This window comes from Mytilus galloprovincialis, chromosome 12, assembly GCF_965363235.1.
Source record: "Mytilus galloprovincialis chromosome 12, xbMytGall1.hap1.1, whole genome shotgun sequence".
NCBI classification, from domain to species: Eukaryota; Metazoa; Mollusca; class Bivalvia; order Mytilida; family Mytilidae; genus Mytilus; species Mytilus galloprovincialis.
The window spans coordinates 19030239-19318596 of NC_134849.1; the positions used below are offsets into that span (position 1 = coordinate 19030239).

The 288358-nt window shown below is 32.3% G+C and overlaps 5 protein-coding genes across 8 annotated transcripts; 3 read left to right on the forward strand and 2 right to left on the reverse strand.

Moving 5' to 3' along the window:
• Window positions 1–4201: 4201 nt before the first annotated feature.
• On the forward strand, window positions 4202–29521 carry LOC143053930 (protocadherin Fat 1-like). The gene is made up of 12 exons (XM_076226734.1): window positions 4202–4309; window positions 12026–12202; window positions 12843–13001; window positions 14667–14816; window positions 16424–16549; window positions 19228–19416; window positions 19925–20118; window positions 21781–22135; window positions 23068–23452; window positions 24772–24809; window positions 26586–26708; window positions 28501–29521. The coding sequence occupies exons 1-11, from the start codon at window positions 4243–4245 to the stop codon at window positions 26699–26701; spliced, it is 1956 nt and encodes a 651-aa protein (XP_076082849.1). The 5' UTR covers window positions 4202–4242; the 3' UTR covers window positions 26702–26708; window positions 28501–29521.
• An 8260-nt stretch (window positions 29522–37781) lies between these two features.
• LOC143055519 (potassium voltage-gated channel subfamily KQT member 1-like) lies at window positions 37782–166266 on the forward strand. 4 transcript variants are annotated; one of them, XM_076228678.1, is made up of 16 exons: window positions 37782–38167; window positions 69740–69784; window positions 90105–90753; window positions 143021–143114; window positions 146161–146287; window positions 147628–147803; window positions 149709–149855; window positions 150792–150902; window positions 151596–151780; window positions 154620–154808; window positions 157419–157442; window positions 159024–159041; window positions 161245–161339; window positions 162192–162393; window positions 163181–163277; window positions 165634–166266. In XM_076228678.1, exons 3-16 carry the CDS (start codon window positions 90332–90334, stop codon window positions 166231–166233), a joined length of 2487 nt encoding a protein of 828 aa, XP_076084793.1. In that variant the 5' UTR covers window positions 37782–38167; window positions 69740–69784; window positions 90105–90331; the 3' UTR covers window positions 166234–166266. The 4 variants fall into 4 exon arrangements, with proteins under 4 accessions (XP_076084793.1, XP_076084794.1, XP_076084795.1 ...); XM_076228679.1 differs by lacking the exon at window positions 159024–159041 and having other exon boundaries at window positions 37783–38167; XM_076228680.1 differs by lacking the exon at window positions 157419–157442 and having other exon boundaries at window positions 37783–38167.
• A 2791-nt stretch (window positions 166267–169057) lies between these two features.
• LOC143055237 (uncharacterized) lies at window positions 169058–179716 on the forward strand. The gene is made up of 3 exons (XM_076228371.1): window positions 169058–169061; window positions 176893–177039; window positions 179418–179716. Exons 1-3 carry the CDS (start codon window positions 169058–169060, stop codon window positions 179714–179716), a joined length of 450 nt encoding a protein of 149 aa, XP_076084486.1.
• A 47385-nt stretch (window positions 179717–227101) lies between these two features.
• LOC143054642 (uncharacterized) lies at window positions 227102–248480 on the reverse strand. The gene is made up of 5 exons (XM_076227658.1): window positions 247734–248480; window positions 241032–241089; window positions 238380–238520; window positions 232796–233047; window positions 227102–230015 (listed from the first exon to the last, which is right to left on the reverse strand). The coding sequence occupies exons 1-5, from the start codon at window positions 247797–247799 to the stop codon at window positions 229972–229974; spliced, it is 561 nt and encodes a 186-aa protein (XP_076083773.1). The 5' UTR covers window positions 247800–248480; the 3' UTR covers window positions 227102–229971.
• A 23307-nt stretch (window positions 248481–271787) lies between these two features.
• On the reverse strand, window positions 271788–275358 carry LOC143054557 (uncharacterized). Its single transcript, XM_076227578.1, has 2 exons — window positions 275250–275358; window positions 271788–273564 (listed from the first exon to the last, which is right to left on the reverse strand). Exon 2 carries the CDS (start codon window positions 273523–273525, stop codon window positions 271984–271986), a length of 1542 nt encoding a protein of 513 aa, XP_076083693.1. The 5' UTR covers window positions 273526–273564; window positions 275250–275358; the 3' UTR covers window positions 271788–271983.
• Window positions 275359–288358: the final 13000 nt, after the last annotated feature.

Here is a 288358-nt window from a genome sequence, read left to right on the forward strand (position 1 = left end):
GAATAACAAATATAACATCAAAACCAAATACATGGATTTGGGATAGACAAGTACCGTGACACGTCTTATGCACATCTTTGCGGCTAGGCTTTGGCTTTTTAACACCACCAACAGAATGTGATATTGCGGCTAGGCTTTGGTTTTTTAACACCACCAACAGAATGTGATGCTACTGGAGGATGAGCACTTATCAAGCTGACATACTTTTCTCCTTCTCAAATCCGAGTTTCTTTTCAATAATTGGTTAAAATGGGTTGAGCATATATAAAAATCAGTAAAATTCTTTGGCAAAAGACCAGATTCAGTGTCTGCTGCTGAAGCTACTTTCATTTTCAACATAAACAACAAAAGAGTTGTACTAAGGGAAATAACTCTAGTAGAATATTGTACTCCTGATAGCAAATTTCTATATGACCAACGTGAATTATTTTTCTTATTTAAAATAACACATATCTGAGTTTTGGCATATACAAACTATTAGGTGAGAACTTTGTATTCTGTTAATTTCAAGGGATTTCCTCCGTGCATTTTGAAGAAATACTAAGTTGGATTTTAATGGTTTCTACTGTTAATTTCTGAAAATGAATTGTATGGTTGCCATGGGAATGAACATTACCATACTTTTTTATTATGACCAATATGTTTCTACATCACTAAGCATTCATTTAAAAAAGTTTTATGAAAATCTGTGACCACTGGTTTCCATCATATGTTGATGCTTACAGAGAATGTCTCTTAATATCTGTTTTTATCGCTATTTTGTGCATTTTTCCTTTCATCTTTTTTTGTGATAATTTTTTCATATCATGCTCCTCTGAGATGGAAAATTATCGCTAGAAACTAAGGAGGCACGTGGCGTTGCTAATGAAATTGTCAACGTCGTCATAGGTAAAATAGCGATAAACAGATTATCATTGGTTTTACAATTTTATGGTAATTTTAAAAGCAGTCAGCAAAGATCATGCATTGACCAATCCTAAAAACGGATTCGTCTCATCGTTGACTCTACATACCCACAGCTAATTTATCGGCATGCTTAGTTTTATTTATCTAACAGCCAGGTTAGATTATCGTCGCTGACTTCTCTATATTTGTATGTGTAAAAAATCAATAAAAAATATGTGGGATTTTTTTTTGGTTTTGAGTTTTGGTGGTTGTCAAATTCATTCATTCTTGCTGTGGTTTTTGTTTCACGGTCGATACCAGTAGCTACTCAATTTGAACTATGGTTTCCTTTAGATACTTCAGCATAATCAACCAAAGTTGAATTATTCATTTAGTTGAACTTTGGGTTAAAAGATAATGCTAGCTTCTTTTTATTCTTCCTTAATTCTGATCTGTGAAGTCACCCTCATATAGATAAAGTGACAAGCCATCAAGTAGTGAAGCACAGTTGGCTTCCTATTGGAATGCCGATTCTTTGTAGACAAACGTACTCAAAACGCAACAAATATATTGTCAATCATAAAATCAAACATCTTAGTAAAGTCAGTTTCAGAGAAATTTTTGTTTTGTATGAATCAGGTTGGTTTTTTTTCTGCGAATAATTTATCCCCCCCCCCCCCATAAAACAAGACACTGATGTGTTTCAATGTTGACCATTCTTTGTTTGTCATAAAAAGTTCAATTATACTTATTCAAATACATTTACCTTAAAACACACACTATAAAAAATTCAAAATTCAAAATTTGTTTATGACATTTTTCACTTCAATACTTTTGCTACATTTGAAAAAATAAGGCACCGACCGTTCATCTTGTATATGTACACATACACGAGAGTGTTTGTGTCTGTGGAAAGAGAGTATGAAAGCGAGGTAAATTAAAATTTGACTCAAAATCTCATTTAAAATATTTTGTTTAAAAAAGGTTATATAATTAGGGTTAAGGGGGGGATTAGCGTTTTGATTTTATTCTCATTTTTTGGCAATACAAAATAACAAAATAATTCAAGCAAAAAGTGAAATTGATAGAGGACACTGACTATATACTAAAGTATAAGATTACAGAATTTTTGTTGTTGATTGTCATCTTTAAATTTAAAGCTTTCTCCAATATGTTAGTCTATTCCCATGCCGCTGACATATGCCTTTAATTAAATAAAGCAATAGCTTAATTTAATTAGATATAGGAAGATGTGGTAATTTTGTCAATGAGGCAACTCTCCATCCAAATAACAATTTATAAAAGTAAACCATTATATGTCAAGGTAAGGCCTTCAACACAGAGCCTTGGCTCACACCGAACAACAAGCTAAAAAGGGCCCCAAAATTACTAGTGTACAACCATTCAAACTGGAAAACCAACGGTCTAATCTATATAAAAATAAACAGCTGCGCCATGAGCGCATGATACGCCCGACGTCTTGTGTGGAAGTTTTATGCAATAGTCATAAATAGTTTCTGAGAAAGTTTTAAGCAATAACCATATATTGTTTTTGAGACACGGCGGGACATGTGAAACCCCAAACCCTGTTTTTTTTTTTTTACAAAAAACTAAATATCACTAATATAAAATTTTGAATCAAAACCAAAACGTATACAGATCTTTAGATTAATATAACAAAGAAGTGTGTAAAGTTTTAAGCAATAATCATAATTTTTTTTGAGATACGGCGCGACATGTAAAAAAACCCTCCCCTGTTTAACAAAATACTCAATAACTCCAAAATAAAGTTTTGAATCATCACCAAAAAGTATACAGATCTTTAGATTAATATAACAAAGAAGTGTGTAAAGTTTTAAACAATAATCCTAAATTGTTTTTGAGATACGGCACAACATGTAAAAAACCCTCCCCCTTTTTTACAAAATACTCAATAACTCAAAAATGAAATTTTGAATTATCACCAAAAAGTATACAGATCTTCAGATTAATATAACAAAGACATGTGTAAAGTTTTAAGCAATAATCATAAATCGTTTTTGAGATATGGTGCGACATGTAAAAAAACCCTCCCCCTTTTTTACAAAATACTCAATAACTCAAAAATAAAATTTTGAATCATCACCAAAAAGTATACAGATATTAAGATTAATATAACTAAGAAGTGTTTAAAGTTTTAAGCCATAATCAAGAATCGTTTTTGAGATACGGTGCGACATGTGAAAAAAAAACACACCCCTGTTTTAGTTACAAAGTGCCGTAACTCAAAAAGTTTTAATCTTATTTTCACCAAAAAGTATACAGATCATTTGACCATCATAAGGAACAACTATGTTAAGTTTCATGAAATTTGGATAAGTCGTTCTCAAGTTACGGTGCGACATGTTTACGCCGGACAGACAGACGGACGGACACCGGACATTTGTATACCATTATACGTCCCGTCAAAATTTTTACGGGCGTATAAAAATGACAAACGAGAAACACGTATAATTTACATAAACTGTACATCAGATTCCTGACTTAGGACAGGTGCAAACATTTGCAGCGGGATTAAACGTTTTAATGGTACCAAACCTTCTCCCTTTTTCTGAAACAATCGTATAACATCAGAACATAGAAAAACACACGATAAAATATCAATTGGAAGGATTAACTCAATCAAAAAAAGTAAATTAACAGCACATTTCATTTGCAAAAGAAGCAACGTTTTTTTTTTATTCCTCTCTAACTGACCGTATACCCTATATTTTCTTCAGTTCATCAATTATCTAATAAAATTTCACTCTTATTTAATTTACGAAGTTTCAATATAAAAATCCACACGCTTTGTTAAAAACCTGTCCAACGTCATATTTCTAAAATATCTTTAGAAATTTGTGAAATTTGTGAAATTGTGAAATTGTTTTCTATTATATATAAAGATCAAAGAATAGAATACTGTCTTGTTCAATTGGATTTTGACGTTTATCATTATATTCTTGTCTCAATACATTCAAATGTATACATGTACATTTAATAGAAAACCTATGTTTACAGTTATTTAATTTCTTATCTGAATTTGCTTACTCAAATCAAATAATGTTATAGTAATCAAAAAATGATCGCGCTTTGTCAATAAATGAACAACTGTTAGCTAGGTATATAATATACAAGACAGAAGGTTATTGTATTATGTATTGTAATTCATAACTAGTCGAAAAATCTTTGCTTTTGAAATATAGAAAAAAATATTTACATATTAAACAATAATTTCATAAAGCGGTCATGTGACGTAGTATGGTAACTTGGTATTTTACTAGGTTAAATCAAATTTTGTGAGAAATTAATAGTTTTGCTTAAGTTGTGAATACCTTGATGAAAAAAATGAACGGACATATTTTTTTATCATTTTTGTTACTTTTATTTCCATCCACCGTTTTTGGTAAGTAGTAAATGTGGTTTAAACTTTTTCTAATATATTAAAAATAAGTTTTATTAAGTAACGTTAAATTGAAATTAATAATTTAGAAATCAAGATTCGTGTTGTATATAAGTTAGATATTTCCCCATATTTTGTATGAATAATAAACTCTTCTAAAAGTTGTATATGTTATATAAAAAAAATAATATGAAATATTGAAATTTGTTATTATATACATTTTGATTAATGAAGTATAGAAGACGCAATAATAAGCATTACACTTTCGACTAAATAAAAACTATAAGCTAAATTTTATAAACAAAAATCACAATAATTATAATGTTTCCGTAAAATAAGAAAATACAAAGCAAAAAAAAACAAGATATTTTTTGTTGATATGAGTTGTTGGGTTTTGATAATATTGCGAAAAAAACAAATAGGGTTTTGTTTTTTTCTGGTTAAAAAAAGTTAAGGGTGAGAGAAGAAAACTTAAAACACTGGACTCAGTTAAAGAAACTATAAATTAACACAACCCAAACTTTCCGAAATTACGCAGATAGCAAAATAATGCAAAACGTAATTTGCTGAGTAAAGTTGTGAATTAACGCAAAATATTGTGAATCTACGCGAATTATTGTGAATCTACGCAAATTATTGTGAATTTACGCAAATTATTGTGAATTTACCCACATGTTTGCGATATACCGCAACATGTTTAAAAAAAATAAACCCGCAAAGATTACAGCAAAAAAATGATGTTGCGCTAATACATGTACACATTCATAGTAATGCATACATGTAGTACTAACTCATAATGAAATCTAAATGAAAATTGAAAAACAAATTGCCACCCTTGTATCTGGCGTCTCGTGTTGAAAGTTTATAAACATATGGGTTAATGGCGACTAAACGTCCAGCGACATATATTTCATGTAAATTGAAAACGATGACACATGAATGTTGCTGAATATACCGTACTATACGACATACTATATTATACTAGAACACACCCGTGATATCGCGGGTCCGTGACTGAATTAAAGTATATAACTATGCGCAAGCCTTATTTTAGTATTATTTTTTTATCTGATAAAGTCATGCCGATTATAAGATACACAGTTTTCACTGCTTTCAAATCTTTCTGTTTGAACCCGTCGAACTGGAACTTATCAATTATTGGTAACATTAATTATTTGGATAACAAAAGGTCCTGGAATCAACAGCATTATCCTATGTTAGTTATAAATAAAGTTGAATTCTTTGATTCACTGTTTTATGTCATGCCCGCTAACAAATTGAAAACGGTTCCTATATACACCTTATTTTTAGTCCAGATTTTTAGTATTCGTATTGTTATCTTAGAAAGTCTTACTTATTAAAATACTACAATAGGTAACAATTTGACAATGATTGAATTTAGTAGTGTCAACCCTGTGATTATGATCCGTGTATATAGCATAATCCTAAATACACCGTTTGGTGGTGCACCTGTTAGATGCCGAACGTACAGATAAGGTAATAGGTAACAGGTGAATATAATATTGATATTGATATCGGTATCGGACCTGACCCGGAACTTCTTAATTATTGGCAATATTAATTACGTGGAAAACAAAAGGGCCTGGAGTGGTGTAATTTTTAATCTACACCTTTGTACTATATAAGTTATATATAAAGCTGAATTCTTTGATTCGTCGTTTTTACGTGATGACGGCTGATAAATTGGACCTCGTAATTTTAGTATTATAGATGTACATGTACTTTAAACTTGATATCCACAACTTGCACTCAATCATCAAAATAATATATCATCCTACTCAAACAAATCCTTGTCGTTATTTCATGACTGTCATTTTTGTTCTTCGTTAATTGTTTTGTTATAAATTAGGCCGTTAGTTTTCTCGATTGAACTTTTCAAATTTTCCATGTCGGGGCCTTTTATTACCGACCATACAGTATGGTTTTATCTCATTGTTGAAGGCCGTACAGCTATCTATAATTATTGCTTACATCCACTTTATTTGAACTTTGGTGGATAGTTGTCCCATTGACAATCATACCACATCTCCTTATCTTTATTTATATTTGTCTGACGCTAAGCTGATAAATATGTGCTCTTACGCTCATATAGCGTATTCATAGCGAAGCTGGAGCATAAACTAAAATTTTTGAATAAACAAAGACGATAATCGAATCAGCGACCTTACACATGCACTCTATATTGATACCTAATAGGTTTTCAGAATATGACATATGTCAAGCAATAGATAAGGAAACGTGGAATGATAATTAACAAAACGACTACTCACAAATTCAAAGGACGAAAAAGTACATGAAAGCTACGTGGATTATTTTTATGTAACCCTAACAACTCTTAATGAAGAAAAATGAGCTAACTGTTGACAATTTGTGAACGTACTAAAAGGTGTCAAACCTTTATTGGACTTTCTATTCGATATGTGTATAAATATGAAAATGATAAAAAAAAAAAAAAAAAAAAAAAAAAAACCACACACAAAGGACATGGTGTATCTATCCATGACACAAAAACGATACATGCACAACATCAAAAAAAAAAAAAAAAAAAAGCAACAAAAAAACCCACTACACACACAAAAATGGAATTGACAGGAGTAGTTTTCAACAACATACTCCTGCTTAAAAATATTATAGCTTCTCAATTTATTACGCCCATTTCCCCGTCTGGAAGAGGATGAACTAACAATACTTTTCCATTCTTCAATATAATTATCAAACATTCTTGACATGACTGTATCAATAAACATATTTTTATTAATATTAGTGTTTGTATTACAAAAGTCAACCAATTCAAGTTCCGTGAAATGTACTTGACATCATAAACAGTTTCAAAGAAAACTCTTTTTCTCACAAAAAAATACCCGAGCTAGAACCACATGCAAAGATAGCTATCTTTTTTAAATGCATGTTAAACTTTTAAATTATTTGATTTGATAATCGTACTTGGTCAGGTTTACCTATTCTAAACATTTGGTATTTGATTTGTCAATGGTAAATATTTGTATATGCATCTTACCAAAGGGTAAAACAGTTCCAAGTGATATCCAACAAGCCATTGTATTTCAGTTCTTTGTTCCCTTGTTATCGTCGTCGAAACTCTTTAACTTTGATATATGTCATTGAATACATGAACAGAATAAATATAAATATAAGTTTATGTACATGAAGGTATTAAACTAATTCAAAAGTCTTTTCAATTCTATATAAAATTCACTGTTTTGTTCATAAAATATATCAAAGTAACAAAGTGTATATGAAATTGATATAATGGTAGAACATCAACATAAATCACAATCAAAATTTAAACTTAAATATACATTTGTTTCGTTAGTTCATTTGAACTCGTTTTATTCAAGAATTACATTCGATTATTGAACATATTTTAAAAATTATACTTAAACTAAACTGCAATTTGGTTAGGTAAGTAAAAATAAGGAGATGTGGCATTGTTAGACAGGAAACAAATATCAACCATGATAGACTAACGAAAAAGTATGTGAATAACTACATCATCGTACGGTCTTCAAAAACTAGCCATATCTATACAGTTTTGAAAAACCAAAAAATCAACAACAAAAATCAACAACAAAAAAATCAAGAGAAAAAAAACATCTTTCTGAACGCATTTTAAGATAATTAATTTTTTAATTATATATTATATTGTCAATAAAACAAGGTGATAAGGTATGATTGGCATTAATGATAAAACATTCAAAAACGAACAAATAGCAAATTACAAAGACATGACACCATACGACCTTCAACAATGAGCAATACCGTATATTTAGTTATAAAAAGACCATGGGATGACAAAATCTGAAAAAACCTCAGTTGGTTAAAAGCCTGACACATCTTATCATTTAATCAAGGTCACGAAGGTGGTACATAACACTACAGAGAGATAACTCTGTAAAAATCAGCTGAACTGTTTAATCACATTATATTCTTATAAGGAAATATCAAGCTTCTCAATGATCAAAATGTGTGCTTGTCAAACTGCTGTATATCCAATGAAAATTATCTGATAAAGTGTTTTTTGAAATTTTTATTATTTGTCAAAGGGTCAAAGCAAATATTTTTGTCAACATATAATAAAAATTAAACGAGCCATATTAATGTTAGTCAAGGTGTTTGGTACATGTACCACCTTATCATGGAAAACAACAATCCGCGACAAACGCTTGGTTATAGGCTGGCAATTAAATTATGTATACTCACTGCAATCAGTATCGGGCCATTAAGCAGTACAGAAAAGGATGGAGATCTTTATTTTGTACATACATAATACTAATTGAATTTCTATTATCTGTTTTTAGTAATTATGTGTATTGGTATGTACATATTCAATTAAGTCCATCGTGAATAAAATAATATAAGTTTATGGATTAGCCAGTGTATTTGTATGCATTTTCTTTGTCCTGAACATGCGTGAAATATTTACCAATGGACGTTAAGCAACCAACAATCAATCAATCAATATGTGCACGTTCTGATTCCTTATGGTGAGTAAGAACGAGTTTTTATCGACCGAACGTTTATGGAAAATTTTTGTGTTATAAATTAAAGACAACAGAAAGTGGCTTAATTTGTCTTTATTTTCATGTCAAATGTAATCTGTCATTATTTTCATGTCAAATGTAATCTGTCTTTATTTTCATGTCAAATGTAATCTGTCTTTATTTTCATGTCAAATGATGCAAGCACAACCATGCTCTTCTTTCGATTCCCTCAGGGTTTTCCAATTTAAAAGTTAACAATGAATTTGTAAGTTTTAACCGATACTGCTTCTTATTTCTCTGAACAAGAAGCGAAATATATACAGTCCGCAAAAAGTTAAGCACCACCGAAATATAACTGGCAATATTTTTTTAACTATTGCAAAAAAAATATTAATGTTTGGTGTTATGAATTACCTTTAACATACACTAAAAAAATTCATTACGACCAAAAAGATTGCACTCCGATAAAGCAGTCAACCAACCTTTTATCAAAGGTCATATGTGCGTTTATAAATACACTGTTTCTCCAGGTGGTCGTGTAAGTGTTCGTACATTGGTCCGTCGACTTTATAGAGTCAAACGAAGAGCACGTCGTGGTGTATAGAGACCTGTACCTTCAAGCAGACACTCTACCGTCAGGTTTAAATGGGATAATGAACATCTATGCTTGAACATAAGAACCTGACAAAACACTCATTGGTCAGATGGGAGTCAGTTTCCTTTACTGCCAGAAGACGCCATAATACGAATTTCGCAGGGGAAAAAAACGGCCTATGACCAAAAACAATATTTGCACAAGGACTGCATGCATTGCTGGTTGTGTTCCAGTACGGGGTTGCTTCTTATACCGTTATAAGCTGGGTATGCATATTCTGCAGGCTAACATAAACGGACAGACATACAGAGATTTGGGACCTTAACATATTGTAGTCCGTCATTTTAGTAATCCCCCACTTGCGTCAACATTGTCAAGACACTTGTACCTGAATGACAACGCTATACCACGCAGGGCAAGAATTTTAACCGAGTCTAAAGAGCAACCAGCCATTTACACTAATTTTTGGCCTTCCTTGACTCCATGCATGAACCCTATCAAACATGTCTGAGATGCCATTGTCGGAAATCTCAATCGCAGAGATTCACCTTTACAAAAGTTTGTCGATTTAAAAGTGGCATTTGTTGTTTAATGCAACAGATTTCCTCAACTAAAGTTTTGAAGGCTTGTACCGAGAAAGATAGGTCGTGTTATGAAACTGTACCGGAAATGAGGTTGTTACACATGCTATTGACTCAAATATTGACATTAAATTTGCCAAACATACCAAAGATTATGTGTAGAAAATTTTAATGGTATTGGGTGATTAATTGTTGTAAAAAAATAAAATCACAGTGAAACTTAAATTCCATTTCTTAATTGTGTAATTTACACTATTTCTATGAACGAAAAACCTATATGCATAGAACCTTCATAAGTGACCAAAATTATATTTGTGGTTTGTTTATGGTATACATTAGCAAAATTGCTATATGATTGTTTTCTATTTTTCGAGGAACAATTGATTTTTTAAATTTGAAAAAAATCGATGCAATAAAAGTAGGTGGTGCTTAACTTTTGGCTGACTGTATACAATCGGGTTTCACCGTTCAACAATTATCGACACCGTCTAAATAATCATGTTAGTTGGGTCAAAGCATGATAACTCATAATATCCTTCTTAACGCTCTATACGAAATGTCTACAATCGCTTCTCTTTTATAATAGTCTACGTTAAATAACACCGTTCTCTAAATGTTTCTTAAAAGCAAAAGGATGTATACACATTCAAGTGACTTCACAACTGCTTAATATATATCAAATGAAATTATTCCGGTGTTTAAATTTTTGAAATATTTATATCTTTGTTGGAAAAGTTACGAATATTAAACGATCAAAATCTGGTTTAGTCAAAGTGTTGGATACAATTTTAACGATAATTCAAAACACATGTTTGTTTCTTCAAATTTTAACTATAGCATTATGTGCTAGCATTTTATTTACCATGTGTACGTTTCAACACCACCAATAGCCATGAAATACTCGTCCTTGATGTTTCTAAAGGAAAGTGAAAAATAATTATTCAAATTTAAGGGTTAGTTAAAAAAAAATATTTGAAGACAAAAAAATGCACCTGTATGTCATTGAAAAACATATTTACCTTTGATTACATATTGGGTAATAACAAGTGATGGTCCCGTTAATCTTTTTTTTTCACAGATTTAGAGAACTGTCCTCCTTAACCCATGTTTTGTTTGCGGGATGTATATATACAATGTACGCAACCACGTCCGATCGGAATGTGGGGGACGTCAAACTCCGACACCTCGTCTAAGACGAGTGCCATGCTTTCTACACGCTTAAGAATCTTCATAGCAACACTCTGAGGTGGCCAGTTGGAAAACAACTTTTCTGGCAATATGTCTTACATAGTTTCTTATTTCAAAGTGGCATAAGAATTTCCCAGTCCTTCAAATCGGTCGACCAACCAGGAGAAGCGAATGAATGTATTCATGTGTAATCTGATTTTATTCGAGATATATATGAAATATTTACCACTGCATGAAGATAGCAACACGCAAATCACCTGTTCCACTATCCCTGCTCGTTGTATTCTTGGTTGTTTCCATTTATGGTAAAAGAGGGGCGAAAGATACCAGAGGGACAGTCAAACTCATAGATCGAAAACAAAATGGCTAAAAAATGAAAAACAAACAGACAAAAAATAGTCCACACGACACGACATAGAAAACTAAAGACTAAGCAACACAAACCCCACCAAAAACTGGGGGTGATCTCAGGTTCTACGGAAGGGCAAGCAGATCCTGCTCCACATGTGACAAATGTTCATGCACGATAAGATAAAATCTACGAGTTTTCATTACAAATACCAACTATGTGTATTGACTTATGATAAATCAAAACCTTTTGTCGACTTTATTTAATAAGATTCTAAATGCTTTCGGGCCTTTAATTTGGTATATCTCGCATAATATATTTAGTGCATCAGAGGCGGATTCCCCTGCTTTTATGGAGTTACATTGATGGTTAATCCAGACTTTTCACATGTCCTCATCTGGGGTTACAAAACCCACAAATATTGACTTAGTGTAACAACATATTAAACTTGTATTGTAATACTTTTCTTTTCTTTCGTTTCTACAGCTCTGATAATAAACTTCAGTGATGGAATAATTACAAAATTAATATCTGAAGATGCAACTGATGAAGTCCAGCTAACATTGATGACCTTGTCAGGGGTTACAGCGGGTCAAACCCCAACATGTGACCTGAACCCTTCTCAAACCGAATTCTGGGTGAAATTGGACCCGAGCACAGCAAGTAAGTAAATCTTATGAAATAGAGATTTTTTTGTACTGTTGATTTATACAAAGAGACCTTTTTTTTATATTTTTGTAATACCACAAAATGGATTTCTTTTCTTTGAATTCAAATATATGTTTCTATGTTGGCCATGGGTAGTATTGACCACACTTTTATACAAAAACAAGAAGGGGTATGGTTGCCAATGAGACAACTCTCCATCGTATAGAGTATGATTAGATATTTTCTTATACAATACTATGGACAACTGTTTAAAATTGAAACCAAAAATCAATTTGAAAAATATTGCTGTACTGGCTTTGAAAAAGATGCTTGAGAGAAAATGAATTAAATCTATTTGAACAATTGATCTGAAAACTTACCGCGGAATCATGAAGCATATACTTTCCAAAGTTAACCTTATGTTCTTTCAAACATGCCAATGGCGGATTCAGAAATTTTCATAAGTGGGGGCCCACTGACTGGCCCGCTCCAGTCACGCTTCAATGATTCCCTATATAAGCAACCAACTTTTTTCCCAAAAAGGGGGGAGCAGGCCCTGGCCCCCCCCCTAAATCCGCCTCTGCATGCATTGTTTATATGTTCCATATCAATTGATGTACAGCTTCATTTTACAGAATATATACTGTTTTTGTAGAATATGGAGTGTATCTGAAAGCAATGCCAAACTTAGATTTCAACACTAAGTCTACGTATAGTCTGGTTGTGGAGTGTACGGATGGAGTGAGCACAACTCAAGACACCTTTACAGTTAACATTGACAAAAACAAATCTCCTACCATATCTAATCTACATAGTAAGTAAATACCCTACTACAAAATCTAATCTACATAGTAAGTAAATACCCTACTACAAAATCTAATCTACATAGTAAGTAAATACCCTTCTACCATATATAATCTACACAGTGAGTAAATACCCTTCTACCATATCTAATCTACATAGTAAGTAAATACCCTTCTACCATATCTAATCTACATAGTAAGTAAATACCCTACTACAAAATCTAATCTACATAGTAAGTAAATACCCTACTACAAAATCTAATCTACATAGTAAGTAAATACCCTTCTACCATATCTACATAGTAAGTAAATACCCTTCTACAAAATCTAATCTACATAATGAGTAAATACCCTTCTACAAAATCTAACCTTCATAGTAAGTAAATACCCTTCTACCATATCTAATCTACATAGTAAGTAAATACCCTTCTACCATATCTAATCTACATAGTAAGTAAATACCCTTCTACCATATCTAATCTACATAGTAAGTAAATACCCTTCTACCATATCTAATCTACATAGTAAGTAAATACCCTTCTACCATATCTAATCTACATAGTAAGTAAATACCCTTCTACCATATCTAATCTACATAGTAAGTAAATACCCTTCTACAAAATCTAATCTACATAGTGAGTAAATACCCTTCTACAAAATCTAACCTTCATAGTAAGTAAATACCCTTCTACAAAATCTAATCTACATAGTAAGTAAATACCCTTCTACAAAATCTAATCTACATAGTAAGTAAATACCCTTCTACAAAATCTAACCTTCATAGTGAGTAAATACCCTACTACAAAATCTAATCTACATAGTAAGTAAATACCCTACTACAAAATCTAACCTTCATAGTGAGTAAATACCTTACTACAAAATCTAATCTACATAGTAAGTAAATACCCTACTACAAAATCTAATCTACATAGTAAGTAAATACCCTTCTACAAAATCTAACCTTCATAGTGAGTAAATACCCTTCTACAAAATATAACCTTCATAGTAAGTAAATATCCTTCTACAAAATCTAACCTTCATAGTGAGTAAATACCCTTCTACAAAATCTAATCTACATAGTAAGTAAATACCCTACTACAAAATCTAATCTACATAGTAAGTAAATACCCTTCTACAAAATCTAACCTTCATAGTGAGTAAATACCCTTCTACAAAATCTAACCTTCATAGTGAGTAAATACCCTTCTACAAAATCTAACCTTCATAGTAAGTAAATACTCTTCTACAAAATCTAACCTTCATAGTGAGTAAATACCCTTCTGCTATATCAAATCTCTGTAGTGAGTCAATGCCAACTACCTTATCAAACCCCTTAATTGAGCAATATTATTTTTCATACCAAATCTACATAATGAGTACACGCCCTTCTACCCTACATGTATCAAACCTTTATAGTTTTAATCAATGGTGTTCGAATCAACATAATGTTGTAGTTTGCTAGTAAAAAGAAATAGACAACAAAGAAATATTGATTTAAAATATCAGCGTAGACCTGTTTGCATAGTTAAATGGTTTGTTGTATTTGTGTGCGTGTTGTTCGTCCTAGCCAATGGTAGGTTTGTTAATACCGCAGGAGAAGTTCAAAACAACAGAGTTGTTTTATTTTTTATAACTTTTAAGCCAGATTTATGTGGTAACTATTATTATTTTGACAGACTACACAACCTTAGATACTTCTACAACATCGACTGGTACCTTGGTCTTCACAGCTTTAGCAACGGACCCAGAAAATGATCAGCTGACGTTTACAATGGACTGTTATGTTCTTAGTATTATTGCAACATGTCCATATGAAATTTTCGATTGTAAGTATTCTTAATGATTATTATTATAAAAAGCTACACGTGATAATATAAGCAACGGGTGTTAATGCTTAAAACTAATTCCCGTCTGAGACCGAGGTCTTCCGATTCGGAACAAATAACATTCGCTACGCCCGATGTTTACTGATTCCCATTTTTACATCCTTTCAGTCGTTCATAGGAATTCATTCCCTTTTGTTAATAGCATGCACTATTTAAGTACTTTTTTTCCGTTTTTGTTTTTTTCCATGGCGATGTCAGTTTGTATTTGATTTATGAGGTCGAATAATTCCTAGGTGTCCTTTGTCTCTCTTTCATTAAATAAAACATCTCTTTAAAAGTAGCTTTTCATCTAAAAAAAAAATAGGCGAAATATATCAAAGGGATAACCATAACTCATTAGTCGACAATAACTGACAACGCAATGAATAAAAAAGAAAAAGACAAAAAGACAAACAATAGCTCACAAAACACAACAGGCTGAGCAATATGAACCCCACCACACACTTGGGGTGACCCCAGATGTTAAAGAAGGATAAGCAGCAGATCCAGCTCCTTATATGGCTTTCGTCGTGTTATAATTGGTTATCCTATGACGTAACATAACGAAAATATTTGATATTGACGAATTCACAAGGTTTATTGATTTCATGAGATGGACACCGAACAGACTGAAATAAAGTGTAATATGCAATGAATAACAAAGAAAGCAAATGTTAAGAGTTGTCGTTCTTTGTACTGTGTCACAAGATTAATTTCCTAGTTACCCCAAAAATATAACTCATTAAATTTTGCTTTTATTGGATCTTTTTAAAATTTGTATTACTGTGAAAGTACTTTAATTCGTGGGTATCAATTTTCGTGGTTTGAGCAATATTTACATGTTCGTGGGTTTTTAAATTCGTGGATTTTAGTTTTCTAAAAAAAAAAATATTGAAAAATTAAAGCTTTTAGAAAGAAGGTTACAAATAGTCTGGATTGAGGGTAATTGCAAAGTAAACATAGACCCGTGTAAATCGTAGTGATAACACTAATTAACCCATGGTAAAGTGAGACCATCAAAGGTGTTAATTAGGCCATAAACATGGCACCTGAAGAAAACAGTAACATAAACAAATGCTATAAACGTATCTTGAGTTGTCAAATAATTCTTACCAAAATCAAGCCCAGCATGAAATTATTATTTCCCATATGTACGAGAATTATGAGAATTAAAATGAACACTTTATCATACTAGCATATCAATACCGGAAATCTGACTTTCATCGATCAAAAATATTTTTTATGAGAATAAAAAGATCAAAAGTTGTACAATTTAGGTTATAAAAGATTAAATGGGTATAATCCTGCATGCAATTGTAGTTCTGTGACTGCTATTAAAGTATTCTAAGATTTTGCGTTATTTAATATATTATCTAGATCATATCAGTAGTCAAACCTACCGATGGGGATCTTTCCATGTCTCAATTTGGACAATGGTTGCTTTATTTCGTTGGACACTTAAATTCGTGGATAGAGTCATCCACGAAAACCACGAAAATTGGTACCCCACGAATAAAAGTACTTTCACAGTATTAGCTTTAGATATTTGATTTGAAATGCTATTTCAGCTGGAGAGATAGTTACTACGAGTGGTTTCCTTGGTTACAGCGTAGGAAGCTATGATTTAAGAATTACAGTGGCGGACAGTCATAACAATCAAATAGGACCGCGTTCTTTGACTGTAACCGTCACAGGTTAGTATAAGTAGTGCACGAGACATACAAATCCCTACTCCAACGTGCTTTCTGGACCAGCAGACTTCAGTTAAGCATTATCTGCTGCCATTGTCTCTCTGTTACAGATGCCTTAAAGTATACTATGAAACGTCGCACGCTACTGGTGTTACTTTGGTAAAATCACGGACAAGACACATTCATCTTATTAATTTTTAAACATAAAAAATGATATTATAAAGTGTTGTATATCATTTTAAAGCTTTTAAACTCTTCTTTAAGATTATTGCAATTTTGTATATGTAACAGACCATTTTCATTAATTAAAACTCAATATAAACCTTTATTTTGCAATATTATTTCCTTGTCCCGCGTTACACTTTTAGTTTTGTGAAATTCTGAATTCCGTAAAAAACATATAAATTTTATTACCAAACGATATAAAAGTTTGTCTAGAACAAGCAATTCATAATTGGGCGATGACGTAATGTCGATTTTTTTCTCTCGAAAAGACGGAAATATAAAAAAAAGGGATCAAGATGATACAAATTATGTGTCCCATGCACGAAAGGTTGCCGTAATTTTTGTTAAATTGTCCCCAAAAAGGGAATTCCAGAGCAATCCACATGTCGAAAGTAAATAATTCTTATACTAGTATTTTGTACAAAGATCACACTTTCGCCTCATGCAATATTCAGGAATTTTTAAAATAAATTCTTATTATTCGAGTTGAATAGCAATGTCCGACATTTTGTCCCCTTCAAACCAAATTAAACGTAGGGTTACGTTTTCTGTTTTTTCATGATGTTTATTTAATACAGTGCCATTCGCTACATAAAAAAAATATAATTGATAAAAGTACAAAAAATTATCTCTATTTTGATATTAAATTCCCATAAATTAAATCTAATATACGAGATATCAGATTAAACTAAAATGTCCGATACAATGTCCCCACATACGAATTTGACGTTATTTAATAAAATATACTTCTAACGTTCCGTCTAATTGTCATTATTGCGGTTTTCACAGAAGATTTGGAATACGGCTATTTTATTTTGTTGCTTAATACGAAAACTTTAAAATTAATGTTTAATGAATGTTGAAGCTCTACCGATTCATAGAGAAGGGGTTGGGAGAGATTTTCTCGCGGAACTGAAGTGTTTTCCGGACTTTAATAGTCGGATCCGCTATTATAATACAAATTAATAGAAAAAAAAACAGCAATAATAATTGTTCCCGCTAATTCCCTTGCATATATTTGTGCAGAACTGACATGCTAGATATGCCGTAGTCCTTTCGCCTTGACATTCTGGAGTGCAAAGATGACTGCATTTACAGTGCATAGTTTATCCATAAATCCATAAAAAAAAAGTAATCGATTGCCTTTATAATTAAAATGTATATAAAACAAATGGTTTCAATTCAAGTTACTTTTTTATTTTTAATTTGTTAATAAAACTAAAGCTTAACATCTTTTATCTAAGAAAAAACAATTAATCCTTTCTTAGGAAAAAAAACCAATCCTTTAAAATTTATTGTAAAAACCCATCTGAACAACATGCATTCCAACGTTTTTATTTTGGCTTACGTCTTTGAGTGTGTAACGTTAGGTGACACCAGTATCGTGCGACGTTTCTATATATTGCTGGCACTACAGTCAGATTCTTAAATATTAGTTTCTCCTAAATTACTCAATTGGTTTTTATAATCTTTAACTCATTTTAAAGCTGAAATATTGTTAGTGAGATTTGTTTTCATTTAATCACAATACTGTATAAAATTCATTTCACAAAATGAAGAAAAACAATACCCCCACTTAACATTTTCATTTAATCGTTGTTTGTGAGCGTCCAGTAAGAAATATTTCATGTAGATTTTGTACCTTTATATTTATCATTCAAAGTCACCTAGCCTAAGTATTTAGCTTGAGTAATAATTCAAACATTTTCAAAGGAGTATGTTCAGTAAGGTCCTTAAATGGCCCCCTTTTTTAGCGTAAATTTCAAATTCGGATTTATTGACCAATATCACAATAAATTATAGCTAATACAGTCACTTGATAGGAAATAAGCCATTTTGTTAAAAACTTTACGTTTCTACGTTACATTATGACGTCACAAGTTGCACTTATATTGATTTTTCACGAAAAAATCAATGAAAATGTGTAAATTTCAATAGATTATTGGACAGGAAACATGATAGAGCGCATGCGTCGACAACAAAGTTCTTTTAAAATAATTTGGTTGAAATCCCGCTCATTTTGTCAAATTTCATCAAAATCCTTTATCTTGACCTTTTTGGGATGTGAAAATCAACGTCTTAGACTTAAACTTTGACAAAAACAGTTCTGTTTAACTTTCTCACATGTATTTAAGGCAACTTAAAACAATAGTTACATTTATTGGCTTGTAACTATGAACTTTATAATTGGGGCCAAACATGGCCCTTACCGAACTTACTCCTTTCGAGTTTCTTTTTGGTTTCACAAACTAGTATGATAGGTGCCTCATTTCATTCTTTTCCCATCTTTTCAACCTTGAACAAGAAACTAAAAGACTTTCCAATTGTCTTATAAAACACGTGATACCTTTTATCAAAATAATACATTGTTACACAGTAGCACACAATTTTATTTTCAGCAAAACAAATATCATTATTGTTGTCTTTAATTTTATATAACATTTCTTTTATTAAAGGTTTAAATACAGCACCTGTTATAGACAACAACATTCAGTCATATGTTCCCGTTGTTTTGGAGAACAGTGCATTAGGGTCATCTGTGTACCAAGTCACCATTACTGACCCGGATGTTGGTGACGTTCACACTTATTCAGCAACATTTACACCGTCGACTGCTTCTAATTACTTCTCTATTGATTCGTCAAGTAAGTTTTGTATTTCGATCAGTTACTCTTTCAAAATAATAAAAAAGAAAAAAAATCCTGCATTCGTTCAACTATTGAGCGCTCATTTTAAATACGGAACGTTTCCTCGCGCTTCATACAACATGTGCCTCGGTCAACGCTTTTACAGTACACTAAACTTAAAGAACGACAGTCAAAGACCCTCATTGGTAGTCAAGGTAGTTAAATAACTTGTTGAAAAGTAGTATCGAACTCTTTAAAATGAATTTGTGAGTGAACATGATGTTGATTTTCTTAAAATGTCCTGTTCCATGTCAGGAATATGGCAGTTGTTATCGAATAGTTCGATTCTATGTATGTTGCATTTTCGTTTGTTTTATGTTGGACTTAAAATGTTTTGTTGTTTCGTTGTTTTTCTCTTACAATTGACGTGTTTCCCTCGGTTTTAGCTAGTATACGGGATTTGTTTTCTCTCAATCGATTGATGACTTTTAAACAGCGGTATACTACTGTTGCCTTTGTTTTGCAGCTGGTTTAGTGAGTACATCTACGACAACAAATATTGATTATGACACGATGTCGTTCAGTTCTTGTACAGCAGAAGTCACAGTATCGGACGGTTCCGCTTCAGACACAAAAACATTAACGATAAATATTGCTAACGTCTTTGAGGCGCCATCTTTTGCAAAGACTATTTACACTCTGAGTGGACCAGAGGCAGCGGTAAGATTAATGTTATTACTACGCAACAACAATTGAAACAGTCCTATCTGTTAAAGGTGTACGTGCTTATATGCCGTAACATAAAAATACTAATCTTTAAAAAAATCCGCTGGTTTATGTACCATGATAGCGAAATGAAGATACGGTAAAAGAAAAATTAAGATAGTCCTATAATGTGTCATGTTTGAGAGATTTAGGAACATCATACCACGAAACTTATACTTTTAATTGTTTTAAGACGTATGACTCAGGAACTCTAAACTTGTCAATATATAGCCTTATACATTTTGTCCTTACGCTTGATCCTTATAGCACTGTGTGGCTTTTTGGCTGTTCTCTCCTTTTTGGTCGGATTGTTCTCTCTTTGACACATTCCCTATTTCCTTTCTGAACTTTACTTGGTAAGGTCTGAGTCAGATTCCGTAGGACCTCGCAACGTGTGGTATTTTTTTAATCAGTTTGTATAATAACAAAAGGGTATGCATTAAGTCATGAAAAAATAACTCCACAGAGTGATTACAACAATTTAATAGAGGGAAAATAACTTTGATGAGGGTTTTTATTATGATTCTTACTTGCTAAGGTAATTTAACTCGCTCAATTAACTCTTTTACCAATACTCGTCATTCCGTAATCCCATATACGGACTTTCTATTAAACGCCTTCACATACTGCGCTTAATTTGAGAATGTGAGTTCACTATGATTAGTTACAGTTTATAGATGGTCATGCTCCTCAGGTTTTTGCCGAAAATATGGGCTTTGAAAATTTAGAGAAACAACGTATTTTTGTAAGCTTATTTTTGCTAGCTTGACTTGTCGTACCGATACATCTAGTTTTATTACCCGGTAATTTATTATTTCGAAAGAAAAAAATGAAATCCTCGTGCTCCTGAAAAAACGAATCATCATCAACGTCACGATATGCAAGTGAAACTGTTAAAATTACCTCATTTTGACTGATTTTGTTTTTGAAGTAGTTTGTTTATATTTATTTCGTAATATTTTAACTGTCCTTTTAGTATCACCTAAAAAGAGAGGCGAAGATACAAAATGAATAGTCAAACTCTTAAGGTGGTACCTAACACTACAGGGAGATAACTCTGTAATATCAGCTAAACGTTTTAAATACGTTGCGTTGTGAAGGCAATATAAGCTTTTCAATGATCAAAATTAGTGTTTTTCAAACTGCTATATAACCAGTGTAATTTTTCTGATAAAATGGTTGGTTCAAAGTTTTTTGATTTTTTTTATGTTTTTGTCAAAGGGTCAAAGTAAATACTTTGTCAAACTTTTATGAAAATTAAACGAGCCAAATTAATTTTAGTGAAAGTGTTGGGTACCACCTTAAGTCGAAAACAAACTGACAATGCCATGACTAACAAGTAGCAAAGTGGATATACACAATGAAAACAAATTTACCAAGTCTATCACTAATATAAGAAATATGTATTTCCTGTTCCTTCACTGGTTTCCTGTTTTTTTATGGTTAAGTATTTTTTGTGATGATGTACATGTTGTCCTTTTATTTGACTTAAAGTTAAGCTTGTCCCCGCTCCCTGTTAGTATTTTTCATCTCTTTCCCTCAACCGCAAATATAAAACCACAGAACGTTTTTGAGAACTCTTTCAACTTTATATTTTTCTCTTTGTGGATTTTATAGGCAGGAACAAGCTTTGGAACACCAAAGTACGACGTGACTGATCCAGATGGCGATGCCGTGACATACGGAGTTGATTGTCCAACTTTTAACATAGATGCAACCACAGGGGAGGTAACTCTTTCTATAAACTATGATCGTGACGACACATCTGTTGCGTCATCTGTGACGTGTGGCGTTACTGCAACAGATGGTACAATGACGTCAACTGCTGTGCTTGAAGTACTGATTTATACAATAAATGACAACACTCCACAATTTACACAAAACAGTTACGAATTTCACATGTCACCGTATGATACCATAGGAACCATTCTGGGGACGGTGACTGCTACGGATGCTGATATTGGTTCCCATGGTGAGTATTCATAGACCTTATTTATTTCAATTCGGATAAGCTCTGAAATAAAAAAAAATAATGACCTCAAAAACCAGTTGAAGCTAACCGGGGCCCTGTTTTAACAAAGTACTATGCATAAACGTTTTCAAAGAGACATGTTTAAACAGCTGTAAACACTTAACTCAAAGTGCTGTAGAACTTTCATGTGTCTTTACAATTTGTTTATAAACTATAAGGTATATCCCAATACCATAAGAACAGGAGGAAACTTTTATAAACTGTTACTATGATTTATGTTTAATTGGTTTTTATTCCAATGTATGGAATATGTTTTATTCCAACATATAAAAATAAGGAGATGTGGTATGATTGCCAATGAGACAACCATACATTGTAGTTCGAATGAAAAAAAACATCCTATTATTTGGACCAATAGTAATGCTTCTTTCAGGTCTTACAATAACACCAACGGTACCAGTTCTATTGCACCAGATTTGTATTTTGACAATACATGTCTTTAAAGTGATGGTTTAGGCCAACAGGTTGGAAAAACCAAAACTTGTATGTAAACAATGAAGAGATTATCAAATCAAAAATAAATTAAATTGTAGCCACATTTGGACAAGAAATCAGCTTAAATGAAGGAGATATATTCATTAATTTCAAATGATTAAAAAAATTCTATAACAGCAAATTATATTCAAACAATATCTGTAATTTCATGCCAGTACCGAACTACTGACTACTGGACTTCTGATACCTTTGGTACTAACAGCCTAATGTAGCAGATGTATCGACCATTGGTAGTCATCAACGGTACCTATTTGTCTGCATATAAAGCATTATCAAGGTATAATATTTGTTACAAGACTTACATAAATCTAAAGCGGTTCCATACTTGTGAATATAACATCAACTTGATATATATACCTTAATCATTATTTTCGAAGGTGTTGTTTCGTATAATGTAAGAAGTGGATCGTTCTCTGGTTACGTTGGAGTCGACACATCCGGGAACCTGTATCTTAAGACCGCTGTAAATGACACTATTGCTGGAACTACTTTATCCGTTATGTTACGAGCTTACGATGAAGATGTCAACAGGGATTTCGTTACTGTAGATTTTGTAATACAGGCGACTACTACTACTTCGATAACAACGACAACTGACAGAAACTTGACATTCTTTGAGTCATCAGCCAATGTAGCCTGGTTCTCAGCTCTGATGATAATCCTACTCGGGCTCGGTATATTCCTTGCTATCGAAGCTTACAGGTCCCACATGTTTTTCAAGATATGTTCCTCCTGCAACGAGTGTAAACTACCAAAGCGCAGGTATATTTGTTGTTATATATATTTTTTTATACACAATCTTTAATACTTAAGTCACCGCCAGAAAATGATTTGGATAGACTATTTTCATGTTACTGAATTTTTGCTTCGGAGTATATATAGTTTTACCTACTCTTACGTGATATAAAAGTCTACTGTTCGATTTTAACAGAGTAACATTCTGTTCTACCACAGAGTTGCTAGTAAACATGTCCAAAATTATAATTAAATGTACTTCGGAATCAAATCTTTTAAATCGATAATATGAAAATACACAATGAAATAAAAGTAGAAGACTTTAAATATCGACAGTTAAGTGCCCATTAGAAGTTAAGGTACTATCCTATTTTAAGTGATATAGTTGTCAACATGTTTAATTTCTCTAATAAAGAGTATAACCACTAAAATGCTGAACAACGAGGAAAATTCAAATAGGAAAGTACCTATTAATCAAATGACAAATTCAAATGATAAAACAAATCAAACGAATGGACAACAACTGTCATATTCCTGACTTGGCACAGGCATTTTCAAATGGTATAGTGAACCTTGTTTTTAGCGCTAAACCTTACTCTCGTTTGACAGTCGCCTTAAGTTCCATTATATTTACATTGATGCGTAAACAAAACAAACATAATAGGTAAAATTGTAAAAATGAAAGGGTACAGCAGTCATCTTCGTGACACAATCTCAATTAGAACAAAAACAAACAAATATTTAACTGTCAGAAACATCTTATCTTATAATGTCCTGACAGATAATGAAAAAGTTCTACCTTAAAACTATTCCAGGTAGAACTTTCAGACAATATTTAAAGATAAAACTGTCCGAAACTGTTGAAAGGTAAAACTTTCAGATATTGTTTAAAAACAATCGTAAAAAGCGATTTTATGATTGAATTGTCAAGATTAGCAATTATAGGTAAGAAGTTTTGAATATAAGATCAGATGTGTTACGATTGCCAATGAGATAACTTTCTAACAGAGTTCCAACGAAGTATGTTTAATCAACTACATGCCACCGTCCACCATATTATAATGAGCAAACACTATAACGTAGTAAGCTAGACAAGGTTCAAGCTTGTCAAAATTAGAACCAGTGGAAACGGAAAACTCCTACATGATGAATATTCATGACAAAACGACAAACTAAAAAACAAATATGACAGACATAAAATTTCTTAATTCAAGCTCCAGAATCAAGACAGGCTCAAATCTGTTCTAGGATAGAACAGCTCTGAATAGCATAAATTATAGCAAACCTCGGTTCACAATTTAGATAGTTCTAGTTAATACAAAACGTTTCAATTATTATCATTGTAGAAAGTTCGATCTCCACAATGACTTAGATGACAGTGATGGTAAGTTCTATTTTAAGGTGCTATGGGAGTCTAAAATACAAATGATAGAATTTGTTCATACTTTGCCAAAACGTAGTATATATTGATATATGTTCAAAAATATAATAAAAATTATAGGTCAACGCGCATTTTCTCAAGCTACAGGTTGTGAAAAAATGAAACATTTTGTATGGATTATACAGGAAAAACATCATTATGTGATTAGAAGCTAAACTAAATGATAGAATTGTAAAATGAAATACGAAAATAAACTCATCATACATACCAGGACTAAATTTAGTATAATACGCCAGACGCGCGTTTCGTCCAAAAAAACACTCATCAGTGACGCTCGAATCCAAATAAGTTAAAAAAAGCCAAATGAAGTACGAAAAGATAACTATTAGACAATGCTTTGATATACTTTCAAAAAATAGGGTCACCGCACGTTTTTTCCCAGCTAAAATACTAAATAGAAAAATTCCATATAGATTCCTTCAGAAAATGCACTGTTTCAGAGTTACTTCCTCTTAAAATGCCAATTAAAAAATCAACCAAAAATAATCTTCACTTGTAAAATTTATTTTATAAGATATGATCTTATAAATTTGTTCTTTTAAGTGAAAATTCACATTAGTTATGTGCATTCCTGTCTCAAATTATGCTAAGTTGATTGAAAATCTGGACTTTAGGTTCTCTGTTTTTTTACAATTTAAGATGGCGAAAGAAACTCATACCAGCTTAATTCATATATTTGTAAGTTTTTGTTTCGAGTCCATCTAAAAAATATGCAGATCCTCTAAGCACGCGTTTTCACCACGACTTGGTTAACGTTTTGGACTTAGTTTTTGCACGTGCAAAACATCTGTAAAAGGTTATCACGATTATTAACGTATTTATAATTGTTTCAAATTGACAGAAAATGAAGATTTGTCATGCTTTGTGAAAATCTTAGTAACCTTTATACGGTATGAAATATGAAAAGATATGTTTGATACGGTAAAATACTGCATATTCGAAGTTGATTTGCGTATTGATTTGTTATTGTCTGATAGGTATTCTGCGCAAAAAACGCTAATCACGAGGATGCTTATTATAAAAAAGGGGCAGCTGATACTAGTAAACAATAATAAAAAAAAAGGTGAAGACCCGCCCCTTAAAAACATTCATTGAAGATCCGTGATATTACCATTCGGAAAAGAACCGCAACTGTAACAGTCCACAAAACGCTAGACTGAGCAACACAAACCTTAAAATAGAATGTAGTATATGTAGACGGATTAAAGTTTGAAGGATGTATAATGCGAGAACTTGCAGTCATTTTAAAGGGGGAAGTTGTTCCAACCATGAAAAAAAGGAGGGGTGGTTCCAACCATTTGCCCCAGTTTTAAACCATCGATCGTCAGAATAAAAGGGAATTACACTCCCAGGATCCCTCACCCACTGGATCCACCACTCTATGTGTCCTAAGTAATTAAATCTATTGCATTGTAATATAATATTTCCCACAGAAAGTTACCAAAAGTTAGCGTGCAATAAATCTTCAAAATTCACGACGTCATCAACGACAAAATCTTACTTTAAACCAATTTTTACTTTCAAATATTATATTGCTATACAATAAAAGGGTTATTGCATGCATATTGGGGAATATTGTCTCTCATAGAACATATACTAGTATTGCACTCGCAAGCTCGTGCAACACAAAATTCTAATCGGGACAATATTCCCCAATATTCATGCAATAACCCTATATCATCGTATAAACGCATGTTGAATGCACATTATATTTTACAGAGTATGAAGATCGCACACCCTCGCCAAACCCTATAACTCCAGTGAGCAGTACGTCAGCTGACCTTGGATGGTCTGCATGGAACAATACAGACAAGACACAGAATTTCTCTTTGTAAAATCCAGGTATATGACTAAACAATTCGCTATCTCATAATCTTATGCTATCTGGGTAATATTTTCATAAACATACACCAAAACGTTGTGATTGGTATAAAATGTTTTACACAATGGAAATTCATCCAGTGACGTAAAGTTATTTTCATTTGGTGTACGAAACACGAGATTACTAAAAGTCCTTCAGAGTCTATAAGGCGAATAGGTTAATATGCATAAAAACCACTTAAGTTATGATATCCAATCGTAGTACTTATTCATCGTAGGACATGAAGAAAAATTCGTCCGTTCTGAACAAATCTTGATTTAAGGTGGTACCTAACACTACAGGGAGATAACTCTGTAATATCAGCTAAACGTTTTAATGACGTTGCCTTGTGAAGGCAATATAAAGCTTCACAATGATAAAAATTAGTGTTTGTCAAACTGCTATATAACCAGTGTAATTCTTCTGATAAACGCTTGGTTCCAAATTTTTTGATTTTTTTATATTTTTGTAAAAGGGTCAAACTTTAAGTAAATAAGTTGTCAAAATTTTATGAAAATTAAACGAGCCAAATTAATTTTAGTGAAAGTGTTGGGTACCACCTTAAGTTGTTTAAGGTAGTAATACACAGTTAGGAGTTTAGTTTCGCATTTTGGCCCCGGTGGATTTTTCAAATATGAAAGTTATTGTGTAATAAAATTAATTTTTAGACAGCGGAGTGCTAATTTAGCTTTCAAAGATGGTTAATAAGTGCATCAAGATTATTTTTTACATGTTTTATGGGCTATTTTCTGTTTGACAATCCGTATTTTAATAGGTAGACCGGCCATCGGTCTAGAAATTTATTTAATGTTTACAAACACTTTTTTTCTACACGAAGTGTTTGACGCAATTTTACAACAAAAATGAGATGAAAGACATATGATTTTCATTAGATTTGCTGAATGATATATGTACACAGTTACAGAAAAGGTACTCAAGCGATTGAAATTCCACTTTTAACCAAATTTTGGGGAAATATGTGACATCTTTTCCCCCCTTTTTGCAATATTTTGTAACAAATAAATGCAGATTGTTGCCATGGATACACCCAAAAGAAATTATATTTTACCATTTTATATACTGGATATAAAATCTATGGAAGATTCTGATTACATACATATGCACAAATATGACACAACCAATAAGCTTGATATTGCAAGAAAGCAATGAAAAGGGTATGGTAAAATTTATAAGGGCAAATTACAATTTTTTTCCTGACTGTTTATTGCTACCTTATGCATATCAACCCGTATTCTTATACAGAATTGATTGCAATGATATAACGTCGAATGATTTGTCCTCAAACGTGTTTTTATGTCGAGCTGAGTTGCAGAAAAATAAGGTGTTCTTGTTTGACATTTATTTTGATCCCTAATGATTTCATCAACACTTTAACGTGTGTATAACATGTATCAGTTTTAGGGTTCTTCAATATTTTGGCTTATAGGACAATAATTTGATAGGGATACAGATCCAGTATTCACACTACGCTTTGCAAATATCTGACAACACCTTGTTTAAGAATTATTAAAGAGTGATATATTTGGAGGTCAAAATGTAATTAGGGGGTCTTAAATATAAAGAATACATAAAAATAGGCAAAAATCCTCGAGAATAATGAAAACTGATCTCAAATGAAAGAAAGCTGACCTGAAGACCCCTCCCAACACTATCCAAAATATAGACCTAGTAATGAAAGTGCAATTATATAACATCTCTTTTAAATCACATGTTGTTCCCCGCTTGATTTATTCATTATCTTTATCGTTTTAGATTGTTTTGACACAGCAAAGATTAACTTGTATAGATTGTCTGCACCATTTTGACGACTCTGGTGTTAATTTTAATATTTGGTTTTATAAGCAGGTTTATATGTACTATGTGCTGCCAATGAACATTTTTATCATACTTTTAATAATCATGTAAATAAATGAAAAAGATTTTTCGAAATTATTCAACCGAATTATTTCATCAAATACATCAGTTCTTAGACCTTAATGTGAGATCTGCTTTTAATGGTATCAAATTCAACGAAGAAGAGTGTATCCTTTTGTCTGAAATGCAGTCTTTTGTGTCCATTGAATCGTCACTTTTTTCTTTTGTCAATACATTTGCATTAAATTGTCGTTTTTATATACATAAGGCAAATTAAAAAAAAAAACAAAAAACAAAAAAAACAAGTGTTTTAATTTTTAGTAAATATTTTGTCGCATAAAATTTATTTCTTTTCAAGTGACTATTTCAAAATGCAGTTTTATACGATCCCCAGTTAATAAAAAAAACGTTTTTGAAATTGGATTATTTAGTTGTATAATATTGATTTCTTTTTCAAAAAGTATTTTAAAATGAAGTTTTATACGATTCCCAGTTAATAATGAAAGCATTTGAAATTTTAATATTTGGTTGTATATATACATAATATTGATTTCTTTTCAAGAGCATATTTTGAAATGTAGTTTTATACGATTCCCAGATAATAATAAAACCATTTTGTAATTTTAATATTTTATTGTATTAAGTGATTTCTTTTCAAGAAGTCATTTTAAAATGCAGTTTTATACGATTCCCAGATAATAATAAAACCATTTTGTAATTTTAATATTTTATTGTATGAAGTTATTTCTTTTCAAGAAGTCATTTTAAAATGCAGTTTTATACGATCCCAAGATAATAATAAAACCATTTTTGAAATTTCAATATTTTGTTGTATACTATTGATTTCTTTTCAAAAGAACATTTTAAAATGTAGTTTTATACGATTCCCAGTTAATAAAAAAAGCATTTATAACTATGATATCTTTGTTTGAATATTTCCGTTACAAGTGACACAGTGAGTATGACCTTGTATAAGACATTGCCTGTGGTAAAGCTTTGTTGTAGAATAAATGATTGACAACTTTGAATCCGATTACCATCCCATATTTCCTTTGAATGGTTTGAGAATTCATAATGCACTTTAGGTGTTGTGTTGCAGACGTGTTAGGTAATAGATAATTTGTTAATGTAGATCTACAAAAGACATATTATATGAATTTGACGGTTGAAGGCTTTCCGTCGGAAGTATCGTGATCGCTTGTCATCGCAAGTTACATGGCCGTCATAAAACAGTTTTTGCTGATATTGATCTTTTTATTGTACTTCGATTGTAGGGTTCGTTTACTCGCTCAGCTTTCCTTTCGTAGTATGCTTATTGCATACTTTTCTCAGGTACATGTATAACATTAACGTTTATTAATTTCGAAAGTATAAAGAAACTCAGGTTTCAACTCCATCAGGCAAAGTTTGAAGGATTTTGTTATTATTATAGGTCAGTTTTGATTATTTAGCTCTCCTCATACATCTGTGATTTTCAAATATTGTCCTTTGATCGTTTCTGATTAAGGGTAATCTAGAGAAGCGCTTTGTACTCATTTAATGTATAAAATGATGTTTGCATTTATTAGAAAAGTGACTTCTCACTCAACCACAATAGGCATGTTTAACTTTTAACAAGCTGTATTGTGCTTTTATCTTTAATTTTTGCTGATGATGATTGTTTGTTATTTCTAAGAAATACCCTTGTCTGTTCATTTTAGTAAACATTTTCATTTATTGTACCCGTTTCCACATGTAATGTAATTAACGATATTACAAGGACATTGTCTGATTCGGATCTGAATTCCTTTTTATGCCCCATGCATTATGGTTTCTCTTCTGTGCGTCCGTCCGTTCTTCCGCTTCTTGTTAAAGTTTTTGGTCGAAGTAGTTTTGGTGAAGTTTAAGTCCAATCGACTCATCAACTAAAAAAAACTCGGACTGTTATAAAGTGTAAACATACGTATACTCATGATCAATTTGCATTCCAACGGTAGAGTGACCGAATGGTTCGATATGGTAACCTTAAGCAACACGACGGATGCCACATTTGGAGCAGGATCTGCTTACTTTTCCGGAACACCTCAGATCCCCCCAGTGTTTTATGGGGTCCGTGTTGCTTAGTACTTATTTTTATATGTTGTGTCTTCTGTACTTTTATTTGTCTGTTTGTTCATTATTTTTAGCCATGGCGTTGTCAGTTTATTTTCAATCTATGAGTTTGACTCTCCCTCTGATATCTTTCGTCCCTCTTTTGTTATAGATGCATAATTCTCCTACAGAATATGAACTAAGCCAAAATGTTGCAATTTGTCATTATTGGTCAAAATCGGTAAACATACAGATTTGACTATTATACAGATTTGACAAATATTTTCGTATTTAAAGATTTGAATTTACTATAATTTAGTAAAACGAATGTTATGATTAGTGACCAAAAAGAAAAACATTTTTGTATATATATATAGAATATAAATAACAAAAAGCAAGCATGACGTAAAGTTCAAAACATGTTTTATATGATTCATAAAAATATAAGTCGAATAAAATCAAAAAAACGACTCCCAAAACACTGAGTTTTAACGACATTTTATTTATCTTTAAATTTGGACGTACGATATTTAAGATATTTGGTTTAGAAAAGAATCTTTAGAATTAAAATTAAGTTTACTAAATTGACTATATTCATACATGCAAATATAATGTTAAAATGAGGAATCGAATTCATATCAAACACCAAGAATGGTTCAGTCAGACGTTTCATTAGTAAAAGAACTATGGCAAACTGTGCCATTCTAACAGGCAGCATTTTATAAAAGTTACAAAAACATAAGAAACAAGCATTACCATGTCCCTCAGTGATAACAAGTTAAAATAAAGAACTCGGTAAGCTTATTTAACTATCCGTTATGACCATTATGTTCAATCTTTTATTCAACTAATGGTAGTAAATTCTTATTTAGTGTCCGTTATCCAATATAAACTATAATGTAATAATCTTATATATTGGATAAACACACACAAGAGATCTTCCTACGCATAACACGTGACACCGTAATTATTCCCAGGTCACCAAGTGCAGTGTTCTTTAACAATAGTCGTCTACTGGTAATAAAGTGAAATTTGTCGAGCATTCACCAAAAAATATTCAAGCTGGTTTCAACATCAATGAAATACATGTAGTAACATAAAAACTAAAACAAAATATAAACAGGCAGCTAGAGGTCAACATACAGTCTTCATCAATGGGCATGTTTATTCAGGACATATATCTAAATCATGGGTGTCTAAGAGTACTCGAGTACTCGAGTCTTGTTCGATAGTGTCGAGTTTCGTATACCAAAATGATACTCAACTAAACAGTTTCCCTCTCGGACATTGTCCATTGCTTTTTATAAGATTTATCTATAGAGAACACATTCGTGTATGAATTTTAAAATAAACTAGAACACACCCGCGAAATCGTGGGCATTTAGTGCGTGGTTGGAAGTATGTAAAGTGTTGTAGGATAAATTTCCGTACAATATTTTATGACAGGATAATTCAGGAAAGGTACAAAAAGTCTTAGCCTGCGTGTACCGTGTTGCCAGGACAATTTTGCTTTTAGCCCACCTTTTTTTCAAAGTCTGTTGTTGTTTGTTTTCTGTTTTTCCCTACACTATGAAATACGTACACTTAAGATAAAGTGTATTTGCTATTTATTATCAATTCCAAGTCTACTACCCATGACAGTCACTCTCATTTAATAGTATAGATACCTTTACAATTACAAAATAATCTGGTTTGACTTTGTAATCATTAATATGCAATGCATATTGAATTGACACATAAGCGGACAACACTCAAAACAGTTCTAAATGGAAGTCTTGTTTATGACTTAAAAGGCCGTTCGATGACTGAAACATATCCAGATGCATTTTTTTAGTTTTTCTCCGAAAATAACCCAAACTGAATTAAACATAAGAAAGGATGACAAATGCGACTATGCATGGTACATATAAGACACAGAGGCATGAACTGGTGATTAATTTATTGTGGAAGAATGAGAAGCGACACACAAAATGAGGTCTTCTCATTTTATAGTATAGATACCTTTATAATTACAAAATGATCTGGTTTGAATTTGTAATCATTAATATACAATGCATATTGAATTGACACATAAGCGGACAACACTCAAAGAGTAAAAATGTAAAATAATAAAAATACCGAACATAATCCAAATCTCAAATACATCAAACGTATGGAAAACAAATTCCTTAACCTTGACTTAGTACAGGCGTTTCTATATGTAGAACAGGGTGGATTCAATTTGGTTTTATTGCTACCCGAACCTCTCACTTGTATGACAGTCATATATATTATTTTGACACCATTGTGTGAACAAAACAAACAGAAACAATAGGCGAACCCATTAATAAATATTAATAAAATAAAAATTATATCGACTCAGATAATGTTGAATAAAATCTTTTATTATATTTTTCTGTCAACAATTATTGATCATGATGATTACTCCAAGTTTCTTTACAGTTAGCAGAACATAGCATAATCTTTATTTTCATAAAAATTGCAGATACATAGGTACAGAGAGAGTGCAAAATATATACATATATATGCATCTATCTACAACAGAGGCAAAACTTTTATTCGTTACTCCTCCCAAACTACTTAAAGAAAAAAATCGAAAGAAAACGGAAACTTGATTTAAATTGTGATGGAAACATTTTGTTAGCAAAAATACTGACATTGACATGAGTCACACGTAGATGAATCTTTTATTCAGTATATTTGATTAACAATCATTTTTTTTTAGCTTTATACAACAGTCTCCTTCCTAATATCTTACGTTTCAATCGTACAATTTCGGAAACAAGATTCATTCAATTTCATTTGGCAAGGTATCTTAATATATTACATATATATAACTTAAAATAAAAGCTTCTTATTCTGATATTCTAAAATAATTATATAGATACAGTGATTATAACGATGATGATGATTATCATTACAGAAATAATGAATAAATACAATATTTTTTAACACCGCCACATTATTTATGTATGTGCCTGTCCCAAGTCAGGAGCCTGTAATTCAGTGGTTGTCGTTTGTTTATGTGTTACATATTTGTTTTTCGTTCATTTTTAATTTTTTTTTTACATAAATAAGGCCGTTAGTTTTCTCGTTTGAATTGTTTTACATTGTCTTATCGGGGTCTTTTATAGCTGACTATGCGGTATGGGCATTGTTGAAGGCCGTACGATGACCTATACATTTGTAGTTGTTAATGTCTGTGTCATTTTGGTCTTTTGTGGATAGTTGTCTCATTGGCAATCGTACCACATCTTCTTTTTTATAATATCATATTGTACAACATGTATAATTCTTAGAAGGGCTGTGCAGGGGTCTAAGAAGTCGACCTACTGTATTACTAGCCTGTCAACACTGACGTTTTTAGTTCGAATCACCTTTAGAAGTGACAAGAGCGTTCAACTCGCTTCTTCAAAGAGGGACGAAAGATACCATAGGGACAATCAAACTCATAAATCAAAGTTAAAATGACAACGCCTAGCTAAAAATGAAAGAAGACAAACAGACAAACAATAGAACACATGACACAACATAGAAAACTAAAGAATAAGCAACACGAACCCCACCAAAAACTAGGGATGATCTCAGGTGCTCCAGAAGGGTAGGCAGATTCTGCTCCACAAGTAGCACCCGTCGTGTTGCTTATGTTATAACAAATCTTTTAACAGACGAGAATTTTCAGTTTTTCCTACCGAAGCACGACGGTTCCCTCCTGGTGCTTCCGCCCTCCGTCACCAATTAAAACTGACTGCCACGAAATAGCATTATCGTGTGTAACATAAAATAATCAATCAAATAATAAATCTACACATCTGAATCGATCTATACTGCTCTAATCGATTGATTTTTTTGTAATATTCAACATGTGGTATTATGAACCAAATATTCCTGGTGACGTCGCATAAAAAGTACACATCTTTTTACAGATCATTGTAAAAGAAAGAAGAAAAACAAATTTCACCACAAACTATTTTGCCATACGAAATTTCTTCAATCTTGCCAGTTAACTGCTACAACATTTAAAACACTCAGTTAGCCTCGCGTTATAAATTTTTTACTGTCTCGAGTGGAGCAATATCTTATAAAATTTATTGCAGTTGTATAATCTTTTATATATGTTCCAGACCATATGAGTATTTGGACCGTACGCGTACGGTCCGGACCGTATACGTATACTCGTACGGTCGGACCATACGCGTACGGTAGGACCGTATGAGTATACGCATATGGTCCAGTAAGAGCTGACCATACATGTTATTGGATCATATGGGTTAAATTAAAACAAACATTTATCACAACCTTAATTTTTAGTTTTATAAATTGTTATCATTGCAATTAGATGGATAAAATGAACAAATGAACAATTGAAATTAAATATTTGTTTAATTGTATATCTGAATCCTATTTTGGTATTCTCGCCCAAGGTGACACTTTCTACCACAAGTAATGTAATGTATTTTACATTTACATGATTGCAGTTCATTCATGTTCCTTTGCATTTGCATTTTTTTGTAAAGTTTCTAATATTCTAAAACAATTGTCCTCCAACATTATGTTTACTTACGATATCGTCAATTTAATGATTCAATTAATGTATTACTGATCGACATGCTAAAAACAAGCTTCAGATAGTAACAGATTTAATTAGCGTGAATTTTTTAAATACTTATTAGTTAAAAAGGTTTTTATTTCAATTACAATTGAACTTTTCCATATTAACTTGAGAGTTAAGTTATGTTGATCTGTTACATGCATTTGTAACTTATAAACTTAAGCAACTTCTTAATCATATTAATCAGACCGTACGCGTACGGTCCGACCGTATGAGTATTTTGAAAAAGTACGCATACGGTCCAGACCGTACGCGTACGGTCCAAATACTCATACGGTCTGGAACATATATAAATATTTGATCATTATGAAATGATTAATATCATAAAAATGAAATAAATAAATGCTGAATTAAATGCTTATACAAATTTAATCACCATAAATGATGAACTTTAGTTTACTTTACATTTATAATCTGAAATGTCTAAATAATATAAAAATTCTGTCTGGTCTATGGAAATGAGATCAATTAGAAAGGCGAGATATGACTTTAAAATCTTATATTCTTTATGTCAAGAAGATGATTTATGATTTTTATACCTAAATGAACATAAAAGAGGCCGTACATTGACCTATAATGGTTTACCTTTTTTTTTCTTTTTTTTTAATTGATATTTGGATGGAGAGTTGTCTCATTGGCACTCACATCACATCTTCCTATATCTATAAAAGAAGATTGTTGGTTAATATTATTGTATACTATCAAGATTTTTTTGTTCAATAAATGTATATGGTTAAAATAAATGTACAAAGTATGATCACATATTAATGTAACATACTACATTTGTAGTAGATCACTTAATCAACACCAGTTTTGTATAGTTTCAGTTCTCGATCTTCATTAAGCAAATACAAAGTACATTCATTTAGTAGCAATTACTTCATAGTAACCAAGAGCAGAGTGTAACTTATAGTCATACCTAAAAAAAAATATGTATACAACTGTAAGACATATGTTAAGTTAAGCTCGTAATTAGGAAAGGAAATTGTTCACAGATATGAGTTTTATCATTTTTAATCCGACCGATACGCTTAAATACATCCCGCACAGCCGAAACAGTGCCAAGAGTTTTACTGTGAGACGGGAGAGAGACATGAGATATTTAAAAAGGTCAACACAATTTTTATATTTTATTGTATTTTGTGAAATACAGTTTTTAAAAAGGCCAATTTCTGTCAAAAAAGGACAATTTGTCAGGTAAAGGATGTTAAGGTGTTTCCATGGAAACATTGTTTTCTTCAAACAAATTTGTTTTATTGTTACTTGTGCAAAAACTTGTGTGGTTCAAGATATTAATGTTCCCTTGTACACTATACTGACATCATTTGGAGGTTCATTCAAAGCCATGTCCGTGGCATCAATGATAATGTATTTTCTATCAAAATGTTGGTTTTTTTTAATTAAAAAAAGTAACTTTCCATTAAATTCTTTATCCTGACTGAAGTTACTGTCAACATCGTTTGATTGCAAAAATTTTCAGCATGGCAAGTTGTATCTGCCTTAAAACAATTAAGAAAAAACCTCAAGATTGCATCTTTTTTAAAAATAATTCTCCCTAAAATATAAGTTTTACCAATTATTAAAGTTTTTATTTAACTTTTTTGAATCCGTAGTGACTAAGTCTAGTAAACTTTATAAAAGAAATATACTCAAAACGAAAGGTTTGTACCCAGAAATATCAATTTTGACAAATTTCCACAGATTTAGGCAGCAACCATTTGATTTTCTCACACAAGACTAAATGTTTCAGAAGACACCGTAACCTGTATTACATTTGGAGATTTGTAAACAATTTTCTGATGAGAAGAAAAACAATAGTCAAGCAATCTCGTACATCATATCACAACTTTCCAGTTTTCTGTGAAGTGTGACGGATCTGTGTTCTATCGAGTCCAGTTTGAAATTACCAAAGAATGTATAATTTTTTATGCTCATGTATTCATTAGCACACCATCAACACATCACTACACATATATTGTAAGAATTTTCACTCCACTTGTTATTTTTACCAAATACTCCTCTTGAACATGATACATCTGATACCATGCTATTGAAGACATGAAAGTATAACTACATTTCAACTGATAAAAAAATATGTAAATATTGTTTTCATAACAAAGTTTTTCCCTCAGTTAACATTTTTTTTAATACATTTATGTCGCAATCTGTGTCGTTATTTTTTCTGGACATTAATCTCATGCCAATATACGAAATCAAATAGTGTATAATTGCCTGATTAAAGTTTCAAAACTCTATTTGTTTTCTACGATATAACAAACGGAAGGATTCGAATTACATTCATCCGTATTTTCTACAAAGAATTTTTATTGAATTTAATACTGACTGATGGATCAGATTAATTCAGGCGAACATAAATTTCAAAATCCATTAATATACATATATATTATTCTGTATGAAAAAAATGTCGATAAATCAATTGTTTTCAACGAATGGATACTATGCTAAGAGACAATGCTATATTTTTCATCTCTGTCATTCTAACGTATTGAATATCTGTAAAATGAAATCTACGGATTATTCAACCAGACGTGCCTATTCTTAAGCTTCAGACAAACTTCTAAAGAAACATATATCCGTACAGAAGCATTACTCCTTGTCGGAAAATACTTTTATCTTTTTCCGAGAAAAAATAAGTAATTGAACAAGACAAACTGTTATTTCTAGCGCAACATTAGTTAAATAAAAATATTCTCCGATAAAATGATTAAAAAGAAGTTCCATTTGACATGTCTTTTTCACACGTGAGCAGCAGACGGATGCATGTAAAAGCTACTTCCGGAATAATTTTACGCTGTAGATTTTGAAGAGAAAAGGAATAAAAGATTGAATTAGGTCTTATTGATCTGGAAAAACACAGAGACTGTAAGTATGCATTGAATCAAATGTCAAAAAAATGATTTCAATTAATTGCAATTTTTTTTTAGAAATTTTGAACCTTTGTGATGTTATTATTTTGATATTAGGGAGATGTGGTTTGATTGTCAAGGCGACAACAATTTAACAAACTTTAAGATGAAAGGAAAATGATGTCTGCAAGTACTTTTTTTAATAATCTTTTTTTTTTTTTTTTTTTAGTTCTATGGCTAGTTAGATTTCAATTGGTTTGGCGGTTTTTATGTTTTTTTTTAATTTTCGACTTTTCTGCATAAAATTGCTGTACATTTTTCTTTTCTTGATCTTTTCTCATTAAATTATTTGATACATGTCCACATTGTTTTGTTGCTATATTGAACATGAACATTGTTAATCACTCTTCATGAGTTCACATCCCGGCGGAAATTATGCTCGGTGAACGATCCGTTCTAAATTAAAGTTTGAGAAAAGACATAACTTTGTTGTAGTATAGTTGCTTATGTTTTTTTTTTAATTAAAGAAAATATGTGAAAAGGTGCCTTTTAGTACTGTAGAACTAATATGTAGGTCGGTGGAAATAATTTTTCCATGCCAGATTAAAGGAAACTAGATTTGCAATCTTAGGCTATATCAAATAACATTCAGCACTTCAAACGTCTACCTTTTCAGGGACGGATCCAGCCATTTTTAAAAGGGAATCCAACCACATGTCCTTATTCAAGAGTATTGATCTTTAACATTAAGGGGGTTCCAACCCACAAAACGCACCTAGATCCGCCAAGGATTTAAAAAAAAATGTTTCTAATTGAGAGAAAACCAAGTTGGGCCACCATTTTTTACGATCAATGCTTTAGAATAGGGACACATGTTTGGAAAACCCTTTTTATCCTGGATTTGAACCGACGGGAACCCCGTTTAAAAAAACCAGACTGTAGCCGCCCCGGCATATTTGAAAATGTTGACAATATCACCATCGTTAGAGTCGTTTAAATATTTATATTGAGAGTACTACGGTAGTGTTTAACGATCGTGCTTCTCATTGTTGAAGGTCGTATAATTACCTATTATTTCTTACATTTAATTTATTTGAACTTTGGTGCATAGTTGACTTGTCTCATTAGCAATCATGCCACATCTCCTTTTTTATATTATCATGAGTGTCTTGAACGGTTGGCTATTACAGGTAAAACTAAATATTTTTGTAGTTTAAGCTAATTTTGCCCTGATTGAAATATACTGTAAAATGGGAAATTTGCGCTGATATTGCAATTAAGATTAAATCACGATGATACTCCCCCGCGTAAACTTCAACTTTGGGAGAAGAATCCGGGAAAAATAAAACGGGAAAATAACTATCGAAGATGGTTTTGCCCATAGAATCTAGAAACTTGAACTTGAAAATAAAACCAAAAACAAACCAAAACACTTAGCCAGTTAACAGTATTAGAGATGTATGCAACCCTTTTTTTCCAAATATACCAAATTCTAAATCATGATGTTTTATATGTAATAATATTATGCTCGGTCAACAAACATTGATAGGGATAGCAAACATCAAGAAGTAGATCGTCTGATGGAATACAATTTATAACAAAACTTGAAACTATTTGAGCTAATAAAAGGTAATTACGATCTGAAGTAATGGTCAAATTTCCAAAATCCAGAATAGGAAGCCACCTTTTATTATGCCTTTAAAATGTGGTTACATTAGTCGTTTTCCTGTTGATCATTGAGCATACGAAGACAGCTAAGCATCACAGCTGATGATCTCCACGTATTAGACTAAATTCCATTAAATTCCTATTCAGTAATATCTGCGGAAGTTATTATTATTACAACTAAGATTTCGATCGCTTAAAGCAATAACAAAAACTATAAAGTTGGAGGAGTAGAAGAAAATTGCGAATTACGCTTTGTGGATGAGAAATATAGAGAGAGGGTAAACATCTATGGAACAATGTTGCCTTGATTAGGAGATGAATGTAAATTTACTTGGATTTTATTGAAGATAGTGATTAACTCTAACAATATCCAGCATACATTTCTAAATATCAATATTTTTCATCAACAATTACCGGCCACAAGGTTAGGAGTAATCACCAAAGCCTTTTACCTATCTAGCTAAAATCAATCATCTGCTATGTGTTTAACTGAAGCTGGAAATGATATTGTCGAGTAAGATCATTTGGTAGAAATCTTTTTAATTCCCATGACACCGTATGTGGAAGAGAATTGAATTGAATATATCACGTGGTTTGGTAAAAAACATCGGAACTCTTTCCTGAACATGTGTCCTTAACGTTATATTTTACACAGTTGGATAAACTGAATAGACAATTATTGAAAATTTCTTGACACGAAAGTGGCTTCATTTTACACGGATATGACATACTAATGCTAAATTGCTTCTTCAGCAAAACGATCACATATGGTTTAGAGTACAGGTGCACTCCCATCGTCGCGAAAGAGTTTGAGCACCCGGGATAAAATATATATTTAAGTTGTGCAGGTAAATCATTCCTTACATTATATATGATTATAAGAAATAGTTTCTTAAGAAATATTAAAAATCCTCGAAGGAACATTCTTATATCGTTACTAACATTAGAGTGCATGACCCTTTGATGTCTTTCGCCACTCTTTTACTAAAACGAAAAACCATTTTGAGTCAGAATTTACCCTAGATTCAAGCAAATTTACTTTTTTTTTTAAATTATCAAGATCAGAAAGAAAAACCCACTTTTATTTACATTTTAAATATTGGTCGCAGCACAAGTTGATATTGTTTCTACCCAAGCTATAATGAAATAGATTGGGTTAAAATTTACCACGAACGTTAAACAATTAACAGTATACTCATGATAGTTTGCCTTAATCTACACACATTTTATAATATATTGAATGTGTTTAACATTTACAAAAAAAAAAAATAGTTGAATCCGAAGAATAATGTTGCAACAGTCTATATCTATGGTAATCTACGGAGCCCTGTTGGTCTCACACAGATTAAAAGTGTCTGTTAAAGTCCTGCGCTGAAGATGTGTAAATTCTAGCGCCTGAGATGTAAAGTCTAGCGCTAGAGATGTTAAGTCTAGCGCTGGAGATGTAAAGTCCAGCGCTGAAGATGTAAATTCTAGCTCTGGAGATGTACAGTCCAGCGCTGGAGATCTAAAGTCTAGCGCTGGAGATATAAAGTCAAGCGCTGAAGATGTGTAAAATCTAGCGCTGGAGATATACGAAGTCTAGCGCTGGAGATGTAAATTCAAGCGCTGGAGATGTAAAGTCTAGCGCTGAAGATGTAAAATCAAACGCTGGAAATGTAAAGTCTGAAGCTGAAGATGTAAGGTCAAGCGCTGGAGATGTAAAATCAAACGCTGGAGATGTAATGTCTAGCGGTGGAGAAGAAAAGTCCAGCGCTGGAGAAGTAAAATCAAGCGCTGGAGATGTAAAATCAAGCGCTGGAGATGTAAAGTCTGGTGCTGGATATGTAAAGTCAAGCGCTGGAGATGTAAAGTCTAGCGCTGAAGATGTAAAGTCAAGCGCTGGAGATGTAAAGTCTAGCACTGGAGATGTAAAGTCCAGCGCTGAAGATGTAAAGTCTAGCGCTGGAGATGTAAAGTCTAGCGCTAGAGATGTAAAGTCAAGCGCTGGAGATATAAAGTCAAACCACATATTATGGACCTATCATATCTAGTTAATAAGAGTCTAACCTTACCACGAAAACTTGATCCTGGTCACCGACAATGGGTCAAACTGACCTAGTCGACACATGTTAGACAGACATGTACACCTTATGACAGCAAATATTGACCTACCATACCTAGTTCATGTAGTTACTGTCGATGAAACTGACATAATCACAAAAACTTGATTGTGAGGTCAAGGTCAGTTGACATATATCAGACTGACATGTACACCTAAGAATGAATTTCACACTCCAAATATTATTGACCTACCATACCTTGTTACTGAGAAACTGACCTAATCATGATAACTTGACCCTGGTCACTGGACTATGACAATGAGGCCAAGGTCAACCGATATGTGACCGACTGAGAAGCTTATGCCTCAAGTTACATTTGCACCAAATTTGGTGGTCCCAGGTAAAAAAATTCGTGAGATATATGCATTTAAACCAGAGGCTCTGGTTAAAGAAGTAGTTAGTATGTTTTTCTTATAGGGTTCAATGTTAAACTATATTTGGCCATGGAATCCATGTTGGATTTGCAGTTGCCATAAAAATGATCATAAAATTGTCAAATTCAGGGCCATCATTTGATCATTCCTGCATAAAGTAGATTCATTGTACCATATAGATGCTCCAATAGAGCAGTTCACATGTTTTCCCTTATGGTTCTTTGTTAAACTGTCTCGGCCTGTGGCGACCATCTTGGTACTCCAATCAGCACCGAATTCATTAAAATTATTAAGGACTATAATCTGATCATTTATCCATAAACTGGAATCGATATGTCAAAGTTTCTTTGTAAAAGTTGTTTGTACATTTTTTTTCTCCTATATGATTCTATGTTAAATTGTATTTGACCATGGAAGCCCTCTTGGATTTACAGTTGACACCAAAATCATAAAATTTATCAAGAACCTTCATTTGATCATTCATGTATATATTGGATTCATTTTATGATATGTTTTCTAAACCAGAGGCTCTAGAGAGCATGTAATCGTTCACTTGGTTTAAAAGAAAACGGTTTCTCAGTAGAAATAGTTTGCATTTTTCCCATAGGGTTCAATGTTAAACTACATTTTTGTATGTTCGACAGTGGCGACCATCTTGGACTTCCGATCGGCACTAAAATCATAAAATTTATGAAGGACCATTATCTGATCATTCATGCATAAACTGGAATCAAAATGTCACACATCTCCAGCGCTAGACTTTGCATATCTCCAGCGCTAGATTTTACACATCTCCAGCGCTTGACTTTACATCCCAAGCGCTAGACTTTACATCTTAAGCGCTTGACTTTACATCTCCAGCGTTAGACTTTAGATCTCCAGCGCTGGACTGTACATCTCCAGCGCTGGACTTTACATCTCCAGCGCTAGACTTTACATCTTCAGCGCTGGACTTTACATCTCCAGTGCTAGACTTTACATCTCTAGCGCTAGACTTTACATCTCCAGTGCTAGACTTTACACATCTTCAGCGCTGGACTTTAAAAGACACTTTATAATCTGTGTGAGACCAACAGGGCTTCGTCGTAATCTATATATATCTAAGAAAATGTCAATATAAACAGTTTTAAAGTAATAAAAGTTATTCTGAAGGGTGTCTTGAAATGTTAACTCGGCCGACTCTCCCACAAACCGAAGGAAGTATTAACCCGCCATTAAAATGTACAGCTAAAACTCAAAACTTTGCCTAGATCACAAATTCTACCAGCACCTACATAACTATTTCGTCTGTGTAGGAATTCTTATCTATTTAAACGCATTTTATTTGTTATGTATAATAAAATGAAAATTCTTAAAACACATAAATTTGCTTTAAAAATTGACATGTCATTTTTTAAATACATATATGTCATGAAATAGATATAAACATGCATAAACTTTTAAATTGCAACTACGCTGACAAATGAAAAAATACTAAATTCAAATGATAATTTTGATAAAAATTATAGTTTAACATAACGTGGATTTATTTGCCTCATATGTCTACTACAGCCCAAGGGCGTCGTCCGATTATATTGAGTGGGATGTATAAATGGTAAGTCACATCCATTTAGTTCTGAAGGATGCGATGCATACATGCACAGTAACGTTAGTTTATCTTTGCGGGATGGATTAGTACGGAGTCACGTCTGTTTTTGGTGGTGGATCGATGTACATCCACAGTAACGTTCGTTTATCTTTGCGGGATGGATGATTACGAAGTTACGTCTGTTTTGATGGGGGTGTATCAACACATAACCGCATTAGTTCATCTTTGCGGGATGGATGAGTACGAAGTCATGCACGTTTGTTTTTGGTGGGGGATGTATAAACACACAATCCTGCTCGTTTATCTGTTTGGGGTTTTAATAGGACAGTCACGCCCGTTTGAATTTACGTGATAGTAACATATCAAATCCTTTTTGATTTAAGAATTCACAAGGAGTTGGTCCGGTAAGGGCAGATTTTGGCCTCACAATTTAAGTTCATCTGACGAAAGATTTTGAACACTTTTTAAACGCTTAAGTGTCTATTTCAGTTGATTCAATTAGTTTATGTGAAAGATTTTAACTGATTAAGTAATTAAAACCGCTCAAATTCAAGCTTAAATATGAAAAATCTATCAAAATGCCAAAAATGTCACTTTTCAGATGTTTTTTTTTGGGTCAAAAATGAAAGTGGCCACATCTGTGTTCATCCTCAACCTTTATATATGTTATGTCATAAAAAACAACTCACAATAATAAAAACGAACACAAATGCGGCCATTTTCATTTAAGACGGAAACCGTCTAAAATTTAACTGAAAAAATTGTGAAGATTTCAGTAATTTAGCATGACTTAATGATACTAGTACCCTATATTTTCATTGTATTGTCAAAAACAGCCCATATTTATGTAGCAGAGGCATTCTACTTTCCAATAAATAACTAAAAGTTTACATTTGAACAATTTTGTAAATCTGCTATATTTTGGGGCCAAAAAGGGGTCTTACTGGAATTACTCCTTAACTCAAAGACTCCCAATTTAAACTTTAAATGACTCTTTAAAGTTTAAGTTTCGAGACTCAGAAATGTAGGTTTTACAAATATTTTTTCTAGGGATATTAGTTTATTTAAACTAAGCCGATTTAATTATAAAATAAATGGATACACGAAATATTATGCAAAATTATAGGTCAGTGACCCAGTAAACACATCCATATTCTATAACCTTTCCAGGATTCCCTCACAAACGCGAACAATTCAGTGGATATATTTCGCTGATCTACGAATACTTCATTAGGAGAGATCGATTACGGGGAGGGACTGAATAATTCCGGTAAGGATGCCCTTGGTTCTATTTATTTGTATCGCGACGCGCTCTACTATTGTACAGCGAAATATATATATTGACGTAGTGAGAAAGTTAATTTGGCAGCATTGTCTATGGAACATGTGAAAAAATGTGAACCAAGAAAACAAATCTAACGGACCAATTACATTCAAATATTTGTAGATATGGAGATAATATAAGAATTGAAAATGCATGCAGTGTGGACTAAGAAAGTCAAATTCATAAAATCCTGCAAATTGTACCAAATGTTATCATATGAAGATATTATCCTAGCACTAGCCAGAAAAATCCATTAAGTTGATTAACATGATTAATGCATTTTTAAAATTTGTTCATTGTCACAGAATCACTTACAAAATCTTTTATCTTCAGCTTGAGCTACAGCAACTTTTGTTGTTGACGCTAGAACGTGCTGTTATTATCATTTCGAGGAGTCGCTGTATTATTTCTATCTCATTGTATATCATTTCATCAAATGATTTTAAAGTACAGTGAAACTTGTTTAAACTGAACCTCTTCGGGACTTAAAATTTTGTTCGGTGTTTGCCGAAGTTCGGTTTTATCATGTTCACAATTTGATATGACAGTGCTTAATAACTTGATTGGTTTATACAGGTTTCCGGTTTATGCAGGATTCAGTTAAGGTGATACCTAACACTACAGGGAGATAACTCTGTAAAGTCAACCTAACGTTTTAATTACGTTGTGTTGTAAAAGGAATATTAAGCTTCTCAATGGTCAAAATTGGTGTTTGTCAAATTGCTATATAACCAGTGTAATTTTTCTGACAAAACGGTTGGTTCAAAATTTTTAAAATTTTTATATTTTTGTTTGAGTGTCAAAGTAAATACTTAAACAAAATTTGATGAAAATTAAACGAGCCAAATTTATTTTAGTGAAAGTGTTGGGTACCACTTTAAGTCAGGTTAACGTTTCACTGTATCTGATTAATTGTAATTTACTTCTGATTCCAAATCTGCTTCACTCTGTTGAACCAATGATATTATATTAACAATGACAAAATATTTCTAGATATGTTATGTGAATTGTATTAGTCTAAAGATTTCCAAGATTTCATTACGTAAAATTCCATCTTCTGATCATATGCGTGTTATCGCGAGATTATGATGAGCGCTCGTCAGACGTTGAAGCAGTACAATTTAATTTGTCGATGATTTTATTGTATAAATGCACTGTCGCGTTGATCTTACTCTGTTTGTAAATGCAATGGATATTTTATCATACCCAGATTACGTAGCACTATTTGTCGGTATATTACACAACATGTACTACGGTGCTTGTTTTGACTTTTTCGTTATTTTATAAAGTACTCGATGAGTATGTTGGTCTGTTTTGTATAGCATGGATTTCATATTAACAAAAAAGTGTGTCTTTTATGTTGTAATGTTACACTGCAGAGCAATGTTTGGTAGGTTGATGCCTGTAAAAACGTTAAAACACGCTGCAATGTTATGCCTTTGTCCTTATTCAGAGGCCTGATGTTATATATAGATATATATGATATAGATGAGGTAGTTGGTTTTCCTGTTTGGATTGTCTTACACTAGTCGTTTGGGACTAGTTATAGCTTACTATTTCTTGTGAGCAAAAGCTTTATGTAGAAGTCAGTATTTTGACCTATAATTGTTTACTTTTTTACATACTGTAACTTGGATGGAGAGTAGTCCCATTGGCACTCATACCACATCTTCTTGTTTATACTGACGCATTTGTAAGGAATAAGGCTTTGAAGACTCTTTCAATCGGAGGATTGACTCAGAGAGTATTGTATTATAACAGAAATTTTGGCTATTGAAAATCAAAACAGAAAAAGGTGACAAATACTTTATAGTTATCTAAGGTACCAGGATTATAATTTAGTACGCCAAACGCGCGTTTCGTCTACATAAGACTAATCAGTGACGCTCATATCAAAATATTTATATAGCCAAACAAGTACAAAGTTGAAGAGCATATAAAGATCATAACTATGGTTAAGTTTACCTTCAGACCGCTTGGTCATCGGTCTAATAAACATTGAGTTCGTCTATTGAAATGTAAAATGTTAAAATGCCCAAACACAGTATGAACGAACCCATTTACTGATTTGAGTGTAACAGCGTGCGCTTCTTTCCATTGAAATTGTTTTAACATATTGATATTTACGTACAATAAGTCTCATATGGGATATATTTATAAGGTAAATATACTATCCTTTTTAGTTCCACTGAAATTGTTTAACACATTGCCATTAACGTACAATGCGGACTCGTATGAAAAAAGATACTTTCAGAGTATAGCATATGACAATTCCCTCAACCAATACACCGCGTGCTTTGTCATTTTAATTGTAAAACTGATGTCGGAGCAGAAACGATTTCTGTTTTCCTAACACTGACATACAATGCAGCCTTGAACGAGGATCTAATAAGTTGAATATACTATACTTTTTTGTTGTTGCGTTGAGAAAGAATTAATAGTGCTTTGACAGAATAGCAGATGACAATTCCCTCAGTCGATTTACCGCGTGCTTTGTCATTTTAATTGCAAAACACATGTCAGAGCCGACACAATTTCTGTAATAATAGCTTTGTTTCTTTTTCAATTTGAGATATGTATTCAGAAACAATGAAACGCTGTCAGGTAAATGATCTAACAAAGGATGTCACTATTCGCACTGAAACAGCTACAACATAGTTGTATATTACCAGTAAATAAAAAGGCATATAACTCGATAAAAAATTTGAATAGGACTCGATGGTGCTGTAAAAACAAAGGATTGAGAGATTCATATTTGCAAAATTTTACATTTTATTTGTATTTGTTCAACATGTTTAAATTAGATACAGTTATGGATCTAGTTTAAGACGACTTGTAACCAATTTTACATTGAAATAAAAAATCTATCAAAGTATATGTTACTGTGTAGGTAAAACTTGATAAATTGATTGAATAAGTATGTTTATTTGAAATAATTGTTCAATAAGGCCACACCAATTTAATTTCTTGTTCTACGGATTTTTGGACTCCAAAATGTGGGGCGAGCGAGCGATTTGAAAATTTTAATAAAAAATGTTTAGGCGAGCGATTAATTTTTTTTTATAAACATAAAAAAGTAGGTTTTGACATTAATTAAAACTTGATTTATCACTTGTACATAAATTTCTATAATTTATGAGGTAATTTTTCCCTGTTCACCAATAAATAACTGAATAATTAAATCTGGTCTATGTATGTGTGACTGACAATGAGACAATTCTCCATCCAAGTCATAATCAGTTTGGGAACAACCCCTTAATTTTATAAATATCCCTTTTATGAGGGGTCAATATAAGCTAAGTAAGTACAGAAAGTCCCTGATATAAGTTATAATATATTTTTTTTTGTAAAAATAACACTTTTTAGTACAAAAGGGTTCATATTTTCCCAATGAACTATGTCAAAGAACTATGTATCTATCTGGTATTATTAAATGGTCAAAACATGTCCAAGAATTTTGTAATATTCCTGGACTTTTACCATGTTAACATATTTACTTTAACAGTTCAATATTATTCAAAATAAGTGGAACCCTCTTTTAGAAAAGTGGTTTAAAATATGATGTATTTCTCCTCTTTTTGAGTAAACAATTCTAAGTTTTCAAAGGTTTTTTAGTAGCACTATACAAATTCTTGGTATTTCATTTTTCATTTTTACATCAGTAAAATGACCCCTTATCTGAGGGAGGGTTGCTCCAAACCTGATAATGACAAACACAGGTCAAAGTACGGACTTTTACACAGGGCTTTGATACAGACCGTCATCAAACAGCAAGCTATAAAGGACCCTAAAATTATTAGTGTACATAATTCGAACAGGAAAACCAACGATCTAATTTATATATCCAAACCGGCAAACGGAAAAATACCAATGAACCGCATCAACAAACGACAACTGCTGAACGACAGGCCCCTGAATCAATCAGGACAGGTGCATGAACATGCAGCGGCTATGGATAGTTTTGTTTCGCCAGCATACAATTTAATTGCAAAATAATTGCAGTTGAAGGCAAATCCTTCAGAAGTTCTTTGTACTTTATTCTAAAAACGAACATTTTTTGATAGGGAATATGAGTAAGGGGGAAAGAAACCAACGTTTTGTTTTTTACAGGTATTTCCGCTGTTATATATTTATATCGGAGCACTCCCGCTTTGGATTAATTGGTTTCATGCTGAAACAAATATTCTAACAGATATTTACACAGTGTGTTGGGGTGCTTATAGGTTTAAAATCGTTATATACAGGTTTAGACTGTGATTTTAAAAACAAATGTTGATATTTTTTTTTATATCATTTACAAAACAACGGTGCGGGAAATGGACATGATTACATTTCCGGATGCGGGAAGCGGGAATATAAAAAAAATAAAAAAAATCTGTTTTGAAAAAAATAGGTGCGGACGGGTCCGTCGAACAAGGAATTAAATTGGTGTGGCCTTAGTTTATCTTTGCGGGATGGATTAGTACGGAGTCACGTCTGTTTTTGATGGGGTGTATAAACACATAACCACTTTAGTTTATCTTTGCGGGATGTATGAGTACGAAGTCATGCACGTTTGTTTTTGATGGGGGATGTATAAACACACAATCCCGCTCGTTTATCTGTTTGGGGTTTTAAAAGGACAGTCACGCCCGTTTGAATTTACGTGATACTAACATATCAAATCCTTTTTGATTTAAGAATTCACAAGGAGTTGGTCCGGTAAGGGCAGATTTTGGCTTCACAATTTAAGTTCATCTGACGAAAGATTTTGAACACTTTTTAAACGCTTAAGTGTTTATTTCAGTTGATTCAATTAGTTTATGTGAAAGATTTTAACTGATTAAGTAATTAAAACCGCTCAAATTCAAGCTTAAATATGAAAAATCTATCAAAATGCCAAAAATGTCACTTTTCAGATTTTTTTTTTGGTCAAAAATGAAAGTGGCCACATCTGTGTTCATCCTCAACCTTTATATATGTTATGTATTATCATCAAAAACAACTCACATTTCAATAATAAGAATGAATACAAATGCGGCCACTTTCATTTAAGACGGAAACCGTTTAAAATTTAACTGAAAAAATTGTGAAGATTTCAGTAATTTAGCATGACTTAATGATACTAGTACCCTATATTTTCATTGTATTGTCAAAAACAGCCCATATTTATGTAGCAGAGGCATTCAACTTTCCAATAAATAACTAAAAGTTTACATTTGAACAATTTTGTAAATCTGCTATATTTTGGGGCCAAAAAAGGGTCTTACTGGAATTACTCTTTAACTCCAAGACTCCCAATTTTTAAACTTTAAATGACTCTTTAAAGTTTAAGTTTCGAGACTCAGAAATGTAGGTTTTACAAATATTTTTTCTAGGGATATTAGTTGCATTTAAACTAAGCCGATTTAATTATAAAATAAGTGGATACACGAAATATTACGCAAAATTATAGGTCAGTGACCCAGTAAACACATCCATATTCTATAACCTTTCCAGGATTCCCTCATAAACGCGAACAATTCAGTGGATATATTCCGCTGATCTACGAATACTTCATTAGGAGAGATCGATTACGGGGAGGGACTGAATAATTCCGGTAAGGATGCCCTTGGTTCTATTTATTTGTATCGCGACGCGCTCTACTATTGTACAGCGAAATATATATATTGACGTAGTGAGAAAGTTAATTTGGCAGCATTGTCTATGGAACATGTGAAAAAATGTGAACCAAGAAAACAAATCTAACGGACCAATTACATTCAAATATTTGTAGATATGGAGATAATATAAGAGTTGAAAATGCATGCAGTGTGGACTATGAAAGTCAATTCATAAAATCCTGCAAATTGTACCAAGTGTTATCATATGAAGATATTATCCAAGCACTAGCCAGAAAAATCCATTAAGTTGATTAACATGATTAATGCATTTTTAAAATTTGTTCATTGTCACAGAATCACTTACAAAATCTTTTATCTTCAGCTTGAGCTACAGCAACTTTTGTTGTTGACGCTAGAACGTGCTGTTATTATCATTTCGAGGAGTCGCTGTATTATTTCTATCTCATTGTATATCATTTCATCAAATGATTTTAAAGTACAGTGAAACCCGTTTAAACTGAACCTCTTCGGGACTTAAAATTTTGTTCGGTGTTTGCCGAAGTTCGGTTTTATCATGTTCACAATTTGATATGACAGTGCTTAATAACTTGATTGGTTTATACAGGTTTCCGGTTTATGCAGGATTCAGTTAAGGTGGTACCTAACACTACAGGGAATTAACTCTGTAAAGTCAGCCTAACGTTTTAATTACGTTGTGTTGTCAAAGGAATATTAAGCTTCTCAATGTTCAAAATTGGTGTTTGTCAAATTGCTATATAACCAGTGTAATTTTTCTGACAAAACGGTTGGTTCAAAATTTTTAAATTTTTTATATTTTTGTTTGAGTGTCAAAGTAAATACTTAAACAAAATTTGATGAAAATTAAACGAGCCAAATTTATTTTAGTGAAAGTGTTGGGTACCACTTTAAGTCAGGTTAATGTTTCACTGTATCTGATTAATTGTAATTTACTTTTGATTCCAAATCTGCTTCACTCTGTTGAACCAATGATATTATATTAACAATGACAAAATATTTCTAGATATGTTATGTGAATTGTATTAGTCTAAAGGTTTCCAAGATTTCATTACGTAAAATTCCATCTTCTGATCATATGCGTGTTATCGCGAGATTATGATGAGCGCTCGTCAGACGTTGAAGCAGTACAATTTAATTTGTCGATGATTTTATTGTATAAATGCACTGTCGCGTTGATCTTACTCTGAATGTAAATGCAATGGATATTTTATCATACCCAGATTACGTAGCACTATTTGTCTGTATATTACACAACATGTACTACGGTGCTTGTTTTGACTTTTTCGTTATTTTATAAAGTACTCGATGAGTGTGTTGGTCTGTTTTGTATAGCATGGATTTCATATTAACAAAAAAGTGTGTCTTTTATGTTGTAATGTTACACTGCAGAGCAATGTTTGGTAGGTTGATGCCTGTAAAAACGTTAAAACACGCTGCAATGTTATGCCTTTGTCCTTATTCAGAGGCCTGATGTTATATATAGATATATATGATATAGATGAGGTAGTTGGTTTTCCTGTTTGGATTGTCTTACACTAGTCGTTTGGGACTAGTTATAGCTTACTATTTCTTGTGAGCAAAAGCTTTATGTAGAAGTCAGTATTTTGACCTATAATTGTTTACTTTTTTACATACTGTAACTTGGATGGAGAGTACTCCCATTGGCACTCATACCACATCTTCTTGTTTATACTGACGCATTTGTAAGGAATAAGGCTTTGAAGACTCTTTCAATCGGAGGATTGACTCAGAGAGTATTGTATTATAACAGAAATTTTGACTATTGAAAATAAAAACAGAAAAAGGTGACAAATACTTTATAGTTATCAAAGGTACCAGGATTATAATTTAGTACGCCAGACGCGCGTTTCGTCTACATAAGACTAATCAGTGACGCTCATATCGAAATATTTATAAAGCCAAACAAGTACAAAGTTGAAGAGCATATAAAGATCATAACTATGGTTAAGTTAACCTGCAGACCGCTTGGTCATCGGTCTAATAAACATTGAGTTCGTCTATTGAAATGTAAAATGTTAAAATGCCCAAACACAGTATGAACGAACCCATTTACTGATTTGAGTGTAGCAGCGTGCGCTTCTTTCCATTGAAATTGTTTAAACATATTGATATTTACGTACAATAAGTCTCATATGGGATATATTTATAAGGTAAATATACTATCCTTTTTAGTTCCACTGAAATTGTTTAACACATTGCCATTAACGTACAATGCGGACTCGTATAAAAAAAGATACTTTCAGAGTATAGCATATGACATTTCCCTCAACCAATACACCGCGTGCTTTGTCATTTTAATTGTAAAACAGATGTCGGAGCAGAAACGATTTCTGTTTTCCTAACACTGACGTCCAATGCAGCCTTGAACGAGGATCTAATAAGTTGAATATACTATACTTTTTTGTTGTTGCGTTGAGAAAGAATAAATATTGCTTTGAGAGAATAACAGATGACAATTCCCTCAGCCGATATGCCGCGTGCTTTGTGATTTTAATTGCAAAACATATGTCAGAGCCGACACGATTTCTGTAATAATAGCTATGTTTTTTTTTCAATTTGAGATATATATTCAGAAACAATGAAACGCTGTCAGGTAAATGATCTAACAAAGGATGTCACTATTCGCACTGAAACCGCTACACCATAGTTTTATATTATCAGTATAAAAAGGCATAGAACTCGATAAACAATTTAAATAGGACTAGACGGTGCTGTTAAAACAAAGGATTGAGAGCTTCATATTTGCAAATTTTCCATTTTATTTGTGTTTGTTCAACATTTTCAAATTAAATACACTTATGGATCTAGTTTAAGACGACTTGTAATCAATTTTACTTTGAAATAAAGAATCTATCAAAGTATATGTTATCTTTATAAATTAATTGAATAAGTATGTTTATTTGAAATAATTGGTCAATAAAAAACAACATTATATTCATTTAATTTGTAGCAATCAATATAATAACTATGTACCTTAATAAGATATAATGGGAAGAGTACAGTTATTTGAAAATAATTGGTTTCAAATCGTAAATATTATACTTTAAAATTTCATTTGTATAGAATTATTGGACATCATATCGACAAATACGGAATAAAGTTATTTTCGTTTATAGTGTAGACTAAATTATAAGGCAGAATATCTTGCTATGAGGTATTGGTTTTGTTCGCGTTAAAGGCCGTCAAATGACCTACATCTACGTCAGTTGATCTCTGGTGGATAGTTTTCTCATTGGCAATCATGCCATGTCTTCTTATTTTATTAAGATAAAGTACCTAATATGATGTTTAAATTTTGTGTATTATACCGGACTCGATAATCTCATTATTTAAGTGTAAATATGGCAAAATAAGTTTCATTTTCCTCCATTTTCTGAATAATAGATAGTTTTCAATATGAAATAATTTCATTTTTCATTTTTGCACAGAAAAAGGGCAACAGTAAAAAACTGATACAGAAAACTAGAATAGAGAATAATCGAGTGCTGAAATATACAGATAAAAACAAAATGGCTGAAAGAAGTAAAGAATACATAACGAAGGACCCTATCCAGGCCCTTTCATATTTTTACTAGATGTTTAAGCAGCATATTGTCTTATTTCCAATCATATGACCAAAACATGAATTCAGGACAATATAATTAATGAAATATTTATTTTGACCAATATTCGATTTTGTTTCTCCAATTGGTATTGAGTATTTATTCATCTAGAAACATTAGATGAATGAAACGTATGAATTGTCTTTCCAATACAACTTAATTAATTATAGTTTCGGGTGCCCTCCAACGCAAAAACATGTGAAATTTGACGAAATCTGCAATATCAAATCAGAACTGTCTGGTGTTCTGTAGCGCTAACATTTTGATTTAGTTTGTGGAATTAATCTGCATTGGTGAAGTACATGCAAACAATTAAAGATCAAGTAAAATATAAATACAATGGAAACAACACTGTAACAATCTCTTGGATCAGAACCGCACCTAAAGTTTCACCCACACCAGAAATTCCCAATGTTGAAAACCCGATAGCAGAATGCATAAATACCGATTTTCGTCTGATGTCGTTCGACTAATAGTTAAAAATAAAATGAACAAAAATAAAAGGAAAACTTGCATGTACCTTTGTAGAAATAAATTGAAATTGTAATAATTTGCCACAAAGACATTTAATTTCTAATTTGTAACTTGAGGAACAAAAGAACATACCCAAATAAACCCTACCTACATGTATTGGATTCAAGAATTTAGTGATCTTGTTCATAATTTGCGTGAAATATTTGCCACTTGACGTTAGGCTAATGAAAACACGTATCTCTCTTTGAAAAACAACAACTATTCCGTTAAAGAAGAACCAACACAACTTTCAAACTGTTATTGATCTAAAATTGAGACATGGGCATGCCATAAAAAATGAGAGCTAAAGATGAGCAAAAACTGAATACAATTCAGAATAATATGAATAATACAAATAAAGTCAACAGTAGACTACTGCTGGTCAATAGTCACGAATCGTTTAAGCGAAAAGAACCCTGGGTAACATCTACTATAAGTTAAAAACAACGTAAACAGTGAACTGCAACAAAAACAAACGACAACATAAATAGAAACGAACTTTTCGATACCAACTGCCATATTTATTACTTTGTACTGGACATTTTAATAAAAAAAAAAAAAACAAGTTGTGGGCTGTACGTGGTTAAAGGCGTGTTTAACCTTCCACTTATGTGGTAATTTAAAGAATACCGCTAAAATGACAACATTATGCGACAGTTGTACACTACGAATATACGCAAGAACACCCAGGACGGAGAAATACATACATAAATTACATACTATTATCGCTATTTTACGAAATTTTCCTTTGATCTTGCTGACTGATAATTTCCTTTCTCAGTGGAGTCGAGAGATATGAACACGGAACCGAGTGATATGAAAATTATCGCTATAAACTAAGGGAGAACGTGGCGTTGTTAATGAAATTGACAACGTCGGCATAGGTAAAATAGCGATAAACAGATTATCATTGGGCATCTCAACTCGATAGCTTTTCTTACTGTCAACGTACCGGCTCAAGCGAGAAACTCAATCTCGTTAGGATGATCAACGATAATCTAAAATAACATTTAAAATACATATCTTATGTAATTGATGAAAAATTTGTACAACAAATAAGAGTTAGAGATTATTATTAAAACGTAGTTATCTAACCTTGAACTTAATCCAAGTCAGACTCAATTTGACCTACTAATCAACAATGGAATGATAGACGAGAAAAATGTCAGACATCGAAAAATGAAGGATCTGAAAACACTCCAATTAATAAAAAGAATCTATAAGTTTTCAGACCTTAATATGTCCAAGTATGTATTGTCAATAACAGTTAAAATAGTCAAAACAAAGCACTATATACAATTCACGTCCAAGAATTTTTTTATCATGTCAACACAAATGGTAGCTATATTAAAATTTCATGCAGCTAATCACGAGTATTACAAAATACAATTAACTCGTAGCTCTTAAATGGTTTGCGATCAAATTGCTATTTAATTTGATTGGAATTGAATAGACAAAACCGTTCTATTTAGGGATATATAATTTGATACTGTTAAAAGGGAAGCTTCACATTAAACAAATTAAGAAATATTTAAAAACTTTTTTGAAAAGATTCCACTGTCACAAACTAAACTAACGCAGCATAAGTTTGAGTAATTCTATCGTATTGATAAATACATTTATTAAAGTTGACATGTCTGTCCAGGAAAGTGTAGAAATATACAAATAGGGGGCTTTAAATTAAAGAAGAGGTTAAACATGGGCTTACTGAGGTCAATATCCTTTCTTGGTTGTTTTCCTTAAGTATTTAAACATTATTGCTACATGTAAATATAAGTGTATTCAATGATGCAGAGGGGGAAATCACGACAAATGCTGCATAGTATCCTTCTGTTTATGTCAGCAATTCATAAGAAAAAAAAATTTCATTCAAACGGATAAATAGTTTAAGACACGAATGAACCAGTTTTAGAAAATAATAAACAACAAAGTTATCTGACCTTCAACTTCATCCAAGTCAGACTCGATTTGACACAATAATAAAAAAGGAATAATAAACGAGGTATATATCAGATATATTGAAACAAATGAAGGATCTGCAAACATTCCAAATTAAAAAAGAAATCTCGATAAAAAGGCAATTTTCCGACCAGAATATGGCCACTTATATATTGTCAATAGCAGATAAAACGCAACACTGTACATGCTATATACAATACACGTTTAAGTAATTTTCTACCATGTCAACACAAATGGTAGCTATATTAAAATTTCAACGAGTTGATCACGAGTATTACAAAATACAATTAACTCGTAGCTCTTTTATGATTTGCGATCAATTTGCCATTGCATATGATGGGAACGGGAGGCGATTCTATTTAAGTATATATAATTTAATACATTGAAAACAGAATACAACACATTTAACATATACAGAAATTAAAAGCTTTTTGAAATGATTCTAATGTCACTAACAATAACCAATGTTGCATCAGTTTGAGTAATGATATCGTATTATTAAATACTGTTGTCAAAGTTGACATGTTTGATACTAGCGTACTGAAAATAAAAGAACTAAAATGAAAGAAGGGGAAAACATGGGCTGACTGCTTGATTGTTTTCATTAAATATTTCAACATAACATGCTACATGTAAGTATAAGTGTAATACATATTGGCATATGACGACACAAAGATGCATAAATTACATCCGTCAAATTTTGTCTGCAATTAATAAGGAAATAAATATTTCTTTCAAATGGATAAATCTTTTATAACACGAATAGACCAGTTTAAGAAAAAATAAAAAAAAAAATATCTGACCTTCAACTTTATCCAAGTCAGACTCGATTTGACACAATAATAATAATAAAAAAGGAATAAAAAACGAGGTAATTGTCAGATATCGAAAAATGAAGGATCTGAAAACATTCCAAATTAAAAAAAAAATCGTTTAAAAAGCTGTTTTCCAATCAGAATATGGCCACGTATACAATGTCAATAGCAGACAAAACTGAACACTATATACGATACACGGTTAAGTAATTTTCTACCATGTCAACACAAATGGTAGTTTTAGTAAAATGTCAAGGAGTAGATTACGAGTATTGCAAAACCCGATTAAATTGTAGCTCTTTAATGATTTGCGATCAATTTACAGTAACTACTGAATATGACATGAATTTAATTGATATACGATCATTCTATTTAATAATATACAGTTTGACTAAAAGGAATATTATATGGTATTTCAATATCACATCCGTATCAACCCGAGACGCTAGTATAATCTGCTCAAGGGATTATATTAGTTAAGGGTTAATACCGGTTGTGATATTATAGAAAAAGCAATATCATATGCACTAAGTGTTTACTATATACCTCAAGACGATTGTTTTATATGACATGTCGCATACAGAAATTTTGACTTTTTGAAAAGAGGTTACAAATGCTATTTAACCTTAAGGCCACTTGGTCATCGGACTAATACACATTAAGTTTATCTATTGAAATGTAAAATGTTAAAATGTCCAAAGGCAGTATGGACGAACCTATTTAATGAATTGAGTGTAGCAGCGTACGCTTCTTTCCATTGAAATTGTTAAAACATATTGACATAAACGTACAATGCGGGCTCGTATGAGGTATATTGTTTAAGGTAAATACACTATACTCTTTACGTACAATACAGCCTCGTATAGGGCATCTTTAAAAGGTAAAAACAATAATACTTTGAGAGTATAGCAGATGACAATTCCATCAACCGCTATACGAAATGCTTTGTCATTCTAATTGTAAACAAATTCTGTTGTCCTAACAATTACGTACGATGCAGCCTCGTTTGAGGCATCTTATCAGTTGAATATACTATACTTTTTTGTTGTTGCCGCGAGAAAGAATAAATAGTGCTTTGAGAGACTAACAGATGACAATTCCCTCAGCCGATATACCGCGTTCTTTGTCATTTTAATTGCAAAACACATGTCAGAGCCGACACGATTTCTGTAATAATAGCTATGTGTATTTTTCAATTTGAGATATATATATTTTGAAACAATGAAACGCTGTCAGGTAAATGATCTAATAAAGGATGTCACTATTAGCACTGAAACAGCTACAAGATAGTTGTATATAACCAGTAAAAACAGGCATAGAACTCGATAAACAATTTAAATAGGACTCGACGGTGCTGTAAAAACAAAGGATTGAGAGCTTCATATTTGCAAATTTTTTCGTTCAACATGTTCAAATTAAATACATTTATGGATCTATAGTTAGTCATGTCATGAATGTGACCTACCGAATTAGATTATTTACTGGATTTGTTGTCACATAAACAACACGACGGGTGCCAGGATCTGCTTACCTTTTCGGAGCACCTGAGATCACCCCTAGTTTTTTGGTGGGGTTCGTGTTGTTTATTCCTTAGTTTTCTATGTTGTGTCATGTGTGCTGTTGTTTGATTGTCTTTTTCATTTTACCCATGGCGTTGTCAGTTTGTTTTAGATTTACGAGTTTGACTGTCCCTTTGGTATCTTTCGTCGCTCTTTTAAGACGTCTTGTAATCAATTTTACTTTGAAATAAAAAGTCTATCAAAGTATATGTAACTGAGTAGGCAAAACTTTATAAATTAATTGAATAAGTATGTGTTTTTGAAATAATTGGTCAATAAGAAACAATATTATATTGATGTAATTTGTATGGATCAATATATAACTATGAACCTTAATAATATATAATGGGGAGAGTACTTTTATTGAAAATAATTGGTTTCAAATCGTAAATATTATAATTTAAATTTCATTTTTTTTTAGATTTATTAGACAAATACGGAATACAGATATTTTCGTTTATAGTGTAGACTAATTTATATTGCTATGCGGTATTGGTTTTGTTCGCGTCAAAGGCCGTAAAGTGACCTACATCTACGTCAGTTGGTCTCTAGTGGTTATTTGTCTCATTGGCAATCATGCCATCTCTTTTTATTTTATTAATATAAAGTACCTAATATAATGTTATCTTTTGTAAAGTAGACCGGACTCAAAAATCTTATCATCTAAGTGTAAATATGGCAAAATAAGTTCCATCGTACTCTATTCTCTGGATAATAGTTTTCAATATGAAATAATTTCATTTGGACTTATTTCCTTTGACTAGCAAAATGAACAGAAAGTGATCGTTTTTCTTTGTTGACTTATACACAGAAAAAGGACAACAAACATCAGATTTGAAAAAAAACTGAGTAAAAAACTAATAACGAATACTAGAATAATCGAATGCTGAAATATAAAGATGAAAACAAAATGGCAGATAGAAGTAAATACTACATAAGATTTCTGGAAGGACCCCTATCCAGGCCCTTTCATATTTTTACTAGATGTTAAAGCAGCATATTGTCCTATTTCGAATCATACGACCAAAACATGAATTCAGAAAGATATAATTAATGAAATATTTTGACCAATACTCGACTTATGAGCTTTGTTTCTCCATTTTGCATTGAGTATTCATTCATCTAGAAATATCAGATCAATGAAACGTATGAATTGTCTTTCCAATACAACTTCATTAATTATAGTTTTGGATGCCCTCAAACGCAAAAATATGTGAAATTTGATGAAATCTGCAATTTCAAATCAGAACTGTCTTGTGTTCTGTAGCGATGAAAACACATTTTGATTTAGTTTGTGGAATTAATCTACATTGGTGAAGTAAATGCAAACTATTAAAGATCAAGTAAAATATCAATAAAATGGAGAAAACACTGTAAAAATCTCTTGGATCCGAACCGCACCTTAAGTTTCACCTGCACAAAAAATGATCAATGTTGACAACCCGATAGCGGAATGCATAAATACCGATTCGCGTCTGAAGTCGTTCGACTAATAGTTAAAAATAAAATGAAGAAAAATAAAAGGAAAACTTGCATGTACCCTTGTAGAAATAAATAGAAGTTGTAATAGTTTGCCACAAAGACATTCAATTTCTAATTCGTAACTTGAAGAAAAAAAGAACATACCCAAATAGAACCTACCTACATATATTGGATTCAATAACTTAGTGATCTTGTTCATAATACACGTGAAATATTTGCCACTTAACGCTAGGCTAATGAAAACACGAATATCTCTTTGAAAAACAACAGCTACTCCGTTAAAGAAGAACCAACACAACTTTCAAACTGTTATTGATCTTAAATCGAGACATAGGCATGCCATAAACAAATGAGAGTTAAAGATGAGCAAAAAGTGAATAACATTCAGAATAATAAAAATGATAAAAATAAAGGCTACAGTAGAATACTGCTGGTCAATGGTCATGAATCGATTTAGCGAAAAGAAATCCGAGTAACATAAAAAACCAAAGGGAAACCCATCTACTATAAGTAAAAGAACAACGTAAACAGTGAACTGCAACAAAAACAAACGACAACATCAATAAAAACGGACTTTTCGATACCAAATGCCATATTTATGACTTATAAATGACTTCACTATAATGGTGGTTTGAACGTGGTTAAAGGCTTGCTTAACCTCCCGCTTATATGATAATTTAAAAAAAATACCGCTAAAATGACAACATTGTGCGACAGTTATACACTTCGAATATACGCAAGAAGACCCAGGAGGAAGAAATACATGCATACATAATATACTATTATCGCTATTTTACGAAATTTTCCTTTGATCTTGCTAACTGATAACTTCCTTTCTCAGTTCTGTCGAGAGACATGAACACGGAGTCGAGTGATATTATCGCTAGAAACTAAGGGAGCACGTGGCGTTGCTAATGAAATTGACATGAAATTGACAACGTCGGCATAGGTAAAAAAAAGCGATAAACAGATTATCATTGGTCATCTCAACTCGACTTCTTTTCTCACTTTCGCCGGCTCAAGCGAGAAAATTAATCTCGTTAAGATGATCAACGATAATCTATAATTACATTTAATATACATCATATTTTATGTAATTGATGAACATCTTGTACAACAAATAAGAGTTAGAGATTATTATAAAAACGTAGTTATCTAACCTTGAACTTAATCCAAGTCAGACTCAATTTGACACAATAATCAAAAATGGAATGATAGACGAGAAAAATGTCAGATATAGAAAAATGAAGAATGAACACCCAGGACGGAGAAATACATACATAAATTACATACTATTGTCGCTATTTTCCGAAATTTTCCTTTTGATCTTGCTGACTGATAATTTCCTTTCTCAGTGGAGTCGAGAGATATGAACACGGAGCCGAGTGATATGAAAATTATCGCTATAAACTAAGGGAGAACGTGGCGTTGCTAATGAAATTGACAACGTCGGCATAGGTAAAATGGCGATAAACATATTATCATTGGTCATCACAACTCGATAGCTTTTCTTACTGTCAACGTACCGGCTCAAGCGAGAAACTTAATCTCGTTGAGAGGATCAACGATAATCTAAAATAACATTTAAAATACATATCTTATGTAATTGATGAAAAATTTGTACAACAAATAAGAGTTAGAGGTTATTATTAAAACGTAGTTATCTAACCTTGAACTTAATCCAAGTCAGACTCAATTTGACACAATAATCAAAAATGGAATGATAGACGAGAAAAATGTCAGATATAGAAAAATGAAGGATCTGAAAACACTCCAATTAATAAAAAGAATCTATAAAGACAGTTTTCAGACCTAAATATGTCCAAGTATGTATTGTCAATAACAGTCAAAATAGTCAAAGCAAAGCACTATATACAATTCACGTCAAAGTAATTTTCTATCATGTCAACACAAATGGTAGCTATATTAAAATCTCATGGAGTTAATCTCGAGTATTACAAAATACAATTAACTCGTAGCTCTTAAATGATTTACGATCAAGTTGCTATTGAATTTGATTGGAAATGAATAGACAAAGCCGTTCTATTTAAGGACATATAATTTGATACTGTTAAAAAGGGAAGCTTCGCATTAAACAAATTAAGAAATATTTAAAAACTTTTTTGAAAAGATTCCACTGTCACTAACAATAACTAACACAGCATAAGTTTGAGTAATTCAATCGTATTGATAAATACATTTGTTAAAGTTGACATGTCTGTCCAGAAAAGTGTAGCAAAATTAAAATAGGGGGATTTGAATAAAAGAAGAGGTAAAACATGGGCTTACTGAGGTTAATATCCTTCTTGGTTATTTTCCTTAAGTATTTCAACATTATTGCTACATGTAAATATAAGTGTATTCAATGATGCAGAGAGGGAAATCACGACAAATGCTGCATAGTATTTTTCTGTTTTTGTCAGCAATTCATAACAAAAGACATGTTTCATTATAATGGATAAATAATTTAAAACACGAATGAGCCAGTTTAAGAAAAAAATAAACAACAAAGTTATCTGACCTTGAACTTCATCCAAATCAGACTCGATTTGACAAAATAATCAAAAAGGAATAATAAACGAGGTATATGCCAGATATATATATAAAAAAAGAAGGATCTGAAAACATTCCAAATGAAAAAAAAAAAATCGCTTAAAAGGCAGATTTCAGACCAGAATATGGCCACGTATATAGATTCAATAACAGGAAAATCTAAGCACTAAATACAATAAAAGTACACGTTTAAGTAATTTTCTACCTTGTCAACACAAATGGTAGCTATATTAAAATTTCAAGGAGTTGATTACGAGTATTACAAAATACAATTAACCCGTAGCTTTTTATTGGTTTGCGATCAATTTATAGTAACTATTGAATATGATATGAAATGATTTGATACGGCCATTCTATTTAATTATATGAAGTTTGACTAAAAGAGAATATCATATGGTCTTTCAATTTCACATCCGTATCAACTCGAGACGGCATTATAATCTGCTCGAGGGATTATATTATAAGTTATATGGTTCGCTACTGACCTATTGATCCATATAGGATTAGTAAAATTCATAGGGGGTCAGTAGTTATCCGTATAAAGAATTTATCGCACGCTTAAGTTTTTCTGCTTCGTTTTGTTGAAAAATAAACAATGAAACACAACAAGATTATTAAATGATGTCACCATTAACGAGTCATGAACCCCCTATGAAATTTAATAATCCCCTACGGTCTCATAGGGGTCACCACGTGACGGCGTTAATATTTTACCAGCGGTGCGATAATGGTTAAGTGTTGGTACGGTGTCTGTTATTGACAAAGCCATATCAAATACACTAAGTCTTTACTATAAACCTCAAGAATCATATTTTTTATGTGACATGACGTTACACTGATTAGTGGTTTGATAATGCATATGCACCCGTGACTGATATCGATGACGTGATAAAAGGCGTCATAAAGGCTTCTAACCGTGCCTGATATCGAAAATGATCTCTTATGTCATTATCAATAAACCACGCTACACGAGTTTAAGTAATGCTACCTTAATCAAGTGATTGATGTATTCTTGGATTTCCTTTTTTAGTCTCTCAATATTACTGCTACATTTAATATAATTTTAGTCGATGTAAGAGAGGGATAGATCACGAGAATGTATTTTTTTTTAAATCCGTCCCTTCGGAATTTTTGGTTATCAAACTCTTCGACTTCTTATCTGATTTTGCCTTTTTAATTAATTTCAATTCTAGAGACACTCACTAGTCTTTTGTTGAAAAAAACGCAAGTCTGGAGTACAAAATTTGTTTCCTGCAGTTATCTATGAGTTTATTTTATTTTGGATTAGATAATGCTTTTCGTTTATGGAATTAGTAATTGCAACTGATTCTACTAAAATATATCAATAAGTTTTAAATTTGCAGGTGATAAATGACTTTACCATGTTTACAATAAGTTATTTTCACAGAAAACTGTTCAATGCATATTTCGACTTATCCAAAGGGAACCCGACTTTTTGCTCGTAGGAAATAATCATTTTTGATTTTTTTTATCAGTCGAGTTTTGTCATTTTTTCGGTATAGCGTAGCGCATTACTTTTCTCGAAATATACTGTTATTAAATAGATAGATGACTATTGACAGCTTTGGGAAATCACTTATAAGCTACACACTGAAATTACCACAGCAAATGGATTAAATATATTCTGTATGATTATAAGGCTTATATCGGGTTAAGAATTACGGTTTCATAGAAAGTTCATGATCTACTCGCATTATGTTCGTATGGTTACAAACCTTCTAAACAAATGGCAAAAACAGGCTGCAGGTAAGAGTTAAGAACAATATTAGATTGAAGTGAAGTTTTTTTAAAAGGCTTTTTACAAGGATAGTGTTTGTTGTATTTCTTGTTTTTTCATTTAAATTATACTGTTGGTTTCCAGATTGAATTGTTTTACACTTTAGTCTGGTCGTTTTGGGGGTCTTTTACGCTTGCTTTTCTGTATGGACCAATGCTCTGTGTGAACGGCAATACTATGACCTATAATTGTTTACCTTTTAAACATTATGATTTTAATGGAGAGTTGTATCATTGGCACTAATACTACAACTTCTTATTTATATTAAACGAACCAAGATTGTTAAGAAACAATAATTAAGTGGTCAGAAAACAAGTTGCATGTGATTGATTTATTTGGCAATGTTAACCTAAATTTTAGTTACAAAAGTAAATACATGTATTATTGGAAACGAAAAGAAAATAATTAACATAAGCAGAATGTAGCAAACTTTTTAGAAACTTTTGTTCCTCAATGGTCTTAAACTTCGACCTTATTTGGCCTTTTTAACTTTTGTTAATTCAAGCGTCAATGATAAGTTTTTTGTAAACGAAACGAGCTTCTGGTGCATATCCAAAATGTCCAGAGTGTATTAATACTTGTCTGACATATCTGCTATCGAGTTTAAGAAATATGGCTATCTTCCCCTGTTTCACTCGCAGGGTCGAAATATAAACATTTCCAAATCCTACTGAAATTTTAACTGTAGATCATATATTAAAAACATTTCAACAATTTATAAATTTCCATCTTATCCTTTACATGTTATTCAACGCCACAAAATACTACGGAAAGAACTTTTCTACTAGAATGCACAATTTTACAGGTTTTTGTTTTTTAAAATCTACATCGTCTCTAACCATCACGAATTGATGTATTTTCAATTGACAATACACAGCTTTGCTCCCAATAATAGTTTTGGTTTGGTATGCCCAAACTCCTAAATCTTTTCACATGAATATGTTACTATTTAAACATAACGATTTGGCGGTTAATCTCTTTTGATTCCTTTAATGCAAATTTACTGTTTACGAGAAATGGACTGGTTTAATTAAATGCAGATACACATAAAACAAATCATTAAACCTAGGATCATCGTTGATGCATTTTGTAATACCATTAAAAAAATTAAAACTTGTTTGATTGAGATGTTTAAACTATCTATTTTGAGTGTTTAGATATGTGTAAACATTTTGTTCATTGAGGTTTTGATAAAAAAAAAAAAAAAAAACCAACGGACTTGATCATGATGGACTAAATACAACATTTGTATCTAACTTGATCTAAAAATGATCTACATAAAATGCAGAACTGCAAGATTAAATTTTACCAAAAACTATAGACTTAAAAACCATGGACTAAAAACACTTTTGCGTTTGACTTATTATAGATTGATTGTTACTATAAGCATACGAGGAAGCGACCTTAAACTTTGCAAAATATACGATAATATAATAACATCAATGATAACATCACCAATGCATATCAATCTCAAATAACATGTTACAAAAAAATAAATGTTTCCTATAGAAAATGTCCTTGAACTTTAAAAAACGACACTATAATCTCAATTTAAATATCATATTCCAAATAGATATTGCTTAATATACCGTCTACCACTTGGTAAAGCATCATTACTGTTGAATAGGGAGTGTGGTGTATTGTCATTGATTACCGTATAAATGACAAACAATGAGAAGAGAGTTTCAATTAATGGTTATCTTGTATTTACCATACAGTAATAGAATAAGCACTAGAATCAATGATTCTAAATTAAAAGTTATCGAGACTAGGGGAATTATTTGTTTGCCATGTCATCTATTATAAGTGTCACTAATGCTGATAACGTATAGAGTTGTGTCCCTTGACGCAGTAGCTAACAAGTAAGTAGTTACTTTTTTCTATGGCAATATTGTTAAGGGTTTTTACGAATTATTATTTTTAATTAAATAATACCCTGTAAATATGATAGGCAAGCACTTTGATATCTTGGTTTGAAGGACACAATCGAATTCAGGTCTCATGAAGTTAGATAAGGCTTACATTTAAACCAATCTATCGAACATACTTCCCTTTAGTATAGAAACGCAAATAAACAGACAATAAACCATGTAAAGCCTTTTTTTAATAAGCCAATTTAATCGCATTAAAGAACTATGATGTCAAAGACGTCTGCCTGCTTGTACTTTACCTTTGAAGAGATTGAATTCAGAAGTCTTTTACAAAATGGCTACAAGGTATCAATCGGACTATATTGAAGTGTAATTACTTTTTCTCGGAGTAATCCAATTTCCGTTCCGTGTAACACGTCAGTTTTCTGTCAACGCTGTCGTCAACACTGTTACAAAAATTCTTCTAATAAGATTAAGTAAAATCAGGCAATATACGAAATGCAGACAAACAACAGCTACAATACGATGTTCATTAGGAATAAAAAAAGATAAAGGTTAAGGTAAAGGCATAGGGAATAATAGCGCATTATTATTTTCTAAAAACTCTGTCTTGAATAACAAATTTGAAGATATCCATACAACTTTTTAATTGAAAGTCATTTTGATAAACATTTCAACTCTTAATGAACCTCAACATATTTTTTTAATCAATAACATAATATCGTTAAAAATGTTGATAAATTACTTATTTCCAAGGGAAAGCGATTTAAATCTAGTTCAGAAAGATTAGCGTGAAGACATCAAATACATCATTATTTTACGTTTGAATAAAATAAATATATTGAACATGTTAATCTAATCAATTCATTTTTGTTCTACTCAAGGTCACGGATTTAACTTTTTTCCATATATGATTTAGCTCATGAATAATGCTTCATGGAAAAGTAGGACATTGTTTAATTGCATATAAATAGGGTAGTAAAATATATAAAAAACTGTTATGAATAATAATTGACGTAGAGACACGCCAAGCAGACAACAACTAAACGATGCAGCAAAGATAGTTTGGATAGGGATCATTAGTTTTTGTATTCTTTTAATATTTAGAGAAAAAAGTAAAATCACAAAAATACTCCGAGGAAAAATCAAAACGGAAAGTCCCTAATCAAATGGCAAAATTTAAGGATAAAACACGCTAAAACACATAGAAAACAACTGTCATATTCCTGACTTAGTACAGACATTTTCAAATGTAGAAAATGCTGGATTGAACCTGGTTTTATAGCGCTAAACCTCTCACATTTATGACAATCGCATCAAATTCCGTCTTAGAGAATTGTTTTCCAGGTGTAAAATTATCTGTTGAAGTTAGTACAATTTTGTGCTAGTATATAAAAAATACAAGTTGCAACTTAACTAAAAATGATTAATAAAATTTTGTTTCGATATTGTAACTTTCGTTTTGAAGAAGAAAAAGGTATTCCAACAGCAACCAACTGTGACCATCTTATCATAAAGTTGTTCCTTTTCTGTTGAAAATTGAAGTTTACCTCAAATAGCTCCAACGCGGCATTGAATAATACCGTCAATTTATAGACGATATAGTCATCCAAAATATACAATTGGCACTGTTATCTAACATCAATACCAGCGCGTATGGTAAGTTTTCATGAGGCATCTATCTGACTTGAAAATTAGATCAACGTTTGTTTTATTTTTGTCCCAGTTTTTTTACAATCTTTTCGCTGAAGACCCGTCAATCAGTTTAGATTAATTATCAGGCTATAGTATTCTATTTACAGTATTACGCAATAAAATGTCATGTAAATGTGACTTATAATTGACATTGTTTCCAATTATAAAAAAATCTCGGGGTATAACTTAATCATTATAAAATCAGTATGAATAATAACATAAACACTCATATTATAAAAATTATTGTTTGTGTATAATATGAAAAACTACCACTGTTAATACTACCAAACATAAGCACAAACTAACAACGATGTTTGCGAACACAGAGTGTGAGAACAAAGGAGGTGTTGGATATACATCAATGGGGAAAAGTAAAATAACAAAAATGCAGAACTCCGAGAAATATTCAACACGGAAAGTCCCTAATTAAATGCCAAATTAAAAAGTCAAACGAATGGATAACAACTGTCATACAGTATTCCATAACTGGAACAGCATGTGTGGAGGTATGGAACTTAGATGTGCATGCAAACAAATTACACAAAAGAAAAAAAGACACATAGGTTGTAACGGAATGGAATATTAAAATTTTACTAATTTCACTGTTCTTTTAATACGAACATTTCGAGACTCATGCTTGACGTCGTTAAATAGGATAGTTGCATTGAAGGCAAGATTTGTTTAATTGCTTCGTATATTATCTTCCTTACTTTTGTTGTTCTTTAACTCCATGAACAATTTTCTCATTTCTGTAAAGCCTTTCCAAACCCTTGTATGAAGAAATTCAAATTGGAATTATTTACCATTTTTTGTTCAAACAGAATTGTAAGTCAGACGACAATCAAACACCATGAATATTTAGAAGGAATGTACAACCATTGGTAAAAGACTGTTTGATTCTGCATCCTTCTGGTGCGTACGTAGAGTTGTCTCGCTGGCATTTTTACCACATCTTCTTATATCTATGTATGTGTTTTACTTTATTCATAAATGTATAAGGTTCTATTTGTCATTGAAACCTAATTGTTGGTGGATGTTTGCAGGTTTCACTAGTGATAGAAGAACAGCTGACTTCACCCCAGTTTCTGGTAGGTATATTTTGCTCAATATTTAGTCTTAGGTGTTTTGTTTTGTGGATTCTTTCATAATATTTTATCGCCATAATGTTCTCTGTGTGTTTTCGATCTAAGGTGTTTAATTGATCCCTTGGTATCTTTCATTCTTTGGAATCAAATTGAACTGAAAACGTCTGTACGCAGAATACTATAATTATGGTATTCTCTAATTTTCAAATTTATCTATATATAAGTTGTCAATATGTATTTAAACTTATTATGATGTAATCAACGATTGGAACTGGGTGCTTTATGCCTGGAGGGCTATAAGTAGTTAAATGTGTTTTCATATATATGGGAAAAGAAATTCGTATTGAAACAGGCAAAACAAGAAATTCATCATGATTGCATACTGTATAAGTATATTTTAACTCATATAATCATTAGATATAAATATCATGATGGGTAGCTTAGTCGATTCTGAAATTTAGGGATGTAATGTGTGCAAATCGCCATAGGAAAATTTCGAAAATCTATTGCGACTAATATTCAAAACCTTTCCATCATTATTTAAAGCATGTTTAGCCGTATTTGGCACAACTTTTTGGAATTTTGGATTCTCAATGCTCTTCAACTTTGTAATTGTTTGGCTTTATAAATATTTTGATATGAGCGTCACTGATGAGTCTTATGAAGACGAAACGCGCGTCTGGCGTACTAAATTATAATCCTGGTTCCTTTGATAACTATTTAATATTAATATCTCTTCGGATAATTAATGAAATATAAATACACTGATGGAGAGCTTAGTCGAATCTCAAATTGAGGGGTGTAATGTGTCGTTTGCTATAGGTAACATAAAATTTTGAAAGTTTAACCTAGATGGTCAAAGGAATATTTCTTTTCTCTTTATTGTTGTTAACTATGATAAATGTAGTCTGTCAGTTCTATGTGTTTGTGATAAACTTATAACATTAAGTCATGCAAGTCTTAATTGAAAAAAAACTACAGGCAACTAAAAAATATACGTTGTCCCTAGGAAATAACAAAATATATAACGTATAACATAAGGGAATGAAAGTTATCTTTCTTCTAACAGGAAATCTGATAGTACCATATCAGACAGTAATGTACAAATTGATAATGAACAAGACCACCAATTCATGGACATTGAATTCATTGCCCGTTGCTGTCTTTGTTTAATTCTACTATTTATAGAATTTAAAGCTATTTTGTTTTAACAGTATGAGTAAAGTAACAGTCATTTAATGTCGACAATCATTTAATGTCAAAACTACGTTCAAAAGATGTTGTTTGTTGATGTGGTTCGTAAGTTTTTCTCGTTTCTCGTTTTTTATATAGATTATACAGGTTGTTTGTTCTGTTTAAATTGTTTTACACTAGTCATTTGTGCGACCCGTAATAGTGTGTTGTTCGGTTTGAGACAAGGCTTCGTGTTGAATACCGTACTTTGACCTATGATGATTTACTTTTACAAATTTTGACTTGGATGGAAAGTTGTCTCATTGGCACGCATACCATATCTCCTTATATCTATAACGGTTTTGTTTAAAAAAAAATATAATTTTAATTGCATATCCTATCGTACTGGATCACAAAAGCCTGGTAATACTGAAACAGGTACATCTGATCCGAGTAACATACAAAATATTCCCTCCTACTAGTATTTCATATTGAAATATTTTTTATTATTGAAAATAATATTCAAAAGTGCTTTTACATTGATTCGATAGTTATGAATAGGTACCAATATTACTTACTAGTATTCACACAGTTTTTGCTATACACATGCAGTATTTGGTGTAAAAAATCAATTGCGCCTTTCTTGCATGTTCTTTCTGGGGCAATGGTTGAGTGGTTTTTATACCATTACATCTCTATTGTTGGTATGTCGTCATGAAGCGCAAGTGGTACCTCATTTATGTATCAATAGGTATAAAATAAGAACTCATTGACATACATTAGAGATTTTTTCTCGAATTACACTGTATATTAAAACATCTGTAGTGGAACGTGAATTTTATAAAAGATACCATGAATTCTATTCAAAATCTTCAAAATATCGAAATGCGCATATTGCGCAATAAAAGTTGTGCCATCAATATCATTTTTAGTATCTTTTGATATGTTTGTTGTGTCCCCTTTTTACTTTTGATAATGAGTACCAAATTCGACAGTTACCATGACGTATTTTTCTTCTATGTAAATTTGTAAATGTTCCTCAATTTACATGATTTAAAATTCAGTATACAATTTGATATATTTGATTTGTATGATTCATTTTGGTATAAACCTTTAAATGTTAGAACCAATAGGGTTTTTTTTCTTTAATTTGTAAAAACATTATAATATCAATGTGTGTTTAAATTTATAAATTAATGCGTTTCAAAAACTAATTAACTTGAAAATGAATCTGTTTCCCCCATGATAATTGTTTTATCTCAATATACTGCGGATAGAATGAGACTAATTGAATCTTGAAATGTCAAGAATACATGTTATTGAAAATATCTTTAATTAAAAAAAAGTTGTGTTGTTAAACTTCCGTTGCTATACATAAATCTTTAAGCACTCTTAAATATTCTCTTGTGCGGTTGTGTTTATAATTTTCTCTTGAGTTCATGTAACAAATGACCTATAAAGAGTATGTATATATATGATTGTTTGTCATATGAAGCCGCTTGTTGGGGACCTTGCAATAGGCAGCCTGTTGATGAATGCATTACATATGATAAAGATTATCCTGTCAATTCATTTAAAGTTCATTAGATACCGATGATATTCATGATATAACTATAATATCTTGCTGATATACAACCTGTATGCTACATTTTGTAGATTAATATCGACTGCAAACTCCTATTTCATGATTCGATCATCGAGGGATTAATTTCAAATATTTATGTTCCAGTAGTAGCCGATTATGTAATGATAAGCGCAAATGATATTGTAAAAGGCAGTTTCAGAAAGTTTAGTTGATATTGGAATTTTTACTATTTTGTTGAATACTTTCTGTCATATTTCGCCTCCCTTTGTTCTCTTTGAACAACATATTGAATTTTTAAAAGGATTGACTGATTATGTATAAAAATAATAGTTTGTGCTTCTTGATTCCACCAAAAAAAAACCTAAGATGAAGTCTAGAACAAAGTTTTAACCTTTTTGTATTATGCTGAATCTGTTGAAAAAAGTTTTCATTTACCCAACACTCCTCATCATTATGTACAAAATATCACAGGTGTTGATTACAAAATGTTTGACGTCAAAATGTAGAAATGTCGTTTAGATTGTTCAAATGATAATAAATAGGTGAAGTGCAGAAAAATATAAGTTAAAATGAAGCCGAATTCGATTGCCATTTGTTTTGATAAGACATTTACTTTATAGAAATTACGCTTTGAGTACATTAACGTACCAGTTTTATAGGAATGACGCTTTGAGTACATTAACGTACCAGTTATAAACGCACTAGATGTTTTTACACCACAATGCAATTGCAACAAGAGGCATTCAATTATTAAATTCAAACAGTCTGTTTTAGATGATTACAAGCATTTTATATGCCGAGGTCGATAATAACAAAAGAGCACACCACCAAAATATTAATATACGCGGACATACTATGGTGTCGTCAAATGTATGCAAAAGAAACATTATTCTGCTAACTTTGCCTTTTTAACACTACCGAGAAAATAACGATAAAGTGAATGTTTAATTTTGAAAATCATACATACTTACAAGATATTTTGGTCCATTAGCAATAAATTTAGGTCAAGGTTATTTTGATATATTACCGTTCAGATCCATTTTGAATTAGATAATAACTTTTGGCTGTATTTATGGCGATGTGGTTTGATGGTCAAAGCAAAGGATGTTCGTCATTTTCAAATAGGACGATGGTGTGTGTAATTACAGGAAACCCATATAATATAGAAAGCAGCTATAGTTCACGTGATAATAAAATTTGGAGTAATAAAAAAGATCTAACCAACAATGTCATCTGTTACTTAACAAAAGAAGGAATAGCATATGACAAACAAACACCATAAACAACAACTTGTTTTCTTGTCTAAAGACAGGCACCAAAAAATGTTGAAGGGTTCAACACATTGTGGCCTTAACTTATGTAGGATACTAATATAACAGTACACCGTTAAAAATATATTATAGAATGCCTTGACTCAATTAATCTGTACGAGGTACAGAGCAGTTATAAAATTATATATGTTACAAAAGAAATAAAATTTAAACAAAGCTCAAATTAGATAGTAAACAGAACAAGTTTTTCTAAACTTAAAGATCAAGCAATACACCTTCAAATAATTAGGTAAATACATAATAAGCATACCTTGAAAAATCATCCAAAATATACGAATCGCCAAAATGTAAGAAGATTAGTTGACAACACTACAAATAAATTCCTATGTAAGACTGAAACTTGTTTTTTGTCTCATTCCTAGTAAAAGAGGGACGAAAGATACCAAAGGGACAGTCAAACTCATAAATCAAAAACAACTGACAACGCCATGGCTAAAAACGAAAAAGACAAACAAACAGCACACACGACACAACATAGAAAACCAAAGAATAAACAACACGAACCCCACCAAAAAAACTAGGGGTTATCTCAGTAAAATTAAATTCGCCCTGTAAATTCAATGTTAAAGTGTCTAATCATCAGCATGACCTATAATGTAAAAGAATTCCAATAATACCACTTATCGGATAAAAATCATAGGAAATTGCTTTTTTTTACACAGTTGATGGATATACATTGAGTAGATGTCTGAGAAATTTATGGATACAAGAATATGGTTAACATGCAGGTCTCTTATTTTTCTTTACAATATATTTATTGAATAATACTTTGTTATCACATTAAAAACAAATTTGTGGCTTAGAAATGTGCGCTTGGCAGGGAACGTAGCGTTAGTATGGTACTTCGGCATGTTAAATTAGCAAGGGTGTTTGATACACACACAGAGCTATGCTGTTCATGTTATAGTATATATTTTCGTATGCAAGTTCTACTTTCTTTATTTTTATGGAGTAATGTTTTAAAATATTTTTATAAAAATTTATTAGCCATACATATAAAACAGTAAAGGCTTTCTTTTCAACTAAGGAATGTTAACTCCAAATTCTGTGATAATTTATGTATCTTTTCCAAATGAAATAACTGAGATGGCTAAAAAATCCTGATGTCCATTTATCTTAATATTGGATAAATCATTGTATCACGAATTCTACATTTAATTTTCATATGTATTTATGATACTTTTGTACTCATATAAAAATGTATCCAAGCTTCTTTTCCTTTTTAAAGTCCTTGATTGTATATTAGCTCCATATGTACTCTTTTCGATGTTGATACGATTTTAAATGTTTCAAGAAGGTTTTGAGCATTTTACGTTTTGAGATCGAGCATCACTTGAAGTTGCCAGGCATTCGGATAATGACAAAATCGATTACGGACATGTTCCTCTTGTTCACTTACTTGTTAAAGTGCAAACTTATTGCGATGTCTCTACTTCTAATGTGTTATTCTTTAGACAAACCTCCCACTCTAAATTTAGAAATAAATGGCATAGATACAAACAAGGAAATGAAAATAATTATCATGATTATAAATCAAATAAATACTTTAATAAATATGTTGCTGCCGACATGTTTCATTTAATTTACCTTTATCAGGATTACTCAAAGCTATGCATTTAAAACGTAGGATGTATAATGAATTATACAAAACTCATCAGAGTTACCTGTCATATAATTCGCCGTTTTAGAATATAATGCATCCTGGGTAATATTTTCAAACGCGTACACCAAAATGTTGTGACTGGTTCAATACGTTCTAGACAATGGAAATCCATCCAATGACGTAACGTTATTTTCATTTTGGTGTACGGACAATGAAATTATCCACAGTCCTTTAGATTCTGTAAAGACGAATTGTGAACACCAGAAGCGAATTTTGTCTGCAAAAGACTCATCAGTGGCGTTATAAGAAACACATGTTGAAAGTTAAACAAAGTACGAGGAATAAACTTGAACTATACATTTCAGTCCTATATTAAATGGTTATTTAGATCAGTATATGTATTGTTGAGGTTAAACGTTATATAAATGATAAAATATATCTTTCCAATACGTTCATTTTGTTTTGTAGTTTTTAATAGAGTCGTTAGATGCAAGTTATATAAAGTTTCGTTAGAATTAGAAACGTATAGATTTTCAATTTATTAATCATGTGCTATAAGGTTTTCCTCACTCGACAATTTACGTACCTGAGATCACCCCGTCTGTTGTGGGGTTCGTGTTGCTTATTCTTTAGTTTTATATGTTGTGTCATGTGTACTATTGTTTGTCTGTTTGTCTTTTTCATTTTTAGCCATGGCATTGCCAGTTTATTTTCGATTTATGAGTTTGATTGTCCCTTTGGTATCTTTCGTCCCTCTTTTATGGTAATCTCATTCTAACATTTTTTCACATGCTGTTTTGAATATGTAATATTCAAATGTAAAAACAGAAACGCATGAATTTTATATGATAGACAATAGACCAAGAAGAATATTTCCACATATATTTAGATAGAAGAAACGAATTCTTTAGAAGAAACATTTCCAAGCTGGACTAGCTTGAAGTTTATAAAATTCTGGATAAAATTCCACTAACAATCTAAACGTCTACAAATGATTTTAAAGTATTTCAATCTAAAAATTGCCTAACATGTATATCCATGCTTTGTTAACTAGAATACATCCATAACATAATTATATGATTAAACTCGTAGCCACGTGAAATTGCTTCTGCTGACACAATTTCTGGATATAAATTTAGTAGATTCCTGACAGATTTATTGATGATATCATGCTCTCATTTAGCATAAATCTCAAAATTAAGGTCGCTCGCCTTCTTTTAACATTTATTTTTTTAAGTTCATCAAATCAAAAATCAATTTGTTACTTAGAAATGTGCGAGTTGCAAATAACTTTGTGTTTCCAAGTGGTGTAGCATCTCGTTTATCTATTTTAAACTATATATTTAGGTGGACAGATAACAGTGTAGATCAGCAAGATAATTTCATACATTTTGCTTGATGCAAATCATTTAATATTGTTGTCAACTAATATCAATGTATTTGAGCAGCATATTAAAGCTAGAACTTTTTTCTAATGCAGCGCATGTCGACTAGTATGATTAAGACCTTGCTTGTGGTTGCTTGTGGTTGCATTGTGATTCTTATCTTTTTTTTCTGATTTTGAATTTTCCTGAAGTACCTTTGTATTTTGTATCATATATATGTCCAATCAAATGCTCCCTAAAACCACATTGTGCAATAAGTCTCAAGCCAGGTCAGGTAAATTCCATACTTTGTACCGCTACTGTTTAACACTGTGACAGTAGAAAGAATCAGAATATCACCACTGAGCTGCGAACTCGAGACACGAACAGATGAACGAAAAAGAAAGGACAAAGAAATCCTGAGTAATGCTTGCCAAGTGATATTTGTGACGCTCTTCCTCGTAGCCACAAGCAAGTTGCTTTTGAGTTGAAATAATTAATATCATCTTGAAAGCCAGATGCACAAATATTAGTTGCGGGATACCAAATCCTGCGTAGTTGGATCTTACTACTAAAACATCCAAAGTTGAAAACTGAAATAAAAACGTAATACATGTATAGTCAGGTTTTGTATTGTACCATAAAAAATTATTGACAGTTTACGCTAAACAAACCTCAAACAAAACGTAGAATATAAAACTCGTTCTCTCTTACTTTAACATTTAAGAATCATGCAAACATGTTTTACATTGCCCCATTCAGTTTTGATTGGATTGATGAATCTTGATCTAGATTAGTAACCTAAATCGCTGACAAACACACGAAAGTCATCTAAAAATTACTTGATGTCTCCTCCTTCTGAGTGGTAATACTGGATTCTCTTTTTCCCAACACAGAGAAGTATTTTTATTTATAAATTAGAATGTTAGTTTCCATGTTTGAATGGTTATGCACTAGTTATTTTGGGACCCTTTATAGCTTTCTAATCGGTGTTAATCAATGCTCAATGTTGAAGGCTGTATTTTGTCCTTCTATTGGTTAACATTTATGAAAAATAAAAATATTTTATAGATTACTATTTCTTCGTAGAATCTTGTTTACATGTTTAAATATCTGATTTCGTAATATTCACAAGTGTTACGTGTTTAAATAAGATTGCGAGGGCGTCATCAGAACATTACTTTTACATGTCAGTGAGATACAAACTTCTTAAGAAATGTATAGATTTTCAATTTATCAAAGCATGGTGTTGAATGCTAGTTATCAATAATAACATTGACGGATTGATGATGATAGCATAGCATAAAATTACACAAATGAAAGTGCATAGAAATATCAACTGTTATTCTAATATTCGAAACGGAAACTGTGACATTTATATTTAATGTGTTAAATTATTCTGTTTTAATTTCCGGAAATTGAACGAAACTGCAGTTCCAGATTTCACTACATTTACAAATAGAAAATAAAATTATATCATTTCAACCTTTTAGTCGTGTACAGTTGACCTTTTAAATCATGGGGCTTTAAGTGTTCAATGCAAAGATTAAAGATGAAAGAAACAAATTGCATGTTCCGGTTTGTAGATCGCAGTGACTTTGTATTATACATAGAGTTTATTTCTAAATGTTTAAGTGTTTCAAATCAAAGGTTTCATCTCTCTGTATCTCTCACTCTCACTTTATTGATATACATATTTAATAATAAAAACAAATGACAATAAAAAACATCTTTTACTGTTATTGGTCGTTTATTTGCATGGTGCGCACATTTCCATTGGAGACAAATACATTTAACAGTCTTGTAGCGAAAAAAACTACCTCATATAGATATTGGTGAATATATATCTGTTTCGTAGGAATAAATGGGAATTTGTTTTTTTCTTGTAACGTTCAAAAGAATTATCCTTGTAGAAATATTTATGCATTTAATTCTTAATATGAAACCGGATAAGTTTTGTTTTATGGAAAAATGAATGAAATAAAATATGATATAAGTTGGGTACATATATAATCAAAATACCTGAAATAACTAACATGAAATATTGAAAAGACAAAAAAGCAACAGTGTAGAGCCAATATTGTTTAATTTAATTATTAGTCTGTCTACGTCATTCATTATTCAATTTATAATATCAGTCATTGGTCGGTACCTTTGATAACTAAAACAGGATTTATGTAGACGAAACGCGCGTTTGGCGTACTAAATTATAATCCTGGTACCTTTGATAACTATATAAATTTATCATCTTTGAACACATAAAAAAAAAAAAGATGGAGCTGATAAACCAAAAGATCATTGAAGTAGTTAAACAAAAGTTTGAAAACACGTTGCATTAGATTTTGTTGTGCATTCATAAGCAATTAATATATATATGATAGCATATTAAAGTATAGAATAAACACGTGAAGACATGTTATCGTTTTGATATTGGTTATTTTCTCTTAAGAAATAATTATCAAATTAAATTTTTGTTTAGTAAACTTGAATTATAAAGACATAGTTTGAATTCAGGACAGTTTTTCTGGCACCTTCCAGGAAGGCATGCATGAATAAGAACCAACGGGCCTATATATATTTGCCCTTAAATTGGCGTAAAAAAACTATTATAACAACCTAAAATGTGTGTTTGTCTTAACAAAACAATGTCAATGGCGTCAACATATTGATATTAAAAACAAATACAGTTTGTTAATAAAATAGAGTACATCAAGTGGAACAGAAATAACTTTCTCTTGTTATGAATAATTAAAAAGTGGTATAAAAGTAAATAAAACAAACAATGTCTTGATCTAGTGAACCAAAGTAAATTGCTACTTGTGAAAAAAAATTGACCCACGCACATGTTATCCAATTCATTATTTTAAAAATCATACTTTTAGTATTGAACAACATTAGGAGTGATACCAAATTTAGTAAAACATATTTGTTGGAAAAATCTAAAGCGTTCATTAAAACATTGAAGATTTTTTGTTTCACAGAAGGTTAATTTAGCCCTGTATTATGACATATCATTGCAACTTTTACAACTGTTTAAGGTACAGTAAATCATTTTGGTTAAAAAATGATAACCGCTAGAAATTCTCAATTTAGTCTTTCGAAATAAATCAATTCTCTGCCCTTTTTCGGAGATATCTTGTATATTCATTCTTCAGCGATATATTTGCTCTAGTAGCACATAGAAATTTAGATTCCACAAATGAATCAAGTGTGATATAATATCTCTTTACTCTAGAAAGTAACATTTGCAAATTTTAAACATGTAATTTGCAACACGTCATATATTTAAAAACAAATGATCTCGGGTGGCAAGTCATACACTATAGTGCATCCATTTCGGACCCTCTTTCGTTTTGTTGTATAAACATTGTCCAGAATAGAGCTATCTGAATTTATTGATGTTGGCAAGTTTTCGACAGTTTATGCTATTTACAAGGACATTGGCTTCAGACCATTTTGTGTAATTATTCGCTTGACTAACTGTAGTCAAAAGAACTTCTAACTCTAAAATAAACCTGTTTAAGCACCATTTAGCGCACCGGTTGGTTTTATGTATTGGCTTAAAAAAATCTTCGGGAATGTTTCTCGGATCTCCTATAAATGATAGCGCTGAAAATATTCGAAGGAACCCCTCGCATGGGAACTGAAATCAGTCTATACATCGTTTTTTTCACAATAAATCCATGGGGAGGTACATTTAAACACTCAAAGATTAAATCATGATGGTGATTTTTTATATTCGCAATAATGTTGATAATAATTATGATGATAATGATAACAGTTAATGTAATAAAAATAATAACAAAAATAACAATAGTTTAATAAGATTATCTGATACTATGGGCCAGCAATCATTATTGCTTAATCAAGATAAATTATTCCTCTGGTTTAGACTATATATAAACATAACTATTTTTACAAATGTTTTTCTTCACCTTCCAACTTTCTACATATTTTACCATACTTATATTGAAAAAGCAATATTAAAAAAATAGTTACTTAAATATTAATTTACGGATATATATTCCAAATTCATTATTTAGCGAAAATATATTCGTCTAAATAACATGAATATTAAGTTTCTACTTTCATACGTAGTTCTTTGCTACCCAAAATAGAAAAAATATAAATAATACGAAATACAATAATACTGCATGTTTTGGCCATAACATGCATTGCGAAAGGCAAATTGATTGTAACGTATATTTTGTTTACCCGTTTGCCACATTTATACACATAGTATGTTGTCTCACACAATTATATGGTACATGTGGTAGCTGATATCCCTACTGAACTATCGATGAAAGTATAAAATACATGTATGACCATATCTTTCATTGTAGCCGCTGGTTTGTCCATATATAAATTGGAGTATGTTGTAGGTTTGCCAGTGAGACAACTATCAAATAACGTTGATGTAAGCAAACATCTCAACGTCTTATTTCTGGAACTGAAAGTATCTTATCATTTATTTTGTTTTTGATTTTTTTTGATTTTTTTTTTTTTGGCTTTCTTATGTCCAGATTTATACAGATTCTTATAAGGAACATGTGTACCAAACTTTATTACAAAAATAACAGACAAGGTTAATTATTACATGGAAGATACAAGAACAGCAGTCCCGACAGGAATGATAATTCCAAATTCATGCAATAATACATCCATAAAGATCAGAAGTGACCGAAGAAACAGGTGAATATAGGGTACTGTAGATTCATTATTATATTCTGGATTAAAAATTGTGTTGGTTTCATGGGTAAAGGTAAGTAATTTATAATCGAAATAAGATGAGTGTCAACAAGACAACTCTCTATCCAAGTCACAATTAATAAAATGTTAACCCTTATAGGTCAAATTAAACACTATAAATGAACAAAGTATATAGAACTGCGGGAAATCAAATATCCTTCAAAAAGGTAATTTCGTCCAATCTACAAAAATTTGTACCCATATAACATGTATAATGAATAGTGAGAATATGTTTAAAAAAAAAATCCAATGTTTTCTTGCCCTGAAACCTATAGTTGATGTGTTATGTTTATTTTCTGCCCTGTCGACCTGTGTGTTGACCTTCTGGTTTATATATGACCCATCGGTCTTCTACCTTTTTGCTATATGTGGTATACAATTGATAATTAAGGTCATATAGAGTATATAATTTGTTTTTGTTCCCATAATGTAGTATGAAAAACTATTTGATGACATTTCTATTAAATTCTCTCACGAAAATAATCGCTTCATAGTGTTATAATCGTTCTTTGTTTATATGTCCAGCGACAATCATCGATCCTAAAGATAGTTATTCTTCATTGTGTACGTAACTGTCACTCATACATTGTGCTCGCTCACACATAAAATTGTTAGCATTGAAAGTAACGTGTTGCAGTTTATGTCCTGCTGCTAATGTTATTTGGAATGCGATCGAAATTGAAAAATGCGAAGAAATGAATTATCTTCACAATAAGTGAATTAAGCAAAGTAAATATTCTTCTATTATAAAAGTCTTCACAGATTAGGTTTGAGCTCATGCTTTGTAGAAAAACACCCAAAAATAATATATCTCTTATTTCAGACAAATATCAGATCCAAATAAACAACCGAAAAGTCTGCAACATACACGCAAATCATATTTCAAAATCCCTGCAGCATAACTAGAGCATTTAAATTATCTTCACATGCATTGAATCGTTGAATGCTTCTGTTTGGCAGTTAAATGAAGAGTATGTTAACTGGAATAACATGCCGTAAATTAAATCTACATTGAAATTTACACTGAACAAAATGGTTCAACTATATTTTCTGTATTCCAATATTTATAAGAAACAATCTGCCAAAACTTAGAGTATAAAAGCAGAGAGGTACGGTTAATTTTGTTTTGTTTTCAATGTTAATATTAAATGAGATCGATTTGAAAACATTATTCTAGAAATATTAAAATGTTATTCTATAATTGAAATAAAGATACTACCATTTTGCTAAACTACATTTGTAACTGTGAAATTATAACCGCTAAAAATAATTAACCCTCTTTCAAGAAGAAGTTCAATTTGTATATCAATAGCAATTTCGTCCAAATAGTTCTGTAATTAAATAAATAATAACCACAATATCATGTATGTTCTTTAATAAGTACAAAGTAAAATCACAAAAATACTGAAGTCCCTAATCACATGGCAAAATCAAATGACAAAACACATCAAACGAATGGACAACAACTGTCATATTTCTGTCTTGGTACAGGCATTTTCAAATGTAGAAAATGGTGGATTTAACCCGTTTTTTTTTTTTTTTTTTTTTTTTTTTTTTTTTTTTTTATTATATTTAGGTGTTACGGATAGAAAAATTAATCACCGCCTTTATTAATTATATTAAATTTTGTACGATTATTTACGTTTGAAGTTGGATTCATAGCAAACTGGACATATATATATATATTACAGTTAATTGTTTTTAATAAGTATTGCAATATGCATTTTGTTTAAATGAATTATCAGTATTTACTTCTAATATAATCTTAAATCAATCCTAATTCTATCTCACTTTGATAGTTTTTCATATGTGACGTCATGCTGTTTCTAAATTTCATAAATTCAAATGTGGCATAACGTTTGTGCCTTTTCGCCATCGTATGTGACGTCACATTTTTTTAATTACGTTGACGCCTGGACTGATTCGGGTGTGTCTATTCTGTGTTAAACTTTAATAGCATTATGTATTCGGGTTTAGTTTTCTGTAATTAGTTAATACTTCAGTTTCATTATGTATATCTCTTTCATATTCATTTGTTAAAATTTACTGTTTGCAATAGCATGAATTGTTCTATATAATAAGGATGTTCTTATCCCGGAAATAAAAACAATGCCGTATTTGGCAAAACCTTTTCAACTTTTTATCTTCAGTGCTGTACAACTTTGTACCTTTTTCACTTTCGATCTTTTATATCTGGGCGTTATGTATTCGGGTTTAGTTTTCTGTAATTAGTTAATACTTCAGTTTCATTATGTATATCTCTTTCATATTCATTTGTTAAAATTTACTGTTTGCAATAGCATGAATTGTTCTATATAATAAGAATGTTCTTATCCCGGGCATAAAAACAATGCCGTATTTGGCGAAATCTTTTCAACTTTTGATCTTCAGTGTTGTACAACTTTGTACTTTTTTCACTTTCGATCTTTTATATCTGGGCGTCACTTGTAAGTCTTGTGTGGACAAGGCGCGTTTTTGGCGTATTGAATTTTAAACCTGATGCTTTTTGTTATCTATTAATCATGTTTTTCTTTGTCTAATATGTTCTATTAATTTGTATTGTAGTCCTGTAATATTATGTTGTCATTTCAATGTTATATTTAACTTTGCCATTAAAGTGCGAGGTTTGGCATGCCACAAAACCAGGTTCAACCCACCACTTTTATTCCCCTTTAAAAGTGTCCTGTACCAAGTCAGGAAGATGGCCATTGTTATATTATTGTTCGTTTCTGTGTGTGTTGCATTTTAACGTTGAGTCGTTTGTGTTTTCTCTTATTTTTGAGAAATTGAGATAAGACGTGGCACGGTACTTGTCTATCCCAAATTCATGTATTTGGTTTTCATGTTATATTTGTTATTCTCGTGGTGTTTTGTCTGATGCTTGGTCCGTTTCTGTGTGTGTTACGTTTCGGTGTTATGTCGTTGTTCTCCTCTTATATTTAATGCGTTTCCCTCGGTTTTAGTTTGTTACCCCGATTTTGTTTTTTGTCCATGGATTTATGAGTTTTGAACAGCGGTATACTACTGTTGCCTTTATTTATACCGTTATTTCATGCCGTTATATTTACAATGATGCGTGAACAAAACAGACATAATGAATGAAATCAATAGCAATAATAATTTTCTGGCAAATTTAAATAATTTCATGTAATGAATTTGTTTAGAACTAATATTGATGTAAATGACCGTTTATATTTTGTTTTTCTGATACCCAGTACACTCTCATAATTAATAGTTTTTCTGGGATAATTATACGATCAAATATTTATACTGTTATCGGTTTTGCAGAAGCAACAAAATAAATTGCTATATCTTTTATGCACATTGTTTATTTTAGTTGGTACTAAAGGTACATCGGATTAATATTGAAGGGGTAATACGTCATTGAACTATAAATGACCTTAACTTGAGATTTTATAGTTCGATTTTCGTAAAAGATTTTTCAAGAAACCATTTTACATCAATGAGTGTGTCAATCTGCTCGTAAACATAATTTTGATTAAATCTACAAATTTATATTTCCTACTTTTTGTAGTGAGTTTTTGGATGTTTTGTTTTTTCATCTCCTTTTTAAAGGTTTCATACAATATGATATGTTCAATTTGATTGAGAAATAAAATGTCTTATATTGAACGTTTAAAGTATTAATACATTCAATGACGATCATAATTGAGGCATCTTTTCATCTTGAAGAAATAATTTCAATAGACTAGTTTTGATTAATAATAATATCAATAGTTATGCACCATATGCGCATTTTCGCGTTTTTCGTCGATTCATTGATGCTCGAGGCCTAAATATATGAAAATCAAAAACCAAACTTAAAATGAAATTGTTGGAAGAACATATCAACACAAAAAGGATCTAAATCATAGTCAAATCCTGGAAAGTCTCAATTTGATTGTATTCGTGTATACCGGTTTCACTGAACGTATAGATGCACTAGCACTCATATCTAAGTGTTTGTTGATGTTTTACATATTTTTTTTCGTATATTTGTTTAACATGAATTAGACCGTTAGTTATATCGTGTACATTGTTTTACATTTGTCATTTCGGGGCCTTTTATAGCTGTCTATATGGTATGGGCTGTACTCATTGTTGAAGGTTGCACAGTGACCTAGAATTGTTAATCTATGTGTCACTTTGTCTCTTGTGAAGAGTTGTTTCATTGGAATTCATACCACATCTTCATTTTTATAGTAACAGTGTTAATTCGAACTATGATATACGCATTTAAGAAGTCAACTTGAATCGTAATGAAATATAAGTTCAAGATTTAACTTATTTCATGAAATCAAGCGAATATTTCTGTAAGCCTTATTTTTGGTAACCATGGTCTCGAAACACCTGTAAACAAATTATATCCAAGTTTGTAAAAGGAAAGTCATTTGTTTTCATTTACATAATGTATTACCTGATTGGTTGTAAAATTCTGTGTTAATATTTTTATTCAATTTTCTCATGCCAATCATCACTTCATAGTGTTATAATCGTTTTTTGTTTATATTGTCATCGCCATTAATCTATTTTAAGGGTTATTTTTTATCAGTATTAATGTATCTGTAACTTAAAGATTTATTGTCCACACTAACATTTGTCTTTAAAGCAAAACATGTATATTGTAGGTCATGTAATGTTGTTAAAAAGGATGAAGGGTAGTTTATTCTGTTGAATGATACCAGGAATTCTTTTGTAAAATGAATGTCTTCAAAAACAAGGTTTTTCAAAATTCTACACTCTTAATCCAAGATAATGCTTTGATAAGACAGACCAAAATGTATGATTAGGCAACAAATTTGGTCCTTGAAATATAAATCATATTAAACTAAAACTTTCTTAAAAAAACATCTCAACCGTCTCTTAGATGACGCAACCGGTTTTTGGTTGGGTTCGTGTTCCTTAGGCTATATTTTATATGTCTTTTTTTGTAATAGTCATGGAGATGTAAGGTTTGTTTTCGATCTATAAGTTTGAATGTCACTCTAGTATCTTTCGCCCCTCTTTTATATGTGCACACACAATTGCTCTATTGTATTATTGTTTTAAATGGTCTTAATGAGATTCGCTGTGTTAAAGAACCATGTGTGACCTAGGAATGTTTTCTGACTGATCTTTTTGTCGGGTTGTTGTTTCCTTAAAACATTTCCCATTTCCATCTAAAGTTATGACATATAAGTATAGGTTTTCATTTTTTTTATTATATGCTTCACAGAAAAACTTCTAAATAGCCTCACTTTGAGAACTTGTAATTGATTTTCAGATATGAGCAACAGCTTGCCTAAATATATATATTCTAAGAAAACACTGCGTGAAATGCATACGTTAGTTCAAATACATGAATTTAAATAAGCTTCTGACGTAATAGTGAAAACAAAACATTTATGGAGATCTCTGAAAAAGGTCATGAATCAACTTCACGTGCAGTAAATCCTAACCAGCTGTTGATTGGAAGTTAACAAAGATTTATATATGAGGACGGAAATAAAGAAATAAATCAAACCAACCCTCAAGAAAATTTAGAGTGGAAAGATTACTTTGAAATTAGTTCATGTAAGGTATAACTGGGTTTGTTACGTTATCTATTATTAAAATGGATATTCATTTAAATTTACTGAGTGCAAACATTCTTGACATTTTTCACAAATCATGTCTTTCTACGTAAAATGAGAAGTATCTTGCACTTTCTCTATAGTGCAAATCAAATTATTATGGTTATTATTTATGCATAGTTCTAACATCGATGTACATAACTATTCAGAGTTTATATATCTGACATTTAGTGTAAGCTTTTCGATATTAATTATTTTAAGATATTTACACTATCAAATATCTAATATAATACGATTGGTGTGATTAATCCTACTGTTATCGCCTTTCCAGACGTAGCAAAATTAACTATTCTATCCTTAATGGAGTTCGCTTCTCAGTTTCAAAGTAATAAACTTTTAAAGACACTAGTTTATATAGATAGGGAATTAATAAAGGAATCCAAAGAGCGAAACAAAATATATAGGTCACCGTGCTTGTTTTCGAGATATTAACCATTGAAATTTTGGAGGGAAAATATTCTCTTTTGACTTTTCATAGCTTTATCATTGACAAGTTGAAGTTCTCAAAAATTGTTAAAAAGTAATTAAAATTTTATAAGACCTTTAAAGATGGCTTATCATTATACATGTAAAAGATATACAAAAAGAAAAATGGGGGTCACCGGGCAATTTTTTTCAAAGCATTTAAATGAATAAACCCAGACGATTCCGAAAATCTGACAAAAAATCTAAGATATAACAAGCCAGCTTCCTTAATGCACATTGACTTCTAATTGTGTAACTCATAGATACATAAAGTACCCAAGGTTAACAACGAAAAGGTGATACATTATTGAACTGTATATGACCTTCCATTAAGCTTCAAAATATAAGAGAAACAAGATATATTTGTCAACTGATAATAATCTGATAAATATGGTACCTTCCGGTATGTTAAGATACAGTTGTTTGTCATTTAGTCTTTTATTTGCAATGGCGCTGTCAATTTTATTTTCGTCTGATAAGTGTGAATGACCCTTTATTTTAATAGCGGGAAGAGATAACGTAAGATAGGACTTAGAATAGTAATGCAGAAACCAATTATATCAAGCTGCAGAATTGTTATAAAAATGAAAAAAAAAAAAAACAATAAAGAGACGTATATGTTATTTATTTACCAGAAATATCCAGATAGTAATAATACAAGTTGGGATAAGGTCATTAGTTAAAATGTAAATGAGGTAAATGTGTGTATATGAGTATTTAAAATTACTTGTATTTACTGTTATACCATACCATATGCATGTTCATATATTTCTTGCACTACTATTACTATTATAATTATATTAATGAAATTTGTTATTACTATACTTAATCCATATATCTTCTCAGTGTTAGTTCATAGAATGCTTGTTATGTTTATCTATTTCACTTCCTTGATAATTGTGCCAGAAGATAAATATATGTTGATACCTGTAAATTCATGACGAAAAAAAAATTATGTACTAAAATGATTCAGTAGTAGAAAAATCAAGAACTTTTTGTTTTATACCAAACGAGCCTTTAAATGCAAATGTTATTAGTTTGACATGTCAGTTAAGGTTGTACCTTACAGTAACCTTTCTATATCCGAAAGGACTGTATATTTATTGAAGTTCTCTATTCAGTAGTGATAACAGATAGAATATATCATGTTATTACACATGCATATCAATCTGCATCTTCACTTGTTTCCCTTGATTATTTTGGTATAATTTAGATTACAAATACGATTTTCCACTTATCAAACCAATATTTCTTCTATTTCTCACTACCACGTGGAGTTGCATGTGTTTAATATTTGTAATCCTAACTATTAATCTGTTTACTATTTATCTAACCTTGCTCATGCAAATTACTATTGACAAAATTACTTGTTCAGCACTCCTTAACTGATTAATGAGACACACTGTTTCCTACACTTTCAATTATTTTCATATTATGATTAGAATATGAATCTAATGAGGATGTAGCATATAAATATAGTATAACTGTTGGTTAATTATCTCTTAGATGTTGGTACTGTAATGCATATAATAACTATTAATAATATTTTAAGCTTTTCTCTTGGATGTTGATATTGTGGTGCATTTATTAATTATAAACACTAATTGAAGCGAAATTAAACAATTATTTCAAACATCAAAATTACCAGCATACTACTAAGCTTATTCCGTGAATTTATTATATTGGAAAGTGCAATAACAGAAGTCAATTATTGGAATTTACTGTTATTTTATGTGTATATATATAATCTACGTGGAATTATCTACTGCATGCTTTTGGTTAATATTCAAAACATTTATTGGAACAGTTAAAAAAGAGTGTTGGATGGAGGGAATGCATATTTATTGTTTTCAAATCGTCATGAACTTTTGATATTGAATAAATAATGTTGAATCTGATCAACGCAATTAACGTTTGACATTGGTACGTGTATACACTACTCGATGGATTATAGAAAGTATTTTTGTACCGCCTTATTTGGCAGTTTTGTCACCCAGCTTTGTTAAAAACAAATACAAAATTTATATTACCTGAAATTTAAATTAAATTTTGTCACTTTAAAAGATGTGAAAATCATTCAAAACTGTAGATTTATTATTATTCGTTGGATATCAATTTTCGTGGGTTTCGTGGGTAAAAGTTTTCCTCAATCCACGAAAACTGATACCCACAAAAATAAATGAATCCCCTGTATGCGATATTAAGATATTTCACAGGGGAATATGTTTCATTGTTACAAAAATGAAGTGTGCATGTTTCAGATGATCAAGATACGATACAAATTAATATGTGCTATGATAAATGGTGTTGGCTTTACAAAAATCATGTTACAGTGCTAAAAATATTAAATCAATTATTCGTTGCGTTTTAAACAATAATTATGTTACCCTTGATAATATTTTTTATGACCATTTGAAATATTTTAATTATTTTTCTTTCAGATGGATAAACGGTTCGATACATGATCATATGATGAAACATATTAAAATTGTACTAACTTTAGATATTGAATGGATTTTCCACGGCATACATGATGACAATGATAACATTATAAATTGATTTGATTTGGAAATGGAGCGATTTGTAAAAGTGTTTATGTTACATCCATTCCTCATTTTTTATATTGAATTTCCATGATTTATAGTCATTACTCGTTACAAGAGCAGAAATGACTATGACTCGGAAGTCAAACGTTAAACTGACTATTAGCGTGGCGGATCAGGGCCATCATGACGACTGTAATGACACTTCAGAATGGAAATTTATTAATCACTCTAGTGATTCGGATGATCTCCTTTACTCACCAAAGCACGAACAGAGTAGGAAATTAAAATTCGATTTCATGGATGTAGACATCGATACAGAAAATAATAGAATTAGACGAAACGATATAGAAAAGGATCTTACAGGATTATCAAAACGTGGTCTTGGCAGTAAAAGGTATGCGGAACCACGAATGTCTTTACTCGGAAAACCTCTAAATTACCGTGCACACAGGAAAGATGCACGGGTACGGAGATTACAAGCACGAATTTATAATTTTCTTGAAAGACCAAAATTATGGGCATCAGTAATTTACCATATAGCTATGTAAGTACTATAATTATATTTGCATGTACTTATTTATTTTCTCATTGCGGTTCTTATATCATTAGTGTTATTAAGTTTTCTTTTTTCTTACACCGACCCTTTTAATGTCACAACGCTAATATTCAGAGACACAGATAAGGTTCCAGTTAAACTTTGTTACTTTAATTGCATTGAAGAAAGTTTTAGCAACTGATATTGGTGATTTGTTTTGTTTTCAAAAGTCGCTCGCAACATATGTTGTACTTTATTTCTGTTTTCAATGTAGAGAAAATAAAAGAAATTAAGTTCATACAGAAAGGTAGATAAAAAGTACACCAACAGTTTTAAAATTGCTTTAATGGCATATTTTCAAAAATTACATTTGTACTATGTATCACTTTAGAAATATACGAAATTTTATTATACAATCACGATATGAATGAAAGCACTGAAAAAGAGATTAAACATCTAAATGTTTGTGAGACATTTTTTGTCTTTTTTATATTGAATAGATATAGCTCAGGATTATCTAGTGCATATTGCTTGACTGCACCAAAATGGTAAAGTAATTAAGATTCCACATCGGTGCAACTGACTCTTGTGCAATTGGAAGTTGATGTTAAAGTTGTAATGTTAACATTATAGTCATTCTTATAAGACGTATACACATGTAAATTAATTGACTCCTGTGCAATTGAAAGTTTATGCTAACGTTTCAACGTAAGCATCATATTTATTATGACAGGAAGTTTTAACATTTGTATTTCTGAATCCCTTGCAGTATATTTTTCAATGATCATTGGATGTTATCAACAAAAGATAACATTAATGAAATGAATGACTTTAAGACTATTGGAATTAAGGTAGGAAGAATGCTCAGCAATGAATTTCTTCGGGTTTGTGATTCAATGAGTATAATAAAAATGCATTTTGTCAATTGTCATTTAGAGGTGAAGTGTTCTCCTGTTCGCACTTTTAAAGTATGATCTGCTTGCTCCCTGTCAAGAATTAGAATCTCTTCACTGGTTTGAGTGTGTGATTTATTTTCGCTTTAAAGATAGATAAGTGATACCAGTACTGTGTTGATTGCAGATCTTTCATACAATATATTTCTTTTACGAATCCAAAACTTATGTCTCAGAATGATAGATATTTTGGCATATTCGATATGATTATACGATTTATTGATGCGAAATATGAAAAAAAGATTGTTTCCGAAATATCTAAAAACTATATACCTCGTCGAAAGGAGAGAAACCCTTCTTATTTCAATAAATCATAACCACTGCACAGGCAAAATTTGCTCACATGAATTTCACATGAATCTCACATGAAATTCACATGAAAATTTTCATGTGAGATTCACCTCAATTGGACTTATACATGAAACTCATGTGAAAATGTTCATGTGAATTTCACGTGAATTGAGATTCACATGAATCTGATGTGAAATTTTTCACATGAATTTCACGTGAAATTTACAACAAAAAAATTTAATATTTTTCATGATTTTGATTAAATTTAAAAATTTAGATGTTATTTGAATGTGAATTTCACATGAAAAAAATTTATGTGATTTTCATGTGAAATTCACATGAGTTTCACATGATATTCACATGAAACTCACAAAACTGATTTTACGTGAGTTTCACGTATAAGCTCGTTTGAGGTGAAATTCATGTGAATTTCACGTGAGATTCACATGAATTAAATTTTACGTGAAATTGATGTGAGTGAAATTTGCCTGTGTATGATAATAATAAAAAAAAAAGAAACAATGCGACAAAACAATCAATTTCCAATCATTTTGTTTTTATTACTGTTCTCTCTTTAAAGCTGATTAAAAACCCAGATTCTGGTTTTATGACAATAAGTTGATATATATAAAAAAAGATGATTAGGGGGACAATTGAAATTAAAGAGAAAATGAAAACAAGACGTCATTTAAACCATTTTGAAAAAGATGACTGAAGAAGTTTGATAAACAGTTGAAATGTAACAGAACATGACAATGAACGGACGCCACCAAAACTGGCGATGAATAAAGATTCCGCGGAAGAGAAAGGAGTTTCTACTAATAGCACGTTATTATTTATCTAAAATGTGCATGGATTGTCCTTTGATGCCCTTTTCTATATAGATACATGTTGTGTATATCATCCTTTATCATACACTGTATTTTGTATAATATTGTTTGTCTTTTTGGTTTTCTTGTTTTGTCATGGTGTTGTTCTATTATTTTTGACGTATGAGTTTGGACGTCCATTTTGATATCTTTCACCTGTCTTTTACTTTACAAAGTTTACCCCCTGGTGTTTTCAATTACCAATAAGCACTTCGACTTGTTCACATCCTTCCTCTGCAGCTTTTACGTGCCATACTCGATGAATTCATTACGTTTATTGTCTTAAATCTGTTTGTCATTCAGAGATACATAGTAGTGTTAAAAAAATCATTCAAGATATAATGTTATAAAACCTTGTTACATCAAGCTAGAATAAAAAAGGTTTAACCTAATTTTGATATAGTTTTGCTTTCCAATCAATTAAAAACTCCTGTGATCAGTAAAACATGAACAATCATGAGAGACTGGATTATGACTAACTTGATTATGGGGAGGTGTGACATTCATGTAAACAGATATATGTGTTACATGTGTATTACTTATAATACGTAGCTCTATTGTTAGCTGAATGACACTTTGAAGCCATAATAAAGGCTACCTCGATAATGAAAAATGGAATTAAACCTTAAACTTTAACACGCCCGTAATTAATTGGCGGCTTATCAAGTAAAAAGTGAAATCACAAAAATACTGAATTCCGAGGAAAATTCAAAACGGAAAGTCCCTTATCAAATGTCAAAATCAAATGATAAAACACATAAAAAACTGTACGACAGTCGCATCAAATTCCATTATATTGACAAAGATGAGTTTAATAAAGGCAACAGTAGTATACCGTTGTTCAAAACTCGTAAATCTATGGAAATAAAACAAAATCGGGGTAACAAACCAAAACTGAGGGAAACGCATTAAATATAAGAGGATAACAACGACACAACATTAAAATGTAACACACACAGAAACGGACTAAGTATTAGACAAAATCCGATGAGAATAACAAATATAACATCAAAACCAAATACATGAATTTGGGATAGAAAATTAAGTTTTAGCAAAGAGGATGACATTGTGTTTGAGTAGTCATAACGAATTATCTCCATATAGATAAGGAACCTTAATTGTTACTCTACATATCACGTTTTGTGCCCCTTTTGGTTACAGAACTGTTTTACGTACCATCTATCTGCTCCGGTTTGAACTGCTTTAATTCGGGCAAATCTAGAAATCATTTTCATTAATTGTTGGATTGTTTTTAATAAAATCGAAGATTAAAAACCGATTATTTTCCTTCTTTCTGTGAAAAGTTACATAGAAAGCTTTGCTTGTGATAACTTTACACACACACACACACACACACACACACAAATTGTAATGCACCAGGTGGGCATTTCGACAATTAATGTGTTCTCAGTGATTGAAGTACAAATATTTGATAATTCAAAATCTATTTCATACGTTAGAGTGCGGATAAAGCAAAATAAAAAAAATATAGCTAATTTAACCAGTAATCTGAACCTTGCACAAAAGAGATATATTTCTTTATTTCAAACTCTTTTAATTATTTGTTTTAAACATAACAAACGCATCACTAATTAAAGATATAATTTCTCTACCCAAGCCTTCATCTTAGACGACAATTATAATTTTTGATATTTTTTTAATTGATTTACAAATCAGCTTTTAAGAATTCTTTGTCATCACGACACTTAAAAAATTACATGTTATGTAAAGGCCATACAAATTGACATTTGCTCTGAATACATTTTAAATGCCTCAATCAATTTGATATAACACATTCAATTTCCGCTTACTAGCATCACTAAAGCTAGTGATGTCAGATGTAAATCTACGAATGTCACTCTAGCCTTTAAGATATTAGATTAGTCAAAATAATATCGAATAATGTTGTAATGAATTTTATGAAAAGGGATAAAAATTGGCGTAGATTCTTCGAATTTTGACAGATGCACTAAGATACATTGACGTGCATTTAAATAAATTGTATAATTAATTGAACCTATAAATACTAAAACGTCACTATAAGAATAGTTTATCATGTGTATGTAAATATTAGAATTCGAAATTATAACCAAGCGATATGAATACTGTCTTTGAATGTCGATAAACTATTGGTGCCTTAATTTAACATTGAGGATGATTACTGATGTATTTACTAATATATATACATCAAAATTGTCCCTCTTACATTAAAATTCTTCTCATAAAATAGGCAAAGTAGTATACCGTTGTTCAAAAGTTATAAATTAACTTAAAGAAATCGGAGTCACAAAACAAAATCGAGGGAAACACATCAACTATAAGATGAACATAACGGAACAACAGAAACACTGAATTGGTAATAAAAACAAGCCAAATTGCCCGCTTAAATTGAAAAGTTAACTAACAAATATATGTGTTGACTATGCATAAAAGTGTACATTGCAGTTATACAGCAATAAACGTCACACAGGTGAATGTGTAACAGTAAAAAATAATTGACCCGAAACATTTGTGTAATATAAACCTTTTTCGTGTGAAATTGTATATATTTCAAGAATCAATCCTTTTAAATGCAGATCTGAAATATATTCACCAAATGATGTTTTGTTTGCCTTAACTCATTAAGTAAGACTTGGCCATCTTGTCTGATTATTCTATTTATTGATAGATTTTTTTTTTGTTCAATTGCTGTCACTTAGAATCGAACCCACTGCCGGACGTCTATAACATGTGACTGATTAAAAAAATAGCAAATTGAAAGCTACTGGTACAATATTGTTTTGCTAAGTATTGGTGGGAAAAAATAAATCATTATAGGCAGTAATCGCTCAGAATACACCAAGGTGTAAGTAGTTTTTTTTCTGAATAGACATTATGGGCTTTCTATGTTGCTATTTTATACTTTTGTTTCAAAAAAGGGAGAAGGTTTGGTACCATTAAAACGTTTAATCCCTGTCCTTAGTCAGGAATCTGATGTACAGTAGTTGTCGTATGTTCATGTAATTTATACGTGTTTTTTTCGTTTCTCGTTTTTTCATATTGATTAGACCGTTGTTTTTTTCCGTTTGAATGGGTTTTACACTAGTAATTTTTGGTGCTGTTCGGTGTGAGCCAAGGCTCTGTGTTGAAGGCCGTACCTTGTCCTATAATGGTTTACTGTTATGAAATGTTATTTGGATGGAGAGTTGCCTAATAGGAATTCATACTTCATCTTCCTATATCTATTAACAATAACTTGATTGTTTGTTTCATTTTGATATATCTGATGTAAAAGCCTTTATTCACTTGTATGTTGTCTTTTTTTCATATAACTATTAGAAATAGAGGATACAAAAAGATTTAAGAATTCAAGTCGAGAACAAACTGACAATGCAGTGGTTTAATATTAAAACCACGAAAAGACAAACAAGTCACAAATCACACTATAGAAAGCTAAAAGTTAGAAACGAAGTCAAATCTTCAAATGTTGGGTGATCTCCGGTGCTTCCTCAGGGAAAACAGATCATGCTACAAATCTGACCCTATCCAAAAAGTAGTATCAAAATGAAACTCTATTTATAACGTGTCTACTAAATACTACTCAAAGAGGATTGTACAAAGTGCTTTTTACACAAATAATATAGGGACATCAACCCACTGAAGAATTAGGAAACTGGTTGCGTTGGTTTTACCGGATATTATCTCCAACATTGAAACACGTTTTAGATTGGTTACTCGCTGTCTAACTGGCGATATATTATAGATACATTTTTTTCTGGGACTAGATAATAATTAAATTCGTAATACAGTATACTAGTATTAAGATTAGTAGCTTATTACATATATGCACTAGTAAAATAAACAATAAAGAATATTACCAATAGTCAAATTTAGATATACTGAATAGAAATGATTTTAAAGTCAAACCAGATCAAACAATAGTTACATATTTATCATAAATGACATATACGTAGTCGTGTAGATTAGAACTCACTGGTGCGACTACAAGAAAAATATTAGACGAAACGAAGGAAACAATACTGAAAACCAATTAGCCGAGTGTCTTTTTGGTATTTGAAACGCATTGAACGACAGATATGCTTATCATAGATACCAGACTTTAAATTTTGTACGTTGGACGTGCGTTTCGTCTACACAATCCCATAAGTGACGCTCGAAGACAAAATGATAAAGCAAAATACACATAATTTTGAGAGATGTATCTTAAACAGCTGACATAAGTTAAATATATTCCCGGGATACAAAATCCTACGTATTTCGAACAATTATAAGGTTTGCAAATTGTAAATATAAAAAAAAGAAGATGTGGTATGATTGCCAATAAGACAACCGTCCACAAGAGACCACAATGACACTAACAACTATATAAAGTAAGTTTATCGATACCGCTGCTGGTGGAGATTTATTTTACCGAGGGTATCACAAGCCCAGTAGTCAGCACTGTGTGTGCTGACATGAATAATCATTGATATTGTTATATACTAGCCAAAAAAAGAAACGATACCCAACATTTTTTCATAATAATTTTTATTAACAAAATATTATTTATTGCGACTAGTTATATGTTCGAAAAGAGTCATAAGTCTGTAGGTTACTGCACTTTTGTTTTTGTTTTACCGGAAAATAACGTCATTTTTGAATTTTTAGCGGAACCACATTTATGCCGTCCGAACACGGGTTTTCAATTTAATTAGGGTGATTAAATATCCGGTCAACACAGGTAAACAAAAGGTGATTTCATATGCCTCGTCTACGCCAACATGAGCGTGATAGAGCTGTGGGAATGGTTCACGCAGGTATGCGTCATATTGACGTCGCAAACAACTTTGGTGTTTCTAAATTGACAATAACAAGATTAATGAGTCGTCTAAGACAGACTTGGTCCTCAAATGACAGACGACGTAGTGGACGTCCAAGAGAAACGACGTTACGCCAAGACCGTCGAATAAGATTCACACATCTCAGGGATCGGTTTTTACCAGCTACAATTCCCGCTAGACAAACACCTGGAAGGCATAATCCAAGGATATCCGCCCAAACTGTACGTAATAGGCTAAGAGATGCTGGTTTGCGTTCACGACGTCCAGTAGTAGGAGCCATTCTAAAACAGCGTCATCGAACTGCACGCCTACGTTGGGCAAATGCACGTTTGTATTGGAACCGTGTTAGGTGACAAAACGTCATTTTTAGTGATGAGTCAAGATTTCGCTTACGTAGAAGTGATGGCATAATGAGAGTGTACCGACGTCAAAATAAACGTTATGCAGACGCGTGTGTGCATGAATGTGATCACTTTGGTGGTGGTGGTGTGATGGTTTGGGCAGGAATCACGCATTGTGGACGCACTGACTTGACGTTCATTAACGGAAGCCTTACTGGAGTTCGTTATCGTGATGAAATTCTCTCTCCGATTGTACAACCATTCATTGCAAGGCATGGAAATCGGCATACTTTCCAACAGGACAATGCTAGGTGCCACGTGGCACGTGTATGCACACAATATCTTGGACAAAATAACATTGACATTCTTCCATGGCCAGCTTTATCGCCAGATTTATCACCCATTGAACATTTATGGGATGAACTTGACAAACGTGTTCGCAGACGTCATCAACCACCAGAGTCGGTCAACCAGCTACGAGCCGCCTTAGTGGAAGAGTGGAATAACATTCCACAAGCATTTATTCAGCGATTAATTGTATCAATGCGTCGGCGATTGACTGCTGTTATCAACGCAAGAGGTGGCCATACGCGATATTAACTCTTCAACTTTTGGTTTTGACAACAATATCTTAAAACAGTCCGTGCAATAATGAAAATTTATTGTGATTTGTTATCTTTGTTAAGTTTGTATGCTTTTATGTTATTGTTTCATAAAATACAAAACTAAAATAATATTGTTGAAAAATAAAGTAGATATTTTTGATAAAATCTGGGTATCGTTTCTTTTTGTGGCTAGTATATTTATAAATTAACTGTTTACCAAAATTTTGAATTTTTTGAAATACTAAGGTTTTTCTACCTCAGGCATAGATTACCTTAGCTGTATTTGGCAAAACTTTTAGGAATTTTGGTCTTCAAAGCTCTTCAACTTCGTACTTTATTTGACCTTTTTAACTTTTTTGGATTCGAGCGTCACTGATGAGTCTTTTGTAGACGAAACGAGAGTCTGGCGTATATATAAGATTTAGCCCTGGTACATGTATCTATGATGAGTTTATTTATTGTTTAGACCATAAATACAGACCTATTACTTGTTGAGATTCATTTTATGGTTTCTTTCACCATTGCAACGAGTATTATAGTTAAATAAATTCATACTGAGAAATACTTTAATGTTTCTCATCAAAATTATTACTTACTTCATTTTCTTTTATGGTTTTAATAAAAATCCAGCAAAATGAGAGAGACAATAACGTTCCTACCTAAACCTCAAAATGTTGGTAAAAACTAGATTGATGAAAAATTACATGCACGTTATTGCGTAATTTAAATGTAATTTATTGGCATTTTCTAATAATCTATTAATATCAAAATAACAGCACATTTTCATTATATTATTCATGGATAATTAAAACGTCAAAATGGAATCTGTTAGAATATTGATGATATGATGTAAGCAAAATGTGCGTGCATAAATATTTTTTATCATTACTCTCTTTTGATTTTATGTCTGTAGGTCATGCTATTTTAGGATCAGTTTAGATTTAACGATTGCTCTAGAACAAAATTGAAACCAATACAATTCAAAAGTGCTTTGCTCTTTGGGTTCTACTTGATCATTTGTAAAAACCTTTTTTCCCGAAAATATTGACGATGAGATACAGATAACAAGGAAACTATGAAAAATTAGAAAAAATCGAAAATATATCAAAAAGAGAATGATTGGGTGGTGAAATATAATAATAAAACAGAATAATAGGCAGAACAAATAATAAGAAGACAATTGTGTAAGTATTAAAGAATGCCAAAAAACAGGAAGTGTCCATAAATCTAGATCTTATCTGATAGTAGTCGGAACTAAACTCCAAAGGTTCAGTAATAGTGTTAAACTGGCCTAACTAAAAATCATATCTGCATGTTAAAAAATCTAAAATATCTAGTAGCATACATACACTTTAAAGTGTTGTGCAGATTAGTAGATTTTTTTTTATCGTAAACAAGTATTCATCATAAGATTGTAAATAAAAAAAAATCTAAATCATTTATGTGTTTTCGAAAACGTTCACCAAAGTGTTGTGATTGGATAACAACATTATGAAGAATGCAAATATACCCATAAACGTTTAACGTGTAGTTATTTAACTTTTTGGACTTAAACAATGAAATAATCATTATCCTTTAGAATTTGAAACTGCACCATACGTTTCTTGTGATTTAAGAATATACATTGCAAAATACAACATCATATGTTATATGCTGAATCGTATTTACATGTTGTGACGTATTTGTTTCGTATGTACTTTAATTAGATGTCCAGCAAGCCTACCTCAAGAATGATCTTTTTATGTATGTTTGTTTTGTTCACACATCCTTGTCAATACAATGTAATTGTATGTGACTGTCATACAAAAGAGGGACGAACGATACCAAAGGGACAGTCAAACTCCTAAATCTAAAACAAACTGACAACGCCATGGCAATGAAAAAGACAAACAAAAAACAGCACATATGACACAACATAGAAAACTAAAGAATAAACAACACGAACCCCCCCCCCCCCAAAAAAAAAAAAAAAAACTAGGGGTGATCTGAGGTGCTCCGGAAGGGTAAGCAGATCCTGCTCCACATGTGGAGCACCCATCGTGTTGCTTTTGTGATAACAAATCCGGTAAATAGTCTAATTCGGTAGGTCACATTCATGAAAGGGAAGGGGATAGTAGTTACGACGTAAGGAACATATCCGATATCATTTGTGTAACCTCATACAAGTGAGAGGTTTAGCTAGCTTTAAACCCAGATTAAAGCCACTTTGTTTACATACAAAAAAATACCTGTACCAAGACAGGAATATAAAATTTGTTATCCATGCGTTTGATGCGTTTAAATTTTTATTTTGACGGAGGCTGTTTTTGTTGTAATTTTACTTTGTCATATACATTGCTCAATAAACTGCCAATCCAGAGTTTTCTAAATTCGGACCCTGCTCTTGGCGAGTTGTGTTAATTGACAAGAACTTCTAGTTTTCCCGTAGAAGGTCGATGTTCTCTCGAATTCCGTTAATGAAAAAACATTACTGCAACGATATAACTTTTTGCTGACACCAGCATAAAAAACAATATAAACAAACGCAGTAAACGCAGTATTTAACATCATTTGAAATGATTCAAAATAACTTTATGGCTACGTGTCACTGAACTGTCACACCATATATGTCGTCCGTACAAAACAGTTTACAATTTTAATTAAAAACTCAGCCTGGAATACTATTTCCTTCATATTCGTTTATGACATAAACAATACAATTTCTTACTGAGTAAATGAGAATATGGTATGCATAGTAATAAAAGATATACGGGATAAACTTCGTTGCAAATCACCAACATACATAAAGAGGTAAACAAATAATACAGTCTGTAAAAAGAAGTATTGAAAAAATTTATAATTTTGAAATATATTATATGTTACACCACTAATTAAGAAAAAAATGAAAGTATAACATATTCAATCAAAATAGTACCTTGGCTAAGTTACCACTATCAACAATGTAGACTATTGAAGTAAATTTGATATCAAATGATTGCTAATACATGTTACTGAATATGTGTGTAGAACACTCTTTGACAAATATTGCATAACATATAAGCATTAAGGTACATTTTATCTGTTTCTCAGATCTGATGTACCTATTTTGATACATTTGAACTATCTTAGTACATCAAAGTCTTAAAACATTTTTGAGCATCAATTAAGAAAGAGGGACGAAAGATACCAAAGGGACAGTCAAACTCATATATCTAAAACAAACTGACAACGCCATGGCTAAAAATGAAAAAGACAAACAAAAAACAGAACACATGACACAACATAGAAGTAAGATATGCCATAAGACAATAACTGACCATGGTTTTATTCATCATAACCGGAATTATTATTCGTATTTGTTCCGGTATTTATTGATGTTATGACTTGATCTGTATCATTACTGTGTTTCAGTTTAGTAAATATGTCGTTCGTTGAAAGTTTTTTCTTTGATTTGAATCAACCATGAATCTTCTATTTAGCTACAGATCGATTCATAAGACCACTAGATGGTCCTCCATTGCACAAGCACAATCCATTTTATAAATTATCTATACGGTACTCTCTCTTAAATTGAAGAATATAGTGGGAGATAATATGGACATAATTGTGCAAATCGTGATACAAGCATGAAATTTGGTATATGAGTGGACAAAATGATAATTAAAAACAATCAGCTGCTGGCCATAAAAATTTGTCAGTTTTTCAAGATAGCCACCGCTCATTTTGCAAATGGCGTCATATCCAATTGGTTACATTTCGTAAATCATTTGAAACCTGTGTTATAAGTATAATCCAATGTCAGTTTTGATAAAACTTAAAGTACAGTTCCTAACGTACGAAAAAACAATACCTACATGAAGAAAAAGAGTGTCTTCCGGTCCCAAAATCGCGCGAAAATGTGGGAAATGTCTATTTTATCATTTATATCAACTTCATAAGAGATATTTCTGAATTTTTAACAGGTCAAATGCATATATAGTTTGTTTAGAAAGACAGATTGCTTATCTTATAATTATCTGACAGTTACCAATACACAAACATGTACACGGAACCTGAACGGTAGCATTTACAGTTACCAACACATCTGAATGTCTGGCATACGCATTTAAAAAATCCTGACACGAGGATCAGCGGCCAGCAAAGAAGTGCATTTTGGTTTCCAATTATCATTGTTTTTTTTTTCTTTAACCCAATTCCTGTGGTCACGACTTGGTACATGAACCTGTCGAATGCATAAATCAAGACGAGCCCAAACATGTCCACCTATATATATGCTTCTCTTTTGATGTGCTCTAGAAGATTAAAATCGTTTGCAAGGAAGCAGTGGCTTTATGATGCTATTCCGCCTACCACAGGTAATCATAATGATTTTGTGGTAGGCAGAATAGCGTAATAAGGCCTCTGCTTTCTTGCAAACGATTTTAATCGTACCTCCTTAACAGCAAATTGTGATGTTTCCGTACATGATGCAAACAAATACGTCTATGATGTCCATGTCTGTGTCTTGATACAAAATCGGGCAAAAATTCCGTTACATCTCAGAATACTTCCTATGTCTGCCAAGCTGACCTTTTCACATTCCGATGAAACGCCGACTCAGTGTCACATCCACTAAATGCATGGAAGACAGGAAAAGCTGCTACACGAGGACCAAACGCATTTGATATGACATGTACAGGAAGCAATCGAAAGTATTTATTCCTTCAAAAACCTATCCACAATTTGTCCACACCTAATCTTGCGAATACTGCAATTCCTAATACTACTACATCTATGTCACTACTACTTAAAATTACTTTTTACAACCATTTTTAGCAGCATGTTTATCATGGACAATCTTTCGTGTATCTGCTTTTTCGCGGTTACAAGGGGATAGCTTGGAAGTATCCGTATTGAAATTGCAAAGTACATTTTCAACTTCAGTAGCATAAGCATTTTCATTAGTCTCTAAAGAAGCAATTCTGTCGACAAGAAACTTGAACAATTCCGTTTTGTTATCATCTTCACAGAGAAAACTACTCCAAACCATTGGCGTTCTACCAGAACCAACAACTTTCCGTCTAGCACCAGTACTTTACCTTTTGTTTTCGTCCCAGCCTTTAAATAATTAATTTAGTAAACAACAAATCGATGTCTACTCTTTGATACTTATCGAAGGAAGATTTATGTAAGCAGTATAATATCATTTACATAATCATCAAATATTTTTTTCCCCAAGTGGTGGCAATAAATTAACCATTGCTGCACCACCATCGATAAATACGTCAGAATTTGGATCAGTTGGTGGCAAATTGCAGAATGTTTAAGTATACCAATTTGCTGCGATTTAATACCGAATCCTGACACATAGACGGAGGAGCAGTTTGGTTTTAATGGCTAAAGAAGAAATAAAAAATCTAGAAAAGAGATCACAATCAGTGTCCAGGTTCTCTAGCTTTGTTTTTTGACAAAGTAGTTTCCGGTTTCATTTTACGGCTCTTCTATGGAAACGTTTTGTTTTCATCTGGTTAAAAAAAGCAAGTTCCCTTTTGTTTCGCATTGGCTTCAAAAGATCGTGCTATTTGGACCCACTATCTTGGAGTCTATATACATATCTTATCTACTTCTGAATCAACAATTTCCTTAAAAGAGTTTTTTTTTTACAAATCTGACGAACATCTAGAAATGGATTATCAAACTTGTTCATCACTTTAGAAAGCCTTTAAAGTATTTCGAAGAAATCCTTTTGTGTTTTAGAGTCTTCATGACGTCGTTCTTCTGTTGTAGAATGACTCAAACCACTAAATCTTTCAATTTCATCTACCAGTCTACTGACTTATGGTCCAGCTACCATCTTTCGTCTCGAAGGATCTGCGATTAAACGTATGGTACCAACATCGCCGTTCACGACTTATTATTATGTGTTTGTGTTTGTGTCTGATCAATTGTAATATAAGAAATCAACTTGCTTGTCTTACGTACAGTAAAAATAACCATCTGCAAATTGCATTGCCACCTGTCGGTGATGTTGTTGAAGGGAAGCCATATCTTGGAGATTGATGGGTAACCATCGAGCATGATTTACACGATCAAGACCAACATTAGTATCATGCTTGATATGGACTGTTTGTAAATTAAGATATCTGACTCGTGAATTGAACGTACTATCGAAGGAACATGAAGTTTTTTATTCATAATTGAACGCCAGAAATTAAACTGTGGTCGATATGACTCTCTTTCCTTACACCTGTTGATCACAGTCATACTTGAACGTCACAGAGGCATGAACTATACATATTATAACTATTACGAAAAATAAGTATTTCAATGTGGAAAAAATTAGCCATTTTAGAAAAGGTGGTGGCCATCTTGAAAAAAATGAAATTTTCTTATGGCCAGCAGTTTTTTCTTAAAATGTATATAATAATGATGCTTCGTGCTAATTTTCATGCTTGTGTCATCATTTGCACAATTCCCTTGATTTTGCTTGCTAATATCTTCCACTAATATTCTATCTTTTTTAATTGCTATTGCCTAAACACAAGTTTTCATTGTAACTTCCGTTTTAGGACATTACTCCAACAACACAAAGTTTTACTTTACTATAAATATAACATGTGAAGAGATCAATAAGTTTTAATGTATTTAATCTGTGTTTCAAATTGACAAGTAACGTAAACAGTAAGATAATACTTTATAATTGTGTGGTTCCAAATTATTTTGTTTTTTTTACCGTCATTAGAAATGCTCAAACTCCAAAAAAACTAAGATGAATACTATAAAATACACATTAGAAGCTATTTGAACTAAAAAAAATAGTCAACTTATCAACTTTGACTGAGGAAATTTAAACCTATTCCATTGAAATATATCAACGGATAATGTTTGACGGTATGTTATATATCATGTTGATGTCTATGTACTGAATATTGAGCAAATGATACCATTGGGAACTAACAGAAAACTATCAGCTGCATAGGATTTTATATTGTAAACATACCAAATCAAAATAGCTCACAAAACCAACTTATTTAAATGCTCACCAATCGCCTTCGGGCACCGAGGCGACCGTGCGAGGGCTGTAAAACCTGTCAAGGTCGTTAAACACTTCCATTTGTTGTTGTATTGTCAGTGAAAACAATAGGGCATATCATTTGACTGTCGCATTGGTATATTGCGTCCCTCTTTTATGTAGTTTGATTCGAATACAAATGATATCATGTCGGATTATTATTAGTTCTATCTTTAAGAAAATTTAAGTTCAACTTGGAAACAAATATCTTCATATTCATAGTTTGTAAACAAAAAATATATATATTGGAAAATTTGTAGTTCAACTCGAATACCAATGACCTCATGTCGCATTTTTATTTCCGTGTAAAAAGAGACAATAACTATAGACGTGTATAAATACTAATTATTCTTTTTGTAATTATTCCTTTACTGTATAATACAATGTACTGAGCACATTAATTTCATATTTGTGAAGCACATATGAATTGTTTTATAACGTTCTTATATTAATATTTACTTTAATATTTGTTATTTCAAGAGCTGATTTGAATAACAGGGAATTTTCATTGTCGCGAAAAAAAAGAGATAAGGTTCAACTAGGATACCAATGACCTTATTTTGATTTTTTATTGGCTGTATATATCATGTTTATAGGAAGATTTAAGGTTCATTTCGATAACCAATGTCCTTGTGTCGGATTTAATAAGTTGTATCTATAGAAAAAAAGGTCGAGTACCTATGACCTCATGTTGGATATTTATGATCATCTAAAATAAGCAATGTATAACGTAAGACATGTATGTATCAGAACATAAGCTTTATGTAATAATCCCTTTATAATACTAAACACATTTAATCCTACATATTGTAATTAGTTTTGATATTGATGATATTGAAAGTCATGTATCAAAGATAATTCCAGCTATTTTCATCCGGATTGTATATTTATTTTGCACAAATGAATTGTTTCATAACGTTCATATACACTTATTTACGTAAATATTTGTTTTCCATTAGTTATATGAATTGTTAATAAGAAATTGAACTTTAACTTGTAATTACAATAGTATCAATCTTTCTAGCATATTTCATTATAATCCTAGTACCTTTAATAATTATTTACAACACTGGGTCGATGCCACTGCGGGTGGATGTTCCGTTCCCGCGGGTATCACTAGCCCAGTAGTCAGCACTTCGGTGTCGACATGAATATCAATTATACGGTAATTTTTATAAATTTCCTGTTACAAAACTTTGAAATTTTCGAAAAACTAAGGATGTTCTTATCCCAGGAGTAGATTACCTTCGCCGTATTTAGCACAGCTTTTTGTAATTTTAGGTCCTTCAACTTCAACTTTGTATTTGCTTGGCTTTATAACTATTTTGATCTGAGCGTCAATGATGAGTTTTATGTAGACGGAACGCGCGTCTAGCGTATTAAATTTTAATCCTAGTAACTTTGATAACTATTTATCCTATAAATGTTTGAATGAAACACGATGAATGAATGGCTTACGTATGCATTGTAGTATGGTTATTACTTTGTTTTATGGTACGAGATATATCCATCAGATTTTATAGACGCCATCACGATTTGTTGACCACGGTGAGACTATCTCTAGTAACTAATATAATTATGAACAAAAAGGTTATGATGTATCAATTCATGACAAACAAATACTATTCGTATGTGAAAATGCGAAAGTAAACAATGTTTTTCTTGCTTTTCTTCGTCTCTTGAATTCAATTTATGTTATTCTTCAACATCTCTTTTGTCTTGGTCTTTTTTGAATATGCATCGTTTTAAAATCCTTTTTCTCAGTGGTATGTTATCCAGAATCAAACAGTCAGTAGAGTAGATTTCACACACTAAAATTTTTGTGAATATCATAGACGTACCGCATGCTATAGCCGTTTTTCTTCTATCTAAAAAAGTAAAAAAGGGAATAGGTTTGCATCGCATCAAAGTAGAAATAAGTTTGAAAACCGAAATGGAGAATATGTCAGAGAGACAACAACCAGACCAAAGAGCAGATAACAGCCGAATACCACCAATGACTCTTAATTGTAGCGAGAAAATCCCGCACCGATGTGGTTCTCAGCTGGTCAGTTCGGTTTCGTTGTCATTTTTTTTTTTAGATAATCATGTACTCCAGTCAATTCTTAAGTGATCAGGAAAGAGTTTTTTTCAATTTTGGGAATTCCTTTGGTAATCAAATAATCAAGACATCAGTAGAATCTGGTGGTCTCATAAACATGTAAATAAGGAAGAGTTAATGGTAACGACAAATGAAAAAAACAACTTAAAATAAAAATATGGTTTTGCAATTACGTTCAATGAAACTATTTGCTTTAATCTTTAATGAATATAGACTTTCATTTAAGTTACACAAGAAAGATAAATAGTGAACTTAAATATACCACTGGTAAGCTGATTAATCAAAATACGAAACGTAATAGACTATGTAACAACTAAATAATCATATCAGTTTAAACAGATGTAACAAGTAGTTACATCCTTTGAATACGTTTCTATGCATCATTTATCAAGTAATTTTGTGCAAATAGTTTTGCATAGAAGGGACATGCGTGACTGTTCTTACATTTTCAGTTCATTCCGTCTCAAGGTATAAGCAGACTAAGTGATTTTTCCGTTTCGCAAGGCTTAAAATTTCTAATAAAAGAAGGCTTTTACATATATAAAACTGGCACTCATACGATAAGGGCAATGCTGCTATATCTAAACGATACATTTAGTATCACAATTTAAAAACGGTCCAAGAAAGAACGTAACAAATAATTAGATACATTCTTAAGTCTATGTGTAACTAACCACGCATTGAAGTAAATGTACTAGTAGTACACATCAAATCCAATTATATGTTTGACTTACATCAACTCATTGAACAAATAATGAAAAATACCTGCTACCTAGGAACAAGGTAAAAAAAAACATATCGATGAAAAACACCATGTCGTCAGGAAAATAGCCCTCTACAAAACACATGCAGATAATTAAAGACTGACCCTACGAAACACTAGATTTGAACGCCTTTGTGGATAAGTTGAATGGCCGGCCAGGGAATCGAAGAACATGTACACCATGCTTTTTGTGTTTTAGGTAAACCATTTGATATGATAATCTTTCGTTCCATTATTCAATCTGGAACATAGAACATAGTTGGTTACTTGTTGGGGTTTGTCTTACAGTAACACTGAGAACTCATTGATCAGTAGTTTGTGTCTTTTGTCTTTTGATGTTTTCTTAGTTTATTGTGCTTAGTACAGAATAACGCTTTCAGCTTTTTTTACTATTTTTACTGCATCTTTTAAGCTCTAAACATAAAAAACAGTCTGTTCTCGGTTTGTGTTTTCCACTTCTGTCCAGGAATTTAAAAGATTTCAAGGCGGACTTGTTTGTTTGTATCTGTCACGTTGATTGTCTTCTTGTCCCTAGATGGATGATTTGTAGTTCAGTAGTTATCGTTGGTTGTTATCAGCCCCGATTGTTTGGTGCTAACACAAAGGTGCTAACGGTTATACGCTCAATATGTTTGTGCGATGTTGTTCAGTACCATGCAAGAAGATTTATTGTCAAGTGGTTGTCTTAGTTTGCATGCTTGTTTAGTGTGATTAGCTCAAACAATGTTGGTGTTTTAACGGTTTGGCGTGTTAATATCTGCCGCATTGTTTTGTCTACATTTCCAACGCAATAATATTTGAAGTCTAGTAGTTGTCGATTGTTGCTATGAAGCATTGTTTGTTATGTGTTTTAGCGTTCATCATTCTTTTATTATTCCTTTTCGGATGGTTTAACATGTTTGTTTTCACGTTGTGCAATTTTCCCTTTCTGAATGTATTACATGTTAGATTTCACAAAGTGACCTTTACATTAGTTCAACCATGTCCTTGGTCTTTGGTGAGTAAATTCCTCGTCAAAAATCATATCTTTTTATTTTCTTTCATACATTTACGTCACTTCTATAAAGATTTTCATCATGACCGAATCTCGAAAAAGTTATGTTGTAACCTTTAAAGAATAATTAAATACACATTACTTGTATGAAGTGTGATGAAATGTACAATTGGGGTCGTCATTGATGAGAACTGTAGATGTCTTTTAACTTATTTTTATTTTTGGAAACATTTGGATGCTGTCTTATTGATTATAAACCCAAATCTCTTTATTCCTAAACATTGATAGCATAAAAATTTTAACAAATTGAAAATAGATTCAAATATATCGTTATCCTCTAATGACTAGACAGTGGCGCTGATTTAGCTGCTGTTAAGAACTCTATAAGATCACTACGTAAGTTAACCATACTAATTATACTTCTGATCCCAATGTAGGCTAAAATAACACAGGTTCTATAATTTCTTCCTAATTACAGCAGTTGCATGACATACAGTAGGTTAAATTGGTGCAGCAATACGTCAAAAAAACGTTATTCATGATGCTATGTATCAAAATTATTAAATGTCAAAGGTTTTGATTCCCAGTAAAAGAGGGTATCAATCAAGTGACTTCGTTTCTTTTTCTTTTCGACATTTTTCTTTATTTTTAATTGGTTACCTTTGTTCTCTTTTTTTTTTATTAGCTACTGATTTTTGTTTATTCCTTTTTTAAAATGCTAGTTTATTATTCTTTATTAGCAACTTAGTTTTCATCTTTTATTTACTGCCTATGTTTGTCCATTCTTTATTAGAAACCTTAGCTTACGTTCTTTATTCTTGATAAGTATTCTTTTTTTCCAAATTCATATTTAGCAACCTGCTTTTTTCGTTCTAATTGTGTGTATATTTTTCTTAATTTCGAATATCGTATATACAGAAAACCCCTCCCCCAATAAATGAAAGTTAATTTAAAGTACAAGAAAACTTATTCTTGTATATTACAGAAGCATTATATGATAGATATTATGTTTTAAACTATGATTTAACTGTAAAATTGTATATATCTTATGATAGCTGACGGAAAACTCTTACATATTGATGAATGCAATACACTTCAGTCTGTGATTTCGAAATATATATTGCACTTGGCACAATTGAACCCTTTATATTACAAAAGGTGTTTAAAATATAATCATAATTCGTGATAAAAGAGGGGTGAAAGATATATCATGTATATATACATTTGCAGCCCAGTCAATCAGGTTTAGGCAAAAGAAGATGTCTATTTAATTTGTGTGTCTCGGGTTTTATCCTATTGATTTAGAAAGAGTACTTTATCTTAAATTGCTTGTATTACTCCAAAACGTTTCTCAAGCTCAATCTAATTGATATCTCGTTTCTGAAAGTTATCTATATGCAAATGATTTTACCAAATTTGAACACTCAGTGGTAACGGCAGTTGCCCAGTAAGCTTAACTCTTTTAAAGGGTTAATTGCAAAAGTACATTGATTTATGTCACTCTCTGTTAACATAGGAAGATGTGGTATGATTGTCAATGAGATAACTATCCACAAGAGACCAATTGACATAAAAATTAGCTGATATCGGTCACTTTATTTGGATTATATTAATGGTAAATTTAAAATGAAAAGCAAATAAAGGACAAAATAAAACGACAAATAACCATTAGTACATAAAAAACAGCATGCAAAACTGATACATGTACATGAATAAGCTATCATTTAAAATTCGGAACGATTAAGAGCTTAACATATTGATAAATAGATATAAAAAAGTGGTAAGAGTGCCCATAAGACAATTCTCCTTCCACGTCACAATTTTTAAAAGTAAACCATCATAGGTCTTCAACACGGAACCTTGGCTCACACCGACCAACAAGTTATAAAGGGCAAAATAATGACTAGTGTAAAACCATACAAACAGCAAAACAAATGATCTGATCTATACAAAAAAAAACGAGAAATTGGAAATATTTTTGAACCACAGCAACAAACGACAACCACTACACATCAGGTTCTTTTGTTTGTTTCTTGGTTGTGATTGTTATTGTCTTCTTATCATTCAAGATCATTCAATTCTTGATTTGATATGTACAACGTATATCCAATGAGTGATTGAAATCTCTCTTTATAATATACTGTAAACCAACTTATTTTCGTGGATATTTTATCTCGCGTTTAGCCTTAATTAGCCCTTTTCATGTCAATTTAATTTCGCGACTTTCAAAAATGTTTCATGTACATGTAGTTAAATAAGGAAATATCCATGTTTTACATATTCGCGACGATGTATATTCGTGTTATTTTTCTACTCGCGAAAGTCGCGCAAATAAATCGCTCGCAAAAAGTAGTTGGTTTAAAGTATAATGTGTTAGTTCTATCTTGACAGCCATGTAAAGGTTTGTGAATTACGGTATTATTAAAAGAATTATGATTTGTTGATTACGTCATATTTTTTTTATTTTCTTCATACATACACATAAGATCAAACAGTATTGCCATCATCAAACAAAACATTCCTTAATCGTTTGAAATCACGACTGTTTAATTACTGACATGGTGGATAAGCATCGTACATCGCATTTAAAATTTAAAGACATTGAAAATCCTTTAAGACTCATTATAGGGCTACACTAAGAGTTTAAATGAATAAGATAAAGTGGGTTCAAACATTAATGTTTAGAACGAGAACATTGACCTATCTCAATTTACTCAGAATGTTGACGAATTTATACATTAGAGAATGGTGCGTGTTGATTTGCTTCATCGTTAAATTTTATGACTTATTTACTTCAAATTTACAAACTCGTGCATAATCAAAATTACATCATTAAAACCTTAGAATCTATTCAAGCTAGTTCTATTCAATGTTGTGTTTTGTTAATTTCTTTATTTAAAATTGTTTTTCTCACAAGTAACGGAGAGGCATTAGTAAAACTGAATAAGACTTTACATTATTATTTTTCGCTATTAGCAAAAGGAAACAGAGCTAAGGTTGTATTAAATTCTTTAGGCAGCAGTGTTGATACAATATGAAAAATTATCAATTTGCATTAAATATACAGTGTTCCGTAATTACAGATTTAAATCTGAAACACGATAATAACAGTCTTTAGATAATAACTCTCAGATATATTCCTACTGTCTTTTTGTTGTCGGGATGTATAAGTACCCGGCCACGTCTACTTGTATGTTTGTCCATCTGATGAGTTAAGCCTTTTTCAACTGATTTTGATAGTTCGTTCTTATGTTGTACTGTTATACCACTGTCCCAGGTTAGGGGAGGGTTGGGATCCCGTTAACATGTTTAACCCCACCACAATATTTATGTATGTGCCTGTCCCAAGTCAGAAGTCTGTAATTCAGTGGTTGTCGTTTGTTTATGTGTTGCATATTTGTTTTTCGTTCATTTTTTATATATATATATAAGGCCGTTAGTTTTCTCGTTTGAATTGGTTTACATTGTCATATCGGGGCCTTTTATAGCTGACTATGCGGTATGGGCTTTGCTCATTGTTGAAGGCCGTAAGGTGACCTACAATTGTTAATGTATGTGTCATTTTAGTCTCTTGTTGACAGTTGTATCATTGGCAATCATACCACATCTTCTTTTTTATTTTGACAATTTTTTTTCAGCCATTCAAACTCATCTTTTAAAATAACCATACAATTAAAATGAAAGACGACTCATCAAAACATACTTTAAAATATGTTTTTTCATTCATCTCTTATCGAGTCAGCTGGAGTGAACATTGGGATTAAATAATATTTTCATTCTTAATAAAGATTACTGCTGGTTGAATAATTCTACATCAACGAAGCGTATATTTGAGAAGATACAAACAAAGATTTATGTAGTCATTTTAAAAAATGGCTTAATATTCAATACAAATAAATAAACTTATCATAAATACCATATTTAAAATATCAGCGCCAGTCTACAACAGACTCATTATTGACGATCGAATAAAAAAATGTTAAAAAGGCACGAAGTTGAAGAGCACTGAGGACCAAAAAATCCTAAGAGTTTTGCGAAATACAGCATTCTTTACATATTCAACCACGTGATTTTGCCATCAAATATACAATAAAACTTGATATATATATCTCACATTACGGTCTCTGTATCAGCCTAGAAAATACCTCCTGATGTATGAACTTTGTCATCTCTATAGATAAATCAGACAATATTGATATCGGATGTCTCCGTCTAAAGTAGTAGATTGATGGAAATATTAAGTCTGTCAAAGAAAAATGTATAGTTTTTGTTGAGAGCAATGCGTATCCTTGTCTCTGTCGCTGCATAAACGGCTAGTGAACTTTATACATGTTCAAAGTGCGCAAAATTCAACTGTTATAAGGTCCTAGTTAATTCTCCAATAGTTATCAAAAGTACCAGGATTATAATTTAGTACGCCAGACGCGCGTTTCGTCTACATAAGACTCATCAGTGACGCTCAAATCGAAATATTGATAAAGCCAAACATGTACAAAATTGCTCCAAGACTGTTTCGAGTATTATTGTACAACGAAGGTAATTTCTTGTTTCTACCGTGTTGATATATACTGTGTTATACAGATTTTATACAAGACAAGTAATATAACACCATTTATTTTTTTCAATAGAATTCAGACTTTCATTGGTTGCCTTCGGCTGTTTCATGGTCTTTGGTCAGGTTGTTGTCTTTTTGACTCATTTCACAATTCCATTCTCAATTACATTTTAGATTTTTTTTCACTAAAAAGTCTATGCATACTTCAGATATTGAAATAAGATATTGCACATGATGTTAATATAGACTCAATTAGGAAGACAAAAACAGAGTAATATTTAAACCTCTTTTCATTAGAGTAAACATATCTCCAGCAGATATCTAAAGTACAAGTAGAAAGTTTAAGTCTTTTATTTCATTTCAATTTAAAAATTTAATAAGTTCGACGATCGGTATTGTCTCCTGGGAAATTTTCAGACTCTGATCAGTTTGATGTGCATTGTTCCGGAATTTCATACCCTATCGGCATTGATTCTTTATTTATGATTCCTATGAAAAGGGTTGCAAAGAGATAATTGTCTTGTCATTAGAAGTATTGTTTTTATTAGATTCTTCATACGTACAAAGTGTGCGTCTGGCTTAAATACAAAATTTAATCCTAGTATCTATGATGAGTTTATTTATGACAATGTTCGCTAAATTTAACACTTAAATAAAAAAAAAAATAATTATGCATTTTATTCCATATCTAACATTTATTAACGTTGTTCCACATGACGTATCGTCACACAATTCAATAATAAGGAACTTAATATATTTCAAGTTAAAATGTATAGGCAAATTTGTGTTTCACAGCGACATTATCACATTTAGAAGAGGTGGTAACGTTTCCAGTGGGACAAATATTCACAGAAGGACAGAAGATGTAAGCACATGAAAGAATTGGCAACCATACGATATTTAATAATTAGGATAACACACACTGTAAAATCAGCAACACAAAGTTATTAATTTGAAGAAAAAAAAAACGAGAAACTACAGGTCTAATTTAGAACAATGCACTAACACCAAAACAAATGATACATGTAGACATCAACCAACAACAATTGCATAACAGACAGATTGGGACAGGCGCATAAAGAATGTGATGGGGTTTGACATGTTGTTGAGCACTCATCGACTCCCACCTCCATCCTTTTTTGTAAGCAGTGTAAAAAACAACATAAGAACGAATTATTAACGTTTCTTAAACGCATGTGCCAATTTTAAATGCAAGGGCTGATAATTTATATTTTATAAGAAAAAACCTGTAGCAGACTCATAAGAAAATACGAAATACATATCAAAAAGAAGCTGAAGATTTTAAATGACTTTTATGTACTAAGTCTTGTTCCTATGGGTTTCAGTTATAACCATGATTTCCAGATACTCACATATTAGAAGAAATGGAACACATCAATAATAACACTGATACACAATCATGATATTATTTGATTCGGGACTTTCCGTTTTGAATTTTCCACGGAATCTGGTATTTTTGTTATTTTACTTTTTGTATTTATCTATTATTTCCTCCCAACTTATTATCCATTGTTTTCTGTGTAATTCCGTTCACTACAGTTTTCGGTTTAGTCAATCTTTTTTATTCCATGTAGTGTTATATGGTCCTTTTATTTCTCTGTAATTTATTGTCGTTATCTGTTTGCCTTCGACTTGTCTAAATGTGTTTATTTGCATAATTCCCTGTCCTGAATGTTCTTGTTTTTATGCTGTTTTCCTGTCATATAATGGTGTCGTTTAGTGTTATACTTAACATTGTCATAATGTGAGGTTTAGCTTGCCACACAACCAGGTTCAACCAACCATTTTTTCTTAAAATGTCCTTTACCAAGTCAGGCAAATGGCCATCGTTATATTATAGTTCGTTTCTGTTTGTGTAACATTTAACTGTTGTGTTTCTGTTGAGTCGTTGTTCTCCTCTTATATTTGATGTGTTTCTCTCAGTTGAAGTTTGTAAGCAGGATTTGTCTTTTTTTTCTCAATCGATTTATGAATTTTGAACAGCGGTATACTACAATTGCCTTTATTTAATATTGACCCGTGGTATCCCCTCTTTGTCAATATTTATCAATTTTTTGTCTATATACACTGATTAATTTCATAGCTGTCATTTTGTCTGAATGTTTTTATTATAGTATTAACTGTTATGATATCAAATAGATTGTATGTTTTCAATGTCTATTGGGTTGTTTCATTCTGTCAAATAAAGATCAGTGATATATTTTTCTTTCTTAAACATTTATTTCGTTCCTTAAATTTTTGAACACGGATTCTTCTTAAAAAAAAAAAGGCAAATCACGAAACGCGCTTTATAACATGTGGTTTTCATTTTTTAACGTGACACAGCGTGTTAAGGATGTATTTTTCTGACGTTTTAGTCTCGTTGAAATCTCGTTCTGGAATTATTTCTAAAATGTTTGATAATTGCTTTAAATTAAATTCATTCAGATTGATCCACTTCATCTTCATTTAATGTATGAAAAAAAATTTAATTGTGGAAATAATAGCCCTAAAAAGGGTAAAAATTGATTGACAATTGGAAAATCATCAAAATTGGGTACTTTGAAAGGGGCGTAGCAAGAAAGAAATGCACCACCATATGATTTTCTCTTCACCAATAATTTACAGTTATATAAACCTAAAATCAGGTATAGAAAAAAAAGTTTAAAAGATCAACGAACATGTAATGCCATGAGGTATAACTTTGACAACTTTATGTTTCTGAAACAGATGATTATTTTGCTATTTTGAAGTCGTTTCCTTAAATATGCAACAAGTCAAGGTGATACATTCATAATTCTTTTAAATGCAACAAAATTATGAGATACATCTTAAATTCTAAAGAACGAGAACAAAAAGTAAAACAAGTGAAAATGCAGGCCTTAAAGATCATCATAAAATAAAATAATTATAAACAAATTTATATTGATTTAAGTAGATATGTTTCTAGTTCCTTGATTACTCTTGTTTTATATAGGTTTAGCACCATCAATTTGTACAGACAAACATTCTTGTTTCTGGCAAATACAACCTAAAATACAGGCTATCTGGACAATATAATAATACTTCATGTTAACTGGTCTTTGTTTGGTTAACAATTTTCTTCCGCGGGTAAGTTGTTGGTCCGGTCTGTTGAGTTTTTCAATATGCTAGGTAGTATAATGTATTTTAAAATGGTAAAAAATATCGAAACGTACAATATTTTCTGAAAGAGTTGCACCTTTTACTACAGACTGAGTTTGTATATACACAATTGTTTACCTATTTCAAAATATCAAACCATGGGTACCCTAAGGAATCTATGGGTAACCATAGGTTGCCTCAGGCGTATTGTAATGACTTGGCCAAGCGAAATTCCTTGGAAAACATGTTTATTTTCATGTCGAGCACCTGCTATCGGCTATGAGTCTATTTTTGACTGTTTTAAAGTTTGACACCGGTTCTCACCTTTTTAATTCAATTCATTATGTTTTCAGTGTTCTATTCATACAGTTTTCCCAGTGTTCAACCATTTTTATTGTTGTAGAATTGAGGCAACCTGTGTAATTAACTTTCGCTTTATCGTTACAATCGCCATTTCCGGCACAATGATTTGTGTGTATTGATTATGCAAATGAGGTGACCTTTGTGTAACCTCAGGTGAACTTAATGTACCACTAGCGTAAAACAGTGTATGAATACTATAGCGGTTGTAGATCGATTATTACATGATTATTGTATTAAAACTATATTGTTTGTGATTGTAAATTGTAGTAAGATGATTTTTATGTTCCGTAAACATGTTGTTTACGTTCTAATGTACTTAATTCTAGCTATCGGGGATTATTTTCGTTCTTGTCAGGCCCGTTCACAGTTCCCCGTTCGTTTCCCCGTTAAGAACCGTTCGTTACCCCGATAGCTTCGTCGGGTATATAAAGCTTGCACCTGTTTGTCAGGGGCTCTTCCTACTTTGTCAGACCTACAGTGATGTTGCCAGATTTTCGGTCAGTTGATACAGTCGATAGCTGAAGTTTATCTTATTTCTATCATGATTTCCATGTAGTTTTAAGCAGTTTTACTGTAGTTTTACAGAATATTTGGACTTGTTCTGTTCATTTTAAGTCTTTGTTTTCTAAGGCTTAGATCAGAATCAAAAATGAAGTTAATATAATTGTACATGTACATATAAATAGCTGGTCTATTTATTCAGGCTAGATTTGCTAACCTGTTTCTTTTAGTTAATCGGAATAAAGTTACATGCCTTCCCCATTCCCACTCCCATCGTGTTAAGGACATTTTGTTAAGTATCCTGTTTGCTGAGTTTTCCAGCATTCAGAGAGAATATTTGTAAATCCTGAATATTTGTTAGGTTAGGAATTGTAAGAAGCTAGAATAATTAGATTTCTCTTAAATAATCTCAATCTCAGCGATTGAAGTTGTCTTCCTGTGCTTACTCCAGGAGGCTGAAGTCATAGTATTAAATATAACAAGTTAAGGTTATTTGTAATATATAATTTATTAGAAGATAGCATAGATATAATATATGTTAATGTTATAGCATATTTAATAGTTTATTGAACACTGTAGCAAATAATTTAGGTAGAAACTGTGTAATATTGTTTACTGAACAATCTGTGAATTTACTGATAAAACATCTTTATGCTCACATTTATCTTACTTTTCCTTGCTGAAAACACATAATACGCCATTGTTGTCCAACTGGTCTCTGGTTGTTGTCCTTAGACTGTCTCATGAGAGAATAGATCTTCTTGTTAGACTGAGACAAGAGACTATTCGATTGTCAGATAGATAATATTCATTTGTGGAATAGTCTGATGGTACTGTCCTGGAAGTTTCCACTTCTTGAGTGTTAGTTTATATGCGATTCCAGTTTATAGAGGTGCAGCCTCTATTTTACAGTGTAATGCTGTTCTATAAACTACACGATAGAAAGTGCGTTTAAATACACAGACTATTACGTATTTGAATATTCGTTACCCATATTGTTCTCGCTATTTGAGTTTCTTTTTAAATATAAAGTGAAGTTAATGTGTCAGAAGTATTTTAACCCTGTTGGTCCTGTAATATAAAGTACAACCGCGTTTAAACCATTCTCTGCTCTGTTTTAGACTAGTTATTCTAGTCTATTGAGGTTCCCTGTGTACCTGTAAACACAGGTGGTGGCAGCAAAGTAAAAGACACCCGTTTGGCCAGTTATTACATTGGTGGCAGCGGTGGGATACTCAACAGTTACACGAGTATCCAGTGATACGAACCCATACCTAGAAATAGTGAAACGAGTAAACAGAGATGGTGAAAACAAGATCAACCAGAGACCACAGTGGTGAAGACACCTACGACACAGAGATAAATACTGAGTACAGTGAAGATTTTGAGTCATCTGACGAGTGTACAGAAGATACCACAGTCATTCAAAGACCAACCACAAGCCAGAGTGCTCCTATGCTGAATTCAAGAAAGAAAACGAGAACAGCTAGAAATCTTAGGTTGCAGTCCACAACACTTGGAGAAGCTAGGCCACCCTCCCCTACCCTACAAGGTGTGCCGGAGAGCCTAGACCGATCCAAGAGAACTGAAAGTATGGAGCTCCTGGAAGGTCTCACCAGTGTCATGAGAGGTATGATGACAGAAAACATGCAGGTTATGAGAAACATGACTGAAACAATAATTTCTAGTTTGCAGGGTCAAACAGGATCCCCAGTATGGCAACTGACGCGGAAGAGCCACAGAGGCAGGTCCTCTTTCCCATCGGCTATAAAGTCCCCAGGAAGAAGTAATCGAAACGGTCATATAAGCACGTCCAGTAGTAGTTCTAGTGACAGTGACTCCAGCAGTGATGAAGATAGAAGCCCCAGGGTCTCCAAAAGTAAACAACAGAATGGTAATAGACTACCCATTTTTACAGGAAAAGAAAAGTGGAAGGTTTGGTTCAACAGGTTTGAAGCTGTTGCCAACCTGTTCAGCTGGTCCAAGAAAGAGAAGTTGGCCGAATTATTACCTAGATTGCAAGGGACAGCCGGTGACTTTGTCTACGATCAGTTGTCTAGCAAAGTTGCCCGATCCTACAGAAGACTAGTTAAAGAATTAGAAAATAGATTTGGAGAGATAGATACGACTAAAATTTACATTTCTAGGTTCTATGGTAGACGCCAGCATAATGCTGAGTCAGTACAGAATTTTGCTGCTGAATTGAAAATGCTTTATGACAAAGGTTACCCCCACAGAGACAAAAGGACCAGACAAGAAGACCTACTAAGAACTTTCCTTTTAGGGCTTCTAGATGAGAGTGCCAGGATACATGTGGAACTGAATAAAGAGCCCAGCTCCATAGAAGAAGCCGTGTATTTTACTGTACACTACCAAGAAACTTGTCGTTACCCTAATGAAGACTTAAATTTCTCCAAAGGTTTCAACCAGGGTAACCGAAAGCCTATTCGTCAGATCCAGCAGCAAGATTCTGTACAGAGGCAATTTGATCCCAGACCTCAGAAAGATAAGAGATGTTATAATTGTGATCAGGTTGGTCATTTTGCCAGGCAATGTCCCCTGCCCAGGAGATTTAGGGATGCCCCTAACCAAAATGGAAACTACAGACCAGTACCTTCTAACCAGAATTTACCTGATCCCTTCCAGCAAAGGCCTAGAAATAATAATTTTGGACCTGATACCAGTTTGAATCCAAATGCCCCTGATTTTGTGAATGATCCAGACCCTTTAAACTGAAGACGGTCAATTCTATGTGCCGAGAGGAGACCCATGATGAAAATAAAAATGGCCAGAATATTTATTTTGTTGATGTTAATGAATCAAGTGAGATTTCTTTTGTTAATGAAGGACTCAAGAAACCCCAAATTAAAATGTTTGATGATCATAATGTATTGACGCATCAAGTTGAGAAATGTATGGCAGAGACCCAGCCTGAAATGGACCATATTGAAATATTGGACCATATCCCTAGTATTAAAGTTGAGAGATGTATGGCAGAGACCCAGCCTGAAATGGCCCATATTGAAGTATTGGACCATATCCGTAGTATTAAAGTTCAGAATTGTATGGCAGAGACCCAGCCTGATATGGACCATATTGAAGTATTGGACCATACCCCTAGTACCATATCCAATGATTTTGTAGAGGATAAACAGTTTATTTTAGTGGAGTTAGGTCCACCAATAGAGTTAGAAAGTACAGCTGAGATTGTTAATACAGTTGAACCAAGTATTGAGATCCAAGAGGAGATAATTTTGCCTCAAGTCCTTGAAGATATTGATAGTCCTGAAATTTTTGAAGATTCTGAAATGCAGAGGTTATTCAGAACAGAAGAACCTAGAGGTAAACCAGTTTTTAAGATTGAAAAGAAGTCCAGACAGGATGGAATTTATATAGATGGGATAATAAATGATGTACCCACTATTTTTACAGTGGATACTGGAGCTGCTAGAACCGTTCTATCTGAAGAGTTATATCTAAGAATACCTGAAGAAGTCAGGCCACCTTTGGTGCAGTCGCACTCGCTTATTGGAGCTGATGGGAACCCACTCAGGGAGTTGGGAACAGCTGATTTTGGAGTGAGACTTGGAAATTTCAGTTTTAATATGGAGCTAGTGGTAGCGCATATTACGGATAGCGTTTTGCTAGGATTAGATATCCTTTTGATGGGCAAAAAGGGTCCTGCTGAAATAAGGTTGGCTGATCAAATTTTATATTGGAATGAACAGTATATTCCATTTAAATTTGCTGGTGAATTTAGTAGAGTTAGAAAGGTTGTAGCAGCTGACAGTACAGTTGTACCAGGATACAGTGAGCTTATCTTGTCAGCATATATAGAGAAAACAGATTTAGACGGTTGGTTGTCTCATCAAGAATTTTTGATAGAACCTTCTGCTGATTTTATGGAGAAGTCATCCCTAATAATTACTACCTGTTTAGTTGATCTTGCTGGTCGTGTGATGAGTAAAATTACACTGGTAAACCCTTTTATGAAGGAGGTGACCATACATCGAAACACGCTTATTGGTACTGCACGTTTAATGGAATTTGAAGTTATACATTTGGTGAATGTCAAAGATAACTCTAAGTATGGAACTTCCACAAACTTGAGTGTTCCAGGATTATCTACACTAGGTCAGCATAAAGATACCATGTCTGTTTCCAAGATTCCAGCATTAAGTGAATCAGTAACTAGGGCAAGGCCTGAGCCTGAACCTCCTCCATTGCAGATTATCCTTTTAGTTCTGCTGGCAGCTTTAACATGTTTAACATGACATCATATTTCCACATTTAATATCCTATTTACCACTATTCACCTCCGACATTGTCCGCTGTATCTTCCATTTACTACTAGATTTTGTGCTGCCGGCTCTTTCTGATGATGAGAACTTGATTTGATACTTCAATTACTTGGAGTTAGTTGGACAGTATCTCAACATAAACCTCATGCTGACCTATTTTTCCAGTCAATACCTATAGACGTCCCTGTTTCCCGCTGATGTAGAAGTTCGTCCCCAGGAGAACTGTATCCTTGTACAGAAAAGTGAAGCTCAGCATACGAAGACCCCTACAGAAGAAGACAAGAAGATAGATTATAATTTTTCAATGTATTGATTGTTATAAATATTTTTATGTATTTTTAAATTTCAATTACTGCAGTAATTGTTTTGGTACTGTAATACTGAGATTGTCCAGTATTAATAGTTGCCATTTTTAGTGCTGGCAAAAATCTAACACTAATTAGTCTGTATTTTAAGTGTTTTGTAGGATTAGACATTATGAAAATGTAAATCCTCAGATGGGTAGATTTTTTAATTAATATTGATATTGTTATATGAATGTTGATAGCGACATTAATGTGTTGCTATATTTTTACAAGTTGTATCTTGTAATTTATATTGTACTTTGCCGAAGTACTCTTCTAGAGATTAAATGTATCTGTGTGTAAGTACTAAGTGCTGTTGCTTACAAGTAACTTGTCTATTGTTAAATAATTCTAGTCAAGATTGAAGTTTTAAAGTTTCAAGTTTGTTATTGTTGAAAATATATTTTTTTATAATATGAGCATAATAATTCACGATAATTTTGTGTTTTCGTGAGGACACTGAAAACTAAAGTGGGGAGCCAATGTAATGACTTGGCCAAGCGAAATTCCTTGGAAAACATGTTTATTTTCATGTCGAGCACCTGCTATCGGCTATGAGTCTATTTTTGACTGTTTTAAAGTTTGACACCGGTTCTCACCTTTTTAATTCAATTCATTATGTTTTCAGTGTTCTATTCATACAGTTTTCCCAGTGTTCAACCATTTTTATTGTTGTAGAATTGAGGCAACCTGTGTAATTAACTTTCGCTTTATCGTTACAACCGCCATTTCCGGCACAATGATTTGTGTGTATTGATTATGCAAATGAGGTGACCTTTGTGTAACCTCAGGTGAACTTAATGTACCACTAGCGTAAAACAGTGTATGAATACTATAGCGGTTGTAGATCGATTATTACATGATTATTGTATTAAAACTATATTGTTTGTGATTGTAAATTGTAGTAAGATGATTTTTATGTTCCGTAAACATGTTGTTTACGTTCTAATGTACTTAATTCTAGCTATCGGGGATTATTTTCGTTCTTGTCAGGCCCGTTCACAGTTCCCCGTTCGTTTCCCCGTTAAGAACCGTTCGTTACCCCGATAGCTTCGTCGGGTATATAAAGCTTGCACCTGTTTGTCAGGGGCTCTTCCTACTTTGTCAGACCTACAGTGATGTTGCCAGATTTTCGGTCAGTTGATACAGTCGATAGCTGAAGTTTATCTTATTTCTATCATGATTTCCATGTAGTTTTAAGCAGTTTTACTGTAGTTTTACAGAATATTTGGACTTGTTCTGTTCATTTTAAGTCTTTGTTTTCTAAGGCTTAGATCAGAATCAAAAATGAAGTTAATATAATTGTACATGTACATATAAATAGCTGGTCTATTTATTCAGGCTAGATTTGCTAACCTGTTTCTTTTAGTTAATCGGAATAAAGTTACATGCCTTCCCCATTCCCAATCCCATTGTGTTAAGGACATTTTGTTAAGTATCCTGTTTGCTGAGTTTTCCAGCATTCAGAGAGAATATTTGTAAATCCTGAATATTTGTTAGGTTAGGAATTGTAAGAAGCTAGAATAATTAGATTTCTCTTAAATAATCTCAATCTCAGCGATTGAAGTTGTCTTCCTGTGCTTACTCCAGGAGGCTGAAGTCATAGTATTAAATATAACAAGTTAAGGTTATTTGTAATATATAATTTATTAGAAGATAGCATAGATATAATATATGTTAATGTTATAGCATATTTAATAGTTTATTGAACACTGTAGCAAATAATTTAGGTAGAAACTGTGTAATATTGTTTACTGAACAATCTGTGAATTTACTGATAAAACATCTTTATGCTCACATTTATCTTACTTTTCCTTGCTGAAAACACATAATACGCCATTGTTGTCCAACTGGTCTCTGGTTGTTGTCCTTAGACTGTCTCATGAGAGAATAGATCTTCTTGTTAGACTGAGACAAGAGACTATTCGATTGTCAGATAGATAATATTCATTTGTGGAATAGTCTGATGGTACTGTCCTGGAAGTTTCCACTTCTTGAGTGTTAGTTTATATGCGATTCCAGTTTATAGAGGTGCAGCCTCTATTTTACAGTGTAATGCTGTTCTATAAACTACACGATAGAAAGTGCGTTTAAATACACAGACTATTACGTATTTGAATATTCGTTACCCATATTGTTCTCGCTATTTGAGTTTCTTTTTAAATATAAAGTGAAGTTAATGTGTCAGAAGTATTTTAACCCTGTTGGTCCTGTAATATAAAGTACAACCGCGTTTAAACCATTCTCTGCTCTGTTTTAGACTAGTTATTCTAGTCTATTGAGGTTCCCTGTGTACCTGTAAACACAGGTGGTGACAGCAAAGTAAAAGACACCCGTTTGGCCAGTTATTACAGTATATCCGAACAAAGCCTGAAATTACATACATAGGATAAGTAACTAGATCATGTCCGATGAACATGTGCAAATTCTTCAAGTTTAAATCCAACACAACAGGTACTCTGGAAGATGTTGCCCGCGTGTTTGATTTAGTGAATTTACAATATTGATTTTTTTGTTTCTTAACTGCATTGATTGATTTGAAATGGTGGTTGAACAAGTCATATGTATTACATCGCTTTACATTACGCCCTTTGATAATTCACAGGACTATGTCCTATTTCATTGTTCAAATCCCAAAAATAAACAAAAAGTCATGCTTTTTGCAAGACTTCATTTGTTTAATAAGTCTTAACAATCACAACGTTTTAAGGTATGCATTGGAAATAAAACTAGGAATGGATTATATTTTGACAGTTTCATTGTCAAGACGAAACGTGAGTATATGGCATGTATGATGAGTTTATTGATATTGAAAAAGATCATACTTAAGTTATAATGCCAAAATTATAATTAACGCAAAGATAAAAACGACGACTTTTATGAAGTAGTCTTTGAAAACTACAGAAAAAAAAACAACTAAAGTCAATAATTATTTCTTTAGAAATGTAGTAAAAACGACTAAGGACATATATACTATAAATATGAACGAGCGTTTATGAAGCTGTTTTGTTTTGAAACAAAGGATTTGGTTTGAAAATAATTATAGCATTGAACAACACTGCACACAATTGCTATCATTTATATTGAATGTAGAATAATCTGACCTGTCACTAAACATTTTTTATTGTTCATACGACACATGTACTCCATTATTTCTCGGCTTTTTATTGTTTCACTGTTAAAGGTTTACAGCTATGTTATTGCCTTTCGTCCAGATATTTTCTATAGCTCTATCGTTAGAAGGCATAAATAAACGATATCTCAAATCATGCAGTTGTTAGCATAAAACATATTAAAAATGAAATTTGATTGTAGCACCTGAAATGCAGAGAATTTTCATATTAAAATGTATATACATCTGTCATCGTGTCATGGCTGTGCATAAGAATAATATTTTCACATTAAAATTTCAATTTAAAAAATTGAACCGTTTTAGAGATTTTTTTATTGCATAATGCATGAAAATATACATTTTGATCGGGAATTACACTTGGGACTTTGTTATAACATTTAATATTTTAACAATGTTTATCGTTGTTGAAAATGTATAGAAAATACAGTGGTAAACGAAAAAAACTACAAGACAAGGCAAAAACAATTAGTTGCCCTAGTTACACGTTGTCATTGTTAAATGAGATTTTTTTTACCATCTTTCAATTCTAATATTTGTTTTTATTAAACTCTATTCAGGCTTATGTGAGTTCACAATTCGGTTTTTCCAGAAATGAACAAAATAATTACTGTTGTGTCATGCTGAAATCAAATAATATATTTTGACAAGAAATGGATATGGTCATGTTGCGCTATCCAATTAATCTTTACCCCCCAAAAAAGTTTATCAAATGGTGAAGTCCATTTCTGTATAACTTTTGATAACTCTAATTATAAATAATTGTGAATTTTGATTTATTATAACCGCTTTGTGTAGTGATTGTTTGCAGCTAATTGTGTTTCTCTCTGTAGCGCATATTCAACATACCACTTTCGTAATTAGTATATATATATAGACGTATAAAACTTTTGATTTTGACATTTGATCAGGGAATTTCCATTTTAAATTTTCCTTGAAGTTTGGTTTTTTTTGTTATTCTACTTTTTACATAGATACATTAGTTTGTGATACGACTGTCATACAAGTGAGAGGTTTAGCTAGCTATAAAACCAGGTTCAATCCACCATTTTCTACATTTGAAAATGCCTGTACCAAGTGAGGAATATGACAGTTCTTGTCCATTCGTTTTTGATGCGTTTTGTTATTTAATTTTGCCATGTGATTATGGACTTTCCGAATTGATTTTCCTCTGAGTTCAGTATTTTTGTGATTTTACTTTTTAGAAGACAGTGTGTGAGGGAGGGAGATTTTGATAATGAGTATTCTGACCTGGGAAGAGCTGAACATAAATTGATATGCATCAGACATGATGAAAATTAACATTATGCACCAAGCAATGCAGGAATGAATGCAAAAGATGAAAATCAGTAACCAATCCTAATAAACACTCATACCTTTATCGACAATAGCATCAATGGTCGTGCCCTTTCAAATATGAAGGATACATGACACCGTTATATACTATAGATGTTTTATTATTCCTTTTTTTTAATTTGAAATTGACACTATTTCGCTTTGTTGAAGAGGCATACAATAACCGTATTCGAGCGTCACAGATGATAACTTTGTAGACGAAACGCACGTCTGGTGCAAATACAAAAATTTTAATCCCGGTATCTATGATGAGTTTATTCACTATACAATAATTGAAATTGAATAGGGAATGGCGTAGACAAAGTTATAAGTCGGAAATCCCATCATTTGATTAAACGTGACACACATTTCCCTGCCCTAAATTGACGAATCGTTTTTTTTTTTTCAAATGTCAGCTATTTGAATGCAAGCATTTAAGATAAATTATTCATAACTTTATTATATATATAGCACAAATCAATGATATATGATCATTGGGGAAAGACTTATTAGAAAAGTTACTTAATCAAACCACACGGAAAAAATATGAATGCATATAACTCATAAATAGTACTTTGGATGAAATTGTTTCTGATATTAAATCTTTTTTGTAATAAATATATCGGATTTCCAAATGCGGCGTAGGGTTCATTTTCCGAGTAAAGATAAGTGAGAAAACTAAATCAACTAGCTGTGTCTTAAGAATTATCTTTCCAATGCTTTATTAAATCACAGAAAAACAACACATGAACGTAAAGACAAAATATCAGCTCATTCACATAGAAGTTTTATCATATCATTTGTACGCAAAAGGTAATTTTCAGGAATAAAGCGAAACTAAGGAATTTTTCTTAGAATGTGAAACTGCCTCTAGTAGATATCAATATGTTTTCAAGTGACATACTCCGGCAATGTTTAAACAACTCATCATTGTTACAGGCAATTGAAAATGAGTTCAGATTACCTGAGACCACCAATGACTTAAAACTGGGTTATTGTTGCTAACTCTTGTTCTCATTGTTGATGCTTGTGTTTTTTGCCTTGAATTGTTTTTGTTATCTTTTGGTTCATTGAGAAAAAGATTTTATTCCAGTTTTATCAAAACAATTTCTTTAACTATTTAAAGTTTTATGACCTGAAAAAAATATATAAGTTTATTATTAATTATATCTATGTAAGTAGATTACATTTCATCGTCTGAATATCCTCGGTCAATCGGGTGACTTCCGATAAATACACGATAAGCATAGTACTGTCAATTTACAAACAAATGAACAATAACAAAAGTTAGGCTGACATTTTTTTTTTTTTTACTAATATCGAGTGAGTATTTATAATGTTTAATAAAGATTTACTTTTTTTACATAACAAAGCCTTCAATTTGTATTCCCTTTGATGTATAGTTCAGTAATCAACAATTTATCGAGCAGATATGCATTGTTATAATACTCAAGGCTGCTTTCAAATTATACTTGTCAATCAAAATTATACAGTTCTACATTTTATTTTCAAATAATATCTTTGATTAGAATACATGGTCATTATAACGACGCATTTATCTCTGAACTTAGAATGGAAATATGTCAGTCAGTTTTGAAATTGGGTCAATTTCCTATTATGTTTACATGTGAGCGTATTTTTGTGGTTTCTCTTTTTATTAGAAGAATAAAAATCTACATAGAGAAGATAATTATTATCCCTCTTAAGTGTTAATTTCTCATATGGACATTATAAAAATATTTTAATCATTACGCTATACCTGATAGTATACAGTATATTAAGATGCACTGTAAGTGGTATAGTAAAAAGTCGACTTTTATATTAAGAAAAGATAGGTATTACTGTATCTAAGAATCTCAATGGAATAGAATGTGACTTGATAATCTTAGAACACAGATTATGTCAACTAGTAGTTTCTAAAGCTCAATATTGTTCCTTATTGAAAACTTCGTCTATTTTGCGTAAACGGATATAATTGATATCGACACAAAGTATAGGATGGCAAGAACAACTATTGCTATACTTGCATAATATAATCAGAAAAGGATTCAGTTTCAATATAGACATCAGTACTATGATTGTTCGTGGGTATGACGTCATAGACAAACGGTGAAAATAAAGGAAAGAGTCATACAGTACTGTACGCATTATGATATCAGAATGAGAGCGTATAATATCAAATTAATAGTATTTGGTTTAAAGAGAGGATTTAACCTTGAACTTTTGAAATAAACAATGATTTATTACGACAGGAAAAGATAACCTTACCTGAATTTGGCAAAACCCTTTTTGAATTATTGCTTCATCCTATATTTGGCCTTTTAATCTTTCGTTTTTGTTCGAGTGCCACTGATCAATGTTTTGTTGACGAAATGCGTGGTCTTTTTTTAATCCTGGCATATGTGATAATTTCATGTAATTTTTATGTCTTCTAGAACTGCCTTTTACAAAAAGAAAAAAAAATCATATATGAGCTATTTTTTTTTTGGGGGGGGAGAGGGGTTTGTGCACTGCTATTTGTATTTTTGTAGTTTTGGTTTTTAACCATGGTATTGTCAGTTGGTTTGACTTATGAGTTTGGATATCGTTTTGATATATTTCGCCTTTCTGTTTATTTATCTTTTTTTTTATCTCAAAAGTATTTGTTTTGTACTACATGTATGAACATTGATAACATTTTATGGATTTCTATAAAAAAACATATTTTTGTAAATTAGAATTTTTTGTATAACACAACACTAAACGTAACTGCACTATAAGTGAATTCAAACAAAACGTACCATTACCTACAATTTATTGTATTATGATAAAATATTTAGTTTTTATTTCAATCTTGTTTCGTAGATCCCAAATGAACTTTTGGTTGACATCGTTTATATATTTTGTCTAAGATCTTGATAATCAAATACAAAAGAGATAATTTAGCTTCTCAAGCTTCGTGTAATATTGTTCTATATTGAAAACATATCTGTCTGTAACGTCTATTTTGTTTTACGGCATATAATTGATAATGACATAAAGTATAGGATGGCAAGAAAAGTTATTGGTATAAAGTACTAGTAACCAACATGGATTCATTTTCAATATAAAAGTCAATAAACTGAGTGTTAGTATGACGTCAAGAACAAACGGTGAAACTACTGGATAGAGTCATACGTATTGTGATTTCAGAATGCTTTTGATTAAAGTGGATAAGGCGTCGTCTGGTTATATTTTTGATGGCATGTTAGTCGGCATTAGGTATAAAATCACGAATAGACAGTTACAATAGGTTCTGAAGACTTTTATGACTTTTGGCACGTTTTTTGGGGATTTTTTGTCTGTTGTATTTTTGTATATGACTGTTTTTGGATTTTATGTTTTTGTTTGTTTGGTTTATTTGGTTAATATCTACTAACTGTGTTCTATTATTTTTGTATTGTTTGTTTCCTTTTTTGGGGTTTTAAAAGACAATTTTACTGGGGTGATATCAGGTGCTCAGAAAGGGTAAAGAGGTCCCTCTCCACATGTGTTGCCCATGGGTTTCTGATGCTAGTACAGACATGGTAATAAATCTAATTCGGTAGGTTACATTCTTGACAAGGGATTAGTATTATATAAGCTTCTTAGATAATGTGGGCGAAAGATATCAGTGGGACACTCAAACTGATAGATCGAAACAAACTGACAATTCCATGGCTGAAAAAGAAAAAGAAAGACAAACAAACAAACAAATAATAGTACACAGGACACAACATAGAAAACTTAAGACCATACAACACGAACTGCACCAAAATATAACCAAAACTGGGGTGATCTCAGGTGCTCCGGAAGGGTAATCATACCCTGCTCGGCATGTGGCATAATGTTGCTCATGTTATAATAATCCCGGTAAATATTCTAAATTGGTAGGTCATATACGTCCAAAGGGAACGGGATTGTAGTCACGACATAAGGTACAAATGTAAGTGCACCAGATATGCACATCGATAATCAATGCGTCTATAGTGATGTGAGAAGTAAAAATCCAATACATATTAACAAAAACAGAGATCAAATGTAATAGTAATTTGAAAGTTCAATAACAAATAGACAGTACAGAAGCACTCGGGGATGGTGATATCCTCGAGGACTATTATGTATCTCTACACTTCGGGGATGGTGATATCCTCGAGGACTTACATGTATCTCTACATTTATGGAAAACTTTTAAATATACCGTTTGGCACTACTTGGTTCTAAAATGTCAGGAAATGTGTTCAGTGGCCATTACAAATGTGAATAAACCCATTACAGTTATATCTAGAGAATATAAGCTAGAGTTTAAGACTTCCTTCGTGCCGTCTGAGAACATGATTTCATTTATAAACAATAAAAGGCAGCACATATCCCACAATTTAGAAAATAATATGATTTCATTATCGCCTAGCCGAGTAGTAATGGTGAGTATGAATCTAGTAGATTTGATTACATTTTCCCTGTTGTTGACAGATACAAATTTAGCGGTGTACTAATAAGATTGTTACAGTTCACAGTCTGGGAAAGGATATTAAAAAAAATGTTCTCAGTCTGCGGAGTGATATTAATAAAATTGAGGTACAGTTAGGTTAAGAATATAAACCTCCCAGACTTGTAATTAGGTTAAACCAATTAATGGTTATATTTGAACACTCTCCTTAATGTTTAATCTTGTTGTATCCAGACAGCAATGTTGCAAATTAGAAATCATTCTACATGTGCGAAAATAGTTATTACAGCATATTGATATCAATAATATGAATTATTCCCTAAATGCAATTGGTGTTTGTTATTAGGGAAAGCAGAACATATATTAATTTGTAGTGGTTTTTGCTTTCGATTTCTTTTTTTTATATATTTATGTTTTCGCTTATATTGTGATACTATAATTTGTATCTAAATACATGTAGGGTTTCTGAATCTTGCTTTTGTGAAACTAAACAATACAAATAATGTGAAAAACTATCGTCGTTCGATGAAATGCTTCCATGACGTTTAAAGCTTCACTAGTTTATCTTGTACATGTATGTCAGTAATGATTTCAATTCATATAGTTCGATGTATTAATAATAGTCCACTTTAGCGTTTGTCCTTCAACGGAAAAAATCGTCAATTATGCCCGCCTTTTTTACGTCATTTGTCAGATAGAGGGGATCGCCTGTATCTCTGCAATATTAATGTTCATGAAGCGTCTAAGTGATCGTCATTGTGCAGGATAAACTAGAAATAATCACAATTCCCAAATGAAAGCAGGGCTGATTGTCAATTATGAAAATTCAATTTGCCGAATAATTATTGCAATACAGCACCATAGTTTTCTAACCACTAGCTCAACATGAGAACGGAAGTGACGATGCCCCTGAACGCACGATTGATGTTCACTAAAACCAAAGTTTTTGACAAAAATGCATCGAACTCTCAATTAGGTGTCTACTAGTTTATTGTTGAAAGCAGCAATACCTAAACTGCTTTTATGCAATATTTGAAAGTTAGACGTTTCATTTTGCAATCTTAAAATTTTCTGATGCACATAATGTCACACGTGATACTAGTTCTTGAATGTGCGTCGGTAAGTTAGATATCTACTCGACGGACCCCAATTAAAAAAAACTATGTTAAAACATAGCTATTGTCATTTTCCGTGTGTTTAGGCAATACATCATGAAATATGTTCCTTGTACGATCACAGATCAATAATATTGAGCAAGAAAATCGAACATACATTGGCGACATCGGTACTTATCTTAGTCAACACTCTTACGCGCTTGTAATAACGGATTAAATCACTAGGAACTAGAATCTTAAATAATAGGCCTCGAGGGTATGTGTTGCGTGTCTTGTCACAGTAACCTTTTATAAAAAGCTTTTGATAACGGACATTTTCTTATAGAAAACAAAGTTATAAATAAAAAAAATGTCTGACATAAGTAGACACGTAAAAAACATTTAATGTTGTTTAGAGTACTGTATAGCAATTAAGATTGAATAAGTATGTTCTAATTCAAAATATTTTACAAGGAAACTATTTAATCAATAGTTATTTTTGTTAAAGCTAAAGTTATCATCATGAATGTGTTGGGGTTTTTTCGGACACCATCATATTTTCATGGACCATTAAGGAATATCTGCGTTTAATCATATGGAAAATAATTTAGTTGATTTTTATCATCTTTTACGTATTGTTTTGCGCACTTGTTAAAATTCAAAAACTAAAGTCTAGTGTTCTATCTGAACTGGTATACGCATTAATAACAATAGAGGATATTTAATAGGTTTAACATTTGAAGTGTTTGCTCTGAAAGTTGATGCCCGTGTTAATAAATAGCTTCCATTATCCCAAGCAGATGAATTGATCTGTCAATGTTATATAAATATGTACCGTCAGTAGGTATTATATACCTATTTAAATGTTATTTTTCAATGATTGTAATTCATGGGTGTCCGCAATTCATCGCATTTTAAAACAAATAAAAAAACATTTACTGTTACTACAGACTATGAGTGTTGTATTGCTGACAATTCAACCAATGCAGAGATCTTAAGAAAAAACCAAAAAAACTTAACTATTCCACCTGCAGTTGTTTTTTGGCTAGACAAAAATAGAGGACAAAGCTTCCCTCTGCATGTTATGTGCACCCTTCAGTCTCATAGTCTTGACCCATCCGTGTGTTGCTAATTTCTGTCTGAATCCAGCAAAAAAAGCAATTATCTTTTAATTTGATTTTCATTTTTTTAATGTATACACATGATAAACTGCTTCCTTTCAGTCAAAAGACTGCTCTTACATGTCCTTTTCCATAAACTGTCAGGGAATCTTATTGGTATTCAGATCACTCTCGGGTTTGGTGGGGTTCGTGATGCTCAGTCTGGTTTTCTATGTTGTGTTTTGTATGTTGACTGCTGTTTGTCTTATGATCTTCAACTTTGTACTTGTTTGGCTTTGTAACTTTTTTCATCTGAGCGTCACTGATGAGTCTTATGTAGACGAAACGCGCGTCTGGCGTACTAAATTATAATCCTGGTACCTTTGATAACTATTAGTCGATTTTTTTTTATGGTCTTGATATTGACAGATAGTCCTCGACTTATATTATGGATTTGGATATCATCCGCTTCTCATTTAGATTTATACATCAGGCTGCTGATAATTGCAAAATTGAAGGATTAGAAATAAGTGAAAAAGCTGTTACTGTTTGATGTGTTTTCCTCTGTTTGAGTTTGTAACCACGATTTGATTTCTCTGACTCTCTGTCATTTAACAGTGGTATACTACAGTTGCCTTTATTTATCACCACCGATAGTTGATGTATTTACCTCGGTTTCAGCTTGTTACCCGGATTTCTTTTCTCCCAATCGATTTATGACCTTTGAACAGCAGTATACTACTGTTGCCTTTATTTAACAACGGCCATAGCTTATACATTTGTATGTTACATTAAGAGTACAAATCAGTTCTTTCAAGAATAGAAAGCAAAAACGAAAATTTGCATTCACCACTACAAGTCAAATCGTATAAAAACTATATTGTGTCTATATCCGTACCAATTAGCTTCTACAGAAATTACACAGCCCTTTCATTGATAATTCAAAACTTTTGATATAATCAATACCGTTCAGTAGAAAGAGATACAAAGATTGTCTGATATTAATCTAAAAGATAAATTCCTAATAGTTTGGAATTTGGTCGTCTTGACCTTTGTGTATAGATAAAGAATGGTTGTTCTATTTTGTAGTCAAATGCTAACAGTCTTGTATAAACTGATCCGAACAAAGATTATGTAAGGCCAGAAAAATCAATTTTTGTTGTGCATATAAATTGGTGTTTATCTTTCGAAATGTAACTCCAAGGCAAGCAGTGGTTAAACATTTTTGCCAGTAGGTTTTTTCCCGAATTTAAATTGATTAAGATGTCATATGTGTTATTCCGTGCATGGTATTCGTGTATTTTCAAAAATAAATTTTAGTCATCTTTTTTGTATACAAATTTGTACGAACTTTAAATTGGTTATTTGAATAGTTTAAAGTGTTGTGTTGTAAGATAGTGATTTCTATCGTTTGGTGTATATTTTTTGTATAATATAAATTTGTTCACGTGATATTATGTTTTGAAGAAAAATAACGAGACAATGAATCTTACTGAATACGTCAATCTTAATTTTCTTCTCATGTGAATACATGTACAAAGTAAAAAAATAAAGCGAACACACAACTATAATTTATTGTAAAGATACAGAATCTACAAAACAGACAAATAATATTTAATAATAATGTAAAGACAATGAATGATTGAACTCAATTATCCGCAGTGCTATCGTCTATATAGATTCTTAGGACGTAAGTTTGTACGAGAAAAAACATAATAACCGTCTATGTAGATTCTTTAGACGTGAGTTTGTACGAGAAAAAAAACGTAATAACCGTCTATGTAGATTCTTGAGACGTGAGTTTGTACGAGAAAAAACGTAATAACCGTCTATGTAGATTCTTGGGACGTGAGTTTGTACGAGAAAAAAAAACGTAATAATCGTCTCTGTAGATTCTTAGGACGTGAGTTTGTACGAGAAAAAACGTAATAACCGTCTATGTAGATTCTTAGGACGTGAGTGTGTACGAGAAAAAACGTAATAACCGTCTATGTAGATTCTTGAAACGAGAGTTTGTACGAGAAAAACGTAATAAAATGTCCGTGTGCACCGTACTTGTTATAAGTAATTGTTTGTTTCTGACAAAGCCTGAGGTCATCTTTAGTTCATGTTGTTTAATTAATTGTTTTGTAAAAGTATACCACTCTGATTATTTACTTCATCCTTGTATTTCTCTGACTAGAAAACTCAGCATGATTAAATTGATACTTGTCATATAAAAATCACAAACAATGATGTATTACCTTATTGACTGTGTAAACGACAACTTGAAACCGTAATGAAACCAAACAATGGAATTTTCAAGACATTAATCTGGATTTGAAATTCCTCTAAGGTTTCAAATTAAACAATAACTGTCTTCATGACACTTGGAATAGATGTTGTTTGTTAACTGCAGATGTTTAATTTAGTTAAGGGTAGTCTTTTTTAGATATAATTAATTGCACGATGTCTTTTGGGTATCCCAGTTGGAAAATTATCAAGTTATGCAATGCTGCACTTTTGAAATAAGAAAACAAAATGAATTGAAATTTACAGATAATTGATCAAAATGATAAAATTATCCTGACTTCATCTTATTTATGAATACATTTAATACTGTTTTGGCAAATATAATATAAAAAAAAAGATGATGTGGTATGATTGCTTATGAGACAACACTTCGCAAGAGACCAAATAACACAGAAATTAACAACTATAGGTCACCATACGGCCTTCAACAATGAGCAAAGCCCATATTGCGTAGTCAGCTATAAAAGGCTTTGAAATGAAAAAGGTTGCTTATAATTTCAAACGAGAAAATCTAACTGCGTAATTAATGTAAAAAAGACAGATTTCAAATTATTAAATTGAATAGCTGCTTCAGTATAGACGTTAGATCAATTTATAAACTCTACACGAAATATCCGAGCATCGGGATTAACATGTACATTAATATCGGCAAACATTATTTAAAAAGAACATGAAGCTAAAATGTTAGATATTTAAAAAAATAAAATATACTACGTTGAAAGAGCAAACTTCTAGGAACGGACAGAAAGATCCAATGTAAGAAAACAAGTGTATGAAAATTGGTAGACAAGATTTTATCTATCCTATAAAAGAGGGACGAAAGACATCCGAGGGACATTCAAACTAATAAATCAAAAATAAACTGACAACGCCATGGCTAAAAAGAAGAAAAAACAGACAGACAAACAATAGTGCACAAAACATACCATAGAAAACTAAAGACTACAACATCTTTTAGAATGATTGTAAAAGATTAAAAATAATGTTTTGAACTTTGGCTTTGTGTTTTGGCATATTGACAAATGAGTTAAAACCCATAAGTTGTTTATTGACAATTCAAACAACAAGAACACAGAGAATTTTATGTAAATCTAAATGACTTTTGAACAAAACTATCTTAAACATTTTCCAGTGAATTAACCACCTGTTATAGTTATCGAAAAAAAAAGCACCTTCTACATGAATATTTATAATGGTAATTCGCTTTAACAAAGGAAGGTTGAAATAGTTTTCTAAGCATTACAAACAAATAACAATGCATATTGTATATGCAAAATACGTAATCACAATATGAACATCAGTTATTTATTATTTTAAGCGAGTTTTTCGATCTTTTGAAGTCGGTGAAGTGTCTATCGTCAGAGCAAAAATTGTTTATTTAGTGAATCTATACAAATACGCGGAAATAATATAAGCAGTTTACGAGGGAATAATATAAGCAGTTCTGTATCGATATTATTTACTTATGCAATGAACAGAGAATACGTTCGATATCCTTCTATTAATACTCGGTCACACAGAAGTATGTTTTATTTACATGCACTTAAAAGATCATACTTATATTTCCATTGACAAAGTACTAATATTTACTTACACTGGTGGTTATTGCTGTTATAGTACGCTTAATCCTATTGGAGGTCACATAGTTTGACTTGAACGAAACTTGATACTTTTGTTATAAATATTGCTTATTGTTGAAATTGTTGAAAAAGAAAATCATAAGCGATACCTGACGTATAATTTCCTTTTTTTTATTCTAGCGTCACTGATGAGTCTTTTGTAGACGAAACGCGCGTCTGGCGTAAGTGTAGAATTTTAGTCCTAGTACTGTATCTATGATGAGTCAATTTAGTATGCCAGTCGCAAGTTTCGTCTACAAAAGAACTAATTATTGACGAGCCTCGGATAGTTAAAGTAAAAGATGTAACACCACTAATTCGGGCCCGGCCAGAAAGCACATACCAGAAAGTAGTACATATTTAACACAAAATAGTTCCTACGCATGGACATAACTTTCAAAATATTTAGAGTATTTTATTAATTTTGATATCAAATGAAAGCTGCATGACTGGTGATCATTGTAGAACAATTTTTGACTGATAAATTTGAATAATAAAAAAATGGCATGAAATTTAAAAAGGAGGGTACATTTTGCCTTTTTGTCAGATCGGAAGTACCTGTTTTGGTACATCCGAAGTTCCGGGAACCAGTTCTTTCTTATATACCATGTAAGGTATGTTGATTTTTTTCAGTACAGGACACCAGAAGGTGTTGCTTTGACATGCAATGATTGTCACTTTACTTGAACTTAAGATAAAAGAGCTGTGACCACTCGAAATTGAGGAATTTAACATAGAAAGCATTGGGGCTATTAATTAGTGGTATACTTCCAAAAAGGCTAAATCAAGTTTAAGTTGAAGAGCTTTGAGAAACCAAACTTATCAGCAAATACTGCTTACTAAAGCTCATCTGGGGATAAGACAAGACAAAATCCTATGTTTATAAATGTTACTGAGCCTTGCATAAATATCTGAACATTTGCTGTTCGGGTTCAAGCAAATATTTTCCTAGTAACATTTTACATCAAAGGTTGAAGATGCGCATAATTTTTAAAACTTATTATTCTTCAAAGCTCAATGTACAAATGTTATCATGGTTTGATTTTTGTTAAAAATTGTTTAATAACTCCAGTTCTGTGCTAGTTTTAAGCCGGTATTTCTTGTATACTACATGCATTTGGTTGTCGTTTGCTGGTGTAGAACACATTTGTTTCTCGTTTCTGTTTTTTTTTAATAGAATAGACCGTTGGTTTTACCGTTTGAATGGTTTTACACCAGCCATTTTGAGGACTTTTATAGTCTGATATTCGTTTTGAGCCAAGGCTACGTGTTAAAGGCCATACTTTTACCGATAACTGTTTACTTTTCACACATAATGACTTAGAGCGAAAGTTGTCCCATTGGCTCTCATACCACATTTACTTATTCATGACTAAACGACAGCACCACAAGCAAACTTCAAATTATGAGGACATATTGTAATAAAGATATTATATTAAAAAACGGACGAACATTTTTTAATTCGAGCGTCCCTGATAAGTCTTTTGAAGACAAAACGCGCGTCTGGTGTAAGTGTAAAATTTTAGTCCTGGTATCTATAATGGTAAGTTTATTTACTACAATAAGTCAAGCTCAAAAAAGAGGGACAAAAGATACTAGAGGGACAGTCAAACTCATAAATCAAAAATAAACTGACAACGCCATGGCTAAAAATAAAAAAAGACAAACAAACAAACAATAGTACACATGACACAACATAGAAAACTAAAGAATAAGCAACACGAACCCCACCAAAAACTAGGGTTGATCTCAGGTGCTCTTAGCCTCGAAAAGAGAAAAACAACTAAGTAAACAGAAACTATCAAAAATCTATATCTGCCATGCATCAAAACCATTTCTCCTAAGGAGGAAAAGAATCTGTTAAGATTGATAACTAAAGCTATACAATAAAGATATTCCTGACTTGGAAATCCCATAAACATACAAACCAGCAATAAAGAAACGCATATGTTGACAAAATTCACAAGATAAAACATATGACCATGTTTATATCAGCCTTCTTTTAATCCTGATCAGTAGAATAACAAATGTTATACAGAAGGACTAGCTTAAGTCTTGTATATCATATTTATTTTTCGTTCATTATTTTGTACATCAATGAGGCTGTTAGTTTTTTTTTTTACTTGAATTGTTTTACATTTGCCAATTCTGTGTCAAATTTCATAGCTTAGGTATTGGTAAAGCTCATTGTTGAAGGCTGAATGGTGACTTATTGGTGTTAATTTCTATGTCATGTTGAGTACTTTTCTCATTGGCAATCATACCACATCTTGTAATATTTATATTTACAATACAAACCCAATTCAGAAAAGAAACTCTTTCATACCGGTATAAACTGTCACTTTTGGACGCCTTTCTCTTGAAAATACAGCGTTAAATATACTTTATTTTTTAGCAAAATTGATATATAAATTTGTATTATTTCATTTGTCAGGGAGTGCTTCAATATGATTACAATCGGATGGATTGAGAAGAAAAAAAATCATATTAAACACTTTTGACATCCGATTACATGAAATTTTCTTCGATGTGACTTTTGCGTCTCGTGACAAGAATCGATATATTGTCACATCAAAGTGAGGCTAAATACATCAGGAAATATCATCAGTCAGTCTGCTTCGTAAAATAACACCGAGAAAATAGATATATTTCTCTTTTATCTCAGTTTCCATCATTAGAAACAACACTTCTTGTCTGTATTTACAAAAACAATATGTGGGGTATGAAATTATGTTTTGTTTAGTAATTTTTAAGTGTTGAAGAGATATTATCATACTATAAAATGTATTATTGCATAGCAATATAATATTTCCCACAGAAAGTAACCAAAAGTTAGGGTGCAATAAATTCTAATATTGCACTAGTGTAATAAATCTTCAACTTCATGACGTTATCAACGAAAAAATCTCAGTTTAAATCAATTTTTATTTTCAAATATTATATTGCTATACAATAAAAGGGTTATTGTATGAATATTGGGGAATATTGTCCCTCGTAGAACATATATAAAATTATAAAATTATAAAATTCTACTCGGGACAATATTCATGCAATAACCCTATATTATTGCATAGCAATATAATATTTCCCACAGAAATTAACCAAAAGTAAGCGTGCAATAAATTCTAATATTGCACTAGTGCAATAAATCTTCAAAATTCATGACGTCATCCACGACAAAATCTTAGTTTATTAAAGAAATAAACCAATTTTTACTTTCAAATATTATATTGCTATAAATTTGTACAATAAAGGGTTATTGCATGAATATTGGGGAATATTGTCCCTCGTAGAACATATATTGCACTCGCAAGCTCGTGCAATATAACATTCTACTCGGGACAATATTCATGCAATAACACTATATTATCAAACTCCTGACATAGCTATAAGGAATAACAATATTGCATCTCCTGAGTCATCATCGTGAATTGGAGGTTCGACTAAAGTATTCCTGGTCATGCACATAGCTAATTTGATAGTTGCAGTTCTTTGAATAACTAATATAAAGACAATATGCAAAATATTTAGAATACAACATTTCAACTTTTCCGGAAACGTCGACTGAGTGTTGCCAATGATTCCGGTAGTAGAATTAGTGGCAGACACCATCCAATCAAATTGACATTAGATGTAACATTACAGCGGAATAAAGTCCTATTGATGAATTCCAAGTGGTATTTTGATGCGGCTCTTTAATAATAAGAGGAGACAAGAAACCGTCTGGAACTCGAATGTTTACAAGCATTTAGATTTAATTGCTGTTTACAAACCATGATACTAGTTTACAATTAAATAACAAGGAGATAAACAACATGATTTTATGTTCTCTATTTGCTTGTATAAATGCACAACAATGAGCTGAAGTGCATTAACTTGCAATGTATGACATGGAGAGTGTCCCAATTGTAATTTTCAATTTATTTGATGGAAATGGTATTTCGTGCTTTAGTGTCCCTGGAGGGTTGTTTGCATACAAAACTTTATTATTTAAACTCCACTGAGAAGTTTTAAACACTCATTTATTAAAACATTGTCCTCTAATACAACAATTTAATGTGTTTATACAGAATTGTTGATATGTATCTGTTTTGTCAAAGTTGTAAAAATGTAAATGAGGCGGTATATTACCGTGTACAAAAATAGCAAAAGCAACAAAATGTGTCCATGCAAACTCTAAAATACATGAGGATGTAAATGGAGTGTACAAAATTGAAATGATTGGCCACCTAAGTAAAGAATTCCGAAACTTTGATATATGATAAAGATATTTCGGTCTAACAAAAATTTGAAGTGAAGGGTACCTCTACTGCTCTGTAGATAGTTCTTAACAAGAATTTAAATTGTTATTTGGATCCTATCTCACATCTATTTATATTCATATTTTATACATTCTGTAATTAAAACAGTGTAATGACTGACTAATGATAATCTATGGTTCTAAGTCAGTAGCCATGGCTTCAAAGAGAACGATGGTCTTATTATTTTCCCTATTTTAATGAATTTAAGAATGTTCGAAGGTGAAAGTAATCAGTAAAATCAAGAATTTAAAAATGATACTTCAAGTTGCACGAGCATTTATTTAGTTAAGGAACAAAACAAGCTAAAAATATTGATCGGTATTTGAGATATTTGAGTTTTAAAATGTAAAAGGAAAAGACTGACTCGAACTTTTACCTTAAACTTTCATTGGTACTATTTTATGTCTCAAATCGAAAAATGAAATCTACAATCAGCTTCAATTTTTGTAAATGACTTTTATGAGGTATGAAGTCTTATATAAAAAGAAAAAATAGGTGTTATGGGGCAAAATATTCTGCCCTGTATCGTAATGGGGGGGGGGGGGGGGACAAGGAGTCCGAACATCTAACACTAATTCCTAAACTTCACCTAGGTACATGTACATCATTATTCTTTTTTCTTTCAGGTTTTATTGCATGTGTGTCTTGTCTCGTTTTTACGCTCTTCAACTTTGTACTTGTTTGGCTTTTCTTATATATTTTGATATGAGTGTCACTGATGATCTTATGTAGACGAAACGCTCGTCTGGCGTACTAAATTATAATCCTGGTACCTTTGGTAACTATTTAAGTGTGTTGGCTACCATAGAGGAGTTAAAACTTAATTCTTTTTTTTTGTCCTTCAGGTTTGTAGAATGTGTGTCTTGTCTCGTTTTAAGTGTGTTGGCTACCATAGATAAGTTAATACTTAATTGTTTTTTTCAGGTTTGTAGATGTGTGTCTTGTCTCGTTTTTTGGTGTGATTGCTACCATAGATGAGTTAATACTTTATTATTTTTTTTCAGGTTTGTAGCATGTGTGTCTTGTCTTGTTTTAAGTGTGTTGGCTACCATAGATGATCTATCAACAGAAGTTATTTCAGATGTTATTATGTACATAGTGAGTAATAATAATTTATATTGTACTGGGTGGTCTAAGTAGTGCAACTACTTGTATCACTAGCCTGTCAACGCTGAGGTTGTATATTCGATTCCAACCCGCTGTAGGTGTGTTTGACCGTAAAATCTTATTATTCCTGACTAAAATTGCCAATCTCCAGGCAAAGGTATGTGTTTCTCTCCGGCCACTCTGGCTTCATCCACGAAAAAACCTGACCGCTACGAAATAGCCTAATAGTGCTGAAAGTGGCGTTAAACACTAAAACTCAATCAATCAAAGTATTGAACATGCAGTAAAACTGACATTACTTTTTTTATTCTCCTTTTACCTAGAATTAGTACTGTCAGACTATGCAACATTCATTCCTAATAATCGGATAGTTTTGGCAAGTATTGGTCCGGTACCTTGACATTAAAATGCGTTTTATACCATATCAAACAAGAATAATATAGAATTTTAATTCTGAAATCAACGACGAAGTAGACCAGATAGTGTAGGTCTCTTATGCTATCTATAGAATGGAAATAGAAATCTGAAGATATTAATATGGTAAGCTTTTCGATTTGTGCTATAGAATCAAAATAGCAAAACAATAAACGATTAGATACATAATTATGTATTAGGCTGTTCCTTTTATTTTCTAATGGTATAAGAACCTACTCAATATTCTCTATTTCTGTAAAATTTGCATTCAAACGTATTCTGACCAGATAGATAGATATTGACCTTATTGAATATATAATATATCTCTGTTTTGGGAAATTATTAGTTGAACGATTTATTTGTTAAAGAATGCGGTTATGTCAGATTGATAAATATGAATGACTTACGGTATTTTATCGTTTTAGAGTCCAATAAGCTATACATGGACTATAATTATATGAGTTATTTATGCATTTATAAGAAAGGTTTACCTGAAAATAATTACCAGGGTTATGCATACATATTACCCAATAATAATGGAAATATATCGTCGCTGGGCTTCTAAAATGTCGTATATGACTTTTTTGGCTAAAATACTTTTTGACACCAATGGTCTGGGCGGGAGGAAATCTTTGGTATCACAAAATAGCATACAGTTAGACCAATCAAAATGTGTGAAATAAGACATATTACAAAATTGCCAATGTCAGTTGTTTGTAAAGTTTGCTTCCAAAATGTTGTATGAAAACTTAAAAATCGTTGTAGAATGGCTTTGGGAAAAAAAAATTGTACATTTCTTAATTTCTATAAAAATAGTTTAAGTTCTTGGATGATCCAGAAATGTCAAAGTTTTATTTCACTGCTATTTACAAAAATGTTCAAGTTCACATACGACATTTTGGAAGCATGCATTTTGCCAAAATTTTCAAAGTCTGTTTGTGAGATATTTTTTTTATTGAGAAATTTGTAATTATCAACATTTTAGAAGCCCAGCGTCGATATGTAATAAAATGATGCAATTAACTGGAAGGACGTACGTAGCTTAACACAAAATCTGGTTATACTGACACGAAGCAGAGATTGGGTCAGGATCCAAGACTACAAATGTATCTATCGACGCGATATACCCTTGTTTGCGCTAATACGGAGTAATACAAACACCAATGAAAAACAAAATATATTTGTGAATGAAAAATAAATTCTTATTTCAATATTTTAAAATTGCATTATAATATCACTAAGGCATATGTTCACACTGTTGAGCAGCAGTTCGCAAGGCATTTTGAATTAAAAAATACAACAAAAACACAATGCAATATACATGTAGTAAACTATGTAAACATGTGTCTAAATTTTAATTAGACATTTGATACATGTAAACATTTGTGTACATGTATATTAAAAAAATAACAATGTTCATAATAAAACACAAATATCGATATCTATCAAGTCATTTACCAACACAAAATCACAAAAATCACACTATGCAATTGTCAGTTTGATTGATTATATTGTATACCACAACCCTTTAATGTAAATGTGTTTGCGCATACAGTGGAGATCACTTCTAACCTCTCATCAAATCTGTCAGAAGAACTGTTCTATGACAGTATGTAGAACTGTCATCCTGACACCTAGACACTTCTAGCTAGAACAGTTATAATATAGAACTGATTTTGATTTGGTCAGTTCTACCTAGAACATTTTTGGACAGTTCTACCTAGAACTGATTCTGACAGTTCTACCCTAGAACAGTTTTAGAAAATACTCCAATTATTTGGTCTTATATTTGTCTTAAATATAAATAAGTCAAAAGAATATAATATACATAAAAAAAATTCTCATCACAGCACTGTTTTAACATTTTTTGTTCCGGAAAGTGTCCACAACCGTCTTTTAGAACTGTCCTACAAACCTGACAGGTTTGATCAGTTCTATGGCTAGAACAGTTTTAGACAGTTCTGCTGACAGTTCTATGGTTAGAACTGATTTAGTCAGTTCGTTATGCTGACAGTTCTACGGTTAGAACTGATTTGGTCAATTCTGTTGAATGTTCTACATGTACTTCTAGAACTGATTTGGACAGTTCTACCTAGAATTGATCCTGACAGTACTACCTAGAACTGATTTTGACAGTTCTACTTAGAACAGTTCTAGGACAGTTTGGGACAGTTCTAGGTCAGATTATTCTGACAGTTCTAATACGAGGTTAATATAGAAGTGGTTTCCACTGTATATGTCGATTCTTAAGCATTATATAAAAAAGGAAGATGTAGAATATACATCGATGACACAATCCAGCAACACAAATAACCATTTTATATAAAACTAAATATATATAAAAGAAAAATACCGAACTCCAAGGTAATTTAAAAAGGGGAACTCCATTAACTATAAAAAAAAAACTGACAAAAACAAACGTCAGACTTTATCAACCAACAGAACCAATGGAAAACAACTGTCAAATCCCTGAATTTGCAGAGGGATTTTCTCAAGATATAATGTTGCTATGTTGTAGGAATCTGCTTTGTTAATATGACTGATTACAGAGTATATTGTACGTATTTGGGCAGCTGGCTGTCGATCACAATTATCCCTGTACAAAACTGTAGATATGTTTTAGGAACCTGCCTTGTTAATATGGCTGATTACAGAGTATATAGTACGTATTTGGGCAGCTGGCTGTCGATCCAGATTCCAAGGGAGGAGTGGAAGATTCAGGTTTATGAGGAGACCATTATGCATTATAGGCAAGTATGGTGGATTTGTGTAATTAAATGGTCTGTTACTTACTTCTTTACTGTCCGGTTTGATATATATATTTACGACTCAGGCAAAATAATTTTTGTCTTGGAATCACGTCCTGGCTAAAAAGGAAAGCGATATGCATTATGGGAAAAAAGGTACTTAAACATGGTTCAACTAAAGCATTCTACCAACTAGTTTAAATTTCAATGAAATAGCCGAAATCATTAGATGTCTACGACACTTGACCCAATGTGTGTGACTTTGACCATCGAACATCATACAAACATCACATTTTCTTCCTTTTTGGTTACATCAAATTTCATGCATGGTGGAGAAATAGCGAAAAAACGTATTATTTTATATTTAGTCATGTCGACTCACGACCAATTCGCCGTATCAGAGTCTACTGTATTCTGGGTAATATTTTCAAAAGTGTACACCAAAACATCGTGACTAGTTAAACACGTCTTAAAATTAAACCAATGACGTGATGTTTTCTTCATTTTGGTGTACGAACAATGAATTTACCCAATGTCCTTTATATTTTGAAACGACTAATTACAGAAAGATGTATATCCGAAAGAGGAAAATTTCTATGAAAACCTTTCACCATTAATAAAACAAAAATTGACAAAGAAATAAAAGCTGTATTAGTCCCTATCTGTAAATATATTCTTGATTATTTAACAGCCTATATATTTTCCTTATTACTGCTCAAATTCTAACTACATGTAATTAATCATAAAGCAGAATATATCAAAGCATGTCATTTGAAACCATAGAACAGATGATTGTAAAACAAAACCATAGATCATATGTTCTTCTATTGCAGATTTTAATACGAAACCAAAGGACACATGTTCTTCTATTACAGATTGTAATACGAAACCAAAGAACACATTTTCTTCTATTGCAGATTGTAATTCGAAACCATAGAACACATGGTATTCTATTGCAGATTGTAATACGAAACCATAAAACACATTTTCTTCTATTGCAGATTGTAATACAAAACCATAGAACTTATTTTCTTCTATTGCAGATTGTAATTATACGTACCATAGAACTCATGTTCTTCTATTGTAGATTGTAATACGAAACCAAAGAACACATGTTCTTCTATTGCAGATTGTAATACGAATCAATAGAACACATGTTCTTGTATTACAGATTGTAATACGAAACCATAGAACACAAGTTGTTCTATTGCAAATTGTAATGCGAAACCACATAACACGTGCATGTTCTTCTATTGCAGATTGTAATACGAAACCATAGAACACATGTTCTGCTATTGCAGATTGTAATACCAAACCATAGAACACATTTTTTTCTATTGCAGATTTAATTTTGATTATTTCCATTGTCGTGATATTATTTGTTGGATCACTAAGCTCAGCATTCGCCGCTACATCACTTCGAGGTCTTCGGTTCTTCCAAATTCTACGAATGGTTCGAATGGACCGTCGTGGAGGGTCTTGGAAACTCTTAGGATCAGTTATATGGGCTCACAGACAGGTTAGCTTTATATCATAGTAATAAATCTCAAATAAGTTGATACGTTTGTGGTTTGTCTTGTTGCAAACTTTTTAATTTAGCTGTCTTGAAAAATATAATAAATGCTTTTAGCGAATATCACAACAGGTATTGATAGGATAACATATAATCATTTATTTTCGTTTCTATGCTGTTAAATGTGTAACTTCAGCTTCAAACAAACGATACATTTTCTGTTTTATGTTTGTCGTTGTGTTGCTTTGTCTTTGGCGATTACACCTACCTATTTTTTATTCATTCAAGGCCGACGATCTGACTTGATTAAAATACGCAGATATCTTTATTAGACAATTATACAATAGAATAAAATAAATGCAGGCTGAATATTTAACTTAGATTATTATAATTATTATTACTATTATTCGTATATTAACAGTGTTTTACAAGCCCAGTAGTCAACACTTCGGTGTTGACATGAATATCAATTATATTGTCCTTTTTATAAATTTCATGTTTACTAAACTTTGAATTTACAAAAAAAATCTTATCCCAGGAATAGATTACCTTAGCCGTATTTGGCACAACTTTTTTGAATTTTGGGTCCTTAATGCTCTTCAACTTTGTAAAATTTTAATCCTGGTATTTATGATGATTGAGTTTATTTACATAGATAGATTTAGCTAGATTTGAGTGGCACTGATAAGTCTTGTGTGAACGAACGCGCGTCTGGTATACTTAAGAATTGAATGCTTCTTTTTATAACTTCATTGGAGTGTAAAAGCGTTGACCGAAGTACATTCAAGAAATGTACGCACGGTTAACGCTTTTACAGCCCTACGAAGATACTAAAAGATTGAAGCATTCAATACTTATAATTATATTTTTTTCGCTTTGATCATGAAAATACGATTACTATCCAGTTTTTTTCTTTCTTTTATTTACCTGACGTGTGCACTTCATTGTAGAAGCACGTGTCATCGTGAATGTTACAAATCATTTTGAAATAAAATTCATTAAGGAATAACGCGAGATTGCAGTTACCCAATCAGAATAACGTATCATAATTAAACATAGATCTAATGTGATTATTAGAGGAAAGAGTGTTTATCTGTATTTCTATAATTTTTGTGCTATTTTCACATTTCCTGACCGATGGTGTGAGAAAAATATTTCTCCTCACTAGTGAAAAATCTGTTCTCGGCAAATGATTGGTTGAAATTTAATTGTGACGTTAAATTTTCTTGTTATCTTCTAAATTTTCTTAGTGTGACGTCACGAAAAAAATGCGACCATGCCTGATGACGTCACATCAAAAGTACACAACTTTCCTCAAATCTTTGAAAAGAAAGGATAAAATCATTAAAGAAACAGATTCCACCACTTTAACTCGTGTATTACAATATTTCTCCACTCTCAACAGTTAAATTTAAATTATTTAAAAAGCTCGGCAAGCCTCGCTATTTAAATATTAAAATTTAACTGTCTCGAGTGGAGAAATATCGTAATACACTTGTTACAGTTGTGCAATCTATATGTTTTTACAATGTATGTCCTTTCAATACATCAAGTAATGCGTTTTACGATACATGAAATCATGCATTTTGGCGTACTAAATTATAATCCTGGTACTTTTGATAACTATTTACAATACATAAAATCATGCGTTTTACGATACATGAAATCACGCGTTTTACAATTATACATGAAATCATGCGTTTTACGATACATGAAATCATGCGTTTTACAATACATGAAATCACGCGTTTCACAATTATACATGAAATCATGCGTTTTGCAATACATGAAATCATGCGTTTTGCAATACACAAAACCATGCATTTTGCTTTTTTTTTTTTTTAAATTTTGGAATATGCATTATTGTTTTGTTATTTTTTGCGTTAACCATAAAACATTTATTTATTTCAGGAGCTGTTAACAACACTGTATATAGGAATTCTAGGTTTACTTTTCTTTTCATTCCTCGTTTTTCTCGCCGAAAAAGATTCCCTCGCCGAAAAAGATTCCGAAAAACCAAAATTAAAAAGTTTTGCTGATGCAATTTGGTGGGGCGTGGTAAGTATACTACTAGTATTGACTTTTAGATGTCTTTGTCGACTTTATTTCAGATAGAAAACAAAACCCAAAAGTACGAAAGCAGGTGCACTGAACAATTTATGCTCCACAAATATTACTCATTGTGTTGCTTATGATTGGTAAACGTCAATTGATGTAAGGCACATATTGTACATTTATAGACTTATGATTGACGAAGGATGGCAAATTTAAATAACGTGTTACTCTTTGTGGTGACTATGTTGATCGCATCTAGTGATAAAAGATACAATAGATTCAGTTAATTCTGCCTCTTAGATAGAATTGCATCTAGAAATTGACAGTGAATGTCATTAAAATACAAACTTTACAAAAAAGAGATTATTTTAGCTTTCCGATTGTGAACTTTTCATTTCTGTGTACATGTAGCAACATTCCAGTTGCGCTTGTAGACGGAGTATATATCTCCCGGTTCATACGATATTCCAAGACTTGCTTTCCTAGCATAATTTCCTTGATAGAGGGTCGCTAAACACAATGAAGGTACTAAACCAAGAGTTTCAAAAGATGGAGTTTATACGGACGCCATCGCGAGTTGGTTGACAGTTACGGACTATCCGTTTCACTGATGATAGCGGATATGTTTCAAATGTCATAACTACAATTCCGTCCCCTTTTCCCGAATGTAACTTACCGAGTAAGACAGCAAGTGGACATATACTTATAAATTTACAGAAATTAGATATAATGGTTAAAAGTCATCTTGAAATATAACGATACAGATCATAAAGGTTAGCATGACAAAAGTCAAGATACTAAAATACGCAGCATTATTTTATCAACAAAACTAAACACAATAGAGATTTTATAATCTTTGAAAAACAACGAAACAACCAAGCATTCAAATTATTATTAGTTAGGACAAGAAATGTATTTTTTCTTGTTTTATTTTTGTAGATAACATTATGCACGGTGGGATATGGTGATGTTGTACCTCAGACGTGGGCTGGAAAGGTTATTGCGGGATTTTCAGCGATCTTAGGGATTTCATTTTTTGCTCTTCCCGCAGTAAGTGTGTATTCTACTGTAATTATTTTTCTCAAATTTTAAGTCGGCAAGATAACATTACATTCAAAAGATTTAAATTTTTTCAGACGTTTAAACTTAAGGTACAAGTGTTTTGCTCTAAAATTGCTTGGAGAAGATGTAAATTTTAAAGTGCATTGCATAAAGTCACTATAAGCAATACAATTTACAATAAATGAGCAGGTAAACAAAGAGATACGGACAACTCCTTTGTAATGTAGTTTTATACAATTTTAATAATAAGGCAATGTTGTATAACTTTCCACCTTGTAAACATCGTATGGCCTTCAACATTGACGTAAAGTAAGCTGTACTGAGACCTTTGCATGACAAAAACAAAAGCCTTGTATGCTTAAATAATAGACATGTGTGAAAGCATTCGTTCCTTCCTTAATTTAGAGCAGTAGTCATTCAAAAAGCCCTAAAATAATTTCCAAAACTTCAATAAAAATATAAAAAAGAAGATGCTATGTGATTGCCAATGAGACAACTCTCAACAACACCAAAAATGACACAGAAATCAACAACTGTAGGTCACCGTACGGCCTTCAATAATGAGCAAAGCCTATAAAGCATAGTCAGCTATAGATGTAGATTTAGCTTGTTTTAAAGTACGACATTGTTTGAGTTTTTATTATGTACCACTGTTTGTATCCATTTATTTACTTTTAATAGGGTATACTTGGTTCAGGGTTTGCTCTTAAAGTACAACAGCAGCAACGACAAAAGCACCTCATTCGTAGGAGAGTTCCAGCAGCCATGTTGATACAGAGTCTGTGGCGTTGCTATGCAGCCGACAGAAATTCTATATCTATAGCCACATGGAAACCCCATATGATTCCCTGTCCAAGTCCAACGGCGTAAGTATTTTGCTGTTTAATTCGCCTTTTCAGAATCAAATGAATTCAGTTTAAAAGTTTCACAAGAGTACACCAACATTTTGTGATTGGCTATCAACGTCTAAAACAGCAATGAAATATTAAACTAACGACGTGACGTAGTTTTCCTTTTGGATTACGAACAATGTAATTACCAGCAATTCATTACATTCTTACATCTCGAATTGTGCACAAAAGGATGTAAAATTGTAGCTTGCCGATTGAAATGAAAATGAGAAATCAAAAGGAGAAGAAGAAAAAAAGGAAATGTCAATCAAACACCTCAAATACTATCCTGTTTTTTTTCTAATTTAACGAGACAAAACTTATGAAAAGATGGAATACAACAATGTTATTTTTTTATTAAATGTGTAGTTATGGGTGCCATGTGTAAAGCAAGCATTTATTACCTTTCCAGAGTAGTTACTTTCATTTTTGGAAGCGTTTTATTGCTTTCCTATTAGTATTCTATGGAGTGTATGGTAGATATCACTCTCGTAACACCAAATAATAGCTATACCATTACTCTATATTACAACGATAGTTTTAAATTTCTGCAATGACACTGTAGAATCAACACAATCATACCAAGATTCCTTTTTTTCCCTATAATAGTTCTACCTGGTACATTCTGTCAGAATCGGTTGCGTTCTTACCTATCTCTGGACCAAATCAGCCAAGGAAAACAAACATAAACTAACGACCTTGACGTTTTGTTTAGTGTAAATTTATATACTTGTTGTATTTTTAACCGGATTTTTGTGTCAAAAATGTCGGTTATTGATTTGGGGATGTACGGCGGGCGGCCGGGCGGTCGGGCAGTCGGGCGGGCGGCAACCAAATGTTGTCCGTGCATTTACTCATGAAGCGTTCAACCAAACCTTTTAAAATTTTAATATGTTGTTACTGACAACAAAATGGAGGTCAAGTTCCATAATGACGATTTTGACTTTTACCGTTCAGGAGTTACGGTTCTTGAAAGTTTAAAAAATGTTGTGTCCGTGCATTTACTCATGAACCGTTCAACCAAACCTTTTAAAATTTTAATATGTTGTTACTGACAACATAACGGAGGTCAAGTTCAATAATGACGATTTTTACTTTTACCGTTCAGGAGTTACGGTTCTTGAAAGTTTAAAAAATGTCGTGTCCGTGCATTTTCTCATGAACCAGTCAACCAAACCTTTTAAAATTTTAATATGTTGTTACTGACAACAAAATGGAGGTCAAGTTCAATAATGACGATTTTGACTTTTACCGTTTAGGAGTTACGGTTCTTGAAAGTTAAAAAATGTTGTGTCCGTGCATTTACTCGTGAACCATTCAACCAAAGTTTGATATTGATAATCATAAATTTTACCTATTAGGAGTTTTGGTCCTTGTAATATTGATAAATGCCAGAACACAAATAAATGTTAACGAATCCGGTTTACTGTCATTTTGACAGCTCTTGTTAAATCTTAAATCTTTTATTGGATAGTTTGCTCACATCATACTACTCACATGCACACAGGTCCTCGTTAATGATGCCCAGTAAGGAATTTGACAAACAATGAAGCTTAAAGGTTGACTTTCTTTTGAAAATTAGAAAATGTGGTACAGGTAGGATTGCCAATTAGACAACTTTCCACAAACGATCAGATGACACTTACATTAACATCATCAATGAGATCACATAACGGCCTTCAACAATGACCAAAGCCCATACCGCATTGTTTGTCTTTTAGTTATTTATATCTTTTTCCTACTCTATAATGATCTCCGTTTGTCTCCTATGTTTCTCTCGGTCAAGTAATGTTCTGTATGCAGTTTCTGAAAATATTACCGCGTTTCCTTATATATATTTGTCGGCTCATATAAAGACGGTAGTTTCTTAGACGTAAATAGTATTGAATGCTGTTCTTCACTGATCGACAGCCCAAGATAATACATCATAAATGTGAAACTTGATAGAAACTCCAGACAAAATATCGTCCTTAGGAAATGCATTATGACAAGAAATGATGCATTTCTTTTGAATCCTATCTCCGTTATAGACATATGTTTGGTAAGGAAATTAATCATTTTATGACATTGTTTAGATATTTTCAAATATACGATATTGGTATTGTTAGAATCATTATCATAACAGCGTGGACAAGACCATTTCTTGGTGCTCAGGTTATCAATTTACTGAGTCACATTAGGTGAACGTTCATCTGTAACGGGGTAGCCAAAGGTTCTAAACGCCTAGATCAAATACTGCGGATTAATAGCAAAGGATTTATTTAAAACCTTGTATGTTGATTTAAATGTTGAATACTTAAACTTTAAATTATTTGTATATACCATTTATGGGCATTTTGTTTTCTGGTCAGTCCGTCCGTTTGTCCGTCCATTTGTCCATCTGTTAGTCGTACCGTTCGTCCGTCTGTCCCGCTTCAGGTTGAAGATTTTGGTCAAGATAGATTTTTTAGGAAGTTGTAGTCCAATCAATTTGATATACATGTTCCCTATGATATGATCGTTCTTATTTCAATTCCAAATGAGAGTTTTGACCCCAATTTCATGGTCAACTGAACATAGAAAATGATAGTGCCAGTGGTTCATCCGTGTACTATAGATACATTCTTGTTTCTTTTCGTACACCTGCATGTACTTTACTCTTTTGTTCTATGTAAAATCCCCATAGGAAGGCCTCTGTCAGTCTAAGTGAGCATGAAACCACTGTTATCGATAGCCGATGACGAATAAGCTAAATATAAATGATTTGGTATTAGTACCAACCTAAGTATTGCGTTGTCCACACTGTTATGAAAATGATTCTATTTCTTTCTTTCAGTGATAGACAGTTTAAAAATAATGCGTCATTTGTCAGTCGCTTTTCTACAAGACGGCGAGATAGAAGTACCGGTGGAAGTAATCATAGTCATTCCGGAAACCCTCATTCCCCATTGATACAGCCGAGAAAGGAAAACAATAGAAGAACAAATCTCTTAGATCAGGAGGAAGTTCCAGATACATTGCATAGGTAATTATATTGCAAAAAAAAACCTTGCACTTTTCATTATATTATAGGTAAGGTGACTGAGTAAACGGCATTACACAATATTGTGTATAGATGACTGAACAGTTCACGGTTAACCAACATTTTGAATGTTACACATTAAAAATGACTAATTGGATTTTCTCTATGAAAAACATGTATGTTTTCACCCCAACTTTTTGTGATTTGCCCAAAATGTTCTGAAGACTAATTTTAAAATTGGCTTTTGTAATGGTATTGTTAAGATATACATGTAGCACGTACACTTACATGTAAGTATTCGTGCTCGTCCGTCTGTTAGATACACGGTTTATTATTATAAGCAAAACTTAGTGTTCCTTTGTTTGTTTCGATTTCAGTCGCCGAATCTACCATTTGCTCATGATTAGCAGCTGTAGCCATGTTTTAATAATATGATCCATTATGAAACATTTCAACCCTTGTCCATCCTTCCGTTCGTTCACTTTTCTCATACTACTGAAAGCTGAAAGACTTCATATGTGATTATCAGCTCGACAGCCTTCAGTAAATTGATATCGATCGGGCGGATGGACAGGCGAGCGGACGGTGGTGTATGGTAAAGTGGGTTCAGTTCTGTGATATCAATCGATCGGATTGACAGGCGATCGGACGTTGGTACAGGGTAAAGTGGGCTCAGTACCGTGATATCGATCGGGCGGATGGACAGGCGAGCGGACGGTGGTGCAGGGTAAAGTGGGCTTAGTACCTTGATATCAATCGGGTGGATGGACAGGCGAGCGGACGGTGGTGCAGGGTAAAATGGGCTCAGTACCGTGATATCGATCGATCAGGCAGATGGACAGGCGAGCGGACAGTGGTGAAGGGTAAAGTGGGCTCAGTATCGTGATATCGATCGATCGGGCAGATGGACAGGCGAGCAGACAGTGGTGCAGGGTAAAGTGGGCTCAGTATCGTGATATCGATCGATCGGGCAGATGGACAGGCGAGCGGACAGTGGTGCAGGGTAAAGTGGGCTCAGTATCGTGATATCGATCGGGCGGATGGACAGGCGAGCGGACGGTGGTGCAGGATACCTACTTTGTGTAATTAACTGCTCCAAAATTTTCAATTTAGGTCTCTGAAAATTCACATGCACATTACACGAATGCAGAGGCAGTTTAAGAGGGGGACCAGGGGGCCCGGTTTCCCTCTTTTCTGGAAAAAAATTGATTGATTATATAGGGAATCACTGAAGCATGACTGGAGCGGGCCCCCTCTGAGGCAGTCAGAGCCCCGCCCCCCCTTTACGAAAATTTCTGGATCCGCCACTGGTGTGCTCCTGCTATAATGCAATTGGTTTAGGATTTGTTATCTCATTTTTCTATACTTTGTAACTTTAGGCATTTCTTAATAACATTTATAAAAGAGTTTGTGTACTTAGTTCATTACAGTTTTAACCAAGATTCAAGAAACTTCAGAAGAACTTGTACATATGTTGAAATGTTACACCTGCTTTTGTAGAGTTGTTTGAAGATTTTTTAAGTATTATATTTCAAAAACTTAAATGATCAATATTGAGCACATTGTTTGTTTAATAAACAATATGTGCATCCGGGTCTTTGATCTTTTGCTATAAAGTTGAAATATTATGACACATTAAAGAATTGAAAGTGGGAAAAAATACTTTGTGCAAATGTCATTGCTATTATATAATCAAGTATACAGATACATCAATGGTTTGTATTGAAACAAATTGCAGTACCAAAGAGGCCACTCGTGTGGGTTTCCAAGTAATCGCATAACCACAAAAATGTATTGCCATATAATAACATAATCATTAGTTATTTTTTTAAACAACATAATCAAATAATCGAATAATCATAAAAGCCTTTGTCTGTTAATCAAATAGTCACTATAAAAACGACCAAGTAATCCCATGAGGAGCCTCAACATACATATCACACATCAGTTCCTTAAAATGGTTTCAAATAAATACTTTCTTTCGTAACATTTAGAATGCGTTTGGTGAAAAAAAATCTAAAGCCATGTTGCATTTACAATGTTCTTGTTCTAAGTACAAAAGTATTGCGAAGCCGTCTGAGCAATATAAATAAATATATTTTAAAGGAACAACATAATCCATGCAGATGTCATGGTGTTGGCGTAAAAAAAAGACAGCTGTCTATCAAGAAAACTTACACTTTCTTTCTTTGTACGGTTTTCAAATATTTGACAATTGGTAAATAGAAATAAGAAGTTCAAATTACGGTCTTCAACACGTTGCCTTGGCTCACACCAAACAGCAATATATCAAGGGCCACAAAATGACCAGTGCACAACAATTCAAACAGGTAAATTAACGATACATATAAAATTTTCGTAGAGTTTGGTTGCTTTGTATATAAACTCATCATAGATACCAGGACTAAATTTATTATATACTCCAGACGCGCGTTTCGTCTACAAAAGACTAATCAGTGACGCTCGAATCCAAAAAAGTAAAAAAGGCCAAATAAAGTAAGAAGTTGAAGAGCATTGTATGTATGATTAACCGAAAATATCTGCGAGTTTGCATACTCGATATTAAAAGACGCAAGATACGTCAAGTTATTGAATACACAAATTGTTTTCTAGGAATTTGATATCAGAATGCATCAGGTATGACCAACATGCTGAATATTGCATGCTTGTTTGAGAGGCTCTACACCTTTGTACTGTCAACAGGCCATCACTGATCGTGTTCTGCATGCTAAAATATTCGATCAAAATAAGTGCACCGCCAAACTTGTGACTGAAATCAGAAAACAAGTTTGACTGTGCATGATTGTCCGCTTAATATGTACATGTATTTGCACCTTCACAAATGACTGTCTATGTCGCACTAACGCAAACAATGCCTCCCTTCGTGACTATTGTTTTCACCTGGAATAAAAAAAAAAAATATCGGTAAATCAAACCGTAGCTTTATTTCTTACCGGAAGGGGACGCTGTAATTATTCGAGCTACCTTTTTTTAGAAAAGAGAAAGTAAAATATACAGCAGTATCAATATTATAGGGTTACTAGATGAAATTCATTTTTGAAAAAAGAACTTTAGGCTTTGTATTTTAAGTCAGATATACGCATATTGTATATTCACTGCTTAAATGCCTGGTGACTATTCCGTACATATCGTAATTATAAATGTATGTGACTGCTTGAACATGATTAATCCCCTAATGTTGAGAAAAAATAGGAAATTTTAATTTTTTTCTAACAAATGCGACGATTTCTTTGAAATGTAAAAGTATCATGCATAACAAGTATAATTATAATGTGAAAAAAATATTATAGTATAAAATAGAAAAATGGAAACGGGAAAAAATATATCAAAGAGACAATAATACGACCAAAGAGCAGACAACAATCGAAGGTCACCAATGGGTCTTCAACGCAGCGATAAAATCCCGCACCCGGGTAAGATCCTCAGCCTGCTTATAAAAATCAGATTGGCAAATGTTGCTGGTACACGTTTAAATGTTTTATGTTCAACACTGTGTATATGTCTTATAAAACCATCTGGAATATAATATTGTCAGGAAGGCTGGAAATTACCAAAAGTGCATACGTATGCTTCATAGTTGTGCAGATCTTGCATCAATTGTTTTGCCTAGAGTCAAAGGTTGTGACCATCTTGCATCTTGCATCAACGACTTTGTCTAAAAAGGATATTGAATAAGCTTTGCTTCTTATGTGTAAGGAATAACTCCATATAACTGTTACAGTAATACTTACCAATACAGTTTTGCAACACATGCCTGTGTAGAAAATGATCTGCAATTAACATAATTGTTGTAAAGGAATTTGAATTTACTAGAGAAGAAAACTAAAAAATGTTTGAAATAACTTAAGGGGTTAAAAAGGTACCCCGCCCAATATTTTTATATTTGTTTTTGCGATGGAAATGTGTGTTTTTTCATACATGTATACCTTTAAATTTGATACTATTTTGATTTTTAGGTGAAACTGTGGCAATAAGACTATCTCTATTGTGGCATAAATAAATTTATTAAATTTCATTAATAAATTACATTAAAACATCTGATATAGGCGTAATAAAAGCTATATACGTTTTTTGTTATAGCACGGTATCAGTTACTATATATTATACACATTGTCTTGTCTTTGTGGCGTATACTACTTACTCATATCCCTTCTGTTACAATGATTAAGTCATAGTTATACCTGTATTTGTATGCAGCCTTGTAAACAGGACTTGGTAAGTACACTTGTTTTTTTTTTTTTTTTTTTAATTATTGGCTTGCAAGACTAAAACTAAAACTTTTTGTTTTTAAATTTTTAAACTAAATTTTATTGTCAAACATTAAATGCTTGCTAGCTCTACTGAGTTTTCGCTGCAATGTATATGTGCCTGCTAATGCTCTTTAATGGTACCTGCAAAAGTAAAATCATATGACAGGAACACAGTTTAGTGTGTCGTTTATTGTATTAAGCTAGTAATACAAGATTTCTGCTATGTATTTTGATGATGAATTGACGAATATTCCCTTCTTGTTTTCTATATAGACTGTGCTCGAAAGACCCAAGCTCCAAAAAGCCAGCATACATCAGAGTAATTTCGAACTACTAGATGTCAATAAACATCAAGATCAGTTTGACTTGGATTAATAATGATATTATTTATAATTTTTAAATGAAAAATAAAAAAATAAAAGCAATAGATGTATAAAATTGTGAATGGAAATGGGGAATGTGTCAAAGAGACAACCACCCGACTAAAGAACAGACAACAGCAGAAGGTCATCAATAGGTCTTCAATGCAGTGAAAAATTCCCGCAATCGGAGGCGTCCTTTAGCTGGCCCTATACAAATATATATAACTAGTTCAGTGATAATGAACGCATGCTTTATATGTTTATTTGGATCATTCAAAAACATTCAACGACCCTGGAATTGCAAGAAAAATGTTATTTTACGGTTTCCGGCTATGCGGAAGCGGAACCAGACAACGGATATGTGCTACTGTAAACGCATCCAGATTTTGTGAAAGTAAGGCCAAACAAAATAGTATGTGTGGTTCAATTTACATCTAAAAAATATCTTAGGGTAGGAAGGTAGGGATTTTTTTTTAATCTTTTTTTTTTTACATTGAGTATATGGGAGCAATATTCTGACTTAAACAGTACTAAAATTAAAAATGCTAACAAAATCTGTAGGGAAGGCTATTAGTAAGACTATAAAGTAGGGTAGGTAGGGTAACTGGAACCACTCATATACTTTTATTTGGCCTAACGACTATTTATCTATATATTTATGGCTTCGTCCTGAAGTAAAGCTTTTAGAGGCTAGAGACAACAAAAATCTATTCCACAGCAAATTACATATTAAGATATATATCAGACTTAAATTAACGACTTTATATATTTGTAAAGTTATGGCCTCGACCTGTAAATAATATTTTCGAGACTGGAGACACAATAATCTGTGTCAAAGCAAATTACATAAGATATATATTTATCATTGCATTTCTAATTCAATAAACGTGCTCTGCTGCTTTGCATGTATGTTTATGTTCTCTTACATTTATTTGCTAGAGTAGTACATTGAAATGATCTATGTTTTTCTTTTATTTGTTGACTTAAAATAAGAGGAGGTGCTTCATTTCCTTCAGATCCTTGTTAATTGTTATGAATATGATATTCAAGTTTTTTATGGTAGCTATAGTGTGACACATTTATGACAATAAAATTAAGAATGGAAATGGGTAATATGTTAGAGACAACAACCCGACCAAAAAGCAGATAACAGCCGAAGGCCACCAGTGGGTCTTCAATGTAGCGAGAAACTCCCGCACCCGGAGGTGGGTCTGAACACTGCAAAATCGCCTGTATAAGTAACGTCATATTTTTTTAGTGCGGAAATCAACTGTTTTTAGGCCAATACATGTGTAGGGTGAATCATTAGACTTCTTACCAGACGTGGCTACACATATTTTATATATCCAACATAGCTTAACCAAAACCAACTTCTGATGGGTAGTATTGCCACTCCACAACGGACCGATAAAATACTTCAATACTCTAGTCAACTGTAATAATATAATTAAATATTGATAATGCGCGCTGTAATATTAGAACTGTTTCTTAAAAAAAGCACATTTGCATGTACACTTAGCAAAGAGAAAAAAAATTTGATCCCTTTCAATAATTCGCGCTATCCTCTTTTTCAATGATCCTGTGGATATCTTGAATTACCAATTGTAGGTTAATAAAATTTACCATTATCATGTCTGGTTGGACTACATGTTTTTTTTTACTGCGAAGTAAAGAGTGATTTATATGTTCGATTGCATTCAGTTGCATTAATGAAGAACAGTGCATTTTTGATAACTTAACTAAATTATTCCAATAATTTAGACGTATTCAAATAATAATGAAAAAAGTTTTTGTTTTTGTTTTTAGGAGCCATTTGAGTCTTGCTACAGGAATAGCAGATCACAGAGTGGATCAACTTCCGCTAAGGAAAGATAACCCGTCACCACCATTATCATACGAAGGTTATTTAATCTTGATGCCATTTCTAATGCTATCGTTTTAATATTTCACAAGTTGTAAAGTAATTTTTTTCTGACATGTATGTTTCCTAGGACTATCGTGTTCAAATAGAATCGTTTTCATAACAGTGTGGACGAGACCATTTTTTGGCGCGCTCAGGTCTCCCATTGACTAAGTTAGATTAGGTCAAAGTTCGTCTGTAACATCCAATTCTCACGACGTACTGACATTTATTTTCGTGGGTTCCAATTTTTGTGGTTTGAGGAAAAATTGCATATGCGTGGATATTTAATTTCGTGGTTTTGAAAAAGACTGCATACGCTCCTTAAGAAAATTTGCAATTCGTTAAACATTTAAATTCGTTGTTCCCATGTACCAACGAAATCCACGAAAATTGGTATTAAAAGAATATTAATGAATCCACAGTATTTTGTTTTATAAACCTGTAAACTGTTGTGTCACCGAAGATTCCCAATGCCTAATAAAATAATTCGAAAAACTAGTACAGGAATAATTTTTGAGTTTTGATTAATATTGAATACTTAAACGTTATTTACTTGCGTGTTTTGATATGCTTCATTTTATGTATCGAAATATGTGACGATTGATTATTTAATCTCCACTGGAAGACCTCTGATAGACTGAGTGAGCATAAAATAATTGTTATCGATAGCCGATGACAAACAATGTAAAGGTAAATGACTTAGTATCATTACCAACATAAGTATTACATGTATGAGTGCCCACACTGTTATGGGAATACCTCTTATTTACAGGACAATTACTTTAAAACACGTTTTTTTTAACATGATTCCATGCAATAGATTGACGTCTTTCAATTGTTTTTTTTTTAGATGACCTCGACCACTCTCCAAAATTACATCAAATAACAGATGTAGATAAACAAGCCATTAGAGCATTGCGAAAAATCAAATATTTTGTTGCTAGACGAAAATTCAAGGAAGCTTTGCGACCTTATGACGTCAAAGATGTCATTGAACAATATTCGGCTGGCCACGTGGACATGCTTGGTCGTGTTAAAAATTTACAGTGCAGGTTTGTCTAGTTTTCTTCTTTATTTTTTTTTCTTTTTCTTTCGCCCTTCAGACGTAAATGTTTGATAGTGACTTGAATATTCAAAAGATGATTTAAACTTTTTCTCAAAATACAGGTAGTTTGTCAATATATTGTACACCACTACAGTGATTTTCCTATCTTTTTTCAAATGGGGTATGGGCCCTAGGCAATTGGGAACAAAATAAATCATTGTTTTTATCAGAGTTTAATGGGTTTTTTTTTTTTTTATTAAAATTCCAATTGAACAAATTTTAAGATATCAATTTTTTTTGGTGCATTTTAATATAATATCATCAGGGATTATCATATGAATGATAAAACTTGATAAAATTGGGAATTTTCAGTGTTCATTTGTGGGGAAATTGGGAATGGAGCCTACATTGGGACCCAAAATAAAGGCAGGAAAATCACTGCACTATTAATGATTACTTAAACAAATACACGCACGGTAACATATGAGAACTTTTAATCTTGAGGTGGTCTGTAATATTATAGGATGAAATAACGAAATGCAATGCCTAAAAGTTGTTGTTTTTTTATGGAGGGAAGGAGGGGAATTTCTTGTATGTTTGTGTTATTAATTTCGACTTGCACAAAACAAATTAAAGTAATATGTATAACACCTAAAAAAAAAAGAATTAACATTACTCAAATCATATTTAAAAATCGTCGTTTTAGCCCTAAATTGTACAATACAAACAGAAACTGCTGCTTTGTTCTATATAGCATTACAAATGTCATTTGAACATTTTCCTTTTAATTTCAGGTTAGATGTAATTCTTGGTAAACAAGGCAGCAAGAAAAAAGATGTTTATGATTGCAATCAAAGTCTTGCTTCCAGAGTTGTTAAAGTAGAACGATCTGTAAGTTTGTCGGAAAATTGTAGAAGAATATGCGAGTGTAACCTGTTTGGACAGGAACTACTTACCCTTTCGAACCCCCTAATATATAAAAAAAAAAGCGGTGGTATGATTTCCAAATAATTTAATTTTGGATGTAACGTGTCTTCTGATTGGCTGACGTTATTTTGTTATCAGACCATAGACATAATTTAGTCATGTGACCGTGACGTCATCAACGTTTTTTCAAGGTTTTCTTCGGTTGAAAATGGAATTTAGAATGAAATTATAAGTAATGACTGTAATATTTTTTCTGTCTATTCGAAATAACATAAAAAATGTGCACACTGTTAAATAACCCGCTACGCGCGTTATTCAGTGTGCACCACATTTTTTATGTTATTTCTTCATAGACAGAAAAAATATAACAGTCATTCCTTAACGAAACAACTCTCCACAAGAGACCAAATGACACAAAAATTAAGAACGATATGTCATCGTAGGGCCTTCAACAATGAGCAAAGCCCATACCGCATAGTCATCTATAAAGGACCCCAAATGACAATGTAAAACAATTCAAACGATAAAACTACTGGCCTAATTTATTTATAAGTTTACCGCAGGGTCTTGATAGTGTTTGTGATGTCATCGTTTTTTAGGTTTGTTGCTTTTTCCTTTCGATGATATTATTTTTGCCATAATGTTGTCTTTTTTCATTTGGACTAATGTTTTTCGAAATTCTAAAAGAAAATTAAATAAATGTATTTCTTTTATTGCGCATGTACATTACAGAAGCGCACCGAATGTCATTTAGCAGGTTTCAAATGACAATCACGTTTTTCACTTTCAATGATTTTATTTACAGAAAAGTATCAAGGGACAAATAACGCTTTAACTAATTCATGACGAAAAAAATCTGAATGTTAATTACTGCAATGGAAAACACCGAATTTACTACTGGAAAAAAAATGGTTAAAATTGATTGAGAACAAGTTTGTAGATATATAAAATCAAGCATTAAGTACTGGAACCCCCCCCCCCCCAAAAAAAAAAAAAAACCAACCAATACTATAAAAGTGCAAGCATTATATAATGCAACTAAAGCACATACAACATTGTAGCAACATAATTAACAGTTCATCAAAACCTAATTAAAAAGCAAGTACATAAATAGAAATAAAACTGATTCCTCTAATGATGAGTTTAGGAACCATGAATGCCTAGTTAACCAATGACAACGAGACATGAATGATTCAATGTGTGTTTTAAATGTGTAATTATTTTTTGTGCATGGTCATACATGTACATCGTTAGATAAATATATAAAAAAGAAGATGTGGTATGATCGCCAATGAGACAACTCTCCAATAATAGGTCACCGTAGTAGTGAAAGAAAATAATAATTGTAATATTGTTACATACATGTATACATTTGCATATACGAATAATTAAATTAGATGTATGTTTCATTATAATACTTTATTATGATTGGCTAACTGCACATCACGTGTTATTCCGTAAGCAGTTGCAATGCTCAATACAACTTTTCATTCATGATAACACGTGGTCCAACAATAAAGTGCACAGGTGAATTAAATAAAAACATATATAAAATTCGTGTTTTCATGATCATAGCTAAAAAATGTAATTATAAGTATTGAATGCTTCTTTTTGTAACTTTATAAGGTTGTAAAAGCGTTGACCGTGCGCACATTTTTAGAATGAAGCGCTTCCGCGCTTCATACAAAATGTACTTCGGTCAACGCTTTTACACCCCAATAAATTTACAAAAAGAAGCATTCAATTCTTAAATAAAAATATACAATTGCCTGGTATACGTCAACAAGACAGCAACCCATCGATACACATTTATGTGGAGTCAGTATTTTTGTTGATTGAGGAAAAAATGATATGTTCATGAATATTTGCGCGAATATATCATGGTTTAGCTAAAGTCTGCATAAAACCCTACGGAAAACTTGTTCCTTTTTTAAAGATTTAGATTTATTTTTTTTTAATACCTATGAAATCCACGAAAATTGTTATCTAACCTACACTAAGAATCCACAGTAACAAAAATTGAAAACTATAAAAAAAAAAAAAAAAAAAAAAGAAAAGAAAAAAAAACTAAGGTGGTACCTAACACTACAGGGAGATAACTCTGTAAAATCAGCTAAACGTTTTAATAACGTTGTGTTGTTAAAGAGATATTAAGCTTCTCAATGATCAAAATTAGTGTTTGTCAAATTGCTATATAACCAGTGTAATTTTTCTGATAAAACGGTTGGTTCAAAATTTTTAAAATTTTTATATTTTTGTCAAGGGGTCAAAGTAAATACTTTGTCAAAGTTTTAACACAATATTTTATCTGTTATTTTAGGTTGAAGATATAGAATCAAAAATGGATTTGCTCATCGATATGTACAAAGAAGACAGGAAAATACTCTTACAATCTGCTCAAAGACAGTCGTCATCAAACCCACCATCACATACAGAAATTACTTCCTGTTTGAAAAATTCTTTAACGGCTCCTCGTTCAATTTTACAAGACAAAATATCAAGTGAACCATCAACTCCTACAATTCGTAATACAGAAAAAGCAATGCAAAGAAATCTATCTGATTTAGGACAACGAATCAAAAAGCGTGTTACTTATCGTTTACTATCGTTAAACGAATCCGAAAAGCCTTCAAAACATTTAGACAAGCAAAAATCTAGACGCTTATCGAGTGACTCTGCGTCTGATACAGACGACAAAGAATTCGTATTTGAAGACAGAAATGAAGAATCAAAAAGTGAACCGGAAGTAAATTATTCAGTCGAAGAGGAGACACGGACAGATCCGATTCCGACACATAATCAAAATAATCATTCCATAAAAGGAAAACGGAAACTGTCGTCAAAACGACGGGAAAAAGCCAGTGATTGTAATGATTATGTATGCAACAGTTATGGGAGTTCAAAAGATTTTAATTGTTAACACTCTTTTATATTAAAGTTTTGTTATTTACAATTTTTTTTACTTATATTAAAACCATGTCTTTGACATGTAGTTGTCAGACATTCATACCGTTGATGAGTTGTCACTTCTTATTGATCAAGATGCATGACTCGGGTTGTAAACCAAAATTAAGAAACAACATATTATGGACTAGTATGTGCTTAGTTCTGAAATCAATTCAAAGACACTAGATAGGGATAGTAGCATATTATGATAATATGTTTGCCTTCTCAAACAAGGTTCGTCTCTTCAATTCTTAAGATATAGTCTGCTAGTTTTCATCTTAAATGGAATTAGTCTTTTCCTCTCTCCGTCTGCGTCAAATAAATTACGGGTAGATACCAATCGTCGTAATCCCAATCTTATCATCATCTTTTCAATTGTGTTATTACTGAAAGAGACTTAATTCAAGGTTTGTACTTGATTTACCAACACAACGGATGAGGAGAAGGAACTGCACATAATTATGCACCATTCCGGAGAATCTGACTTCACATTGTTGGTTCCGTTCGTAATGATCTGTCTTTAGTTGCCATGTGATGTTTGTCCTTCCTTTAACCTTTATTTTTTGGCCATGGCAATTTGTCTTTTGTTTTATTGTACTAATGATTTGTTTATGCCTTCTTGGTATCTTTTCACTCTTTTATTAAATTTAAGACTTTTCTACAGATGTACAATATGCGTATAATACGTAAGTAAATATTCGGGGCCTTTTATAGCTGACTCTACGGTATAGGCTTTACTCATTGTTGAAGGCCGCCGTACGGTGATCTATAGTTGTTAATTTCCGGTCATTTTGGTCTCTTGTGGAGAGTTCACTTGTCTCATTGGCAATCACACCACATCTTCCTTTCTTATAATTTAACCTTATTAGTGATAACCTTCCTAAATTGCGCCCAAAAAACTACGAACATCAAACTAAAAAGGGCCTAAACATAACTGTTACAAACTGTCAAAGTGTACTACTTACTGAATAAATAACCTCCCTAGTTTTATTTCACATCAACGTACTCTTCTATGAATACATAATAACCGTAGAAATTAGTTAAAGGATATAGTTTACCTATAAAGCCATGTTTGTATGACGGTGTCCTCTTTGAATTACTACTATACGGTATGTAATTTGTGTAAAGTTGAAGGCCGTATGATGACCTATAGTTGTTTATATCCTTGTCCTTATGTCTCTAGTGGATAGTTGTCTCAATAGCAATCATACCAAATTTCCATTTTATAGTGACTTAAAACTACTTTAATTTAATGCTAGGAATATACTTATAAATACTTTAAAAATTTGATAAGGCTACATAGTTTTATGCTGTTTTCAGATTGGACATAGAATAAAAAAAGTCATTTACTTAAAAAAAAAATAAGTGGACTAAATATCCCTTATGGAAATTACAGATTTTAGTACATTTTGATATTATTTTCTGTCAGAAATCCAGGCATGATGCTCGGTTATATCTTCTAATTCAATTCACTGTAAACATTTGGAAAATGTTTCAAACTTATCTATAGTCATGTCGTCTCTGTCAGTTAGATTCGGTTTGCCTATCCGATACAATCGACAAAGGTGCATTAATGAAAACGTATACTCATTGTGACATTGTTACTTTCTTTAATGAAAACAAACCTTTTTATTCACCAATATCATAACAAACTAAACACAAACTTGAACCATTATGGCATCCAAGAGCTTGTGTTTCATTTGATAACTTTCAGGATTGCTGCAGTTAGGTTTCTAAACTCAATGCCTATGTTTGATGTCATCTCGACTTTGTTAATCGTTATGGAATACGTGTACATGTATCTTATATTCCATACGTCACATCCGCTATCTAACAACCGTAAGTTTCTCTTGAGAGGAAAGATATGATTTATTACAGAATTCATTGTTATCAAAAGCAACACGACAGAGTGGTTCATTTTTTTTGTTTTTGTGATAAAACCATGTTGGTAAAACATTAATGAGCAATAATACAAACAGCTCAACACTAATTACATGTAGCAACATATCAGATCGCATATATGTTGTATGTCTTTTCTTGGACATATGGAACTTCGACCTATTTAAAATAAAAATAAAATACATTGATAAAATTGGAGCAATACACGGTCATGGTTTGTGGCAATACTTGTTCACGGTTGGTGTTGACACGTAGACACACATGGACACACGTGTACAGTGTTTGTAAAACCACCTTGACAAGGTTTTTGGCAATACCGTGGTTTGAAGCAATACGTATGCAGTTTAGAAACTGTGTAGTTTTCTATGTTTTGCAATATAACTGTTATTTTTTATGTCCACACTTTCTAAAATGGAATGTAGAAATTCAAAGCAAAATGTACAGTAGAAGTCTTTCAAAAAGTGTCCAATGCAACAGCATATAAGAGCGGTAATACAGATTGATTGATTTATATTTGCTTAACGTTCAGTGGCAAACATTTCAAACACATTGAGGCGTAGAACATATACAAACATAATTCAATAGGTAAGTTGTTTAAAGTGGATCTACCAGAATGAATAGCAGTTATTTCAGGAGTTGTCATAAAACTTTGCTCAGGGCTCGGAGCACAAAAATCATGCTCGAACGATTAAATCACGCATTTTGATTGGCTGAGTTTGTGGTATGAGTCCAAAGAACTGACTCGAAACTTTTATGACGTCAAGGCCAGATGCCACTGGAATAACAAAGGTAAAATGGGGGAAAGGAACAGAAGGAAATTTTGACAAACAACAGGCAACATATATAATCGTCTACAAGTTGTTGCAAGATTTCTTTTTTAACGAGCAAATGTAACTGGCATGGGTACTATCTCTTAACTATGCATTAGGGTTTTCGATACATTGTATTACAAACTAGTCAAAACTAAATTTTATCATCGGTACAAGGACATCATTCGTAAACATAAATCAACATGCAGACACCTTTTGTTAGTTACTTATGGTATTCCTTTATTAATTTATGTATATAATTGTCATGTTGCTTACTAAGTACTTGTGTTACTTATTCTGACATTGGCTAAAGTTATAGGGGGAAGGTTGATATCACACAAAACATGTTTCACCCCGCCACATTTTTGCGCATGTTCCATGTTCGGAGTCTCTGGCCTTTGTTAGTCTTGTATGATTTCTACTTTTAGTTCACTTACATGTTTATGTTTTACAGTTTAGTATGGCCTCCGTTATTACTGAACTAGTACACATTTTTGTTCAGGACCAGCTGAAGCACACATTTAGGTGCGGGATTTTCTCTTTGTGTTGAAGACCTATTGGTGGCCTTCGGTTGTTTTTTGCTCTTTGGTCGCGTTTTTGTCTCTATGACACATTCACCATTTCTTTTTTCAATTTTATTGGATGTGACGTCTCAATTCCGAATGGATTTTGCTGTAAAACAAAGCATCCAACACAGCCAATAAAAAAAAACTATTTTCATGAAATAAGATATACAATGTATAATGTGTTTTAAATATCTAGTTATAATAGTCTATCATCATCACTTATAATTTGTTTTGTAACCTACAAACTCATTAAAGAGTTTATTATAACACTGTTTTTCTTTTTAACATGCTAAAAGCGTCACACTCTACTCCATACGGGGCATCGAATTTACATCGTCGTTACTGCCTCTCGATCATTTCTCGTCAATTGTTAATGCTTTGTCAAGTGCAGTTTTAGTTTGCTAATAGCTATATGGATTTCTTGGTAGTTTTCTTGCCGCGAGTGCTGAAGTCGTTGGTTCTATTTTCTTCCGGGTCGAACCAATAACTTTAAAGTTAGTATAAGTTGCTTTGCCGCTTACCAAGCAGCGTTAAAGAGTTATAGCAAAGACTGGTCGGGACAGGGTCAAAATATTTTTGTAAGGTTAAGAGATATGTTTATATGAAGATTGTTGCCTTGTGAACCAGCACTTTGAAAATTAAACTAATTGAAATGGTATACCGTTCAAAGCCGAGTTAAATTATACGTATGTTGCTTTAGCATGTTCTCGTTATGAGCATATCTTGACAATGGACATGAAACCGCTATCCATCAAAGGCACCATGATCAAATCCCAACATTTTCATATGAATGGTTATGGCTCCTCAACTTTGTACTTCATTTTTGGCCTTTTAAACCAATTTGATTCGAGCGTCATGATGAGTTATTTGTCGACGAAACTGACGTCTGACAAACAAATCTTGAAGCCTGGATTATTCTATTGTATATTTTTGTACTAAAAGAAGGATAACTCAACCTTAAAATTCAGTACGAATTTACATTATATTGACATTTTCATGATGAATTATTTTAATTTACAGGATCCTTTTGATAAATATCTTATTAATTGCTGATGCTGATCGCTAAATGTCCAGTATCAGAAATTACAAAAACATCCAGGAAGTGTTAATTTTGAGCAATACGGCAAATAATGTGTTTCTATATATGAGATCGCCTAAATAGATGGGTTTGAATTTTGAACTGACAGGCTGCGTACGATAGCGTTGTTTTTTTCTCATGTAGTGGGAATCTTACCCACACACCCCGTCACTTTTTTAAGGTCCCAGGATTGCTATTGGACGGGGCTGTGTATTTTTTAACATCCCATGATTGCTATTGGACGGGGCTGTGTATTTTTCTATCCAACCAATCAAATTATCGACTTTTTTTTGTCTTTTTGTATAACATGAAAATAAATATTTAAGATTCTAAAATATATATTCATAAATTAAAAATCAAGAAAAATAGATTGAATAAAGGCGATTATACACCATATTAGGATTTTTTTGATTTTTTGCAATTACAAATTTGGCAAAATGGCACAAAGAAGGTTTTGATACCACATTCAAGAGTTAGTATGTAGCAGTACAAGTAAGTTATGGATTGTTTTGGACAATATATAATCTATCAACCAACATTATTATATCTATATATAACAAATCAAGCACATCAAGCACATCATGAAACAAAAAATGCTCTTTATATCGGCACGGGACGTTTGCGCTTTTTTTTGTGGACACTTGCGCTTCAAAACATAGGACATTTGCGCTTTTTAAAAATGGACATTTGCGATTTTTACATAGGACATTTGCGCTTTTTTTTTTTATATATCTATGACTTCCCTTCTCTTTTATCCTTAAAACAATTAGGGCAAAATTTAAATGTTCCGTACATAAAAATTTCTTCAACATAATACAAGCATTCAAAATTGGTTGTACATGTAAAGATGATTATTCCATTTTCTCTATCGTTGACTTAAGAAAATTTTCGAATTTTGAGGTCTGTACAGCATAACCTTCAAAGAGAGTGTGATACTCTTCTCTTGACTTAGGCAAATTTGGTTGGGATTTTCTTCTCACTCTATACATTGCCTTTGAAACAGACTTTAAATCCTTAGGATGTAAAGAATCCTCACCAACATCTTTCAATCCAGCACGAATGATTTTTGATGGTCTCTGTGTGAGGTCGTCAGCAGCCTTTCGTTTTGCATACACTCTTAGCTGATGGCGCTCAATTTTTCTGTCGTCGCATTGTTGATGATTATGATCATTTTTCTGACTCAAAATAATAGAAGTCCCATTGTCCGTTTTAATTCTTGCATTACAATTTTTAACGGTACATCTCCATGAAAGGTCTCCAAATTTTAGGGTTTGGTCGAAACGATATAAAAATCCATCATGACATATTATACATTTTTTTCCTTTACTAGTCTCTATAACTTTAAACTCCATGTTCACTGTGTAAATGTGAACTAACTAATGACAAATATAAGTTAAGTTTATTTACGTAATGATTACTTCTCATTAAGATTACAGGTAGTCGACTATAGGTAAAAAGCGCAAATGTCCGGTTGATTTGAAAAAGTTATGAAAAATTAAAGATGCCTATCTGAATATATATAGTAATTTTTATTTTTACCTATTGTTAAGGAGGTAGACCTAGGTTAAGGGAAATAACTCTTAAAATCATCAGTATGTTTGTGTCAACCATTTTTAAAAATCTATTCTAAGCTTCTAGGTTACATAGATTATTTTCAATCTGTTTCAGGTAAATGCTTAAAATACATTGATGAACTTGACTTTTACAAACGCTTAACTGATTTAAAGAGTTATCTCCCTGAAGCAAGGTCTACCCCCTTAAATTAAATTCTTTCATTTCACAGCAATAAATCAAACTACGAAATATACTTAAATTGTGTAAGATCAATATTTAATTTAGTTAGATGGGCTGATTTCCACCAGTCAAAACTAAATTTGAAGGTCAAGACTAGTCGAGACTGGTTAAGACTAAGTCGAGACAGACTAATTAAGTAAAGTCGAGACCTAGTCGAGTACACTTAAGTACAGTTAAGTACAGTCGAGACAATGTCGAGACAATGTCGAGACTAGTCGAGTTAAACGTGTGCTCGATTTTACAGCTGGTCGAGCTCAAAAACTGGTAAATTCATTGCATTTGGCGTGTCTACGTAACAAATACTGAAAAGCAAAGGCTCTCTTAGATTAAAAACATGCACTGTATGTTTCTGTTACCAGATGATATTCCTCGAATTAATCTTTGTTCATATCTTTTTATTATGAGTTTTATGTTGCTGAAAAGATTTGATGAGATTTGTTTTCAGTTGTCGAAACCAGTAGTTTTGAATTAAGAACTGTTTGAAATTTGAGTATGTATGGAAATAATTATATCCGGAACTTTGATTTTATTAAATATTACTTTGTTATGTTTTTAAGATATTGATTTACTTAAATATCTTTTATCTGACACAAAAAAAAAACAATGTGTACATGATTTCTTAGCTTTTGAAGATTAAGCAGATATAACAACATTTTCTTTTCTACGCTTGAACTACAATTCCCAATGAATTGGTTGACTGATACGATAGGTATATGTCTCAACTTACTAGCGACGTGTTCTTGTAGTTTTAGATATCATGAATATGTAGATATCTGAATAAATATCAAATATGAACAATTAGTTGTATTTAATGTGTAGCTTCATGAACAATAGGCGTCCAACTACTTTACTTTTATATGTTATATTTATATTCAATTAGCCTATAAAATGCTATAAATTTCTTATAAACAACCCTTAAATGAACATTATTTTATCAAAGTTTGACTACATTTACTATTTAGTAGGTCTAAAAATACCATTTTTTTCAATTTCTGATTAATAACCAATTAGTATACAACAAATACAAAATATATATATAATTAAAAAGCAATACACAAAAGCCGTTGACAGAAATCGTGAAAAAATAACATATGTAGTCCGGTTTCAACGGATCTTTCAATTAAACAACATATTGGGAATAAAAGGCACAACTTATATAATGACAAAGGTCAGTTACTACCGATCGAAGAGAACGTTCAGTTACTTAAAGTTTACATTGATCGTGTTTAAATGTGCTTTATAAACCAAATTGAAAATTAAAATTTGATATCACGTTTTTGATAAGACATTTACAGCCAAACTTTAAAACCAAATCTTTTTATTTATGAAAGAATTTAGTAAAATTTTTAGTCATTCATGGTAACGAAATCTCTGATCTAATCATTTTCCATTTATACATAGATTTCGTTCATTGAAATCTCAAACGTAACTCTAGAATTGAGATTAGCGAACGAGTTGGGAAGTATGCATACCGTAAGGAACATCGCCGACCAAAAAAGGAAAATAAACAATAAGGATCTAACATCGTCTCTTTTGTTCTAGTTTTATGCTTTGATTTTTTCAGTGAAACTTTTAAATAGCAAATTCTAAAAAAGGATAAGTATTACTGTTATTACAATACATTTATTTGAAGTATGTTCGTTTGTGTAATTTTCCGCAGAGTATTATTAAGATAATTCTTGATTATGTAAAGCAAAACATATAATCAGGATAACAGTTAAAACGTACTAATAATCCTACATAACTTTAAGGTGAATTAAAAAAGAGGAAGTTAATAAAAATGACAAAACTAACCGTTCTACTATAAGTGTTTGTCAGATTTACAAGAAGATGTAATTTAGTCACTTCTCAACTGAGTTTGGGCATAACAATCAAAAGAGGCTATTGTTGACCATTTGAATACTCACAATCTGCCGATGAACTTTATTTAGAACATACAAAAATTATCTTATGGATAAAATGCACAGCTTTAATCATCTCCTCATAGTTCCAATAATTATATTGGAAGTCCATATAAATAACGAGGTTGAAAAGCTTAATGATTTAACATTTCGATAAGATACGCAAAATACGATATTGATAATAAATTCCGGGGGGAGAAAAACCAGTGTTTCGAATAAATAAACATTGTATAAAATAATTATTTACAAAAAAATACACAGCGATGACGTTTCATTTACACAAAGAATAGGGTTTTCTTTTTTTTTTCTTTTTTTTTTGCTTTTCTTTTTGTTTTAATACTCAGGATTTTACATCACTTTTTCAGCACAACCTGACCAAGTATATTTGAACGAGTATTATTTTGGTTATTTTGGTTATTTTTACATGTTGTAATGCCTTCAATTAATGGAAGTTCTTTACATAAGGTATAATACATGTATACCCGATCCCATAAATTACATCAACGTCATGTCTAACGTTTCTCTTCCATATACTTTGCACATTCCATATGCTCTCCTCCATGTTCTTAACATGAAATAACATTGTATCATATAACATAGACGACATAACTTTTAAACAATTAATCGAATGTAATAGGTCCGAAACATTTCTCTGGATTCTCTTCATTAGCCAACTTGATGAAATAAGGACCATATATGCTAGCTTAAAATATTAACACGCGCAGCCGAATTCATGAGAGTATTGTTACAACATTTATAAGAGCTACCATAGACCACTCCATTCGTCTCAGTGATTCATTAGCATATCGTGCCTTTGAATAAATATGTGTTCACAGGATTCTCAGCACATATGGAGAGTCATGTAAACATTGATATAAATATCAATGATATTTTATTTTTATTTTTAAAATTCCTATTCAGTCTTTGGTTGTACTGTGTGTTCAATCCCAAGAAATGTATAACATTCATTAAAATTCTGACCAAAACAGACTATTCAGTGTAAGGCTTTTTGACAAACATTTTTGGTTTAATGGAACTGCAACCTTATGATTTCTTTTGCAACGGCAATTGTCTACGTATAGATTCATATATAAAATGAAAGTAGGCCAGCAACTTTACTATGCATTTAAACGTAGTGAGATGTGGTATGATAGCCACAGAAACAACTCTCCACCAAAGATAGCATAGAAGTTAACATCAATAGGTCACAGTGCGGCCTTCAACAATGAACAAAACCCATAGTCAGCTATAAAATGCTCCGAATAAAAATGTAAAACTATTCAAACGAGAAAACTAACGGCCTGGTTTATGTACAAAACAATGAACACAAAAAAAAAAATTAAACATAGCAACAAACGACAACCACTGAATAATGAAATGTGTCGAGTTTAAACATGTTAGCTGGCGCCAAATCCTCTTCTTACCTGGAATAATGGTGTAACAGTACAACATAAGAACTAATAAAAAAAATAGTTGAAAAGGGAATTATTCATCAGATCGATACAACTCAGAAAAACAAAAACCGGACGTGGAAGATAGTGTACAACAACAAAAAGACACCAAGTATAGATTTGAGAGTACTGGCAGTTACTGACACCTAGTTCAAAGCCAATAAAAACTAATAAAAACATCATGTATCTAAGACTAAATATAACAATCAGTACACATCCAACATTCAATGAATTTAGTGTAACGACGTCTTTAACATTAAAACACGACCTTGTGCAATGCCAAGTCCCAGGTAACGACACATTATAGAACCATGAATGTACATAACAATATAACACTACTTTTTAGTTTGGTTTACATTTACTGATAAACAAATCAATATTTATACCAAATAAAAACAAATATCACAGATTTCATTACAGTGCTGAATTGTTAACCTTTTATATCAAATTTTAATCAAATGATCGATAAGTTTACCCGCATCATATCTAAATTTCCGAGCTTTGTGAACAACTTTCCGTCAAAAAATTAGGATGTGCGAACCCGTTTGAAATACGTTTTTCTACAGAAACGGCCAAACTGCCAAACAAATTCTTTGTAACTATGAAATGATTAAGTAAGTTTTTAAATAATTGTCCCTTATTACAGTTTATGTGCAGTGTTTAAATGTTGAATCTTAATGTTTTATATCTATTTACGGAAACGATTTCTCTGCCAGCAAAATATGTGTTTATTTATTTATCATTTGATGTTCTTGACGTATATCTATAAACACGTGACGTTGGTCATATATAATGGACACAAATATATTAACTCGGGTATTTAATCAACGCCTTGATGATCTGAATAGACGATATATTTTCTTAATGATATATTTATTCTAATTTTATAGTATCAAAAATAATTTTGTCTCGAAAAAGTTCATGGCATTGATCATCAGTAATGTAACTGTTTCGACGTCCAGTCAAAACCTAACAAATGTAACTGTAAATGCGACGAAATCGGAATACAATAACGCCACAGCTAGAGACAGCATTAAAAACCCTGACAATACTTATTTACTGGAAGCAAATGGATACATTTCGTTCATTCTCACATCAACTAGCATTTGTATATGTTTACTTGTAATCATATTAGCGTTTAAGAAAAACGGAAAAGAATATTTCAAATGGAAAACATCTCAGCGCTTTATTGTTGTCACGGCAGCTTGCGATATCATGTTTTACGGAGTACAGCTTGCATTTGCAACAGACGTAACAATATCTGGATTTGGGCCTTCACCCAGTACTTGTTCAGTTTATGCTGTTGTTTTACTAGAGGCTGCATACGCCCAGTGTAATTTGAGCATGATCATTGCAACTACTGCTTGCTTTTGTATTCTACAACGAGGCAATTTAAATTTTGGGAAATATGATTGGAAGATGTTTTTGGGCATGTTTTCGTACCAAACTATATTATTAGTTATAGCTGCTTTAAATGGAGGAACGGGTTTTAATGGTATATAGTAAGTGGATTAAATATCAAACTATTATTTACCTCTTTAATAATTACACATTATGAAACAATGATTTTCAATCTAACATATGAAGTTAGGTATTATATCTTAATTCTGTCTATTTTTTTTTACTATATTGTTGTCGTGTCCACATGCATTTATAAATATTCCTCAATTGAAAAAACATGGTTCTACTTATTCGACTAATTAAATTTGAATAGATGTGTGTTTGTTACACATCTTTACATAAATTGTTAACCGTCAGGAGAACCTGAGATCAGCCCCAGATTTTGATTGGGTTCGTGTTGATCAGTCTTTAGTTTTCTATGTTGTTTTGTGTACTGTTGTTTGTATCTTTGTGTGTTTGACATTTTCTTTTATAGCCACGGCGTTGTCAGTTTATTTTCGACTTATGAGTTTGAATGTTCCTCTTGGTATCCTTCGCTTCTCTTAATGTATCGGTACAAATGCCGTCTGCAACAAAAACTGTAAACTGTTTACAACAAAATAGTCAAATCAATTTTTTTCGTCACAAGGGTGCATGACTATGAAGTAACAATTGCAGCGGCACTGCTTTAGGTTGTCCGAGATTACTGACATTGTATTTGTCATTTCAATATTGACCTTTAGGGAACCTTTACTTTTTGTGACATACAAGAATGGGAAAATTTACAAATACAGAAAAAGCTGAAAGGTGAATTATTTTGTTACAGATTTGAATGAGTGTGCAATATTCCTTTATTGAGATGACACAATCATACCAAATCCTTTGATATGAAAGTAGTACTGTATGGCGATCAGTACTTAACATTTAAATGAGTGCATGTTGTGTTTTTCGAAAGCGAGTCTGGTGGCTGATTTTGATAGTCGTATGATAATGAACCGTCAATAGATACATTGAACGAGGCTATCTTATTTACCAATTCTTACAATATATTGCAAATCACTGACTTGAAAACTATAAGCGAAACACAACGTTACCTAGTACAAATTCTTACCATGATCGGTACCATTTTAGATGGTACACTTTAGCGCAAATTGAAATGCTCTTGATGACCATTTTGTACAGTTATTTTTTTTTCAGGAGAAAATAATGAAACAACAATTGTTTGCAATTTTTACTGATTTCAGCAAAAATAAATGAATTAATAACACATGTTGTTAAAGCTTTGTTTATTGAGTATATAAACACCAGTTTTGGGTGGGTTTCGTGTTGCTTAGTCTTTAGTTTTCTATGTTGTGTCATCTGTACTATTATTTGTCTGTTTGTCTTTTTATTTTTGGCCATGGCGTTGTCAGTTTGTTTTCGATCTATGAGTTAGACTATCTTTTGTCCCTCTTTTAGTGAAGAAAAAATCCGTCGAAATCTCGTTGTAGTCTTTAACACATATACATGAAAAGGTTTACGTCACAGTCGAGTGATGGCCTTTCAACATAAATATTATGTAAATTCGTTGATTTAAATTTCGTATATAAATGAGGAGCAGAATATAGCAAAGTGATAGTAAAGCATCTAAGTTGAAAATAAACTGACAATGTCATGGCATAAAACGAAAAATAACTGAATGATAAGCCTCGTCATAGGTTCAAAGGCACAAAATGTGATGCGCCATACGTATAATCGTCTGAGTGAGACAGAATTTGAAGGCTTTTAGAAATTGTATTAAATAACAAATACAAAATTTTCAAAGATTTTTTTTTTAATTCTTTGAAGCAATCAAGAACTATTATCATACATTTGTCATATTTGTTGTTACTTAACTTTAAGATTTAAAAATGTTGTAACACAATGGTAAGTTTCCCCGAATGACCCGAATACCTAATGGTATTGTCAGTTAAAGTAAAATAATCACTTTCAAAACTCGCTTGGAATTTTTACATCCTCGATGTTCTTTTTTGCATTTTTTATTGTAATGACTCTAGCGTCAATAATGAGTCTTTTGTAGACAAAAAATTCGTCTTGCGTAGAAATATTTAGGCCTGGTATCTATGAGGAATCTATTCCTCTACAGTATTTTCTTTTAATTTTGTCTTTTTTAATCCTAATGTATCATTCATTTGCAAAATAATTTTTGTAATTTACATTGCAGCTGTGGACTAAAAGAAGGTACGGGAGTACTGTGGAACTTTGTGTTGATCTTCGTTCCTCTTGCCATTATTCTTATAGTACTATCTGTTTTGTACTTCCTGATCTGGTACAAAATTTATACAGAAGGCAACAAAATAAAGAAAACCTTAGGAAACCAAAGCATGGCATCAAAACATATTATTGTCGCTACTAGAAATATGTCCTTTTTCATTCTTGCGTTCCTTTTGCGCTTTACAGCACCTGCCGTTCATGGATTATGGGTATTTATCGACAAACAACCACCAAAACTAATGTATCAGATCGTCACTTTTGCTACCTGTATTGGCGGAATTTTCAACGGAATTATTTATCTGACGATTCGTCGGAAACATTTATAACTATCAAGATATACAGTGAGGAGATAACAGTATCATCCCAAACATATCATTCCTCTTTTAAGTACACTTTACATATATCTAGGTCGTAAATGCGAACATGTATATAAAAAATGGATGTCAATCGATTTTTTATAGGCATATTGGACAAAACAATCGCATAGCCCCATCATTTAAGGTAGATTCATGGTATACCGCAATCTTGGATTGTACAGCCCCAGTACAAAATTGGGTCTAGTTTTTTGCCCAAATCTGCAATTTGGGGATAGATTTGCAATTTATTGGTTAGACTGTTTATTTATATAACATGTATACACAAAATAACACTTATTTCCAATTTTGAATTCTACATTTGCTTTTCCAATAATTTCAATTTTATCACCTGACGCCGAAGTGATACATACATTATTTACTTCAGATACATCCCTCCTATTAACAAAACAATCATTCACAATATTAACTGTTGATCCCGTATCAACTAACATTAAAGCACTTCTCTCATTGACTAATCCTCTAATTTTGTCGACACAAAATTTTGGATTTAATTCACAGGAAATAAAATTTTCCTTTACAACATCGGAAATAACCACATCATTCAGAACAGTCGTCGCGACAGACGAATTTCCTAATTTTCTATTTCCACGTATATCAGTAGCATTCATTTCCTTTTCCTTTACCACATCTGAACTAACCTTGGCGAGACAAGTCTTTTCAGTACTAATATCCAAATCATTCAGGACAAACGTCGCAACCGCTGCATGGTCTCTCAAAAATGCAGGAAGCATATTTAATTTTCTTTCACGGCTCCATTCGTTTGCAGTAGCAATTCTATCTAAAAAAATTCAGCCAACTGTCAATACCTTCATCCAGAATTCCATAAAATACAGTAGTTTTCACAATGTCTTTAGTAGGTGATGGTTTAAATGTACTTAAGTTTGTCCGTATTTCAATTATGTCATCTTCCGATCTATTTCTTCCTGATCGTCCTTTGGGCGGCATAATTATTATAGAGTTGAAAGTTAAGTCCAAAATGTTAAATTGAAATCCAAAATAAATCCCGTCGCTGGCCACCATAATGTCACGGAGCTGTTATAAGGCACTGTATTTAAAGACTCATGTTTAGATATACATATGTATTGTAAACAGGTTCAAAAATATACACTTCAATTAATTAACATTGTTTGATATATAGACACATCCATTCACTCTCATTACTATCCTCAACTCTCCCGCATCTCAACATTTACCAACTTTTATTATCGTGAAGGCCTTCACTACTTTTATGACTTTCTCACACATAAAATCGTCATTCATCCCCAGACCACACAACTATAGGGACAGAATATAAACAAACAGAGACATAAATTATACGGCTTCTAATTATAAATGAATACAGTTAAAACACAGTTGCATTATACATTAAATTTAACGGTTAATCAGACAATCTGCTAAAGTTCATTTAAGCAATAAATTTACAAATACTTAACACTCTTTACTATAGACAATTAATGTAGGCAATTAAATACCGATCTTAGATAAGATATAAATGTGCAAAGTTCACCCTATGACATTTGTAACCTTGAAATTTCCTTTTGTCTCATACGTTGTGTATACTATATTTCTAAAGTAATGTACATGTATAGCAGCATACTGACAAATTGATTACTATATATTTCGTGTGGTTTTATAGGTGATTAATATATTGCTCTTATTCTTCATTTTTCTTATACTATTCATTCGTATCCTTATTATTTTTAATCAACGTTTGATTTCAGTTTTTCTTTTGTCAAAATTTAATGATTACATCAAATAGTCATAAAAAAAAATAATTGTTTCCTTAAAAAATGACGTCTCGTATTATTCTTAATTGTTTCCTTAAACAATGACATCTCGTATTATCCTTAATTGTTTCCTTAAAAAATGACGTCTCGTATTATTCTTAATTGTTTCCTTAAAGAATGACGTCTCGTATTATTCTCAACAACAAAAGACAAGAACGTCTTGATTTGTTAGAAGAAACAAAAAAGAGATGTATGATTGCCAGTGAGACAAGTATAAATAAAACAACGAATTATTTGAAGAAGATTCAATTGAAACAGGGGATGGTTAAATGTAAAAGAAGTTGACAAATGTGAATTATAACTGTGCCTGATTTAACTTTTTAGAAATGTTTTTAAACAACGACAGTTTGTATAGCGGGTTATAATCGCGGGGTGTAAATTTTCGCTTATTTTCGCGGATAGAACAAAATCGCAAAAGGAAATTCCGCCTATTCAAAAGTTCACATGCAAAGGTATTGATGAACGTTTAAAACCGTCCAAAATATTTCGTATACCCTTTTCAATGAAAATCGCGAAATTTTACACCCGCGAAATAACCCGCTTTACGGTATATCAGCTTAAACAGATTAGTTGATATTGTTTTTGACAATCAATGCTTATACAGAATTAAAGTCGTTTTTAATTTTATCACTTTTTTTATCTTTAAAAAACCAACCATGACCATTTAAATTAACACAGGCTATAATTTTCATGACAATGCATGTATTTGATATTTAGCAAATGAATTGTTTTTATTTTTCATATTAGCATAAGACACTCCACCACATTTTCCTTTTTTTTTTCTTAAAATGTTTTTTACCAAACTATAATGCAGATGTAAAATTACATTGTTGGTCATTCAATTAATCCTCTGATTGCGACAATGTTGTTATTTAGTATTATTTTCGTTAGTTCGATCAACTTTGAGATAACTAGAATTGACGTTATATATATAAATGAGTTGTAATAAACATAATCGTATATTGAAGTACAACCTATCTCATTTTATCATAAAATTATCTGCTCGAATTTCTTTGAATTCAAAATGCTTTTTTATAATAATATAAACAGTTCCCATATGATTCAAATAGCAATAAAAGAGGGGCTCAAAATACCAGAGGGACATTCAAACTAATTTATCAAAAATAAACTGACAATACCATGGCTAAAAAGAAAAAAAACAGCAGTCAAACAAAAATTATAGTACACAAAACACAACATAGAAAAAAAAGACTAACCAACACGAACCCCACCAAACACTTGGAGTGCTGTCATGTGCTCCGGTAAGCAGATCATGTGGCGCACGATGTGTTGCTCGTGCTGTCACAAACCCGGTAAAAAGTCTAATTTGGTAGGTCACACTCGTGAAAAGGGTACAGGATTGTAAAAATGACATTATGAACATAACCGATATCCTCTGTGAAATGGATATTCCATAGTAGTCAACCAACTCGTGATGGCGTACATAGTAATATTTATGCACAGGTTACACGCAGGTTTACAAGGATGCTATTTGAAGGCAGCAAGTGTCGGATTGCTGTCTTATTTGATGGCCTAGCTATTATAACTAGCTGGCCTTGTCAAATTGAAGTTTGAGGTAAAAAACGATGACATATTACAACAAAGATTTCTACAGTATAGCGTTTAGAGTACTATTACATATTTGTTTGAAATATATTTAGTTTTGCAGGTGTAGTAAACGCAGATTTGTCATATTGCTGCTCAGGGCAAATAAAAGGGCCAATATGGGACTCCCATGCAATCTTATTGAGGTATGATCGAATTGCTATAAAATGGGGGGGGGAAAAAAAAGAATATTTTTCGTTTATTATATTTTTCGTTTCAATTTTATAAGCTATGAAACATAATAGATAGATCATATCGCGGAATTTTCCGAATCGGCACTAGTATCATTCGGCGACTTATACCTTGACCTTGGCCTTAATCACTCAATCCGGATATATATGGAAGTCTCCAATGATATCAGAGCCTATATTGACAACATTTGAAGCAGTATCTGTTTACCCGTCCGAAGTATCTGAGATCTCCCCCAGTCTAGTGGGGTCCGTACTGATAAGTCTTTAGTTTTCTATGTTGTGTTGTGTGTACTATTATTTGTCTGTTTGTCTTTTTAGTTTTAAACCATTGCGTTGTCAGTTTATTTTCGATCTATGAGTTTGATTGTCCCTCTGGTATCATTCGCCCCTCTTTTGGACAATGCCATGTAATAATCTATGATTATTTAACAGTATTTTGAATATAAAGAAATTGGTGTCGATGATTGTAAGGACAATTGAGAATGCAATTTACCATCAAGTTTATCATTGCTCATTTCGTTAAATATAATTATGTCAATTTTAACGATTGAACTGAACAAAAATTAAAAAAATATATAACAACATTTAAAAATAACAGGATTGAATACAATGCCAATGGTATAATTTAACAGCCAACTCACAGTGATTTCCTAATGGCTAACCACTAAACGGCACTTGTTTTTAGTTCAATATTGACATTGTACTAAATATGAATCATTTATTTGTCACTGAACAATGCTGAGGTGACGGCGTATACAAATTAGACAATCACGTAACACATACACTGATTTATATTTGCAAGTGTTGAAATTGACGTTATTTGAAAGGATGAATTCTTGAATATTAAAAAAAACCAGTAAAATAACAAAATCCAAACGGAAAGTTTGATATCAAATAAAAAAATCAAAAGTTCAAACACATCAAACGAATGGAATAAATAAAGGCAACAGTAGTATACCGCTGTTCAAAACTCATAAATCCATGGACAAAAAACAAAATCGGGGTAACACACTAAAATTGAGGGAAACGCATTAAATATAAGAGGAGAACAACGACACAACATTAAAATATAACACACACAGAAACGGACTAAGCATTAGACACAATTCTATGAGAATAACAAATATAACATCAAAACCAAATACATGAGTTTGGGATAGATAAGTACCGTGACACGTCTTATAGTAATGGGAATTCACACTCAAAATTAAGAGAAAACAAACGACACAACGGAAACACAACGTTAAAATGTAACACACACAGACACGAACTATAATATAACAACGGTCATATTCTTCACTTGGAACATGTATTTTTGTCGACATGAATGTGACATCAAATACTCTTCAGAAAGACTTATCCAAGAAAACCCATAACAGTATTTTTTTAATTTTATTCGCTCGTGAGCTGCAGTATTGCAAACATCGAATAACCTTTTACTTTTCTTCCCGTTTTCTACATCAGAATATATTCCATTTTGGCAAGGTTGTGGTTGTTGGCGGTGAGGGACAAACAGTTGTATTTCAATCTTTACATTGACATCTATCGCTACACGGTGTAGTGGTGTAGTTCATAGGAACGAATGTTTTATTTTCAACTCGAACAAAAGGTTTGTCTGTTTCTTTGAATGATACATCATACGTAACAAGCCGGTTTGACTTTGATCATACGAACTTAAGACAGTTTTTTGGGGTTCACGCTGATGTTCCTTCAACACACATGCGATTACTTGCTTTTTCGTTTGAATAAGGCGTTCTAACATTGGCAGACGAATTAAACATCCCATCCACATAATCACGTGATACGTAATAATCGACTGACGTCACTTCAATTTGCTTAGTAGAACTGTCGATTGTGACATTGACACTTGCTAGGGTACTCTGATATGAACTGCACACTATTAGACAAAACATGCTGATGAAATTATCGAAACATATCGGACATCTTGTAAAATCTTCTTTTACAAACCCGAAGATTTTGTTAAAAGTAAACACTTGATCCGCGTTACAACATGTTAAAGGCTGATCCCCTGAAATTATTTAAGAAAAAAAGTGTTAAATGCAAACAATGCTTTGTAATAGAGTTGTGCAAGTGTTCCGGTTTTATATTTAAAAAAATCGATAAACATTTGGTTTTCTTCAGCTACGCAGTATTTTGTTTTAAATAAAGATTGAATTGGTTTTGGCAAAACTTGTGTTTTGATATACATGATATAATAACATGCAGTCGATACATGAATGATGAGTTCCATACCTCAATCACGTACGGTATACTTTTCCGTGATATGACTACAGTTGTTTTACTTTTACAAAATCGCATGCCAGATGACGGCTAATACGATAAAATTGAGAATGGGAATGGGGAATGTGTCAAAGAGACAACAACCCGAACATAGAACATACAAAAGCAGAAGGTCACCAACAGGTCTTCAATGCAGCGAGAAATTCCCCCACCCGCAGGCGTCCCTCAGCCGACCTCCAAACAAATATGTATACTAGCTCAGTGATAATGAACGCCATACTAAACTTCAAATTGTACACAAAATTAAAAATAATACAAGACTAACAAAGGCCAAAGGCTCCTGACTTGGGACAGGCGTATGTTTTTGCTTTGTATGCGAACAATAAGTTAACCTACCTGGAACCATGAAGGGACAGTATTGTTTTAGAATACCCACAGCTTCTGGATTGATAACTGGAGAAGGTGGTCCATCATAAGCACAGCTTAACTTTTCATTTCCACATTCACCTCTCATCATACACCATCCACCATTCTTATCAGTAATGTCTGGCAATTAAAATTAAAACTGAAAACAGTTTATATGACGGGTTGGCTAGGAGCAAGAACAAAATATTAAAACAATTTGACAGGTTATAAACTATCTGCTAAAAATAAATCAGTTGATACGATATGGTTCAGTAAGAACAACAACAAAAGAATACACCACATAGACAGGTGTATATGTAACAAAATATTTGTTCCGGCGTGACATTTGTTCCGCAGGAACAAATTTCATAGGAAATATGTTCGACCAGAATTTATATCACAGAAAATATGTTCCAGACCTGTAAAATTTGTTCCGGAACAAATTTTATGACCAAGTTTGAAATAAGTTCCAGGACAAAAATCACAGCTCCATGAAATTTGTTCCAATTAATATTAAAGGTTTTTTAAAAAGTTAAATAAGTTTCTGTTATATTAGTTTTAAATGAATATAATACATATTTCATAGAAATCAATGAATAAGTTCCGCTCAAACCTTTTTTTCACATAAGTACCTTTGCAACATATTGCACAGCGAAACATTTTCTTGTAATACTTAGATTATAATGCAAGCTAAATTGAGTGTGCTTGTGATATATTTTTGCAAATTGGAAATTCCAAACTATATATCAATAACATCTTTTCCAATTTGCAAAATAGGAAATATAACACTTGCATGGGATACATACATTTGCAATTGAAGGCATGACTGTAACCATAGGATGAGGATAAGAAATAAAAGCGATGGTTATGTATCATAATTTGTATTTGTTTTATGTGGTATTCCTCCTTGGTTTCTGTTTAAGACTGCAGTCATAGCCCCGTGTTCTAGTTATACAGTGTACTTATGTTATGGTACAGTTTCAAAATAGTGTGTCATTTGTTTCTACATGCCTCTTGCATGTCTTGATATAATTGATCAGATACTTTGTCATTTTCAAATAAGTACATAATTTTATGTTCATCTTTAACTATATTTTTTTTTCTGAATGATTTTCTTATTCTACTCTTTTCTAGCTCAAAAGGGTCATTTTAATATTTTTTACGGAGTATATAATTAAACATTTACTATGCTCTACTGGATCTGTATTGGATGATTTACACTTTTAACTTATTATATTATTGATATGATACTTATTCTTATAATGCACTTAAATGATAAATTTAAACTTACTGATGACAAATGCTCAATTTATAAGATAACTTGTTTAACCAGTGGAACATATTTCACAGACAAGGAACTTTTTTCATCAGGTGAGGAACAAATCTCACAAACCCAGAACTCATTTCACCAGGCAAGGAACAAATATCATTAACCTGTTACTTACTTCATCAGGTAAGGAACAAATTTCACCAAACCGGTACTTATTTCACCAGGTAAAGTGTGGAACTTATTTTACAGCAATGGAACAATTTACTATGCTCTACTGTTTACATGTTTAATGTTATATTTGTAATTCTCATCAGATTTTGTCAAATGTGTTGACGTCTTCTTATTATATATTTAGGTATGACGTATAGAAAAATTAACCACCTCCTCTTTATTAATTATATTAAATTTTGTACGATTATTTACGTTTGAAGTTGGATTCATAACAAACTGGAAATATATATATTACAGTTAATTGCTATTAATAAGTATTGCAATATGCATTTTGTTTAAATGAATTATCAGTATTTAGTTCTAAATCAATCCTAATTCTATCTCATTTTTGAATGATAGTTTTTCATATGTGACGTCATGCTGTTTCTAAATTTCATAAATTCAAATGTGGCATAACGTTTCTGCCTTTTCGCCATCGTATGTGACGTCACAATTTTTTTAATTACGTTGACGCTTGGACTGATTCGGATGTGTGTCTATTTTGTGATAAACTTGGGTTTAGTTTTCTGTAATTAGTTAATATTTCAGTTTCATTATGTGTATCTCTTTCATATTCATTTGTTAACATTTACTGTTTGCAATAGCATTAAGTATTCTATATAATAAGGATGTTCTCATCCCGTGCATAAAAACAATGCCGTATTTGTCAAAACCTTTTCAACTTTTAATCTTCAGTGCTGTACAACTTTGTACCTTTTTCACGTTCGATCTTTTATATCTAGGCGTTATGTATTCAGGTTTAGTTTTCTGTAATTAGTTAATACTTTAGTTTCTTTGTGTATATCTCTTTCATATTCATTTGATAAAATTTACTGTTTGCAATAGCATGAATTGTTCTATATAATAAGAATGTTCTTATCCCGGGCATAAAAACAATGCCGTATTTTGCGAAACCTTTTCAACTTTTGATCTTCAGTGCTGTACAACTTTGTACTTTTTTCACTTTCGATCTTTTATATCTGGGCGTCACTGGTGAGTCTTGTGTGGGCAAGGCGCGTTTTTGGCGTATTGAATTTTAAACCTGATGCTTTTTGTTATCTATTAATCATGTTTTTCTGTGTCTAATATGTTCTCCTATTTATTTGTAGTGTAGTCCTGTAATATTATGTTGTCATTTCAATGTTATATTTAACTTTGCCATTAAAGTGCGAGGTTTGGCATGCCTTAAAACCAGGTTCAACCCACCACTTTTATTCCCCTTTAAAAGTGTCCTGTACCAAGTCAGGAAGATGGTCATTGTTATATATTGTTCGTTTCTCTTTGTGTTGCATTTTAACGTTGAGTCGTTTGTGTTTTCTCTTATTTTTGAGATATTGAGATAAGACGTGGCACGGTACTTGTCTATCCCAAATTCATGTATTTGGTTTTCATGTTACATTTGTTATTCTCGTGGTGTTTTGTCTGATGATTGGTCTGTTTCTGTGTGTGTTGCGTTTCGATGTTGTGTCGTTGTTCTCCTCTTATATTTAATGCGTTTCGCTCGGTTTTGGTTTGTTACCCCGATTTTGTTTTTTGTCCATGGATTTATGAGTTTTGAACAGCGGTATACTACTGTTGCCTTTATTTATATAGAAATCATCTGTGAAAAAAGTTCTCCCAGAACATATTTCATGTGATATTAGTTCCACTGGAACTTTTATCACAGGAACAATTTATATAGAAATCATCTGTGAAAAAAGTTCTCACAGAACATATTTCATGTGATATTAGTTCCACTGGAACTTTTATCACAGGAACAAATTTTGGCTCACATATACACTATCTGGTCACTCGTAATATAATATGGGACACTTTTGTAAATTATAAATTAAAACTGAACATACCAAGCAAGAAGAAACTCAATGCTATCACATTTATTTACAGCCGATTTCTTTGAGTGTGTAGCTAAAGGTAATTTCTTTTGTTAGTTTGCTTGCTAGCTGAACCGAGAAGTTATTATTAAGTAAGGTATACTACCCTCCTTTAGAAGTAGCCTTGTCCTGCAGACAGATCGATTGGTTTTCTATTGGACTAGTCTATTCCTTAAGTAGGGTAGTTTACCTAAGCTAACCATGACTTCATGGTTCAGCTAACAAGCAAGATAACCAACGATATTACCTTTCGCTACACACTCAATGGAATCCGCTGTAAAACAAAATACATGTTTTATTTCGATATTCATTGATTGCGTTTGAATCAATGCATTTTGTTGATATCAATTACAAAGTTGAAGAACAGCAAATATTCTAAACAAAGGTCTTTTTTTTTTTACATAAATATATATCATTAGACAGAATGTGGTATGAATCTAATCTGCTTATTGTTAAAAGGACAAACGTAGATTTTCAGTGCATAAATTCTTAGCCAATTAGCTTAAATGAAGAGTTTCGAAATGTAAAGCATGCCACATCTTCCTATTTTTATGTTATAAAACAAAGAGAAGCTAATAACGTAAAACAAAGGGAAAAAAAAACTATTATGAGTGATATATCACGGAACAGAAAATATGCACAAATATTTATATTATGATATTCAAATGAAAATATAACTGCAAACCGTTTTAGAAGAATGCTGAGCCAATATAATTCCACAGGCAGATCCAAATATAAATACTGTTAAATAAGAAGACATTGTTGTTATCATTTCTAACAGTTGACACCTGTGTTTAAAATCTAGTATCCTTATCAGGTTGGGTTCACATAAATCTTCATCTAAATGAAGTGTATACAAATCAGTCATTCATACCAACGGTTGGGAAATTCAGTTTTGCACATGTCTTGGAGTGCAAGTCATTTCTGATTTCAAACTTCAAATTTCTAAGTTTCACTTTGACATTTCTGTTTTAAAAATTGAAGTTTCTTCTTTCAAACTTCACATTTAAATTTGTGCATTGTACAAATAGTAGCTGCTATGTCTTTATCTTAACATGACATTTTGCAATAATTTCAGAACTGACAACTATGTATCACATGATGAAAATAAATTCAACAAATGTTTTTTACTGATACAAAATCAGTCCTTTTATATTAATTTCACAGTTAATAATATTCTTAAGCAATGAATCAGCAATAACAAAATATCACAATAAGGGAATAATTAGCTTCTTTGAGAGTCTCTCGCAATACCCTTTCGAATAAGATAATGAAGTCACTAATAGAGATCAAACTTAAGACTCCATCAGTTGTGATTCCATTTAACAAAATAATTGGCATAACTTGTTGAACAGAATCTGCTTACTCTTGAAGAGCATAATTATGTGATCACCCTCTTTTTTTTTAGTAAGATACGTGTAGCTGTATTTTTTTGTCCACTTGCTATGTTCTTGCAAAGGCGTTGTCCCTGTAATTCGTTATTTTGATTGCCCACTCGGTATCTTCCATTATTTTGATTGCCCACTCGGTATCTTCCGTTATTTTGATTACCCACTCGGTATCTTCCGTTATTTTGATTGCCCAATCGGTATCTTCCGTTTCTGTTTATAAGCCCGTGTGCTGGACGTTTGATTGACTACCTTTATTTGCCCGTTTGTCCAAAAGTCAGTCCGTCGTAAACATGTTGGACTATAACTCAAAAAGGGTTGAAAGAAATTTAGGAAATTTTGTTTAATTGTTCATATCTATTGACGTAAGCTAGTTTTATATTTTTATAAATGTACGATTGTATGTTTGCCAGTTATTTATACTGCAATCAGCTATTTTACTATACAGATAAAGCTATACGTATAAACGTTAGCTTTATACGTCAATGACCTCAACTAACCTATAGGCCCGCCTCCTTACCGGAACTACTGTATTTCATCAACAACGTCACGTCACGACCATGTCAAACTTTTATGAATTTAAACTTTTATGTCTTCAAATTGGTTATTTATATACCATGCTTATCAAATGTTATTAATTAAGTTCATTTTCCCTTTCTAATTCCTTAATATGTCAATGTCTTACCGCCTGGATTACGCTCATATGGAAATACCCCTAAATGGTACCCCAAGAGGGAAATTCCAAACACTTTTTTAAACAATTTTTGTTACAGATTTTTTTCATTTTTCATTTTTTTTTCGATTTCATTATAAAGACAATATAGGTAGAACCTCGCTTTTTTCCCGTTTCTAAGCCTCATACAAATAAATTTCATATTTCAAGACACTATACGTATATTGTCTAAGTAATTCATGTAATTGTATTCTTAAAACATGTTAAAGGGTAACTATTTTAGTTTTCGGACAATATCAGGTCATAAATTCTCTGAACAGTTTTAATGAAACTTTAGTGACTGGTTGATGCCTTTAAGATAAGCTAGCTTAGTGTTTTTATATAAATTCTCTTGAACTGAATTTTAATGTGCGTATTGTTATGCGTTTACCTTTCTACATTGGCTAAAGGTATAGTAAGAGGTGAACATGTTTAACCCCGCCGCATTTTTGCGCCTGTCCCAAGTCAGGAGGCTCTGGCCTTTGTTAGTCTTGTATGATTTTGATTTTAGTTTCTTGTGTACTATTTGGAAATTAGTATTGCGTTCATTATCACTACACTAGTATACATATTTTTTAGGGGCCAGTTGAAGGACACCTACGGGTGCGGGAATTCTCGCTACATTGAAGACCCATTGGTGGCCTTTGACTGTTTTCTGCTCTATGGTCGGCTTGATGTTGCTTTGACACATTCCCTATTTCCTTTCTTAATGTTTATTTTCGTTTCATGTATTATTCTTTGTTACACATTAATGTGATTCTCAAAGTTGGTACTTAATCAGAAGTAGAAATTAAGTTAATCAGAACAGTTCATATTTTCTTTGCTTTTCCTTTTCTGGGTCAAGTCGTACCAGAATGTTAGATTTTCAAAAGCATAGAAATTTAAAATGTTATGCTAAATCTGTACAGTAATGATGAAAAAACACATGATAACTTCTTAAATAAAAATATTGTACAGTTTCACTACAGCTAGCATGTGCAAATAAATTTAAACTTGAATGTTGATTTTTATTTATTAAAGTTTGCATGTTATATTTCATTTCATAAATGTATTGAAATAATTAATTTGAAAATCCATAAAACTTCAAATGGATTTTTTTCATGTTTTTGCTTTTACTTTTCTTTTTTTTTCTTCAAATTTATGGCATCATGCATTTGGGCAAAATATGAAACTCTCATTATCGCATAGTTATGAAAAGAAATGAAGTCTTTCAACCATCAGCCGACAGTGCGATACGATATTTATCCACTCGAGACAGTTACAGTTTTTAATTTAAAACGCGAATTAAACTGTCAAGAGTGCATATATCATATTGCACGATATTTGAAATATATTTCTGTAATGATATACTGACATATTTTCAAACGACATGCACAAAGACATGTTTTCCCTATGTGACGCCATTAGGCATTAATGCCGTTTTGCATGACGTCACAATAATAAATTCAGAAGCAACAAGGTTTGGCGTCATAATCGAATTTTGACCAAAGAAGAACTGAGATTAAACGAACCAAACGTTGATTAAATACAACTTATCAACAGGTTGGGAAATGTGGAGAAATCGGGTAAAAATTATAGAAAAGATGTTATAAGAGAGAAGACGTTATGGAAGTCAAAATATATTGTATTGGCGAAGTAAGTCAAATAAAAACTAAAATGAAATGAAATTTTGAAATAATGGGGTGCTGAATTGAACCCTGGCAACAGATGTCCAAAATTAACATGAGAAACTACGTTTTAGGTGGAATTTTTATCTCATTTGCAATTGTGACAATGGTGCATACTATTTAAATATTCTACAAACAGAGAATAATGTGTACCGTTCAATTGTGGTTTTTAGTGTCTGGTAAGGTTTTGTGCTCCTTGCTTATTTGTAACAGGTTCACATGAAGAGTAGAATCAGACGAAAAAAAAAACCATTCATTTGATGGCTGCTGTTGTAAGTAGTTTTTGAAGATGTGATTGTTCCATAAAAATCATGTATTATACAAATTAATGAACTGAAAAAGGACAAGTACACATGAATAGGACGATCTGACTCTTATAACATAAACGAATGTGACTGTACAGAAAATTTCATACACTATAATGGGTTTCCTTATTTGGGCAAGTACCATTTCTTCTTGTCCTTCAGGGGCACCAGTTTCCCTTACCTTTTTGTGCAATTCTTGTTCCTCAATCTTTCGTTTGCTTCATGATTATGACTTTTTTTTTTTATTAAATCTGAAGTAAACAACATATTTTGTCCCCATGATTCCGATTTTTGTTCATTTGGATTTTCATGAAATGTTGAATTATCGTCCCATGGTTTTTTATTATTGTGGTTTGTTCAATTTGAATTAAAAAAAAAACCTAAGGAATATTATAAATAGTATAGGCTAGAATGAATTATAGTTCACTTTTTGTCGTTCCCAAATTTGCCTTACGTTCGGTAAAATAGTTATCGAATTCGTTATAGTTTTAACATATTTAACCATCAACAGTTTTTTTTTCTGGCTTGGTATACAAACAACACAAAACATGCTCATTCCTTCTCTAAATCAACTGTACTACTTGTGAAATAATGCTTGAGACATTCTGTTTTCTGCTCTTTAGTCGGGTTGGTGTCTCTTTTGCACATTCCCTTTTTGCATTCTCATTTGTATGATGTTAAGTCACTTTTAGAAGGTTTCAATGTCTTCTATGACTTTTAATTTTCCAATTTCCTACATGTTTTTGATACATATGTTAGTTATAAAATTCATACTAAAACAGGCTATTGTAAAAAAAACTAATTATTAATAAACCATGTATATGTTATAGATAATGCATCTTCTAAGGTTTTTGTTTTGTCGTATAATACATACGGAAGTGTGTTATGCGACAAGAAAACTTAAACTATGCATTATCTGACTAATATACCGTAACATTTTTTAATATTTGCAAAGATTTGCAGGATTTGCATCATATTTTACCGATCACACTAAAGTGAAATAATCTTTTCTGATACGTTCAAATTTCAATTTTCCCTACGGCTTATTTTAAATACAAAAGAAATCGCTAATTAATCTAGATATAAAGTTAAGAAATCTTTATCTTCGCCCAATAAAAACATATTCTACACAACATGAAGAAAGCAACCACCCAAAAACGGTGTATGAAAAATACAAGTCAAATTGTTAGTAATTTATAGTACAAAATAAGTTGATGAAAGATATGTTTTTCTCTTTTTTTTCCCCCGAAAGGCATATTAATTTTTCAATAATTTCTTACGAATTAAACAATTCAGAATACTTCTCATTTGAATAAAAAAAAAAAAAAATTTAGAAAAAAGTCAGGATAAAATTGCAGTTGACCCTCTCCTCCCCCAGTATAAATTTAAGTGGCTGTTATCTTATATTAAAAAAAATAAAATATGAGAGAGTTAAAGATAGATAAAGATGTACAAAAATGAAGAACTGACACGACGAGAGCACTTAGTCGTGATGCATGTGCATTTAACACGAAAAAAGAATATCCATACATGAAAGTCAAATTATGATTTCTTTTTTCGTGTTAATCTGTAAAAAATGCATGTACTTTTCTTGTAGCGATAATGTAACAAAACTGCACGTTATTTAATTTGTTTCGAAAGTTAAAAATGCGCGTCAATGACGACTTTTTGGTATTATGGGGAAAAGGATTGTTTATTTCTGTCTTTAACCTATCAAAGATGGAATATTAAACCCTCTATTTGCAACAACATGCGATAACTATCAAACGAAAAGGATTTAAATGTTTCAGTAAATTATAATTTGTATTTCAACAAGGGAAAATAATCCCCTAAAACACAACATTATACGATGCCTTGAGGTATATTTCTTTGAACCTTGTTATCGTCCGGGTTGATTCTTTGACATATCATTCTAAAAGAACTCCATTTTGGTATAAAATGTATTGCTATTGATAAAGCAACATCCAATATAAGAAAAATTGCTAAATTGTGATGCATATTTATTGAAATAAGATAGCAATGCAACAAGACAATATCTCAGACATACTATGATTATAATTAAAAAAAGAAACAGCAAATAGGTCATGACTTTGTAGAAGTTCAGTATATATTATATGTTATTAACGTTCTTCATCTTGAAAAATTTAAAATTATACATCATCAGACAATGTGCAATGATAAGATATGTGGAATGCGGGTCACCGATCGCACTTTGTATATTGTAGATTTTTGTAAAGAATGTAAACCAAGGATTTTATATCTGCATCATTCATTGTGAGCTACTTTTTGTTTAATAAACTAGCGATTCTTTTGAATATTACTCGTTTGCCGCAAGTGCATACAAATGCTATTTTCAGGAGTAAACAAATAATGCAGAAAAAAACATGTTGAACAATGATAGAAGAGTTGTGAGTGTATTCCCTAGCAGATTACTTTAGAAATCAATTACTAATCTGTATCTCAAAGACGTACAGACCTTTTTAAACTTTTAATAATCTTACCAATTACAACATGAAATGAAGGCAAAACTGTGTGCCTTCGACATCTGCTATCCTGAAAAAAAAACGTGTAACAAGTTAACAATTAGTTCATTTGATTGTTTGGTTATTCTGGATTTTGACCAGAGCCTGCCTGCAACAAACACTAATGGCTGGTTACAAATCATCAGATTATGTTGAGCCTTTTACTCTATCCGAACAAAGACGAATTTCACACATAAACCGATTAGCAAACAACACATGAAAGCTATTGATTGTAGTTTGTATATCTGTGAGTTGATAATAATTCATACTTATAAAAAGCATATATATAGTGATATTAAGATGATAACACAATATTGACTGCTGTACCCCTATTTTTGACATTTTTTACTCTTTGAGTGTGTTTGTTTTGTTCATGCATCGTTGACAATGTAATGGAATTTGATACGACTGTCATACAAGTGAGAGGTTTAGCTAGCTATAAAACCAGGTTCAATCCACCATTTTCTACATTAGAGAATGCCTGTACCAAGTCAGGAATATGACAATTGTTATCCATTCGTTTGATGTGTTTGGACTTTTGATTTTGCCTTTTGATTTTTGATTTTCCTTTTTGAATTTTCCTCGGAGTTCAGTATTTTTGTGTTTTTACTTTTATACACAATGCTGTAATCAAGACCCATCAGTTACGATCGAATCAACACATTTAGATGGCAAACTCAAACATATAGCTAATGAGTTAATGTGTGCAAACTGTTATCATAGGCAGACATTTTTCATGTTAAAAAAATATGGATATTAGACTTAAGAAATAGAATTATCCTCCTTTGACCATTTTCCTTTCTCTTTGTTTTGATTTAAAACATTCATATCAGTAGAAACAAAATGCATGAAAACCTGAGTATGGTTGTGATTGTATGTTTGTATATTTTATCCAATTGACACAGCATATTATCTTGAATAAGAACAAACCCAATAGCATACAGTCCACGTTAAAAGAAGAGGAAACGAACAAAGGGGTAACATTTGAAAGAGTACACCAAATGTATAAGTTATTCTACAACGATTAACGACACAAGGGTACAAATGTTTCTCATTGTTTGCTTACAAGTGCTTACAATTGCTTCACACTTAAATGTATCTAACGTCGACGGATACTGTAAATTCAGAAATTATTGCGAGGTTTTTATTATTGCGAATAATGCGACTGAGTTGTAAACGCAATAATTAAAACTCGCATTTTGTAATATTTGAACTGACTTAAGCATGACTTTTCTCAAAATCGTAAAAATTAAAATCGCATTCAAGTGTAAAATGACAAAATCGCAATAATAAATGCACGCAATAAATTCTGAATTTACAGTAGTTGTACTATTGTCAAACATATCACATCTTTCTTTTTTATATTACTATTAATATTTCTAATATTTGGTTGTCACGAACAAACTCAATACACGTCCAGAATTCAAAAAAGAACATTTGGTGATTGTGTGTAGACCTTCATTACAATCCGCTTAAAGAACATGTATTTTTTTATGGACGATGTAAAAAATTCTCCTCATTTTATCCGTAAATAAACACAATAAAACAAAAGATGAACAAACACCACAATAGGATGGAAAGGGAACATTACAATACAACAAAATGAATAATTAACAAGGGGAATCCAAAAGTCATCTCTTTCATTGTAAATTTTAGTATTAAGCTTAGGCCTTTAGAGATATAGATATCCATATTTAGAAAAGGGTAATGTTCATTGTTAATATAGTCGTATTTACGTGTGTTCAACATGAAAATTATCTGTTTTGTACAAAACGTCTTTTGGCCTGATGAACAAAGACATGTCTAACTATGTGTCTGTAGAAAATATATTTACCTTTAACATATGTAGTAGAGCAGATATGCATTTCCAAAATCAAATCTAGGTACGAACTGACAATGATCAATAAATTGATTGTCTGATCATTACATATCAGTAGATAGATATAAGAATATTTTTTATGGGTTCCAATGAGACACCTCTCCATCCAATGCAAGTCACAAATTATAAAGGTAAATCATTATAGGTCAAAGTACGGTCTTCAATAAGGAGTCTTGGCGCACACCGAACAGCAAGTTCTAAAGAGCCTAAAACAATACAACTGTAAAACCATTTAAACGGGTAAAACAACGGTATAATCTACATAAAAAACGAGAAACAAGACACACTTCTGAACCACAGGTTTACTTATTAGTCAATACGTTTACTCAATTAAATATAATATCTACTAAGGACAAAACAAGTAACGTTACTATTGCAATTTGAATAACCTAAAGAAAGATTTAAAAAAGATAAAAGTTACCCATACTCACTTAGAAAATAAATTGAACGACGAGTGGTTGTAGTAGGAGGCTTTGCAATATGGTGCACGTGATGGTGCTTGACAGTGGTGTGCTTGATAGTCGTTTCATGATGACTGGCAGCTGATGAAATAGCAATCAGCCCTGAAAGAAATAAAATTTCATCACCGATGAACTTTAGTCGTACGATTTTTTGGTGAAACTTAACGAGAGTGCATAATGATTGTCTCTTGACAAAATGTCGTACTTTCTTGCTCAAACACCAGTCATTTTCTTATGTTCATTTAACTTGGTGTTATTGCTAACTAAACCCCTCACTTGTATGGTTATCGCAAAAAATTGAATGATATTGACAACGAGTTGCGAAAAAAAACCCAGACATAATAGGTAAAGGTACGTTATTTTTTTTTTATTTGTTTACTGGTCGGAACTGGGTATAACTTTAATTAAAAAATGAGGTACGATTAGGTATTTTTTTAATGTATATACGACCGGAAAGTCTATTATACGAGATAAAAGCCAAGGCTAAATGGCAAGTGACCAAACCAAACTCCGGAAATGAAAAAGAAATTCAAAAAGATTTCCGTACACTATTCTAAAACGCAAAATGCAGATATCCTTCACAGACTTGATTTCTATAATTTTTTTCAAGGGGGATGAATAACAGACCAAAGCAAAAGATTCATCAACAGATAATGCGGAAAATACAAGATACAAGATAAGTTTTGAGATCAACATCTTCTGGTGAGAAAAAAGTAATATACATTACACTCCTGCTCACATTGCAATGTTTTACCAATTATTTCATAAACATTATATTTGATCATGTTGATTAAAAGTCAATTTCACATATCAAAATGCAACTCAATCATCATAGCTTTTACCGATATACATTTCATTATAAGTTTTATTTTTTACTTTATAAGTTGTTACCGTATCATATGGTATAAAAAAAACTTTGAAAAAAATCAATTCGTTCTGGCCTAGATGACTTTTAAAATGTATTTATCATTGAAAAAAGTAAAATCACAAAAATACTGAACTCAGAGGAAAATCAATTCGGAAAGTCCATAATCACATGGCAAAATCAAATAACAAAATATTCCTGACTTGGTACAGGCATTTTCAAATGTAGAAAATGGTGGATTGAACCTGGTTTTATAGCTAGCTAAACCTCTCACTTGTATGACAGTCGCATCAAATTCCATTATATTGTCACCGATGCGTGAACAAAACAAACAGACATAATAGGTAAAAATGTCAAAAATAGTGAAAAAGCTCCAAATTATATCCCTTTGGTGCAAAAATGACATTTTCTGGCATTAAAATTGAAGTATCTTTTTCAACTCATCGGTGACCTATATTTTCTTATTATTATTTTCAAATAATCAGTACTTAAATTAATTATTGTTAAATTTGAGAAATTTCTGTAATTTAGTTCTTTTTTTATTTCGATATTACTTTTATTTCTCCTATTAATTCAACAGAAAAAAGCACCTTTACAAAAATGTATGCTTCTTTCGAAGCAAGATTGTGAGCGTAAATGAACGGTGACCACATTTTTTTCTTTTTCTTTTCTCTATTAAGTATAAGATAAGGTTCATTTGTAGAAAAATATAGCGAATTTCTATATTAGGTAAGGCAAATGATTTAGACCCGAGAGCCACCTTGTTTCTATTTTGCAACACATTTCATTTTGACTTTTATTAGTTATCGTATCACACGTTTGCACCATTTTTTGATCGACGGATAATAATTACAATGAAGCTTTTAAACCAGAGGTTCCGAGTACTGAAGTCGATTTCATCCCTTCGAAAATAGTACAACACTGTCCCCAGGTCTGTTTGGTTCCCATGTCTCTCTCATTAACATATTCATACTGAGTATGTTTCAATTCCAGAACTGTGTTTAACAAGACAATAACAATCAAAACCAAGGAGTAAACAAAGACTAAGAAAACCAAAGGACAATATCGAAATAAAAAAAGAACTAAAAAGTGACGGGGTGTGTGAGAGTAAGAATCCCACTACATGAAGAAAAAAAACCAACGCTATCGTACGGCAGCCTGTCAGCCCGAAATTCAAACCCATCTATCTAGGCGATCTCGTATATAGAAACACATTATTTGCCGTATTGCTCAAAATTATCACTTCCTGGATGTTTATGTAATTTCTGATACTGGACATTTAGCGATCAGCATCAGCAATTAATAAGATATTTATCAAAAGGATCCTGTAAAATTAAAAGAATTCATCATGAAAATGTCAATATAATGTAAATTCGTACTGAATTATAAGGTTGAGTTATCCTTCTTTTAGTACAAAAATATACAATAGAATAATCCAGGCTTCAAGATTTGTTTGTCAGACGTCAGTGTCGTCGACAAATAACTCATCATGACGCTCGAATCAATTGGTTTAAAAGGCCAAAAATGAAGTTCAAAATTGAGAAGCCATAACCATTAATATAAAAATGTTGGGATTTGATCATGGTGCCTTTGATGGATAGCGGTTTCACGTCCATTGTCAAGATATGCTCATAACGAGAACATGCTAAAGCAACAAACGTATATTTTAACTCGGCTTTTTACGGTATACCATTTCAATTAGTTGAATTTTCAAAGTGCTGGTTCACAAGGCAACAATTTTCATATAAACATATCTCTTAGCCTTGAAAAACTTTTTTAGCGTCACAGGACAGAGCTGTGTATTTTAACGTCCCAGGATTGCTATTGGACGGGGCTGTGTATTTTAACGTCCCAGATTGCTATTGGACGGGGCTGTGTATTTTTCTATCCAACCAATCTAATTATCGACCTTTTATTTTGTCTTTTTGTATAACATAAAAATAAATATTTAAGATTCTAAAATAAATATTCATAAATTAAAATACAAGAAAAATAGATTGAATTGAGACGATTAAACACCATACTAGGATTTTTTTGATTTTTTGCAATAACAAATTTGGCAAAATGGCACAAAGACGGATTTGATACCACATACAAGAGTTAGTATGTAGCAGTAGATGTAAGTTATGGATTGTTTTAGACAATATAATCTATCAACCAACATTATTATATCTATATATATAATAAATCAATCACATCATGAAATAAAAGATGCTCTTTATATGTCATAGTACATCTGACTAGCCGTCTAGACAGATTCTCCATTACAAAAGGACAAAAACATTAAACACCGATTGATGACTATAATTCATGCCATTAGACATGCAATCCCATTCTGTTTAATACATATTTGCAGATGAACTGTCCTTTTCATGCACAGAAAAGTGCGATATAATAAATCATAGCTGGGAAAAAATACTTGAACAATAGGAACGTCATATACATTATTGAGAATAATGGGTATGGAAAGATGAATGTGTATAGATGTACCGACTGAGACTCCATACAATGATTTACTTTTAGTATCGAGAAAGTATTTAATCATTGGAAGAGTATTGGTAATTTAGTTCTTCAACTGTTTCGGTTTTTATACATCTTTGGCTTTCAAATAATTGGCTTTGAGCGTTCCTGATAAAGGTAATTCCAGAACAGAATTGTGCTTCGTACGAAGGAATTTTAAAACGTGTTGCTTGCATTTTTTAATTTTTATATTATTTTGTACTATTATTGTGAAATACTATGTACATGTAGGTACCTTTTTACTATCTTCCCTGTTTGTATTAGATTTTGGACTTTCAAATATTTTTGCCTCGAGAATAGCTGAATTGACATTAATTGACGAAGTGCGCATCTTGGGCAATATAAGTGGTACCGTACACAACGAGGAAACTAACATACAAGACAATCCCCGCTGCTAATAAGACCCATCCCAATCGTGACCTTTGGCTGTTGACTGGATTTTTTTTTATATAACCCTTACCCTAGTTCTAATTATCAACCATAATCATCAACCGTAGTACCTAGTTTTCTACTATTTGGCTGGGTTGTCGTTTTTTTGTGGTATCTAGAGATCTTAGATGGCAAAAATAAGTATCTTGTTATTTGAGACTCGAACACCTCTAATCGGTAAATCAATTCAGTATTGTGACATAAAACTTGTGTAATAAAATAGAGATTATGTCAAAGAGACAACAACCCGACCAAACAGCAGAAAACAGCCCAAGCCAACGAAAAAGTTTCCAACACAGCACGAAAATCTCGCACCCAGAGGCTACCTTCAGTTGGCCCCTAAACAATAATGATTACCAGTTAAGTAAAATGAACGTCACGTTAAAAAAGGGACGGAAGATACCAAAAGGACAGTCAAACTCATAAATCGAAAATAAACTGACAACGCCATGGCCAAAATGAAAAAGACAACAGGTAAGCAATAGTACATATGACACAACATAGAAAACTAAAGAATAAACAACACGAACCCCACCAAAAACTAGGGGTGATCTCAGGTGCTCCGGAAGGGTAAGCTGATCCTGCTCCACATGTGGCACCCGTCGTGTTGCTTATGTGATAACAAATCCGGTAAATAGTCTAATTCGGTAGGTCACATTCATGAAAGGGAAGGGAATTGTAGTCACGACGTAAGGAACATATCCGATATCATTTGTGAAACGGTTATTCCATAACGATAAACCAACTCGTGATGGCGTCTGTAAAATTTACGGAGGGATGATTTTAATTTCACCATTTGGAATCTTGGTTTAATAGCTTCCTTGTGAGCAGCAACCCTCTATTAAGAATATCATGATAGGAAATGCAAGCACGGGAATATTGTATCAATTAGGAGATATATACCCCGTATGCAGGTGCTGCTGGAATGTTGCTACTTAGAAATGGAAAGTTCACAATTGGAAAGCTGAAATCATCTATTTTGTCGTAAAGTTTTGTTTTCAACCGACCCTCATTGTCAATATCTAGATGTAAGTCAAGATATGAGGCCGACTTAACTGTATCCTTTCTCTAGCTCGATTTGATAGATGCGTTCCACGTAGTCACCAAATTTTGAATTATTTAGTGAAAGAACATCATCTATATAGCGGAAAGTAGAGTTAAAGTATATTGCGTAAGGAACATATCCGATATCATTTGTGAAACAGTTATTCCATAACGGTCAACCAACTCGTCCGTAAAATTTACGAAGGGATGCTTTAAACCATACAACACATACAAATTAAATAAACTCACAAGACTAATAAAGCTTTTGGGTTCCTGACTTTGAACGTCGCATTAAATTATACGAAACATACAAATTAAATAAACTCCAAAGACTAATAAAGATTTTGGGTTCCTGGAACCAGCGCAAATAGTCGGTGGCTTTCATCATGTTTTGTGAGATCTCAACCCTCTCCAATGCAGTACATCTAGCCAATGTGGCATAAACAAAAAGACAGCAAACGCACACTAAAACTCTGTTTAAAAGAAGTCGGTGTCAGCTATCAGAACAGGTTACAGAATAAACAAGCAAAACTGAAATGATAACAGAAATGAACAGAGGTCTATTACAGTAGTATTCATACAAGTGAGAGATTTAGCTAGTTATGAAACACCAGGAAATGTCTATACCGAGTCAGAATATGACAGTTGTTTCCCATTCGAGTGATGATTTGAGGTTTTGATTCTGCAATTTGATTAGAGACTTTTCGATTTGAATTTTCCTTAGTCTAGCGTTCGTTATTTTTTGTTGTTTTACTTTCAAAACAGTACAGAAGAAACCAAGCCCAATGACAACGACGAACATAAATTAACGAAGGACTTGTATAGCAGTTACTGACCTTCCATCACCAGACTTTAATAAAACTGATTAAAAGAGAATATGTAATGTTAATTTTAGTCGTTCTTCCTCATAACTATGCTGGTTATGATGCATGCACTTAGTCTAATCGAATTGGGAATGACAAGACTTCGTCTATTTCCGAAAATGAAATTAAAGTACTTGGGAAAATTCTATTGTCTATATAAGTACAAAAAATGATTTTGCATACATGCATATAGACGATATTATTATTTTACATCAGCGGCCAAATGAAAAACAGCTTAGACCTACCAATATTATGATATATATATATATATATACATGTATACATATGAATCTGAATTTTCCCCATTTAAAAAAAAAGGAAGATCACAAAAATACTGAATTTAGAGGAAAATCATTTCGGAAAGTCCATAATCACATGGCAAAATCAAATAACAAAATGTATGCCGCTTAATAGTTTTTTTGTCCTAGCCCTTTGTCGTTGTTCGTTGGTTAAAGTTTTTAGTTAAAGTTTTCAATCAAGCTATACGTGCTTTTTGATGAAGTCGAAGTTCAATCACCTGAAACTTAGTACACATGTTCCCTATAATATGATCTATCTCATTTTAATTTCAAATAAGAGTCTTGTTCCCAATTTCACAATCTAATGAACATAGAAAATGACGTACTATGGACACATTCTTGTCACTTTTTGTTTAAAGAAGGATCTTTGCTACTTACATATACGTCCCTCTTATTTTTAATGGGTGTGGGCTGTTGACTATTTCTAGTGAAATAAATATTTCACATTTTAAATATTTGTTTTCATTCTAATCCGTACAAAAAGCTTAAAATAAGTTTGCTTTTCACTTTACACAAAACTAAAAGCTGGCTACTGGACTAAACATAATCTGGTCCGAAGTTAATGATTTACATTTTAGAAAAATACTTAAAAGACTTAGCAACACCAACCCCACCAACAACTAGGGGTGATCTCAGGTGCTCCGGAAGGGTAAGAAAATCCTGCTCCACATGTGGCACCCGTCATGTACGTTGCTAATACTATTGTAAACCCGGTAAATAGTCATATTCGATAGATCAAATTTCGTGAAAAAAGAACGGGACTCTCGTTATGACATAAGGAATATACCCATAACGGTCAACCAACTCCTGATTGCGTCCGTAAAAATTAACGGAGGGATGATTTCAACTTCACCATTTGGAAATCTTGGTTTAAGAGCTTCCTAGTGAGCAGCAACCTGGATTTTGTCCAATTTCTACAGTTCTTCATTTATGATTAAATGTTTTTTAAACCATTCTTTTCTATCAAGGAAATTTATGTAAGAAATAAAAGCGGAATGTTGCTACATAAAAAGGGAAAGTTCGCATTTGGGAAACTGAACTAACCTCTTTTGTCGTAATGTTTTGATATCAACCGACCTTCATTGTCAATTTCTAGATGTGAGTCAAGATAAAAGATAAGACTTAGCTGTATCTTTTATCTCTAGTTCTATGGGATAGATGCTTTCAACAAAGTCATCAAATTTTAAATTATTTAGTTAGGGAACATCATCTATATAGCAGGAAGTATAGTGAAACTATATAATTGCTTACTTCTATATGTCTCCCTAAGAAGTTCCTGTATGAAATCAGCCTCATTAGAATAAGAAAACAAGTCGACAAGAACAGGGGTACAATAGGTTCCCATGGAGATCCCGATAGTATGTTGAAAAAACACGTCCTCCAAACGTAACAGATATGTTGTCAACCAAGAAATCAAGCATCTTGCTAATGTCAGTTTCAGAGAAACCTTGTTTAAATCAGACCGATTTTTACAAAGTAGGATTTATCCCTCCCTGAGACAAGATACTTGAATCTACGTTGGCCATTTTGTTTATGAAACAAAGCAATACCAACTGTTTTAATTTGTCTTTTACTTTGAAATGAAGAATACTTGTGTTAAGTGTAGAAATGTCAAATGTTTTAATACTATTGGATAACGAAAGAGTCTTAGATTTTATGTACTCATACAATTTAAGTTTGTCCATTTGATATATGAATTGTTTATAAGCTTCATGTATCATAAACATATAGACAAACTAGTCAATTAGGCTTTTCATTCATCCTTTTTAATGTTTAATGAGGTGGCGGCTAATGAAGATTTATTCGCGTCTTTACGCCTTCGAAGCATTTAACGCCTGTACCAAGGCGGTGAATATAAGATGGATGAAATAAACTGGAAGTTTTCTAGAAAATAAATGAGAATAGGAACGAATTGATTAAAAAAATGAAACATTTTTGACAAGAAAATAATATCCGCAGCAACAACCCAAAACGAGCTATTGTTTAGCGAAAGGTGCTTTTTGTTTAGAAGAATAATACTCTTCGAGATGGATTTAATTTTATCCGAACTTGTTTTCCCGTATCCCATATTTGACTGCTATAAATTTAAAATGGTTTCATTCCTTTGTTATTGTATATTAAAAAGTAAATACTGTTTAAACCCACGCGTGCTGACTCCTAACGTCCCTTCGCAGTGTAGGAACAATTTAAGTATACAATCACATTTTTAACAACCTAGTAAGACGTCTTTAGTGAGCGGAGTAGAGATGTCGTACCCTCAAGCGGTAAAGAGGTTTTCAATTCGATAACTCGGATTTATCAAGTCTAGTAATCGCTATACCTTTTTTATATTCGATTAACAGTATTAATTTTGTTTTAGGTTCATAAGGCACCCAACGAAACGTATTCATAAAGTTCCCTTTTACTTGTACACGTACCAGAAGATAAGGTGGAAAACAGGGACGAAGATACTATAGGGACATTGAAACTCATTGATCGAACGTCATGGCTGAAAAAGAAAAAGACAAACAGGCAAGTAATAGTACACAAGATACAACATAAGATAACTCAAGACTATAAGCCACACTAAATGCAAATGTATGAATGAATAGCAAAATGTATTTTCGTTATTATTCAATCAAGTTATCAAGAATGATACATATTGTAAACTCCTTGTCAAAGCTTTCGACAATATATATCATGTCTCCTCAATTAACCTCTACTAGAATGCCAAAGGGTCTTTCTTAATTCGTTATATTACAGAAACGCAAGGAATCTAAACATTTCATAGTGTCATACGTTTGATTCACACAGTTACTCAATGATTTTTTTCTTTTATATTGCTTTCCAGAGGACTTGACATTTCAGCTGATATTATGAAAACTACTATCAATCTGTTAATTATTGATGATAAACACGAGTTTTTGAAATCGAGTGACCGACAATTAACCAATATCTGTAAAAGGGAAACTGTTTCGACTTATGAATTTTATTGTAACCAAAAGCGAGATATAATAAATAGGCATATCAAAGATCAAGATACTCGAATGCAACAACAAAATGATAGCCTTTTTAAGCATTTTATGAGATTCATATAAAACAGGAATCTTACTGTCTACGTAATAGACCCAACGACAAAAAAATAAATTTAGACGCTAAAATTCTTCATTCAACAATAAACAGGTGTATGAACAAAACCTTCACAGTTCTAAACAAATTTGCATGGTGATCATTTTTGATAACTCTCCATTGCCAAAAATGTTTAAAAGACTATGAACACAAAAATGCAGTATGTATTACATGTTAGAGGGATATTTCTAGGAATGGCAAGTTTAACATTTGCAAAGCTGAAATCATCACTTTTGAAATCCAACTTTCATTGTAAGTTAAGATACGAGACTTTACTATATCTGTAATTTATGTAACAGATACTATACACCCAACATGACGGTTGTTATAAAAGTTCTATCGGCATCAAAGATATTAGTTATTTTTCTATCACAATGACTGTATAAGAAAAGCGAAAGATACCAAAGAGACATTCAAACCTCATAAGTCGAAATATGTTTGTGTTGCTCAGTCTTTGGTTGTTTTTTTTTTCTTCTGTGTTGTGTATTATGAACGGATGTTTGAATTTTTTATTAAGCCATGGCGTTGTCAGCTACTGAATGTAATTGTAACAGAAAACGAGATATAATAAATGAACATAACAAAGATCAAAGTACTCGACTGCAAAACCAAAATGACATCATTTTGACAAGTTGTATTAGATTCATATAAATAGGAATCTTACTGTAAACGAATTAAACAGCAACATAAATATACACATTAAAATTATATATTCCACAATAAAAAGGAGCCTGTACAAAATCTTCACAAGTTTAAATAAATTTGCATGTTGATCATTTTTTATATTTCTCCACTGCCCGAAGACTATGAATACAAAAATGTAGCATGTATTAAAAATGATATTTTGTAGCAAGTTCAAAATGTTGAAAACTGAAATCATCACTTTTGAAGTACAATGTGAATTATTATATGACTACTTATCAGTTACAAATTACTGTGGATTCATTATTATTCGTTAGATACCAATTTTCGTGGATTTCGTGGGAACAGATGAACCACGAAATTAAATGTTAAACGAATACCAAATTATCTATAGGCTTGTATACAGATTTCGCCAAAACCACGAAATTAAATATCAACAAATATGTAAGTTTTCCTCACTCCACGAAAATTGGTACCCACGAAAATAAATGAATCAACAGTAGAGTCAACTATTGTTTACTGGGTTTCGAGTTACTGGGTTTTTATTTCTATGTCGTGTTTTATACACGGTTGTTTCCCTTTGTTGGTTTTTCATTTTTGCCAGAGTGTTTTCAATTAGTATCGACTTTGAATAGGCCATTGGTATAAGATACCCTTCCGCTTCTCTTGTAGAGTATTAAAATCAAGATACTAAAACATAAAATATTGAGAAATTTCGTGAACTCCAAATGGGCGGAGGCCTTTTTTCATCGATAAGGTACGCATTTCCTACTTTGTCATCAACACCAGCAAAGCAAATCTACATTTAATTAAAATGTATAACGTATAGGCAAATTAACAGACAAGATATCTCCCTCTTGGTACGGATTTTTCATCGCTACGAATTAGACCCATTCCAATAGTGACCTTTGGCTGTTTTTGTTGTCTTTATATAACCATAACCTTAAATTTTTTTCTGTTTTTTTTTCGGGTTGTTGTTTCCTAATCTATCCATTCTGATAGCTAGAGATCACAAAGCGCAGAAACAAGTATCTTGTGAATTGAGATCGACACAGACACCTTCAATCGTTCGATCAATTCATGATTGTGACATAAAACTTGTGTGTTAGAATATAGAGTATTTCAAAGAGACAACAAACCGACAACATAGAAGAAAACAGCATAAGGCAACGAAAAAGTTTTTAACACAGCATATCCGGATGCTGACTTCAGTTGGCACCTAAACTATAAACCATTGTCGTTCTCATTAGACGCGGATCCTTTTTCTAGAATCCATTCGTACATGTATTCATTGTATCTGTAATTCATAATATGTACATCGTACAAGTTCACAAAATGGCCTTCATATCAAACATGCAAATGAACCAAAATGAAATAAACTCACTAGACTAACAAAGCTTTTTGGTTCCTGACTTGGAACAGGAGCAAATAGTTGGCGGGTTTAATCTTGTTTTATGAAATCTCAACCTTTTCCCATGCAGTACTTCTAGCCAATGCAATGTGACATAAACAAAAACACAGCAAAAAGTAAAATAACAAAAATACTGAACTCTGAGGAAAATTCAAAACGAAAAGTCCCTAATCAAATTGCAAAATCAAATGATAAAACTCTTTTAAAATGAAGTATGTGTCTGATGTTTGATCAGGTTACCGATGAAACAAGTAAAATGGCAACAATAGCATATATCAACAAAGGACTATTAGCAGTCAAAGAAGTGCGAGGTTAAGCTTGCTATAAAACCAAACCTAGTTTAATCCACCATTTTGACATAACTAAATTGCTATACCGAGTCAGAATATGAACTTTTTTCGAATTCGGATGATGATTTGAGCTTTTGATTTTCCAATTTAAATAGGGACTTTCTGATTTTAGTTTGCCTAAGAGTTCGTTAATTTTGTTGTTATAATTTTTACCAGTGAAGAACAAACTAAGCCAACTGACAATAATGAACATAAATTAACAAACGACTACTAGCAGTTACTGACCTAACATCACCATACTAAAATAAAAACTGATTAAAAGATTATGTAATGTAGATTTTAGTCGTTCTTCCTCATCACTCTGTTGGTTATGAATCAAACACTTATTCTAACTGAATTAGGAATGACAAGACATCATTAATATCTGTAAATGAAATTAAAGGACATTGTCTATAAATGTACAGATATACTATATTATACCACATCAACGATAAGATAACACATAGTTTGATTATTTCCAAAGTCCTGATATATATGAATCTGATTTTCCTTGTTATTCAAATTTTATGAGGACTTGTAAATATTACAGATGTATAAACAGTTTGTGATGTGCATGTTCGGCTTACATTTCTGTGAATTACTTAGATATACAAAATCCATGAAAAAAACTTGTTATACGTATACAAAATTCAGGTATTTTCCCAGTTGATTAAAAAAAAGATATTCAATAAGTAGAATTACATGTATGTTGCAATCTATAATAATAAACTCTATAAAGCTAAGGAAATAAACCGAACATGATGTAATGTAATTATTTTTTTTTTAATTTATATACTTCTCCCGCCATTTAATTGAGCTTTCCTATTGTTAAGATGATAAAATTCCCCATCTGAAATTCTAAATGTCAAATAATAGTTTAAATGTGATTAACCATCAACTTGCTTGAAGTTACATGTATTTATTCAAATCTGAGTAAAAATTAATGCTTAAAAGGAGAAATAATTTAAATTAGGACAAAACAAAACATTGCCATGACCGGTTTAATTGATATGTGAAAATAACAAATTATCAATTGGAATCTTTTTTTTTTCGAAAATGTAGAACCATGTTGCATTTTACTTAAATTCGAAACATACTTAAAAAGAATAATAAACAAAATATTTAAACAAAAAGTTTTGATATATGAACTGTTTATGAACTTCATATATCATAAACAATTTTTTTTTTATAGACAAACCAGTCAATTAGGGTTTTCACTCATCCTTTTAAAGTTTAATGAGGTGGCGGCTAATGAAGATGCATTGGCGTCTTTACGCTTTCGAAGCATCGGACGCCTGAACCAAGGCTATGGGCATAAGAGAGGTGAAATGAACTGGATGTTTTCTAGAAAATAAAAGAGAATAGGAAAGAATTGATAAAAACTAAGAACAAAACGATTTTTGACTTCTTCAAGACTATTTAATAACCTTAGCAAAGCCATACAACGAGTTTTCTCTTTACGAATGTTACTGAAAGTGTTTGTTTTTTTTTTGGTTTTTTTTTTTCATGTAGGCAGAATGATACTGTTAGAGACGGATTTGATTTTTTTAGAACTGTTTTCTCCGAATCCCATGTTCGACTGTTATAAATATATAATTGTTTTATTCCATATATTGTTATTATATTACATAGTAAATATTGTTTAAACACTAACGTGATTACTCTTAATGTTCTTTTTCAGTGCAGGAACAGTTTAAGTATAAACTCACATTCCAAACAACCTAGTAAGACGTCTTAAGTGAGAGGGTGGGTAGGTATGTCGTACCTCTCAAGCGATTAAGATGATTTCAATTATATTCTCACATATTGGTTTATTAGAGCAATTGCTACTTTTTATAAGCAATTATTTGAAATAAAATTGCTTAAAGGTTCAAGAGGCACCTACCAAAAATTCATCATGAATTCCCTCTTCCTTGTACACGTTCCAGCATATTAGGTGAGCACAATATATGTATGAAAAAATATATCAAATGTGTATACGTTAATATTCAATCAAGTCATCGAGAAAAATAAATATTGTAAACTCCTTGTCAAGATTTTGACAATATATCATGTCTCATCAATAACTTCTACTGAAATGCCAGAAGGTCTTTCTTAATTCGTTATATTATAGAAATGCAAGATATTAAAGTTTTTCTTAGTGTCACACGTTCATTTCACACAGTAATTTTACTCAATAATTGGTTTCTTTTAAGTTACTTTCCATGGGGGCTTGAAATTTCAGTTGATAATTTGAAAATTTTCAACAAATCTGTTAATCAACTCGAGTACTAGTACTTGAACTTGGGTGACCGACAATTAACCAATATCTGTATATGGAAAATTGTTTCGACTTATGAATTTAATTGTAACTGAAAACGAAATATAATAAATAAGCATAAAGAAGATAAAAAAACTCGACTTCAACAACAATATGACAGCTTTTTGACAACTTTTATGAGATTCAAATAAAAAAAAGGAATCTTACTGTATACGTAATAGACAGCAATCCATCGAAACAAAATCCATTATTCAACAATTGACCGGTGTCTGTACAAAACCTTCACAGATCTAAACAAATCACCGTTCAAGTTATTTTTTATAACTCTCCATTGGCAAAAATGTTTAAAAGACTATGAACACAAAAATATAGCATGTATTAATAAGGGTGTATTTTAGAAATGTCATTATGGCAAGTTTTAAATTTGATAAGCTGAAATCATCACTTTTGAAAACCAACCTTGATTGTTAAGTCAAGATACGAGGCAGACCTAACTATATCTGTATCGTCTGTAACATATTTACTATAAATCTAACATCTATGTTGTAATAAATGTTTATTCCAACATCGAGAATATTAGTATTATTTCGATCACTAAACAATGACTGTATCAAAAATGTAAGATACCAAAGGGACATTCAATCGTTGCTTAGTCTTTTGGTTTTCTTCTTGTGTTTTGTTAACTGTTGTTCGCATGTTTGTCTTTTTTCTTTTTAGGCTAGGCGTTGTCAGAATTATTTCGACTTAGGAGTATAAGAATTCCTTGTCTTTTGTCACATTGCCCAAATAAATTTCGAAATGCTACAATGTATCAACTGATACGAAATAGCGTACTTTAGAGATTAAAAATAAAGGAAAAAGAAACCTTAAGAAAGTAACAACAACAACAGTGTTGATGAAAATGTAGGCAATCTCCTGGAAATATTAATTATTTCATAATATATAGATATATATCTTGGCTTCTATTCGTCAAATAACTAACATTGTTTATGTCTGTATTAACACGAGTTCTGAGAGTTATGGGTATATATCAATGTGTCATATTGTCTGGAAGCATTCTATATTTGGTAAATTGTTCTGAATAATAGTATTGACTAAGTATCATGATAACTATGTCAATGAAGGTTTAAAATAGTCATATAATATTCTATTGTTTCAGTCACGTGGCTTGGTTAACCGGTGTGTGATAAATAAATGATAAAACTCAAACATTATACAATTATTCATTTAGTCTAAAAACCTATTATGATAGTTCAATGAGTTCTTTTGTATTTAGGACATACATTTAAGAACAAATTTTTTATCATTATTACCCAGTTGTTAAGGTCTGTAATAGGGATCCTTAATTTTTTTTGTTCTGGTCTTCATTTCGTTTTTCTTAAATTTTGTATGTACTTTTTCTTTATTCTTATATGAGGGAAGTGGATCGTAACCCTTGGCTAGCGAAGATGGTCCATTATTTGTATACTGTTTTCTTTGTATTTTAACCTCCTCATTTTATACATGTAGTTGTGTGTTTGGCCTACTATCTATTGGTTTATTATCTATCAGTGTATACTCTTCACTTGCCTTGTCCATTTGTCCGTGGTAAAAGTCCAAAATTTGAAAAATAAGGACCCCCATTCATACCCTCAATTATTGTTGCTCATGTAATCAATGTTACGACGAATATAGCATCAATATGTCATGCTTACAAACATAGTGCTTATAACGAAGACAAATGGCGGTTAAAATTAAGTTGTTTGTTTCGGAGAAAAATAATTCCTCGCTTTATTTGTGACAATTGTATTAAATTGATGAGTCAAGAATGATGCAGAATAGGAAAGCTGCTGATCAAGCATATCGCATGTTGACTTGACAAATTTAACACCAGCATTTTATCTGCTGATCCGGTTTTTAGTTTGCAAATTATATTGTTTTCTTAAACCGTAAGAACAGGTTTTCCTCTAAATCAACAAGAAGTTTAAAGTGCATGGGTTCTTTTTCTAAATCAATATTTTAGGAAAATAAGCACAAATGTACGTTGGTTCAAACATTTGTAATTACACTTTGTATAAAGAAAGGATTGACTTTGTTCTATAATTATCTTTGTCCTTGTGATGAAATGTTTGTTCTAGCCTTTAAAAAAGGAGAACAGAATGAATGTTTAGAGACGAAACCCAACGATATCAAAACAAATAGTTCGAGATTAACATATAACGTGCTCTTCAACAAAAGACAGTTTTCCTGAACAATATGTCAAGCTGTTCTGTCCGGGTATTAAAACATTGCATTTAGCATTAAAGCAGAAATTAACCAAACATTGCCATTAATAAAGAATTCTTTATATCTTTTTTTTTTAAGAAACAATTAGATATCTTTGGTGCTCCGGAAGGGTAACATATCTTGCTCCACTAATGGTACCGTCATGTTACATATGATATTGTGTCTTTGTCAGAGTTTCACGACCATGCTACAGGAGGTTGAACAACACAAATTGCATTCAGATCTCACTTGTATATGGAATGTCAGCATAGTTCAAAGGCTATGAATTCTTTGCATGGGATTGCTGTTGTTAATAACTATACAAGAGTGTCATGCATGTTGTTTATAATTATACAGGAGTGTCATGCATGTTGTTTATAACTATACAGGAGTGTCATGCATGTTGTTTATAATTATACAGGAGTGTCATGCATGTTGTTTATAACTATACAGGAGTGTCATGCATGTTGTTTATAATTATACAGGAGTGTCATGCATGTTGTTTATAACTATACAGGAGTGTCATGCATGTTGGTTATAACTATACAGGAGTGTCATGCATGTTGGTTATAATTATACAGGAGTGTCATGCATGTTGGTTATAACTATACAGGAGTGTCATGCATGTTGTTTATAATTATACAGGAGTGTCATGCATGTTGTTTTTAACCATACAGGAGTGTCATGCATGTTGGTTATAACTATACAGGAGTGTCATGCATGTTGGTTATAACTATACAGGAGTGTCATGCATGTTGGTTATAACTATACAGGAGTGTCATGCATGTTGGTTATAACTATACAGGAGTGTCATGCATGTTGTTTATAACTATACAGGAGTGTCATGTATGTTGGTTATAACTATACAGGAGTGTCATGCATGTTGGTTATAACTATACAGGAGTGTCATGCATGTTGGTTATAACTATACAGGAGTGTCATGCATGTTGGTTATAACTATACAGGAGGCATGTTGGTTATAACTATACAGGAGGCATGTGGTTTATAATTACACAGGAGTGTCATGCATGTTGGTTATAACTACACAGGAGTGTCATGCATGTTGTTTATAACTACACAGGAGTGTCATGCATGTTGTTTATAACTACACAGGAGTGTCATGCATGTTGTTTATAACTACACAGGAGTGTCATGCATGTTGTTTATAACTATACAGGAGTGTCATGCATGTTGTTTATAACTACACAGGAGTGTCATGGATGTTGTTTATAACTACACAGGAGTGTCATGCATGTTGGTTATAACTATACAGGAGTGTCATGGATGTTGTTTATAACTATACAGGAGTGTCATGCATGTTGTTTATAACTATACAGGAGTGTCATGCATGTTGTTTATAACTATACATGAGTGTCATGCATGTTGTTTATAACTATACATGAGTGTCATGCATGTTGTTTATAACTATACAGGAGTGTCATGCATGTTGTTTATAACTATACAGGAGTGTCATGCATGTTGTTTATAACTATACAGGAGTGTCATGGATGTTGTTTATAACTACACAGGAGTGTCATGCATGTTGTTTATAACTATACAGGAGTGTCATGCATGTTGGTTATCAGCATACTAGTACTATGATACATTTGGTTTTGTGCGTTCACATTTATTATGCAATCGACTTTTAAAAATATTCTTGCTAGTGTTGTTTGCTTTTTCGTCTTTTTTATTTTGGAAATGGTGTTGGAGATGAGAAATGTGAAAATGTGCAACGGAGCTTTCTTTCGTGTGGTTTATTAATCTCCGGCGCAGAGTTCATAGCCGTTCCATACATGCTCCGCAATACTGCACTTAATATGTCATATTGAGTGTAGTGTTACAAAGTATTGAACGGAACGGATATGGGATCTCTGCGCCGGAGAATGGTGGTTTATGCCTTTAAATGCATTCAAAAACATATGACGTCAATATTTAACAGATGAAATGTGCAAGTTTGTTATCTTTTACTTTGGTTTTGATGGTTCTTGTTAGCTGTTGTATTGTACGATATTGTTTTGGAGTAACTGTTATCCTTAAAGCTGGGGGTCACACATTCACGATTTTTACTACCGTCCTTGACAGGACCATTCCCGATTAAAATTTATTAAAAGTCTGATCAAGATACTGTGAATCGTGGATGGAAATTCAAACTTTAATTAAAATTTGTAAAAAAAAAAAATTTTGATCACGACGACAATCAGATAGTGTTCAGGAAGCGTCGATATTCAACCGTTTCCAAGCGAATATGTCCCGATAATCCCGTTCTAAATCCGCGTCTAATCCGATTCGTACTTTTCACCGGGTAAAATTCGACCGAGTCTGTCACGACTGCGTCCCGACTCTACCGAATGTAATCCGACAGAGATCAGACAGTGACCAGACAGTGAATCGACGCTGACGGAAGTTATCCGTTCGAAAACTGTCGGCATATTCGGGATGATCAGGTACTGTTGAAACGTAATCCTATCACGATCCGCTCTATCGCATTGCAAACGGCTTTGTCTGGTCTCAGTCGTATTGTATTCTGTAATTGTCGCGACTCTGACGTGGGTATCATTGACGAATTTCGTATTAATAACGGGACTGTTTCGGAACGGTTTCGGCAAAAAACGGTTCGCAATCGACAAGATCTAGATGCAATCTGGACTCTATCGGCAGAAAAACAGCTAAAACAATTACTCCAGATCATTCCCGGTCCACAGGACACCGTCCAGAATACGCAAAACATTGTCAGGAATTCGATCCGATACAGCAGATTCTGTCACAACATGGCCACAATTGTAATCCGACTAGAAAAAATCGGCTGAGTTTCCCCGAATGTTACGGGACGCACCTAACTGCCGGGGTGCTTTGCCGAACTATTCGGACCCTCCCGACCCATAGGAATCTGTTACGAACTAAAACGACTGCGTTCAGACAATGATAGGACATTCCAGATAATTGAGGATACTAATCCGACTTTTTCACTTTTCGTGTCGTATTGCTGTCTGATCTCTAACGGGAGCAATAATCGGCAATGTGTGAATCCCGCATTATGTATATTTTTTTTAGTATTGGATCTCTTTTTCGTTCTAAAGATATCGAAAAAAGTTTATGAATGATGTTTTTATGTTGGTTTATTTAATCGTCAGTGAATATACCAGTTGGTTTCGGTTTTAGCCGTGTGCTCCGTGTTTCTACAATGAAAAATAATGAATAATAATAATTAATCTTTATTTATAGGCGGTAATTTCTACGAAACAAGAACATACCATAAGCTCTATTTGCATTGTAGCATTCAACCTACAAACCTGCATACAAAAAAATTTATAGGCGGTATTTTCTACAAAACAAGAACATACCATAAGCTCTATTTGCATTGTAGCATTTAACCTACAAACCTGCATACAAGTCATACATATACAATCATTATCTGCTTGACAATTTTCCTCAATTTTGATAACATAGTTTGCTATATATATGTGCTTGTAGACGAGTACATGCTACAATATAGTTCGAAATCTGCAACACTTCTAACCTGCGAGAGTTCTTCGATTCGAATACACTCGAGGACATCATTCTAGATTCAAGATTTAAGTTTTGTTGTATTTTTTTCTTTCATTTATATTGTAGATCATCAATAAAGAACATGGTATAAAAGGGAGATAAAATGCTATAGGAGGCTGATTTTAATTCACTGTTCATTACCATAAGTAGTAATCTGTAGTCGACATTGTCGTATAGTAATTTACGAAGTGGATATTATCCTCGCAAATTAATTGACTGGCTTCTTTTAATCAAGATATAGAAAATAAAACTTCGATATCAAATAGAATAATTAGGTCGCCTTATTTTCTCTTGTCAAACAAAGTCTGATTATACAACGTAATGTGGTCTGGTGACCTACATATAACTATTTGAAATTTTGAGTCAGAATATAATTTAAAAATGTAGGAAGCAACCTGATGTTCAGCAGATGTTTTTTGTTGGTGTTGTTAAACTACGGAAGCCGATAAGGGCCATTCAAAAAAAAAATTTATGTCGTAATTACGACATAGCATGTCGTAATTTCGACATAACATGTCGTTATTACGACATCGCTATGTCGTAATTTCGACATAACATGTCATTATTACGACATCGCTATGTCGTAATTTCGACATAACATGTCGTAATAACGACATCACTATGTCGTAATTTCGACATAACATGTCGTAATAACGACATCACTATGTCGTTGTAACGACATAGCTATGTCGTAATAACGACTTCGCTATATATAAAAGAATATGTATTATGATTGCCAAGAGACTAAGTGACACAGAAATTAACAACTATAGGTCATCATAATGCCCCCAATAATTAGAAAAGCCCCCACAAAGTCAGCTATAAAAGAGGGGGGAAGATTCCAGAGGGAGAGTCCCCGAAATGCTGTGTGGCGGACAGTGTTATTAATTAATTATTAGCTCTCTTGGTAAAACTCCAAATTTCATATTTAATGTATTTCATTGTTAAATAATTTACATGAAGCTTAATAAGTATATATTTGTTAATTGCATAGCTTTTGATATTTGAATTCATTGATTAAAGATTTTTATTTATATTGTAAAGTTTAATATTTGCATCGTCGCAAAATCTTTGGTTACCTTCTTTGGATACCTTCAGTGAGAAACTTATATATTTTATAGATCCCAATTAAGTTTAATTAGTTAACGGCCGTGGAAGGGTTGTATAGCCAGACAAGGTTAATCTTATCTTCTACTTGTTGGAAGAATAATATGTGGTACTAATGAGGACTGACATTGCAAGCCAAAGCATTCCACCTCCATTTACATAGGCTTCTTTTAATAAGGGTGCATTGAAGTTTTGATTGCTCTATTTCTACTTTCAAACGTTGGGCACGATGTTCCTACAACACAACGTTACACGTCGAAGAGGGTTTTTGACTTCGATTAATTTTTGCGTTTTTTTATATTGTTGGTTGATTCTGTGTGATGTCATTTTAACAAAAATTACCTCGAGTTGTCGAACTCGATTTAATAATGTTTACCCTTTAAGTTATTTCAACTAAAAATGCAGTACTGTCGCGAGTAATGTAGGAAGGAAAGATGGGACGGAAGTACATGTGTACGGTTTTTTTTATCATAGGATGTTTAAATTTTTCAAGGTGCGTATCATCAGTCATTGTAAAATTTCTATATCTTAATTCAACCCCAATACAAATATATCTGACACTCTGCAAGTAAATCGAACATTTTTACCCTTGGTTAAATTTTAATAGAATTGTATTTTCCCTGGCACATAAGTTGTCGAAATATACCCCTTCAATTACTGGAACCTTGGCTTGAGAATTATTTCCCAAATCATCTTTAGTGTTTAACTTCTGATATAAATTTTAAAATATAGTAATCTACTCCTGAATCGTCCGCGAAAACGGCAAATATAATCCCGGGTTTTTATTAATTCGATGAAACGGTTTTCGTCGCTGTTTTGGGATTCGTCTTTCAATTACATCCCTTTCATGCACACGTTTATATTGACGAAAAGTTCCGGCTTCGCTAGTACAGGAATTACTATCATCACGACAGTTATACCATGAATAGCAGGACAAATCGCGAAGTAAAACATTCCATGAACTGGTATTAAGTCTTTTAATATTGGTGATTGCACCTTACTGAAGTGACGAATTTAAATGATCTATTTCGGAGTACTTCCGTAACATAAATTTCAATTCGCATTTTACATTTAGAGGACTGTCTGGGTGTCACCAATTTGTCTTTGCAAAAGTTGGACGAAGTTCATGTAATGGGATTTTTTCCCCATTTCCCAATTCTTTTAAATAAATCGTTAAAAGCTATAAACGATTAATAAAAATTGCAAAATTTAACCTGTGTCGAACCTATGTCCCCGGGCGGAGTCTATAGCAACATCCACTATTCTTTTTTTTCGGCAGCAATCATCAACCTCTTTTTCCAAATTTCATAACACGATTTGTTTTAATTATCATGAACATTTAATTGAAACTTTAGCACATGTAACGTCGGAAATTAGCGTCTTTAGGATTTTAGACGTTTTCAGACGTTTGGACAAATTGGCTACCGTTTTGTAATGTGTGGACGCATTTTATTCCTTTAAGATCCAAATAGGTAGTTAATAAGAAAAGAATCTTGGCATTTTTTACTCTTCGTGTATCTAACTTTTGTTTTGATCAATTATAAAAAATACGCGTTAACTGCTTTGAAAAATGAAATATCAACTTGGACAAAATGGCTACCGTTTGAAAAACGACTGTGACGGCGTGCACGATGCTGAGAACCACTACAAAATGCGTCTTTAAAAGTAGCTTTATACAACCGTGTAAATCATATATTTTAAATAGGAAGTTTTTTTATGATAAAATGTTTAGAGCCAGCCATTAAAATCCACATTATCAAAAAGGTTATCAAAATTAAATCTATAAAGACTGAAACGAACATGGAGAAAACGGCATAAATATGTGTAACTTGTAACATTAAATTAGCATAAAATACGGTTTTTGACCTGAAATTTGTGCAAATTAAACTTATTTTCCTGCATTTTAGTACAGTAGAATTTTTCGGATTCGGACTATGAAGTCATACGAACTTCACCAAGAAAAAATTAAAAACAGCCATGATTGATGCGTTTGGAATGTAGTTCGTTATGTGTAAGAAGTAGTAATTTTGAAGGATTAATATAAGTAAATGGAATAATCGGTGAAAAAATATGTACTTGCCATTTTCTTATTTCGAAATGACTCGATATTCAAAATGTGCCTAATAAGAGGTTTAAAAAAATCTTCAAGATATGAATGGTTCGAAAGTCCAGGCTGAACACCTGAATTTTTTAAATTTTTTAAATGTCCAGCGATTATGTTACAGTTTAAAGAAATGACGTTTTAGCGCTATTTTCTGAACAGGGTCTACGACATAGTCGCTTATTATTTCCATTACACTGCTCTTAGAATGTATTTGTTTAGATTTCCAGAATGTGCATTTGCTGTTCTTTGTTGTTCGAAAAAAATGAAATATGTTGAACGTTTATTTTTTTTTTAAATTATGCGGTAAATTGCGTGTCCAGTGTTTTTGTTACGCTTTTGTTTTCTGGGGAGGGGGGGGATGCCGACGTCGTAATTGATTTTAGCTATTTGAAAACGTCACGTTTGTGGACCCAGCTTTATGCACGCCGTCTGTGTAGAGAAGATTTTATTGAATCAGCAATATTTGAACTCACATGAGGCAAATATTTGTACTTTTGTTAGATATTATTATTGTCTTACTCTTTTTATTCATTTTCTGCTATATCTACTTATAAAATTCACTTTCAGTCGTTGAGTTAACGAAAAACGTCGTTGGACATTTTTCTTATTCCAGCTTAATATGCAGCCACCGAGTCAAATGAAATTTGGCAAAATTACAGCTTTAACGCCACAAAGAACCGACACATGTCGTTGTTCCTGCCAAGAATCAAGAAGATCAGAGAATAAGAAATAGGATCACTATACATAAGAGTTAAAACAGTTTTTCATAAATGTAACGTTGGACATCCGTTTTTTCACATAGCTTTCTTATTTTAATCCTCAAATATACTAGATATTACTTAGTATATGATCAAGAGCTGTAAAAACATAATTTAAAGCATATATTGAATTTGTTTTAATATTGGTTCGTGTTTTCTAACATTTTTATTTTGTTTTGCGGATGAAATTTCGAAGATTCTGTTTTAAATCCTAGGGTTTATGGGAACATCGTGCCCAACGTTTGAAAGTAGAAATAGAGCAATCAATACTTCAATTCACCCTTATGTAGTTTGCGCTTATTTATAGGGAGATGGAGAGCTTGGCTTGCCTTGGTAGGACTGAATGTCAGTCCTCAACTAATTCCACATAATATTCTTCCAACAATTAGAAGTTTATATCGACCTTGTCTGGCTGTACAGCCCTTCTACGGCCGGTAACTTATTAAACTTAATTGGATCTATAAAATATATAAGTTTCTCACTGAAGGTATCCAAAGAAGGTAACCAAAGATTTTGCGACGATGCAAATATTAAACTTTACAATATAAATAAATATCTTTAACCAATGAATTCAAATATCAAAAGCTATGCAATTAACAAATATATACTTATTAAGCTTCATGTAAATTATTTAATAATGAAATACATTAAATATGAAATTTGGAGTTTTACCAAGGAGGCTAATAATTAATTAATAACACTGTCTGCCACACAGCATTTCGGTGACTCTCCCTCTGGTATCTTTCCTCCCTCTTTTAAAGCTGACTATGCGGGGGCTTTTCTAATTATTGGGGGCATTATGATGACCTATAGTTGTTAATTTCTGTGTCATTTAGTCTCTTGGCAATCATAATACATATTCTTTTATATATAGCGATGTCGTTATTACGACATGATATGTCGAAATTACGACATAGCGATGTCGTTATAACGACATGATATGTCAAAATTACGACATGATATGTCGAAATTACGACATAGCGATGTCGTTATAACGACATGTTATGTCGAAATTACGACAAAGCGATGTCGTATTAACGACATGTTATGTCGAAATTACGACATGCTATGTCGTAATTACGACAAAAAATTTTTTTTTTGAATGGCCCTTATCGGCTTCCGTATTAAACAGTGTTTCTCGTTTCTCGTTTTTTTTTTTATAAATATTAAACCGTTAATCATTTTCGGGGCCCTTTATAGCTTACTGTTAGGTGTAAGGCAAATTTTTGAAGGCTCCGTTTTGAAGACCGTTCTTTGACTTATTATGGTTTTTCTTTTACACATTGGGACTTGGATGGAGTGTTGTCTCATTGGTATTCATACCATGCACATCTTCTTATATCTAGAATCATATTCAAAACAGTGTAGCTGTGGCCATTGATTGACAACCTTAAATTATCCCATTGACTGGGGCAGATTAGGTGAACGTGTGTCTGTAACGACAACTGCTTACTACTTACGTATTATAGAATTTAAACTGTGGGGTCACCAAAGGTTCTTAAACGCCTTTAATATTAAAATAGTTCGATAAATTAATCAGGAATAACTTTATGTTTTGTTTTATATTATTGATATAAATCAAAACATCGTGTTATTCCGGATTAGTTTTTCTAATTTTTTTATTTAGGTGTTGAGAACCTTTTGTGACCCCACAGTTTAAGTGCCTTTAACAAGTACATAGTGAGCAGCGGTTGTTACAGACAAACGTTCACATAATCTGCCCCAGTCAATGGGATAATTTAAGGTTGTCAATCAATGGCCACAGCTACACTGTTTTGAATATGATTCTATTTACAATAGTGAGCTTTTACAAATCAATGATACATTGATTGTTGATTGCTTAACGTCCAGTTACAAATATTTCATGCATGTTCAAGACGAGAACTAATATTACTATAAACACAATTATAGAATCGTACACGACGGGTGTCACATGTGTAGTAGGATCTGCTTACCCTTCCGAAGCACTTTAGATCAACCCGAGTTTTGGTGGGGTGAGTCTTTAGTTTTTCTATGTTGTGGCTTGTGTACAATAATTTGTCTGTTTGTTTTTTTGCTTTTTCGGCCATGGCATTGTCAGTATTTTCGATCTGTGAGTATGAATGTCCCTCTGTTATCCTTCTCTCTCTCTTAAGTACTACACTACCAATAATTTACCCATACTTTTTTGGTACATTTCTACCCTCGTGCATATCAGTACTGTAAGGAAAGACTGAAAACTTATAATGTTATACTTTCAATGAAATCAGTACTGATTTTGCCAATACTATTTCAGTACTGATTTTGTCAGTACTGGTTCAGTACTGATATTGTCAGTACTATTTCAGTACTGTTATTTTCAGTACTATTTCAGTACTGATTTTGTCAGTACTGTTTCAGTACTGATTTTTTCAGTACTGGTTCAGTACTGATATTGTCAGTACTATTTCAGTACTGATATTGTCAGTACTTTTTCAGTACTGTTATTTTCAGTACTTTTTCAGTACTGATTTTTTTAGTACTGTTTCAGTACTGATTTTTTCAGTATTGTTTCAGTACTGATTTTTGCAGGACTGCATAAGGACTGATTATGTCGGTACTGTTTAAGGACTGATTTTGTCAGTACTGTATCGGTACTTTTAGTGAATTGATTTTATTAGTAATGGTTTAGTGATCTTCAGTTTTTAATGAATACTTACTTTTCATTTTTTTTTTATATTTATCAATATCAGAAATGTGTTTATTTATGTATAGCTGTATTAGTTGATTTTGGTGTGTTTCTTTGTTGTTGTTTTTTTTTTTAAATTTGAATGCATATTCTTCTGAATAAATTGAGATCTGAAAACTAACAAATTAGGTAAGTATAGAATGGTATATTGTGACATGTTGACGGCTTCTTTTAAATTCATTTTCTTATATATTGTATCTTGTGTAGACACCTCAGATTCAATATTGGTCTGTATTATAGGAAAAATTTGGACAGATGTACATCTGTTTGAGAACAATTGGTATTAAAATATAGTTTTGAGTATTCTGTGATAATATTTCTACTTGTAGTATTCAACATGTCTACGCCTATATTCAACTGTTGAGATTGATTTATCAGCGACGTGAAAAAGACTAAAGAAATGTCTCAAAAAATATTTCCCATATAAAACAAACTATTCAGGTAAAACAACATAAAAGAGGGACGAAAGATACCAAAGGGACAGTCAAACTCATAAATCGAAAATAAACTGACAACGCCATAGCTAAAAATGACAAAGACAAACAGACAAACAATAGTGCGCATCATGACGCAACATATTAAAATGAAGAATAAACTACAAGAACCCGACGAAAAACTAGGGAAGATCTCAGGTGCTCCGGAAGGGAAAGTAGATCCTGCTGCTTATGTGATAACAAATCCGGTAAATAGTCTAATTTGGTAGGTCACATTCATGAACTCGTGATGGCGTCCGTAAAATTTACGAAATGTAGCATGTTAAGCAGTTTATCAGATGTTCTTATGAAATTGTTTGTCCTTTCGGATCAGCTAATTTAACTCTCGGATTTTTTGTAGTGTTCGCTATTGTTTTAATTTTTTTTTTTTGATGTGTCTGACAGGTTATTTTGTAAGATCATACGGTTTAAAAACTTTCAATATTTTTTTTTTATTTAGTAACTTTAAATATAAGTTTTCAAAACGATTTGTAATCTTTGATTTTTGGCAACAACAGCAAACGCCATTGCATATGGATGAACCAATGACCCACTCTAACTTTTCCAGAAAAATTGTCTTCAAGCGCCACTACATTTTGTATATAATTATTAATTGCTTTTAAACATTATTTCTGTAGGTATATAGTTAAATTCAGAAGAAACTTAATTAATATGATACAATTGTGAAATTAATTAATAAAACAAATACAGGAACACTCAATTTTGTTTTGATCATGGTAAACTTTATTGTTCCCTTCCCCCCTGTCATCTTTTCGTTGAAACGCCTCATAAATAGCAAGTTTTCTGGCTGGTACCTTTTCTTCAATTGAGTCATACAGATTTCTGACTTTGGTCCAGAAAGTACCTGTAACAATGTTACCCCTTCTTTGTACAATTCTCTGAAAGAAATTAAAACACATATATATATACGTTATAATGTCAACTTAACATATACAGAACATTTTACTGTTATAATCGATCTATCTCTCACTATTTATATATATAGTAGCATGGGTTCAAATCCCGGCGAGGGAAGAACAAAACATTTGCGAAAGCAAATTTATAGATCTAACATTGTTGGGTTGATGTTCAGACGAGTTTTATATACATAATGTTCACGACCATGTATCACCATTTTTTGCTGGTGATCCGATGGATAAATCTGTGGTAGTTGTCACTGGCTCAGACATACTTATAAATATATATATATAGAGAGAGACAGACAGAGACGATTATCGGATTAAAGTCCGAGCCTTTAAAATACTAATATTTTATATCAATTAGTGCAGAAGTCAACCAGGATAAACAGCGGAAACTGGACTGCACTAAAAATAGGTTTAATTGGACAGGGACTGAAATTAAGTCTTGCAACAGTCAACCTATCTATGAACCCCTCGAAACTTTTTTCAAGAACTATTTACGTGTTTCTTTTAACAAAAGTATAGGAGATAGAACTTCGATATCAAATAAAATAATAAGGTCGTCTACTATTACCTTGACAATTGAAACACAACTTCATAAATAAAAAAGAACTAAAATAAACAAGGCAACATAAATACCAGAAACTGGTATACATTGTAGTTGTTTAGCCTTCTGCTTCATGTGAGTCACACGTCGTGTTGATCATGACGGTAGATAGATATTTAACGTCCAGTGGAAAATATATATGCGTATTCAGACGGTTAGTATACGAAATTATATCAACTTGAAACATACTTTGATCCGACTAGAATTACACATTTTGTTTTCTCATCAAACAGGATTTGGTCTAACTGTTGTATTCCAGTTGCTGACACTTAAAGCAGAAAATAACAATTTCAAATTCTTTTGTCTGTCCTTGTTGAAGGACGAAACTACGGTCAATTACACATAAAATGACATGTAAAGTAAAAAAAGGAATAAAAGGTTTACCATTAGTCGGAGTAAAAAGACGTCATAGCTAACGAAAACTATGTACAATCATGTGCTTCGAAAAGTCACAAGTTCATACCTTAAACTCATGCGTTAATTTTTTGTCTTTTTTCTTTTTATTCTTTTCTGGGTTTTTATTTGCGATAACTTACATTGAATGTTGAATATACAACTCAAGCAGAAGAATGAAAGAATAACTAGTAATCTTTATTACAAGTATTTGTATTAAAAAATGTGAAAGTGTGAAAAAAAGTTATAAATATATACAATTTTTTTCATATTAGATATTTAAATAAAACATGCAATTAACAAGATTCTAATATCTCAAATATAACATTTTTATCTTGTATGTTTATACACTTTCTAAAAGTTGGAAAAAAAACCAGTTTACAAATGACGTTCAAATATTTATTCTTGGTTACACAAATGCACATTAAGCAGAGTGGAGACTAAAAAATACTGTACAGTCGAAAATCAAAAAAATATACTAATTAAGCTTTGTCGAATTGTTGCTGATACCATGCTGTTTTTTTTAATATATTGAAAGTATGGGTCTATGAGCTTTTTAAAAATTTGCAGCTTATTTAAAATTGTCATATTTTGTAATTTAAAAAATGTTGAAAACCCATTCCTCTTTAAGTTTTAACTTTTTGGGTGATCTCCCTTATATACCTAATTTGGAAAAAATAATTAAATCAAACAAAAAACATTTGTCAAAAGTCTCAATAGGATGAAACGCACATTTTTCTTCATAATGATAATAAATTTTTCAAATAAATTGCATTTTGAATTAAAATTTGCATATGTCATTTTAGACATTGATTGACCAAATGCTTTCTTCTATTTCACAATCCAAGATATCGGAAACACCTTATATTCGTTGAGGTATCACTCATAGAACGCCTTAAGGTGGTACCCAACACTTTAACTAAAATTAATTTGGCTCGTTTAATTTTCTTAAAATTTTGACAAAGTATTTACTTTGACCTTTTGACAAAAGTATAAAAATTTCAAAAAATTTGAACCAACCGTTTTATCAGAAAATTTAACTGGTTATATAGCAGTTTGACAAACACTTATTTTGATCATTGAGAAGCTTAATATCCCTTTAACAACACAAAGTAATCAAAACGTTTAGCTGATTTTACAGAGTTATCTCCCTGTAGTGTTAGGTACCACCTTAAATCAATGAGGTTCAAATTAAGTATTGATATTGGAAAATGCTAATTATAGAGGAATGTAATATATGGGTTTTATGAGTGCTTGTTATTTATATTATCCTCTTTTATGATACAAATACTCAATGGAATGCTCGTTATTTTTAGAAATAACCTTTAGTTCAACCTTGAAGAAAATGTGATCTAATTAATTGTTTCTCGACTGATTTTGAAGAGACAATTTGTACTTTGCTTTTATGGCAGTTGTTTCTTCTCAATAAGTTGAATAACCTAGTCGTAGAATCAGACATTAAGAAGATGACTGTTTAATAACTGACATAATTATACCAGTGGCAGATCAAGCCTTTTTTAAAAGAGGGGTTCTCAACCCAGGAGAAATGGGGTGGGGTGTGCGTTCAAACTATAAGTCCCCATTCAAGTGCACTGATCGTCCAACCCCAGAATCCTTCCTCTGGATCCGCCACTGTATACGTGTTTCAACACTGATCATTACACAAACAACACAAAAGTTTAAAACACATATTTTGATTTCGTTACTGGCCTATATTTGCTTTTGTTTCGATGTTAAAAAATCGAGATTAAAAAACGTACGCTATTTTACATTATGACTGTTTTACAAGTATTCCTACTATGTCTTCTATATGACGTTTCGTCCTCTAGATCTGTATAATTATTACATTCAAATTAATCATTCATTACTACGTAAAAACACAACTTGCAACATTAAAGTTGAATATGTACATGGAAGGTTTCCTGTATTCCTATTTGTTAAATTTGAAATATTACGAAAGTGTATGGTTAACCAAGAAAAGCAATTCTCTTTTGATTAATTTATTTAAATGACAGTAAATTGTTGTTTGTCGTTAAGAAGGTAAGGTTTACAATTATCAAGTTTGTCCCTCAAACAAAAATATGCTGTACTATACGAAATGATCATTAACAACCTGTACGATTTGTAGAAAAATCAATTACTTCTGACTGAAATAGTAATTTCAAAATATTAACAAACGTGTGGTGGTCTTAAATGGAACAATTTTCAAGATTATAATAAGAAGACCCTAAAAAATGTATCGTTAGAGCATGCTTCCAAATATTCGAAAATATATGGCTATTCGGTCGAGATATAATAGCTCAAATTTGTTTTTACACTGCATTTTTTAGTCATGAATTGTAACTTTTAATTCTTTATGTTTTTGTGTTTTGTTTTGACAAAATCTTACATGAAAACAATACAACATACAGTATATTAAACAAAGCTAACATATCGATAGTTCTTATACTGTTATTGCTCTTCTTTTAAATTCTAACTTCTCAGTCTTTCCTTTCTTGTTTTCTTTAGGTTTTTTAAGAAAAAAAAACTCTGATAAACTTCAAGGAAAAAACATACACATCATGTCAGGTCTATACTTGTGTACGCAAGACGCTCGAAACATTCAAAAGCGTTCGTTATATGTCATGTTGAAACATTGTCTTTCAAAATGTTGCATAACTTTACTATTATTAAATCGGGTATCTACAAATGTATAATTTTTTTTTTTATACTTAGATATCTTTAATTAATATATTATCCTTAAAATATGAAAAAAGTCAAATCACAAAAATACTGAACTCAGAGGAAAATCTAATCGGAAAGTCCATACTGTTAATTAAATACAATAACAAATGTATTCAGTGCAATTTGTGCAAATGTTACAAAAGCACAAAAATGGTCGATGTTTGTACGTCTAAACTTCCGGTTTACTGGTTCCACTACATATATTTCTCCTCTACGTGTAAAGTCTTCTACTCTAAGTAACCAGTCCAACTGTATTCGTTTTCCAACGGACATGAAAATTGGTTGTCGATATGGACAAAGATTGATCTTTGTAAACAATTTTAATGCTCGTTTATGGTCAACCCTCGTCGGAACTATAATCCTGACACTTTTGGAAGAATTCTGAAACGAGTAATATAATGTAATCATTGTTTAGGGTTTAAAAAAAATGATGCGTTTATATGCCAAAGAAGCGTAATTAATTTACCAACTCCTAAAACTGAACTAGTGAACTGAAATAAAGGAGATACTTATACTAGTATGTATTTCTATGAATTCCGTTATATTCGGAATTCTTATCCTATGTTATTTCTATGTTATGACAGATTTTAAGTCAGTTTGCAACAATTGTAATTATAAGTCGCTTGAATAAAAAAAAGATCTGGTATGATTGCCAATGAGACAACTGTCTACAAGGGACCAAAATGACACAGACATTAACAACTATAGGTCACTGTACAGCCTTCAACAATGAGCAAACCCATACCGCATAGTCAGCTATAAAAGGACCCGATATGACAATGTAAAACAATTTAAACGAGAAAACTAACGGCCTTATTTATATATAAAAAAAAAAAATAACGAAAAACAAATATGTATCACATGAACAAACAACAACCACTGAATTAAAGGCTCCTGACTTGGGACAGGCACATACATTAATAATGTGGCGGGGTTAAACATGTAAGCGGGATTAAAACCTGCCTCCCCCTAACCTGGTACAGTGGTATAACAGTAAAACATAAGAACGAACTATAAAAATCAGTTGAAAAAGGCTTAACTCATCAGATGGATTAGTTCTGTTTGAACTTCAATGTTCATATTTTCTCTGGCTCTATAAGGGGTGTAGTTCTGTATAAATAAGTCCGATACGTGTTTGTATTTTAGGTGTAATACACTAGTATGTCACATCCGGTTGCATACTGAAGTCAATGGTGGTATAACACCTTTAGCATCCATTAAAAAAATCCCGTTGTTCTCCATTTCCCGCCACTCATTTTCTATATTCTGTTAAACCCACCAGGAACCCCACCTACACCCCCTATTAACTTAACCCTAATAACCAGATATTGAAAATGAAAATCACTCTGCCTATAAATAATATCGAACCAATTGACAGAAAATTGATGGACTGGGTTCTAAGGTCATGAGACTTTTTCCAAGAAAAAGAACAAATTAATCTATAGTATGTGGAATGAGGGTGATTGCTCAAGATGGGTTATTATTTATTTGACAACTTACCATCCAATGTCTTAAGGTTATTCATATTTCATTTTTATATATTGGAATGTTAGAAGAGCAAGATTTTTCAATCAGTATTTTTTTTCAGAACGATAAACATATATGACAAACGGAATTAAACTGAATTAGTAGAAAAAAATCTTAGTTGCATAGTAAGAGATTTGAGAATAGTTAGTTCGGCATATCAAAAGATTTGTGGATCACTAGCTCGACTTGATATAAAAAAATACGAAATCACTTGATGCACTTCCGAGATTGACTTCTGAAAAAAAGAGTAAACAACAGATGTTTTAAGTTCGGCATAGCCGAGGATTCGAGGGTCATAAGTTCGGTATAGCAAAATATTCGAGGGTCATTAGTTCGGTTTAGCAAAGGATTCGAGGGTCATAAGTTCGGTATAGCAAAGGATTCGAGGGTCATAAGTTCGGTATAGCAAAGGATTCGAGGGTCATAAGTTCGGTATAGCAAAGGATTCGAGGGTCATAAGTTCGGTATAGCAAAGGATTCGAGGGTCATAAGTTCGGTATAGCAAAGGATTCGAGGGTCATTAGTTCGGTATAGCAATAAATTGTGGATCATTAGTTAGATTAAAAAATTTAAAAAAAATACAAAGTTACTTGGTTCACTTGATATTGACTTTAGAAGGAAGTAAACAGCCGTGCTCATTCCCTTAATCACAAGACGTAAATATTTAATGGGTAAATCTTTTAACTGTTCTATAGATAATTACAATATGTTGCTAACATCCTTAATTCCATCATCCTGGCTTTGATTTATTTCGGGAAAGCAGATGCTTTTTATACTGTAATATTGTAATTGTTTCTTAATCTCTGAAAAGACCCGGCGAATAATTGTCAATAATTGAAGGATCCCGTCGAATCATCTTCAATAATTGAAGGATCGATAGAAACCTGAAAGGAAGAAAAAGACCTTGGTTTTTCTCCGAACAAAACAAAATGTTTTCTTGTCTTCAATTCGAACCAATAATTCTACTTTTAAATTATAGGTTTGACACACACGATAAATGCAATACTTGTAACTGGTACAATGTTTGCAATTAATACGAACGTGTCTTACTTTTTTCCAATCGACACATATATACATGAATTCTTCAACGATAAATATTTTGATGTTGGCAAAAATCTTTTCCGGTCTTTGACGTCAAAAGTTTTCAAGACAAGACAAAGACAAAATATTGTATTTCCTCAGACACATTGTGACGATATACATTATTTTAAATCATCACATATTTTAATTTCAATGGCGGATATTATCAGAGGTCAATGGCCTGAAATTCAGTGGATGTAATTATGGTTTAAATTGTTTGCCTCACTTGTTTCAAGTTCATTGTTTTTTATTACTAGTAAACAATGTTGATGATTTTCTTGTTTGAATGGTTTTACATTTGACAATACCCGGGCAATACCGGGGCCTTGCATTCTGCTAACTATAAAAACAGTACGATAACTTGGAAGTTTAGTTTTCTGGTTGTCTTATTAGCAATCGTACTACATCTTAGTGTTTTTTTATCATAGTGCCGAGTTTATAAATGTTATCAAGTTCTTAAGCATGCTTTTTGTTTTAAATAAATTCTGTACTTCTTACATATGAGCTACTGTAAGTCGATGGTATTACAATACAACAGAGTACTAAGTGTTTACCTGCGTAGTTTATGAACTCTCCATCTTTTGTTTTAGCAAAGTGCAATATTTCCTCAACTTCCTCGTCAGACATTTTATCTCCTAAAGTCGTCATGCAACGCCGGAAGTCGCGAATCGATATCTTCCCAGTGCCGTCTTTGTCAAGGACTTTAAACGCTTCAATGATGTCACATTCTTCTTCTGATTTTGTATAAATCCCACCACGTTTCCGGACAAACTTTTCCACTTCCGCAAATGTCAGACGACCACTTGCTGAAACGAAACAATGTTACAATGAATTCGAACTACAGATTTTGTTCCAATTGAGAAAATGACAGAAATAGATTACGAAGGACATATATTCTCATTTGCATGTATTTATATAAAATATTATTATTTTTTAACAATATAACCAATATAGAGTGTTTTGGTCTGGCTTCGTACTACTTGTTTATTTATACGCATATATTGTCCTAGATAATTGTTGATGACACCCAGCACATGCGTCAATATTGATACTTATTGAATTATGACATTTTAACAAAGGCAATGCAAGGCCGAAATTAAAAAAAATGTAATCTGGAATTCGTTTTAAAAAAGTTTAGTTTTAAAGATACCTTTCAAATTGACTCCCTTTTGCATTTTATAACTTCTAAATATGATGCCCTGCTAAACATTAATAAAAAAAAACCATCTACTTCAAATAACAAATGCAAAAACCTGGGTGACATGAACTAAATCGCGTGTTGAAATACCATTGAAAGTTTATAATCTGATCAAAGGTATTGACAAATGTACAATATTCATGATAACTCGTTCTAAATGTAAGATGACACGAGTATTTACTGATTGTAATTGATTAAGGACATCATGTTTCTAGTGGAGTCGAGGTCATTTGACGGACGTTCGCTTATACATGTCTTTTTGATGTTATATTTAACAATGCCATCAAAGTGCGAGGTTTGGCATGCCACAAAACCAGGTTCAACCCACCATTTTTTTTCTTTAAAAATGTCCTGTACCAAGTCAGGAAAAGGGCCATTGTTATATCATAGTTCGTTTCTGTGTGTGTAACATTTTTACGTTGTGTTTCCGTTGTGTCGTTTGTTTTCTCCTATATTTGAGTGTACTATCAGACGTGTCACGGTACTTTTCTATCCCAAATTCATGTATTTGGTTTTGATGTTATATTGGTTATTCTCATCGGATTTTGTCTAATGCTTAGTCCGTTGCTGTGTGTGTTACATTTTAATGTTGTTTCGTTGTTCCCCTCTAATATTTAATGCGTTTCCCTCAGTTTTAGTTTGTTACCCCGATTTTGTTTTTTGTCCATAGATTTATGAGTTTTGAACAGCGGTATACTACTGTTTCCTTTATTTTGTTAGGGTTTATGGGTTACTTTCTTATATGCATACTAGGCTTTACTAGCATCAATGTTTGTTCACAAATATTGAAAATCATTACGGAGAATAGAACATCATTTCAGATAACTTTGACACAAAGATCGTAAATAAATATACCGTCCGTGCTGATGTGTAATCAAGTAAGATACATTCAATGGTTTATTTAGGCGCACTATATTCTTCCAGAGGGGAATGTAAACGAGAATTGCATTAATTTACTCTTATATGGATGATAATTACAGTTTATAAAAAAAAACACACATTTGTAAAATTTCACTGTCCTATCTTGTTGAGTTAAAATAATTTTTAAGTATAATGGTCTTTTAAAAATTTAAAACTATTTAGGGAGCAAAAAACATTTTCAACGTTGGATTTTTCGCGAAAAAAATGATGAAAGATCTAACTCGTAGTTGTATATAATTGAATTTTTAATCCAAATTTTATATTTTGCTAATTTAAGTAAAATTTTGGACCGAAGATGTGTGTCATTTACAAGTGAGAGGTTTAGCGTTATAAAACCAGGTTCAATCCACCATTTTTTACGTTTGAAAATGCCTGTACCATGTCAGGAATCTGACAGTTGTTGTCCATTCGTTTGATGTGTTTTGTCATTTGATTAGGGACTTTCCGTTTGAAGTTTTCTCGGAGTTCAGTATTTTTGTGATTTTACTTTTTGTTATAATTCTAGATCTGACGGAATACCTTCATTCTATATTGTGAGCACACGTCAAGAGCCTCACGCAGATTGTTACAAGTGCTTCAATACTTAAAGTATATAGTATATTTTGTTCTATAAGGCTTATCGAAATCTGATACTGAAAGTTAGATGACATCGTTACCAATTATATCGCTAGCATCATATAATTGAAACTTTCACTTGACCTAGCTTAGGTAAACATTAGAAACTGCATTGTTTAAACGCAAAATCAATAAACGCAGATAAACTACAAAAACTGCATTTTTAAGTTTTAGAATCAATAATTTGGTTATATACAGTTAATGGATTGTTGTATTAGTAACTGGTACCCTGTTCACAAAGGTATAAAGCTTTTGGGGATCTTTTCTACAACAAATCGCCAAAACATATTCTTACTGTGATTCATAGCCAGTACTTCAAAGGTACAGTAAACTTGACCTCATAGACACATATTAAGATCAGAAAATATTGTGACCCACAATGCACTTTACTGAGATATTGCAATATATTTAACATTGACATGATTATATAGTTAAAATCCATTGAGTACTGATTAGTTTTTCATAAAGACGTGCTTACTTTACTTTAACATATATTAAGTTAATTAAAACATCAATAGAGATATCAGATTCCAATTTACAAATACTAAGCGTAATATATAATTACAAACAAGTGCGTGCTGTACTCTTAGCTACTGGTTCCCGCGGTATTATTGTTCCAGGTTCGAGTGTCCTTAATTAGTATTGACAATTTTCTATACTACATCAGTTTTCGTGCCTAAATAGATTATCTTTAAACCTATAAGGAAGTTAGGAAATCTTTTTAAAAGTATGCAAACTAATAACGTTGATCTTTAATTGGATAATGAATTTTCAAAGGTATTTTTATGCGTCGTGTAGCAGTATGCTATATGTTGTCTATTTAAAGGTTCTATATACAAGAACTACGAATATGAAGCAGAAATTTTTGATACACAATGTTTTAATTTGTTATTAAAGAGAAGTGAAAGATACAAAAAGGACATTCAATCTCACAAGTCAAAATATACTGACATTGTCATTTCGGGGCCTTTTATAGAGTGACTGTGCGGTGTGGATTTTGCTCATTGTTGAAAGCCGTATGGTGACCTATAATTGTTAATGTCTATGTCATTTTGGACTCTTTTGGAGAATTGTCTCATTGGCAATCATACCACATCTTCTTTTTTATATTGACAACGCTATGGCTACATAAAGACAGAAGAAAATCAGACAAACAACAGTACATAAAACACAAAAACACAACATAGAAATCTTAAAACAAAGTATAACGAACCCAACTAAAAAAAAAGGGGGACGGGTTTATCGTAGGTGATCCGTAAAGGGTAAGTAGATCCTGCTCAACATGTACATGTTGCATCCGTTGGGTTAAAGGTATAACAGCAACTACATTTAAAAGTATTACAAAAAATGCTTTTTTTCTGGACGTGTTGTTTGCTTTTAACTAAACAAGACTGCATTTCCATTCGTAATCCAAATCGGAGTTTTGAAGAGTGCGTTCTTTTTAATCTTAATATCATTGATTATTAACTGTCACATTGCACAATAATTCAATTTTAAAATTAGCACGTCTTTTCATTGGATGAAAGGTTTTGTTTATCAGCTAATAGACACAATTTTGTCACGTCATCAACGTTTTTTTCATGATGAACTCCTTAAATGAAAGTAACTTGGGGAATATCGGTAAATGTTGGAGCGATTGAACGCAAAAAGTCTACTTCATCAGATGCAGAAATTACGCTCATCTTTCCAGTACTTGCAGGCATTTTTGTGTCCATTATTTTTTGTTTGAACTCAAGCTTACGTGAACTCTCACAAATACAGTTTTGGTACATTCGGAATATCAACAGTGTTTCTATAATGCGTATGATACGTAATTATTCTACAGTTTTCAATACATTCTACTTAGCATTTTTGACATGTTTCTATGACATTACGATGTAAATGACAGACCATTGTTATTATCTATTAAATATAAACACAACTTAAATTGTATATTTGACTTTGGGCAATTTAAAACTTATCATATGACATAGACACTTGTTTGCTTTTGAATTCTGGGCTTTATATATCTTTTCTGGGTTATTGTCCAAAACACAAGTACAATGTAGGTCAAAATCGACAATTTAATTCATTGACATTAGGGTACACCTGTCAATTCGAGAGTTCTAGAGAAAGCTAATTCGGTGCTGTAATAACGGTCCTGCTTATTTTCGGTCTTCCTGATTTTAGAATATCTAATCAAAGAATTCAAAGGTCGATTAACATCAATCGAGTTACTGAAAAGCACATCAATTCACGAATTTCTATGTGAGTGAATTAGTCGTTCTGTTGGTCACAGGTTGAATATTTTCCAATAACTGAATCCTTAGATTAGTTTTTATTTCTATGAAATGATATTAAAGAAAATTAAGAAGACATAAAGAAACTGTAACCTTTACATCGCCTTTTTTATAACTTTGCAAACGTTTTGAAAACTCGAATTGTGACTCAGTGTTGTTCAAAGTCCGGAAAGTGATCCCACATGATTTTAATTAAATTTTACTGGAACATCACGGTATTTTTTTGTTAAAATAATGACATTAGACATAAAACGTCAATGAGTTACTTATTGTTAATGAATTAGTCAACGTCAATGAATTAGCTAATGTCAATGAATGAGTTAACGTCAATGAATAAGCTAACGTCAATGAATGAGCTAACGTCAATGAATAAGCTAACGTCAATGAATGAGCTAACGTCAATGAATAAGCTAACGTCAATGAATGAGTTAACGTCAATGAATGAGTTAACGTCAATGAATGAGTTAACGTCAATGAATAAGCTAACGTCAATGAATGAGTTAACTTCAATGAATAAGCTAACGTCAATGAATGAGTTAACGTCAATGAATAAACTAACGTCGTCAATGAATAAGCTAACGTCAATGAATAAGTTAACTTCAATGAATGAGTTAACGTCAATGAATGAGTTAACGTCAATGAATAAGCTAGCGTCAATGAATAAGTTAACTTCAATGAATAAGTTAACGTCAATGAATGAGTTAACGTCAATGAATAAGCTAACGTCAATGAATAAGTTAACTTCAATGAATAAGTTAACGTCAATGAATAAGCTAACGTCAATGAATAAGCTAATGTCAATGAATAAGTTAACTTCAATGATCAACGTAAATTATTTTAAAACACTAATAAATATGACAATATCAATCATGATTCATTTTATTACAGAATTAGTGTATACTGGGCGATTTCCTGAAACGGTCCGGGGGACACTGATAAGATAATATACCTTGAAAGAAAAATATACATTGAAGTTAAGTAAATGATTTTCCTGACTGTTTCAAAGCTCGACTGTTAAATCTTATTAAATGTTATTGTGTAATATGTGTAGTAGTTAACGTTTATATGAATCAATTTGTATTAGCAGCCATAACTTTTTTCTATTTTGTCTTTATTTATATTTACCTGCGACGTCTAACTCTTGTCTCGCTTCTTCCAGATCTCTTTCCGACGGATTCCATCCAAGACAGCGTAGAAAAGAACCAAGGTCTCGTGCTGACATCTTCCCTTTCCTTGAAACGAACATGCCAAAAGCCTCCTTCAGATCTGACAAATATATTATACATGTTGCAGTTTTATACACTGATACAATTTGGAAGTTTCTATAAGGACATTATAAGACATCTAGAGAACTTCAAGTTTGGTACATGAGAAAAATTTGAAAAAAATAGAATCTAATCCCCAAGTATGTCCTCATTCGCAGCTTCTTACCAAAGAGGCCACTTATAAAAGCTTTATAGTAATACATGTTTGCGAGTAAAATATCAAATAAATTATCATTAAAGACCAACTCGAACCACCTGGCGTCAAAATTTAGACTTGTACAAAAAAGTGTATACATTATAAGTGATTGTAATGATACAACTTCTGCACATAGTCTGCATGATTTTAATAAAGTACGTGTATCTATTTTTATAGACCAGGTTAGGACTCAGGTTATCAGATTTTTGTAAATAACACATTTTAGAAGTTCCATTTACTATCTTATTTTTAACGAATTAATAAAATTGTAAAAAAGATAATCGTACTAACTAGCAATGCAAGCGGTAGGTATAACTAGAAAAAGAATGCAAAATCTTCTTTAGTTTTACTTAATCTTAAATCTTCATCATTGAGTTTGTGGTAAAGTGTATCGATATTATCGACATATAAAATATACATAAATCACACAATATACAAATTTACTTATTCTATACTCCTTAGGGTTTATTCTTGAATGTCGAGGAGTTCCAAATTGCTCCAAGAATAGACACTCATTTATCACTTTCTGTGATGAAACGTCTAATTTCTAGGAGTAAAACAGACATAAGTAAAGCGGATGAAACTCTATAATTTGATTTTCTATTGTAGCAAATGTACATAAAATTTGTCCAGGGAATTTTTATGTTAGATTAACGATTGAAACTATTCATTTATACCTATTGAAAAAACATCCTTTGAGAATTCTAATGCTATTGTAAAGATTTATATTCTATAATTTAATAAGAAGATTTTAAGTCACGTCTTTCGTGCAATGAATATTAAGTAATATTACAACTGACTACACAATTACAAATAAAGAGGAATACTATTAGACAATTGTGAGTAAGAAATTTAAGGAGTGATTGTCGGATGTAAGTAGTAGGAACAGTATATCAAATATGATACTGAATCTTTTTGTTTGATGACCACTAGCCTTCATAGTGGTCTGGATGGTATCTTTCATTTCGGAATTCTTTACTTTATTATGCCATTTTTATCTATCATTTATACTTTTTGCCCATTGTTCTTTATTTTTCACATTTAAGCATCTAATTATTATAATACTCTCTAAATTTTTTTGTGGGGTCAATTTTTTACTATTTTATAAAAAAAAAATCATTGCCTATCATTGTTTTGGGATCCTTTTCTCAAAAAAATGTGCCTATTATTTTTCTTTGCTGTAAACCTCCATCTACACCCTACTTCATTCTGCGTTACTGATTTTTGTGTATAGTTTTAACAAGGAGATATTTTTTTATGAGCAACAGCAGTCAGATCTAAAAATTAATTATCAGCAATAAAAGCTCGTATTATCGTGAGAGAGCGTTTGATTACTTATACAAATAATACGTCTGATTCGTGCACAACAATATTGAAGTTTGCTGTATGTATTGAAACCACAAATTAAACAAAACACGACCAAGAAATCGAAAGACTGAGCAGCACGAACTCATCAAAATCCAGGGGCGATGTCAGGAGCTTCGGAACTCATCAATATCCAGGGCCGATGTCAGGAGCTTCGGAACTCATCAATATCCAGGGGTGATGTCAGGAGCTTCGGAACTCATCAATATCTAGGGGTGATGTCAGGAGCTTCGGAACTCATCAATATCCAGGGGTGATGTCAGGAGCTTCGGAATTCATCAATATCCAGGGGTGATGTCAGGAGCTTCGGAACTCATCAATATCCAGGGGCGATGTCAGAAGCTTCGGAACTCATCAATATCCAGAGGTGATGTCAGGAGATTCGGAACTCATCAATATCCAGGGGTGATGTCAGGAGCTTCGGAACTCATCAATATCCAGGGGTGATGTTAGGAGCTTCGAAACTCATCAATATCCAGGGGTGATGTCAGGAGCTTCGGAACTCATCAATATCCAAGGGTGATGTCAGGAGCTTCGGAACTCATCAATATCCAGGGGTGATGTCAGGAGCTTCGGAACTCATCAATATCTAGGGGTGATGTCAGGAGCTTCGGAACTCATCAATATCCAGGGGTGATGTCAGGAGCTTCGGAACTCATCAATATCCAGGGGTGATGTCAGGAGCTTCGGAACTCATCAATATCCAGGGGCGATGTCAGGAGCTTCGGAACTCATCAATATCCAGGGGCGATGTCAGGAGCTTCGGAAGGGTTAACAGATCCTGCTCTACATGCAACACCCTTCGTGTTACTCATATAACATAGGACAACATACTTAGAAAAGTATGTTTAAGTTATAATCCATCGTGTGTGGGTTGCTTATTAAGATTAGGTAAATGTTATGCTAGTTTTATTGTAAACCCTTCATGTGGTCATTTGCCGATAGACGTACCTTGTTTCTGATCTTCATTCAGTTCTTCTATGTCATCAAGGCTCAGAGATCGTTTTGACTGCAAATAAAGATAAATATCTATGATTTTCCCAAAACTTCTTATCGCTATATTTATATTTTTACTAGATTTGTACTTATCAATGTCAAAAGAAAGACGACGGGGGAAAACTGCATCACGAGCTGCATATCGCCGCGATATAGCCTTTTTGTGCGCATGCGGCGTAAAGCAACAAACAATCAACGAGCTGCATACACATTCCATATGGTACTTAATTGTTTAGGCTGAAGCAGTGATGGAACGGGCTAGCAGTTTGGGGTGTCGTCTGAAGCGAAGTTGTCGTGTTATTATTCAAGGCGAAAATAAGTATTGTTGCTTCAATCTGACAAATTTGATGAGTTAAGTGGAACAATAGATTATTGTTAACAATTTCAAATATATGATGATATGTACTACATTTTTCAAATTTGTAAATAATTATAACTGATGTATCATATCTGGGAATTTTTCCTGGTTCCATGTATAACCTTTCAAACCTTAAGAAATTCCCAGATTTTGGAGTTTTTGTCTTAATTTTGTATAGTTTAAGAAGGATTGTTCAAAGTTTTTTTTATTATTATTATTTATCTTTAACTATGGTAGTGTTTGTCATCTTCAAGTTCTGAATTCTGTTGTACCCTTGGAGTATGTTTTTCTTCTCCAGACAAAATCACTAATTTATTCAAGGGCAAGACATATATGTAAAGGGCTAGAAATATCTGGGTAGTGAAATGTATTGTTTGATTTTTTCAGCTGTATACAGTTAGAGTTCGATGTGGTTCAAAAAGTCAAAACAACCTCTTGAAACCAGCCCGACTAAAGTTAAAATAAATTGGGACGAAGATGTTTTATTTTAAGTATAATAATTAGAGATAATGTTAGGCATTTATACATGTAGTTCAAATATCATAATTTAAAAATTTTAGAAGAAAAATTGTTAAAATTTTAACTTTACTTGACTTGTCCCATGAATGAACAGACGAACACGTAAGCAGTAAATATTGGTGCTGCCACTACGTCGACCAATTAGAATGAATAATCAGTTAAGTTAAATTGTTCATTACCATTCATATTGTGAAAGACGTGTCGATAAATAGTTTCACCATTAAATGTTTATTTAAAGACTTTGTCCCCAGAAAGAAATTATAGTGTTTACGACAGTCTCCCAATTACGACAATCCATTCGGGATTACGGCATTGATTAAAGTCGTAATATCCTTTGACAACTGACGGACAAGTTACAGAATGAAAATTGTAGAGTAATCACATAGACATTTTACACCTGGTCCTAGGCTATTTAAAGTGACAATTTACAACTTTAGAAGCAAATTAACTTAAGCTGACGTCATTACAGCACATTGGAAATAATTTGTTTTCAGTTTTCATATTGTATTATATCAGTCTCAGTCTAAGAATGGAACAATTAAGGCGACACATTTCTTTTATTATTCATAAAACATTTGTATATGAAGGTCCGAGAGTAATGAATGTATCTAAATGGGGAAAAAATGATAGATAAAAAATATTAATTAATATGTTTATTTTTTGCGATCGCCACCAAACAAACTTAGATAAAAAAAAAAAAAAAGAGCGAAAAACGAAAACCTTAAGTTGACTTTTAATATAAAATTACAGTTATTAGGTTCAATGAAACAGTTTGTCCAGTTCTATTACATGTCATTATGATACATTTCTATTATGAATTAGAAAATACGTTGAACCACAAACGTCAAAATTATTCAATCGCGTAGTGGAATGAACTATTTATGGATTCTTATAAATTCTCAATCTAATTAAAAACCGATCTCTCATCGCTCCTGTTTCTGATATGTCGCGTGGGAGATCTAACGAAACCGACTTTGAGGTCACATGTGAGTGAACTAAAAGTCATGAATTTATAAAGATATGCAAATGAGTTGACGACCTATTAATAAGCCAATCAAAAAAGTTTATGAATTATTTTGACTGACGATTTCGTCGTAAATAAAATGAGTTACATCCCTTTGCCTTACGTTAAACTTCCAAGATCGTGGAAGACTCAATTTCATTGGTCGAAAAAGACACACCTACGAGGTCACTCACATGTGACCTCAAAGCGGGTTTCGTTAGATCTCCCACGCGACATATCAGAAACAGGAGCGATGAGAGATCGGTTTTTAATTAGATTGATAAATTCTGTATAACTTTTGGACTATTTCAAATCTCGGTCTATTTCTGAAATTAATTCTTACATACCTTTTGATTTTTTAACCCTGTATGCTAACATTGCCCATGTGAAATTTTAAAATTGTTTGTATGTAATTAAACGGCAATAATATGTGACGTATAAAATTTTCTGACGTCAGACACGCGAATCAATGAATGTGTTTGTAGATAAATGTTTTTGTGTTCTGTTAAATTGTTCCTTTTAAAATTGTTACACGATGATGACTGCTGTATCCATATTTTCACTATTTTATTTATTATGTCTGTTTAGTTCATGCTTCATTGTAAATATAACGGATTTTGATGAGACTGCCATCAAAGTTAGATAGTTAGCGCTTTAAAACCAGGTTTAATCCACCATTTTCTACATTTGAAAATGCCCTTACCAAGTCAGGAGTATGACAGTTCTTGTCTATTCGTTTTTGATGTGTTTTGTCATTTTGATTTGCCATGTGATTATGAACTTTCCTGTTGGATTTTCCTCTGAGTTCAGTATTTTTGTGATTTTACTTTTTTCCATATATAAGTTATTCATTTCTGTACCTTCGGAGCGTCATTAAAATTATAATGTTCTGTTTTTTTTTTAAAAAGATCAATATTTGTCTCGAGTATAATTTGCATAAAATTAACAGGTTAAATTTGTAAAAAATGCATGATATCTGAATAAATTTTCTAACGTACTTTACAGTTGTTTGAATTCAAATCACAAACGGCAATGTATATATAGCTGATTCAGGAAGCAAAACTTAGAACATAATAAAGTATAAATGTATATGTACTGATACAGACACTGCAGATGGATTGATTGATTGTTGGATGCTTAACGTCCATTGGCAAATATTTCATGCATATTCAGGACTACACTGCAGACGGAAACTTTGGCCGTAATATAGTCATGACCAAAGCACAAACTGGTGAAGAATGCTGATTCGAGTGGTAAAAGTCAGAAATAAAATACTACATACGTATTGATGAAGACACTGCAAATGAAAACTTTGACCATAATTCAATAAATGATCATTCACAAACTGCAATGTAGAATGCTGATTCAATTGTCCCAAGTCAGGAGACTATGGCCTTTATTAGTCTTGCATGCTGTTTTTTTTTATTAATTTTAATTCATTTATTAGTTTTGGAGTTAGTATTGAGTTCATTTTCACTAAACTAAGACACATTTTTATTAAGGGGCAAGCTGAGGCACACCTACTGGTGTGGGATTTTCTCTGTCGCTGCGTTGAAGAACTATTGGTAGCCTTCGGCTGTGTTCTATTCTTTGGTCGGGTTGTTGTTTCTTTGACATATTCCCCATTTCCATTTTCAATTTTACTTGAAACTAAATGCTTGAAAATGTCAACAACCTGTGTTATTTCATACACATTGTACTTTACTAGATTTGATCATATTGACTTGCTAATCTTTCCTTTCAAAGGATAATAACATCTTTATCCACCAATCACTGTGTTCTCAAAAACTAAATTCGAGCCGTGACTTTGCATTTTCAAAGAACATTAAATAAGTAGAACTAAATGACGGATTTGATGACGCCGGAAATTTAATTATTTACACTGTTCTAAGCTGATCAATGACTTTCAAGGATGAAGCCTTTTTTTGTTCCACTTCAATGCAGACAGAACTAATTCCATTCAATGTTATTCGTGATACATCCTTCGTATTAAAGATCTTTTGGCATAACATTTTGATTAAATCTATATATTGTGTTTATAAAATTATATACAGTGACAATTCTTATCCTTTATCATTTTCAATTACAAAAAAGTGTGTAATATAAGTAAGCTTTGCTATACAGCAAAATACAATCTAATACTGTGTGTTGTTTTTGAAAAAAAAAAAATAGTTACTATTTAGCTACAGGAAGATGTGATATGAGTGCCAATGAGACAACCCTATCCAAATAACAATTTATAAAAGTAAACCAGTATAGGTCTTTCTTATATGTAACAGTGTCTACAATAATCTAAATGGAAGCTTCAATGAATTCAAATAAATCATTCTATATATAAAAAGAAGAAGATGTGGTATGATTGCAAATGAAACAACTCTCAACAAGAGACCAAAGTGACACACAAATTAACAACTGTAGGTCATCGAACGGCCTTCAACAATGAGCAAAGCCCCTACCACATAGTCAGCTATAAAAGGCCCCGAAATGTCAGATAATGTAAAACAATTAAAACGTGAAAACTAACGGCCTTATTTATGTATTAATATGTCTGAGTCATTATTCTATAAAAGGATGGTTAAGCAATTTGATCTAGCTTTCAGTTACTTTTGTTATACAGTGAAACCCGTTTAAACAGAACCTTTTCGGGACTTAAGATTTTGTTCGGTTTTGACCGATGTTCGGTTTTCTCAGGTTCACAACGCATATAATTTGATATGACGGTGCTTACGAACATGTTTGGTTTATACAGGTTTTCGGTTTAGTCAGGTTTCACTGTACGTACATGTATTATGTGTATCTGATATTGACTCTTTCTGTCATTCATAGAGAGAATTTGATGTTGATGATGTAACTGTGGCAGTGCTTTGTTAATTATTTGATATCATGTTTAGTCTGGGGTAAGTGATGTGTCTCAGAGCATGACAACCATTTATATTAACTTATATCTATTATTATTCAAAGCGCACGTATGTTGAACTCTAAATGTGTGTTTTTGGGTGCGGATACAGAATTTTGATAAAAGGGGGATGCGGCCTAGAAAGCCACGTTTTGAAGTGATACCTATAAAAAGTCTCTCCTATCCTCTTCATGCCATTCGGCATTTAAGGGAGAAAAGTCTGTCATGTAATTATCATATATGAAGGTCATTAGAGTGCGGGAACCTGAAACACCCTACACAAATGCTCCTCTTGTTTTGGATTTATTGTTGAGTAATTATCAGTGAATTCGACGGATTATTATTTTTAAAACATCTTCTAAATAGAAAAAGCAATTTGCATACAATTTAACTGTTCCATATTTTCGAAATGTATTTGTTCCTCGAAACGCGTGTTAAGAAAAGCAAAGAGAAGGAGGCTTCAATATAATTTAAAAGAATGTAATAGATAAAAGAAGATATGGCATGAGTGCCAATGAGTCAACTCTCCATCCAAGTCACAATGTGTAAAAGTGAAATAGGTGCATCTTATTGTCAGTTCGTTATTAAGAAATGAATGATGCTTATACTAATGCTAAGACACGATCACGACGAACGAAAATAACCCATCAGGCCCCTCTTGTATTTCTCAGTGTTTTGTGCTAAATGAACATTTTTTTTTTTAATTTTTGCTTATGGTAATGTGTGTAAACTAATTAATTCATTTGCGTATAAATAAATAAAAGTAAACCATTATTTTCTTACAATACAAATGCAAAATCATCTATACAGCTCGTTATCAGATTTGCTTAGTAATTGTTTTCTTTTCAAATGGAAATAGAAATTTAATTTTTAATATGAATAAAATAACTTCGTTCTGGTCCAGAGCCAATATGAACAACTAGAATTCTGTGTTAACACTCCTTGTATGAATATCCATATAGTTTCAGAAATAATTAATAACCATAATTGATTTTCAAATCGTACCTTTTACAATAATCGTGACTGTACTTCATTTTTTCATCAATGAATAATAAATACGTATAAGAATTAGGTCACTCATTTCCTTTTCATCAATGAATACGCATTTTGACTTTGGTATAAGGCCAATATCAACGATTAAAGAAAAACAAACGATTAAAAGCACACTTGAACATGTAATTCTGACCAATGTTCAAATAGCCATTCTTATTAATTGGAATACTAGAAATTGTCGACAATACCCATCGTTTAAACGGATTTTTCTTAATTTTTCTGTTCTTTGAACCCCATTTTGATAATATAAGAAAATTTATATCTTTAGATTTATTTTTTTATTGAGCTTGAAAAACAACTCCATTATCGGGTACGAATCACTATAATCGGTTCATTACAGGTCTTTTCTCATTAATGGCACCATGGTAACTAGATTTGAGGTATCGATAAGTTTGTTTGGTATAAAACCCAAATACCTGAAATTGTAATTAAATGTAATACTATACGAAGTTTAAAATCGGATGAGAATGTACGTACTGAATACTTAGAGAGCTACCATTTGATTTTTAGATGGGAGAGCAAGGATGAAATTTGAAATAGACAAAACAGGAGTTTTGAGTAAAAAAAAAGACAGGATGACAGTTTATGTAACAAAAAGTCAGGATAAACTAATAGAAACAAGCAGGACAAAATAGAGTTCAAAATAAAAAGGCAGGACAAAGATTACAGCTAAAAAAAAAGAACAAAATTTTCATCTTAGCCCATTAAAATAAAATGGCAGCTCCCTAAATCATAACTAGGAGCAACCTCTCATCTTGATACCTTACATATGGAACACGTGACGGAACAGTATTTACAATAAAGCACGAGACAACTATAAAACGTTACCTTGACAACTTGATGCTGTACACTGCACGGGGCTGATGCACGTCTTGGTAATCGCATGTGCTTCATCTTTAAATGGACGGCTTTCCAAAGTACACCAGGCTTTATGTGTGTATCTATTTTTATTGTTTCTTTAGTCACATGGAACGAACTTGAAATCTTCTCACAAAAGATCGACAGAAAATAAATATGTTATGTCACTTTTTACCAACAGATGGTGGCTTTTTGTTTCATTGTATATAACTTTTAACGAGGATAGCAATAGTCCTCCTTCATCATATCTTGGTAAAGTATTTGTCCGAAGTTTGAACTTGTGAAATATTAGATAATCAAAAGTATGAGACGGGATAATAATATAACTGTACTTGAACTATTAATGACACTTCTGGAACGTTGTTCTGTCTAAGACATTTTTATTCCTTTTCATCAAATTGTCATCCGCTCTTCAATATGGAGGAGATAAAGCTATATATTTTGCAACCTAAAAGACATTTACTGTACGAAAGCCACGTCTTTAATGTTGCAAAGCTGAATGAATCCTACAATAAAACAGTTATTGTCCGACAAAGTAAATTAAGTCACCAGCTTTAATAACTCCTTTAAAGCTTGTATCAAGATTTTTTATCCAATGAAAATTAATATCTTGATTTTATCAAGAATTTCATATAAGAATACCATTGTTCCATAATTTGTTTTTAAATTGATACATTTTACTATATTACATATCGACTTGACTCTGATTGGTCAGATGCGTTTGTAAACTTGACAGTATACGGAAGTTTAAAATCTGCTGTTCCAATCCGTAATTTTTCCGGATTGTTTCCGTAATTGTTTTCCTGTTGAGTTTAAATGTTGTGAATGATGAAGCAGATGATAGAATTAGTTTTTACATACAAACAGAAATCGATTATATCACATGACAGCACAAGCAATGCAATATTCCAATACCTTATAAGAAAATAAACAGCTATACTGCTATAGCAAGATAGAGACATTTAGTGGTGATTAGCTATACTACAAAAGGATGCTTTATAACTAGTTTCTTAATTGATATATAACATTCGTTAGTCAAACACGAAAACGCACGACGATAAAACATTTGATGACATTGTAGAGGGTCTGGATGGGATCCTTCATTTCTGTATTCTTCATTTCTGAGACATTTTTCTTTTTATGTCCCATTTATGGGCATTATGTTTTTCTGCCTGTGCGTCCGTTCGTCCGTCTGTCCCGCTTCAGGTTAAAGTTTTGGTTAAAGTTTTTGGTCGAGGTAGTTTTTGATGAAGTTGAAGTCTAATCAACTTTAAACTAAGTATACATGTTCCTTATGATATGATCTTTCTAACTTTAATGCCAAATTAGAGATTTTACCCCAATTTCACGGTCCTCTGAATATAGAAAATGATAGTGCGAGGGGGGCATCCGTGCACTTTATCTTTTAGATCTTTTATATTTTTGCCCATTATTCTCTGTTCTTTACATTTAAGCACCCTAGTATTCTCTATTGTTTAAATTTCTTTTACTATTTATTTTTTTTTTATTGGGACATTTATTCCGCACATTTTGTCCATTATTCCGTATTCCGTCATCCCATCTATAACCTCATTGAACTAAAATAGAGGGAAACAAATCAACAATATAAGGAAAACAACGGAATACTAGAAACACTTTCCTGCTACAAAAATAAACACAAACATACACATTAGACTCTTTTTTGATTTCCGTTCTTTGGCCTATAATGGTTAACTTTTACAAATGGAGAGTTGTCTCATTAGTACTTGTACCACATCTTCTTATATCCATATAAAACGGACAAATTGAGAACAGCTGCCATATTCCTTGCAGGACATTTTATGAAAAAATGGTGGATTGAACCTGGTTTTATGGCTAGCCAATCCTCCCGCTTATATAGTACAACATACCATACACAGTAGTTACTGTCACACGTTTGTATGGTGTCTTACTTTTGATCTGTTACTATTTAAAAAGAACCGACTCCAGATGAGATGGTTGCTAAAATATCCTCATCAAAAGTGACTAAATATATATAAAAAAACTTACATTTTAATACTTCTATTAAGATAATGATAGTATAGGGAAGTGGGGCGGAGTAAACAAGTAACTGGTACGCTTCGTCGCCTTAAATGCAGACCCATGTCGTCTCGCTTTGCCTTTCGGTATTAATTGTATTCAGAAAAAGGTTGGTGAATAATTGGAGCTTATATTTGTGTAAAATCCAAGCAGAATAAGAACAATTATCCGTGCATGGAAAATATTTTAAGCCTCGACATCGACAGCTGTCGGTTGTCTTGTGTTCTCGTGTTCACCTCGAGTGCAGAAGGTCGTGAGTTCGAAACCTATTCCACTCAAACGGAGGACTTTAAAACTGGTATTTCATACCACATCTTTTTATATATATATATTTGCCGAATCTCCACTATGCAGGCGGCATTACGGAAACAGACAAACTAAAATTAAGACATTCTAACCGGAATGGTGACATCCCATTAGTCCGACAACCATTATTCCGACAGCCCACTATTCCGACAGCCCATTACTCCGACATCCCACTATTCCGACAACCCATTACTCCGACAGCCCATTACTCCGACAGCCCATTATTCCGACAGCTCATTATTCCGATGTTTTTGTACAATAAAGTTGTTTTTTTTTTTAGTTAGTTGAAGAATGTATTGATATAGCCTTCCAAGTGGGTTTATACGAACATTTAGATTGTTTTAGCATGATTTTTGAAAGGCCATTTTCTGTTTGACAGTGTGTATTTTCACATCCGTACCGCCAATTGGTCCAGACATTATTGTAGTGTTTTTCAACAAATATTTTAACATTTCAATTTTATTGAAAAACGAGCAGAAATGCATATCGTGTTTTTTTTACCTCTTGAAAGATAAATGTCTGGTTTTAGGAAAGGTATAACTCTAATGGATTGTATTTCTTTTTCTGATCAAATTTTGGAAACTTTTGTGACATTTTCACTCTCCTTTTTGCAATATTTTGTATTGAATAACTGCAGATTCCTGACATGGTTACACCAACAAGAGATTTAATTTCATCATTATTTCTATTGGAAATTTTCAAAGTTTGTTCTTATGTTGTACTGATACACCACTTTCCCAGGTTATGGGGAGGGCGGGCGCCTCCAACATGTTTAACTCCGCCACATTCTGTTTGTGCCTGTGCTAAGACAGTGGTTGTCGTTTGTTGCAGTGTTTTTCTTTTAATCTTTTTGTACGTGAGGTTTACCGTTGGTTTTCTCGTTTGAATTGTTTTACATTTGTCATTTCGGGGCCTCTTATAGCTGACTATGCGGAATGGACTTTGTTTATTGTTGAAGACCGTGCGGTGACCTATAGTTGTTAATGTCTATGCCGTTTTGGTCTCTTGTAGAGAGTTGTCTCAATGACAAATGCCAATCATACCACAACTTCTTTTTTCATATGTTCACAAATGTAGCGTCAGTACAATATTAGAATAGCCCGTTGGAATAAATTAACTATTTTTCTGTTTCATAATCTAAAGTTAAAATAAAAATAACGTCAAGGCATTTATTGAATTAAAAAAAGTTAGTAGTAGTATAAAATGAGAGTAAAAGTATCCTAAATATCGTCAATTCGATTGAGGATAATGAGGATTGAATTTCCCTCTAATCTTCTTAATCAGGCTTTCTCTAATCTTCTTAATCTAGCTTAAGACTATTAGAGTGCTTTAAGTGGTACCTAAGCTGGATTAAGAAGATTAGAGGGAATCCCCTAGTTTTTGGTGGGGTTCGTGTTGTTTATTCTTTAGTTTTCTATGTTGTGTCATGTGTACTATTGTTTGTCTGTTTGTCTTTTCCACTTTTAGCCATGGCGTTGTCAGTTTATTTCTGATTTATGAGTTTGACTGTCCCTCTGGTATCTTTCGTCTCTCTTTTAATGAAATTGACGATATTGAGGATATTTAACTCTAATCATTTACTGCTGTTAGTCCCGAGATTTATTTGACTCCACACAAGATCAACAACACGTACGAGCCTAGTCGTTATAATACAATTATATAAGTTCATTTACTTTGATGGTGTAACCTACTTTGATATAGGATATCGTTTAAAATTTAACGATTGGTGTTGATCGTGATACAGATATAAACTACGATTAATCGATAGCAGCAAAGTACAAATGTAAATAATCATTGCCAATATACATTGTGTACATTTAAGTACGAGTACTTTCAGTGGGCAATGTCTCAGTGTAAATTATTCGTTGATTGCACCATCGAAAAATGGACCATTGTGGTCATCTCTGACAGTCTTTTTGATTTTGAATTTTTGTCAGATATTCATAGTCCTATGGTGATACATATAGTTTTATAAGCCATATTTATAAAATCCTTGTTATATTTTCGAAGTTTTCAAATGTACAATCATTGAATGAAAAATCTAGAGAAAATCATTTCCCACCAAATTTTTATTTGCTTATACATGTATACATGTATATCTTGAAAACAAGCACACGAGCCTTTAATATTTAAGTATCCTATAATCATACATTTTTAATATTCTACATTCGTTTAAAACCCTTAATATTTTGAACAACAGTATCGAACATCTTTAAGTTCTCCAAGTCAAGTACACATGTACCTGTTTATTCTTCTCGCGTGATTACTGCATATACAGACTTTTTTCGTGTATATTTTCAAATAATTTATAAATATTTTTTTAGAAGAACGACGAAACAAAGTAAGGGAGTAAATAGTGTTTTATATCTTCAGTCTAGTTAATGACCTATTGTATTTGTTCTGATTACTTTTTCTTCTTCCGCCAAATGAAGAAACTTGTTATGTGGTTTTGCAAGATGTCGTTTAGTTTTTTTGCATATGCTATCAAACAGTTATTGCGCTTTTTAGACTGACCCTGATAGGTCGAAGACTTTTTATTGTAAGAGTTATTTCCCTAAACACTTTTTCTTTGTGGCTCGATCTCTCCCGTTATCGTTAAAGAAAGCGACAAAATCAATTTATTAAATTGCTCGATATAATCTGATGTTTTTTTTCGATTTTTGACGGAAGAGATACGAAGACTCCATATGAGAGTTATTTCCCTTAATGGGTATGGGTTTAATTTTTCTCATTGTTGAATGTCGTACGATGACCTATATGTAGTTGCTTACTTCTACGTCATGTTGGTCTCTGGTAAAGAGTTATCCCATTGGCAATCATACAACATATTTTATAACTATGTTAGACACATTCCCCATTTGTTTTTTGTCCATGGATTTATGAGTTTGAACATCGGTATACTACTGTTGCCTTTATTTAGAAGCGGATGAAGTTATAACTTTTATTTCAATCATGGAACCTGCCAATGCCGCCGACTCACGCACGTACTAAAAGACTCCAATAAACAGTGCCCGAGACTCCGATAAACAGTGCCGAGACAATTGAATGCATATAAAAGTAATTGTAGGTTTGTCTTTTTATGTTTTTGTATGCTGATAAATTCTGTCGTGTTTTTTTTTCAAGTGAATGCAGACATTGACATAGATTTTAGTACAATCTGATAAAAAGGTGCAATTCTGCATAAGTGTATATGGAATACACCAGCAATTCTCAATTCGGTGGCTGATATGTTCGGATTTACCAAATTTATTCTCATTTTATCTCTTTATAATATAATGTACTTTGTATTTTTCTCTTTTAATAGTTTGGGATGTTCCTGCTGTGTTGAAGGCCCAATGGTGGCCTTCGGCTGTTACATGTATCTGCTCTAGATTTTTTGCCGGGTTGTTGTCTCTTTGACACATTCCCCATTTCCATTGTCAATTTTATGGTTCATCCAATGAAATGTACAGGTGCTCCAAGTGCTTCCAGTGAGAACCAGATGTTTTTGTTTTGTTTTTTTTTTAATTTTATTCAATGTAAAACTCCTACTCTAGTATATATATATATATAAAAGAAATATTACAGCACTTTCGGTAATTAACTTGCGAATTCCATCAATTTTGGCTGGGAACAATTACATTTTACAAAATGGATTACATGCCTACGATATCCAATCAATGACGGGATTTTTCTGCATTATTCTATAAGAAAAAAATCGATTAAATTTCAAGTTTATGCAATAAAATATTATTACATTAAGGTTCAATTTCCATTAGAGCGTTTTTAAGGTTTTTATTAATTACCTAGAATTAGGTCGTGTTTCAAAATATTTCAAAAGATTTTTCAGTTACAAATTTAATGAATTATGTAGGAGCATAGTTATTTGTAACCCTGCTACTGAAATTAAAAGCTTGTAGCGATGTATTGTCCTGATTAATATTTATGGAAACATTAAAGTTTTACGCAACATTTTGTCCTTGACAGTATATTAGCTTTTCCCCCTGTAGATTTAATTGTAAAATCATAATTCAATTTTCGGTGATATTTTAACCGAACTATAAGACAAAGGAATACCTGTCTGATGAGTGTTATGAATCTTGAATATCTTATTTAGAATTGAAAATAGAACTTGGGAGTGTGTCAAACAGACAATAACCCAACAAAAGAGCAGAAAACCGCCCAAGGCCACCAATGGGCCCTTAACACAACGCACCCGGAAGCCAGTTATATATCCTCTTTAGCCAACGAAAACTTTTTCCATAAAAACATAGTTACAAATGTAAATCCGGTCTAAAAAGTGTTGGGTCGGAACTTCAGGTGCTCACGACAACAGAATCAGTTCAGTAAAATGCATTGAGTGTGAAGGTAAAGGTAAAACTCTTTGACTAGCTTGCCTGTTAGCTGAATCGTAAAATCATTATAAGGTTAACCATATACTACCCTTCTTTCAGAGTAGTCTAGACCTACAGACATATAGATTAATTTAGTTATCCGTCGGACTAGTCTACTCTTAAAGAAGGAAAGTATATCTAACTTAATAATGACTTCACGGTTCAGCTAACAAGCAATCTAAGCAAAAATTTTACTTTTCCCTACACACTCAATGCATTTTGCTGTAAATTAGGAAAATTGTTACATTTAACTATTGCTATGTCAACGTTATGTTTTTACTGCAAGTTTTGATATTTAACGGGACATTTGAACTTAAGTCATATAATATTTATGTCTTTAATAATTATTTAGTTTAAAATAAATGCATTCTATTTGAGAATACGTGTATATATATACTAAGGTGTACTAAGTTTGCTGAATGAAATAATTGAAGAATAATGATTTTGGTTTTTGAAAGATGGCTTCAAATGTTTATTTATTATGCGTGTTAAATCTTAGCTACTTAATAGATGACTGTACTTAAATAAGAAGTCGTTATTACAAACGTCATTGAAAGAAAAAGATGTATCTTTCTCTGAAGATTGATGCTACGGTGGCCGGATTGCCGTGTCCGGCCACCATACACTGCAGACCTATGCCGTCAAGCATTACAGTAGTTCAATGACAAATTCTTACATTCTTTCATTGTTATATAACAAAAACCGAGTTATAATTTATTGTCTGTTGCAATGCACGGATTTTAAATGCAAATTCTCAATTTACCCGATTTAAGGCCATCGGTGCCGTTGGATCATGGAACAATGTATCATGCATGTCTTGATTGTAATATTTTGCAAGGTATCGCGGAACACTGTAGCGTGATTGCTTTGATTGCAATATGTCGCATGGTATCATGGAACAATATAGCGTGCTTGCTTTGATTGCAATATGTTGCATGGTATCGTGGCACAATGTACCGTGCTTGCTTTGATTGCAATATGTTGCATGTTATCGTAGAACAATAAAGCGTGCTTGCTTTGGATGCAATAAGTCACATGGTGTCGTAGAACAATGTAGCGTGACTGCTTTGATTGCAATATGTCGCATGGTATTGTGGCACAATGTATCGTGCATGTCTTGATTGTAATATTTAGCAAGGTATCGCGGAACAATGTAGCGTGATTGCTTTGATTGCAATATGTCGCATAGTATCGTGGCACAATGTAGCGTGCTTGCTTTGATTGCAAAATTTTACATGGTATCGTAGCACAATGTAGCGTGCTTGCTTTAATTACAATATGTTGCATGGTATCAAGGCAAAATGTAGCGTGCTTGATTTGATTGCAATATATCGCATGGTATCGTGGCACAATGTAGCGTGCTTGCTTTGATTACAATATGTCGCATGGTATCGAGGCACAATGTAGCGTGCTTGCTTTGAATGCAATATGTTGCATGGTATCGTGTCACAATGTAGCGTGCTTGCTTTGATTACAATATGTCGCATGGTATCTTGAACAATGTAGCGTGCTTGCTCTGATTGCAAGATGTCGCATAGTCGTGGCACAATGTAGCGTGATTGCAATAATAATATGTCGCATGGTATCGTGGCACAATGTAGCGTGCTTGCTCTGCTTGCAATATGGCGCAGTGTATCTTGAGTAATGTAGCGTGCTTGCTTTGATTGTAATATTTTGCAAGGTATCGCGGCATTATACAACGTGCTTGCTTTGATTGCAATATGTTGCGTGATATCGTGGCACAATGTAGCTATATAGCGTGCTTACACTGCTATAAATATTCCGCATGACATCGTGGTACTATGTAACGTGATTGCTTTGATTTCAATATGTCGCATGGATGATATCGTGAAAAAATGTAGCGTACTAAGTCGCATGTTTGATCCGTTAATGAATCAGCAAAGAAGTGTGAACCGACCTTTTGCAGTTTCTCCACTTAATGATCAGTACTGATGGTTAACATCAAAATAATGTAAAAAGTAGTTTTTCTAGGTTTCTTATTTGTCTAGATATTACAGGGCTGCTGCACACAATGAAGATATTAAACCAAGAGTTCCGAGTGCTGAAATTGAAATCGTCCCTTCGTAAATGAAGTAATATCAGAAACCATAAGTTTGCCTTGCTATTTACAAATATTTCAAGATCAACAAATACACTATTAACTAGATGTTAAATGACCAATCTTGTTTTATCTAAGAATCAAATAGAATTACAACATGGGAATGTGTCGTAAATATAAAGCGATTTACTCTTAAAGACAACTCAAACATTTCCTCATATCTGTCAAAGCAATCAGCATTGTTTGTTGAATTTATTATAAAAATCCAATCAGTAGCGGTTCGGATATGATTATCCGGAATTATCTTACTTCAGAATACTTCAATAATCAAAATGCAATTATGGTATCTCGACTAAAAGACAGAGGGGATTACTTTATTTTAAAGCAATTTCGTTGTCATACACTTTTTCTTATATAATGGAAGTATTTTAAAAATTGTCAATATAATACTTCCATGCTTATGGACGTGCACATGTCCTAAGTTTGGAAACTGATGTTCAGTAGTTGTCGATTGTTGATGTGGTTCATAAGTGTTTCTCGTTTCTCGTGTTTATATAGATTAGACAGTTGGTTTTCCTGTTTGATGGGTTTTACACCAGTAATTTTTGGGTCCTTTGTAGCTTGCTGTTAGGTGCAATGCTCCTTGTTGACGTGTTTCTGGGCACTCCGGTATCCTACACAAACAATGATTTTGATTGCCACGATATATTCATTGTAGGCAATAGAGCTGAAAGTGGCGGTATGTACTATCAACGACAACATATTTGATAATTGTTGACGTCCTACACAAATAACAATCGGTCGCCACGATATAAATTGTAGGCAATAAAGCTGAAAGTGGCGGTATGTACTATCAACGACAAAATGTTTGTTAATTGTTGACATCTTACACAAATAACAATTGGTCTCCACATTATACATTGGCGGTATGTACTATCAACGACAAAATGTTTGTTAATTGTTGACATCTTACACAAATAACAATTGGTCTCCACATTATACATTGGCGGTATGTACTATCAACGACAAAATGTTTGTTAACATTTCTTAGCTTAGGTATGTTTTTTTTGGTCATATGTTTTGTATGTCTGCGATACAGTTGTTGCTACTGGATTACAATTATTGTCACATCAACATATTATGCATGTTGTTGGTTGTTGGTTTTTGGTTTTTGTTTGTTTGTCCAATACCAAAGCTTAAGTTTGAGTAACGCCCATTGAAGAGCATGTAAGGATGTTGATATTTTCATGCTCTACCAGTGATACTCATATATATAATGTATCAACTTCGCCGAGCAGATCTAAGAGAAAAAGTTTCTTGATGATTTTTCCCGATTTATGCGAAGCGCGGCACACAACCTGAATCCGCCCAGGTATAGGTGTCAAACCACCAATTACATCCTCCAATTTAGAAGGCATACTCGGACAAAAAAAGTGCATTTGATGTCATTGATTACTTAAAATAACCAACAAAATGGCAGAAATGAAACTTTGGGTGAAAGAGAAATATATATTAAGACCATTTTGAGCCCAAATTTTCTCGTCTATGAATTTGCATTCGACATGTTCGATATTGATGATTAATTTACTCCATAGTATACTAATTTAAGATTTCCAGAAAACCAGTGGTTATTTTAAGTGGTACCTCTATTCGGGAGACCTCTTCTTTCTTATATAATTTTAAACGTATGTTGAAGATTGGCATGTAGAAAGCTGATACATGTACAATTCAGAATATGCCTGCTTTCTATGAAGTTAAACCTAAGGTAAGATATTTAGAAAGCTGTGAAAGTCGCAAAATGTTGTTGAACAGATAGGGACTTTTAATTAGTGGTCTGACACCTTTAATTATGTTTTATGTTTACTTAGTAGGTACACTAAATCAAAAACAAATCTTGGACGGTCTGGTAGACAATTATACAATCATTTGAGTGTCGTGTACAATTTTTCCTTTTATGTATCTATAGTTTGGATACCTAGACAAATTAAACCTGAAAATTGCTAAATCCATTGGCATAGTTTCTATTTAAAGGAACTAAGCATTAACCAGTTAACACAAACTTAGACAAACTTTAAATATTTATGAAGCAATGTGTTTACAAAGCATTACTATTGTCTACTTTTGACGTGTCTTATTATGATACATTGTACGTTGTTGTATGAGGTAGTCATTCTAATTAGCAAGTTTTTAGTTGTTCTAACGTCATTTCATAGACACATTATCGCGAAATCGTGTTCAAGAAAGGATAAAATTGCTATTATACAAATCAACAGAATATAGATATACATAGGTTACTAGGTTACTGTAATAAGAGTAATAACATACGATAGCATATTTGTTCACATATAACGATGGGAATGTTAAAAGGGACACCGATATATACTAAGTGTTGAACTTGATTTTCTTACTTGTTTGAAAACAAATGAATTAAACAACGAATTTAATAAATAAATAAGTCTACACTTAATTTACTGACACAAATTGTAAATTAGGCATAGACTAGCATTCAGCTTTTTAATTTTTTTTTTTATGTATTATTAGCTATCATAAACTTTAGTTTATGTGCAAAAATTGATAGATACTATTGACTATGGAGTTATTAAAAAACCGTTAGCAACAGGAATCAGCCAAACAATTAGAAATGATTGCAATATGTCGCAGAGGCATGGTATCGAGGCACAATGTAGCGTGCTTGCTTTGATTGCAATATGTTGCATGACATCGTGGAGCAATGTAGCGTGCTTGCTTTGATTACAATATGTCACATGGTATCTTGAACAATGTAGCGTGCTTGCTCTGATTGCAATATGTCGCATGGTATCGTGGCACAATGTAGCTTGCTTGCTCTGATTGCAATAATAATATGTCGCATGGTATCGTGGCACAATGTAGCGTGCTTGCTCTGCTTGCAATATGGCGCATGGTATCTTGAGCAATGTAGCGTGCTTGCTTTGATTGTAATATTTTGCAAGGTATCGCGGCGTTATACAACTTGCTTGCTTTGATTGCAATATATTGCGTGATATCGTGGCACAATGTAGCTATATAGCGTGCTTGCATTGCTAGAAATATTTGGCATGGTATCGTGGTACTATGTAACGTGATTGCTTTGATTTCAATATGTCGCATGGATGATATCGTGAAAAAATGTAGCGTACTAAGTCGCATGTTTGATCCGTTAATGAATCAGCAAAGAAGTGTGAACTGACCTTTTGCAGTTTCTCCACTTAATGATCAGTACTGATGGTTAACATCAAAATAATGTAAAAAGTAGTTTTTCTATGTTTCTTTTTTGTCTAGATATTACAGGGATGCTGCACACAATGAAGATATTAAACCAAGAGTTTCGAGTGCTGAAATTGAAATCGTCCCTTCGTAAATGAAGTAATATCAGAAACCATAAGTTTGCCTTGCTATTTACAACCTTCAAGATCAACAAATACACTATTAACTAGATGTTAAAAGACCAATCTTGTTATATCTAAGAATGAAATAGAATTACAACATGGGAATGTGTGGTAAATATAAAGCGATTTACTCTTAAAGACAACTCAAAGATATTTACATTTCCTCATATCTGTCAAAGGGAAAACGGTACTATTTATTCTGCCATAGGCGACGATACTAACATTTTCTAATTTTAACACTTTTTATAATAAAAACCTGGATAAAACAGTTATGTGTGGTGTTAGTACTTTATTACTCTATTTTAAAAATTGAAGCCAAATAGTATCATGACCAATTTCCAACGGAGCTTGTTTATGTTATCCATGCCCACCGTCATTTTGCAGCAAATTTATAAAACTTTGAAAGCCTTTTCGAATAATTCTCTAGAAAATATTTCAATAGGTTTTAAAATTTATATTGTAAATATAAACACTGCACTTATTCATAGATAAATAAAAAAATATATATTGTACCCTTACATCCAATCACGGCGCTCCTAAGTTGACTTCCTTCACCTGTCTTGGGTACACAAAAGGCCAACCTAATGCTAGGAAAATGTAATACTACCGTTTTCCCCAAAGCAATCAGCATTGTTTGTTGAATTTATTATAAAAATCCAATCAGTGGCGGTTCGGATACGATTATCCGGAATTATCTTACTTCAGAATACTTCAATAATCAAAATGCAATTATGGTATATCGACTAAAAGACAGAGGGGATTACTTTATTTTAAAGCAATTTCGTTGTCATACACTTTTTCTTATATAATGGAAGTATTTTAAAAATTGTCAATATAATACTTCCATGCTTATGCTGCATTTATTTGCACATGTCCTAAATTTGGAAACTGATGTTCAGTAGTTGTCGATTGTTGATTTAGTTCATAAGTGTTTCTCGTTTTTCGTTTTTATATAGATAAGACAGTTGGTTTTTTTGTTTGATGGGTTTTACACCAGTAATTTTGGGCCCTTGATAGCCTTCTGTTAGGTGTGCGCCAATGCTCCGTGTGGACGTGCTTCTGGGCACTCCGGTATTCTACACAAACAATGATTGATTGCAACGATATCTACATCGTAGGCCATAGAGCTGAAGGTGGCGGTATGTACTATCAACGACAACATATATACTTGATAATTGTTGACGTCCTACACAAATAACAATCGGTCGCCACGATATAAATTGTAGGCAATAAAGCTGAAAGTGGCGGTATGTAACATCAACGACAAAATGGTTGCTAATTGTTGACGTCTTACACTTATAACAATTGGTCGGCATATTATACATTGGCCGTTTTTTTGTCATAATTGTTGTATGTCTACGATATATGTTAACACATTTGTTGCTACTGGATTACAATTATTATAGTTGTATGTTGTTGGTTGTTGGTTTTTGGTTTTTGGTTTTTGGTTGTTTGTCCAATACCAAAGCTTAAGGTTGAGTAACGCCCATTGAAGAGCATGTAAGGATATTAATATGTTCATGCTCCACCAGTGATACTCAGATATGTAATGTATCAACTTCGCCGAACAGATCTAGGAGAAAAAGTTTCTTGATGATTTTTTCCCGATTTATGCGAAGCGATGCACACAACCTGAATCCGCCCAGGTATAGGTGTTCAGATCTAGACCACCAAATACTCCCTCCAATTTAGAACATATGTGAAAGTAGGCATACTCGGACAAAAAATAGTGCATTTGATGTCATTGTTAACTTAAACTAACCGACAAAATGGCAGAAATGAAACTTTTGCACTTGGTGAAAGAGAAATACAAATTTTTTCGTCTATGAGTTTGCATTCAATATTGATGATTAATTCACTCCATAGTATACTAATTTAAGATTTCCAGAAAACCAGTGGTTATTTTAAGTGGTACCTCTATTCGGGAGACCTCTCCTTTCTTATATAATTTTAAACGTATGTTGAAAATTGGCATGTAGAAAGCTGATACATGTACAATTCAGAATATACCTGCTTTCTATGAAGTTAAACTTAAGGTAAGATATTTAGAAAGCTGTGAAAATTGCAAAATTTTTTTGAACAGATAGGGACTTTTAATTAGTGGTCTTACACCTTTAATTATGTTTTATGTTTACTTAGTAGGTATACTAAATCAAAAACCAATTCTTGGTCTGGTAAACAATTATACAATCATTTTTTAGTGTCGTGTACAATTATTCCTATTATGTATTTCTAGTTTGGATACCTAGACGAATTAAACCTGAAAATTGGTAAATCCATTGGCATAGTTTCTATTTAAAGGATTTAAGCATAACACAAACTCAGACAAACTTTAAATATTTATGAAGCAATGTGTTTACAAAGCATTACTATTGTCTACTTTTGACGTGTCTTATTATGTTACTTAGTACGTTGTTGTATGATGAAGTCATTCTAATTAGAAGGTTTTTGGTTGTTATAACGTCATTTCATAGACACATTATCGCGAAATCGTGTTCAAGAAAGGACAAAATTGCTATTATACAAATCAACAGAATATAGATATACATAGGTTACTAGCCGAAGGTTACTGTAATAAGAGTAATAACATACGATAGCATATTTGTTCACATATAACGAGGTCTAATTTCTAAACCAGCATGACGTAAAAACGAAGAAAAAAGAATTTAACTTTATTCATTAATTTACTAATATTAGACAATAGTGTTGTTTAGCAATTACACCATCTCAGGCCCTTTTTGTTTTACATATACTCAATATGACTAATATTAAACAAGTTTCAGGTCGAATTCGATACATAAGTTATACCAATAGTGTATGTACATAAGTTATACCAATATTGTATGTACATAAGTTATACCAATATTGTATGTACATAAGTTATACCAATATTGTACAAAATGTATGAACGTACATAAGTTATACCAATATTGTACAAAATGTATGTATATAAGTTATACCAATATTGTACAAAATGTATGTACATAAGTTATACCAATATTGTATGTACATAAGTTATACCAATATTGTACAAAATGTATGTACATAAGTTATACCAATATTGTATGCACATAAAATATACCAATATTGTATGTACATAAGTTATACCAATATTGTATGTCATGTGTAGTTTCTGTTAGTTAATGTGACCTACCGAATTAGACTATTTACCGGATTTGTTATCACATAAGCAACACGACGGGTGCCGCATGTGGAGTAGGATCTGCTTACCATTCCGGTGCAACTGAGATCACCCCTAGTTTTTTGGTGGGGTTCGTGTTGTTTATTATTTAGTTTTCTATGTTGTGTCGTGTGTGCTGTTGTTTGTTTGTCTTTTTCATTTTTAGCCATGGCGTTGTCAGTTTGTTTTAGATTGATGAGTTTGACTGTCCTTTTGGTATCTTTCGTCCCTCTTTTCTAATTGTAGTAAGAAAACCAGGATTGGTTCAAATAGAAAGATTTTCAAAGCAGTGAAAACTGTAAAATGTGCACCTTTTGATCATTAAAATCATTTATATGTGTTTTAACCGACATTACGAAACCAATAACATTACTCAAAAATTATAAAAGCTGATAATTATTTTAGGACATGTGAACCAGTACTGATAGAAAATTAAAAACAATTTATACTGCACTCGTTCTATTTGAACAGTCAAAATGCGTTGACTGTATATTTCTATGTCATATACAGTCACTGACCTGATATCACTTTTTGAATAGAAATTGCCGAAATTGTTATTAATTATTCATACGACCTATTCAACCTGTTCTTGTTTCCAATGTTTACAACGACTCAAACTTATTTCTTTTACAATTTTTAAAAGAAAAAAATATTTCACTTAAATCATGTTTTATGGTTATTGTTGATATTTTAGTTCATTCTCAAACAATTCATCACCACCGATTAAGAGTTTCATCAGGAAATGTACATATTTCTCCGCCTGCATGCCGGATATGAGGCCTTTTTATAAAAGGGGAAGTTTCCCAATATTTAAATCAAGTAATAAAATTAACACATTGAACAACAATTGAAATTTTTTTTTAGATTGCAGTATAAAGCCAATAATAGTGCATTGACTTGACATATCAACGATATAAGGATTCGGCACGAAACGGGGAAAATGCTCGGCATAGCCTCGCTTTCCCCGTTTCTAAGCCTCATTCCTATATCGTTGATATGTCAAGTCAATGCACTATTATTGCCTATATAGTAATTCAAGGGGTGAAATTATTTTGCATAGAAAAACAATCTCAGCACATGATGTATTGAGATTTACTTTTCCAATTCGCCTCACACAAATTTCGACAATAAGAAACCAAGAGTTCATGCTTTATCAATTTCATGTGTTTATAAAATAGAATTTCAACACCCACTAACGATAGAAAAAAACTTAAACCACTGATTTACTAAGGTTTATTGCAGCTGTCAGTAACAATTGCATCAGAAGAACTCCAATAGAGACATACAACGCTTACATACACGATTTTAATCAAATACCTGATGATTAGTGTCCGTCAAACGAGCCCACTCTATCAACCACAGAATCTTCATCATAGATCTACAGCACATGCTAAAGTGTAGGAGAAATATAGATTAACATGTTGACAGGGTCATACCTCGGACTGTGACATCGACTAACTATACGATGTCGAATCAGACTTCAGTAACGCAAAATTTATTTGCTTACTGAAAATTGTTTGTCTCTTATATAAAATTGAGAAAGGAAATGGTGAATATGTCAAAGCGACAACCACCCGACCATAGAGCAAACAACAGCCGAAGGCAACCAATGGGTCTTCAATGTAGCGAGAATTCCCGCACCCGTAGGTGTCCTTCAGCTGGCCCCTAAAATATGCATAATAGTACAGTGATAATGGACGTCATACTAAACTCCGATTGGGGGAATTCTTTCGGCAATTATAGATACTGTAGCTCTTAATCGTCACCTTCAAAAAGCAATCAAGTCTTTTCAAAGATGGCGGATAGACAGCTACCCTCGTCTTGAAGTTAGGCAGGTAATACTACGGAATATCTGGTTGATTTAGGTAGCGACACGGTAGGCACATGTAATTAAGTGCCAGTCTGCCTAAGAATCAGGCAGTGGTGAAAACATGACCAAAAAACCCACCCAATTTGACATTGATTTCAGTTGATAATATGTAGTTATGTACAAAAATAACATTCATTTTCGTTTTCTGTTCTGGTAATAGAAAATACAATTTGGTTGAAATGCACTAGAAATTATCGAATAAGGGGAGATAACTCTGTAATTTGCTATCATTCTAACCAATTTTCTAACCGAGTTATTTGATATTACCAGACACACACAAACTAAAGACTAATAATTTTTAACTCAGGATGATGGTTAGTATTAAATAACATGATTAGCTCAGTGGGTTTTTTTCTGATCATGTTTTGATTTTTACCTAAATTGCCTGCTTCTTACAAAGACTAGCACTTAAATGTAAAATAAATTTGACGCCACTAACTGTGATATGATTTACTATCATTCTAACAGACGTAGTTTTTGTCTGATTATTTTTTACACGGTTCTCCTCTGCATACCGATGTATCACGATCAACATAATGGGTATTGTAGTCCGTTTGATTTCTATAAATCTTCAGAAATTAATTCTTAAATTCCTTGTTACTAATAAATATTTGTTTTCTTCATGTGTGTAAATGTATGATATATACCCTGTGACTTTACTCATTTCAATTCCGGTCATGTGATTACTGAGCTTTTTGTATGCAATGAGAAATACAAAAGCATGCAAACAGAAAACTCAGTAATCACATGACCAGAGTTATTTAAATGAGTAAAGTCACATGGTACATTAAAACAGGTTTAAAGCACATGTCTAATGTTTTTGTTTTGAATGGAGGGCTGTTACAATATTCATACATACTCCAATGAATATTTAATATTAAAAAAAAAAAAAAAAATAGAAATAACATAGAGACCTAATGAGTAACTTTTTTGATTATTGGTTCAAAATTATGATATTCATAATCAGAGTTCGTATATATCATACATTAACACACATGAAGAAAAAAAAATATTTATCTTTAAAAATGAATTTTTAAGAATTATTTTCTGAAGATTTACAGAAGTCAAACCGACTATACGAGTGAAGCAGGAACCGACTAATATCCCTCCGCTTCAATTGGTGTAACTCAATCTTAAGTTTCAGGTGTGGTGTTTTGTTGACTGTTGTATATATATATCGTTTCGTCTTTTCCCTTTTTTTTTGAGAAATGGTTTTGTATTACTAATAGTATTTTTTTACATCATGGTTGGCCCCTTGGCACCTTTATATTTGTTCTAGCAAAATGTGACACATACTATTGATGCGGGGGAAAGGGTTATAGTGTTGGTGCTGTTTAGAACCATGCTCTCATAGAATGCATAAAGCAGACGCTCAAAATAGCGATTTCATTAATATTATTCCTTCTACATATAAAAGTGATAGTTTTGAGATAAATATAAAAGCAAACAACTGGGGAAAAAAAAAATTCGAATAATGCCAGAAAAAGTAACTGGTATATATTTCCAATGTAGATCAGGCTTACATGTATAAGATTCTAAAATGCAAACTATGAGAAACAACCAAAAGGATATTAACATAACGTTTTATTATAAATTTCGAAAAATAAACCTAATTGCAAAACGCTTGATGAGATTGTTCCATATCATGCACTCTGTGTTACTTTTGGTAATACACGAAGTTGTACTAAACGCCTCCATCATTTTAGAATAGTATCAATTCAGTGCATGTATCAATTTTTGATTATATAAATAGTTGTACTAATAGCCAGGATCGTTCATCTTCAAGAGACTTAAATCCAATAAAGACGATTATTGTATATGCTTGGAAGACCCTATGTCAACAGCGGTGACGGAAATGTCAATACTTATTTTAGTAAATAAATCAATCTCCGCCACAAACAGCAAGGAAGTCAGAAATGTCGATACTTATTTTAGCAAATGAATCAATTCACGTTACAAAAAGCAACAAAGTCAATTTAATCAAATTAATCTTCTCCAAGATATAACTTTGGATGACATATTGACAAGTCTAGCGTAAGTAATATAGCTTATCCTTAATAAGTAAAGGCAGTCAGTTAAAAATCAAAACGCGTAAGAATTGTGACATGCTTTATATATAATACAAGTTCGAAATGAAATATTCCCACTTTCCGTAAATACTTAAGTACATGTGTACAAAGTATATGAACATATAAATAAGAAAACTTTTTCCATATAAAATGTCAGTTGGTAAGTATATAAGAATTTAAAAAAGTCTTCAAAGATACCAGAATAAAAATTCTGTACCATGTCCAGATTCGCGTTTTGTTTGCAAAAAAATCAAATCAAATCATTATTTACAAATAGGCTAAAGGTTCATTCTCAGAGACAATGGTATATATAAATTACTTACTTCTGTCGATAATATATACATTTATGTATTGGTTTTTCACTGTGGAGGAAACTGGAATGATCAGTGATGCTTGAACAAAAAAAAAAAGAAAAAAAAAGAAGGAAAGACCAGCAAAATGAGGTACGGAAATGAGGATCATTCAGGACCTTAAGTCTCGAAATGTTTTACCAAATACTGTTACAAGCTAGTGTATTTTATCCCCAGGGTTAAACATTAAATAGAACTTCGTAAACACATTAATTTTGAAGTTTGTAGTTGAACCATTGTTGTCTCACTTGATATCCCGCTTTATACGTAAGAATCTACCAACATATCGTACTATAAAGCATACTAGTATATATATATATATAGACAGAAATATTAGTACTAAATCTGTGTTAATGTAAGATTTAGCCAGGGACGTACCACTGGTTTCATCGGCGCCTGATGTATTTTCGATCTCATCAACATATATATACATGTAGTTCTTTGATTTCGTTATACTTATATAGACACGCATACGAGTTGATATAGGTCTAAATTTTAAACAAATTAAATTAATTAAAGCCCGAATCTTTACCACCGATAAATGAAACCCTATTAGGGAAGCATGACGCTTTTTGTTAGGCAGATACGACAAAGTCACTTCTCTATCAACAGGACAGCGGACGTACATTGGTTGACGCTATCGTATCTACTATTGAGGAGCCTTGAGCCAAACGATTAAATTTGGATGAATTTTATATCACAACCACTGTGTTATCCCCAACTTACCAGAAAATAAGTGAAAAATTAAAAAAGAAATGGTGAAATTGAACAACATGAATTGTACTTCGATCAATGATTAAAAAAATTATAAACATTGTTGTACATTTTAATGTTATACGATATATTTTTGGTCATTGTTTAATTATTTGATAAAAACTAGTTGGTCGTGTGGTCTAGCGGGACGGCTACAGTGCAGGCGATTTGGTGTCACGATATCTCAGTAGCGTGGGTTCGAATCCCGGAGAGGGAAGAACAAAAAATTTGCGAAAGCAAATTTACAGATCTAACATTGTTGGGTTGATGTTTAGACGATATAAAAAAGAAGATGTGGTATGATTGCCAATGAGACAACTATCCACAAAAAACCAAAATGACACAGACATTAACAACTATAGGTCACCGTACGGTCTTCAACAATGAGCAAAGCCCATACCGCATAGTCAGCTATAAAAGGCCCCGATAAGACAATGTAAAACAATTCAAACGAGAAAACTAACGGCCTTATTTAGGTAAATAAATGAACGAAAAACAAATATGTAACACATAAACAAACGACAACCACTGAATTACAGGCTCCTGACTTGGGACAGGCACATACAAAAATAATGTGGCGGGGTTAAACATGTTAGCGAGTTGTATATTCATAATGTACACAGCCATGTATCCCATCATTGCTGGTGTCACGATATCTCAGTAGCAGATTAGCTCATTATTGCTGGTGATCCGATGGATAAATCTGTTGTAGAGTTGTCACTGACTCAGACGTACTTATAAATATATAGATATTTACAAATAAATCAGAATAACTTGTACGACAAAAGTTATATACATTTTTACTTGTCTCGTTACTTTTAATTAGTAGATAGTTTTCGATTGTAGTAAATTGAGTGATACGTATCTTTCTTTGTCGCTATACTTGATGTCATCGTACTCAAATTTCCTTTTAAAGTAACCAAGTTTTACTTTAAACTGACTGCTAAACATGAGAAAAAAATTGCTGTCTGAAATTTTTCATTTGCTATATCCTTATTTCGTTCATCTTCAGAATGTAATAAGAATCAATCAATGGGACACATAAGGATATTATGTGATATGATTGCTAATTAGGATACCACTATCCACAGAGACCCAATGATGGGGAAATAAACAACTATAATAGAGCACAATTCGGCCTTCAACAATGATCAAAACCCATACTATCAAGTAAGATATAAAAGACGCTCGACATGAAAATTTTGAAAAGATCAGTAAAATAATCGGAGAGCCTTGTGCGAAAAATATGACAGATACAGACACGAACTTTCACTGAATAGTAGGCTTCGGACTAGCTATAGGGACAGGCGCATACAGAATTTGTTTGGGCTTAAGATATTGAAATTGTATACAACACGTTCAGGTCCCATTAAAGTCTTCAGTTAAACGTTTCATGGAACTTTTTTGAATGTTTTATATTTCAATCAGATTTCATTGTGACATAGTTTTTAAAAACTATCTGGTACTTATATACTGCAAACGCCTTCGACACAAGAGATTCAAACATTCAAGCTGCTCTATAATTTACGTGTTATATATTTTCTTAAGGCGCCATTTCAGATTGCACTACGCTAATTATCAACAGATTCAAAGCACAAAACCAGACATACAAAAATAGAGCTTTGCTCATTGTTGAAGGCCGTACGGTGACCTATAGTTGTTAATTTCTGTGTCATTTTGGTCTCTTGTGGACAGTTGTCTCATTGGCAATCATACCACATCTTCTTTTTTATATACTTACAGCATTCTTTGCGAGGGGATAGTGAAATATAAAAAAAATAACGCCTACAACCAATTATAGCTAAGCATTAGTGAGTTTATAACCTAGATTTTAAACAATAAATGATCCTTTCTCTTTTTTAATGAGCAAACGCGGTTTGCACTTACAAGATTAAAACGACTGAAGCCACATGTGGAGAAGAATCTGCTTTCCGTCCATGAGCACCTGAGATCACCTCTGGTTTTAGGCGGGATTTTTAGTTTTGTGAGTTGTGTTTGTGTTTTTTTGGGCGTGTCGTTGTTAGTTTCTTTTATAATCTAGTCCTACAAATCGGTTTATTTCATTATTTGTATAAACGAGTACAGTTGATAGCTTGATATTTCCTCCAATAACTTGACTTTTCTCACACTCATACTACATCATATATATATATATATATATATATATATATATATATATCTGTACGCAACAATCTCTAAACTAGTCCAGTACCATTAATAAATAATATAAAAAGCTTTCAAAATACTACGATAAATTACCTCAATCAAGGCAAGCGATTGATATTATAACGGTATACATTAATTTTTTATATTGAGAATGACAGTGATTTCCTGATGTGATATATATAACAGAATTTGGAAGAGAGTTCTCAGAATGGTAATAATCTGTAATTGATTGGAAAATACGTTTAAGATCGTGAAAAGGTTCATGGTAAGGTGAAAAACATTAGCTTACTAATGTCAAGAGATTGGAAGAAAAAAAAAACATCATTTGGATTCTTAAATGCGATAGAAAACCTTCAAATGAGAATAAGGCTGATTTTACTTCATTCGCAAATAGGCTGAAAGTTTTTTCTCGGAGAGATCAACAAGTCGTAGTTATTACTTTCCAATGATATATTTGAATTGCTTACTTCTGTTGATAATACATTCATTGATTGTTTTTTTAATGTGGAGGAAACTGGAATGCCCTAAGAAAACCATCAATCTTTTGAAAGATAATGCCAATTAAGATTGCACTTGCCGCACAAAGTGTCCAAACTCATAAAGACTCTAATGGATACATGAAGTTATCTCATTGACAAATTTAACATATCTCCTTACTGTGGATTCATTATTATTCGTTGGATACCAATTTCGTGGATTTCGTGGGTACCAGGAAACCACGAATTTAAATATTCAATGAATCGCAAATTTTCTAAAGGAATATATGCAAACTTTGTCAAAACCACGAAATTAAATATCCACGAATATGCAAGTTTTTCTCAAACCACGAAAATTGGTTCCCACGAAAATAAATGAATCCACAGTATTTTTACTTCATCAACTTCATGTGTCTTCTGTGTACATGTATCAGTATGTGTTTGTGACTTTTATTTAATTTCTCTAGTCAGTGCTTCATTTGCCTTCTTCACTTTTTTGTTCAAGATTAACTGATGAGTCTTAACGAAACGCGAGTTCGGCGTTATTTGAACCTTGGTATTTATTTTAACAATGAGTTTCTGTACAAATACTGGGCCGATGCCACTGCTGGTGGAGGTTTACTCTATGATTGTTATCGCTAGTCCAGTGGTCAGCACTTCTATATTGACATGAAATACATGTAGCATTGATATGGTCATAATCGTTCATAAGCTGTTTACTTGACTTCATTTTTTTCTCGAAAAACTAAGGCTTTTCTACCTCATGAATAGATTGCTTTTACTGTATTAGTTTTGTGTCCTCAGTGGTTTTCAACTTCCCATTTTATTTTGTCTTTTTTAATTTTTTTCTTTTCATTTGAGCGTCACTGATGAGTCTTTTAGAGACGAAACGCGCTTCTGCGTACATAACTTAAAGCTGAGTTTCTCATAAACAAAAACAATACAAAATATTAAACAGTTTATATCTATAAGAATTTGATAATTTTGAATGGAATATGCAGTTACATGTTACAGACGACATAGATAAAAACAACTTAATATTTACTGTGCATCAAAATAATATACTTCTACTGGAAAGTGTATTTTCAATCAGATTTTTACATTTAGAACATTTAGAACAACTGAAATGTCAATTACATATTCAATTTCTCATTACGTTTCTACTATGATAACCTTGTATATTCTAATAGAAGAAAAATCTTCGTTAATAATCAATAATTCACTTGTCTGTTTATTAAACGAAATACCAGATGGCGCTCGAATTCCATCTTCGGCAGTCAGAATGATTTCCTTCGCCTCTCGATTGCTAGATATTCTATGTATATTATCCGAACGCGATCCTGTTATGTACAGATTTTCCTCATTGTCCACAGTTAGTCCTGCTGGATCAAGAAGATCGGGGCTGCTATACGTTATATAGTTACTTCCATCCGGAAACGCACAATAAACATCATTATTGTCGAGATTCGAATAGAAAACCGGTCCCGTGTCAGTTAAGTAAATTTCCCATGGATTAAACTTTGTTGGAAATTTCCGAATTGTTCTTCCGTGTATATCAACAATTTTTAAATGGTCCTCCCCGTTTTTGACACAAATTTCATTTCGAATACTTGAGATTGCAGAACTATCACCTCGCAGTTTTATAACGTCACCAGCTTTTAGAGTGTCTAGATTAATTTTCTGTACACCATGTTGCCATGCACTAACTAAGGCACATGTTCTACTATAAAGCGTTACCCCTCCGGGGAAATTTGCGATGCGAACCTTTTTGCATTCTTCACCCTTTTTGTTGCATACGTATAAAGTTTTTTCTTGGTATCCTGCTAACAGGAGATTATTGTCTGGTAAAAAACAAGCCCTAAATATTCTTACACCTCTACCTAGTTTCAAGGTCGGGAAACAGCTGACTAATGTTAATTTACTGGTTACGCCATTTGAACTGGTATCTTTATCGGTTTGGTTTCCTGTCAACTGATTGTTGTAACCATTCAATGCATTATGTTGTAGTACATCCAAACCGTTCCGCAGTAACGTTGTGTCTACCTCTGATATAACAACACATCCCATCGTCTGCAAGAAATTTTCAAACCCGAATACAGCTTCAGAAAGCTTTACGTGTAGTTCAGATTTTTTGTCTTCGTTTTCCAAAGTTTTTATCTCAGATTCCAGTTCTTTTTCCTTAGATTGTAAAGTTTGTATTTCACTGTGTAAACTTTTGTCAGTAGATTGTTCTTTTATAGAATTGATATCATTAAACAGAGATTTTAAAGTATCTTTATGACTTTCTATGTCACTCTTTGACTTTTTAATCTTTTCTACCAATTTATCATGCTTCATATTTATTTCCACGTCCAAAATCTTGACAAGTTTATCCAAATACTTATTCATTTTTTGGCGCGCTTCGTTGACGGTTTGTCGGATATTGTTTCGTTTCTCTTTCAAATCTGATAAATTGACATCTTTGCAAGAGAGAAGTTGATCTATTGTCATGGACATTTTACGAATACTATTTTCAATATTTTCTAAAGGAATTTCATTATTCAGACTTTCAAATGCATTTTCAATCTGCGTCACAGGCCGACAATTTGTATGCTTCTCTGTCAGACATTTATTGCATAGGACTGTTGCATGCTGGTAACAAAATGACGTCACAGATTCATTTTCATGAACTTGGCACAACTGCTGTGTTTCCATGATGTGTGAGAGATTTCTATCTTAATGACGTGTGAAGATCTGCAAATACATGTACATGCGTAGTAACCACGTAAATGTATAAACAATAAACATACATCATTGGCAAATAGTTCACGTTTGATATATTATAATGATTAAACAATAACGACATTTGGGAAGTTGTCTTGTCTGATCCAGGATTCGTAAATATTTGAAACCGAAATAAGTCTGTTCTTCGAAAGTTTATAAAGGCAATAATTAGTATGTAACAAAATTTGCAAATCCCATAAAAAAGACAATACATTGATTCAATACATTGTTTTTTAAATTTTTTAAATGATTGACTACAGTACAGTACGATTCATCTAATATAAGAAGAGACAGTACATGAAAAATATCTACTGACATACCACTACTTCATATCAAAACGATCTCATCTCAACGAGAATATGAATGGTGCATACATGTCAGCAACCACTAAAAATGTAATGCTACAACGACATTGACTACCCATGAGGGTCTAACACGGTCGTAGAAGGAATACCATATTTTGAGATACATTCAAGTTGAACAGGATTTCTAGATTAGATTTACGAAGATGTGGTATGAGTGCCAATGAGACAACTCTCCGTCCAAGTCACAATTTGTAAAATTAAACCATTATAGGTCAAAGTACATTATTCAACACGGAACCTTGGCTCACACCGAATAGTAAGCTATAAATTAAAGGTCCCAAAAATGACTAGCGTACAACCATTCTATATTTAAAAAAAACGAGAAACGAGAAACACTTATGAACCACATCAACAAACAACAACTACTGCAAATCAAGTTCCAGACTTAGGACTGGTGCAAACAAATTATTATTTAAAAACGTTTTAATAGGTACCAAACTTTAACCGTGTCCGAAACAATAGCATTTCCCTGTTCTTTATCATTTGGATCTAAGATACCCGTATGTTACAAAGGAGAAAACCAGCTTGCTGGATATCAACTTCCATCCACGAGGGGAGAATATAAAAGGCGACAATAGGCTTAGACAGTGTTCTTTATCTGTATGACTCAGATACCCGTATGTTAGAAAGGAGAGAACCAGCTTTAGCTTACCACTAGGTAATTCGTTACCAAAGAGTTGTATTTCATTAAAATTTGGTCATCTTATGAAAGTGGCTTTTGATATTCGTGCTGCTTCTTGAATTACTCGCTATATACTTAATGCATTGGTCATAGTACGCAAACATTTAAAGCATGGCGAGTGCATGTACACCATTATAGTTAATATAGTATATATAAGGGAAAGGCGACCTCGTTTCTCGTTTTTTTTAATATAGGTTATACTGTTGGTTCCCCTCGTTTGAATGGTTTTACACTAGTCATTTTGGTGCCCCTTATAGCTTGCTGTTCGGTGTGAGCTAAGACTCCATGTTGGAGTTGGAGCTCATTGGCACTCATACCACATATTCTTATATCTACTTAGTTCTATCTGTATTGCTTTCCGGGACATTTTATAGCTTACTATATGGCATGTGCTGTATATATTAATGAATGCCGTACACTGAACTATTGTTGTTCTCATCTTGTCGCTTTATCGTCCCTTTGATAGGTGTCTCAACGGCAATCATATAACATCTGTTTATTTTCACAAAGTGTAGACAATAAAATGAACTTTTCCCCTAATATATAAATTCGATTAATATATAAATAAACATGATTCCCTATAGATTAAATCAAATATTCAGACTTACCTTATATATCAAAGTATGAGAAATATATGTTAAAATATCAATATTAATTCAATTTATGAAATTTACAAATACATTTGCTATTATCGGTAAGGTAATTTGATAGAATTCATTTGAAAACAATTGTTGTTTTTAGTATATAACCTTGAAAAGAGTAGTTTAAATTATTGATCTTATAACAATACTGATGGCATATAAATTCAATTATAGCTCACAAAGTGTGTTCAATGGCTAGTGACCATGTAATTCTAGTGTTGAAACATTTGTTTAGGTTGTCAATATTAAAAGCACACGGAACATTGATCCATCTACAAAATTATAATTCACAAAGACATTGTCATGCATATCATATTATAATTGATCTATTGTCAAGAACCAATAGAACGGGTATCATTAAGTCATTTAAAATCTGATTAAAATATTTTTTGTTTGCATTGGAAAATTGATATGATAAAGGTGAGCTTATAAAATAAAGACAACGGTAGATTTAAGAATACGAACTGGTCTGGTAGTGGATTAATTCACATCAAATGATATGTAAGAAAATGCAGTTCTTTTCAACTGTTCTATTCTATTAATAATTTTAGATTATTTTCAAATAACCGAATCTTGACTCCGGAGTATATATTTTTTTTCGATAGGTTACCTTTTCTGTGGTAGGACATCCTTGTACTCGGCCAAGTAAGAGCAACTTTTAAAAGAAGAAAAATCAAGCTTACAATGATTATCGGTACAATTTAGAGGGAAAATATACTGTTTATGTGTTACATATTTTTTTTCGTTCATTTTTTTGTACATGTATAAATTAGGCCGTTATTTTTCTCGTTTGAATTGTTTAACGTTGTTATTTCGAGGCCTTTTATAGCCGACTATGAGGTATTGGCTTTGCTCATCGTTGAAGGCCGGTGAATAATAGTTGTCAATTTCTGTGTCATGTTGGTCTCTTGTGCAGAGTTGTCTCATTGGCAATCATACAACATCTTTTTTTTTTTTTTTTTTTTTTTTATCTTGTATGTTTTCTGTACACGACAAAATCATCAGAAAACGTAAACTTTCGGATTTGTTTTAAAGAGTCAATATTTTCGGTAAAAATAGCATGTTACTTTGTATTCATTGTTGCAATAACTACATCATAGTGCAATACAAAATGAACAAAAAGACTTCACATAAAATCTTACAAACATTTCCATGGTAAATTGTTGCTTACTGAAAGTTCAGTGGCAACTATCTCAAGCTTATGTTGACAATGACGAGTCATGTTGATAAATTGTGAACTTCTCTGTGTTATTTAGTCTTTGGTGGAGAATTCTCTCATTGGAAATCATACCTCATCTTTGTATTTCTAAGGAACAAATAACAAAAGTAGATAACATGATAATAGAGAAATGTCGACGGTAGGATTAACGGGAAATGCATACTGCACTTGACAAATAGTTTTTATATAGGGACCGATAGTTATCCTATATAGAGATGTCACAACGGTTCTCTAATATGATGAGAGTGTACATGTAACTCATAAAATTGAGAAAGGAAATGGGAATATGTCAAGGCGACAACAACCCGACCATAGAGCAGACAACAGCCGATAGTCTACACAAAGAGTTGAATTAACTTTCTTATTTCGACTGAACGTCGAGTGCCTCGTTGCCGAGTTGTCTAAGTTGTTGAAATACAGTATCGCTTGCTTGTCAAAACTGAGGTTGTGTTTTCGAATCTCGCACATGGCAGGTGTAGTTGCAGTAATGAGTTTGAATGTCTCTTCGGGTCATCTTTTGTCTCTCGTTATGGCTGTATGATGATTTTTTTTACATCAACAACTTCCTGTTTACTCCTGTATACCAAATACATTGTACTTATATATCATAAAACAACATTACCATGTTTAAACTGTGTATTGCATTTTTGTCAGGAATTGCAAAATAGAGCTTCCTGGTATTGTGTGCCTAGTTTCTTGTGTGATGGCCATATCATGGGGTACGTTTGTACATTCGTTGCTCATCACCTTCCTCTTTACCGAAAACATGTAACTGTGTGTTTGTTTGGTCTTGATAAGAAACAATTTTTAAAAAATTGAATAATTAGAACACATTAAGAATGAATGATTTTCCAAAGTTATGTACTGGATTCACTTCTTTAAATTTACCAAAGCAAACTATGACAATACATATTTGACGAAACAGATGGTTGAATTAAGTTTAACCCCGCCCCAATCTGTATGTATGTGATCTGACGAAACAGATGGTTGAATCAAGTTTAACCCCGCCACAATCTGTATGTATGCGACTGTCCCAAGTCAGGAGTCTGTAATTCAGTGGTTGTCGTTTGTTGATGTGTTACATATTTGTTTTTCGTAAATTATTTGGACATACATTAGACCGTTGGTTTTCTCGTTTGAATTGTTTACATTTGTCTTTTGGGGCCCATTTATAGCTGAATATGCGGTATGGGCTTTGCTCATTGTTGAAGGCCGTATGGTGAACTATAGTTGCTAATTTCTGCGGCGTTTGGTCTCTTATGGACAGTTGTCGCATTGACAATCATACAATATATTTTTTTTATAAGTGTGTTCGAGAAAAACAACACTGAATCGATAATTCTTTTATTTAAAAAAAGTTTTTTTTATGTTTGTAATGCCATCTATATTTACGAAATAATTGATGCAAGCTATACTTCATTGTCGTTTTAACATGGGTAGGCATTATATCCGTGGTGATTATTTTTGCCCGAGCGACTGGCAATGTGATTTTTCAGAGGGAGGAATTTTAAACAGCCTGCATGAACAGTTGTTGTATCTAGGTCAAATATTTCAATTTCCAATTGCAACACATTCCAGTCATAATAAATAAATTAGTAACAACATCATGAACATGTGCATCATTTAAGAGTTTGGAGTGTTTTAAGTAAATGAAATTTAAAAAATGCATGCCAATTTGATAAAAATCATTTTTCTGAAGTAGTCTATTTACACATGTGCAAACAAATTTATTGAATTTAGAGCATGGGTTTGTTCACAAAGCGAAAAAAGCACGTGATATTAGAATAATTCATAATGAAAATCATTGAGCAGCAAACTCATCAAAATAACTAAGTTAATTATTCTTCGGTTATTCCCCTTTGTACACACAATCTGGAAAAAGTTCAAGTGAGCATTTAACAGAAAAGACGGATATTAGGTATTATTTTATAGTTTAGTGTAGCCTCTACAATAGCTTACTATGCGGTATGGGGTTTTCTATTTTTTGAAGGCCGTTTCATATACATAATTATGCTACAGACAAAGTTAATTATTCTTCGGTTATTCCTCTTTGCACAAACAATCTGGAAAAAGTTCAAGTGAGCATTAAACGGAAAAGACGGATATTAGGTCTCATTTTATAGTTTTAGTGTAGCCTCTACAATAGCTTGCTATGCGGTATGGAATTCCTATTTTGTGAAGGCCGTTTGTTACTAATAGTCACAGTGATAGTTGTTATTTCTACTTAACACATGGCAAGAGTAAAATCTCTTTGTTCTTACTGTGCTATAATCTGGATAATGCACAGCAAAGGTGTGCATTAACTACCTCAGATATACTGCACAGTTCAAATCTATTTTTACCTTTAGGGGCGGTTCCTGAATTTTGAAAGGGCCGTTATTCTATCAAATTAAAAAAAAATATCACCGAGTGTAGCGAGACTAAAGACAATATTGACGATTTTAAGCTAAAACACCATACTTTGTTTAACCTAAGGGTTAACGACCTGTTCGCCCCAACCCCCGAATCCGCCATCTGCCTTGAAATTACGACAAAGTTAAACTTCGTACAAACATCGTAGTTTCAAAATACGAAAAAGAAAGGTTTCTCATTCCTTTATGTTTTTTTTTTATCTAAGCTGGGACATAAACTATTTTATTTTATTTTGTGTACAACGTAAATCTAAATCAGTGTTTTAAAGTTAGAAAGATAGTTAAAACAATTTTTGGTAATTTCTGCCAAAAAAGAAATGTATCTAAGAATATCAGAATAAAAGAAATCTGATTTGGATTAGGTTCAGACCTGAGACTACTATAACACATAGTAGTCTCAGTTCAGACTCAATGGAATTTATAACGACTTTTTGAATATTTATTCCTATAAAGGGACTATTTTTGGATCGAATTTAATGAGGACCACATTTAAGTTTGTTTTAAAACAGGGCGATTAGCTGGAGATCAATCAGACTTCATTTAGATGGACGTGTCTTAAAAAGTAATACAGTAGATAAAAAAAAAAAATGGGGGAAAACGTGGGTAGGGGGGGGGGGGGGGGTTGTGGAGAGTAAAAGGTTTTGAAAGAGAAACGTATTTTCTGTTTATTTAACATTTTAAGTTTAGGGAGCTACCATTTGATTTTTATGGGGGGGGGGGGGGGGGGGGGGGGGGGGCTAGGATGAAAAATTTTGTCCTGCATTTTTTTTTTTATCTGTAATATCTGTCCTGCCTTTTTATTTTTCACTCTGTTCGGTCCTGCCTTTTTTTTCCAGTTTATCCTGACTTTTTTTTTTACCTTAATTGTCGTCCTGACTTTTTTTTTACTCAAAACTCCTGTCCTGCCTATTTTTTTCAAATTTCATCCTAGCCCCCCCCCCCCCCCCCCCCCATAAAAATCAAATGGTAGCTCCCTTAGGTAATACAACATCTTCCTCGGTTCTTTTAAGCATATCATAGAGGGAAAGAAATTCAAAAGCAATTAATCTAATTTAAACTCAATAACCCTTGCAGTTATGTTTTTTTCATACACCGATTTGAAAGTACACAATTTATCAAAGTCTTAATCGTCACCAATTAGATAAAAATTTGGAATAAATTTAACGGAAACGATAAAAAAAAACCATATACCATTAAATCGCTATTTTAGAGTGAGTCTAAATATAAAAAAAAGATAAATTTAAAACTTACCAAAGTCGTATTTCCCCCTTCCTTACCCTACAAGAAACTTTCCCAGGATCCGTGGATTGCAGAATAACGTCTACATTTCTAAAACGTTCACGTAAATTGATTGCGTCATGTGTTAAAACAGTTATTGGCCAATCAAATCGGTATATGTCATTTAATCTGCAAAGCACGAGATGACCAAATAACCCGAACTCCTACGTCGTTCGGGTTATTGGGTCATCTCGTGCTGTGCAGATTAAATGACATATACCGACTTGCTTGGTCAATAACTATAACTTGATTTGGTCATTGGCAATCATACCAGATACTCTAATTTTTATATCAATCCCATTTCAAAATGACAATTTCTTGAGATGTATCAATTCGTGAATCTTATTGTAATATGCAGGTTTTTTTCGTGTAAAATGTATACTATAATAATAAAATTCATGCATACAATCTTACATCGCCCAATAAGATATGCTTGTATAAGAAACAAGTTCGATCCATAAATAAAGAATAATTTAAGTCGCTTGTCGAGAACCCTCTATTCATGATGAAATTATATTAATATTATTAAATCTAAATAATATACAAAATGTTGAGATTTTATTAATGCTCGAAAAGTCGCATATCAAGATTTAATGTAACAAAAAAAAGAACACTGAATCTGTATCAGTTTAACATAATGACTGTAATATTCCATACAGTATACTAGTAGTCGCCCTAATACAAAAACAAAAGGTCCATGCACTATTTAACGTTTGTACCGACGATATGATTTGTACAGATTACCCATGTATATCTTTTTAAGAATAATGTTTAGTCCGGGGAATATATCTTCTCTTAAGTTTGGATACTGTTTTAGATTCTAGATTGAATTAAACATCCATTTCAGCGGCTTCTACTCTTATCATGATTAACACATATATACGTATACTACTAGCTCTAGATAACAAAAACTTTGGTCTTTCCTATTCATTTTTCTATCATGCGTTATACATCTTTAGATTTTCTGAATAATGCGTGCAATATGCTATTGCCAAAGCATTTTTCTGGATTTTTTTTGTTAACCATCGAAGCTGACACTCAGACGTGCTGTATATAATACATCTAACAAATGTACATGTGGTTTCTCAATGTGATTACAAGTTAATGAAGGGACTACTAGGGACTACTAGTATTCAGAACGATTTTACCGAAATTGTCGAGGAAATCTAAAGTAATCAGGAGTGTCTTATATCAGAATGCACTGATTTATATCCTGATTATTTCAACAACCAAGTTATGAGTAGTACATTAACAATGCAAACATCGAGAGACAGACATTCTTTGAGCGGTGCATACATTGACATGCATATCAATTTTATGGTCATTTTTATAAATTTCCTGTTTACAAATTAAAGTATGAATTTTCGAAATACTAAGAATTTTTCATCCCAGGCAAAGAGAACCTAAGCCGTATGTGACACAACTTTTTGGAATTTGGGACTCTCAATGTTCTTTTACTTTGATTGGCTTAAGAACTACTTTGATCTGAGCGTCACTGATGAGTCTTATGTAGACGAAACGCTCGTCGGGTGTATTGAATCATTAGCATGGGGCCGGTTTCACGAAGCTATCATAAGACCTGTAATAAGATATGTCTGAGGACATATCTTACGATCCTCTTATGACTATCATAAGACATATCTCAGACCTCGTCTCGAAGCTGTATTAGGATGATCTTAGCAAAGGTATCCTAAACATGTCGCGAGTTCTTCAAAGTTCTAAATGGATTTATTGAAAAACATGGATTTACAGTAAAAGTCATGTTAATTTAGTATGTCTTTCCCATAAATTAATAACAAATTGATGAATATAATCAGATAATTTGGAAAATTATGATAGTGTGATTTATATAAATAATCAATACAAAATACAAGTGAGTTCAACTTAAACAGATGTCATAATTTAGGACACTTTGTGAAACTCACTTAGGACTAATACATTGTATATGTCGTAAGACCATCCTAATAAATGTCTTAATCATTAGACAGCTTTCTGAAACTGGCCCATGGTACCTTTGATAACTATTTACACCATTGGCTCAATGCAACTGCTGTTGGACTTTTCGTCCACAAGGGTATATCATAATCCCAGTAGTCGGCATTTATGTTGTGACATGAATATCAATTAATATGTGGTTAACTTGATAAATTTCCTGTTTACAAAAGTATGAACTTTTCGAAATACTCAGGATTATCACAGGCATAGATTACCTTAGCCGTATTTGGTACAATTGTTTGGCAAATTGGGTCCTCAATGCTCTTTAACTTTGTACTTGTTTGGCTTTATAACTATTTTGATATGAGCGTCACAGATGAGTCTTATGTTGAAGAAACGTGCGTCTGGCGTATTGAATTATAAGCATGGAACCTTAGATAACTATTCCATTTATTTATAGTATAACTAATCGCCGTATTTGAATATCAAAAATAAGACAACGCGTGACCGAACGTCGCGTGGATTAAACGAGTGCGCAGCATATAATCCATATCGGCGTTCGGTCACAAGTTGTCTTATTTTTGATATTCAAATACGGCGATTAGTTATTCTTTTTATTACATTGGCAAATGGCTTTTTGTATGAAATTAATGTAGAAAATGTAAGGAACTATATCTTTTTCCTACGCATTGACAATTTGTTTTGATCCGACGTTATCGACGTCTTGACAACGCTTATTGTTGTATGACGTCAGAGAGTGAAATAACCACGTTTATTTCACATGTGAAATTATCGGTTTTTATCTAACTGGGAAATCAATGTAATTCATTGCAACAAATGTAATAATCCAAAATAATATAATTATTTAAAATAATATTAAAAACAAAGCTAAACGTCAAGTCTTTAATTGTGAAGTTTTTTATAAGAATATTTTCTTTTCATGTACACTGTACTTGTAAATATCGAACCTATACACAATATCCTTCTTAATTACTGATTATGTTGTTGAAAATAGCTCAAATCATGTTAAAACCAATAAACTCGTATCACAATTGTTTATAAATAGCAACAGGTTTTATTTCGGGTTCAGTGGCAGCCAGATAGATTTCCTCTACAATTGCTAACACACATAGACTACCAAACTATATATGCATAACACTAACAAAACCAAACTAAAGTTCAAATTGAATTGACCGTTTCATAATCTAATGCATCCTGGGTAATATTTTCAAAAGCGTACAACAAAGCGTTTTGATTGGTATAAAACGTTATAAACAATGGAAATTCAACCAATGACGTAACGTTATTTTCACTTTGGAGTACGAACAATGAAATTACCCATGATGCGTTAGATTCTGAAACGGCCAATTACCACACGACAGCGCTATGTGCTCATTTTAACTGCACATTTTGATACATAATATATTGTCGACAAAATATAGTCAGTAATTTATAAATACTACTGAGATCAAAACATCAAATAAATTCACGTTAGCAAGATACAAATTTTAAATAGGAAACACGTCTACTCCTTTCGCTCTTATCGTGCTGAATGGTTATATCCCATGAAGCGCGGGAAGGGAATACAAATAACGGTAAATGGGCAGAAAACTAGAAAAAAATAATAATTTAGACCCTTCAAACGGTTGAAATTACATAAACTTCAAGATTCTTAATGGTGTTGTTTTTTCCCTATGCATTCTTATAACATCGCGTTCAATGCAATTGGATACTAAGACTTTAAAATTGATATTCTAATGCAATTATTTTGTATCAATGGTTCTGATTGGATGACAGTTAGCGTAACATTCTCTATCTCCTTGTCTGTAACAAAGGTAGCCGACATTTTGAAATGCTGAATATATTGACATGTAATTTCTACAATAATAAGCCAAAAAAACTAACATGTCGCACCTACAAATCTTCTTTTTTTCAAATTTCATTACATTTTGAAGCGGCACAGAAGCCAGAAAACGCCCCGTGTTTATTTTTGACGCCGGAAGCATACCTATGACGTCACCTTGTGTAGGGACCAAAGAAGATAACATCTTTTCGCGGAATTTTCTTTAATGAAGATTTTACACTGAAATAATGATTGAAATTTAATTATGAACTTGTTTTGCATTAGAATAGAGATAACTGTATTGTATTTGAAGCTTTGCGGACGTCTATTGGTAGTTTTACTGCCGCAAATACCCGTTTACCTGTCTCCGCTACGCGTCGCCAGGTAAACTAAATTTGCGACAGTAAAACTACCGATGGACGTCCTTAAAGCTTCAAATACAATACAGTTATCTCTTAATTTGACGCCTCTTCGCTAAACTTGTACATACCATATGTAAAATATTTTACATGTTCTCACTTGCGCTCATATTTAAATCATTCCAAGTAGAGTTAGAAAAGTACGATTTTCCGTATAGGCACCCGTTTATGGTTTATTCATAGTATCATTTATATTCGATTTCCTGCATAAACTTGAAAAATAAGTTCATTTCAACAAAATATAAAACTTCAGTAACTGTTTATGGTCATTTTTGCCCCAGATATTGTTATTCATTTTTTTGCAGACAAAGGGGCCAAATTACTGCACTTATCATACATCGTCCTGTTTACAAATTAAAAGAATGAATTTTTGAAATACTAAGGATTTTCGCATCCCAGGCAAAGAGAACCTAAGCCGTATGGGACACAACTTTTTAGAATTTGGGGCCCTCAATGCTCTTTTACTTTGTACTTGATTGGCTAAGAACTACTTTGATCTGAGCGTCACTGATGAGTCTTATGTAGACGAAACGCTCGTCGGGTGTATTAGATCATAAGCATGGGGCCGGTTTCACGAAGCTATCATAAGACCTGTAATAAGATATGTCTGAGGACATATCTTACGATCCTCTTATGACTATCATAAGACATATCTCAGACCTCGTCTCGAAGCTGTATTAGGATGATCTTAGCAAAGGTATCCTAAACATGTCGCGAGTTCTTCAAAGTTCTAAATGGATTTATTGAAAAACATGGATTTACAGTAAAAGTCATGTTAATTTAGTATGTCTTTCCCATAAATTAATAACAAATTGATGAATATAATCAGATAATTTGGAAAATTATGATAGTGTGATTTATATAAATAATCAATACAAAATACAAGTGAGTTCAACTTAAACAGATGTCATAATTTAGGACACTTTGTGAAACTCACTTAGGACTAATACATTGTATATGTCGTAAGACCATCCTAATAAATGTCTTAATCATTAGACAGCTTTCTGAAACTGGCCCATGGTACCTTTGATAACTATTTACACCATTGGCTCAATGCAACTGCTGTTGGACTTTTCGTCCACAAGGGTATATCATAATCCCAGTAGTCGGCATTTATGTTGTGACATGAATATCAATTAATATGTGGTTAACTTGATAAATTTCCTGTTTACAAAAGTATGAACTTTTCGAAATACTCAGGATTATCACAGGCATAGATTACCTTAGCCGTATTTGGTACAATTGTTTGGCATATTGGGTCCTCAATGCTCTTTAACTTTGTACTTGTTTGGCTTTATAACTATTTTGATATGAGCGTCACAGATGAGTCTTGTTTTGAAGAAACGCGCGTCTGGCGTATTGAATTATAAGCATGGAACCATAGATAACTATTCCATTTATTTATAGTATAACTAATCGCCGTATTTGAATATCAAAAATAAGACAACGCGTGACCGAACGTCGCGTGGATTAAACGAGTGCGCAGCATATAATCCATATCGGCGTTCGGTCACAAATTGTCTTATTTTTGATATTCAAATACGGCGATTAGTTATTCTTTTTATTACATTGGCAAATGGCTTTTTTTTATGAAATTAATGTAGAAAATGTAAGGAACTATATCTTTTTCCTACGCATTGACAATTTGTTTTGATCCGACGTTATCGACGTCTTGACAACGCTTATTGTTGTATGACGTCAGAGAGTGAAATAACCACGTTTTTTTCACATGTGAAATTATCGGTTTTTATCTAACTGGGAAATCAATGTAATTCATTGCAACCAATGTAATAATCCAAAATAATATAATTATTTAAAATAATATTAAAAACAAAGCTAAACGTCAAGTCTTTAATTGTGAAGTTTTTTATAAGAATATTTTCTTTTCATGTACACTGTACTTGTAAATATCGAACCTATACACAATATCCTTCTTAATTACTGATTATATTGTTGAAAATAGCTCAAATCATGTTAAAACCAATAAACTCGTATCACAATTGTTTATAAATAGCAACAGGTTTTATTTCGGGTTCAGTGGCAGCCAGATAGATTTCCTCTACAATTGCTAACACACATAGACTACCAAACTATATATGCATAACACTAACAAAACCAAACTAAAGTTCAAATTGAATTGACCGTTTCATAATCTAATGCATCCTGGGTAATATTTTCAAAAGCGTACAACAAAGCGTTTTGATTGGTATAAAACGTTATAAACAATGGAAATTCAACCAATGACGTAACGTGATTTTCACCTTTGGGTACGAACAATGAAATTACCCATGATGCGTTAGATTCTGAAACGGCCAATTACCACACGACAGCGCTATGTGCTCATTTTAACTGCACATTTTGATACATAATATATTGTCGACAAAATATAGTCAGTAATTTATAAATACTACTGAAATCAAAACATCAAATAAATTCACGTTAGCAAGATACAAATTTTAAATGGGAAACACGTCTACTCCTTTCGCTCTTATCGTGCTGAATGGTTATATCCCATGAATCGCGGGAAGGGAATACAAATAACGGTAAATGGGCAGAAAACTAGAAAAAAATAATAATTTAGACCCTTCAAACGGTTGAAATTACATAAACTTCAAGATTCTTAATGGTGTTGTTTTTTCCCTATGCATTCTTATAACATCGCGTTCAATGCAATTGGATACTAAGACTTTAAAATTGATATTCTAATGCAATTATTTTGTATCAATGGTTCTGATTGGATGACAGTTAGCGTAAAATTCTCTATCTCGTGTGTAACAAAGGTAGCCGACATTTTGAAATGCTGAATGTATTGACATGTAATTTCTACAATAATAAGCCAAAAAAAACTAACATGTCGCACCTACAAATCTTCTTTTTTTCAAATTTCATTACATTTTGAAGCGGCACAGAAGCCAGAAAACGCCCCGTGTTTATTTTTGACGCCGGAAGCATACCTATGACGTCACCTTGTGTAGGGACCAAAGAAGATAACATCTTTTAGCGGAATTTTCTTTAATGAAGATTTTACACTGAAATAATGATTGAAATTTAATTATGAACTTGTTTTGCATTAGAATAGAGATAACTGTATTGTATTTGAAGCTTTGCGGACGTCTATTGGTAGTTTTACTGCCGCAAATACCCGTTTACCTGTCTCCGCTACGCGTCGCCAGGTAAACTAAATTTGCGACAGTAAAACTACCGATGGACGTCCTTAAAGCTTCAAATACAATACAGTTATCTCTTAATTTGACGCCTCTTCGCTAAACTTGCGACACAAAGTAGTAAGGACAAAGACTAGTCGGCCCGGAGTCTGAATAATACGTCCCGTTAAGGTAATATTTCTTTCTGATGACTGTTACCTTGTAAACGAGGACGTTATAAATCCGGCTTAGCCTGTCGATCTCGTACAAAGCAGGATTCATATTCATATCGGATAACATAACATATAGTATGTTCTCGTCCTAACCTCCAATCTTAATTGACTAGAATTGTCAGTTTTCCTATCGAAGGTCGGTGGTTTTCTCCGGGCAATCCGGCTTCCCCCACCAATAAAAACTGGTCGCCAAGAAATAGCCTAAATGCGGGGCTAAAAAGTGGCATTAAAACACAAAAAATCAAAATCAAATCGTCCTAAATATGCATTAAATTTGTCATTTGACGTTAAGCAGCCACCCATCTATCGATCGTAAAGGGTAGCAAATAGAAAAAAAGGATGGTGTGCTCAAATTAATGTCCTTGTTGGTGTTCTGTTGTCTAATCTTGATTTTCTGTGTGTAGTGTTTTGTGGACCGTTGTTGGTCTTTTGGTCTTTTTCGTTTGTCACGGGTATTTTTTGATTCAACATTAGTAAACAGTTACTTATTAAAAATGAATAGAAATCGACAAGTTGACTAAAAGACTAAGAATAATTTATCATATTTTTTTCAGTCTTGTTATACTTGATATGCAAAAAAACACCGTTTAAGTCA

Coding starts and splice junctions, on each gene's coding strand:
- LOC143054642 (XM_076227658.1), bottom strand. CDS start 247,799: ATGAAGCACATGCGATTACCAAGACGTGCATCAGCCCCGTGCAGTGTA. Junction 238,521..241,031: donor GAATGAAGATCAGAAACAAG/GTACGTCTATCG, acceptor TATATTTGTCAG/ATCTGAAGGAGGCTTTTGGC. Junction 230,016..232,795: donor AGAGTTCATAAACTACGCAG/GTAAACACTTAG, acceptor TACTCGTTTCAG/AATTCTTCCAAAAGTGTCAG.
- LOC143053930 (XM_076226734.1), top strand. CDS start 4,243: ATGAAAAAAATGAACGGACATATTTTTTTATCATTTTTGTTACTTTTA. Junction 12,203..12,842: donor ATTGGACCCGAGCACAGCAA/GTAAGTAAATCT, acceptor CTGTTTTTGTAG/AATATGGAGTGTATCTGAAA. Junction 13,002..14,666: donor TACCATATCTAATCTACATA/GTAAGTAAATAC, acceptor TTATTTTGACAG/ACTACACAACCTTAGATACT.
- LOC143054557 (XM_076227578.1), bottom strand. CDS start 273,525: ATGGAAACACAGCAGTTGTGCCAAGTTCATGAAAATGAATCTGTGACG.
- LOC143055519 (XM_076228678.1), top strand. CDS start 90,332: ATGACTATGACTCGGAAGTCAAACGTTAAACTGACTATTAGCGTGGCG. Junction 143,115..146,160: donor CAGATGTTATTATGTACATA/GTGAGTAATAAT, acceptor GATATGTTTTAG/GAACCTGCCTTGTTAATATG. Junction 147,804..149,708: donor TTATATGGGCTCACAGACAG/GTTAGCTTTATA, acceptor TATTTATTTCAG/GAGCTGTTAACAACACTGTA.
- LOC143055237 (XM_076228371.1), top strand. Junction 177,040..179,417: donor TGGATTTGGGCCTTCACCCA/GTACTTGTTCAG, acceptor TTATTCTTATAG/TACTATCTGTTTTGTACTTC.